The sequence below is a fragment of the Oncorhynchus kisutch genome, linkage group LG16 (assembly GCF_002021735.2).
Source record: "Oncorhynchus kisutch isolate 150728-3 linkage group LG16, Okis_V2, whole genome shotgun sequence".
Taxonomy (NCBI): Eukaryota; Metazoa; Chordata; class Actinopteri; order Salmoniformes; family Salmonidae; genus Oncorhynchus; species Oncorhynchus kisutch.
The window spans coordinates 44921513-45165359 of NC_034189.2; the positions used below are offsets into that span (position 1 = coordinate 44921513).

General features: G+C 43.2%; 10 protein-coding genes, 2 long non-coding RNA genes and 1 pseudogene across 20 annotated transcripts; 6 read left to right on the top strand and 7 right to left on the bottom strand.

The window, feature by feature from the left end:
- Positions 1-745: 745 nt before the first annotated feature.
- On the top strand, positions 746-8616 carry LOC109879406 (2-oxoglutarate receptor 1). Of its 3 annotated transcripts, XM_031792518.1 has the most exons (4): positions 749-798; positions 2661-2733; positions 4148-4246; positions 7255-8616. In XM_031792518.1, the coding sequence occupies exon 4, from the start codon at positions 7295-7297 to the stop codon at positions 8351-8353; it is 1059 nt and encodes a 352-aa protein (XP_031648378.1). In that variant the 5' UTR covers positions 749-798; positions 2661-2733; positions 4148-4246; positions 7255-7294; the 3' UTR covers positions 8354-8616. The 3 variants fall into 3 exon arrangements, with proteins under 3 accessions (XP_020327176.1, XP_031648378.1, XP_031648379.1); XM_020471587.2 differs by lacking the exons at positions 2661-2733; positions 4148-4246 and having other exon boundaries at positions 746-798; XM_031792519.1 differs by lacking the exons at positions 749-798; positions 2661-2733 and having other exon boundaries at positions 4163-4242.
- LOC109879418 (uncharacterized) lies at positions 2396-5506 on the bottom strand (annotated as a pseudogene).
- Positions 8617-11635: 3019 nt separating the features above from the next.
- On the bottom strand, positions 11636-37723 carry LOC109879431 (heparan-sulfate 6-O-sulfotransferase 3-B-like). The gene is made up of 2 exons (XM_020471605.2): positions 36610-37723; positions 11636-13661 (listed from the first exon to the last, which is right to left on the bottom strand). The coding sequence occupies exons 1-2, from the start codon at positions 37176-37178 to the stop codon at positions 12896-12898; spliced, it is 1335 nt and encodes a 444-aa protein (XP_020327194.1). The 5' UTR covers positions 37179-37723; the 3' UTR covers positions 11636-12895.
- Positions 37724-50679: 12956 nt separating this feature from the next.
- On the top strand, positions 50680-66231 carry dzip1 (DAZ interacting zinc finger protein 1). 5 transcript variants are annotated; one of them, XM_031792520.1, is made up of 19 exons: positions 50680-50829; positions 51805-51963; positions 52288-52890; positions 54817-54901; positions 55242-55378; positions 55481-55627; positions 55760-55885; positions 55973-56035; positions 56182-56310; positions 56607-56655; positions 57455-57505; positions 57732-57791; positions 58180-58337; positions 58559-58763; positions 62822-62975; positions 63156-63553; positions 65168-65295; positions 65440-65602; positions 65693-66231. In XM_031792520.1, the coding sequence occupies exons 2-19, from the start codon at positions 51943-51945 to the stop codon at positions 65770-65772; spliced, it is 2757 nt and encodes a 918-aa protein (XP_031648380.1). In that variant the 5' UTR covers positions 50680-50829; positions 51805-51942; the 3' UTR covers positions 65773-66231. The 5 variants fall into 5 exon arrangements, with proteins under 5 accessions (XP_031648380.1, XP_031648381.1, XP_031648383.1 ...); XM_031792521.1 differs by having other exon boundaries at positions 52321-52890; XM_031792523.1 differs by having other exon boundaries at positions 50681-50829; positions 51805-52027.
- Positions 66232-70883: 4652 nt separating this feature from the next.
- On the bottom strand, positions 70884-73407 carry LOC109879437 (claudin-10). Its single transcript, XM_020471610.2, has 5 exons — positions 72742-73407; positions 72268-72429; positions 72083-72164; positions 71888-71998; positions 70884-71782 (listed from the first exon to the last, which is right to left on the bottom strand). The coding sequence occupies exons 1-5, from the start codon at positions 72971-72973 to the stop codon at positions 71383-71385; spliced, it is 987 nt and encodes a 328-aa protein (XP_020327199.1). The 5' UTR covers positions 72974-73407; the 3' UTR covers positions 70884-71382.
- A 2970-nt stretch (positions 73408-76377) lies between these two features.
- Positions 76378-78278, bottom strand: LOC109879438 (claudin-10-like). The gene is made up of 4 exons (XM_031792249.1): positions 78068-78278; positions 77268-77429; positions 77105-77186; positions 76378-76972 (listed from the first exon to the last, which is right to left on the bottom strand). The coding sequence occupies exons 1-4, from the start codon at positions 78276-78278 to the stop codon at positions 76855-76857; spliced, it is 573 nt and encodes a 190-aa protein (XP_031648109.1). The 3' UTR covers positions 76378-76854.
- Positions 78279-100578: 22300 nt separating this feature from the next.
- On the top strand, positions 100579-128375 carry LOC109879423 (multidrug resistance-associated protein 4). Of its 2 annotated transcripts, XM_031792525.1 has the most exons (30): positions 100579-100786; positions 102545-102655; positions 104258-104378; positions 104529-104753; positions 105366-105455; positions 106346-106509; positions 111284-111409; positions 113508-113757; positions 114526-114633; positions 115314-115403; positions 115796-115987; positions 116536-116630; positions 116734-116820; positions 118949-119045; positions 119289-119498; positions 120169-120306; positions 120433-120470; positions 120575-120681; positions 120828-120974; positions 121147-121226; positions 121340-121490; positions 121564-121683; positions 121832-121942; positions 122095-122195; positions 123127-123474; positions 123614-123703; positions 123829-124001; positions 124561-124666; positions 126332-126466; positions 126656-128375. In XM_031792525.1, the coding sequence occupies exons 1-30, from the start codon at positions 100713-100715 to the stop codon at positions 126740-126742; spliced, it is 3972 nt and encodes a 1323-aa protein (XP_031648385.1). In that variant the 5' UTR covers positions 100579-100712; the 3' UTR covers positions 126743-128375. The 2 variants fall into 2 exon arrangements, with proteins under 2 accessions (XP_031648385.1, XP_031648386.1); XM_031792526.1 differs by lacking the exons at positions 100579-100786; positions 102545-102655; positions 104258-104378; positions 104529-104753 and adding an exon at positions 105033-105273.
- A 2510-nt stretch (positions 128376-130885) lies between these two features.
- LOC109879416 (multidrug resistance-associated protein 4) lies at positions 130886-179755 on the bottom strand. The gene is made up of 29 exons (XM_031792527.1): positions 179402-179755; positions 168535-168645; positions 167751-167871; positions 167358-167582; positions 167181-167270; positions 166522-166685; positions 165914-166039; positions 152614-152863; positions 152393-152500; positions 149087-149176; positions 144883-145074; positions 144668-144762; positions 144478-144564; positions 142509-142605; positions 142085-142285; positions 141810-141947; positions 141580-141617; positions 141381-141487; positions 141083-141229; positions 138598-138677; positions 138323-138473; positions 137955-138185; positions 136119-136219; positions 135397-135744; positions 133371-133460; positions 133073-133245; positions 132792-132897; positions 132161-132295; positions 130886-131933 (listed from the first exon to the last, which is right to left on the bottom strand). Exons 1-29 carry the CDS (start codon positions 179473-179475, stop codon positions 131868-131870), a joined length of 3942 nt encoding a protein of 1313 aa, XP_031648387.1. The 5' UTR covers positions 179476-179755; the 3' UTR covers positions 130886-131867.
- A 13613-nt stretch (positions 179756-193368) lies between these two features.
- On the top strand, positions 193369-193852 carry LOC109879411 (uncharacterized). The gene is made up of 3 exons (XR_002253525.2): positions 193369-193490; positions 193621-193658; positions 193760-193852. It is a non-coding gene; the product is annotated as an uncharacterized LOC109879411 (long non-coding RNA).
- Positions 193853-211586: 17734 nt separating this feature from the next.
- LOC116353998 (uncharacterized) lies at positions 211587-212275 on the top strand. Its single transcript, XR_004203455.1, has 2 exons — positions 211587-212021; positions 212107-212275. It is a non-coding gene; the product is annotated as an uncharacterized LOC116353998 (long non-coding RNA).
- LOC109879429 (complex I assembly factor TIMMDC1, mitochondrial) lies at positions 212274-222078 on the bottom strand. 2 transcript variants are annotated; one of them, XM_020471604.2, is made up of 8 exons: positions 221688-222078; positions 221079-221376; positions 220664-220829; positions 218812-218900; positions 218615-218682; positions 216059-216137; positions 214763-214873; positions 212274-214680 (listed from the first exon to the last, which is right to left on the bottom strand). In XM_020471604.2, exons 2-8 carry the CDS (start codon positions 221345-221347, stop codon positions 214530-214532), a joined length of 933 nt encoding a protein of 310 aa, XP_020327193.1. In that variant the 5' UTR covers positions 221348-221376; positions 221688-222078; the 3' UTR covers positions 212274-214529. The 2 variants fall into 2 exon arrangements, with proteins under 2 accessions (XP_020327193.1, XP_020327192.1); XM_020471603.2 differs by having other exon boundaries at positions 222003-222074.
- An 80-nt stretch (positions 222079-222158) lies between these two features.
- poglut1 (protein O-glucosyltransferase 1) lies at positions 222159-227644 on the bottom strand. The gene is made up of 10 exons (XM_020471601.2): positions 227508-227644; positions 226441-226537; positions 226152-226295; positions 225786-225921; positions 225481-225602; positions 225226-225385; positions 225066-225124; positions 224424-224591; positions 224225-224281; positions 222159-224077 (listed from the first exon to the last, which is right to left on the bottom strand). Exons 1-10 carry the CDS (start codon positions 227581-227583, stop codon positions 223921-223923), a joined length of 1176 nt encoding a protein of 391 aa, XP_020327190.1. The 5' UTR covers positions 227584-227644; the 3' UTR covers positions 222159-223920.
- Positions 227645-229428: 1784 nt separating this feature from the next.
- On the top strand, positions 229429-239535 carry LOC109879439 (calsequestrin-2). Its single transcript, XM_020471611.2, has 11 exons — positions 229429-230107; positions 233550-233634; positions 233876-233976; positions 236455-236563; positions 237194-237267; positions 237385-237515; positions 237855-237900; positions 237996-238050; positions 238372-238472; positions 238590-238664; positions 238836-239535. Exons 1-11 carry the CDS (start codon positions 229871-229873, stop codon positions 239055-239057), a joined length of 1236 nt encoding a protein of 411 aa, XP_020327200.1. The 5' UTR covers positions 229429-229870; the 3' UTR covers positions 239058-239535.
- Positions 239536-243847: the final 4312 nt, after the last annotated feature.

Genomic DNA, 243847 nt, shown 5'->3' on the forward strand with positions numbered 1-243847 from the left:
GACATCCTTGGAGAGCTCTTTGGTCTTGGCCATGGTAGAGAGTTTAGAATCTGATTGCTTCTGTGGACAGGTGTCTTTTATACAGGTAACAAGCTGAGATTAGGAGCACTCCCTTTAAGAGTGTGCTCCTAATCTCAGCTCGTTACCTGTATAAAAGACACCTGGGAGCCAGAAATCTTTCTGATTGAGAGGGGGTCAAATACTTATTTCCCTCATTAAAATGCAAATCAATTTATAACATTTTTGACATGCGTTATTCTGGATTGTTTTGTTGTTATTCTGTCTCTCACTGTTCAAAAAAACCTACCATTAAAATGATAGACTGATCATTTCTTTGTCAGTGGGCAAACGTACAAAGTCAGCAGGGGATCATGTGACATCATAGTACAGTAATACTAAGCCACTAAACCCCCAGCACTGAGGGGGAATAACGCCGCTTAATGTACTCCCTTTATTTAACTACTGCACAGGAATGTTGTACTGTACCCATAGTGAAGAGGAAGTAGTACTGTACTTCTCGTATATTTTTAATACATTCATGTCAAATACAGAAATAGGATCGGAATTCTTTGTGAATAAGGGTTTCGATGCAGAAGTCATTGGAGTAACACCCAACAAAGGCACAGTGCGTGACATGCTTGTGTTTCCCTGTGGTGGGGGCCAGACAGTGCTGTAGGAGGTTAATGTAGCTGAAAGGAGGGACCAGAGGTGGTTGATGTATAAGAGAGAGGAGGAGGAAAATCTCAGAGAGGATACCGATGACTGAGGGAGCAGCACTGTCTGACTGACTGACTAACTGTAAGTTGCCATATCACTCACTGTATCTCTAGCCTTGCTTATACCTGATGCTAACATGTGACTTCTGTCCTGATATTTGCCACATTCTTATTGTGCCCACATTGTAGCCATGGCATCTACAAATGGTATTAAAATGTGTATTTTGCCTGCATTGTGACTAGATTCCCTTGTGCCTCCCAGTATGCAGATTATTTGACAGATATTCAAAATAATACGAATGTATTTATTTTAAGACATGGTGTTTCCTGTCAATTTTAGAGACCGGTATAGTGATGATTTAAATGAAAATCGGTTTATACTTGATTGATAATATCCAAACACACTGGGTCCCTGACTTCCTCCGGAGGTGGTCAGGAAGATCTGATCACAGACAGATCACAATGCGTATTTTAATCATCTACACCTGTCTAAAAATGTGGGCACAATCAGAATGTGGACAAGACCAGGACAAAGGATAACCAGTTATCAACGGGGCTTCTGACTCAATGTGTTCAGTACAAAGAAACTCTAAGGATAATTTTTTTAATTCTAGTATAGCGTTGATCATACTTACTAGGTGGCTTCACATGTTACAGTATTTTCTGAAAGGAAGAATACATGAAGTATAGAGTGAAAAGTAAGGAACAAGATGAGAAAAAATAATCAGACCTGAGGTGTAAAATTTGCAATGTCATGGTGTGGATTTTTTTTGTTTATTTATGCTGCCAGAAAAACCTGAGACTGTCTCACACGTTTTGTGATAATGAGAGCAGAGAGAAAGGGTAATTTTTATGAGTATTTTTATGTTAATAGAAGATGTTTAGAAGTTGAAATTGTTAGAGGCTAGTGTTGAAAATTTAGGGTAAGTGACTGTATTAGAAATAGTAATAGTACTGTAGTAGTAGTAGTAGTAGTAGTAGTAGTATCAGTATCAGTATCAGTAGTAGTAGTAGCAGGAGTAGGAGTAACAGTAGTAGTAGTAGCAGCAGTAGTAGTAGTAGCAATAGTAGTAGCAGGAGTAGTAGTAGTAGCAGAAGTAGTAGTAGTAGCAGGAGTAGTAGTAGCAGCAGCAGGAGTAGTAGTAGCAGTAGTAGTAGCAGTAGCAGTAGCAGGAGTAGCAGTAGTAGTAGTAGTAGTAGTAACAGTAGTAGTAGCAGTAGCAGTAGTAGTAGCAGTAGTAGTAGCAGTAGCAGTAGCAGGAGTAGCAGTAGTAGTAGTAATAATAGTAGTAGTAGTAGCATCAGCAGTAGCAGTAGTAGTAGTAGTAGTAGTAGCATCAGCAGTAGTAGTAGTAGTAGTAGTAGTAGTAGTAGTAACAGTAGTAGTAGCAGTAGCAGTAGTAGTAGCAGTAGCAGGAGTAGCAGTAGTAGTAGTAGTAGCAGTAGTAGTAGTAGCAGTAGCATCAGCAGCAGTAGCAGTAGCAGTTGTACTCGTAGTGGCAGTAGTAGTAGTAGTAGTAGTAGCAGTAGCAGGAGTAGTAGCAGCAGTAGTAGTAGTAGCAGTAGTAGTAGTAGTAGTAGTAGTAGTAGCATCATCAGCAGTAGCAGTAGTAGTAGCAGTAGCAGTAGTAGTAGCAGTAGTAGCAGGAATTATAATAGTAATAGTAGTAGTATAATAATAATAATTCAAGGAATATTACTCAGAAATGTGAGGACTACGGATTGTATCCATTTAAAAGTAATCCGATTTATTCCAGTTACGCAATAGGAATACAATTAGCAAATGGTACATACCAGAAATCTTCACGATAAAAAGAATACAAAATATCCTAAGTCTTTAACGGCATAGAAAATTCACTACTATGACATACAAACGTACATCAGGAGATCAGTTTACCAATGACTCCATGATCAACGTTTAACCCCATCTTTTTTTCTTCCAAGAATGGCAAATCCCAGTATCTCCCATCATCTAATTAACATCACTTTGCAAGGCCCAAAAAAATCTAAACAAAAGGTATGAAACTTCACACGCATTCTCTAATCACCACATCTCAACACTGTGTGATAAGAGCACACCCCTGTGTCGCTCCTTTTTGAGCTATCCGCCGTCCGACCAACAGAATAACACAGTGTCTCTGTAACAACAAATCCATAGCACTTACAGTACAATAAAATAAATCATAATTCATAGCTCTTTGTGAACTCTTGAAACAATCCAAACATGATCATTTAATTCCCACAATAACATTAATTTCAAGTTTAATCAGTCTTCACCTCTCCTGCCTTCAGCGACCCTAGGATTTCTGTGGGAATGTCTCTTCCTGGAGATTACCACAGATAAGGTGTGTTTGACCCATGTGATAACCCACTGATGGTCTGCCATTCAAACAATGTCATAAATCGTGATTGAGTCATCATCCTGGGCCTCGGCGCCAGCAAGACGCTAGACGCGTCTTCATCACTGGCCTTCATCATCGTTCACATTAGTTTACTCTCTCTATTTTCGACTACAGTAATCTCCTGTTTGGCACCTCTGGGCCAGGAAAGAACCAGAGGTGCCATAGCGAAAGAAGTAGAAGTGGTCTCACGAAGAGAGGTGATCCAATGTCTGCAAAAGCAACACCGTGTTAAAGTTATAGTTACCACAAGCAGGCTTGCCAAGACGGAACGCGCGGTACACCCAGTCCCACCCTGTGTATGCGTATTTGGCTGAGGCAATGGAGACACTAGTCAGGATAGTTTACGTCTTCTTGACCAGGTTGACTTCGACCTGGGAGCGTGCAAGATGGTAGCAGGTATCCTGCAGAAGCTCCTGTACCATGGCGGTGGGTTCCGTCAGAGACCTGGTGCTCTTCTCATAGAAGGCATCCTCCCACCAGGGTGCAATGTCAGTGCACATGGATACCCGGCCGAGAATATTCAGCTGTCCCATTGTGAAATCTTCAGTCATTTTCAAGCAGAAAGTGTGGTTAGCTGGACAGGTCAGCCCCCCGTAGGGGAAAGAATTCATCTCACTTATCACACGCCACTGGGTATGAGACACTTGGATAGCATCAGAATAGCATGCGATGATCGTACTCTCATCAGTTTAGTATCGTCAAAAGTTACCGGTGGTAATGTATTACAGGTGCAAATGACATATTTATTACAGTCGCATGACAACAAGACCGAGTTGTTAAGAACGGATCAGTCCCCTTCACACAACAATAGCCAGCAAAGTGATCCCATTTTTATGAATTGGTCTTTAACAACCACTCACGAAGGGCGGATGGAGCTGAGTTGGAAATGTTTGGTCCGGAAATATAAAAGCGAAAGTCATATAAAAACAAACACAGCCAAAATATCCTCTAGAATTGTGCATCAATGGTGGCTAACAGTTCTGCATATGAAATATTCTGAATATTGTCTGACTTGAACCATTTCTCTAGTTCAAGTGGAACAATGAGGTCGTTCAGCGCATGGCGCGGCGCCTTACCCAGGCGGAGATCCAATATCTCCTGCTGTGCAGCTGTGAACAAGTCCTGTGCGTAAGTTATACAAGCTGTATTGTGTTCCACAGTGTGGGTTTGGACAAAAACAATGTGACTAATCTTCAATAGTGTCTCAGCTTATGACTTGACGGCCTTGATGATACTATCATCACCAAGCTATTCGATTTGAAATCCATGCAGTATATTGTGTTTGTTTAGCCAGCTGATATGTGTTAGACATGGAGTTACCAGCCACAAAAAGGCCGGTCAAAGCCACGATTAAGTCTCGCTTTGTACGTGTGTGGCTTGGATAGCAAGTCTGCCCTTGTAACCAGAAATGAAATCCTCAATAAGAGTCTGCAACCATGTGTATGTTCTACCATTACTGCTACAATGAGCCTGGAATGCTGCCAGAACATTAGATATGCTGTAGGACACATTAACCATAACTAGACTAGAATCATGCAAGAAGGTCTTGTAAATGTTTCCTTTAACAGGACCCACTTTAGGGACTGGATATGGTTATGGACACTGTGTCGGTTTGTGATAGCCGCGTGTAGCACAGGAGGTTGGTGGCGCCTTAATTGGGGAGGATGGGCACTTGGTAATGCCTGGAGGGGAATGAGTGGAAATGTCTCAACAACATCAAACACATGGTTTGCCATGTGTTTCGTGCCATTCCATCAGCTCCGGTCTAGACATTGTTATGAGTCGTCCTCCCCTCAGCAGCCTCCACTGACATGAAGTACGGTTAAAACAATACTTGGTTGAACAATTCTTTGCATTTGCCCAGGCTGTGAAATCAGCAGCTCACGAACCAACACAGTACATACCCTCCCTGCAGTTTTGTCCAGACGAATGGTCTGGGTCTGCAGAGGTCACCTATAGGAAAAGCTTGATTATACAATGCAATAACAATGTTATGATGTGTCCTGTTATGACGTGCTACACGCTTGCACCTATATGTGACAGGAAGCAGATCCGTCGCGTGGTAACATGCAATGAAGGGTCTGTAGTGATGTGTGCAAGCACTTTCACTACATTATGATTATGGACAGTCCTGAATGAATCATGAATAAATTACAGATGCACAAGCGGAGGGGGGAGTTAGATTCATTCAGGATTTTCCTTAATCATGGTATCATTCACATTCATGTAGAAGTGTTTAGAAATGTATTATGGGACCAAATACTTCACTTTCTACTACTTCAATACACATAGAAGTTCATTGGTCCCAATAATTTTGGTCCTCTACTACAGTGGGGCAAAAAAGTATTTAGTCAGCCACCAATTGTGCAAGTTCTCCCACTTAAAAAGATGAGAGAGGCCTGTAATTTTCATCATAGGTACACTTCAACTATGACAGACAAAATGAGAAAATAAATCCAGAAAATCACATTGTAGGGTTTTTAATGAATTTATTTGCAAATTATGGTGGAAAATAAGTATTTGGTCACCCACAAACAAGCAATATTTCTGGCTCTCACAGACCTGTAACTTCTTCTTTAAGAGGCTCCTCTGTCCTCCACTCGTTGCCTGTATTAATGGCACCTGTTTGAACTTGTTATCAGTATAAAAGACACCTGTCCACAACCTCAAACAGTCACACTCCAAACTCCACTATGGCCAAGACCAAAGAGCTGTCAAAGGACACCAGAAACAAAATTGTAGACCTGCACCAGGCTGGGAAGACTGAATCTGCAATAGGTAAGCAGCTTGGTTTGAAGAAATCAACTGTGGGAGCAATTATTAGGAAATGGAAGACATACAAGACCACTGATAATCTCCCTTGATCTGGGGCTCCACGCAAGATCTCATCCAGTGGGGTCAAAATGATCACAAGAACGGTGAGCAAAAATCCCAGAACCACACGGGGGGACCTAGTGAATGACCTACAGAGAGCTGGGACCAAAGTAACAAAGCCTACCATCAGTAACACACTACGCCGCCAGGGACTCAAATCCTGCAGTGCCAGACGTGTCCCCCTGCTTAAGCCAGTACATGTCCAGGCCCTTCTGAAGTTTGCTAGAGAGCATTTGGATGATCCAGAAGAAGATTGGGAGAATGTCATATGTTCAGATGAAACCAAAATATAACTTTTTGGTAAAAACTCTTTTGAGAACAAAGAAGTCTTTGGAGAACAAAGAATGCTGAGTTGCATCCAAAGAACACCATACCTACTGTGAAGCATGGGGGTGGAAACATCATGCTTTGGGGATGTTTTTCTGCAAAGGGACCAGGACGACTGATCCGTGTAAAGGAAAGAATGAATGGTGCCATGTATCGTGAAAGTTTGAGTGAAAACCTCCTTCCATCAGCAAGGGCATTGAAGATGAAACGTGGCTGGGTCTTTCAGCATGACAATGATCCCAAACACACCGCCCGGGCAACGAAGGAGTAGCTTCATAAGAAGCATTTCAAGGTCCTGGAGTGGCCTAGCCAGTCTCCAGATCTCAAGCCCATAGAAAATCTTTGGAGGGAGTTGAAAGTCCGTGTTGCCCAGCAACAGCCCCAAAACATCACTGCTCTAGAGGAGATCTGCATGGAGGAATGGGCCAAAATACCAGCAACAGTTTGTGAAGACTTACACAAAACGTTTGACCTCTGTCATTACAACAAAGTATTGAGATAAACTTTTGTTATTGACCAAATACTTTTTTTCCACCATAATTTGCAAATAAATTCAGTAAAAATCCTACAATGTGATTTTCTGGATTTTTTTTCTCATTTTGTCTATCATAGTTGAAGTGTACCTATGATGAAAATTACAGGCCTCTCTCATCTTTTTAAGTGGGAGAACTTGCACAATTGGTGGCTGACTAAATACTTTTTTGCCCTACTATATGTACAAAAAGCTCTGACATTTCAAAACGGTTCACCCGATATGGATGAAAATACCCTCAAACTAAAGCTGACAGTCTGCACTTTAACCTTATAGTCATTGTAAAATTTCAAATCCAAAGTGCTGGAGTACAGAGCTAAAGCAACAACAAATGTGTCACTGTCCAAATACTTTTGGAGCTCACTATATGCGTATATAATTATATAACACTGTCTCTGTTTAGGTTCCTCTTCTAGGCCGATAACAACACTCACAGCACGGTCATGTCTAGCATCATCTACAGCAGGAACAAATCCGACCATAACTGCACCAACGTGGACAGCCTGATGAAACTCTACTACCTGCCTATCATGTACAGTGTAATTTTCGCTGTGGGGCTGCTGGGTAACATCACCTCCATCGCCATCTACTTGGCCAAGCTACGACCCTGGAAGTCTAGCTGTATCATCATGTTCAACCTGGCATTGACGGATCTTCTGTATGTTCTGAGTCTGCCTTTCCTGGTCTACTACTACACCAACGGTGAATCCTGGACCCTGGGCAACTTCATGTGTCGCTTTGTGCGTTTTGGGTTCCACTTTAACCTATATGGTAGTATACTGTTTCTCACCTGTTTGGCTGTGTTTCGATATGTAGTCTTGACGAATCCTCTGAGGACGGCGCAGGTGCAGCAGAAGAGGTGGGGTATCTTGGCGTGCGCCGCAGTCTGGGCTATAGCCGTGGCGGAGATTGTGCCCATGCTCACCATGATCACCATGGAGAATGAAAACAACAAGACCCAGTGTTTGGACTTTGCTAGCGGCGACCCGGCTTTAGTGTGGTGGTACAGCTGGCTGCTGACCGTGCTGGGCTACCTGCTGCCCCTGGTGGTGGTTGTGTTGTGTTACGCCGGTATCGCCCGGGAACTAGCCAAGGGGCCCCACACCCACAGTCCTTGCCGGGTGCGGGCACGCCGCCTCACCATACTGATCCTGGTGGTGTTTGTGGTATGCTTCTTGCCGTACCACGTCCTGAGGATCCTAAGAGTAGACACCAGGATGAAGCCTGAGTCGTCATGTATGGTGGAGCACTGGGTCCACGCCGCTTATATCATATCCAGGCCCATAGCGGGGCTCAACACCTTCTTTAACCTGGCTCTGTACACACTGGCCGGGGACAAGTTCCAGCAGGCCTTCCTCAGTGTGTTCCCCTGGGGTTCCTGGTGGACCAAGTTCAGGACTCACCTCAAACTCAGCCTGGCTGTCGTCAGTAAGCCCAGTAACACAGCTTCAGCCGAAAGGACAGTAGCCACGGATATGGACATCCATAGACAGGAAATATAATACAGTGTTCTACTTCATTCTGTGTGGACATTACTACCATGGCAATATATTGTCCTACAATACTGTGTATACTGTACTGTAAATAGAAAACCTTTTATCAGATTTTATTATATGCCAGTATGAGGTTTACAACATTGATGTGGTTTCTATAAAAATATTAGATACCTATAAGGGTGCCTTTATATATACTGTATACTCTAATTGATATTGCCATATCACTTCATTATAAATAAACATTTAACAATCAACATTTAACCATCCAATATCTGTCTCAGAGCTCAGTGGGTATTTGATGCATTGTTCTGGTATGACTTGAGAGAAACAAGAACATGATACATTTGGCCCAGGACCAGAAACATGCCAATATGATTCAGAAACCAAATGTTTTCACTTCTATACCCAGTGTTGTCAGGTATTTATTTCTCCCCTACTTAACGCAAGCAACAATGAGATGAGAGTCAAGGAATAAGGAACACATTGGCTGGGGGGAAAAGGAGTGGCTGGGGGGAAAAGGAGAGGCTGGGGGGAAAAGGAGAGGCTGGGGGGGAAAGGAGAGGCTGGGGGGAAAAGGAGGGGCTGGGGGGAAAAGGAGAGGCTGGGGGGGAAAGGAGAGGCTGGGGGGGAAAGGAGCGGCTGGGGGGAAAAGGAGAGGCTGGGGGGAAAAGGAGTGGCTGAGGGGGAAAAGGAGAGGCTGGGGGGAAAAGGAGAGGCTGAGGGGGAAAAGGAGTGGCTGGGGGGAAAAGTAGTGGCTGGGGGGAAAGGAGGGGCTGGGGGGGGGAAGGAGTAGCTGGGGGGAAAAGGAGTGGCTCGGGGGAAAGACGTCCTGCTGTTAAAGTTCTGTCTGTTTTACATCTTACATTATGGAGAATCACAGAACCACTTCTTAATAAGGAAACTGATAGTAAACTGTATCATCCTGCTTTTCGTCTGGAGGCTATTTACTGTAATACATTATTCATCCAATTGAATTATTTCAACACATTTCATCATTTGATAGTATCAAATAGCCAACAAACTAGTGTCAGATTAGTGGTGCTTAAATGTTTATTTGAGGCTGTACTAATTGAGTCCCACATCAAAGGGGGGTAATGTCCACTGTCCATCCTACCTTGTGGGAACCCAGACCTCACTTCAAATTCAAAGCTGAAAGCAAGTATCTAATGCAAAGAAACACTTGAGTGAACTCTGACAGCAAAAACGACCTCAGTATAGTATCTTGCTACCATAACAGAATGAGAACAATAAAGAGGAGTGATAGGCTAGGATGGAAACGTGAATATGAATGTAAATGAGTTGGGCTATCTATGCGTGCAACAAGTTCCTCTTGTCTCTAGTTGCAATTGATTGTTGGATATTGTTTCTTGTCAACCTTTCAATCGCTTCCTCTACCTTTCCAGTAAACATGGTTGAGAAGCTCCTTTGATGAATTCCCCAAATCATTGGAATCTGTGTTATGCATCTGACCCTTTTGAGAATGTGCAGGTGTATGCCAACAGGAGCATGCGGTCTCCTATCATAGTATCTACTGTCATTCAGCAGTGTTCAGATGTACAGATTTTGGCCAATGACATCATACTTCACTACTCTCAACATGGTGTAAAGTGGATGTGCATGTACTTTTGTAAACATGGACGTATACGGTCACTGCATGTGATTCCAACTCAGTGGTTTATTCTGTAGTCAGTGTACTCCCAGGCTACTCAGGGCCTGTGTCCCAAATGGCACCATATTCCCTATAGTGCGCCACTTTAGACCAGAGCCGGATCAAAAATAGTGCACATATAGGGAATAGTGTACCATTTTGGAGGCATACAGAGATTGGTGCTGTGTTTCACACTGACTGAGAACCAGGAAGGAACTGGTTTCTGTCTGGTAAAAACCCTTTACAGTGTTTGTCTCTTCCTTCTTGCACACCTCCCTTTCTATCCACATATTTTCACGTTCCTCGATTAACCGCTTGTCTTTCGATCAGCACCCGCCCTTCCCATATAACTCAACTGGAATGTAAATCGACAAATCTTTTGTTTTTACAGGCGTCTCTACAGACCACAGATACTTTACTATAAAAAAAAAGTAAAAAGTTGGATTCCAAAACATCAATTTTCCATAATATGTTGAATATGACATAAGTGTACTGAGTATAAGGACTCCGTGTGGTTCAGGGCTGGCTGCATTTCATTTCAATGTATATTTAAGGTGAATTAGTCAACCAAGAACCACCGGAACGACCCATTTCAATCAACAGTGAGAGATCTTCAGAAAATAAGAGTGACTGGATAGCTTGTTCTTTAGAAATGATGTCACCAAAGGATTCTACTGAATGCCATATGTCATATTCCTCCATGCTTCACAGACCATTTCACAGTGCTCGCTCATGTTAATGATTGTAAAAGTGAAAGAGCTCCTCTGGTTAGAACAAGTGCCATTTTGAGAAGCGGTGGACTTGACACAGGTTCATTTTGGTCTGAATTCTTGCAACAATGGATTTCTACTGGGATCACACTGCTTTTAAAAAAAAAGCTTCACATACTAAGTGTTATTCAGAGTAGTGCATGGTAGTAGTTATGGAGAAAAACAACTTCTCCCACTGTTACTGGGTTGACTTGATAAGAAGTAATGATGGTTGTAGAATTATTGACCTCAATAAGTCTCTCTTTCTCTCTCCTACTGCGATAGCAATTAGATAGCCTGAGAACTGCAGCTGGGCTGAAGAGAGGCTATTTTGGGGTAAGAACACACTGACTTTCTCCTCCTTCCCTCCCTCCTCTTCCTCCCCTCCCTCCTCCTCCTCCTCCTCCTCCATACATCACTGGTTCTGTTCTCTCTTCATCACATCACACCAGCCTCTCTGGTATGTAGAAATCCCCAGAGTGACTATGTACCCCGATGGAGGAGAACGGCATTCAGATAGCCTACTCTTTATTGTGCTGCGTTGGAGTCAAGCTCAATCGCTCTTTAAACGCTTCATTTCACCCTGAACTGCCTGTAACCACAACTAATGGCTAACGGCTGCTCTACACCACCATGATGTAAGAAGGCTCTAATTGGTTCAGACAGCCAGCCTATTGTGCCCCCCGGTATTTATTTCTAACATCTTAAACAGAGTTCCATCACACAGTGTGTGTGTGTGTGTGTGTGTGTGTGTGTGTGTGTGTGTGCGTTCGTGGATTTGACAGAGAAAGCGTGCAAAGAGAAGTGGATGTCATCAAGACTTTTCTTTGTCATGAATAACACAATGTAAATGGAAGCAGAAAAAAGGACAGCTTTTGGAAAGCTTGGAAATCAGTGGTATGCTGCGTACATTTAATGCACAAGTTTCCTACAGGTGAATGTCTTGAATACCATCATACTGTACATACTAACTCATAGTTGGAAAGCAAACTTACAAGGTAAACTAATACAAGTCCTGTCCTAAATAACCAAAGTATGGGAGGGTGGTTAATGAATAATTTATTGTGTTATTTACTAACATATCTTACTTTAGAAATCATGAGCAAGTCCTATGTTGTAAAGCTAGGTTAACGGAATCTTCAGTAATTTTGGTAATTAAAATGTCATCTTTGGTAACTTTGGTAATTTACTCAAATAAACGTTAAAAATATTTATATGCATATATGTATAAAACAAATATATATCTGTGTCCGTATTGTTGAGTTTCTAGTGGATAGATCATATGGTTCAAGAGAAAATAGCCTAATTAATGAAAAAAGCATCTAATTAAGAATGGCATTATTTTCATCTTACTCTGCAACTCTTCCAACTATTGACTTTTTTTCACAACTGCCACCACATTGGCGCCAAAACATTTACAACAAAGACATAGTTAAATAAATAAAAGCGTGTGAAAAAAATATAAAGGTGTTTAATGCTGAAACCCTCATATTAAACACCAATGGTTTTGATTGATGATTTATATTAGGATAATATTTTACAGGTTTTACATTTAATTTCTTATTTTAGAATCATCTTACTTGATTATTTTATACATTTTACATGTGATAAGGCCACATAGAGGGCCACAGATAATTACTGACACCTGTGATAATCTGAAGTACCCAAAATGGCCAGTAGATGCCATCTGATAAAATATAAAAAGAAAGCTACCAAAATCCTGGTAGTTTACTGGTAAACTTCGAAAGTTTCCAGTAATATACCCTCCCTTTGCAACCCTAAGCGAACCACATTCTTTTCAAGAATCCTGAGGCGCTTATTTTGTTTACGTACACTCCCATGGAGATTCTGATCAAATCTTGTAGAATGTCCATTTGACACTAGAGTTGTTCACCTACTTTGAAGAACAGACAAGCATTAGAAAATGAACACACACAATAAACTCTGCATGAGAGGAGAAACAAAAGTTGACAACATCATGATAAATAGTAATAATAAATACATCTATTTGAAAGATTAAGACACCATTGGGCAGCCCAAGGCAGAGAGAGAGAGAGAGAGAGAGAGAGAGAGAGAGAGAGAGAGAGAGAGAAAGATAGAGAGAGAGAGAAACTGACAGGAAGTACTAGTCCTTGCATGGGTGTTGCGGCCTCACCATCTCACCACCTGGCTGCTGTAGTCCTCTGTGGTGGCTACACCTCCCACCTCCTCCCCTTCCACCCCCTCTATCTCCCTCTCCTCCTCCTCCCTCCTGGCTTTGGAGATGGGGGCTGTGTGCTGGTGTAGCCGCTGCCTCTCCTCCTGCCTCTCCTGCCTCCTCCTCAGCCTCTGCTCCTGGTGCTGTGTCTGGCGGCTGTACTGGTACCTCCGGAGGAACAGCTCCTTGGCGTACTCGTACAGCTCCACGTCCAGGGCGTTGAGCCCCTCGATGCGCCGCCGCAGAGCCCCCTCCCCCACCCCCACGCTGGCCGCCCGCGTGCTGTTGATCTGCGTGAAAGCCTGGATGAAGCGCAGGCCGAACGTCCGCTCAAACAGGTACTGCGTCTTGCGCTGGAACTCGGTCAGGCCGTAGAAGGCCATGTTGCGGAGGTTGTTCTTGGCACTGGCTAGTAGGACACGGCCGCGCTCCCGTTCGGCGCCGATGGTGGAGACGTTGTAGCAGCCCACCAGGCTGAGGTCGGCCAGCATGCGGACCTGCCGGTTGTTGGCCAGGTTGGAAGGGCAGTCCATGAAGTTTGTCAGCGTGACCCCGGTCCAGTCGTCACCACTGTAGCAGGCGGGCAGTTCATCCTGGGTGGGAGAGCGGCCGTCACACATGTGCAGGGCTGTCTTCCAGGTGGCACCACGCTGCACGTGCTTCCACTCGCTCAGGTAGCGGGAGACAGGGTCCCTTAGCATGGTGATGTAGTAGAAGTTCCTGCAGCAGCAAAGACAGAAAAATACATTTGTTTCAATACTTCCTTCCTTTCCATGTCTCCTTTCCTTGTCTCCTTTCCTCCGTGCTCTCCAATCCGTAATGACAGAACTGGGAAGTGGGAGAAGTGGGAGCGTTAGAGAGAGTGAGACTGGCACACGTCTTTCACTTTCCCTCCCTCTATGTAACACTCGCTGATGAGCTAGGAGGTGGCAATGAGCTATAATTATTTGACCATGTGAGAGAGAGAAAAAGGTGGAAATGGGGCGATGAAAAGAATGAAGAAAATATCATACTTCTCACATTTAAAAATAGCCAGCATTAGAAGATAGGAAACTCTAATAACGCTCTCTCTAAACAGTGATCCTAATGAGCTGAGAGCACAGTGGGCTATCTCATTTTTAATACTGAATAAGAGACATTTCTCATCCTATTGCTAGGCCTCCCTAGCTCCTGAATATGCGTACCTCGGTACCTTCCTTTCACTGCGTAACAAATAGCTACATTTAAGTAGCATGTTGCGCTCTACTGTCCTTTTTCTGAAAACGGTGAACTTATCGAACATCCAATCCGTGGAGGATTTCTTCTTAAATCAAAAAAGGGAATAAAGATGAGAGTGTAGTGTATAGAATCACTTTTTTTATAATACAGATCACACCGCACTGCAGTATTTTTTACATTATCCCGTAGCCAAATAAAGTAGGGGAACCGTTTTGGGCCCCCGACAGGTACATCGGGGAGTTTGAGAATTGAGATCAAGACTAAAACCTTGAAAGCTGCAGCTACAAGGCAAAGTAAACATCTTGTATGTGTCAAATGCAGAGCGCTGCTTGTTTTCACTTCGAGATTCCTGACGGCAGAGCTGCTAGAGATTCATGAGGAGCGGGTAGCAAAAGAGTTGAGACTGCCAGAGGAGACGAAGCGTCACAAAGCATTCACTTGTACATTCTGATGGAGAAGGAACAGACACTTTATACTATAGATATCATAGTCAACACTGAGCCGCTAACATTTTGCCTGAACAGAAACTGAATTGCTTGAACAGGATTTTCTCAACGGTGAGCAATGGGGTTGAGTAGTCAGAGTATGTCAGATGTTGTCTCTATACTGATCAACAAATATTGATTTCGACCAAAACTCTTAGGGGTAATTAAGGAAAGGGAAATGTCAGTCTGCACCACTGAAGTGGTAATAATGGCTCGGTGACTGCCATTTAAAGAACCATCTGACTGTTGACCTTTTGGTGCAGGGGACACACACACCACCCTCAAAGGTAATTAGGAGATTATTGTCGGGTGGCAGACTACCATCGACCGATATTTTAATGTGTCAGCAGAAATAGATCCTAACAAAGTTTTTTTTCATGACACACGCACGCGAGCGTGAGCGCACACGCACACGCACTCACACAGACTCACACATACGCACACACACGCACTCACACACACACACACTCCAAGCCGTAATGGATATTCGACCACAGCACAGGCTGTAAATGAATTAAACTGGCACTGAGAGTGTGGGGAGAAATGGATCCACACCCAGAGCTGTACAGAGATGGACACACACTCCCAGAGCTGTACAGAGAGATGGACACACACTCCCAGAGCTGTACAGAGAGATGGACACACACTCCCAGAGCTGTACAGAGATGGACACACACTCTCAGAGCTGTACAGAGATGGACACACACTCCCAGAGCTGTACAGAGAGATGGACACACACTCCCAGAGCTGTACAGAGAGATGGACACACACTCCCAGAGCTGTACAGAGATGGACACACACTCTCAGAGCTGTACAGAGAGATGGACACACACTCTCAGAGCTGTACAGAGAGATGGACACACATTCTCAGAGCTGCACAGAGAGATGGACACACACTCCCAGAGCCGTACAGAGAGATGGACACACACTCCCAGAGCTGTACAGAGAGATGGACACACACTCTCAGAGCTGTACAGAGAGATGGACACATACTCTCAGAGCTGCACAGAGAGATGGACACACACTCCCAGAGCCGTACAGAGAGATGGACATACACTCCCAGAGCTGCTGCCTATACAGTCTTTCTGGGAAGAGGGAATTTTAGACCCCCATTGCAGATGTAGGATCTTTATTTGATCACTCTTTTGTTGCTGAGAATTTTCCTGCACCGCTGGATATGCAGACATTCACAGAAAACCCGCACTAACGCACAGTTCTATGGAGAGTACTTCACTTTTCATGTTACTACATTTTGACCAGCTAATAGCCTAACCACTGTTCAAGCAACATTATGGACTAACCGTTCAAATCCTGTTGCTGCAGGATTATTTTGCTGTGACAATACTGGTCCAATTAAGATTCTACATAACCACAGGACAGGCCCATCAATATGTCTCCGCACAATCCAGACATTATAGCTCCATCCTTCTATTCTTCCATAGTGACCTATTGACATGAATGGACGAATGTCAAAGTGCTCCGATTACTCGTCTGTGTGTGTGTGTGTGTGTGTGTGTGTGTGTGTGTGTGTGTGTGTGTGTGTGTGTGTGTGTGTGTGTGTGTGTGTGTGTGTGTGTGTGTGTGTGTGTGTGCGTGCGTGTGTGCGTGCGTGTGTGCGTGTGCGTGTGCACATGCGTGCGTGTGTGTTCGAGGGACAGAGTGGTTGGGAAGGTTGGGGCATCAGTCAACAGTTAATAGAGTCCGTCATCAAACAATTGAGTGTTCCGCTTTATCTTACTGGGCAAAACAACAGTGCACACACACATTGTTTCAACATGCACACGTTTGGCATGTAATTGACCTGGGTGAACATCATATTCTGTAACAGGATGGAACAACATGTAAGGTGTTGGTCCCATGTTTCATGAGCTGAAATAAAAGATCTCAGACATTTTCCATACCCATAAAAAGCTTATTTCTCTCAGATTTTGTGCACAAATTTATTTACATAGTGAGCCTTTGCCAAGATAATCCATCCACCTGACAGGTGTGGGATATCAAGAAGCTAATTAAACAGCACAATCATTACACAGGTGCACCTTGTGCTGGGGACAATAAAAGGCCACTCTAAAATGTTCAGTTTTGTCACACAACACAATGCCACAGATGTCTCAAGTTTTGCGGGTGAACCATTGGCCTGCTGACCGCAGGAATGTCCACCAGAGCTGTTGCCTAACGAATTAATTTCAATTGACTGATTTCCTTATGCGAACTGTCATTCAGTTAAATAGTTGAAATTGCTATGTGTTGAATTTATATTTTTGTTCAGTAGACTTGTTTCATTTCTACAGCACAGAAGAAACTCCAGTCACTTGAAGCTGACCAGAGCCTAAGGGCTTGCTTTAAAAATATATATATATATTTTACCTTTATTTAACTAGGCAAGTCAGGTAAGAACAAATTCTTATTTTCAATGACAGCCTAGGAAGAGTGGGTTAACTGCCTGTTCAGGGGCAGAACAACAGATGTCGTTTAGCTGGGGGATTTGAACATGCAACCTTTTGGTTACTAGTCCAACGCTCTAACCACTAGGCTACCCTGCCGCCTCAGCGGCTTTCTTAACTGTGTTAGCACCAGTCATCTTTAAAAGGGGATGAAATCTAAATAAAACAAGCTGAAAATGTGAAAGTCCAAAACTATTTAACGCCAAATCCTATATGCTCTGTGTGCTTATAGACATATATTATGATTCCTTATATATGAGAGTCGAACAATGCTTAGGGCCCATCTGCATATGGTGACAAAAAAAGAGAGTTTAGCTGGCAGCCACTTTGTTCCCAATCATTTCGACCTAACTAAAATGGGACATCGTGCCAACTAAACATCCTCATTACATCTTCTCCATTTCGTCTGTGTAGACCTTTCCTGCAGTCAAATGACCTAGTGGCCTCATGGGTGGAATCTTATTCATATTTTTCCTAATTAATAAACATTCTTCTTTTTTTAACGCATAAAATAGTGTGGGTTTATGTCAAACGGTTTTTATGTTTTTCCTTATTCCATTATGTATATGAAGTGTAATATTGGGATGCAAACTCAAAATGTAATACATTTCAACTCTATATCTGACATGGTGCAGGTGACTTCTTGTTTTAAGACTTACCAAGAAACACTCTGTGTGACCCTTATTCAGCCCACTGCAGTAAAAGGTTCAACGCTGCAGGTACATGGACAGATCTAGCTTACCATCCTCAAACCGATACTTTAACCCTGACCTTAGATGACCGTCTACACTACAACTCCCTCCCACTGTTTCAACAGCTGTAGCGGGTTGCTACTCCTCTAATGAATACCTGTGATTTCTTCTGGGTTTCCATAGTGGAATGAGACAGCTCGGATTCTATTAGCGCGACTGGAGGACTGATCCTGCCTGATGACTTCCTTGAGAAACAAACAACTATTTCCACAGAGCTCAGTCAGAGAAGTGCAGGCAAATGAGCCCAGCTCCTCTCTGTGTTGCTCTCACAAAATCCCTGTGTCACTTCAATTCAAATTGTGTTGCAACAAGGAATATGAACAAGTACTGTAAGAAGCCGATATAATTTACTAATAGTCACTAATATTTATTGAAATAAAATAGTAAATCAAGCAATTTAGGGAAAGTATGTAAATGAGCAAGAACGTAATTCACTACTAGATAATCCTTTTCATTCAGAAGAACACCCCTCCTCATCTTCTGGTCAATGCAAAGGCTGTGGCTAAAATGGCACCCTATTCCATGTAGTGCACTTATTTTGACAAAAGTAGTGGATTGTATAGGGAATAGGGTGCCATTTCAGATGCATCTGACCCAGTGGCAGAGAGAGGCCTCTATCCACCCTAATAAGATGAGTGCCTCTCAATCATTCATAACGGACCATTCCAACAGTGCATAGAAACACTCTGGGCACTCTGGACAAGCAATCAATACTGCCCTGCCAGGACTCCCAGTGTCTGTCTGATGGATGGTTGAATAAAGATAATTGGTCAAATATTTAAAAAACTAAATGGGCGAAGTTGGCTTATGGCATTTAACACGGCTGGACTTGTATCCACTGGCATTTAGTAAACTATACAGTGTCTGCAGTGTCTGCTGACCTTTTTGACACATTTCTCCGGTTTAGAAATGTCTGAGGGAAACAGAGGGTGTTATGGGTACTCGGACCCATGATAGCCAGGAAGATACTTGGACACAAACTCATATGATTAAAAAAAATACAACTCTAAGAAAACAGTATGCTGCTATATCAGACAAAGCACTCAATGACTAACGTAAATGAATGGATGGGACACTTCAAACAGGAGCAAGAGATGTTGAAACACCTTGTATTCCCATAGACCTAGAATTCTATGTCTATTTCTATGCCCTTCTTATGGCCTGATCTCCAAGTCTCCTTCATCTGCAGCGCAGACAGCCTCTCATTGATTAACCTGAGTGTGTGGGGCGAACTTGACGCTCTTGCTGTCTCCCCCCTTGCCTCCCCTCACCTCCCCCTCGCTTGCTTAGGCTTTCAAGGAACTCATATTTCCGTAGAGGAAATGGGATCAATATTAGCCAAGACAATTCTCATTCATTACCATTAAGGACACACACTGGCTTGATGAGGTGGAATTGAGTCCCTTACTGGAAAATGGCTCAAATCAAATACAATTGTATTTGTCACATGCTTCATAAACAACAGGTGTAGACTAACAGTGAAATGCTGACTTACCCAGCAATGGAGAGATTCTCAATAAAAAAAGAATAGCAAGAGGAATAAATGCACAATGAGTAACGATAACTTGGCCATATACAAGGGGTACCAGTCAATGTACAGGGGTAATTGAGGTAGATATGTACAGTTGAAGTCGGAAGTTTACACAAAGTCAATAAAAGTCAATAAAAACTTGTTTTTCAACCACTCAACCACTATAGTTTCGGGCAAGTCGGTTAGGACATCTACTTTGTGCATGACACAAGTCATGTTTCCAAAAATTGTTCACAATTATTTCACTTATAATTCACTGCATCACAATTCCAGTGGGTCAGAAGTTTACGTACACCAAGTTTACAGTGCCTTTAAACAGCTTGGAAAACTCCAGAAAATGATGTCATGGCTTTAGAAGCTTCTGATAGGCTAATTGACATTTGAGTCAATTGGAGGTGTACCTGTGAATGTATTTCAAGGCCTACCTTCAAGGCCTACCTAACTCAGAGCCTCTTTTGATTTTCATGGGAAAATCAAAAGAAATCAGCCAAGACCTCAGAAAAACAATTGTACTCCTCCAGAAATGGGTCTTCCAAATGGACAATGACCCCAAGGATACTTCCAAAGTTGTGGCAAAATGGCTTAAGGACAACAAAGTCATGGTATTGGAGTGGCCATCACAAAGCCCTAACCTCAATCCCATAGAAAATTTGTGGGAGAACTGAAAAAGAGTGTGTGAGCAAGGAGGCCTACAAACCTGACTCAGTTACACCAGCTCTATCAGGAGGAATGGGCCAGAATTCACCCAACTTATTGTGGGAAGCTTGTGGAAGGCTACTCAAAATGTTTGACCCAAGTTAAACTATTTTAAAGCAATGCTACCAAATACTATTTGAGTGTATGTAAACTTCTGACTCACTGGGAATGCGATGAGAGAAATAAAAGCTGAAATTATTCTCTCTACTATTATTCTGACATTTCACATTCTTAAAATAAAGTGGTGATCCTAACTGACCTAAGACAGGGAAATGTTACTAGGAATAAATGTCAGGAATTGTGAAAAACTGAGTTTAAATGTATTTGGCTAAGGTGTAAGTAAACTTTCGACTTCAACTGTACATATAGGTTGGGTTAAAGTGACGAGGCAACAGGATATATAATAATTAGTAGCAGCAGTGTATGTAATGAGTCAAAAGAGTTAGTTCAAAAAGGGACAATGCAGATAGTGCAGGTAGCTATTAGGGTAACTATTTAGCGGTCTTATGGCTTGGGGATAGAAGCTATTCGGGGTCCTGTTGGTTCCAGACTTCGTGCATCGGTACCGCTTGCCGTGTGGTAGCAGAGAGAACAGTCTATGGGTGGCTGGAGTCTTTGACCATTTTTAGGGCCTTACTCTGACACCGCCTGGTATAGAGGTCCTGGATGGCAGGGAGCTCGGCCCCAGTGATGTACTGGGCTGCACACACATCCCTCTGTAGTGCCTTGCGGTCAGATGCCAAGCAGTTGCCATACCAAGCGGTGATGCAGCCAGTCAAGATGCTCTCAATGGTGCAGCTGTAGAACCTTTTGAGGATGATGCTGTTGATGTGAGCCATGACCAGCCTTTCAAAGCATTTCATGGCTACAGATGAGTGCTACGGGGCGATAGTCATTTAAACAGGTTACCTTGGCGTTCTTTGGCACAGGGACTATGGTGGTCTGCTTGAAACATGTAGGTATTACAGACCGAGTCAGAGAGAGGTTGAAAATAGCAGTGAAGACACTTGCCAGCTGGTCAGCTGCTATGAGTACGCAGCCTTATGAATGTTAACCTGTTTAAAGGACTCACATTGTCTATGGAGAGCAAGATCACACAGTCGTCCGGAACAGCTGGTGCACTCATGCATGGTTCAGAGTAGTGTTGCACGGTATACCAAAACTTCTGTACTTTTTTGATACTAGGTGCTAGAATTTATGTTACTTTCGGTACTTCTGTCAAATGTGTCTCACGGATCAATTCTGTCTATAAGCACATCCGACCCCTTGTTATAGCGTGCCTGTTCCACTTACTCATTGCTAACCTGCACTGGGAGTCTGGGCGGCATTATGTTAGATACCCACTGCACAGAAGTTAACACACTTGAATAATGCGACACTGCCTGTAGAAATGTTGAAACTGTTAATTATTGTTCACAAAACAATGTCTATACAGGCTAGAACCCTTTACAATGAAATACTGGTAGCATCCAGCTTTGTAGGATAACTTTCCTTGCTAGCTTACAGATAAATCTGACATCAATTCACTACCCTAGTCCTTTGTTTGTGATCAGCAAAATGAAATCAGCAAATAATGCTGATTTCAAAGCTGATTGCCAAAATGTTATTAATTCACTTATTCGGTCTCTCATTACCGAACTAACTGCATTATGAATGATGTTATTACTGGTTAAAGAGACAGAGCACATTTTTATAAAATAAGCTACTTCTATGCAAATGTTGTTGATCAGTGCAATAAAATAAGTCCCAAATGGAAGGGAAACAGATTGTTTGTCATCTGTAGCCCCATGAAATCTGCTAAAACAAGCTCAATAACTCAACACACTCCTATTGAATATGTATTCACCTGTTTGTGGATAAGGCTACATGTTGATTTACAAAATGTATCAACAGAGATTTACCATTCAAATAAATGATTACCATTATGTAGTTAGATTGGTAAACAAACAAAAAATCGATTTGATTGCATGATTGTATAATTGATTAATTCACTTATATATGGCTGTCTCTGAAATATGTTGATTATAAAAAAAGGCGCTCAAAAGATGCCCAAACATTTAACAGAGCAGCAGCTGAGTTTATCTGTCTGGATCAGGTGCCATTCTGTGGCATTGGCTAATATGCCTTATTTTTTGCCGTGGTATCGTTTTGGTATCGAGTGTCGTTTTGGTATCGAGTATTGTGATGGTATCGAGTATTGTGATACTAAATCTGGTATTGAAGTCAAAATGATGGTATTGTGACAACACTAGTTCAGTGTTGCTTGCCTCGAAGTGAACATAGAAGGCATTTAGCTCATCTGGTATGCTCGTGTCACTGGGCAGCTCGTGGCTTGGTTTACCTTTTTAATCCATGATAATTTGCTAAACCTGCCACATCCGACGAGTGTCAGAGCCGGGATAGTAGGATTCAGAACATATTCCAGTCTGTGCGAAACAGTTCTGTAGCTTAGCGTCCGCTTCATCGGACCACTTCCGTATTGAGGGCATCACTGGTACTTCCTGTTTGAGTTTTTTCTTGTAAACAGGAATCGGGAGGATAGAGACTGGCTAAAGGGAGGGCAAGAGCCTTGTATGAGTTTCTATGTGTGGAGTAAATGTGATGTACATTTTTGTTGCATTTAGTTGTACAGGTGATATGCTGGTAAAAATGAAGATAAACTAATTTCCGTTTCCCTGCTTTAAAATCACCAGCCAATAGAAGCACCGCCTCTGTATGTACATTTTCTTGTTTGCTTATTGCCCTGTACAGCTCGTTGAGTGCAGTCTTAGTACCAGCATCGGTTTGTAGTGGCGAATAGATAGCCATGAATTTTTTTTATGAAAAATCTCTTGGTAAATAGTATAGTCTGCATTAAAGATAAAAAAAACTGAAAATGGAAAGGGGGATACCTAGTCAGTTGTACAACTGAATGTATTCAACTGAAATGTGTCTTCCGCATTTAACCCCTCTGAATTAGAGCGGTGCGGACTCTTTACTCAGTACTTTGTTGAAGCACCTTTGGCAGCGATTACAGCCTCGAGTCTTCTTGGGTATGATGCTACAGGCTTGGCTCACCTGTATTTGGGGAGTTTCTCCCATTCTTGTCTGCAGATCCTTTCAAGCTCTGTCAGGTTGGATGGGGAGCATCGCTGCGCAGTTATTTTAGGCCTCTCCAGAGATGTTCTATCGGGTTCAAGTCCGGGCTCTGGCTGGGCCACTCAAGGACATTAAGAGACTGGTCCCAAAGCCACTGCTGCGTTGTCTTGGCTGTGTGCTTAGGGTCGTTGTCCTGTTGGAAGGTAAAGCTTCTCCCCCGTCTGAGGTCCTGAGCACTCTGGTGCAGGTTTTCATCAAGGATCTCTCGGCACTTTGCTCTGTTCATCTTTCCCTTGATCCTGGCTGGTCTCCCAGATCATCCCCACAGCATGATGCTGCCACCACCATGCTTCACCGTAGGGATGGTGCCATATTTCCTCCATATGTGACACTTGGCACTCAGGCCAAAGAGTTCAATCTTGGGTTTCATCAGACCAGGGATTCTTGTTTCTCATGGTCTGAGAGTCCTTTAGGTGCCTTTTTGGCAAACTCCAAGCGGGCTTCCGCTTGGCCCCTCTACCATAAAGGCCTGATTGGTGGAGTGCTGCTGAAATGATTGTGGGAAAAGTCAAGGGGTCGGAATACTTTCCGAATGCACTGTATATTATCCATGTCCTTGTTCAGCCACGACTCAGAGAAACATTGAATATTAAAGTTCTTCAATTTGTTCTCTCGTGACTGTACGTTCAACAAAAGAACAGAGGGTAAAGGTGGTTTATTTCCTCGTCAACATAATCTCATCAGTATGGCGGCTCGTCTGCCTGTCTTGCCCTGTCGCTTCCTCTTTCAAGTCCCGGGGATTAGTGCCTGGTCTGGAGTAAGCAGTAAGTCCAGAGCTGTCGAATCATTGAAATATAAATTGTCATCCAAATCGAGGTTAGTGGTCGCTGTTCTGTCCAGAAGCTGTTTTCGTTCATAGGAAATTATGGCGAACACGTTATGCACAAAAAAAAAAAAAGATTTGGTCAGGAGCCTGTAAAATGGCTGCTATCCACTGCAGCACCATCTCTTACTCTTCTGCTGTGTTGACTGTTTTAAGTCTGTGCACTGTCCCCCCCTCCATAGGAGGTTTGGCCAAACTGAGACTACTGTCTGTGATTCCAATCTAATGAGGTGAACAAGTCCATCAGACATTTCAATAAATCACGGTTGTCTGACCTGGTACTTGTGTACTAGCGTTCCTACCCTACCCTTACTTCTGCCATATTGTGTGATACGGGTAGATAAAGCGGTTTGAAAGAGGTGGATGTTTCAACCTCACACTGAAGCTAGGGTGATGATGGTTCTCAGGGAGTGTACCACACAACCAGTGCAAATCCAATTCAAACGTGTCACTAACACCACACTGAAGCTACATTCACCCACATAGGCTACACGAGGCGTACCATTTTCTATCATACATTTTCATCTTCACAATAACCCAATCGGTTGTCCTATTCCCAAACTTAACACCCTCAAACACTCTCCGACACCCCTTTCTGGTGTGGGAATTAGCTTCTCTGCAGGATACCCAGAGGGTGTGAGTTTGTGACCTCCTGCTCCCCGGCCCCCCTGCAAGAGGTGGAATTTGCTGCTGGGAATGGAGGTTGTGTCCTTGGTAATGTGGTCATACTTAGTGGCAGATCACTTAGTGGCAGATTCATTCAATACTTACTGTAGGGCCTGAAAGATTGTCAAAACAGGGAACTGAAGATAACATCTAAAATCACCTAAACATTTCTTTCCGAATATTAGAGTTATATTAATGTGGGAAATGATCAGATGGGAGTTGGATCATCAGTTTGTCCATTGAGCCAGAGCCATGTGGAGCTGTGTGACTACTGCCAGCAGTCAGACTGTAGGAGATATCCTCCCCAGTCTGGTCTAGAGATCTACTTAATGAAAACTCAAACACACACACACACACAGAGAGAGAGAGAGAGAGAGAGAGAGAGAGAGAGAGAGAGAGAGGAAGTTATAGAAGAAGAGGCAAAGAGGGACAGGGAGACAAACAGACACAACGACACAACAAAGAGCTGGAGCTCTGCATTATAAACCCTCGCTGCACCACAGGGTCTAAGAAAAATACAGACAGAGGGTGAGAGGGAGAAGTGACAAAAAAGAGGCAGAGAATGATATAAGTGATGGATAAAAGAGCATAGATACTATATATACAAAGGCCCTTCTTAGAGCTTGCAGGGAGGACAACTCCACGGGAGTTGAAAGACCTGCCTGAGCTGTCTGTAGAGTAAGGTCAGATCCTAGAAATAGAATGAAACTCATTCCAGTTCTATGGGTCAGACTGACCTCTTGTCCATTCACACTCTCAGCACTGTCTCTGGCCCGTACAGCAAAGTGTGGGAGTGAACAGATTCATTCACTCTAGTGTGAGATTGATTTTGTTAAATGACTGATTGATGCTCAAGCCAGTTCCAGGATTGGAAGGTGTGGTGTTGTTGGGGTAATTCACTTATAATGACTGGAGCCCAGAGATCATCATGGTCAGGTAAAAAAATCGAACTAGCCCCAATTATGGCAACTGAGCTCACTAAGTCCTCACTGAGAATATTTGATACAGAGCATCAAGTAACGTCAGAGCTCACACTTGGCAGAATGGGACTGTTAGTGTGTCTCTCTCAGTGGGTGAGTCCCAAATGTCATCCTATTCACTAAAGATCACTAGTTTTAACCAGAGCACTATGGGCCCTGGTCAAAAGTAGTGCACTAAATAGGGAATAGCGTTCCATTTGGGACAGAAACAATGTTTCTCTTCCTGAATGTAAATGACTGTCACCATGTACAGTTGAAGTCAGAAGTTTACATGCACCTCAGTTTTTACAATTCCTGACATTTAATCCTAGTAAAAATTCCCTGTCAGTTAGGATCACCACTTTTATTCAATAATAGTTGAGAGAATGATTTATATCAGATTTTATTCCTTTCATCACATTCCCAGTGGGTCAGAAGATTACACACACTCAATTAGTATATGGTAGCATTGCCTTTAAATTGTTTAACTTGGGTCAAACATTCCTGGGAGCCTTCCACAAGCTTCCCACAATAAGTTGGGTGAATTTTGGCCCATTCCTCCTGACAGAGCTGGTGTAACTGAGTCAGGTTTGTAGGCCTCCTTGCTCGCACACACATTTTCAGTTCTGCCCATACATTTTCTATAGGATTGAGGTCAGGGCGTACAGATGAACGTGGCACCTTCAGGCATTTGGAAATTTCTCCCAAGGATGAACCAGACTTGTGGACGTGTACAATAGTTTTTTCTGAGGTCTTGGCTGATTTCTTTTGATTTTCCCATGATGTCAAGCAAAGAGGCACTGAGTTTGAAGGTAGGCCTTGAAATACATCCACAGGTACACCTCCAATTGACTCAAATTATGTCAATTAGCCTATCAGAAGCTTTTAAAGCCATGACATCATTTTCGGGAATTTTCCAAGCTGTTTAAAGGCACAGTCGACTTAGTCTGACCCACTGGAATTGTGATACAGTGAATTATAAGTGAAATCATTTGTCTGTAAACAATTGTTGGAAAAATTATGTCCTAACCGACTTGCCAAATCTATAGTTTGTTAACAAGAAATTTGTGGAGTGGTTGAAAAACGAGTTTTAATGACTGCAACCTAAGTGTATGTAAACTTCCGACTTCAACTGTATTAGGGACCAATCAGATCACTTCTTCACTCTCTTCTGTTCGACGGCGTGTATAGTCTCTCTCCACAGATGAAAAGTGAACGCTGATGCAACACTCATTTAAAGCAGGGAAAGATACCAAGCGTGAACAGCTGTGTGTGAAATCCTTGTTTCCTTTAGAGACGCTGTCATAACTTAACACCACTCGTTTGGCTGATGCTGTTGGATTAAATAGAGTTGTGCATATTAATTGAGCAATTAGTGGACGTGACTGAGCAGATCACTTCCTCTACTGGAATGCTCTGCCAGTTGTGGTGATAATAGAATACCTTTCTATACCCACACATGCCCATGTGCCAACACACACACACACGCGCACACACACAAATGCCCACACACTTACTGCACATCCACAGTACAATGTGCAGTCCCTTACAAGCCCACAGAAGAATAGGCAGAGAAGGTATGTTACTCGATACAGCACAGAGAGAGAGACAGACAGATAGAGAGAGGGAGAGAGAGAGAGAGAGAGAGAGAGAGAGAGAGGGCTAACTGTGGCTCTCTGATGGTCTCAGATCTGGGATGCTATTTCGGGAGCTACAGGAAAGCCCCAGGGATACTGGTGTGGAGACAGTGGAGTAAAATTTGAGATTTACTGGGTAGATCTTGGGTAGTGTGTGTGTGACAGAGAGAGAGAGAGAGAGAGAGAGAGAGAGAGAGAGAGAGAGAGAGAGAGAGAGAGAGAGAGAGAGAGAGAGAGAGAGAGAGACAGAAAGAGAGAGAGAGAGAGAGAGAGAGAGAGAAAGAGAGAGAGAGAGAGAGAGAGAGAGAGAGAGAGAGAGAGAAAGAGAGAGAGAGAGAGAGAGAGAGAGAGAGAAAGAGAGAGAGAGAGAGTGAGAGAAACTTTTGTTTATCCATTTCACTTGCTTTGACAATGTAAACATGTTTCACATGCCAATTAAGCCCATTGAATTAAATTGAGAGAGAGAGGGGAGTAGGAGAAGGAGGGTGAGGGTGAGAGGGGAGTAGGAGAAGGAGAAGGAGGGCGAGGGTGAGAGGGAGAGGAACGGAGGGTAGGCGGGGAGACACCAAAGAATAATTGTCCCGATTGGTGTTTTTAAATCACTGATGAAGGATTTTGAGGCTGATTCCCTGACCTGTCAATGTTTTTAATTTGCTGTTTTATACTCCTGTGAATTCAATGTTTTTTACTAGATTACTTGTAGTTTTTCACGTTGTCTGTCTGTAATTTTTTTGTAATGACTTGGTGCTGCCTATCTTGGCCAGGGCGCTCTTGAAATAGAGATTTTAATCTCAATGAGCCCTTCCTGGTTAAATAAAGGTTCAAATAAAATTAAAATAAATAATAATGGTCTCTCCAGTGAGTTACTTGGACCCCAATGTATTTCAGCCTTCACTTCCCCCCCAGCACATGGCAGCGCATATTTCTCAATTGACAGAAACCTGCTTTTGTTGCAAAGACTTGGACATTTCCTAAAGATAAACTATACAAGTCAGGAGTACAGCAGCCTGTCAGGATTGTAGTAGTTAGCATGTCACCTTTCTCTTTAACACAGTTATCAGAAAGACCATGTACTGCTTATGAAACTACATACCATCGCCAGGTCACAATTGTAAATGAGAACTTGTTCTCAACTTGCCTACCTGGTTAAATAAAGGTAAAATAAAAAATAAATAAATAAATAAATACAGTAATAGATGGAACCACAGCATAGGCCTACAGACACAGATAACCAAACAGGTAATAACACAGCCACATATCACCTACGAGCATGTCCTGATTGCTTCTCAGAAAACAACTAACATGAAAACAGTCAAGTTATGTCTCTATTTCAAATGGCCTTATATTAGAGAAATTCAGAGTCAGACAAAAGTATTTTGAAATTCTTTGACACAGCCAATGGCATGCTACTACTCTAATACTCAAACCTGGAGTGTTAGCAATTACAGTAGCTTGACATGTTAATCGTAGCAGTTTCTTTCTTCAAAATAAGTCACTTCCAATCCTTTGGGTTGTCTTGGGTGAGCTACACGCAGCACTCACCCAACACTAGAGGTCGACCGATTAATCGGAATGGCCGATTAATTAGGGCCTATTTCAAGTTTTCATAACAAACGGAAATCGGTATTTTTGGGCACCGATTTGGCCGATTTTTTATTTATTTATTTTTTACACCTTTATTTCATCTTTATTTAACTAGGCAAGTCAGTTAAGAACACATTCTTATTTTCAATGACGGCGTAGGAACGGTGGGTTAACTGCCTCGTTCAGGGCCAGAACGACAGATTTTCACCTTGTCAGCTCGAGGGATCCATATAACCACCTGCCTCTCGTTGCACTCCACAAGGAGACTGCTTGTTACGCAAATGCAGTAAGCCAAGGTAAGTTGCTAGCTAGCATTAAACTTATCTTATAAAAACAATAAATCAATCATAATCACTAGTTAACTACACATGGTTGATGATATTACTAGATATTATCTAGCGTGTCCTGCGTTGCATATAATCTGACTGAGCATAGAAGCATACAAGTATCTAACTAAGCGGTGGTAGGCAGAAGCAGGCGCGTAAACATTCATTCAAACAGCACTTTCTTTACGTTTTGCCAGCAGCTCTTCGTTATGCGTCAAGCATTGCGCTGTTTATGACTTCAAGCCTATCAACTCCCGAGATGAGGCTGGTGTAACCGAAGTGAAATGGCTAGCTAGTTAGTGCGCGCTAATAGCGTTTCAAACGTCACTCGCTCTGAGCCTTGGAGTGGTTGTTTCCCTTGCTCTGCATGGGTAACACTGCTTCGAGGGTGGCTGTTGTCGTTGTGTTCCTGGTTCGAGCCCAGGGAGGAGCGAGGAGAAGGACGGAAGCTATACTGTTACACTGGCAATACTAAAGTGCCTATAAGAACATCCAATAGTCAAAGGTTAATGAAATACAAATGGTATAGAGGGAAATAGTCCTATAATTCCTATAATAACTACAACCTAAAACTTCTTACCTGGGAATATTGAAGACTCATGTTAAAAGAAACCATCAGCTTTCATATGTTCTCATGTTCTGAGCAAGGAAATGAAACGTTAGCTTTCTTACATGGCACATATTGCACTTTTACTTTCTTCTCCAACACTTTGTTTTTGCATTATTTAAACCAAATTGAACATGTTCCATTATTTAATTGAGGCTAAATTGATTTTATTGATGTATTATATTAAGTTAAAATACGTTTTCATTCAGTAGTTGTAATTGTCATTATTACAAATAATAAATATAAAAAATTGTCCGATTAATACGCATTTGCTTTTTTGGTCCTCCAATAATCGGTATTGGTATCTGCGTTAAAAAATCACAATCGGTCTACCTCTACCTCACACACACACACACACACACACACACACACACACACACACACACACACACACACACACACACACACACACACACACACACACAGCTGTTACTGTAATACCACGCACACACACACACACACACACACAGCTGTTACTGTAATACCACGCACACACACACACACACACACACACACACACACACACACACACACACACACACACACACACACACACAGCTGTTACTGTAATACCACACACACACACACACAGCTGTTACTGTAATACCACACACACACACAGCTGTTACTGTAATACCACGCACACAGAATCTCTGTCGTGAAACCTGTGCACTCAAAACACTTCATGATAAGACAGAAAAAGAGAGGGGAAAGGCACAAGTAGAAACAGGCTTGTATCCGGGACTTTAGTGACGTGCTATACATACACATGTAGAACAACAGGCTTGTATCCGGGGCTTTAGTGATGTGCTATACATACACATGAAGAACAACAGGCTTGTATTTGGGACTTTAGTGATGTGCTATACATACACATGTAGAACAACAGGCTTGTATCCGGGACTTTAGTGATGTGCTATACATACACATGTAGAACAACAGGCTTGTATCCGGGACTTTAGTGATGTGCTATACATACACATGTCGAACAACAGGCTTGTATCCGGGACTTTAGTGATGTGCTATACATACACATGTAGAACAACAGGCTTGTATCCGGGACTTTAGTGACGTGCTATACATACACATGTAGAACAACAGGCTTGTATTCGGGACTTTAGTGATGTGCTATACATACACATGAAGAACAGGCTTGTATTCGGGACTTTAGTGATGTGCTATACATACACATGTAGAACAACAGGCTTGTATTCGGGACTTTAGTGATGTGCTATACATACACATGAAGAGCGACAAGTTTGTGTATAAATCGGGATCTGCTCCTTAATCTACCTACAGATGATAAAACGATGTAATCTCTCATCTCCCATAAAGGAGTGTGGAGATTACTACTATCCTCTGAATACCTCTGCAGAATGCATGATATTACATTACAATGGAATATATTACGTTTTTGCATGTTCTGATTAGGGACTGATACATTTTTGGAATATGATCCTAACCAACTCAGTCCTGTTTTTTTGAAAGACTTCCCAGTCAATTGCTGGGAGAAAGTGTTGCTGACACAAGACTTTATTAAGGCATATGATCAACTGACCAACTTCTATGGAAAATCATAACTGAATGGACCTTTGATCTAGTTCAGGGTTTCCCAAACTCGGTCCTGGGGCCCCCCCTGGGTGCACGTTTTGGTTTTTGTTCCAGCACTACACAGCTGATTCAAATAACCAACTCATCATCATGCTTTGATTATTTGAATCAGCTGTGTAGTGCTAGAGAAAAAAACCAAAAGTACACCCCAGGACTGAGTTTGGGAAGCCTGGTCTAGTTAAACCCAGGTCTATAGAAACTACACAGAGAGAACACACTAATGACAGAGTTACCTTATACCAACTTGGCTAATTAATGTCGGAAATCATACCTCTCTCTCTCTTGCCTTATGCAACGAAAGAAAGGGTGAATGAGAACCGGGATGCTGTGTCTAATGATGTGTGAAGAGCATGCTCAGAGGTTTTGTGTGCATGTGTGTGTGTTGCTGATCTATACCGAGTGTCTGGAACACACACACACCTCAGAGTGTGAGACATCTGCTGTACATGAATACACCTGGGGCTACACCTCCACTGATAAACACCTTCTGATCATATATTATCCGTTTTATGTTAATGACTTATTCTTATTCATTTTCGTCCGATCTGATGTGACTTCCTAGTTATATGTGTGTGTGAAATGGCTTGTGACAGAGTTAAGTGAAATTCACTGTAAATACAGTTTGAATTTCAATCTACCCTCTGAACTAACTGGGAGAGGAGCTTACATAAAACAGCCTTCTCTTCAGATGGGAATCTTGAGCTGAGGGATTTAACGGGTGAGAAATTGACTTAAGTGCAGGACAAGATTAATGTCAGAAATTTGCCACCAGATGGGTTTTTTCTCATTTTCTCATGGTCTGCTTTGGGTCCTAGTGCCAGTGAAACATGGAGGAGGAAGACAACGCTGAATCATCAGTGTACTGGATTATGTGCACAAAACCCATATTATTAGACTACTAGACTGCAGTGGGTCCTGGGTAGGATGTTTTATCTCTCCTATAAAACAAAGCAAAATGTTAATAACATATTTTTGTTTATTCTGTCTATTCTAGTAGTGGTGTCTCTTTGCGGAAGAAACACATTAGCCAATGTTCACAGGCTCTGAGTAAAAGCCGTGTCCGTCAGCCTCAGGGTTTGACTTCAATTTATTTTCAATGAATTGAAGAAAATAAACTGTCATCGAAGATAATGGGCAGTTTTCCAGTTCATAGCCGATGATTCAATGCAATTTGAATTTGATTGTTCTGAGATGGAATTGACCCCAGAACAGGTAATTATGTTATCTTTATACTTGGGTGAGACAGTGAGGTTTGCCTCCTCTCTCTCTCTCTCTCTCTTTCCTACCATTGCAGCTGACTGTGGAAGAGCAGACCTGACAAATGAAGCAGATTCTAAGGTTGGAGCAGTGTGTTGCTGCTGTGAGGAGCACGCCATGCTGGACTCAGTGGCACGGTGCTCTTATTAGTGATTGGCAGTAACCTCACATGACTCACTGATGGGGTTGGTCAAGGTAGATTATGTGGAAAGTAGGACGGAGGTCATGGAAGGGAGGGAGGGAGGGAGGTGTGGGTGGCTGGCTGGCTGGCTGGGTGGGTGGAGGGAGGGAGGGAGGGAGGGAGGGAGGGAGGGAGGGAGGGAGGGAGGGAGGGAGGGAGGGAGGGAGGGAGGGAGGGAGGGAGGGAGGGAGGGATGGATGGATGGATGGATGGATGGATGGATGGATGGATGGATGGATGGATGGATGGATGGATGGATGGATGGATGGATGGATGGATGGATGGATGGATGGATGGATGGATGGATGGATGGATTTTAGCATTAGGGCAGAGCCTAATCCTGATTATGTTGGTTAGGAATACGAGATACATCCACATTCACCCACGCTGGTCGCTCCAATGAAAGTAGTCTGATGTGACAGGATCTGATGTGACCTTTCATGCGTTAGCCTGACTGAAGCGTCCCATGCTCTGGAGCTGCATGGGGACTGCCTGGAAATGCCAACGCTGTCAGAGCCCTGGCACCAGCCCTGACACAGCCTCGACCAGGGAGACCAGATGATGGGGTGTTTGTGAGATGACCCGAGGGCAACAATAGACAGATGGCAGCTCTGTCTCCACTAAAGACCATCATGTCCCCATAGATGCTCCATGCTAGCCTATAGGCTAGCATGTGGCAACCTCTCAATTTTCCATGTTAAAGTCCCAGTGCAGTCAAAAACATGCGTTTCATGTGTTTTATATACAGTGCCTTGCGAAAGTATTCGCCCCCCTTGAACTTTGCGACCTTTTGCCACATTTCAGGCTTCAAACATAAAGATATAAAACTGTATTTTTTTGTGAAGAATCAACAACAAGTGGGACACAATCATGAAGTGGAACGACATTTATTGGATATTTCAAACTTTTTTAACAAATCAAAAACTGAAAAATTGGGCGTGCAAAATTATTCAGCCCCTTTACTTTCAGTGCAGCAAACTCTCTCCGGAAGTTCAGTGAGCATCTCTGAATGATCCAATGTTGACCTAAATGACTAATGATGATAAATACAATCCACCTGTGTGTAATCAAGTCTCTGTATAAATGCACCTGCACTGTGATAGTCTCAGAGGTCCGTTAAAAGCGCAGAGAGCATCATGAAGAACAAGGAACACACCAGGCAGGTCCGAGATACTGTTGTGAAGAAGTTTAAAGCCGGATTTGGATACAAAAAGATTTCCCAAGCTTTAAACATCCCAAGGAGCACTGTGCAAGAGATAATATTGAAATGGAAGGAGTATCAGACCACTGCAAATCTACCAAGACCTGGCCGTCCCTCTAAACTTTCAGCTCATACAAGGAGAAGACTGATCAGAGATGCAGCCAAGAGGCCCATGATCACTCTGCATGAACCAGAGATCTACAGCTGAGGTGGGAGACTCTGTCCATAGGACAACAATCAGTCGTATATTGCACAAATCTGGCCTTTATGGAAGAGTGGCAAGAAGAAAGCCATTTCTTAAAGATATCCATAAAAAGTGTTGTTTAAAGTTTGCCACAAGCCACCTGGGAGACACACCAAACATGTGGAAGAAGGTGCTCTGGTCAGATGAAACCAAAACTGAACTTTTTGGCAACAATGCAAAACGTTATGTTTGGCGTAAAAGCAACACAGCTCATCACCCTGAACACACCATCCCCACTGTCAAACATGGTGGTGGCAGCATCATGGTTTGGGCCTGCTTTTCTTCAGCAGGGACAGGGAAGATGGTTAAAATTGATGGGAAGATGGATGGAGCCAAATACAGGACCATTCTGGAAGAAAACCTGATGGAGTCTGCAAAAGACCTGAGACTGGGACGGAGATTTGTCTTCCAACAAGACAATGATCCAAAACATAAAGCAAAATCTACAATGGAATGGTTCAAAAATAAACATATCCAGGTGTTAGAATGGCCAAGTCAAAGTCCAGACCTGAATCCAATCGAGAATCTGTGGAAAGAACTGAAAACTGCTGTTCACAAATGCTCTCCATCCAACCTCACTGAGCTCGAGCTGTTTTGCAAGGAGGAATGGGAAAAAATGTCAGTCTCTCGATGTGCAAAACTGATAGAGACATACCCCAAGCGACTTACAGCTGTAATCGCAGCAAAAGGTGGCGCCACAAAGTATTAACTTAAGGGGGCTGAATAATTTTGCACGCCCAATTTTTCAGTTTTTGAATTGTTAAAAAAGTTTGAAATATCCAATAAATGTCGTTCCACTTCATGATTGTGTCCCACTTGTTGTTGATTCTTCACAAAAAAATACAGTTTTATATCTTTATGTTTGAAGCCTGAAATGTGGCAAAAGGTCGCAAAGTTCAAGGGGGCCGAATACTTTCGCAAGGCACTGTATATTTCCACAATATGAGGTTGGAATAATACAGTAAAATTGTGAAAATGATGATAGTGCCCTTTACTGTAAGAGCAGTTTGAAAAGGCTGCCTGAAATTTCAGCCTGTTTTGGTGGGATGGAATTTTGGGGTGACATCACCAGGAGGCAAATAGGTTAATAGACCAATAAGAAAGAGAGTTCCAAACCTCACTACCAATAACAGCTTGTTTTCAGTTATCCCCTCCCCACTCAGACAACTTCCAGACAGTCTTAGAAAATATCTTTGTTGAGAAATTGCTCTTTGCTAACAAGCTATTTTTGTTAATATTTTACCATTTTATCTGAGATTTTTTTTCTCTCAAATGAAGGTAATTAATTGCTACCCAGAAATGATTTGATTGTGAGATTAAAATGACTGCTTTGGAACCTTAACAAACCAGTGCCATGGTTCTGGTCTGATCGTTTGACCCGTTTCATTTCTATGCTTATTCTTCTTATACAAGCAGATCATATTTCTGGAATACTTATCTGCGTTGTACCAGATTGACTGTTTCAGGTTTTATTATCTCAGTCTTTATGGTATTTTATAACACCCTCATTATCGTTAATTATCTTTGAACTCTTGATATCAATAAAAAACCATGGGGATAATCTACAGTGCTCTACTTGTATTATCCCCATGGTTACAGTACATCCTAAAGCTACAGTCAGAAGTATGGGATCAGGACCAACAAGAGGACAAATGCACCAACCAAAAAGACAACAAGATTAAATTATTGTAATGTCAAGCCGAACCCAAAAGTAAAAACCTTGTTTATTTTTTTAATTAGAAGTGTTTCAGCCCTTCTACCCCAAAATGGAATTACCCTGACATAGAGGCAGTTTATAATGTGTTTATAATGTGTTTATAACCATTTATAAAGGGGTCGTGTACAGTAGCCCTCTGTGAGGATAACTACTGCCTGTTAAAGCCTTCAGAAAAGGGCTAATTCATTTTCAACAGGAAAATGAGTGCAAGGGGGGGAAATTGTAAATATCTTTAGTCAAGTGCCTTGTCTTCTATGTGTTTAATCAAGCTTTTAGCACGCTCTATTCAAAAGAGAGGCTAATCATAGTATTTTAATACAAACCATAATGATTTTAATCGGTGTTCAAGCTGGGTTGGAACAATAGCCTGCCCACTGCAGCCCCCTAGGGCCAGGTTGCCACCCGTGTTGCATGCTATTGTTCCTGTTATAGAAATGTAGTATAGGCTACATTATTCTTTCAAACCTATCTGATCGTTGAATTGAATTCTGTCAATGTACACTTGCATCTCACACTGTTTCTCCTGGCCACAAACAGTTTAGGCTCTACTTGATTAGCTACAGGAACAATAATCAAATTGAGACCCCATACCGTCGGTCCCTCTGAGCATCCTTCTTGTCTTTCTTGTTCATCACTACAGGCACGCAGTTAGTCAGCTCGGTCCAGTCCGCATGTAGACCACAACTCCAGCCAGTAGAGAACCTGGAGAAAAGCCAGGACTCCGCTTTGCCCGGGCGGTGACAGGTACATTTCTTCTGTCCTGGCATACAATCACAGGGCTGTTCGAGGTGAATGTTTCGGACAAGGTGCCGTCCGAAAGTAGTCCCACCGGTCTTCTGGATGTGGAGGAACACTATAACGTCATCTCCTTTGATGTTGAAATCCACGTGTCGCTCAAGGTCTCGGTCAGTAAAATTGAATTTGGACAGAGTTGTTGAGGAACCCTCCGACTCCAGCCCTTCCTGGTACGCGTAAATGTCGTCCCCTGAGTGATATTGGCGGAACATTCCACTCAACTTGTCCCCAGTTAGGAAGCGACAAGAGTTACTGCCGGCTGGACAAAGGTACTGATAGCCTATCATCAAGAAGACCACGGCCAGTATCGGAATCAAAATGAGTTTGTTGGATTTGTCCTCCATTGTGCGTGGTGAAATAGTCATGCCATTGATATAAGCGGTAACATAAAGTCTCCAGCCAAACCAAATGCTCTAACTCCTCGTGCACCCTGCTTCATCGTAGCCTAGATGGTTACAGTTGTCAAACTTGATGTCTCCTTTGGAGCGATGAACATCTCTCTAGACAGGCAGCCTATTTATTTCCAGCAGCAAAATGTTTTTTTTTTAAACTATTCCCAACGTTATGCCAATGTATCGTCTTCTATTGTCAGAAGCAAAGGAGACATTTGTGAAATTTGAAGCCTACCCGGGGTAGTCTATCTCACGAGCGCGCAGCTGATTCAGCATCTTCTTCGACAACGGCTCTGTCCGGAGGCGGCGACTGCAAGCTCGCATAAATGCATCACGCTGTCATTAGTAGCATAACCACCAGGCGCACACGTACTACCCATGCATCTCTCTATAGCCTAACCAGTCCACTGTTCATTTTAAACCTTTGCGTCACCACAACAATGTTTTTAAATAATACTTTTGTGTCGCTTAAGGCTGGCTCTTCAAGTCAACATCTCAACAACAATTGTTCATCTGTGCGCAGGGCAATACATTGAAAGCGGAGGAGGATAGAGAGCCATCTACATATGAACCAATCATTTATTATCACTTGCTGTAAAATCGACCAATCCATGAACATAGCCTACGTGAAATACCCATTGGCCACCATAACAATATTCGCACTAAAACATGACTTTTTAAGCCAATCGAAACGGGGATACATGATTATGCCTATAGCTTACACTGGCCAGCCCCATGAATGGACATCAAATTCCTTTTCAGTCAGTTTGCAAAGTCGTTTCTGATGTCAAACTTCAGGTTTATCAAATTCCTAATAGTAACTACATGACTTTCAAGCAAATGTCGTATGTCTTGGATTTAAAGTGAGCCCGGTGCTGAGCTGAACGGTCTATACTAGGCTATAACGTTCCAGAACCTTGGACAGGTCCAATAGTGACAGACTAAAGGAAAGCAAAGCACCTTTGCAACCACTACGTTGGTGTGCGTGTGTGTCAAATCAAATCAAATGTTATTGGTCACATACACATATTTAGCAGATGTTATTGCTGGTGAAGTGTAATGCTTGAGTTCCTAGCTCCAACAGTGCAGTAATATCTAACAATTCACAACAATGCACACAAATCTAAAGTAAAAGAATGGAGTTAAGAAATATATAAATATTAGGATGAGCAATGTGAGTGGCATTGACTAAAATACAGTAGAATAGAATACAATATATAGATGAGTGAAGCAGTATGTAAACATTAAAATTACATTATTAAAGTGACCAGTGATTCCTCTAAGGTGCAGGGTTGAGTAACTGGGTGGTAGCTGGCTAGTGATGGCTATTTAACAGTCTGATGGCCTTGAGGTAGAAACTGTTTTTAAGTCTCTCGGTCCCAGCTTTGGTGCACCTGTACTGACCTCGGCTGTACTGACCTCGGCTTCTGGATGGTAGCGGGGAGAACAGGCCGTGGCTGCTAAAGTGGGTCTAGGGTGCCAGGTAAGGTGGAGGTGATATGATCCTTAACTAGCCTCACAAAGCACTTGATGATGACAGAAGGGAGTGCCAGGGGGCAATATTCACTTAGTTCAGTTCATCTTGAAGCAAGTGGGGACAGCAGACTGGGATAGGGAGAGATTGAATATGTCCGTAAACACTCCAGCCAGCTGGTCTGCACATGCTCTGAGGACGCAGCTAGGGATGCCGTCTGGGCCGGCAGCCTTGTTGCGTGTGCGTGCAAGTGCGTGTGTGTAATCATTTCCTGATGATTTTCTTTGCAATGCACCTCCAACATTACCGCCTTTTCCAAAATTACACCATAACCTGCATGGCCTTGCAGGACAGTGTGCATAGCCCACTAGTGCAGGACAGTGTGCATAGCCCACTCGTGCAGGACAGTGTGCATAGCCCACTCGTGCAGGACAGTGTGCATAGCCCACTAGTGCAGGACAGTGTGCATAGCCCACTCGTGCAGGACAGTGTGCATAGCCCACTCGTGCAGGACAGTGTGCATAGCCCACTCGTGCAGGACAGTGTGCGTGAATATAGCCTATTCTCATGCTGTTCTCAATCTGCATCATAATGACTGTAAGTGCTTCCACTAAGCTTTTTAAAAAATGCATGTTTCTTAAGCTTTTATACCGATCTCAAGCTTTTGTTGAGATTTTCCTGAAACCCCCACCATCAAAGGCTTTTATGACGATGTGGTGAAGCACTTTAGTATTCCATCGTCTTTTTGCCGTGACTGCTCCAGCACATGGCTCCTTCCCCTGTCCTGTTCTCTCCTGTCCTGTTCTGTCCTGCCCTGTCCTGCCCCTGTCCTGTCCTGTCCTGTCCTGCCCCTGTCCTGTCCTGTCCTGCCCCTGTCCTGTCCTTTCCCTGTCCTGTCCTGTTCTGTCCTGTCCTGTCCTGTTCTGTCCTTCCCCTGTCCTGTCCTGTTCTGTCCTTCCACTGTCCTGTCCTGCCCCTGTCCTGTCCTTCCCCTGTCCTGTCCTGCCCTGTCCTGTCCTGCCCTGTCCTGTCCTGCCCCTGTCCTGTTCTGTTCTGTCCTGGCCCTGTCCTGCCCTGCCCTGTCCTGCCCTGTCCTGTCCTGTCCTGCCCTGACCTGGCCCTGTCCTGGCCCTGTCCTGCCCTGCCCTGCCCTGCCCTGCCCTGTCCTGTCCTGCCCTGTCCTGCCCTGTCCTCTCCTGTCCTGTCCTGCCCTGCCCTGTCCTGCCCTGTCCAGCCCTGCCCTGTCCTGCCCTGCCCTGTCCTGCCCTGCCCTGTCCTGCCCTGTCCTGCCCTGCCCTGTCATGTCCTGCCCTGTCCTGCCCTGTCCTGCCCTGTCCTGTCCTGTCCTGTCCTGCCCTGCCCTGTCCTGTCATGTCCTGCCCTGTCCTGTCATGTCCTGCCCTGTCCTGCCCTGCCCTGCCCTGCCCTGCCCTGCCCTGCCATGCCCTGCCATGCCCTGTCCTGTCATGTCCTGCCCTGTCATGTCCTGCCCTGTCCTGCCCTGCCCTGTCCTGCCCTGTCCTGTCATGCCCTGCCCTGTCCTGCCCTGTCCTGTCATGTCATGCCCTGTCCTGCCCTGTCCTGTCCTGCCCCGTCCTATCCTGTCATGTCCTGCCCTGTCCTGTCATGTCCTGCCCTGTCCTGTCCTGCGGTAACATAATCACAGCTTTGATCAGCACCGGAAAAAATGTGACATTGTGGTTTGTGTCACTGCAGCCAGGAGAACAAAGCCATAAGCTGTGAGTGTTAGATAAACACATGCCGGGCTTTAGCGGTGAGAGACTGTGGATAATACAGCAGAAGTTGTGTTGTAGAAAGGGTTGAAGGCAACAGCTGTGTCCTCTTATAGCGCAGAGATCACCGCTGTTAAGGGACCCCGCGCAGTTGAATGAGTTCAAACAGAACACCACAACAAACTAGACAGATAAGTTCTCGCCATTTTCCTCTCCTCGTTGGTTGAACATTAACCCACTTGCCAAACTGTTTGATGGTCACATGGACACCTTTGAACAGACGTTTGGCAGTTGGAGCCATTCCCAATGCCACAATCATTGATTACAGCTCAAGATTGAGACTGATGGACATTACTCAATAAAGGTTGGGGTCTTATTATTCAATTGAATTCAGTCTAATCAGGAGCAGAATTTAAAAAATCCAGTCCTGGTGACTGTAAACGTCAACATCAGCCGTCCCGGCTAACAAATGTTGGTTCTCAGAATCGTTACGGGAATGTTCTGTGCTAGCTGGCTACCCCCTTGGCACCAGTCCCAGTTAGTGAGGTGTGGTAAAGAGTCTTGTAATCCTGTGGCTGTGATGTTTATAGGGCCTGAGACTCCGACAAGCAGGCAGCGGTATGAGGAACAACCCCTCAGAGTGCAGACTCAGCACCTCACCGCTGATATACAGTCCCGATGGGCACAGGCGACTACAGGATATTAGATATTTTTTATATATACATTTTTTAAACGTTCCCTGGTGTCCTGAGATGTGAGGACAGATCATGTGACTGTTTGCATTCATGCTCTGTTTATGTGTTATATTTCTGTCCTAGAACTGGATCACATTGAGGGGGTACATAACATGTCCTCTCAGTTTCAATAGTTCTGAGTAGTTCTGGTTGAAGAGATCCAAGAGAAATCCTCATTGGAGAGCTGAGATGGCCCTCCAAATCAACACACTTTCTGGACAGGACGTGACATCTAACTTCATAGGTGCATGAATCACACACTATGCCATTCGCCTTAGCTGCATATAACTGACTGTGCGTGCATATGTGTGTGTTTGTGTGTGTGTGTGTGTGTGCCAGCACATAAATGAGTTAGATAGAAGCCCTTTGCTTCTGTAAAGACCCCCTGCCCTGTGGAGCTCCAGTGCCAAGCTTTTGCCCCCCCCCCCCACTGTCCCCCTTGGTCCAACTACACAATGGTATAGCTCCCATGTCTTCCTCTTGGGCCTGTACAAAAGCCTTCTCGCTCATGCTCTGCCCACCAAGGTTACCATGGCAGCTATGATTGCTCTGTGTGACAGGAGGGCCATTACCCACTTTCCTGTCCAAACAGGAAATACACAGAACCTGTCTCTGTGATTTGGCAGGAAATTGGGGAGTTGGAGGAGGACTGTTGGGTTCCGACCGGAGTCTGTCACCTCAGCCTTCCTGAGGGAGGGGGAGGAAGTACTCACCACTGCAAGGCCTTCTACCGCTCTGCGGGGGAAAAATCACATGTGAAAAGGCCCACAAGTAATTGCTGTCCTCCCTGTCTATTTAAAGCTAGAATTAAACTAGTTGAAACGCATGTACTGGCAGCTTTGACATACTGCATGGTGCATATGGACGCACAAGCATCAGAATCCTTCCTGTGAATTAATGTGTTCATGTTTTTTTTACATAAAAATATGTTAATTATAAGTGCTGCTGTGTGAGATAAAGAGCTTAGATGTGTCATCAAGTGTTTCCAACTGTGATTTACCTCCCTCTGTCTCCTGCTGTTGATTTCACAGGAGTGATTCAGTGCTGGGGTCTCCTCTCTGCAGGCAGTCTCCTCTCTGCAGGCAGTCTCCTCTCTGCAGGCAGTCTCCTCTCTGCAGGTAGTCTCCTCTCTGCAGGCAGTCTCCTCTCTGCAGGCAGTCTCCTCTCTGCAGGCAGTCTCCTCTCTGCAGGTAGTCTCTTCTCTGCAGGTAGTCTCCTCTCTGCAGGCAGTCTCCTCTCTGCAGGTAGTCTCCTCTCTGCAGGCAGTCTCCTCTCTGCAGGTAGTCTCCTCTCTGCAGGTAGTCTCCTCTCTGCAGGTAGTCTCCTCTCTGCAGGCGGTCTCCTCTCTGCAGGCAGTCTCCTCTCTGCAGGCAGTCTCCTCTCTGCAGGTAGTCTCCTCTCTGCAGGCAGTCTCCTCTCTGCAGGCGGTCTCCTCTCTGCAGGCAGTCTCCGGGGAGAGGGGAAATGATCCATTGTAGCAAGGTTCATTGAAGTAATTCCGTGACTGTGTGGTGCTGTTACATTGATTGAGTTACGGACATAATTGAAGGAGATAATGAAAGATTTTAAGAAGAAAATAAAAAACAAGTGTAAAGAAACTCAACCACATACTAGTTATTTTGATCATATTCTTTAGAATTTCAGGCATATACTGTATATTACTGTGTATGTCACATTTCAAAGGATCCATTTAAAGTGGGTCAAAAGTGTGAAGCTGTGAGAGTGAATTCTCAGGTGTCCTTTTGCCTTGGCCCTGATAAAATAATTTGAAAGATATGTCAGTGTTTATTATAAATCGCACTATAGTTGTGTAATGGATGCATTAAAAAGAAGGTCTCAAGTCAAACCATAGATGACTCAGTAATGGGTGAAACGGGATACATACAATTATTTTTGGATTAGCATAGGATTCCAATAGATGTATATAGCAGAGCTGGGTTCAAATACTATACTAAATCATTCAAATATAAGGGTTTGCTTGAGTCTGTCTGGAGTACCAAATGGGTGGGTTTGCAGTTTTGGTCTTTGAAATGATTTCATATAGTATTTGAACCCAGGTCTGGTTGTTTAGCAACAAAACCAACGCATATGCAACTAACTATGGGGAAAAAACAGACCGGGTTGGCTTAGATTGTTGACAACATGTAAACTATATGTTTATTGAAAACATAAATACATTTTCACAATGAGCACTAGTTCGTTCCAGTTGTTGGTTAGCTAGCTAACACATTTTTCCATGTTAGAATTGACATGAAATCAGTCAAAACATCTTAAAACAAGACATGGTAATGAAGAACAAATTGAAACCATCTGAAATGAGACACTTACAAATCTCTGCATGGCAGTTCCTTGTCATGATGGCTAGCAATCAGCTAGCGATCAGCTAACAATCAGCTAGCGATCAGCTAACAATCAGCTAACAATCAGCTAGCGATCAGCTAACAATCAGCTAACAATCAGCTAACAATCAGCTAGCGATCAGCTAACCCATCTATAGGGAAGGACATTCATGGGATGCAGAATAAGATAGAGACTACACTCACTGGCCTTTCTTGGTAATGGTAGGGCTAAATACCTTGATATGTGTGTGTGTGTGTGTGTGTGTGTGTGTGTGTGTGTGTGTGTGTGTGTGTGTGTGTGTGTGTGTGTGTGTGCGTGTGTGCGTGCGTGCGTGTGCGCGTGTGTGTGCGTGCATGTGTGGGTGCTGAGTTTAACCCAGGGTGCCACCTTAGTCAAAGAGGAAGTGGGAGCTGTGCCACACAGACCCTGGCACCAGACTAGCCCTCACCAGTCAATGTATTACTCCACCACTAAAGACTAGGGCCAACATTAAATAATTCCATAGTGCTTCAAATCTCACAGAAAGTCAACAATATTTATATATGTTGTTAAAGTCATATCCCAACTACAGTATATATAAAAACAAAATGTGTATTTGTTTAAAAGGATTTTCTGTTATTACAGCTCTTATTACTGTTATTTTTCCCAAAGCAGTATGTGTAATAATGTCAATGAATCATGGTGTAATTCATGCAGTAATATGTGTGGATATTCAGGACTTTTAACAGGGCAACTTGGGTAAGAAAACAAGGTGAACAGCCTGTGGATCCAGTCTGAATCACAGAAAGTCATTATCTACTGAAAACACCTTCCCCAGAGGAGGAGCAAGGAGGCTTCAAACGGATATCTTAACATTAGAATGCAGTCACATTGCACAAAACTAGGAGAATTGCACTGGGAAATCTTTGAAAGCTTGTTATGCTGGGCTGCTTAGGTAAGTGCATTAGACAACTGTACATCAAAGCCTCAAAATATTCAGTGAGCAGAGCAGAAATGGTAAGAAAAATATACTCATGGATTAGTCATCTCCCTCCGGCCGTAAATATAGTGAATCTCATCTTGGCACATTCCTTAAGGCAGCCAACAGGGAGTATTTTATAGTACATTCCCTGAGTGACATGTTCCACAGTGACATGGGTTGCGTCCCAAATAGCACTCTATTCCCCATATAGTGCACTACTTTTGAACAGGGCCAATAGGGATCTGGTTAAAAGTAGGGCACTATATGGGAATATGGTGCCATTTGGGATGAACAATTGTGAGAGCTGACAGAAATAGAAAATAGAGTATGTTGTGTTCCCAACACCCCTTAGTAGACTAGATTGTAGGATTAGCTGAAACAAAACCTCAAAACAAATGTTTGTTGACCTTTAAATGATTAATGAAGCCAATTACAGTACCAGTCAAAAGTTTGGACACACCTACTCATTCCATTTTCTTTATTTGACTATTTTCTTCATTGTAGAATAACAGTGAAGACATCAACACTATGAAATAACACATATGGAAACATGTAGTAAACAGAAATGTTAAACAAATGAAAATATATTTGAGATTTGAGATTCTTCAAAGTAGCCACCCTCTGCCTTGATGACAGCTTTGCACACTTGGCATTCTCTCAACCAGCTTCATGAGGTAGTCACCTGGAATGAATTTCAATGAACAGGTATGCCTTCTTAGAAGTTCATTGTGGAATTTCTTTCCTTCTTAATGCGTTTGAGCCAATCAGTTGTGTTGTGAAAAGGTAGGGTTGCTGTACAGAAGATGGCCCTATTTGGAAAAAGACAAGTCCACATTATGGCAAGAACAGCTCAAATAAGCAAAGAGAAACAACAGTCCATCAGTACTTTAAGACATGAAGGTCAGTCAATCTGAACATTTCATTAACTTTTAAAGTTCCGCCACAGGAAAGGAAGACCCAGAGTTACCTCTGCTGCAGAGGATAAGTTCATTAGAGTTACCAGCCTCAGAAATTGCAGCCCAAATAAATGCTTCACAGAGTTCAAGGAACAGACACATCTCAACATCAACTGTTCAACTGTGTGAATCAGGCCTTCATGGTCGAATTGCTGCAAAGAAACCACTACTAAAGGACACCAATAAGAAGAAGAGACTTGCCTGGGCCAGGAGACAGAAGCAATGTACATTCGACCGGTAGAAATCTGTCCTTTGGTCTGATGAGTCCAAATGTTTGATTTTTGGTTCCAACCGCATGTCTTTGTGAGATGCAGAGTATGTGAACGGATGATCTCCGAGTGTGTAGTTAACACCGTGAAGCATGGTGGAGGAGGTGTGATGGTGTGGGTGTGCTTTGCTGATGACACTGTCAGTGATTAATTTATAATTCAAGGCACATTTAATTAGCATGGCTACCACAGCATTCTGCAGCGATACGCCATCCCATCTAGTTTGCGCTTAGTGGGACAGTCATTTGTTTTTCAACATGACAATGGCCCCAAAGACCTCCAGGCTGTATAAGGGCTATTTGACCAAGGAGGAGAATGATGGAGTACTGCATCAGATGACCTGGCCTCCACAATCACCCGAACTCAACCCAATCAAGATGGTTGGGGATGAGTTGGACCACAGTTGGACCACAGAGTGCAACTAGTGCTCAGCATATGTGGAAACTCCTTCAAGACTGTTGGAAAAGCATTCCAGGTGAAGCTGGTTGAGAGAATGCCAAGAGTGTGCAAAGCTGTCATACTTTGAAAAATTGAAAATCTAACACATATTTGGATTTGTTTAACACTTTTTTAGTTACTACATGTTTCCAGATGTGTTATTTCATAGTTTTGATGTCTTCTACAATGTTGAAAATAGTAAAAATTAAGAAAAACTCTTGAAGGAGTAGGTGTGTCCAAACTTTGGACTGGTACTGTATATCAACGTAAAGGAACACCATTTGAAATAACATTGTAATGATTCTTTCAACAGGCAGCAGTTGGAACGATGAATGAATGATGCAGCTAGTGCTCTATCATTCAAGAGCAGTGGTTGAATATCTAGAGAGGTCTTAAAACATGACTGCTTCAAAAGGACACCTGAAGTAGATGTAGGATACGTCCCAAATGGCACCTATTTCCTATGTAGTGCACTACTTTTGACCGGGACCCGTAGATGACTGCTTCAAAGGGACACCTGAAGTAGATGTAGGATACGTCCCTGATTCCCTACAGTAGGTAGGGATGTAGTGCACTATATAGGGCATGGGGTGCCATTTGGGACACAGGAGAATACTAACCTTGTTCAGGTATATGTCTGTTATTATGTTTTTGATTGTGTGTGTATTATAGAACTGTCTGTTCATTTATTGAGGCAGCTATGACTTCAGATGAGTCATGAAGACCAGTGAAATCTCATTCCAGCCCAAATGTGTGGACAGTGTCAAATCAATTTGTATTACAGTAGTATCTAAAAGGGTTAGAGCAGCATTAATATGCTACGTACGATGATTGTTCTGGGATGATGACCTTTCGCTGAGCACTAAGCCTTGGAAGATAATGTTTGATAAAAAAAAAGAGAATGTGTAGAGAAAGCTTAATATGTGAACTCCAAATTAGGCCAGAGGACAGGTTTTTGCTATCTCCGTGGTCACAGAGCTACCAGCCCATTTGACATTTAAACACATGTCTGCGATAACATCCTCTTCTTTTCTTTTCTTTTTCCCCTGGCCTCTAGAGAAAATCTCTGAGCCTTTCTAAATGTCAAGTTAAGTGCTTTTCTTGTCCTGGCTTGACAGGAATGAGATCCCTTCTCTGAATTGGGAGAGAATCCGGCTGGAGAATTGCCAGGGACCATGTCGGATATCGCCCTTTCAAATCTACACCGCTACACCTTTCAACCTATCAAATTAAGATAGCTACTGATGCTCTCTACCTGCACACTGAGATAGAGAACTCAAGTATTTCAATTGAGTAGAAAGTGGAGCCGTAACCCTATTTATTTGCTAACATTCCTAACCAGGTACATCAATTTACAGTATGATCTATGTCAATACATGGTGATGTCCACTTCCCATCTCCCTATTGCATAGCGACAGCTAGTACTCAAACACTTCTCCTCCTGCCATGCTTGGCTCACTGCAGTTTGTGTGAACTCTCTACTTCCAACACCAGAGTGATACTGTACAGACTTTACACAGTGAGTTATATAGAGAGACTGAAAGTCTGAAAGCATTGCATCACATAAGTCAAGAAGACACATGTTCAGCGGATTGATGGCTCTTTAATGTTTCATTGATTAAAAGCTGTCTAAGTGAATATTCTGGGAAGACAACTGGGGAGGAGCCATTAGAAATGACTACTGCTTTCAAAGGATGTGTTATAATGAGATGATGACTTTTTGTGTGCTGGAGCCAGGCCAAAGGGAGCGAAACACCGCTTGATGTGATGTCACATGACATAAAGCACATGGATCTATCGTCATTAAGAAGACGTGCCCCAGCCCAGATCTACAACTAGTGAACACAGGGCTGTAAGCAGCAACCTTGAGATGCATATTGCACTGATAACCATCATCAGAACCAGTGAGTGCTACTCACTAACATACAAATTATACTATTCAGTGTTGCACATAGCACTATCTTGGAAGATGGTGAGAAGTGCTAATGTCTCACAGTTCCTCCATGAATGTTGGCGCCCACCAACACTCTTAAGCTGTGACTCTTAGGAACTATCTTCCCTTCCTTATTGCTGACCAGCGTTGGGCCAGTAACCGAAAAGTGGCTAGCACACTGGTTCTAATTTTGTTTTTGATTTGCCCTTGATCAAGGCACTTAGCATTCATTTCTCCAGGGTCGCTGTCAATAATGGCTGATCCCTGACCGTGGCCCCCACTCACCGAGGATTTCTCAGGGGGAGTGGGATATGCAAAAACACAATTCCAATTCACACCACACACGTATACAGGTTACACATTTGTATATGTGCGAAACAGGACAAATATAAGCACCCCCTATTTGACCTTTGGTTTGATGACCAGTGATATAGAATCAGGTTGGAGATTAGTGAAAACAACGGAGACCTTTCACCTTCCGGGAAAGGATAGAAGAAGAAGCAGCCATTTTAGAGCACTAAAGCACAGTCCTAGTCCACATGCAGCATACAGGTATCTCTCCATGACTCTTACCTCTTATTACTTTTGAGATTCTTGGTAATCTCTCTATTTCTATCTCCTTCTCTCTCACACTATTAAAGCCTTCTCCGCCCCTAGCTCCAGGAACGAATCACGCACAACCTGTGAACACAAAGTCCTCGGTTCCCAGTGAACTTAGCAACACGTGTTTGTGGGTAGACAATAAAAGCATCCATGGGTTGCCTCTGTCCTCGTCACTATTTCCTTTCATGTTCCCTTCCTACGAGGCTGAGTCACCTCGCTACACCCTATCTAAACACTCCTCAGCTCACCTGTCAAAAATAGACAACAAAGTGGCTTGGAGGAAAGGAAAAGGACCATTTCTATAGAATGTTCAGCTCTGAGATACTGCACTATTGTTATACACTATTGTCTTGCAATTGTCCTTGTCACTCAGCTTGATAGTTGCTGAAGTGGCTCTGATGGTTTCACCTTCCAAAGGTCTCCAGACATCACCAATACCTTTGGAGTAAGCATCTAATGGGCGTGTGGTCAGACGCCTTTGGGTGAAACTTGGACCTCTACACATCATCTTCAACATGTTGTCCTTTTGCTGAACTGTGGGATGCTTCATTGGGATGACACATCACACCAGCTTCCTGCCTGTTCCTGGAAAAGCCCCTGAGGGAAAAGTCTCTGTCTGTCTGCCCAAGGCTATCCTGTCAGTCTATCTAGGGCTATCCTGTCTGTCTGAATTAAATCCACTATTCATCAGGACCTCTATCTGCTGCTAGTGGTACAGCCTGGGGAATGACCAGCATCCACTGCTCATCTACTGTCCGTCTACCACAGCAGCAGGACTCCAACAGCAGGTTCAGCACTAGATGATCTTTCTCATTTTGTACCTTTATTTAACTAGGTCAGTTAATAACAAATTCTTATTTACAATGACAGCCTACCAGGGAACAGTGGGTTAACTTCCTTGTTCAGGGGCAGAACAACAGATTTTTTTTTACCTTGTCAGCTCAGGGATTTGATCCAGCAACCTTTTGGTTACTGGCTCAACGCTCGAACCACTAGGCTACCTACCACCCCTTTAAGCTGATGTGATATGAAAGGCACTCTCAAGATGGAAAGTAAAGTACGAGTTTTAGGATTGTCCTACTACCTAAACTCCCTTGTTAAATGATAAATGTAATGTTCAGTGTGCGTGTGCGTGTGTGTGTGTGTGTGTGTGTGTGTGTGTGTGTGTGTGTGTGTGTGTGTGTGTGTGTGTGTGTGTGTGTGTGTGTGTGTGTGTGTGTGTGTGTGTGTGTGTACTGACTGGCACGATGCACCCTACAGTGTCTTTCTGTCTTTTTTAACAAGGAGGTTCTGTGTTCTCTCCCTGCCCCCACAGCTGTTTGGCTTGACTGCCCTCAACTAAAACAGCTGACATGTTTCCCCTTGATAATAGTGAGTTAGATGTCCTATTGTCTGTGTCATGCTAATAATAGTGTGTAGGGTATTGTTGAGTCATTGACAGTGCACTCATGTTAATAATCTCAACATTTTATTATTTTATTATGAGACATCTGGACTGTGATTCCAAAGGACCAAATTAACTAGAATTTGTCTTGAAAATGTGATAAAAGTATTATAATATAATAAAAATAAGTAGGAATACGTTTTGCCAGAAATACTAGGCTTAACTGCTCAGCCTTATCTTGACAATGCCTCATGCCAGTGATGCATAATCATAAGCATTTTTATAAAGGACCTACTACTGACATCTTCTGACAGAACAAGGCACACATCTCTGTGGGGAAGTTCATAATCTACACCACAAGGGGGAGTCCTTTAGCCACTGAAAACTGCTTAAGGACGAACACCACCTTGAGCGCAGCAGCCTTGTCCTTTTTGCGCGGTTGCTTTTCTTGCCTGTAAAAACAACGACGGTGGCTAAAAAGTAACGGCCAACAGCCAACTAAATGTTAAAAGCACCTTGGCTCTAAATGTGTATATGGTATATGCAATTGCGTATTCAGAGATAACAGACTAACATCCACATTTGTCAATCCCCCTTTCCTAAATCTCAGCAGTTTGAGTTCCCTAAATCCCCTCCCCCCTCTTTGGAGAGGGGACACGGGATGAGCAGAGCTTTTGGAATGTGTGCAGCAGCTGCTACGTCACCGCGGTCTCTCCAGTCTCACTCCATCCGAAGATCTCAGTAAAGCCCGAGTCCCATGGAAAAACAGTTTTTATGGACTTTAAAAACGTTGCGGACGGTAAGTTTGAGTTCTGACTAAAACTTAGAGTTCGATCAGAATGTTATTTATTTTATGAGACACACTCAAAAGGCACGTAGGATGAAGTCCATGTTCAATAAATTTGTTTGCTACTAAAGTAAATGTCCGTTAGCCAATTTAGCTAGCTAGCGAGCCGACGGTAGTAACTAACGGACTAAACTCCACTCTTCCTTCACCATGGAGTGGAGTTTAGTCCGCTACTTAGCTAGGGATATTTTTGAAAATACAGACGTGTGAGCTAGCTAATTTACTGGTTGCTATTTTGTTAATGTCTACAAAATAAACGTTACTTAGCTAGCTAAATAGCTAGTTACTACGCTATTAACTAATATAGCCTAGTTACATTTATAGCTAGGTAGCTAACTGACGTAAAAAAAAAATACTGAAACTGTTTCTCCACATGCGTTCTGTTCTTTTGTTGGGCTCAACTTGTCCCAACTTGAACTGTTTTGAGGCACAGTGCCCGTAATTTGAGAGGGACAACCAGAAGTGGGTGATGCTGCAGAATATAAATATGGTTATTTGTCAACAGTCATTAATTGTAAAAAGTTTGGGCCACAAAGTATCTAACGTTAGTTCGATGAGAATAGCTGCGTAATTTGGTTTCCATTATTTGGTAATAGCAATCAAGCAATGTCATGCATGTTGAGAGCTTGACACTTCACTTGACTCAATTGGTTATGTGGCTTTTAATGCACAAATAGAAAAAAAGACAGAAGTTTAAGCATTTTTGTTGCAGATGTTAGCCAGACATATATCACGTGGGTAGAATAACAGAATATTAATTAAAAATGGTCATATGTTATTACTGCAGTGTCAGTGGCATGAGTGGCTTCACAAAAAACATTGAATACATCCAGCTAGCGAGGATACTGTTGATGCTGCAGTCGCGTGCATTGTGGAATCATTTAGAATTGATTAGGTGCAATATTTTGATAACATATGTCTCCCCAGGGAGCCCGTAAAGTGGGACGCACTGTTTTGTCTCCATGGTGATCGAGAGGACGCCCTGCCTCGGTGTCGCGGCAGACAGCTGAAGGGGGCGTGCACCAATAGGAAACGACTACTCGTTCTCTGTGTTCGATCTCATAAATGCGCATGAAATCCACGATGGTAAGGACAACACGGCGTCAACTTGACATCGGAAGAATTGGGTAGATTACCATCGAATACGAATGTAATGCTTAGCCATTTTTGTGTCATCTCATATTGTTCATTCATGTGCTGAGAGGTGGAATCTTTGTTTTTTCTTCCATATTCTATACTCTGTTCATGCTGCTGTTGTATTGCTGTGATACCTGCAGAAGGTTTGTTTCTCCCTGACCTTGATTTAGATGCTGCATTTCTAATCTGTAGCACACAATAATCTATTTGTTGTTGTCTGTCACAAATAAAATAAAAAACAATAACCTAGTATAAATGTCTTGTTTTTTTCAGCCATTTTACAATAACGTGTATTACCCATACCAGCCAGAGACCCAAGGGACCCACTCATCAGCTGGGATCCCCTCCCTCCTAAACTCCCCCCTGAGCCAGCCCTCCTCCAGCGGCCGGTGTCCTCCAGCACCACCACCACCAGCCATGTCTGCCTCCACATCCACCACCATCCCGCCTTTCAAATTCCGGCCTCGGCGCGAGAGCGTTGACTGGCGCCGGATCAGCGCGGTGGACGTGGACCTGGTGGCCAGCGAGCTGGACTTCCAGACCCTGCAGGAGCACATCACAGGGGTGACCTTCTGCAACGTGGAGGGGGAGCGTTGTGTCCGCTGCCAGAGCCCCGTGGACCCAGCGCTGCTCAAGCTCTTCCGCCTGGCCCAGCTGACAGTGGAGTACCTGCTGCACTCCCAGGAGTACTTGACCCTGAGCCTGGGGGAGGCCGAGGAGAGGCTGCAGACCCAGGCCCGCGAGCACCAGCAGCTCCTGGCCCAGCAGCAGAAGCAGGCGGACCAGGCCAAGGTACTGAAGACGGAGCTGAAGCAGAGGAAGAAAATCATTGCCCTCAACCAGCAGGCTATGATAAACATGACCAATTGCCATAAGGTACTGAACACCTCACGTTGCTGCTTCTTCTCGGTGTCGGTTTCCATTTGTATTGTACAACAGTTAGTCCCCCCTTCCTCCTGGGTCCCCCTCTTAGCCATTGTTCCCCAGGTGATATTCAGAGCTGCTTTAGCTTTGTTCAATTATCATTGTCAGAGGAGTGAGAATGCTAATAGGAGGTTCATCTTCGAACATATCTACCTCAGTTACCTCGTACCCATGCACATTGTCTCAGTACTGGTACCCTGTGTATATCGCCAAGTTATCGTTACTCAATGTGAATTTATTCCTTGTGTTATTATTTTTACATCTTTTTTTCTTCTTTTTTTTCTCTGCATTGTTGGGAAGTAAGCATTTCACTGTTAGTCTACCTGTTGTTTACAACGCATGTGACAAATCAAATTTGATTTGGTTTAAATTAATTATACCATTTAAATCAGAGACATAGTATTGGAAATAGGTTCACCTCATCCCGTAGCTGTAATGTGGCCACTTTATAAGGATTGGTAGACGTAATCGTTATCAGCTTTGTTTTGGGACCTAAACAATAGGATTGTGCTCTGAGCAGATGGTGTCAGCTGGTGATAATTAGACCTAGTTCTTTTAATCCACTTACAAAAGGGTGGCAAGAGACGGAACCAAAATGACTGAACCACCTCCCCCACCCTCATTCATGTTTCCATAATGACATTGGTCTCGCGTCAACGTGTCATTTTGATGTTCTTCTATTTGTTACACCAGAAATGTATGCATTTATTGTACAGATGTAGAATAGAAGGATCCTTATATTTTTAAAGGGCATTGCTGTTGAATAGGGCCCAGCTGTTGCCAAGGCAACACCTAGTGTTTCATATGGCTGAGCATTGTTGCTAGGTGAGAGTGCCCTGCCCGGCTAACAGGCACGTTGATAACCGAGGCGTCTGTACAGCTCAATTATTGATGGGCCACCGTGCTTCCAGAAATAGGCCTAGATGTGTTGATTGTTTCACACAGGTACTCAAATGTATTACGTCAAGCTACATTTACAGGAACTTCAACAGATATACAGAATGTACAGTGTATCTGATACACAGTATCTAGCCTAATTGTCTGCAATTCGCAGAATTTTTGCATAAATTGTAGTACTTGTATCATTCAAGAAACGTCCTGTCTATTTCAGCCTGTGTGTTGTCAATGCAATCTAGAAAATGAACGTTTTAGTCCGCTTTTTTATTACTGTCTCGCACATCAAGACACGGCAAACGGATGCCAACAGACACACAACCGCCTTGATTCGATCAAGGACCAGACCTAATTCAATTTCACTGGCGATTTCCAAAGTTATTCCAGAGCAGCAATGCAATTACAGCACACAACAACAAGGGTCTCTGTTGTAGAAACCACCACTTCCCCTGCAGCATGGTAGAGCACCAGCACGCGAGGCAACAAGGTATCGGTGGCAGTGCGGTTCAGTTTGAATGAAGGCACAGATGCGTGCTGTGTTGGTGTCGGGCGTTAAATGTGGCGTGTGATGTGGTTGCTCTGGCGTTTAATCTGCCCCGTCTGTCACTCCCCCTCCCCTGTGAGCTGGAGCGAGGTGACGCCAGGCATATGGGGTGAATCACGTCACACACGCTATGTAGATCTGTCTCCCAGGAAACAGTCCCTGAAGCTTATTGGTGGATGGTAATGTCGCTATGTCGATCTGTCTCCCAGGAAACAGTCTTTAAAGCTTAATGGTGGATAGTATAGTCGCGACTTGAGCTTTGGGTTCAGATGTGTTAATTTTTTACACACAGCCCAAGTTGCCTATTACAAAATTGGCCTTACGTTTGATCTATCAGTGAAGGTAGCAAACAACATGTATTCAGACCATTGATTCGTTGCAATCTTTGCATGGGAATGTACTGTCAATGTATAATTCTGTTTCCTTTTCTTTTCCTTTAGTGTCAACATTGTGATAAAGCCTTCATGAATTCCTCCTTTCTCCAGAATCATATGCAACGTCGCCATGCAGACGAGTACGACAGCCGTAAGTCAAGAGAACTTTAAAAGGTTTGATCATCAGTTTAGAGAGAACGGTAGGGAAAGTAACCGTCAGTCAGGTAAGAAGGTTCACTGCAGCCAACTACCCTGTCTCCTATAGGGAGTCCCACTGGTATGGGTGTCCCCAAGCCACCACAGTGTGTCTACAATGCTGGAGAACCAGTTCCTATGACATCCCACTGTAGTTTGCAGCAGCAGTAGACATGTCACACACTCCCACAGAGTCTAGCAGAAAGAGAGAGGTGTATATCTTTGAGCCCGGCCCTGAAACACAACTTAGGCTAACTTTTTCTCCATTAGTATGTCTCTGTTAATGTTTCTCTCAGAGTTAAGGACAGGCAACCAGAGGAAAGTGAAGAGCATTGCAGATGAGGAGGAGATCAGTCGGCTGAAAGGGCAGCTGAGTTACACCACATCTGAGCTGGAGTCACAGAGGCAAGCCCTCTTGGCCAAAGCCTCTCAGGTGGGACAATAAGAACCGTGCTTGTTTCCATGACATTGATCATTTTGCACTTGCGTATTTGTTTAGAGCTTTTGACCATTTTCATTCTCTTTTCATCTGTAGGAAAGAGACCAGCAGTCCATGCACCAGGATTTGATGAGAAAGCTAGAGAGATGGAAGGAAGAAGAACACAGGAAGATAGAGGAGATGAGAGACGGCTTCCGGAGGGAGATAGAGATGCTTCACAACAGGAACGCTCTTCTTCAACAAGTGAGTCTACTAGTCCATTTGTCAAAGCACTGACTTTCCTGGTTCCGTGTCCAATTCAAACTGATGCGTTAGTGATTTGGTTCTGTAAGTCAGGGAGGTTTTTGTTTGAATGATTTGATGTGATCTGTACAGAAAGTGGATCTCAAGATGACCACTCCTGAGAGGAGGCCCAGTCCTGCTCCCCAGCAGACTGACCAAGACATGGATGAAAAAAACAAGATTGTGGTCCAGAAGATGGATCAGAAACACAAGAAACTGGTAAGCAGCTAAGCAGTACTTCTTCTCTTTAAATATTTCAAGTTGTGTTTTTTTTTTTTTATGTATCAACTATTTATTTTGTTACAGGAAGAAAGGTTTACATCAAAAATTGAAAAAATGAAGGCTAACCATGAGAGCGAAAAGAATCAGGTATATTAAGTTTTGATGAAGAATACTGGTTAACAGAACTACTTGTGAGTTCTGTTGAATAGTTAATGTTCAGCGGAGAGCCTTGAAAGAGGCAGCCATCGCTGTGGGATCTCTAACGTCTACGTCTGTCCTATGTCTCCTCTCAGTGGCAGGATCAGTTTAGCAGGTTGGAGTCGTCTGTGGTGGAGTGGCAGCAGCAGAGCCAGAGGCAGAAGGAGGAGAGTGACCAGCGGCTTCAGGAGCGGGACCTAATCATCCTCTCTCAGCGAGAGCAGGTCAGTTCACTCACCACCACCCCCTGGCGACCCGGCCACCGGGAAACTGGGCGCCTACTTGACCCTCATACAGGAAATCCTGGATTTGATGGCGCGTTGTTTCATGTTCCCAGTGTGTGTCATGTTTCCACACACTCATATAGTGTAGTCGTCAGGGCCACTCTGACTTCATAAGCATGTTAAAAAGTTAAATTAAATTAGATTACGCCATTGGGGTTCAACAGCAGGGGTTGAATACAAAACATTAAAAATATATAATTAAGAAATGTAGCTTATTGTACTTCTTCATTTCACAGATAAAGCATATGTCCTCAAATCCACCTACTAAAGTAGTTGAAGTTCCAGGTATGCATACTTTTTCTTTGACTTTATTTTTTGTATTACTTTGTTTATATTTGTCAAATTTGGATATTAGCTTGAATCTGGATATTAGCTTGAATCTGGATGTTAGCTTGAATCTGGATATTAGCTTGAATCTGGATATTAGCTTGAATCTGGATGTTAGCTTGAATCTGGATATTAGCTTGAATCTGGATGTTAGCTTGAATCTGGATATTAGCTTGAATCTGGATATTAGCTTGAATCTGGATGTTAGCTTGAATCTGGATATTAGCTTGAATCTGGATATTAGCTTGAATCTGGATGTTAGCTTGAATCTGGATATTAGCTTGAATCTGGATGTTAGCTTGAATCTGGATATTAGCTTGAATCTGGATGTTAGCTTGAATCTGGATGTTAGCTTGAATCTGGATATTAGCTTGAATCTGGATGTTAGCTTGAATCTGGATATTAGCTTGAATCTGGATGTTAGCTTGAATCTGGATGTTAGCTTGAATCTGGATATTAGCTTGAATCTGGATGTTAGCTTGAATCTGGATATTAGCTTGAATCTGGATATTAGCTTGAATCTGGATGTTAGCTTGAATCTGGATATTAGCTTGAATCTGGATGTTAGCTTGAATCTGGATATTAGCTTGAATCTGGATATTAGCTTGAATCTGGATGTTAGCTTGAATCTGGATGTTAGCTTGAATCTGGATATTAGCTTGAATCTGGATGTTAGCTTGAATCTGGATGTTAGCTGTTTATAGTTCTGTAAAGAACCTGTTATTACTGACTATTCCTCCTACTTTGTATGTTTCAGTGATCTTAACAGCCACAGCGCCAGAGCCTAAACCAAAGAGAGTAGTGAAGGGTAAGTTATTAGCAGGAGATTCCCAACGATATGTAGCTCAGTCAATCCAGACATCTGCATCCTTTTGCTCAGAGAAAAGGTATGCTAGCATGTAACGAGACTGTTCTGTCAGCGATCTCCCAACAAGACACCATTAGAGATCAATGTTATTGTTCCATCTACCTGAATTCCCTCCTCCTAATTCCCGATCTTGTCTGACCTCTGACCCCCTGTGTTGTCCAATCAGAGCAGCCTCCCTCTGCTCCTAAACTGGATCCTATAGAGGAGCTGTCTGAGGAGGACAAAGGTAACACAGTCTAGACGGCAGCAGCGTCTGTCTACTCCATGCATGCTCTCTGCACGGACGTGTCAGTCGGTCTGTGATGCCTGCCATGTAGTCAGTGAGCATTTGTGAAGTCAAGTCAGTCAAAGCCACGTTGGCCCAAAAAGGCAGCAAGATGTTCTCTTCTGCCCGTCCCTCTCCAGAATCATGTGGCTGTTAGCTGTAGTTATCTATGGCACAGGTCCTTTGTAAATGGAAGAAAAGGAAGTTCATATGCACCGCTCTCTCTCTCTCAAATCATTTTCATGCTCGCCCAGCCTGTCCTCTGAAACTACAAAGGCATCAGTGTTATTTTGAGTGTGTTATCAAGTGTATGTGTAACTGTACTGTACTTGTCTGGTGCTTGTCATAGACTTGTCCAGCGTGTCTGAGAAGAAGCCAGTTGTTGTAATGAAGCAGCCGTCTTCTGTGACCAGTGTCCTGAGGAAGAACCCCAACATCAAGAGGGAGCTGCGTCCCGCCCTGGAGCAGGCACTCCTAGAGAAGCTTGAGTCCCTGGGAGTCAAACCGGTATGTACTGTACCTTCATGAGTACAAATACACAATGGCATCTTTAAAATCACACTCTGGAAGATCTATGCCGTGAAAGAGTCAGCCTGACAGATACACCATCAAAAACATACAACAAATTGACTTCACTAATAGACTTGAGGGATCATTTGTTTCCCCAGTAAAGATAATCCTTATGATAGTTAAGCGTCTTCCATTTTCTAATCTACACAACTCTGTAGGGTCTGAGGGGACTCGGAGGCAGCGAGTACAGTGATCTCATGGCTAAGTTGCGCTCAGAGAGAGAGAGTATGGCGAAGGACATTCCGGACTATTGGCGTCACCGTGAGGATGTGGCTCTCACACTGCGTCTGAGACTGAAGGACAAGAGGACGGAGAGTGACTCTGCCCCCGAGCAGCGGGTCAAACCAAAACAACCCACTCAAGGTAGATGTATTTGTATTTATTATGGATCCCCGCAACTGCTGCCAAGGCAGCCGCTACTATTCCTCGGGCAAAATTAAAGCCGTTATACAATTTAAAAAACATTACAATCCAATCTTTACAGAAGTCACAACACACTAACCCTAACCACATATCTACAATGTAAAATCCATGTATGCGTGTGTATAGTGCGTATGTTATCGTTTGTGTGTCTGCATGTGTCTACCTGTGTTTGTGTTACTTCACAGTCCCCTCTGTTCCATAAGGTGTATTTTTACCTGCTTTTTACATCTGATTCTACTGCTGTCATCAGTTACCTGATGTGGAATAGAGTTCCATGTAGTCATGGCTCTATGTAGTACTGTGTGCCTCCCATAGTCTGTTCTGGACTTGGGGACTGTGAAGAGAACTCTAGTGGCATGTATTGTGGGGTATGTATGGGTGTCGGTACCTTCAGCATGTCAACACCTCTTACAAAGACAAGTAATGATGCAGTCAATCTCTCTTCCACTTTGAGCCATGAGAGACTGACATGCATGTCATTAATGTTAGCTCTCCGTGTACTTTTAAGGGCCAGCTGTGCTGCCCTGTTCTGAGGCAACTGCAATTTTCCCAAGTCCCTCTTTGTGGCACCTGACCACATTACTGAACAGTAGTCCAGGTGCGAGAAAATCAGTGCCTGTAGGACCTGCCTTATTGATTGTGTTGTTAAGAAGGCAGAGCAGAGCTTTATTATGGACAAACTTCTCCCCATCTTAGATACTGTTGTTTCAATATGTTTTGACCATGACAGTTTACGGTCCAACGTTACTCCAAGCAGTTTAGTTACCTCAATGTGCTCAATTTCCACATGATTTATTACGAGATGTAGTTGAGGTTTAGGGTTTAGTGAATGATTTGTCACAAATACAATGCTTTTAGTTTAGGAAATATTTTGGACTAACTTATTCCTTGCTACCCATTCCAAAACGAACTGCTGCTCTTTGTAAAGTGTTGCAGTCATTTCAGTCGCTGTAGTAGCTGACGTGTATAGTGTTGAGTCATCCACATACGTAGACACTCTGGCCATTGCTCAAAGCCAGTGGCATGTCGTTAGTAAAGATTGAAAACAGTAAGGGTCCTAAACAGGTATTTTTGGGCGCCGATTTAAAAAAAATATATATATTTAACAAAAAAACTGTATACCTTTATTTAACTAGGCAAGTCAGTTAAGAACACATTCTTATTTTCAATGACGGCTTAGGAACCGTGGGTTAACTGCCTTGATCAGGGGCAGAACGACAGATTTTCACCTTGTCAGCTCGGGGGTTCCAATCTTGCAACCTTACAGTTAACTAGTCCAACGCAATAACGACCTGCCTCTCTCTCGTTGCAATCCACAAGGAGACTGCATGTTACGCGAATGCAGTAAGCCAAGGTAACTTGCTAGCTAGCATTAAACTTATCTTATAAAAAACAATCAATCATAATCACTAGTTAACTACACATGGTTGATGATATTACTAGATATTATCTAGCGGGTCCTGCGTTGCATATAATCTGACTGAGCATACAAGTATCTAAGTATCTGACTGAACGGTGGTAGGCAGAAGCAGGCGCGTAAGCATTCATTCAGCACTTTTGTGCGTTTTTCCAGCAGCTCTTCATTGTGCGTCAAGCATTGCGCTGTTTATGACTTCAAGCCTATCAACTCCCGAGATGAGGCTGGTGTAACCGAAGTGAAATGGCTAGCCAGTTAGTGCGCGCTAATAGCGTTTCAAACGTCACTCGCTCTGAGCCTTGGAGTGATTGTTTCCCTTGCTCTGCATGGGTAACACTGCTTCGAGGGTGGCTGTTGTCGTTGTGTTCCTGGTTCGAGCCCAGGGAGGAGCGAGGAGAAGGACGGAAGCTATACTGTTAGACTGGCAATACTAAAGTGCCTATAAGAACATCCAATAGTCAAAGGTTAATGAAATACAAATGGTATATAAATGGCTATAATTCCTATAATAACTACAACCTAAAACTTAAAACCTAAAAATCATTTTTGGAAAAATAACGTTCCCAGAGTAAACGGGCTATTTTGTCAGGACAAGATGCTAGAATATGCATATAATTGACAGCTTAGGATAGAAAACACTAAAGTTTCCAAAACTGTAAAAAAAAAAATGGTCTGTGAGTATAACAGAACTGATATTGCAGGCGAAAGCCTGAGAAAAATCCAATCCGGAAGTGACTCATGTTTTGAAAGCTCTGCGTTCCGATGCGTCCCTATTGAGCAGTGAATGGGCTATCAACCAGATTCCTTTTTCTATGTATTCCCCAAGGTGTCTACAGCATTTTGACGTAGTTTCACGCATTTATGTTGAAGAATAAGCGTAAACGACTATATTGCGTAAGTGGTCACCTGATGGCTCTCAGAGTGATTATTGCGTAAAATACAGAGGTAGCCATTTTTCCTATCGGTCCTACTGAAAAGCCAACTGTCCCAGTTGATATATTATCGAATAGAAATGTGAAAAACACCTTGAGGATTGATTATAAACTACGTTTATAATCTAATTTGCTAATTTGGAATCTTTTTCTGCGTTTTCGTGACCGCAATTTCCGGTCGATTTCTCAGCAAAACGTGAAGAACAAACGGAGCTATTTCGCCTACAAAAATAATATTTTTGAAAAAAAGGAACATTTGCTATCTAACTGGGAGTCTCGTGAGTGAAAACATCTGAAGCTCATCAAAGGTAAACGATTTAATTTGATTGCTTTTCTGATTTCCGTGACCAAGTTGCCTACTGCTAGCTGGACATAATGCTATGCTAGGCTATCGATAAACTTACACAAATGCTTGTCTTGCTTTGGCTGAAAAGCATATTTTCAAAATCTGAGATGACAGGGTGATTAACAAAAGGCTAAGCTGTGTTTCAATATATTTCACTTGTGATTTCATGAATATGAATATTTTCTAGTAATATTTTTTGTCTGTTGCGTTATGCTAATTAGTGTCAGATGATGACAACAATCCCGGACACTGGATGGGTAGTTACAACAGGTTTTAAGTTCAAATAAGTGTTCATTCAGTATTGTTGTAATTGTCATTATTACAAATAAATAAATAAAAATCGACCGATTAATCGGTATCGGCTTTTTTGGTCATCCAATAATCGGTATCGGCGTTGAAAAATCATAATCGATCGACCTCTACTCTCAACCATACAATTTTTTAATTCCTCATCAATCCAAGGGGATTTAACAGTTTTTACATTCATTTTCTTAATGGGTGCGTGCTTATTAGTAACTGGAAAAGCAATTTTATTAAGTGCAGCGTCTGGTTGCTCCTCATTACACACCACAGACCAGCAAATATTCTCTACATTATCAACATATAAATCACTACAAAACTTGTTGTATGACCTCTTATACACTATATTAGGCCCAGCCTTTGGAACTTTGATTTTCCTAGATATGGATATTATATTGAGATCACTACATCCAATGGAGTTGGATACTGCTTTAAAGCACAATTCTGCCGCGTTAGTAAAGATGTGATCAAAACATGTTGATGATTTCATTCCTGTGTTGTTTGTAACTACCCTGGTAGGTTGACTGACAACCTGAAACAGGTTGCAGGCACTGGTTACAGTTTGAAGTTTGTTCTTGAGTGAGCAGCTTGATGCGAGCCATTCAATTTTTTAAATCACCCAGGAAATATACTTCTCTGTTGATGTCACATACATTGTCAAGCATTTCACAGATATTATCCAGATACTGACTGTTAGCACTTGGTGGTCTATGGCATGTGGGGAGTATGAGGACTTAGAACTTTTAATGCATTCAAGGATGTTCATATGGTTTTTGCTGAGGGGTTCATGTTTCATCTCGTGGGTCTATTCCATTCTCTTGTGATAGTTTGCTAGCATGCTGCTGGTGACATTAAACAAGTCCCCCTTAATCAATGTAACAGTTTAAGCCTTAAGCTGCTCGCAACAGGAGTCATGTTCGTCACCGTTTTAACCTACTTAGGCCTCGAGATGTCCTCAAACGAAGGAATCAGCTGATTGTTATTGTTCTGTCCCTCCCTACAGTGACCCAGGCCAGACAGCTGTCCAGCAGCCTTTCTTCCAAGGTGACCCAAGTGATGTCAGGACCACCAGCAGCGCCTGCCAAACAGCTGCAGACGACCCCCCAGCCTGCCCCCCGGACCCTTACCACTACCCTGCCCAATACCTCCACTCCCAAGTACGTACCTAGTCAGAATCTCCTGCGGTTTGTCTCAATACATGCCAGATAGACACCCTGTCTAAAGAGACTACCTCACCACTGGCTTAATTTATGTGTATATCAGTTTCTTATTACCTTATAAGGGAGTGATTGATTGTACGTTCATTTCAAATTATGACATTGCCTTTGTTCTCGTAGGACCCCTCCCTTCAGCTCAGACGATGAGTCATCATCAGAGGAGGAAGAGGAGGAGGAGCCACCTCAGAAACTCAGACAGGAGCAGAGAGTCCCTCATCACAGAGCCTCCCATCCCAAACCAACACAACCCAAGACCACCCCCCATCACAAACTCACCCAGTCCAAACCGGTCCAGGCCAGATCAAGCCAGCCCAAACAGGTCCAGCCCATTACCACCCAGGCTCAGCCATATAAACCCCAGCAGCCCAGAAGCACTGCGGTCAACACGACCAAAACGGCAGTCACTGTGGTAGAGAGCGAGGGAGAGTGGACAGAGGGGAGTGAGTTGGAGGAGGTCGACCCACAACAGCTCCAGAACTACAAAGACCAGAATGGGAACGTACAGAAGACTACAAACAGTAAAAGGGACTTTTGTTGTTTTTACACCACGAGGCTGATTTACTCCTTTAACCTCTCTGGGATATTCGGGACGGTAGCGTCCCACCTCAACAACAGCCAGTGAAAGTGCAGGGCGCCAAATTCAAAACAACAGAAATCCCATAATTAAAATTCCTCAAACATGCAAGTATTTCACACCATTTTAAAGATAAACTTGTTGTAAATCCAGCCACAGTGTCCGATTTCAAAAAGGCTTTACGACGAAAGCACACCAAACGATTATGTTAGGTGAGTGCCTATTCACAGAAAAACACAGCCATTTTTCCAGCCAAAGAGAGGAGTCACAAACAGCAGACATAGAGATAAAATTAATCACTAACCTTTGATAATCTTCATCAGATGACACTCATAGGACTTCATGTTACACAATACATGTATGTTTTGTTCGATAAAGTTCATATTTATATCCAAAAATTTTAGTTTACATTGGCGCGTTACGTTCAGTAGTTCCAAAACATCCGGTAATTTTGCAGAGAGCCACATCAATTTACAGAAATACTCATAATAACCATTGCTAAAAGATACAAGTGTTTTGCATGGAATTTTAGATCCACTTCTCCTTAATGCAACCGCTGTGTCAGATTTCAAAAAAGCTTTACTGAAAAAGCACACCATGCAATAATCTGAGTACAGGGCTCAGACAACAAAACAAGCCCAACATATATCCGCCATGTTGTGGAGTCAACAACGTCAGAAATAGCATTATAAATATTCACTTACCTTTGAAAATCTTCAGCAGGATGCACTCCCAGCAATCCCAGTTCCACAATAAATGTTTGATTTGTTCGATAAAGTCCATAATTTATGTCCAAATACCTCCTTTATATTTGCGCGTTTAGTACACAATCCAAACTCGACACGCGGGCAAGTCCAGGCGAAAGTTCAGATGAAAAGTCATATTACAGTTCGTAGAAACATTTCAAACGAAGTATAGAATCAATCTTTAGGATGTTTTTAACATAAATCTTCAATAATGTTCCAACTGTCTGTAGAAATGCGATGGAACGCAGCTACCTCTCACGTGAGCACGTGTGATCAGCTATTGCCACTCTGGCAGACCTCTGACTCATTCAGCTCCCATTCCCCCCTCCTTCACAGTAGAAGCATCAAGCAAGGTTCTAAAGACTGTTGACATCTAGTGGAAGCCTTAGGAAGTGCAATATGACCCCATAGACACTGTATATTCGATAGGCAATGACTTGGAAAAACTAAACCTCAGATTTCCCACTTCCTGGTTGGATTTTTGGAATTTTGGGGGGAATTTTTCTCAGGTTTTTGCCTGCCATATGAGTTCTGTTATATTCACAGACATCAGTCAAACAGTTTTAAAAACTTCAGAGTGTTTTCTATCCAAATCTACTCATAATATGCATATATTAGCAACTGGGCCTGAGTAGCAGGCAGTTTACTCTGGGCACCTTATTCATCCAAGCTACTCAATACTGCCCCCCAGTCCCAAAGAAGTTAAGTGCTAATATCAGATAACAACACACCTTTTCTTTTTGTTGTGTGTTTATTGAAAACTGTTGCCCATAGGTTTTTATGCGTTGTGCTGACCATATTTGTCTTTCCAGATAACCTGGTCAGGGACTTGACTAAGAGCCTGGAGAAGCAGCTTGCAGACAGAGGACCAAAGAAGCCACTAGGGGGAGTGAGCATCTTACCAGAGAGTAAAGACAAAGACGTTGTACGGGAACTCAAGGTGAGAAATCCTCTGTAGTCTCCTCTCTGCAGTGTCATCATCAACTCAGAGTAACATAAGACACAGAGAACAAACAGAACATTTGTCAACGTCAGAATGTTCCCATATCCTAATCGTGTTAATCTGGACTGTTATGCGTTTCAGTATGCAAACGAGGATGATGAGGATGACTGGGATATCTCCTCGTTGGATGACCTATCGGTACCCGCCCCCGTGGGCAAGCCCACCGCCCCTGTGAGGAAGAGCCTGGATTCAGACAGCACTACCAGTGTCTGGGGAACATCCACCGGGAAGGGGCAGAAAACAGGTCAATCTCACTCACTCTCACAGACCCGGCTCCATTCAGGTCCCTTTATCCTTCATCTTCAGCCTCTGATGATGTTTATCCATTCCCCAGGTTTGAATGAAGCAGGAACCGGCAGCACTCTGAAGAGCAGCCTGGTCTCTGTCAGCGACTGGAGTGACGATGATATATAGTCATATGGAGGTGATACGGGTTTACAGTTCGACAATGATAAAACTCAATATGACGCCCATAGGAATTCTTTGGAAGACAAATATACTTCTACATGATTTACCGATACTGTTAGAATAACAGTTGCATGTAGAAGAGACTTAACGAAGAGATCCTCTCTGTTCAGGACACAGTGTATCTCTTGAGATATACACCTATGACAGTGGTAGCCATCTGCCTTGTGGCAGTTTTCAGTGTTTTTATTTCATATACAGATTATATATTAGCTACAGGGAATTGTCACCTTAGAGGTTTTATGAAATGTGATATTGCACTCCATGTGAGGTACTTGTATGATTTGTGTCAAAACAATTTACATGAAATTTGTAAGACATTTGAATGTCCTATGAAAAACAAATGTATATAAAATATTTATACACGCTAGACAAGCAATAAAACTTTTTTTTTTAATCAAATGAAAACATTCATCCCTTTCCTTGATGTCAATTCAGTTCACTAAAGGAACACAGTTATATGTTAGTAAAACAGTCATACATGAGGTATCTACAAGGTGTAGGTGGTGAGACAGTTACCAAATCAAATTGAGTCAGTTCCCACAATGTTTTCATGGTAACTAACAACCAATAATATGAAGCAGTGTATTTCCTGCAGTACAGGAGCTACTGCAGCTCAAACAAAATCTCCCCAGTGGTCCTTGTTGTCCTGATCCTTCTGCCACCTCTGCTCCCTTGGACCAATTGTGGCATTGGAGTCACTCTGGAAGAGTTTGTCATCCTGTATGTGCGTCTGGTCCGAGCTGTGGCATAGGAGTTAGGTCTGCGGGGCCTTTTCTTTCAACTGGAAGACGGAGCGAGAGAATTGTGAGATGATGAACATATCCGACACAAAAAATATTCCTTTGATGCAATCTATTGTCTTTCGAGTGAAGCAGGAATATTGTGGAAAGTATTACGTTGAGCGTAGACCCTCCTTTCCAGAGAAGAAACTGAGTACGAAACCACCGGTGATGAGCAAGAGCGAGCCTCCCCAGCCAATAAAAAACGCTGCTCCGATTTCAAAGAGAAAAAATTTGAATGCATATACTGTATACTTAACTACTTGAAACCAATGTTGTTCTAGTGTGTTCCAGCAGTCTCATTGAAAAAAAATCCACTCACTTCTGTGCCTTGAAATTGGGATCCACAGACTCTGATCTTACTTTGTTACCCCACCAGGAGTACAGGATCAGGCCAGAAAATTATAGGAGGAAAACAGCTATTATTATCATATCACATTTTTAAAAATTGAACTAGGCAAATCAGTTAAGAACACATTCTTATTTATAATGATGGCCTACCCAGTTAAGAACCCAAGAATGATAGAACAGATGGACAAAGCCCTTACTGAGTAAAGGAACACTGATGCAGAGTAGAACACTCAGTTAAACAGGAAGCCAAAGTACAGGACCACAATTATGTATTATATACTGAGTATACAAAACATTAGGAACAACTTCCTAATATTGAGTTGTACCAACCCCCTTTTACCCTCAGAACAGCTACAATTCATCAGAGTGTGGACTCTACAATGTACTACAAGTCCTGTGTTGCTCACTTGTTAGAGCATGGCACTTGCAAAGCCAGGCTTGTTGGTTTGAATCCCATGGAGGACCAGTATGAAAATGTTTGCACTCACTACTGTAAGTTGCTCTGGATAAGAGTGTCTGCTAAATGACTGAAATATTTAAATAAAAAAATGTGTCAAAAGCGTTTCACAGGGATGCTGGCCCATGTTGGCTCCAATGCTTCCCACAATTGTGTGAAGTTGGCTGGATGTCAAAAAAAAAAGCCAGCAGCGTTGCAGTTCTTGACACATACCAGTGTGCCTGGCAGCTACTACCATACCCCATTCAAAGGTACTTAAGGCTCTTGCCTTGCCCATTAACACTCTGAATGGCACACACACACAGTCCACAGTCCTTTAAGCTTTCTCCTCCCCTTCCTCTACACCGATTGAAGTGGCACGTGACGTCAATAAGGGATCATAGCTTTCACCTGGATTCACCTGGTCAGTCTATGTCATGGAAAGATAGGGTGTTTTTAATGTGTTGTGTACTCCGTGTATATTGTGGATTCCACTCTATGGTGTCGCTACTTCCGTCTGCAAAATGTTGATCATGATATTTATAGTCATACTTCTGCCCTGCCCCATTATCTACCTGTAATATAGTACTGTATAAGAGCATCTGCTGAATGATAATCAACTGCACCAAACTGCACTGAAGATCTTGAGTACAACCCTCTAAGTTGTAAGAGTCAATATCCCATCATGTATCATCAGATGTTAGGTGTCCATATTAAGACAGAGTCACACATCCATGCAAGTTGTGACAAGCTGTCCAGAACATACCTGGTAGTCCCAGCATGGAGGGGTACTCTTTGCAGTCGGACACCCCCGTTGAGTCTGAGACACAGTCCTTCCAGAGGTTAGGGAAGTAGTTGCTGGTGGTGAGCACCACGCTGCCCACTTCAGACCAGGTCCAGTACTCTATACCCAGGGTGGAGCTCACCAGAATCCAGCCAGCCAGACACAAAGCAGCCTATCTCCATGTACATCATCACCGTCCTATGCTTCATGATGATGGTCGATAAGGAGGACGCTCTCCTCTAGCTTGGCAGTGGTTACAGGGGGAAAAAAGCTACGTTTATGAAGAGGATTTACCAGAGAAATGGATGTAGTGAACAAAGCTGGAGTGAAGTTCCAGAGTTGCTCAGAGATCTTCGGTCTGTGGAAGTCAAGGTGCAGCCAGGCACTTGCATTGTTATGTCACTGATGCCTCCCAGTCAAACCAGCATTGTGGACGTTTGGCTTATCTCACAGGGTTTTGCTCCGTAAGCAAACGTATTCTTTTCCCACGAACCAGGGGGAGATAGAGTCAGGGATGGGGATTCATGAAACTGGTTTCCTCCCTCCCCTCGTATGGGGGTTTGACACTAGGTTTCTCTCATAGCCCTTTATCTCAAATCACAGTGGATGAACTGCTCCCTCTCAGCTAAGGTCACAAGACACTGGTGCATGTAACTGATTCATGTCAATATTCTCTGGACAAACTGATAATGATCTATGTAATATAGCCTATAGAGTAGAGCTGAGGACAGTATCCTAAAGTAGATCTTTATTGGACAATTTGTTTTGCCACAATAATGAAAATAGCATTTTAAAATGAAAAAGAACATGCCAATACACATGGAACAGCTACATAACAAACAAAAAATGTCAATCCCAGCGCAACATGCCACACGATCACAACCAATCACTGTAGAGGTGGGACTTGTTGGATCCCTTTGGCTCCTGTGACTGTTTTGATTGGCTGTTTTCTCTCGTTCAAAATTCTCTGGTGAGGGGCACCATGGGAGATCTGGAGGAGTGGGCCAATTCCACCCTGCTAGCGTATTAAGATATATTCAGAAAACATGCACTCAAGCTTTATGCAAATTGCATTGTAGACTGAAAATACACCATTCATTTAGAGAAGCATGCATATGTGGTGGTGTGTGTAAATCAGGCATCTATGCTTATACTTATACTGTACTGTACATTTAACCTGTTTGAATGGGCTACTGTGAATATAGTGTCAGAGAGCAGTATGGGTACAATATGATGAGGAAGCATCCCACTAGGCCAAGCCAAAGAACAGATCCAATATCATACCTGAGTAGGGGAAAATGTAGAAAGAAACAGCTTGATATTCCCATACGGTTTGTTACTCCAACATCTTCCCTCAGATTGTTCTATTTGCGACATTGCCTTAGTTTTGATGGGTCTGCTTTGGCATGTAAAAATGGCTGCTGCAACTGTGTTTATTAAACAATAACTGCTGATGTCTGAGACGCCTGCATGATGATGCGTCAGGGATTAGGAACCAATGACAAAGAAGAAAAACATATAGTCAGGATGAGGAAGTTTAAACCCTCTAAGTTAAGGTGATTTGTACGGTATGTGTCCTGAGAGAGGCAGCTGTTAATAGCAGTTTGCCATTGGTTCTCTGGTTTCATCCAATGTAAGGGCACTCCATTCCAACAAAGGAAAACACAGTTCTCACCAGACCCACGGCTAGACCAATCATCAGAAGCCCTCTCACTCCCTTGATGTACGCTGTGTAACACAGACAGATCTCATTGCTTTGGAGGCTAATCAATTACTGTAACATTATGTACAAAATGAATTGAACCTAGCTTAGCCAAATAAAATATATTGCAAATAACATGTATCGTTGTATTAGTCAGTATGTATCATAGGTGTGTTAGCCTGCCAATATGCTTTAATTAATTAAGTTCTATTTAGAGAAAGATTCATATTAACAGGCACCCGTAAGACTCCTGATTATTCCACACAGAGATACCAGATACGAGATGAGAGATTCTAGTACTCAAACCACATTTCACCGTCCTCAGAACCCCAAAGTCCACACAGTTAACCACAGCGGTAGAGTCCTCAGAGCAGTCCTTCCACAGGTTGGACCAGAACCAGGTCACACTGACGATTGAGGACCCACCCTGGCCCCTGACCTGGGCCACCCTCCAGTAGTCGATAGCCAGGGTGCAGGCCACAAACAACCAACTTTCTCCACATTCCTCTGTCTGGACAGGTGGAGAGGATCGCTCACAGGGACCTCCGAGGGTAAGTTAATGGAGCTATTTCAAGGCTATTGGTTTTATCCAATCTAGGTCACGGAATTCACAAAAATGCATTGTTTAAAAAGTATTCCATATTAATTTAGAAGAGCACAAGATAGGAGCATCGGTCTGTCAGCTGTGCGGCATATCACTCTTGGTTTAAATAGGAAACAGTGTCCTGGCAGAATTGAGTGGCAACACCAAAAACAGAGACTGTTTACAGGCAACCTCCCTGACTGCTTTGGCAGGAATGACTGTGCTGACAATATTAGGAAGGTAACATCTAAAAGAGTTGGGGATTATTTATAGACCCTAAAATATCTTGATTTTGATTGGACTACAGTTGAATCGTTTGAAAAGGGAGAACAACAACAACACGGAGTCAGAGAGAGCTTGGTCGAAAGGCAGAAAAGTCCTGCTTGAATGACATTATCAATAGCAACACATGAAACAATGAATGTGATGAAGCATTTTATTTAATGATAGTGAAACACACCCAGGATAAAAGGCCATTAGATACAGAAACATTCCCCCACATACAGATTCACAATTGGATCATCGTTGGGCTGTCATACGATTCAAACATTTAATCAAGTTAATCAAAGGATTTGTTGTGATTCATCGCAAATTCAGAATTTGCTCAAATTGAATTGTCCAAAGCAACGGTTAGCAAATCAGGTAAATTGATAAAGCACACTTAATTTAACCTCATTGTTAACGTGTTTTGACATCGAATTGTTTTTTTTTAGCTGTGTAAATGATGTATTTTGGATATTCTCACTGTATTTTGAAAGCTTTCAGACAATGAGATTAATCCCGATTTACAAAACAGTAGTTCACTAAAATCCCATGAAGTTAACGGATTAACTCTGACAGCCCTAATCATCATATACAGATTATACAATTGTTGCTTCAGTTCAATCCAGTCAAAATCACACATACTTGAACAGAACCAGGTCATATGTAGGAGTTTTTGATAAACGGTTCTCTCTCGCTCCGCCTTGACCCACTGGATAAAGAGGACACTGTACTACTGCTGCCGCTGCTCACCTCAGAGTGCACTGACCCATGAGACCTCGACCTCGATGAACGACCAGATGTCAAAGACCCGCCGCCAGATTTCGAGGACTGCACGGAGTTTGAGGACCGCCCAGACCGCTCGGATTTGGACGCGCGACCGGACTGACCAGACCTTGAGGAGATGGCAGACACATCTGAGTGTGCAGCTTTGGAAGAGATCTTAGATGCAGATGAAACCTTGATCTTTGAGGTGATCTGGGATACTGGGGACTGTGGTGTGGTGGACTTGGCCTGGTCGCTCTCAACCTCGGGAAGTTCAGGGATGACTATGGTTTCGCTGGGAGAGATGACATACAAAATGAGAAAGAACAAATCAATGCCAAATATGTTATGAGTAAATGAATAACTATTCCATGATGAGCATGGCTATGCTTGTACTCACCTCTCGTCCCCACAGAGCAGTTTGCACACAGAGACCAAGTAGAACCAACCCCCTGTCATATGGAAAGCTGATCCCACCCAGCCAAGAAACAGAGGAGTCCCCAGGTCAAACCTGTGTGTGTATGTGTGAGAGAGAGAGAGATAATTAATATTATCTTGTAACTGAATGGAAAAACCTGCATCCAAGTCAACTCACTTTAATCCGTCAAAATAGGGGTTGAAGTATTCCCCGGAGACGTATTTTGCGTAGACAGCATATCCCGACGCAGCCAGAAAGCCTGCATAAGACGAAGTGAGTCAGTCAGCTACTCTCAATCTGCTACAGTGTGCATCTGCCAGGTTGCTTTCACAGAGAGAAAAGTCAACTGAAAGAATATTTACCGCTGATGATGTGAAAGACTCCTCCAGTAAAGAGCTTCCTGTACTTCGCCTTGTCCTTGCCCCCGAGGAAGGTGCACTCCATCCCAATGAGACTGAGTACGAACCCCAGCATCCCCACAGACAGAGCACCCATCAGCAGGCCCCTCACAATCTGGATGTGGTCTGGTTGATTAGAACACAACCGAACGCACGGTCACATTTTACACTACAGTAGGCTTTATAACTTCAGTGGAATAACCAATGTCACTGTACTGAAACAGTCTAAACTCACAGAAGTCTGTCTGCATTGCTTAAAAGACAAAGCACAGTAATACTCACATATTAACATAATTTGTTTTAAGCCCTATTTTGGGGGGGTAAATTAACTTAACAGGCTGTCTTCAGATGTGTACCTCTTGTTGATATACGACTTCATGCCCACCATAGAAATAGAATTAGAACACAATATATGATGCATGTCTCTACGGTACTTACTGTCCACGGACCAGAGCACAGGGAAGTCTTGGCAGTTGGTGACAGAAGTGGAGTCGGTGAAGCAGGCCTTCCACAGGTTAGACCAGTACCAGGCCACCTTGATGACAGCCGAGCCGCCCATGCCCCCGATAGACGTGACCTTCCAGCCCTCCATGGCCATGGTGCATGCCACAAAGATCCAGCCCAGCACTGTCATCAGGAAGCCCCAGATCTGCATCACGCGGATTTTCATCCTGATACTCCGGTGTGTGGAGTCAGTCTATATGCTCTATATCTAGATAACCCTCAAGTTGTCTTATTATGACCGTCTCTGTTGCGTTTCTTTTTTCGAGATCTGACTTATTTGGCGATTCCTTTTTCCCTCGTCTATACGATGGTGTGTCTCCTTGGTGGAGCCTCTGTCCAGTGGAGCCTGAGTCTCCTGCTGTACTGTGCTGTGCTGTAGAACAAACCTGCTCATCCCAGTCATACAGCTTGGTAGCAGGGCTCAGTACGACTAAGGAGACAGTCATTTTGTCGCTCTACCTGGTTGTCACTTTTCCCATACTGCATGAGGGTGGATATGGGTCTGTTGCTGCTCAGGTTCCCAGAACCCTGTTTGGGTGCTAAAGATGTTGACCTAAGCGTTTATCTCACGTTTCAAAAACATCCATCTCTATGTCCCAAGCTGATTCCTTGGGTTTTTGATTTATTTGACTAATTCTGATCAAATGTATTCGAAATACATAAACATGACCTAGTATAGTCCAAAGGCTATGGGAAAAATTTGACCTCATCTCAAGATTATCATTATTTTAAATACAGTGCAGGTCTGACCTTAACTAGTTCAATAAGAACTCATTACCTGAGGAATTACAACTTCAGAGTCCGTTGAAGCGCTTCCATTGTCCGTTGACATTGCCTCAGGCTGCGGTGGGTTATTAGCTAGGTGTGCTGCCTGCTTCACTTATATAATTAAAACATAACGTCTTTGACCTCATATAATTATGCTTAAATCCACGGCTCTCTCTGATGGTATTAGTTGCATGGGGAATGGATTTTCTTGTGGTGAGTGAAGATGAGAAGGGTCTTCTTTGTACCGAGTCCCTCGGCTTATCGGCAAAGTAGATGGGACATTGGAATGGACCCACTGTTGTGATGCATGGACCTATATGGTGGTAATTCATGCTTTTCATTAATCAAGGGCTAATAAGAGAGAATGAACAAAAGAGTGGTTGTGTTCGCTGGCAGGGCCTCACGTTAATTATGGGTTATAAAGCACAAATACCTGCTGCAGAATTACCTACCAGGAGAATTGTAGAAATATTAAGTAAGATTCCATCCAAAGATTGAAGGACACAGAACATTGTTTGAGTTTCTATCTGTCAATAGTTTGATTCTACGGTCCTCTAAATAAAAGTGTAGCCATACAGTCTGGTGGTGTCTTGTTGAAAGGCGACCAAACTGTGCCTCAAACTGTGCCTCAACCACAGTCCGAATCTGACTCAACTTGTGTACGGAAATTATTTGCTGTAAATTTGGCAGAAATAAACATTGGGGCGCAAGGATTCTGCTGGTGGCCTTCATGTTTGAATGTAGAATCTGATGTGACAGAATAAACATGAATTATGGATGCTTGTGAATCATGTGGCCATTCTGATGCTTCAATCCATACAAATTAGGAATCTTAGACTTATTGCATACAATAAAACGGTAAAAAAAAAAATATATATATATATGGCGTATTCATCTCTTGATTCATTCTGAAAAATATGGACATCAAAATGGGAAATCACTCACCATTATTGATTTTGTCTAGATGTCTGGCTATCATCCAAACATAGTAGCATTGTCAGAGTAGGTCCTCTGACCAACCAGAGCTGCGGGACACCCGACACTTGTTTACGGATACACAGGACTGGAGCAGGGAGCACGGGGCGGCTGCCAGCTGTAGCCCCATGCCAGCTGGTGAGAGTCCCCCGGCTCGGAGGGCCAAAAGGATTCGCGGAACAGGGTTAAGGTTTCCATTGATCAGAAGGTGGAGATAGATGGCAGGCGGCAGGGGGGGAAACTTCCGATTCCCATATCCGAGTCTGAACAAAGATCAACTGGGGCAGGACTGCTGTTGATTAGTAACTCTGTGATCAGTCGAGACAACGGAATCCCCTTTCTGTCTGTGGTGGCTGGTAGGAGGCCATCTTTCAGTGTGAGGTATATTGCAAAAATACAAGAATTTGACAGTTCTTGAGAGCACACAATGCTCTCTATTGACTCTTCGTTCATCTAGGCTTCACTTGTGGTCTGCTAAAGAGTGACAGCATACGGCAGATGGGCATTGGCTCCACAGTTGAGTTCCGGAGGTAGTTGTCATGAGACACTCATACAGAGGTCCATGTCAAAGTGATAAACCCCCAAATTAAAAAGTCCACTTATTCAATACCCCTTTTCTTTATACTTAATTGGGCAGAGTAGAGTAGCGGCAGAGTAGCCTAGTGGTTAGAGCATTGGACTAGTAACCGAAAGGTTGCAAATTCGAATCCCCAAGCTGACAAGGTACAAATCTGTCGTTCTGCCCCTGAACAGGCAGTTAACCCACTGTTCCTAAGCCGTCATTGAATATAAGAATATGTTCTTAACTGACTTGCCTAGTTAAATAAATAAAATAAATTAATCTTTCATCAGATCATTCAGAGAAAATGATCACTGAATTCCTTCTTGTATGCAAAAAAACAGCATTTATTGACATTGCCACTGTTTACAACATATTGGGAGATGTACAGGAATGAACCAATCGAGTAATGTCTTTCGATGACCTCAAACGGACACATATTCCTGATATTTGTTCTTGAGGCATATCTAATGAGCAACAATGGATTTGGAAGAGCACCAGTTCGTTTGTCCCTTCAAGGTGACCCGGGAGTTCATACTGTGATCCTAGCCAAACCGAATTTCCTGCCCTGTGAAGAAAACAAGCTTATCTGATTTCTTTTGTTTATCGCCCGTTGACAGAAGAGACCTATTACCTAATGTGGTTTTAGAGAGGAGCCAACAATCTATTTCCTCTTGCTGATTTCAAGGGTTATTTCCACCAGCATTGTTTGTGCCACAGGGGGTGACATTGTTCAAGTCAGTTATACAGCAGAGGCACAGAGACAGCAAGGAGTCTCCTTTGGCAGAGAAGATATTAAAAACAATGTTCCATGAACAGTGCATTGGAAAGAAGTGTGATATTAAGGAAAATAAAAGCAGGTAGCCTACATCACATCCTTAGGTAATGTAATCACACAGGACTCCGTCTCAATAAGGAATTGGGGTTCTGGTTGAAGAGGTATGAAAAGGTGACCTCAACAAGCTTAGCCCAAGGGTCAAACAGTCCACGGTCACCTCATATGACCATATGCCCAATGCCAGTGGTCCTTCCGTTGTCACACATAGACGTTCTTTCCAAACTGCCTTGAGTGTTCTGCTGGGTCTCGGGGGTCTGTGGAAACTGGCGATTTGTAGAAACTGTTGGCAGGCTTGCCGGGTTTGTGACGCTTGGTTACCATAGACGTACCACCACTGTAGGAGCACTCTGCTCGACTAGAGGAAAACACTAAGGGTTACTCCTTTGAGATATACAGTGTCCTCATTCCATTTCCATGGTAACAAAAAAAAAGTCTGAGTTCAGAAGAAAGAGAAGTCTCGGATCTAGGCCAATTGTAGTGACAGTTATTGAAGCAGCCTGTTACCTCATCCCACCCTATGCACTCGTTCCCTAGGCCCCCCACCCAAGGTGACTTTCACATAAATACGTTGACACTATACACAAAGAAAACATTCAGTCATCAACATACAGTGCATGTCCTTATACTGTTGTCACTATGAGACAAGATGTTGACAGTGATCCCTGGATATCCCAGTACATAAACAACTTCATTACAGTCCATATTAAACTGCTTCATTAACTTACTGAATGACAAGCTTTACGGTCCGTCTACTCTATTATAGATAACTTTCCATTTCTGTGTCTCAGTCAACATGATGTTGAGATACGTACCGTACTTACAGATTACATAACACACTGAGTAAATGGAAGGGGGGGGGGGACACGTCTGTCAAAGTAATACTTTTCTGTAATTGACCATCATTTAATTAAATTGTACAGACTTGCCTGAAGCCCTCTGACAAGGAGAGGCAGAATATGAGTCCTCCTGAAATGCAGAGCACCGAGCCAGCCCAGCCGATGAAGAGCGCTGCGCCCAGCTCAAACCTGGCAACGAGAGGACGGGCATAGCCGGCAAAGCCAGTGACCAGTTAGTAAATACATGTGCTCACTGCATTTTCATTTGTCGACATGCAGTGCAGTAGGACATTAAGTAGCACAGTTAAGCTGAACACTTACTTTTGAGCAAAAAAGAGTGGGTCAAAGAACTCTGATGTGATCCTGTGTGCGTACAGGGAGCATGCAGTCAAGGAGCAAAGCCCTGCAGAGAAAACAGAGGACTCAGCTCTGGTCTAAATAGCAAGGAGTAGTTCAACAAGCACACAATATAATGAATATTCACCATTGAGTATGAAGTGAAGGCCTGAGAGGCCTGTTAGTCTGGCCTTGGTGCTCTCTGAGCCTCCGATCCTGGTACACTTCATTCCCATCAGGGCCAGGGTGGCTCCAAAGAACCCCAGGCACACAGACGCAATCATCAGGCCCCGACACACCTGGATATACGCTGGGTGGGTGTGGGTGTGGGTGTGGGTGTGGGTGTGGGTGTGAGGGAGAGAGAGAGAGAGATAAAGAGACAAACACAGAGTTATCTCACACTTGTAAAAGTGCTCTGACTTTCTCAGTTTTCCTCTCATTGCCACTTTAAAAGCATTGTATCCTCAAATGGCAGCTTGAACACCCGGTTCAAATGCTGCTCTGGCCTCTGGTAGTGCATCTTTTAGAGGCTCTTGGGCTTAAGCCAACAAACCGATAGGGTTATCAAATTCCAAATACCACTTTTTTCAAAGCCAGCCATTCATCCCAGGAGACGGATGCTTAAGATGTAACACATCTGTGATTAGGTCAAAGAAATCACACACACACACACACACACACACACACACACACACACACACACACACACACACACACACACACACACACACACACACACACACACACACACACACACACACACACACACACACACACACACACACACAGAGAGAGAGACACACACACCTCCATTACAGTCACAAACAGACACTCATATGCACACACACAAACACACACGCAAACCAAAAAATACACACAATCACATACAATTACAATGACAATACAACATCACAGCAAAAATAGCAAGCAGCTAAAGTTTGGACTGACCATCCAGAGCCAGCATGGAGGGGAAATCTTTACAGTTGGACACTCCTGTAGAATCCGTGACGCAGGTCTTCCACAGGTTGGACCAGAAGGTCGCCGTGGTGATGACTGTCCCATCCACGGAGGACACCTTCCAGTAGTCAGTAGGCAACGTGGAGCAGACCAGGATCCATCCAGATATGGTCAGGATGAAGGCAACGATCTCCGTGGCCATGTTGCTCATCCTCCTCGGATAGTCCTGTCCTGTCTGTTGTAGAGCTGGGTCAGGTAAGCTGGTTAACAGCAACTGCGGCAGATGAGACTGTATGTCTGTGGGGCTGAAGATAGTGGATGGAGAGCAGAGTCAGTCCAGGACGAATGGTTAGGTTGTGAAGTGTGTCTGTGGTTAAGATGTCGTAGCCTGGTTTATGCTCAACAGGGAGGGCTCTGTGTTCAAGCCTCTGCACTTCTACCTCTGGACCAATCCCAAGGATACACATCACTCACTGACACACACACACACACACACACACACACACACACACACACACACACACACACACACACACACACACACACACACACACACACACACACACACACACACACACACACACACACACACTGAGACACACACACACACAAACACTGACACACACACACACACATACATAGTCACACACACACAGACACATGCTCTCTCTCTCACACACATACCCATCCACCCACCCACCCACCCACCCAGCCACACACACACACACACACACACACACACACACACACACACACACACACACACACACACACACACACACACACACACACACACACATCACTCCACAGTAGTCATTTGAGTGAGAGAGGGGGGGGGTCAGTGAGTGGATCAGTAGGAGATGGGGCTAATTGAAAGGATTTGAAATGTTTGTTGGTGGACAGGAAACAGAGCTAAGACACTGACATGTGTATGACAGGAAAATTGACAATAAGCAACTGTTCAAGATGTAGATAGACAGAGGAAGACCGTTGTTCACTCGTTGCAAAGGTTAGTGTCACATAGCTTCCTTACGATTATACTAGTTGAAATTATACAATTCATTGATTTGATTATAAAATGTCCTGCTATAAATATTTCATACAAGTGTTTACAGTTTTCTACAATCACATTGGCACTAATTTCAGAACCTTGTGGTCATTTTTCAAAAGTCTAGACACAAAACTCAAAACGGCCATCACTTGTAGGACAGGCTGTCCAATGTTCAAAACATTGCATTGTGCATTCATATCTTTAAAGAAACCTTGGACTTGCAGAATCATTGGTTCAAATAACTCATTTATAATGAAATACCATAGGAACATTCATTTAAAATCACCCACACACAAGATACCGATAGTTTCACTGTTCGTTCAATTATTAAATATTGTAGTACAAAATATGTGATACATGTTTCATTATGGTACTACACGTAAATACATCACTGTAAAAGGACTTACAGTATAGAGAGAATACTACAGACACAGTGGAATTATTGAACAAAATCTGAAATGTATTGATGAAATACAATAAAATCGCAACAGGTTTCTTTGAATCAAAGCAAAAATAATTAGCTACAAAAAAATAAAAAAATACAGTAAAACGTCAACTGCAGTGTTCCTCACCTGGCTTACTGTAAAAAGCTAAACACAGGTTTGATTACTGTACTTCTATATTTCCCTCAACCCTGTCAACCCTTTTCATCCACATCACAATGTATGTTTTCAGCCAAACATCTTGGGAAGAATCTTCGGGCATGGCGAATCCAGGCCTGACACTGGTCTGCCGTGATGTCATTGCATGTGTCATCCATGGCCTGTAGAAGGGTGGCTTGTTCGTGAGGGCGCCTATCATATACCTTCCACCTACACGTGGAGAAAAATTCCTCAATCGGGTTTTAGGAAAGGAGAGTATGGGGGTAAGTACAGGGTGGTAAATTGTGGTTGGGCCTGAAACCATGGTTGCACCATTTGAGCTTGGTGGAACCTGACATTATCCCACACAATGACATAGGTCATGCCATCAGCTCTACAGACATGATTTAGATCATCAAGGAAGGTTACATTCGAACAGCGAATCATGTGTCTGATAAAGAATGAGGATGAAATATTACATCCATAGATAATGTAGTCCAATTGGTTCATGTTCCACGGAAATTGGTGTCAATGGATCTCGTTATCCTGAAACTTTCATGATCTAAACATAGAATATTGTTTGTTAGTTTCCATAAATCTATGCATTAAGAGGACTGCAACAGTTACTTATCATTTTGAGCAGTTGTATCAATTGATAGTTAGATCATTGTAATGAAATGAATAGACAGTCCTCTCAAATGTAATGTGTGAATTGCATTTTGAAATGGTAATACTTTGATGTTAAGTTGTGTCATTTTGAACAGGTGATTTTAGTTCAATGAACAAATGATCTTAGCTTTATCTGTATTGTATCCAAGCAATTGGAAAAAGTGTTAGTTTTGAAAAATGTGCATTTTTATCATCGGTTGTGAGTTTTTGTGTCTAGAGTTTTGAAAAATGACACCAAGGTTCTGAAATTAGTGCCAAAGTGATTGTAAAAAACGGTAAATGTTGCAGTTATCTGGTATTCAGTAGGCCTATCTGTTGACTCATAGCCCCACCCAGTGGAGAGAAGATATAAATATTCATGCAACCACGTGATGGTGTCCTGAGCCATGATGCGAAAACCTCAATAGGGGCGTTTCCTCTCTCTGTTTTATCTGAAAACATCCAGATCAAACAAACACAGGATTGGTGAAAGGGCAAGTATTCACTGCTTTATTTCCTTCACATCAGTGCAGATGGAAGGAAAGTAGTTGTTTCTGTATGTTGAAAATGAGGTGGAAGTTGGTATTTCAGCAAAGGCCAACATGTCTTGTCATGTTTGTTTATTTTTTCCACATTCCTGTGGATAGGGGGTGTTTGGCTGTTCGAAATGAAACAAGGAGAGATCACGAGAGAGAGAGAGATATCACACATATGGTCCTTAGTTTCCTGTTATTATGGATGTGTGTGGCTAGTTACATATTGACCAGAAACTGTAAGTCCAGTTTTCCATCAAAGACCAAAGTATTTATTTTAGGGACCTGAAAGAATAGATACGGGGCAATTCCACAGTAACAGAATGACTCTGAGACTCAGTCTAATACACGAGAACAATTTCCACATCAAATTTGACAAAAACACATTTACTCAAAGACCAGTGCAGATGTAGAGTTTTTTTATGTGACCACATTTTCCCAAAACTCTGTTAAAGATTCAAAGATGTCTGCAAAACAGAATGGGTGTCATGACACATTAAGTTTAGAAAAAAAACATTTTTTGTTATTGAATTACTGTAGGTGAAGTGGATTAACACCCGGTAACATAATGCTGGTAACAGAATGACATCATGGGTCCCTGATCTGTACTATACAGAAATCCATAATTATGAATGTCATTCTCTTCATGATGATGCATTCTGAATAGACACAAAAGTAGAAAAATGTCATTTCTTCCTTTGCATGTTTGGGTGTTATTCTACAAACTGGCTGTTATTCTAATGAGCTCCGCCCCCAAACAAGACCAAATTTGGTTGGGCTGTACCGGATCAAATCTGTACCAATCTGTCACGTGTGCTCACTCACCTGGACTCCATCACTTCCCTGATTACCTTCCCTATATATGTCACTCCCTTTGGTTCCTTCCCCAGGCGTTATTATTTATTTTCTAATGTCATGTCTGTGTGTTGTTCGTGTTTTGTGTTACGTTTATTCATTAAAACACTCACTCCCTGAACTTGCTTCCCGACTCTCAGCGCACACATTACACAATCATAGATGTCTATGATTCATACATTTGGACATCACAGTAGAACACAGTAAAGTACAGTGGAGTAGAATAGAGTTCAGTACAGTACAGTATAATTCCATATAAACTCAGCAAAAAAAGAAACGTACTCTCACTGTCAACTGCATTTATTTTTATTTTATATAAATATTTGTATGAATACAAGATTCAACAACTGAGACATAAACTCTGAACAAGTTCCACAGACATGTGACTAACAGAAATGGAATAATATGTCCCTGAACAAAAGGGTGGTCAAAAGTAACAGTCAGTATCTGGTGTGGCCACCAGCTGCATTAAGTACTGCAGTGCATCTCCTCCTCATGGACTGCACTAGATTTGCCAGTTCTTGCTGTGAGATGTCACCCCCCTCTTCCACCAAGGCACCTGAAAGTTCCCAGACATTTTTGGTAGGAACGGCCCTAGCTCTCACCATCCGATCCAACAGGTCCCAGACGTGCTCAATTGAATTGAGATCCGGACTCTTCTCTGGCCATGGCAGAACACTGACATTCCTGTCTTGCAGGAAATCACACACAGAACGAGCAGTATGGCTGGTGGCATTGTAATGCTGGAGGGTCATCTCAGGATAAGCCTGCAGGAAGAGTACCACATGAGGGAGGAGGATGTCTTCCCTGTTAACGCACAGCGTTGAGATTGCCTGCAATGACAACAAGATCAGTCCGATGATGCTGTGACACACCGTCCCAGACCATGACGGACCCTCCACCTCCAAATCGATCCCACTCCAGAGTACAGGGCTTGGTGTAAAGCTCATTCCTTCGATGATAAACGCAAATCCGACCATCACCCCTGAGACAAAACCGCGACTCGTCAGTGAAGAGCACTTTTTTGCCAGTCCTGTCTGGTCCAGTGACGGTGGGTTTGTGCCCAAAGGTGACGTTGTTGCCGGTGATGTCTGGTGAGGACCTGCCTTACAACAGGCCTACAAGTCCTCAGTCCAGCCTCTCTCAACCTATTGCGAACAGTCTGAGCACTGATGGAGGGATTGTGTGTTCCTGGTGTAACTCGGGCAGTTGTTGTTGCCATCCTGTACCTGTCCCGCAGGTGTGATGTTTGGATGTACCGATCCTGTGCAGGTGTTGTTACACATGGTCTGCCACTGCGAGGACAATCAGCTGTCCATCCTGTCTCAATGTAGCGCTGTCTTAGGCATCTCACAGTACGGACATTGCAATTTGTTGCCCTGGCCACATCTGCAGTCCTCATGCCTCCTTGCAGCATGCCTAAGGCACGTTCACGCAGATGAGCAGGGACCCTGGGAATCTTTCTTTTGGTGTTTTTCAGAGTCAGTTGAAAGTCCTCTTTAGTGTCCTACATTTTCATAACAGTGACCTTAATTGCCTACCGTCTGTAAGCTGTTAGTGTCTTAACAACCGTTCCACAGGTGAATGTTCATTAATTGTTTATGGTTCATTGAACTAGCATGTTAAACAGTGTTTAAACCCTTTACAATGAAGATCTGTGATGTTATTTGGATTTTTACTAATCGTCTTTGAAAGACAGGGTCCTGAAAAAGGGACGTTTCTTTTTTTGCTGAGTTTAGTAGGCCTACAGTAAAGTACAGTAGATTATACTGTACTCCACTGTAGTGTGCACTACTGTACTGTACTCTATTAAACTCTACTTTAATCCACTGTACTGCACTTTCCAAACTTGTGAAACTGACATATATGATTGGTTCAGATTTGGACTGCCCAAATATAAACTATTTTCAACGTCCATGGACGTCCGGTGTCAGTCAGTGATCAGTTGGTGAAGGGGCTAGTTATAGTAAATGGAAAGAGAGGGGCCTCATGGGTAGGTGTGGCTGAACATAACAGTATGCCAATGGAAAGGAGAACAGTAGCAGGTGACCCACCTGTGGTTTGTGACTACTATGAATTCCCATTGTGGACAACTCAGTTGCAGTCATTCTGTAACAGATTTTTTGGGGCATTCCGTTACCAATTTGGTAATAGAATTATGCTTTTTAATAACTTAATTAATCCTAAACCAAGTTATTAGTAAAAACATAACTAATTGGAAGGTCTACCTTTCCTTGTTACTACTGTGAACTTTCATTTTCCTCCCTCCTCATGAGGGAGAGAAATTTGAAAAGATATGTGGGTTTTTGGTAACAGAATGACAAGACACTAGACAACATTTATTACACTTACAGAAGGCAAATAATCTCTGCAAAACTAAAGATCAATGTTGATATTAGTTTTCTACGACCCCTTGTCCATATGTTTGGCCAGAAATCAAAGCCTTTGCTTATTCCTAAATTATAGGATGGAAAATGTTTGAAAAAGTGTATGCCTTAATTTAATTTGATACCAACTTTGATGTGCTCCTGTGAACTTCACATGCTAGTGCTCATGGGGCTTTTTGACATGGAAATGCCCTACTGTAAAACAATGCTGTATCATACCACAGAGAGATAAAGATATGTACCTTGTTACGTCATGCCAGTAAAGCAAATGGAATTGAATTGAGTGAGAGAGGGAGAGAGGTAAATGTTCTGTTATTGTGGATGTGTTTTCCTGTGGCTGGTTACACATTGACCAGAAGCTATAAATCCAGTTTTACATCAGAATGAACATCACATAACAAAGTTATTTATTCTAGGACCTGATGGAATAGCTACAGTAGCAACCTGTTTGAATGACTCATCCCACTGCTATTGCACTCTTGAACGGCAATTGTTGTTGACTCAGTAAATAGGAGAAATGTTGTTGGGGGCGATTCAATTAAAGGCACTGCATTTTCCTCTGAACAGTCACTATTATGGGCTAATTTCCCTCTTTGTGTCAGTAACTAGAGCCAGTCAAATAGAATAATGAATTAAAGCTGAAATGTAGATGTGAGTAGAACCTGGGAAGAGTGAGTCCGTCTCTCAAGAAAACCATTTACAATATACTATTACATTGACCATGTGCAGCTCTATTTACAAGGTGAGGTGGCTCATTAAGAACCCCTGATAATAGTATTTAGGCTAAACAAGGTGAACATAATCTGTTTTTTAATAGTGTGATCCTACGGATGACAGAATGCCACTTCACTTTCCTACCATTAGTGTACTGTGTTTTAGACATTACAAAGGTCAATGAATTTCCATTGAGGTCACACTTTCTGACCCCTAAATAGTGGGTCCAGAGAAACAGGTTATGGGTAGAGTGTGTGTGTGTGTGTGTGTGTGTGTGTGTGTGTGTGTGTGTGTGTGTGTGTGTGTGTGTGTGTGTGTGTGTGTGTGTGTGTGTGTGTGTGTGTGTGTGTGTGTGTGTGTGTGTGTGTGTGTGTGTGTGAGAGAGAGAGAGAGTGTGAGTGAATGAGAATACCTCACCCAGAGTATGTGAGCAGAGTTGAGCAATCAGAAAATCGCTAAAAATATATATATAATCCAAATTCATTCCATTAATTAAAATCACAATTGAACTAGCAGCCATCCATTGTTGTGACAACCTGGACCTACCATTTAGGCTACATATCATATTACACAGCATATAAACACTCTATTAGGTCAGGAGCCAGGCAAGAATAAGAAGGAACAAAAATGTATTCTTTTTGTGACTATGTGGACCTACCCTTTGGTTTTGAAGTATTGAAACCAAACCATATGATTTGAATGAAAAGTATTATAATAAAGATGAAAAGGTGAATGTAAGAGGTGCTCATCATTCCAAATAGACTGTATGTCATATTAAACAGTATATAAACACTCTAAATACGTCAGGAGCCCGACAGGGAGTCTAATAAGGAACGGAAATTAATTATTTAGGCTATATTATTTCAATTATTTCAAGGCTATGGCCTACAAAGAAAAACATTGAGAAGCACTTGTGAGTGTGACATAGTATTAGACTCAGTCTAAAGTGCCTTTGAATGGATATTTAGATACACCCTTTTGGCCAGAGTCTGTTGCTCATGCGATGGTGCCTGGAGAGCAGGCCAGCAGTGGAGAATATCTTCTCACCATGCTTGCAGAGCCACTGGGGATGCTAAACACCCTTTTGGCCACTCTTGACAGAGTTTCTATTCTATCGGTAGGCATAAAGGTTTTTAGGCAAAATTACCCAATGAAAAACGGAGCCAAAATCAACTATGGCCTATTGTATAGATAATAGAAGAAAAATTAAGGAAACTTGTAAGAGAATTTTTTGTTTTATAAATACTTCGCTAAAATGATACACTTAATTAGCTGTGGTGTTGTTAAACCGTGATGACTTTATCAGAAATTGTCACGTGACCCCACACCACTGTTCAAAGAGGAGATTCACTGCAAGCTGAAGTCTCTTGTGGAAAGTGGAGACATTATGCAAAAAGAATGTGAGTTCATGAAAGTAGACTATCTAATCAGGAGCATTATTCATTCCTTACCAAAAATCCACAAACAATTGGATAAGCCGCCAGGGAGACCTATTGTGGCCTCCATTGGTTCCTTGACTGAAAATATTTCTGCTTTTGTAGATTTCTCTCAAAAAACCCAGTGTTGTGCCACTCTGCAAATGTACGCAATCCTATGGACATGATTAACACCCTCAAGACAATGCACAACATCAATGGGGAGACGCTTATGGCTTGCTTTGATGTTGAATCCCTGTATACTAACATCCTCCATCAGGGAGGCCTAGAAGCCATGGCAAACTCTCTTAGTCAACGACCCACTGGCACACTCCCTAGCATTAACCATATGGTTCAATTTTCTCAGATTGTCTAAGAACTTTTTCATGTTTGACAATGACATGTTCATTCAACAGAAGGGAACTGCGATGGGTAGTAAAAATGGCACCGAATTATTCCAATCTGCATGTGGGGTTGTTTGAGAAGAATGTGATTTTCAGCCCTAACAATTCATTCTTGCGCCGTCGTATCAGACTCTGGAAACGCCTCATTGATGACGTATTCTTTTCATTCCAAGGCACAGCAGAGGAACTTCATCGATTCCACTCCTTCACAAGCAGTCAACATTTGAAATGCACCCTAGCCTTTGATGCGCATGAAACAAGTTTTCTTGCCATTTTGTTTAAGAGGAAGGGGGTGGATTTAGCACGGATCTATACAGGAAGCCAACTCACTGTTACCCGGAGACAGCTTCCACACCACACCCCTAAAAAAGAGCCTCCCCATTAGCCAATACAGTCGCATACGAAGGATTGGTAGTACACCGAGTGAACAAGCCGTCTATCTGGATGAGCGTTTCAGACTGCGGGGCTAACCAGATGAATGGCTGCATGACGCAACGTTATAAAAAATATAACCCTTGATGACACCCTCACGCCCAAACCTCCCCGCGCACCTGACCAACGCGTTTAATGCTTCCTTCAATACTCCCCACTTGGTAAACAGTTCAACCACATCATTCAAAAACACGGGTACATCTTGAGCACTGATCCACAACTGGAAAATACATTTAAAGAACCCCCGCAGGCAGTCTTCAGACACGCCCCCAACATCAGTCCAATGGTGGAGAGGTGTGATCTTCCACCAGTGCCATGTAGTACTTTTCTAGATAGACAATGTGCCGGATGGTAACTATAGACGTGGCGGATGTACCCAGTGTAACTTTACGAAAAGATGCACTATGTTCAATCACCCTATTACGGGCAAGGTCATTAAGATTAAGGGCATCATTACATGTTCCACAAAAAAAATTTGATATACCTGATCAAGTGTATTTGGGGGTCAATGCTATGTAGGAAAAACTAAACAAGCTCTGAAAACAAGGATAGCAGAACACATGAGTAATATCAGGACCCTTGACCAGAGAAACCCTGTGGCTACGCATTTCATGGAGGCTCGTCACAACATCAGCTCTTTGAAATACATTGGCATCGAGCATGTTAAGACTCCTAGGAGGGATACTGATAATCTGTTATTGAGAAGAGAATTGGATTGGATTCACCGTGCGTGCACCATGTCTCCTAGAGGTCTAAACCAACAGTTTGATATGAGACCATTTCTTACATGAATATGTCACTTTGATTTGTCTTGCCTTCTGTCATGGTTCCACCTGTCACCAGAGAGTGGCAGAGACATCCTAGAGGCATTAACGACACTCAGGTGTGTCCAATTTACTCATTATGATTTCCCTGTTAAAAGAGATGTGGGTTTTTTTTGTCCTTTGCAGAAGCTTGAATTGTTTACCATGTGCGTTCGTTTCCTGAGTGAGTTTGAGACTTTTGTTGAGTTTGTTGTTTTTTCAAGTGTACTGTTATCCTGTGGCAACCGTTTCTCAATAAAGTATTACGTTTATCCTTAACCACTAATTCCTCGTCTGGTCTCTTCTCTGCACCTGGGTCCAACCTCACCACGTCACAGCAAGCTTCTGCCCAAACATGGACCCAGCAGAGATCACCCAGATCAAGAATGTTGTAACCCACCAAGGAGCACTGCTGGGGAGGCAGCAAGAACAACTCTTCCAGATATCAGAGACCCTTCAACTGGAAGTTGAGGTGAACCACTCAGAAACTTTTAGTTTTCTTTTGATCACTGCTCCTGAGAACCCCCTTATCCTAGGGTACCCCTGGCTAGCGCTATGTAAACCACCATTCTCCTGGTCCACGGGACACCTACTAGACTGGGGTAGGGACTACCAGACTAAGACCCCCACCAAGAGCTTTGCCGTGTCCTCCTGCATCCATTGAAGACCAAGACTTCTCCTCTCTCCCTCTCGAATACTTCCACCTCCGGGAGGCTTTCAGTAAGAGGCAAGCCCCCCCCCCCCCCCCATCGTCCATACAACTGTGCCATAGAACTCCTCCACGGCTCCTCCCCAGGGCCGTCTGTACTCCCTCTCGACTCCTGAAGCAGCAGTCATGGACAATTACATCCGGGAGTCGCTGGAGGCAGGTTTCATTCGCCCCTCTACATGCCCAGCCGGGAGAGGCTTCTTCTTCTTCTTCGTGGGTAAGAAGGATGGAGGCCTGCGTCCTTGCATCGATTACAGAGGGCTGAACCGGATTATGATCAATAATCATTACCCCCTACCCCTGATGTTCGCCGCCTTGGGGCTGGCCCAAGGGGCCCAATTCCTCACCAAACTGGACCTCCGCAACGCTTACAATCTGGTGAGAATCAGGGAGGGAGATGAGTGGAAAACTGGCTTTAACACCCCCTAGTGGTCACTATGAGTATTTAGTCATGCCCTTCGGATTATCGAACTCGCCGTCAGTCTTTCAAGCATTGGTCAATGACACTTTTAGGGATATGTTGATATGCTGAACCTGGTTCCTCAGGTTTGGCAATTTTTACAGGCGTTTTATATGCAACTTTGGTGCGGTTGCAGCGCCTCCCATGGTCATAACCCGCAAGTCTCAGATTCGTTTTTTGCTTGACTACTGAGTCTGACAGGCATTGCTCAAGGAACGTTTCACCTCTGGATGCATTTTTGTTCATCCTGATCCTACTTGTCCCTTTGTGGTAGAGGTGGACACCTCTGTACGCTCCAGCTCCACTCCCCTCACATACTCTGACCTCACCGAAGGAGAGCAGGAACCAAGAGAAACATACAAGGAATCTGATTCCCTTTTATAACCATCTGACCTATTTGAGTTGTTGGCCAATAGCATACTCTAAAAGTGAACGTCCAATCAGATGACCAGACCTACAAAACATGAACACAACACCTCTACTTCACAGAGGTGTGTGGGTGGATAAGAACATATACAGAAAAGGCAGAATTCTTGAGAGACCATTAAGATAAGATTTTATCTCAACCCCTCTGGAAGAGATTGGAGCAAGGGGCTGCCACACTGGAGCAGTTGATGTATGGGGTTAAGTGCCTTGCTCAAGGGCACAACAGGAGGCAATGACATTGATACAAGTAACATTCTGGTTGCCAGCTCACTTCCCACCAGATTTTTACTGTCAGACCCAGGACTCAAACTTCCAACTTTCCAGGTGCTGGCTCACCTCTCTAGTCTAATCGCTAGGCTACATGCCTCCCTAAAATAAATAAAACCTCTTGAGTATAATGGTTAAGAGTCATTTCGAGGGCTGGGCCAGCCTGCAGTTTCTGTTTTGAGAGTTACTAGCTCCTCTGAACAGTCACTATTGTGGGCTAATTTCCCTCTTTGTGTCAAAAACTAGAGCCAGTCAAATGGAATAATAAATGACATCTGAAATCTCAAGAAAACCATTTACACTAAACTATTACAGACGGATATGCGTTGACCATGTGCACCTCTATAAACAAGGTGAGGTGAGCATGTGGTGTGCGGCCCATTAAAAACCCCTGACAATAGTATTTATGTCATCTGGGTGTGTTGCCAGAGCAGCTGTTGCCAAAGAGATTTGATCTAGGGCTGCTCCAATGATAAAGCAGAATATGTGCTGTCATGACAATGGCACAGCATCATAAGAGACTTAGACAAGACAACAATATGTCACCCTTCTCGTATGAACACAGGCATGGTTCTTCGCCTGGTGATTGACTTTCATGTAAAGGTCATATAGGGTTAGATTAAGCTTAGTTCAGGACTAAAAATACATTCTTAAAGAGAGTTCCCTTTTCTTTGTGGCTGGGAAACCAGCCACAGTGTCAAATAAAAACTAAGGTGAACATAATCTGTTTTTTAATAGTGTGATCCTACAGTTGAGAGAATGCCACTTCACTTTCCTAACATTAGTATACTTTGTTTTAGACATTACAAAGGTCAGTTAATTTCCATTGAGGTCACACATTCTGACCCCTAAATAGTGGGTCCAAATCCTGGGGTCATGGGTAGGTTATCCATGTGTTTTTGTTAGGAAGAAACTAACAACAATGACAGAATGACTGAATGTGTAACTAGGCAGACAACGTGATTGAGCTGTGAAGCGAAGTCCATTCTTGACTCCAAGAGTTAAAATGTGACAACCTCAGATAAATATACATTTTACTTTACCATGTCTTAACACAATCATGTACAAGCTTGTATATGAGAGGTTGCTTATTCCATTCAAAATTCAATGGAATTACCTGCACACTAACACATTTTATTTTTTAAGGTTCTTTGGGAAAGGTGATGGTTCTATGAGGAACCACAATGACCCAAATAACCTTTTGAGCTATTCAATGGTTCTTTACAGTTCACAAAAGGGTTATTCGCTTTTTTAGTGGTCATTAAAATGTAGGTTACGGCTCATGAAAAAAGAAATTTGGGGCGTGGTTTGCTCACAGCTCTTTTTGTGCAATCGTGAGTGAGTGTCATTCCAGTGTATGTAATCTGCTGTGTTACACCATTACACTTTATACATGACCAATGCTGTGTCTTGTGAAAGACTCATGTAAGGCCTTGTGTCAACTGAAAACTGTTGGCCAACTTAGTGGTTCTCAATTCTCTCCTCAGGGACCCCAGCCTTTCCAGACATAGCACACCTGATTCAACTTGTCAATTAACTCAATAATAAAGCCTATGGCAGGGATCATCAGCTAGATTCAGCCACGGGGGCTGATTTTTTTCATGAGCGGATGGCTAGGGTCCCGGAACATAATTATAAATCATTTGCAGACTGCAAATTGACCAAAAGAAGCGCAAACTGATATAACATTTGACGGCAGGTAGCGGTTAAGAACGTTGGCCACTGGTCACTGGTTCAAATCCCTGAGCTGACTAGGTGAACAATCTGTTGGTGTGCTCTTGAGCAAGGAACTTTACCCTAGTCGCTCTGGATAAGAGCATTTGTTAAAACATAATCACACCTATTCTTTCCATGACATAGACTGACCAGGTGAAAGCTATGATCCCTGATTGATATCCACTTCAACCAGTGTAGATGAAGGGGAGGAGACAGGTTAAAGAAGGATTTTTAAGCCTTGAGACAATTGAGGCATGGATTGTATGTGTGCCATTCAGAGGGTGAATGGGCAAGACAAAAGATTTAAGTGCCTTTGAACGAGGGATGGTAGTAGGTGCCAGACGTACCCGTATGTGTCAAGAACTGTAACGCTGCTGGGTTTTTCACGCTCAACAGTTTCCTGTGTGTATCAGAATGGTCCACCACCCAAAGGACATCCAGCCAACTTGACAACTGTGGGAAGCATTGGAGTCAACATGGGCCAGCTTGTAGAGTCCATGCCCTGACGAATTGAGGCTATTCGAAGGGGGAATACTTTGGAACAATAAAGAAAGAACCACAAGAAGGGTTCTATATAGCCCCAAAAAGGGTTGTAACCATAGAATAACCTTTTTGTTGGTGCTATATAGAACCCTTTTTAATGGTTCTTTATAGAACTGTAGGAAAGGGTTCTTTATAGCACCATTCCGATTCCATTTAGAACCATAAGAGCATGGTTCTTTATAGAACCTTCAAACCAAAAAGGGATCCACAATGGTTACAAGCCAAATAACTCTTATTGGGTACTATATAGAACCATTTGGTTTTAGTGTGTATTGCATCATGTTTTCTAGTCTTTTTCGTTTACATAATCCCAAGTACACCACACTTCGCACAGATCAATTTATGGTGACATACATTTCCTTTTTCCAGTCCTTTGACTATGGCCACTTGCCTTACAAGTAGTTTAAGAGAAAACGAAGAGCGGAAGAAAGGATAAGGAAAAACGCTGACGTAGAAGATTAATCGTATCACAAGGTTTCAATAAGGGAAAGCCTTGATCCTTTCTTGATGGATTTTACTGAGTTGGTTGAGCAGGGCAATAGTGTAATCCCTTGTTGGCTGTTCTCCCTGAGCTCTGGCCCCAGAGAGGAGCTAAAAAGCTACAGCAAGATAGCATGACTCTGCTGTTTTTAGTTTCAGCCAAAGCACCACACCCAGAGGGTGTTATCTCTGTTCTTTGCTGTAATGAAGATAATGAGAAAGAGAGAGTTAGAGAGAAAGAGAAAGGCCGTATGCAGAGCAACAGGCCCAACCCCCACTAATACACCCGCCCAAGCCCCATCCTGCAGCCTAAGAGGCAAGCACCAGATACTCAGCTCACACCTATTGGTCCGAGCCTAAACCACACAAATAACAACACTGGACACTATGTAACACAAAGCTTTGACTATTTCATCCTGGATTATACAAGGTCTGCCATTGGACTAAAGAGCAGGAACCCAGACTTCACTGAAGAAATCGGGAAATACAGACATTGTCATCCTACAAGAAACATGATATAGAGGAAATGTACCCACTGGTTTCCATCTAGGTTACAGAGAGCTGGTAGTCCCATCCACCAAATGACCTGGTGTGAAACAGGGAAGAGACTCCGGGAGTATGCTAATTTGGTATAGAGCAGACCTAACCCACTCAATTAAATAATAAAAACAGGAACATTTTACATCTGGTTAGAAATAAATAAGGAAATAATCTCAACAGAGAAAAATGTCATATTGTGTGCTACCCACAGTGCCTTGAGTAAGTATTCACACCCCTTGACTTTTTCCACATTTTGTTGTATTACAGCCTATATTTAAATGGATTAAATTCATTTTTACAAATGAATTACAAATGAAAAGCTCAAAGGTTTTGATTCAATAAGTATTCAACCTCTTTGTTATGGCATGCCTATATAACTTCAGGAGTAAAAATGTTGCTTAACAAGTCACATAATAAGTTGCATGGACTTTCAAACACAGATTCAACCACAAAAACCAGGAAGGTTTTCCAATGCCTCGCAAAGAAGAGCACCTATTGGTAGATGGGTAAAAAAAAAGCATATATTGAATATCCCTTTGAGCATGGTGAAGTTATTAATTACATTTTGGATGGTGTATCAATACACCCAGTCACTACAAAGATTCAGGCGTCCTTCCTAACTCAGTTGCCGGAGAGAATGGAAACCGCTGCTGCTGAGGCACGGCTCATAATAATGGTTGGAACGGAGGAAATTAAATGGCATCAAACACATGGAAACCATGTATTTAATGCATTTGATACCATTCTTATTATTTCGCTCCAGCCATTACCAGGAGCCCGTCCTCCCCAATTAAGGTGCCACCAACGTCCTTTGAATCTAATACAACACATTTACCACTCTTCATATTTTCAAGCATAGTGGTGAGTGCATCATGTTATGAGCATGCTTGTAATCGTTAAGGACTGGGGAGTTTTTCTGGATAAAAAATTAATGGAATGGAGCTAAGCACAGACAAAGTCCTATAGGAAAACCTGGTTCAGTGTGCTTTCCACCAGATATTGGGTGATGAATTCCCTTTTCAGCAGACAGTGAATGTTCCTGAGTGGACGAGTTACAATTTTGACTTAAATCTGTTTGAGAAAAAGAGAATAAACAATGTGTCTGATACACACAGGAGCTTGGTAGCACGTTCTCAAAGTATGAGCAAATTCACTACCCTCTTAACCAAATTCAAGCAGAAACTCACCCTCACCCCCACCCCCAAATAGCTTTTTTTTGCACTTTGCTAGTAAAAACAAAAGACAGGAACCACATACCCAGATTCTAATCTAATCAATTTAACTGATAGGAGCGCATCTCTGTGTCACTCCTCTTTTAACTATCCCTGTCCAATGAACAAAAGAATACAGCTTCCCTGTAACAATAAATCCATAGCACTTGCAGTACAATTAAATATATCATAAGTCATAGCTCTTTATAAACTCTTGAGACAATGCAAACATGACAATTTCATTCATACAGTAACATTCATTTTGTCTATTTCATTCCTCTTCTGGCATCAGTGACCCCATGACTTCCATGGGAACGCCCCGCGCTGGAGAAAACCCCTGTGTTTGACCCCTTATGTTAGCCCACAAATGGTCAGCCATCCAAACAATGTCATAAAACATTTGATTGTGTCTTCACGCTGAGCTTCAGCGCCTGCAATTCGCCAGTCACCTTCTCTCCTTCTTCCAGTAAAACAGCATTCCTTCTACAATATCCCCCCTAGACACAACTACGACAAAACAACCAACAAAAACGGGTCACAACTCCTGCAGCTCTGTCGCACACTGGGTCTGTACATACTGTAGTCAACGGTAGGCTTCGAGGGGACTCTTACGGTAGGTACGCCTACCATGGCAGTAGTAGTGTAGACTAGTTCATCACTGACCTCAACCCAGAGTATCTCAGAGCGGTCACAGTCCTCCCACTGACACCTCTATCAGATCACAGCAAAATCACAGCCTTCTTGAACAGAGCAATACTCAATCATGAGGCATCAAAGCCGAAGAAACTGCATACTATTAAGAAATGCTAAAGATGGAAGGAAAATAGTGTAGAAACCTAACAGAAAACAATTAGCCAACAACAAATTAAATTCCTTTCAGACAACTTCCTGGCAGTGGTGGTAAAGAACTTAAGTAAAAATACTTTAAAGTACGACTTAATGTCACGACCTCTCCTTGTTCTGGCGGCATCGGTGGTCGATGCAACCGGTCTTCTAGCCATCGCCGATCCACCTTTCATTTTCCATTTGTTTTGTCTAGTTTTCCCACACACCTGGTTTACATTCCCTCATTACTTGTCGTGTATTTAACCCTCTTTACCCCCATGTCTGTGTGTGAAATTGTTTGTTGTAGAGTGTTTGTGCACTCTGACTGGTTCGCGACGGGTTATATTGTACCCATATTTTGTTGTTCTGGGTGCCGTTGGTTTTTGCATATTAAACTGCTCCGGTTATTACCCAGTTCTGCTCTCCTGTGCCTGACTTCCCTGCAGCCAGTCACGCACGTCTTACAGAATTTCACACCCGAATATGGAGTCAGCAGGAGTAAGTACCCCTGGTATAGGGGTCGAGGAACGCGTCCGGGAGCATGCGGCAATTCTCCACCATCTCGGCACCACCATGGGCCGCATCGTCCAAACCATGGACCGCTGGGAGAGACAGGGAGTTCCTCCAGCGCCTCCACCAGCACAACCGGGTCTCCACTACTCACCCCCTCTGCACCCGGTCCCAGTGGGATTCCTCTCGCCCTTCCCCGGGAGTATGATGGGACGGCTGCACGCTGCCAGGGTTTCCTGTTGCAGCTGGATCTCTACCTGGCAACCATCCACCCGGCTCATTCGGGCCGTGAGAAGGTGTCCGCCCTCATCTCATGCCCCTCGGGGAAAGCCCTGGATTGGGCCAACGCCGGGTGGGGAGAAGGATATGTGGTGCTGGACCATTTCGAGGATTTTCCATTTTCCATCCTCGTCCCATGCCATCTGAGGCATGGGACGAGGAGTGCCCAGAAGTTCGTGATGGACTTTCGTACCCTGGCCGCCGGCGTGGGATGGAACAACAGGGCCCTGATCGACCACTATCGCTGCAGTTTGCGCAAGGACGTCCGTCGGGAGTTGGCCTGCGGGTACACCACCCTCACCGTCGACCAGCTGGTGGACCTGTCCATTCGGCTGGATAACGGCACCATTCTCACCCAGAGCCCTCTGTTGCACACATGTTTTTGTATGTTACTTTTCCTGAGTTTTCCCCGCATTCCCAGCATAAGGCGCTCGTCGATTCAGGCGCAGCTGGGAATTTTATAGACAGATCCTTCACCCATAGTTTAGGGATCCCCATTGTTCCAGTGGCTATGCCCTTCCCAGTTCACGCCTTAGACAGTCGACCATTAGGGTCAGAGTTGATTAGGGAGGCCACCGCTCCTCTGGGCATGGTGATGCAGGGGAGGTCACAAGGAGAGAATCAGTCTCTTCCTCATTGACTCTCCTGTGTTTCCCATGGTGCTAGGCCTACCCTGGTTAGCTTGTCATGACCCCACTGTTTCATGGCAACGGAGGGCTCTCACGGGGTGGTCGCGAGAGTGCGCTGGCCATAAACCCTGTGCAGACCGTCACCGCAGTGAGGCCCCGGTGTTCGCACCGGGGGACCGGGTCTGGCTCTCAACCCAAAACCTGCCCTTCCGCCTGCCCTGCCGGAAGCTGGGGCCACGGTTTGTGGGGCCATTTAAAGTCCTGAGGATACTGAACGAAGTTAGTTACAGGTTACAGCTTCCCCCTGATTACCGTATTAACCCCTCGTTCCATGTGTCTCTCCTCAGGCCGGTGGTGGCTGGCCCGCTTCAGGAGTCTGAGGTGCGGGAGGTTCCTCCGCTTCCTCTGGATATTGAGGGGGCCCCGGTGTATTCCGTTCGCTCCATACTGGATTCGAGGCGTCGGGCGAGGGACCTTCAATACCTCATGGAGTGGGAGGGGTACGGTCCGGAGGAGAGATGCTAGGTTCCAGTGGTGGACGTGTTGGACCCTTCAATGCTGCGGGAGTTCCACCGTCTCCGTCCGGATCGCCCTGCACCTCGCCCTCCGGGTCGTCCTCGAGGCCGGTGTTGGCGCGCTGCTGGAGCCGCGTGTCAAGGGGGGAGTACAGTCACGACTTCCGCCGAAGTCGGTTCCTCTCCTTGTTCGGGCGGCGTTCGGTGGTCGACATCACCGGTCTTCTAGCCATCGCATTGTTGGTTAGGGGCTCGTAAATAAGCTTACCTGTTGTATTCGGCGCATGTGACTAATAACATTTTATTTGATTAAACGCTAAAACAGTACAGAAATACATGTCAGAAATCAGCTCAATGTAATTGAAGAATCCATAGAATCTAACCACTTCTGGGGGAAATTGGAACACACTAAACAAACGACAACATAAAGAGCTATCTTTCCAAAATTGACATGTGGAAGTGGTTTATCCATACAATCTTTTTGGCCCTATAACAAAGAACAAACAGTGAAAACATATAGATGATCAATTAAAAATCTTAGAATCAGCTATTGAAGACTACCAGAGCCCACTAGATTGTACAATTAAATTCAATGAAATGCAGGACAAAAAACATCAAATAATGCATGCTGAGCAGAATTAGAACGATTCCCACTAATTATTCAAATCCAGAAAAAAATAAATGAAATTGTACAATCACCTACAAAGAAGCAATTTTCAAACCTTCCTTAACAAATCCCTCACCCACAGGGAGGTGAACCTGGAGAAAAGTCCCCTCAGCCAGCTGGTACAGGGACTCAAACCGTCCCCACATAGCCCCAAGACAGCAACACAATTAGGCCCAACCAAATCATGAGAGAAAAAAAAGAGAATTATTTGAAACCTAGAAAAGACTCAACAAAAAACTGAGCAAACTGGAATGTTATTTGGGCCTAAACAGACAGTACACAGTAGCAGAAGACCTGACCACTGTGACTGACCCAAAATTAAAGCTTTGATTATGTACAGACTCAGTGAGCATAGCCTTGCTATTGAGAAAGGCCGCCAAAGGCAGACCTGGCTCTCAGGAGATGACAGACTATGTGCCCACTGGCCACAAAATGAACTGGAAACCGAACTGCACTTCCTAACCTCCTTATGACCATATTAGAGACACACATTTCCCTCAGATTGCACAGAAACAAAAAATCATTTTAAAACAAATCCAATATTGATAAACTCCCATATCTATTATGTGAAATTCCATAGTGTGTCACCACAGCAGCAAGATATGTGACCTGTTGCCACAAGAAAAGGGCAACCAGTGGAACACAAACACCACTGTAAATACAAACAATATTTATTGGTTTATGTATTTCCCCTTTCATACTTCAACTATTGTCACATTGTTACAACATAGCCAATAATATAACATTTGAAATGTCTATATTATTGTAAAACCTTTGTGAGTGTAATGTTTACTGATAATTTGTGATTGTTAATTTCCCTTCTTTAATTTCCCTTCTTTATTTCCCTTTTGTTTATTTTCTATTATTATTTTCTATTCCTATGGCAATGTAAACATGTTTCCCATGCCAATAAAGCTCTTTGAATTGAATTTAGGGAAAGAGAAAAGAGAGAAAGAGAAAAGGAGAGAGAGAAAAAGAGTTAGGAGACGATTTGTCTGCTCCTGCAAGAGCTCCCGGAGCCACTCCTTTGTCTGTGGTGAAAGGGCAGATCAGGGATGGAGGATAGGTATAGGAGGGGGGAAGAGGGTTCTCTCTCACCAGGCCCTTTACCTGAAGAAGGACCTGCAATCCACTCTTTCATTGATTTATCTTGTTCACTTTTTATCGTGTCCACATTCTGATTTTGCACACATTTTCAGACAGGTGTAGACGATTAAAAGATGCATTGTGATCCGATTGTGATTTGATCTTCCTGACCACCTCTGAAAGTAGTCAGGAACGCATTGTGTCCGGATATCTTACAAGTGTAGACAGATATGGACAATGAAACCATTTAAAATATTATTATTGCAACGTAATTCCATTGAAATGACGTAGAAACAACATTGATTCAACCAGTGTGTGCCCAATGGGACCATTGACTTATGGCATCAACATGTGTCTTAAAATAAATAAACACATATTATTTTGAAAGAGTAGCTGTCAAATAATTTGCATACAGGGAGGGACCAGGAAATCTGGTCCCAATGCGGACACAGTGGAAAGATATGAGCCACATTTGAATACAATGTGTAGACACGTTTCTGAAAATATGGGCACAATCAGAATGTGAACAAGATCAGGAAAAAGGATGCATGTTAGCGCCAGGTATATATGTGGCTATACAGAGAGAGGCAAGAGAGAAAAGAGAGAGCGATGCTTTAGTGAGCCTTACAGTGGGTCTACAGTAGCTTTCGCTGTTGAAAATTACATTCAAAAATGCTTTGTGTCAAGAATAGTGTATGTGCATGCTGAAAAGTTGTTGCTCTCTGTGTGGTTACATGTGGTTCAAATTAATTGCTTGAAGGTTAGATCCTCACTGAGTACATATTTGCCACAGCACTAATATATAACAGATGGTTGTTATGGTGTCACTGTTTACTACCCATTCTGCTAGAGAGAGAAACCAGATCACATCCCTGGAACATGATAATCTACGTATGTTCTAAGGATACGTTTTTGTTAGCTGGGATTCAGGAACATGAACACACAGTCAGGTTTACAGTTCGTTTTGTGTCACACCTATTTAGGGTTCTTAGCACCAAAGATGCAGGAACCCTATTGTTTTTATTATTTGTTTGTAACCAAATAACAAATAGGTATGGTACATAACTGTTATAGGGCGGCTTCACACACTTACACAGTGATATGTTTGATGTTGATTTGCTTAAACTCTCAAGACTGAAGCTCTCATATTTGTTAGAGGGTCGTTCCACAAAAATAGTGCCTTTCCTTTGACATTTTAAGTAGAAATGATGCACCAATATTGAATTTTAATAGCCTGTTATATTAAATGAAGTGCCCTTTAATATAGAACACATGGAGAATTCAATAAATTGCAGCAGTATCTTTGTAGAGTTCATGTTCTCAACAAACCAATGCCTTCAATTGAACCAGGAGGTTCATGAACTCGAAGTTAGCTCCAGGTAGAAGTTGCCCTTAGAGCCAACCTGGCTCTACCCCTAGAAAGGATGTAGCATGCAGTACTATGCAATCACATTTTGGACATTACTGAATGAGACCTCAGTCTCAGCTATTGACTGTCACCAATTACTATACTTCCACGGCTCCCTGGTTTCCACTAGTTACCACAGCCACAAAATAAAAACGGGCTTTTTAATTCATGAAAACCCAAATGTACTTTTTGATCTTCATTTAAGGTTAGACATAAGGTTAGCAGTGTGGTTAAGGTTACAACAATAAAAATTAAGAAGATACTTTTTAGAAATAGGCGGGGATTATGACTTTGGTAACTAGGGACGACCCTGTTTGGCGCTAGCTAGCGCGTGTCGTGCCACAGCACAATTCCGACTCGAGATCAGTGATTGGCTTTACATAATTATCACATTTTCTATTGGCTGTCTGTCTTGTAATTTAGTACCATGTGCGTGCAACTATGTTACACAACAGAAAATAAAGTTACAGTTTTGAAGAGTGGAGGTGGCGACCGCACACGTGGACGTTGGCTAAATCTTTGAATAGTGCCAGCAGGGAAATATGGAACCGGTAAAAAAAGATGCGAAGACGAATCCATCGGCAACAGCTAATCTTTTCTCCCAGGTATTCTTCTGGTAAGTCAGCAACCTTCGCTGCCGGGTTATTGAAATGAAGCTGAGCTAGGCTCTACAGATAGTCGATAGTCGTTATAGTTTTTACTGTTCGGCTATTCGAAAGATCTTCAGTCAATTTGAGTTTGAGAGGTTAAACGATTAGCTGTTTAATTAAATTGGGTATAACGTGATAATGAACACTTATAACTTAAAAAGCACTAGTCGGGTACAACGCACTTTGTGTAATAAACCAATGTAATTCCATGGTTTCCCCCACTGTGAAATCACAATTTCCGGTTGATTCATAGTCTTGGATTATGTATGGTGCCAAATAAGATTCCAGTAATTTATTAACCAAGAATATTGTTTGCGCAAACTAGGCTATTAATCCCCACCTTGTTTGTTTCGGATACACTCAGAGGTAAACCTCTGCGAGAAGGGAAAGGTTGAATGCCTCATTTTGAATTGAATTAGACAATCTGTGCCTTATATTTACATTAAAGACGCGCTCCAGCTATTTTTGTTGTTGACTTTTCCAGTTGAAAAACAATACCCCACCCCACGTATAAAGACAGTAATGTACAAATGGGTAAAACAAAATCCTTTGAGCAAAATCTTTTTTTTCAGTGCAAATTAGCTCAAAAGAAGACTGGAGTAGGTATTTAAAAAAAAGTTTGCTAAGGCATTTGCTGACAATTTGTACATTTTACATGCACAGAGCACACAGTTGGGTACTCAAGCATTTGCAATAAATGTTTTTTACAAAGAAATGCTACCAGTAGGCCTATGTCACAAATAGAGTAGATCGTCTACTGCAGTGGTTCCCAAACTGGGGGCCGCGAGGGGTCTGCAGTGGGGGCTTGAAGAGGTAGTGGGAGATGAGGAATAACCAAAACTTTAAAAATAAGTTGTAGTAGTATAATGCACAAGGTGCAATTTCGAAATTGGGTAGTGCATCAGCAGTTTTCCCTCTTGTCATTGCAGACCGTAGAGCTATTTATAACTTGTCAGAAATGTCCAGGTGATTATGAAAGTAGTGATCGGGGAAAAACGATAGATCAAAAATAATATCCTGATTATGTAGCTATCGTTTTGACTATCCCAACATTATTTTTGTGCTAGTTTGCTGTAGCTGTACCATATCTCCAGTATTTGTTCCCCTTCATATCATGTTCTCTATCTTCTTTTTAAATAGGGAGTCAATTCATTTCACCACTTTCTTATTTCCATGACAGATCAAAACTCGTTCTCATAGCTCTCTCTTGTCCCTCTGCAGCAGACATATGGTGAGCAATATGTTTGGGACATTGAATCACAATAAAAATCGCAGCATTGAATCACAATGCATATCATATCGCCACGTAAGAATCAGGATTATATTATATTGTGAGGTCCCTGGTAATTCCTATCCCTAGATGAAAGGGGAGCATGAGTGAAAAAGTTTAGGACGCACTGGTCTGCTGCAGCGTTTCCCAAACTCGGCCCTGGAGCCTCCCGGAGTGCACATTTAGTTTTTCCCCCCTATCATTACACAGTGATTCAAATAACTAACTCATCATCAATATTTTATTATTTGAATCAGCTGTGTCGTGCTAGGAAGAAAAAAACTGGAAACAAAACGTGCACCCATGGGGGGCCCAGGAAGGAGTTTGGGAACCCCTGGTCTAGTGCATGCATTGCCCTGCTCATCCTGAATGTAACACCACATGTATTAAACACTTCTCTTCATCTCTGTTCTCTTCCCCTTTTCCATATATTCTCTCTTCCCCTTTTCATTAGCTGGCTAAATCCTTTGTTCCGCATTGGATACAAACGAAGGCTAGAGGAAGATGACATGTACAAAGTGCTTCCGGAGGATGGGTCTGAAAGACTGGGAGAGGAACTACAGAGGTATGGCAAACGTATCATTTTGAACCAAGACAGAAGTGGCCTGATGAATTGTGGTTAATTAAGCCCAAACATCACCTTTAAATAAAATGTAATAGCGGAATCGCCTTCAAACCAGTTGCTTATCGCCCTGAGGATGTTTATCCTACCACTACTATACACCAAGCATATCATGAAAGCCATATCCTTTTGGCTGTTTACCCTTTGATAAATGGGTGGAAAGGAGTTGCAGCATTTAACATGTCCTTGTTAATATTTTACATGCTGCCTGTCCTGTCTGCTTTCAAGGACCGTTATAAAATGACTCAATAAAAGGAAGCATGCATACCCTCCTGTAAATGAGGGAAAAAATAAACAAAGTGTTTCAGCATTTCACCAAGACATTGTGAATATTCACCTATCCAACCTGGCCTCAGGGAGATTTGTAGGATTTGGAATGTACACTTGTCTCCCTCCATTTATTATAGGTTACCTTACAAAATGTAAGAACTATTGTACCACATCATACATATTGGATGACTGAATATATCAATCATCTTGGAGGACGTATAGTATTATACATCTTTCTCTGAGACCGGGCTTCTTGTTGCGTTGTTAGTATTTGTGGCTAACGTTAGTGGCTAAAGCAGCAGGTTAGGAGTATTTGCTTAGCAGGTATGGAGAATTTAAGTTGAGGTTAGGGGAAGGGTTGGCTAAAATGCTACAGTCGTCCCCGACGTGACTAAAACATGCAACCTTTGAGTTGCTGGACAGACCCATGCTCCCTGACCTACTTTTGTTTCTGTCTTAAGTAACCAGACCATTATTCTATTCGCAACGTAGCGTATCATACTAAAGGGAGGTACACAAATGTAAATAACAGATCCTATGTTTGTTAAATGTGGTCATGCTGATCAATCCGTTGTCTTTAACTAAACAGGGGTGTCAAACATTGCAGGGGGTCCATTTCAGCCCGCAGGTGGTTTGAGTAATATAAACTATTTTAAAATATTGTTTTTTGCAGGGAAAACTACCTCGATATATTTTAAAATGACAAATCAATGTAGTTACTTCAGAACTATTTAAAGGTGTTCCATGTGTGATCTGGCGACACATTGGTGTGTAATTAGGACATTCAAGACTGATCTGATATTGTTTTATATTATGAACCTTCAGTGAGTTTCTTTGAGTTACACATTCATACTCTAAGATTCAGACAGAGCAATGGATGCAAACACTGACCATCCATGAGGTCAGAATGATAGTTTTAACCATGTGTTGAATATGTATAGTGTTTGCTTACAATGACATTGTTTAGACACAGTGGAGTAAAACAAGCTTATTTTGTGTTGTGATGGATTAAGACAGTTGAACTAAGCTCACAAATCAATGGCTATATAATCATTCATTTAAATGTAAAGAAATGGATGTACCAATCCTAGATTGCCCCTTTAAGGGTAATTGTATCACCACATGATGCAATGCAGAGTTGAACATCCAGGTACCTATAGGGATACCTTGCGTCGTCGGTCCTCGCCTCCTCAAAACTCATTGGCGAGGACGTGAGAAATCAAGTCATTGCAATTGAGATTCTCCCAAAGTAAAATGAAAGCCATCTCTCCACAGTCTTTGGGACCATGAGGTGCAGAAGGCTGCCAAAGATCTCAGGCCTCCCAAACTCGCCAAAGTCCTGATCAAGTGCTACTGGAAACCCTACGCAGTGTTGGGGATCTTTACTCTTATTGAGGTATGTAGAAGAAAAAACACGACCCGTGTAAGACTTACTGGTACCCTGCTAGGGAATTAATGATATCTTAGCCATATGTTTTATATATCAAGCTGTGGATTCACCTCATATCCTCTGTATTCTCTACCTCTTCTCTTGTTCCCCCAATAGGAGGTGATTAAGGTGATCCAGCCAGTGTTCTTGGGAAAGCTGATCCAATACTTTGAGAAGTACGATCCTGATAATATGGATGCACTGTATGAGGCCTTTGGCTACGCTGCTGGTGTCTGTCTGTCCACCCTGATCTTGGCCGTCACGCATCACCTTTACTTCTTCCACGTCCAGAGGACCGGCATGAAAATGCGAGTAGCCATGTGTCACATGATCTACAAGAAGGTCAGTATAAGAGACACATGCCTACAGACCTTTTTAAATGTTTTAACAGTTTTTTTCAAGGTTGTATCTGATGTCCTGAACATGAACTTGGCAGACTAAAGGATGAGCCACCCTCCCTCTAGGGCACATGTCAAACTCATTCCAGAGGGCCAAGTATCTGCGGGTTTTCGCTCCACCCTTGTACTTCATTGATGAATTATGGTCACTGATTAGTAAGGAACTCCCCTCACCTGGTTGTCTAGGTCTTAATTGAAAGGAAAAACCTGCAGACACTTGGCCCTCCTTGGTTTGAGTTTGACACCCCTGCTCTAGGGCAGTATTTCCCAACCCATACGTTTCACTTTTTTAAACCTAAGCTTGCACACCTGATTCAATTAGTCAAGGGGTTGATGATTTATAGAGTAATTCAATCCGGTGTGCCAGTTTAGGGCTACATAAAAAATGTGAAACAACTAGTGGTCCCTGAGGAGAGGGCTGGGAAACCCTGCTCTAGGGTATGACTGCCTTTCCAAATTGACATGTAGGTATTTTCTTCTTCGTATTGTGACAAATGACCTGGTCATTTATTGAGTTTGCAATAATTAACTTGGTAATGTATATGTCACCCCATAGGCCCTGTGTCTCAGCAGTGCAGCGATGGGAAAAACAACCACAGGCCAAATAGTGAACCTGCTATCCAACGATGTCAACAAGTTTGATGAGGTATGAACCCTGTAATGCATTTTTTTTTTGTCACTTTGCATATTGCTGACTTAGTGTATTAGCAACAGTAGAAAAATCTGTTGTAAATGAACCTATACTTTTAAGACCTTTTGATCCACTGTGCAGACAGACAGACCCAATCCAATATCAGCTGTGTTACTTCAACCCTGGAAGATTGCCTAAGTCGCACAAGGCTGACTGAGTTGTTAACCTGCATGGTGCCAGTCAAAGTAACACTTGAGTTTTTAAAGTACAGTACTGTGCATTTTGATAAAGGTCAGAGTCACAGGCTTCTCCAGGCACCTGGCAGACAAATTAACATTTTGACTTGTTACTCCAGTGTTTCCCAATCCTATTTCCCCAGTACCCCCAACAGTACACACTTTTATTGTAACCCTGGACAAGTGCACCTGATTAAACTTGTCAACTAATCATGAAGCCCTCAATGAGTTGAATGAGGTGTGTTTGTCCAGGGCTACAATGAAACTGTGTACTGTTAGGGGTACTCAAGGACCACGGTTGGGAAACACTGCCCTACTCCACCCTGCTGTTTTATTGCATATTGTGGTCAATGATTCAAAGTCAAGGAAAGGTGCTGCTACATATTACTGTTTAGAACATGGCTTAATGGAATGTGCACAGTTGAATTCAGTGACTGTAGCATCAAACTACAGTGTAGATGAAGCAGCCATGTTATAGATGTAACACGGGGGTCTAGAACACGGGTCTACAACTCATGGCTTGTGGGCCACATCAGGCCCATAAGTCACTTGTGGTGGCCTGCTGGAGGGAATTTGAGACAACTGATGTACCATAACCTCCCAAAATTCTGTTCTTGTTTCGAAACACTCACCCTATGAGTTCCAACACATGATCCCTCTTGGTTACAGGTGACTATTTTCCTGCACTTCCTGTGGGTAGGGCCTCTCCAGGCAGCGGCCGTCCTGGGGCTGCTGTGGGTGGAGATTGGCCCATCATGCCTCGCAGGCATGGCCGTCCTCGTCATCCTTATGCCAACGCAGACCATGTTTGGAAGGCTCTTCTCCAAGTTCAGGTAACACACAATGTAGATAGGAGTCTGAGCTTAAGATTTTTCAAAACACGCAGGGAGGTCAGTGAGTGCCTTTTCTTGCCCAATATGAAACCCAATGAACATACCAATTGCTTTACAAATTGATCTTTGGACTGCTTTTATGATGTGTAATGATTATCCCTAGCATAGACCATATGAGAACATAATCCTAACCCTAATGTTGAACCTTTTTTTTCACCTTTTATTTAACCAGGTAAGCTAGTTGAGAACAATTTCTCATTTACAACTGTGACCTGGCCAAGATAAAGCAATGCAGTGCAACAGAAACAACAACACAGAGTTACACATGGAATAAACAAGCGTAAAGTCAATAACACAATAGAAAAAGATGTCTATATACAGTGTGTGCAAATGTTGTGAGGTAAGGCAATAAATAAGCCATAGTAGAAAAGTAATTACAATTTTGCAGATTAACACGAGTGATAGATGAGCAGATGATGGTGTGTAAGTAGTGATACTAGTGTGCAAAAGAGCAGCAAAGTAAATAAAAACAATATGGGGGATGAAGTAGGGCTATGTGCAGTGATTGGTTAGCTGCTCAGATAGCTGATGTTTAAAGTTAGTGAGGGAAATGTAAGTCTCTAGCTTCAGCAATTTTTGCAATTAATTCCAGTCACTGGCAGCAGAGAACTGGAAGGAAAGGTTGGCTTTGGGGATGACCAGTGAGCTATACCTGCTGGAGCATGTGGGTATTGTGACCAGAGATAAGGCAGAGCTTTACCTAGCATAGACTTTCTTTTCTTCATTTATCTGTTATTTTACCAGGTAAGTTGACTGAGAACACATTCTCATTTACAGCAACGACCTGGGGAATAGTTACAGGGGAGAGGAGGGGGATGAATGAGCCAATTGTAAACAGGATTATTAGATGACCGTGATGGTTTGAGGGCCAGATTGGTAATTTAGTCAGGACACCGGGGTTAACACCCCTACTCTTACGATAAGTGCCATGGGATCTTTATGACCTCAGAGTCAGGACACCCGTTTAACGGCCCATCTTAAAGACAGCACTCTACACAGGGCAGTGGGAAACATTTTTTAGACCAGAGGAAAGAGTGCCTCCTACTGGCCCTCCAACACCACTTCCAGCAGCATCTGGTCTCCCATCCAGGGACTGACCAGGACCAAACCTGCTTAGCTTCAGAAGCAAGCCAGCAGTGGTATGCAGGGTGGTATGCTGCTGGCACAAAATGCTGCTGGCACTTATAGATGACCTGGAGCCAGTGGGTCTGGCAATGAATATGTAGCGAGGGCCAGCCGACTAGAGCATACAAGTCACAGTGGTGGGTGGTAAAAGGGGCTTTGGTGACAAAACGGATGGAACTGTGATAGACTACATCCAATTTGCTGAGTAGAGTATTGGAAGCTATTTTGTAGATGACATCATCGAGGATCGGTAGGATAGTCCGTTTTATTAGGGTAAGTTTGGCGGCGCCAGTGAAGGAGGCTTTGTTGTGAAATAGAAATCCGATTTCTAGATTTGATTTTTGGATTGGAGATTTCTGGAAGGAGAGTTTACAGTCTAGCAAGACACCTAGGTATTTGTAGTTGTCCACGTATTCTAGGTCAGAACTGTCCAGAGTAGTGATGCTAGTCGGGCGGGCGGGTGCGGGCAGCGAACGGTTGAAAAGCATGCATTTGGTTTTACTAGCGTTTAAGAGCAGTTGGAGGCTACGGAAGGAGTGTTGTATGGCATTGAAGCTTGTTTGGAGGTTTGTTAACACAGTGTCCAGAGAAGGACCAGATGTATACAGAATGGTGTCGTCTGCGTAGAGGTGGATCGGGGAATCCCCTGCAGCAAGAGCGACATCGTTGATATATACAGAGAAAAGAGTTGGCCTGAGAATTGCTGATTGACAGTCGAAAGCCTTGGCCAGGTTGAAGACGGCTGCGCAGTACTGTCTTTTATCGATGGCGGTTATGATATAGTTTAGTACCTTGAGCGTGGCTGAGGTGCTCCCATGACCAGCTCGGAAACCAGATTGCACAGCGGAGAAGGTACGGTGGGATTCGAAATGGTCAGTGATCTGTTTATTAACTTGGCCTTCGAAGACTTTAGAAAGGCAGGGCAGGATGGATATAGGTCTATAACAGTTTGGGTCTGGAGTGTCTCCCCCTTGAAGAGGGGGATGACCGCGGCAGCTTTCCTATCTTTAGGGATCTCGGACGATACGAAAGAGCGGTTGAACAGACTGGTAATAGGGGTTGCAACAATGGCAGTGGCTCAATTTAGAAAGAGGGTCCAGATTGTCTAGCCCAGCTGATTTGTACGGGTCCAGGTTTTGCAGCTCTTTCAGAACATCTGCTATCTGGATTTGGGTGAAGGAGAAGCTGGGGAGGCTCGGGCAAGTAGCTGCGGGGGGTGCGGAGCTGTTGGCCGGGGTTGGGGTAGCCAGGAGGAAAGCATGGCCAGCTGTAGAGAGATGCTTCTTGAAATGTTCGATTATCATGGATTTATCGGTGGTGACCCGTGTTACCTAGCCTCAGTGCAGTGGGCAGCTGGGAGGAGGTGCTCTTGTTCTCCATGGACTTTAGTGTCCCAAAACCTTTTGGAGTCAGAACTACAGGATGCACATTTCTGTTTGAAAAAGCTAGCCTTTGCTTTCCTGACTGACTGCGTGTATTGGTTCCTGACTTCCCTGAACATTTGCATATCGCTGGGACTATTCGACGCTATTGCAGTCCACCACAGGATGTTTTTGTGCTAGTCAAGGGCAGTCAGGTCTGGAGGGAACCAAGGGCTATATCTGTTCTTAGTTCTACATTTTTCAAAAGGGGCATGCTTATTTAAGATGGTGAGGAAATTACTTTTAAATAATGACCAGGCATCCTCGACTGATGGAATGAGGTCAATATCCTTCCAGGATACCCGGGCCAGGTCGATTAGAAAGGCCTGCTTGCAGAAGTGTTTTAGGGAGCGTTTGACAGTGATGAGGGGTGGTCATTTGACCGTGGACCCATAGTGGATGCAGGCAATGAGGCAGTGATCGCTGAGATCCCTTTGTAGGGCAAGGTCAGGATGATATCTATGAGGGTGCCCATGTTTACAGATTTAGGGTTGTACCTGGTGGTTTCCTTGATCATTTGTGTGAGATTGAGGGTATCTAGTTTAGATTGTAGGACTGCTGGGGTGTTAAGCATATCCCAGTTTAGGTCACCTAACAGAATGAACTCTGAAGATAGATGGGGTGCAATCAATTCACACATGGTGTCCAGGGCACAGCTGGGAGCTGAGGGGGGTCTATAACAGGCGGCAACAGTGAGACTTATCTCTGGAGAGATTTATTTTTAAAGTTAGAAGCTCAAACTGTTTGGACATAGACCTAGAAAGTATGACAGAACTTTGCAAGCTATCTCTGCTGTAGATTGCAACTCCTCCCCCTTTGGCAGTTCTATCTTGATGGAAAATGTTGTAGTTGGGTAATGAAATCTCAGAATTTTTGGTGGCCTTCCTAAGCCAGGATTCAGACACGGCAAGGACATCAGGGTTGGCGGAGTGTGCTAAAGCCGTAAGTAAAACAAACTTAGGGAGGAGGCTTCTGATGTTAACATGCATGAAACCAAGGCTTTTTCAATTACAGAAGTCAACAAATGAGAGTGCCTGGGGACACGCAGGGCCTGGGTTAGCCTCCACATCACCTGAGGAACAGAGGAGGAGTAGGAAGAGGGTACGTCTAGTGTGTTGGGGACAGAGAATAAAAGGAGCAGATTTCTGGGTGTGGTAGAATAGATTCAGGGCATAATGTGCAGACAGGTATGGTGGGGTGTGGGTACAGTGGAGATAAGCCCAGGCACTGAGTTGAGTGATAAGAGGTTACATCTCTGGACATGCTGATTATACTGGGTGAGGTCACCGCATGTGTGGGAGGTGGGACAAAGAAGGTATCTGAGGCATGTGCAGTGGGACTAGGGGCTCCGCAGTAAACTAAAACAATGATAACTATCCTAAACAACAGTATACAAGGCATATTGACATTTGAGAGAGAAATAAAGCAATCACAGGTGTTGATTGGGAGAGCTAGCTAAGACAACAGGTAAGACAACAACAGGTAAAATGGCGATGAATGGGCAGAGAGGGTCGGTTAACTACACACAGGGCCTGAGTTCGGGGCTAGGGCCAACACATAAACAAAGTGGAGTACCGTGATAAATGAACAGTCCAGCAAGCATCAGCTATGTAACCAAGTGATCATAGGGTCCAGCGGGGTAGTCGTTGCTACGCTAGCACGCGGGAGACACGGCACCATGTGAGGGCCTAACCCTAGCGTGGACCATGTGAGGGCCTAACCCTAGCGTGGACCATGTGAGGGCCTAACCCTAGCGTGGACCATGTGAGGGCACAATTGGCTGTCTTGTCAATAAACCAGGATTGTCCAGGAAATATATATATATATATGTGGTCTTTTTTAACCTAATGCTGGGATCATCAACTAGATTCAGCTGCGAGATTTTTTTCTTTTCTTGAGCAGATGTTCAGGGGGCTGGAAAACAATTACATTTGTGGACTGCAAATTGGCTGCAGGAAGCCCAAACAGATATTTGACTAAATCATAGTCATTTCAAACCTTACTTACATTTGTATACAATCATATGTATCTTTCTATTATGCTTGGGAATACTTTGGAACAGATTTCCAAAAATAAAATCGCTGGGGGGGGGGGGGGGGGGGGGGGGGGGGGGGGGGTGTGAGGGTTGAGGAATCCAGACCTAATAAATGACTGTCCTTTCCTTGCAGGAGTAAAACAGCAGCCTTGACAGACAATAGGATACGCACAATGAATGAAGTGGTGTCTGGAATCAGGATCATCAAAATGTATGCCTGGGAGAAGCCCTTCTCAGCACTGGTCAATGAAGTCAGAAGGTAAAAAAAAAAGTATAACATTGAAGCTTTTGCACGGATCCCACTGCACAGAACAAACTCAATATTGAGATAGTGTTAGATTTGTAGATATTGTTACTGTAATAAGGCTTAACAGGCGCTATTGTCCAAAGCCCATTACAGATTGTGAAATGTGTTATTTCAAGAATTCTGTTATCACCCATGATTCATTTCAGCTGGTTGTCCTGTTAGGATTGCTGACGCGAGTGAAAGTCCCATGGTGTGTTTTAACCAAAGACCTTTCTCTTCTTATAATTTTTCTGTCATGACGAATCGACACCAACAATAGCTTCTTATGATGATGTAACAATGTTTATTAAGGAAACTGTCAAACACACTAACTACATTGTCTCTTCTGAGGGTTTGTCCAGACATTTTAGATAATCTTATCTAGTACTTTGTGCCAAAGTAACACTTACACAAATGTATAAGTTATACAAACATACAGATGTCAGTCAAATCGACTAAAATCCTAGTAATTACCACCCAAGCCTAATGAAAAGGGTTATACTGGGGTATTTTGAAATACCCACAGTATGATTTTTCAATACTTATATATATTTATTTCACTCAGTGGCCAATTTATTAGGTACACCCGTCTACTACTGGGTCAGACCCCCCTTTTCCAGAACAGTCTGAATTCTTCGGAGATTGGAAACTTTGCTCAATTAGTATCAAAAGACTTAACGTGTGCCAGGAACACATTCCCCACACCATTTCAACACCGCCACCAGCCTGTACCGTTGACACCAGGCAGGATGGGGCAATGGACGCATGCTATTTACACCAAATCCTTTCTCTACCATTGGACCAGGCAATGTTTTTCCACTCCTCAATTATCTAGTGTTGGTGATAGTGTGCCCATTGGAGCCACTTCTTTTTTTTAAGCTGATAGGAGTGGAACCCCGGTGTGGTCGCCTGCTGCAATAACCCATCCGTGTCAAGGACCGACAAGTTGTGTGTTCCGAGATGCCGTTCTGCACACCGCTGTTGTACTGCTCCGTTATTTGCCTGTTTGTGGCCCCCTGTTAGCTTGCATGATTCTTACCATTCTCATTCGGCCTCATCAACTAGCTGTTTTCGCTCACAGGACTACCGCGGACTGGATGTTTTTTTGACAGTCGCACCATTCTCGGTAACCCTAGTCACTGCGGGTTTCTGAGATACTGGAATCGGCCACGATCATACCACGCTCAGAGTCTTTTGGGTCACTTGCTTTGCCCATTCTAACGTTCAATCAAACAGTAACTGGATGCCGGTCTGCCTGCTTTATATAGCAAACCATGGCCATGTGAATTACTGTCTGTAGAAGCTAACCATTTTTGTGAACGGGGTGGTGTACCTAATTAAACTGGACACTGAGTGCAGTCATCCTGCAGTCATCTTGTGCACTAGGTTAATAGATAAAGCAGATCGTGTTCTTCATTTCGCCTGTTTTGTTTTTTTGATTATGAAGCACTTCCCCAAAGCAGCTGATTGAGCCGATCATGGTATTGTTACGACCCTGGGTTTATAAGCGCGGAAATCGACCCTGCTGCACGAGCATGCTTTGGCGGCACAGTCGACAGCGCGCCAGACCTCCCTGCTGTTAGTTTACAAAGAGCACACAGAGTTAACGGAAGCTTCCGTGACGACTGTTGTCCAGCGCAAGAGAGGTGAAGTTCAAGTTACGCTTGAAATTCACAACTGTTTGCCAGCTAAATATCTTATAGCTAGCTATACGTTTAACTTTTAATTCGCTCCAACTCAGGGATCCAGCTATGTATTTGGTTTGCTAACTTGCTAGCTAAGTGACTAGCCTGCAAGATCAAGCTTCTTGGTTACAGCAGAGATGATAAATCCCCTCCTGGATCAAGAACCCTGCTGTCTAATATTTGTTTTGTGCGTGCAACAAACCATTTAAGATAGTTGTACAGCATTATGAGCTGGGGTGTCTGTCCTTGCAATTTGTTTATGTTGACTTGCACTTGTTAACAATTAGCAAGCGTCCGCTATGGGAATACGATAGTACTCTGTGGTGCACATCGGCTTTCTGGGTTTGTTTTTGTTACGGAATGCCTCTTTCATTTTCCCTCCCCAGGAAAGAGATCTCCAAGATCATGTCGAGCTCCTACCTGCGAGGCCTCAACATGGCCTCCTTCTTTGCGGCCAGTAAGATCATAGTCTTCATCACCTTCACCGTCTACGTCCTCCTGGGGAACACCATCTCAGCCAGCCGGGTGTTTGTGACCGTGTCTTTGTACAGTGCCGTCCGCCTCACCGTCACCCTCTTCTTCCCCTCGGCCGTAGAGAAACTGTCTGAGACGCGCATCAGCGTCCGCAGGATCAAGGTATTACAATACATGTGAACTTCTTAAATGGTTGCATTCTCCGAAGGAGTTTTAGTGTTTATTTGTGCTATCATATGGTAATGTTTTCCTGGGAAGCACACAGTATCTGTATAGTGAATCCAAGGTAGAGATGCTATGACACATCGTCCCTTAAAAAGAATCCATGTGAAATGCAGATCTAAGCGCTGCTGCGGATATGAATCCCATTCTTGCCCAGTTGCTCTGGTTATTGTGCATTTACTTAATACATATCTGTCAACAGAGATAATGCATAATCTCTTGGTGTGAACCATGCAATACCAGTGCACTCCTGAAGTTGTGCAAGGCTCGTCTTCTGCACGTGTTGGCTTCCGACAGTGCAGGTGTCGTCTCTGCGCTGGGTTCCTTTTTAGTTAATTTTAGATGAGCTGTCCTGACAGTTGCCTGGATGCCAACGTGAAACACAAGGCCCAGCTCTGGCTGATCCCCTAAGACTCGTTATGTAATCATGTCACATTATCATGCTTTATGATCAGTGACTGTAAAATCACCATGGGATCTGAGCCACAGCCAGGCTTTTCATTACTGTATGTCATCTGATTGTTCAAAGCCAGGGACGTAACAGGCATCATTGCAGTCAAGATCCTCAAGTTGTTGAATGTGTCATCTCGATCCAGCACGATTGTAAACAAAGTCTCGGGTCCATCTCGATGTGGCAGTTTTGTTAACATAAGGAGACATGGCTGTATATCACTGTTGAACTCTTGGTGAACTATTGTTTCTACCCAGACTTTTCTCCTGTTGGATGAGATTGTGAAAAGCAACCATGGATTTCTCCAGGAGGAGAAGCAAGAGCCCTCTGTGGAAATCCAGGACCTGATTTGCTACTGGGACAAGGTGAATGTTCAACTACTGCCACCCAGACTCCTAGATAAACCTACAGTACTGTTTACTGCTATCACAAACACCTTTATTACAGCTTGATGCTACGTGTGTGTGTGTGTGTACAGTGAGCTCAAAGTATTGAGACAGAGACATTTTATTGTTTTTGCTCTCTAATCCAGCACTTTGGATTTGAAATTATACAATGACGGACATTAAAGTGCAGACTGTCAGCTTTAATTTCAGGGTATTTTCATCCATATCGGGTGAACCGCTTAGAAATTACAGCACTTTTTGTTCATAGTCCTCCCATTTTAGGGGACCAAAAGTGTTTCTAAACAAATTCACTTGTGTATTAAACTTGAGTCTACAAACGTGTTGGATGCATTTGCTGTTTGTTTTGGTTGTTTAAGATTATTTTGTGCCCAATAGAAATGAATGGTAAATAATGTCACTTATTGTAAATAAGAATATAATATGTTTCTAAACACTTCTACATTAATGTGGATGCTACCATGATTATGGATAGTCCTGAATGATTTGTGAGAAAGGTAGCTCATACCCCCCCCAAGACATGCTAACATCTCACCATTACAATAACAAGGCAGGTTAGCATTTGTGTATTTATGCATTTTGGTGCTCACTCTTTTATAATAAAGTGTAACCTGAAATGACCCCTCTCTCGCTCTGTACAGAGTCAGGACGCCCCGTCTCTCCAGAACCTGTCACTCACAGTAAAGTCAGAGCAGCTCGTCGCTGTCATTGGTCCTGTGGGGGCTGGAAAGGTCAGAGGTCATGTTTCTTAGCTTGGTGTGGCAGCCTATTGCATCACTGTATGAGGACCGCCAACGTAGCGGGGAAGTAAGCCAACTGGAATATTTATTTAGCTACAATGTGAATCAGATACCGGTTTTGCAGGATGTGTAAACATTGAGGTTTTCTCCTCTTACTGTGACATAGTGCCTGCCTGTGTGTACACTTGAGTGTACAAAACATTATGAATTCCTGCTCTTTCCATGACAGACTGGCCAGGTGAATTCAGGTCAATGCTATGATGCCTTATTGATGTCACTTGTTAAATCCAACTCAATATTGGGAAGGTGTTCCTAATGTTTTGTACACTCAGTGTATGTTCTTCTTATCAAGCTCACCTGTTCCCCCTTCACATTTCCCACAGTCCTCTCTGCTCAGCTCCATCCTGGGGGAGCTGCCTCACGACAAGGGGGTGTTGAAGGTCAAAGGTCAGCTGACCTACGCCTCCCAGCAGCCCTGGGTGTTCCCTGGAACCATCCGCAGCAACATCTTGTTTGGCAAAGAGCTCCATCCTCAGAAGTATGAGAAGGTCCTGAGAGCCTGCGCCCTCAAGAGGGTAAGACACACTGAATGGAGCTCTCATTATATTTAATGCTGGGAGATTGCTAAATGCAAGGATTGGTGAAGCTCCACTGTGAATGTTGGATCTCTTGAACTTTTGACTGCAAAGAGCACCAACACCTTGGGCTCTAGGTGGTACGCCTTTCATCAGAGCTGCCAACACTCGTACATGAACACATACAAGCTCTGTCCCCTCTGTCCTATTGAACACATACAAGCTCTGTCCCCTCTGTCCTATTGAACACATACAAGCTCTGTCCCCTCTGTCCTATTGAACACATACAAGCTCTGTCCCCTCTGTCCTATTGAACACATACAAGCTCTGTCCCCTCTGTCCTATTGAACACATACAAGCTCTGTCCCCTCTGTCCTATTGAACACATACAAGCTCTGTCCCCTCTGTCCTATTGAACACATACAAGCTCTGTCCTATTGGAACACATACAAGCTCTGTCCCCTCTGTCCTATTGAACACAAAATGAGATTCTGATGGTTGTGGGTCCTGTTAACCCCTGTCGTCTCGGTTGTCCCTTCTGTGTTCAGGACATGGAGCTGCTGCCAGACGGGGACCTGACATTGATAGGGGACAGAGGAGCAACCCTCAGTGGGGGACAGAAAGCTAGAGTGAACCTGGCCCGGTAAGACCACAGCTCCACTTCATACCAGAGTAGAAATGAGTTGAGGTACATTCTATAGATGAATATCCTCCAGTCTCGATCTGAAAGCCTTGTTGTGTCTCAGGGCTGTGTACCAGGATGCTGATATCTACCTGCTGGACGACCCTCTAAGTGCTGTGGATGCTGAGGTCGGGAGACACCTGTTTGAACAGTGAGTGAACCACCATTTCAGCTAAACATGTTTTTGTTTTTTTTACAACTGAATAGAGTGATGCAATAGAATAATCCACTGATAGGACTTTGCTCTCAGTACACCGTCTCAACATGACTGTAAAACAGCAAAACAATAGAAAACACAACTGGCTGGGCACACACTGGTTGTTTCCACGTCATTTCAATGAAATGACGTTGAACCAATGTTGAATTGATGTCTGTGCATGCTCATCCATTTTTGCAGCAGCAGGACTCTCCTTGTCCTTTAAGGGATCACGGGGATTTGCCACAGGGTCGCTCACCAAGTCTAAACATTGGCTAAGCAAGGAAATGACCTCATTGATCATGAGCAAAGTGTTCCTCTCTTACTGTATGTAATACAGTGGATGAACTACTGACTTACTGAAGCATAAACTGGAATATGTACGGTACTTCCACTATTGTTCTGGGGCGTTATGAAGCATTCTGTTCCTGCTCCTGTCCCCCAGTCCAGCGGACAGCCTGGAGTGCTCTATTCCTACCTCCCTGAGGTCTCCAGCAAAGCAGCCCTAGCCTCTGGAAGGCAGGAAAAGGAGTGGTGCTGCTGCCACTCTCAGGCACACAATGGCAACAGGGCCCTACTCTACCTCTTCCTGTCACATGACATGGTCCCCTGAAAGTGTTCATAATGGAACCAGCAGGGCAGTGATGAGCAGTGGGCTGCACATTTACTGTGCAGGGCTCACTTTTACAAAAAGCTATAACGCTATTGAAACGTGTTCTAACCATTGAAAGAGCAAATCTGTGTTTTTGGTGTGGATGTTGTCATAGACAACATCCATGCATTTTGCATACCAACAATGCAATTCTGTCCGTGTACACAGGCACGAGATCCCGGTTAAAAGTATGCAGAAATGAATAGCCTGAATTGTATTTTATTGAATTTTTCATGAAAAATAAATCCACTGAGTAAATTTAACGTCCAGATTCTCGAGTTGCAACACAGACATGTAACGGAGTTTGTGTCTACGGACATGGCGATTAATACATCATTATTCGACGTAGCCCCTCCTGTTTGTTGTGATGCTGAGTTTGCCAACTGTCAGCTGTACGTAAACACATGGACAAATCCCTTTTCGACTCCGTGTTGTGGAAACGTAAACACATTGTTTCAAGCTAACGTTAAGCGAACATAAGATGGACATTCAGTGGGCTCTGAAGTGCCAGCAGTTCACTCGCATTTGTTAGTGAGAAATTTAAATGCAAATACGAAAAATTGTGCGAGTGATACATTTAATTATGCGTCCCATTAGTTGTATTTTAATTTTTTTACCCCCTTTTTCTCCCCAATTTTGTGGTGTCCAATTGTTAGTAATTACTATCTTGTCTCATCGCTACAACTCCCGTACGGGCTCGGGAGTGACGAAGGTTGAAAGCCATGCGTCCTCCGAAAAACAACCCAACCAAGCCGCACTGCTTCTTAACACAGCGCGCCTCCAACCCGGAAGCCTGCTGCACCATTATGTCGGAGGAAACACTGTGGTTAGCGCGCACTGCGCCCGGCCCGCCACAGGAGTCGCTGGTGCGCGATGAGACAAGGATATCCCTACCGGCCAAACCCTCCCTAACCCAGACGACGAATAGAGTCTCTGGTGGCACAGCTAGCGCTGCGATGCAGTGTCCTAGACCACTGCGCCACCCGAAAGGCCCTGTTAGTTGTATTTTCCACATAATATTACGTGGATCACGCAACCTCATAGACTAACTGTAATTATTATTATCCACTCCACAATTCTTTTTCAAAGTATAATCAAAAATGAACATCTTGGCATTAAATGGAGTCGGGAGTTTAGAAAACTAGCGAACAGCTTTCAGATTCCCTTTGCGGTAGCCTACTTCCACGCTTATAAACCAGTTTGAGGTCTCTGTCGATGTGTTAATTTTGTAAAAAAAAAAAAAAGTTTTTGCTTTTAGTGTTGATTAGGATCCGTGTCTGAAAAGCCAATTCTTTTGAGCCCTAGTGATTGTCACCTATCAAACAGGGCCAATCTCCAATTGGCCCACATGAGTCTGGTACTCTGAAAAGTTGGACAGGGTTGGCAGGTCTGCTGTCATCTCAGACTGTCTCCATGTGTTTGTATGTCCAGGTGTATCTGTGGTATTCTGAAGAATAAGCCCCGCATCCTGGTCACCCACCAGTTGCAGTACCTCCAAGCAGCCAACCAGATCCTCGTCCTCAAGGAGGTGTGTTCCTGGCAGGGTTTAACATTCTACACATGCTTTAAGACTGCATAGGAGCACACATGCACTACCCTGTGCTTAAGTTAATGCAGGACCTGCACTGCAAGCAGGGGGGAGATGTGTTACCATGGGTTATACTGTAAACACATGTAGGAACACCTGTATAATTACACACATACAAGACTTATACATTACATACAAACTCCAAATGTTTGGTGGGGTGTGACTTTCGTGAGTCTGTTTCAGGGTCACATGGTGGCAAGGGGGACGTACAGCGAACTCCAGCGCTCTGGGGTCGACTTCACCTCCCTCCTGAAGAGGGAAGAGGAGGGGCCACAAGCCCCAGGGGCGGAGACTGAAAGCCGCTCGCCACGCAGCCGCACCCTCTCGCAGAATTCCGTGGTCTCCCACACCTCCTCCATACGTTCTGTTAAAGATGGAACTGAACAGCTTCCGGTGGGTCCCGCCCACTTCCAATCCTTTGATACAGTCGCTAGGAGCATTTTCACCCTGTGTCCCTGATTATATTTTGTAGCAAAGCAGTGAGTGAAGAAAAAGTTACCTGTGTTTGCTCTTTTTGTCCACAAGAAGGCAGTGCGTACAAACCTTTAGTAGAAGTTTGCCAGACACAGCAAATTCCATCATACGTAATATCTCAGACAGCACTGACACGATTTTGACGACACTTGGGTGAATGATGTCTTGCCATAGAGATTCGGCATTTACACAATTTGGCCCAAGGCAGTATCTATAATAATAGACTGAAATTATTTAGTCACAGGCTATAACTCAATTTTCCCGAGAGGGAGAGGGGGGGGGGGCATCATTCGACAGTGTTTACTGTTGCCCTTGTAATTTCAGTAGAAGCTATGCAAGCCATAGCAAAGTACATGTTGTACTTTCCTTTAAAAAAAACAAGTTAATTTGTATCTTGTTGACATGCTCAGATTCCCCAACACAGGGGTTGTGTAAGTTCTCAACTTCCCTCGTGCTTGAACCTCTGCAGAGTTTCTCCTACACAGAGTGCACAGAATGACTCACTTTGCACAGTTATCATGCATCATTTTATTTGCAGTGGCTTTAATGAATAGCCCCCATTAAATCCTATGATGTTTGTGTAATGCAGGCAGAGCCTGTCCAGACAGTAGTCGAGGAGAGCCGCTCGGAGGGGACCATCGGCGTCGGCCTCTATGTCAAGTACCTGAAGGCAGGCGCCAACATCCTGGTGTTGATAGGAGTTGTATTACTTCAGTTCCTAGCTCAGGTAATGACATCATAACCCCAGTACAACTACATGGTCAAAAACAGAAGTAGTAGTGCGTGCGGAAGAAACTCAATCTGATGACGACTTAAATGATATAGGTCTACTAACATGTGTTTTTGTGTGCAGGCAGCATACATTCTACAGGACTGGTGGCTGGCATATTGGTAAGACGTTTTAATTTCACTGTTCATTTCCAGTCATGCAACTGTCATGTTACCCTTTTAACATGCTGTGTTGGGACTGGCTCTGTCTCCTCTGTGATTGACAGGGCAGGAGAGCAGGAGAAGCTCAATGTTAACGGCACTGTGACCGTCCAAAATGGTGTCAACGTTACTGAAGAGCTGAGCCTGGATTTGTACCTCGGCATTTACGCAGGTGAGACACCGTGGAAACCCTACTCTGGAAATGGTTTTGCTTCTCCTAGAATAGTGTCATGCAGGTGCTTTCTTCCTCCATAACCCTTGTGTGTCTGTCTGTGTTACAAAATGTAACATCCTAAAATGGGAAATCTGTGTTTTCAGGTTTGACTGGAGCAACTCTCATCTTTGGCTTTGCCAGGAGTCTGTTGATGTTCAATGTGCTGGTGAAAGCTGCTCAGTCTCTGCACAACCGCATGTTCAACTCTATCCTCCGGACACCTGTACGCTTCTTTGACATTAACCCAATTGGTGAGCCATAAGCCATGCACAAACTGGAACATATAGGGAAAGAGGTTTTCTGTTGCCACAGTTTTATGTTGAGAGATGCTGTATTTGTGTTTACTTGAGGTCAGACATAATATATCTGTAGACAACGAAAGAAGTCTTTAAATTCCTGGTCTTGTCTCCTCTTGTGTCCCAGGAAGAGTCCTCAACCGCTTCTCTAAGGACATTGGCCAACTGGACGCGGCCTTACCTTGGACCTTTGTGGACTTCATTCAGGTGAGCCACGACACATGTTGGCCCTGCATTTTCACAAGGTATTTACTATTCCATCACCAGTTAACCTCTTCCCTCTCCTCTGGTTATTTCTTTGGGCCTGTTTTCCTGAGTAGATATTCCTGCAGATCATCGGTGTGGTCGCTGTAGCAGCCTCCGTCATCCCCTGGATCCTCATCCCATTGGTTCCTCTTGTCATCGTCTTTCTGTTCCTGAGACGCTACTTCCTGCAGACGTCACGAGATGTGAAGCGCCTGGAATCCACCAGTGAGTGCCAGTGGCTTTTTAAAAACTTTTTTTTGTGTGTGTGTGCTGACAGTAATCATGTGTCTCTCTGCAGCTCGGAGTCCAGTCTTTTCCCACCTGTCCTCGTCCCTCCAAGGTCTGTGGACGATCCGGGCCTTCAGAGCCGAGGAGAGATTCCAGAACACCTTTGACACTTATCAGGATCTTCACTCAGGTGGTTCTCCTTTCAATGCTGCCTTACTTCCATTTTGTTTGTACAAGTACATTGGGTAGAATGTATACGTGTTCTTAAATATAATTCTCAAACAGTCTCCGCTCTGTTCTATAGGAATAAAACTGAATCACTGTCTCTCGTTTGTCAGAATCCTGGTTCCTGTTCCTGGTCACCTCTCGCTGGTTTGCCGTCCGCCTGGATGGCATGTGCGCTGTCTTCGTCACCATCACCGCCTTCGGCTGCCTTCTGCTCCGAGACCGTAAGAGACAACGGCACACAGAGCCAACACAATTACAGTTAGCTGAAAGAGGCTATGAAAACTACAGCTTGTTGCCAGACCTAGAATATAAATGATTGATTGAGCATTGGGTCTAACTAGTGTCCTGTTTGTTTCTCTTCTGGCCTTGTTAGAGGTGGAGGCTGGATCTGTAGGCCTGGCGTTGTCCTACGCTGTGACTCTCATGGGGATGTTCCAGTGGGGGGTACGGCAGAGTGCTGAGGTGGAGAACATGGTGAGACAACCCAGATATGTGGAGGAACACCTGTATTTACAATCAATCCCTTCAGAGATGCTACATGCTTTACAAACTCACCAGAGAACTTAGTCTGTAAATATGTTGATTGAGATGTGTAACCCAGTTCTCAGAACTATTCGTGGTGACTCTGAAACTGCCTCCTGGTCTATTTGGCCTTTCATGCTGGTATTCGTGCCAGGATGGAATGTTCGTCCATAACAGCTCTTTCAAGAATCCAGCCTGAGGGTTTTCTGAAGCTTCTTAATGCCGCTCTCTATTGTGCTTTTAGTTCCACATTTTAACGTACTGCACAAGTACAGTGGAATGCCTTTCTTGCAAGCTCTAAACCCAACAATGCAGTAATCAATGTAGTATTAAAAATAACAGAACAAAAACATGAGATATAGAAATAAGAACATGAGAAGTCAGTAAGATATATTCGGGGTCAGTTCCAGTCCCATATTTACAATGTGCAGGTGTACTGAGGTGATAGGGGTGGGGTAACTAGGCATCAGGATGTATGATAAACAGGGTAGCAGCAGCTAATGTGACGATTGTGTGTATTTGTGTGTATGTGTGCAAATTGAGTGTGTAGAGTCCTGTGAGTGAGCATAGACTAAATTAATACAAGGGTAACTCAAATAGTCCATGTAGCCATTTTGTTAATTATTAGAAGTATTATGGCTTGTGGATAGAAGCTGTTCAGGAGCCTGTTGCTGTCAGACTTGATGCACTGGTACCGCTTACTGTGCAGAAGCAGACAGAACAGTCTATGGCTTGGGTGGCTGGAATCTTTAATGATTTTCTTGGCCTTCCCTTCCTGGATGGTAGTGAGCTCACCCCCAATGCTGTACTGGGCTGCTTAGAGAAGCCATGCTAGTACAAAAGCCAGGGCTGTTTGACATGGTGCTTTATTCACTGTCCTCAGATGACGTCAGTGGAGAGGGTGGTGGAGTACACAGAGCTGGAGAGTGAAGCACCCTGGGAAACCCAGAAGCGTCCTCCTCCTGAGTGGCCAAGCCAAGGCCTCATCACCTTTGACCGGGTCAGCTTCTCCTATAGCTCAGATGGACCTGTGGTCCTGAAGGACATGAAGGCCATGTTCAGGCCCAAAGAGAAGGTTGGCATCGTGGGCAGGACAGGTGCGGGGAAAAGCTCCCTGGTATCGGCGCTCTTCCGCCTGGCAGAGCCAGAGGGCAGGATCTACATCGATGGAGTTCTGACCTCCGAGATCGGCCTTCATGACCTACGCCAGAAGATGTCCATCATACCTCAGGTAGCTACTGTTGGTGGGTCTTCTGTGGCTGCTCTGTCCCTTAGTCCTTCTGAATGTAGTAAAGGAAAGGCTTCTAGTTCAGATATGGCTCTGTTAGAGTTTAATACATGTTTCTGCTTGTGGCACCTCTGTTCTGCAGGACCCAGTGCTTTTCACAGGCACCATGAGGAAGAACCTGGACCCTTTCAGCCAGCACACAGACGAGGACCTGTGGAACGCTCTCCAAGAGGTACTGCTCCTCAGACTCCTATTGATGCAGATACAGTTTCGAGATATACTCTCACACATTTACATACAGGTTAATGGGCTTTTGGTGGCATCGGGGTCTTACTCCAGTAACTGTTTTCTCTCCAGGTCCAGCTGAAGTCTGTGGTGGAGGAGCTGCCCAATAAGATGGAGACGGTTCTGGCTGAGTCGGGCTCCAACTTCAGTGTGGGTCAGAGGCAGCTGGTCTGTCTGGCCCGAGCCGTCCTGAGGAAGAACCGCATCCTCATCATCGACGAGGCCACGGCCAACGTGGACCCCAGGTACAGAGCTTCCTCTCTCACACACACGTTGCCATGGAGGACCCTCCCGTCTGTCCTTTAGAGCTGAGCAGCTGACATGCTTTAATGCTGCGTTCATAGCCACGTGGGAAGGTGGTATTTACCACTTATGACTGTGAAAAATCCACTTGAAGGCCCCTCCAACTGGTAATTACTAGTGGGGAAATTTGTCTATCATTCCTGAGCTCTGATTTTTCTCACATGCTGACCTCTGACATCCCCTAGTAAGGAAATTCTCGATAAAAGCAGCATTTTTGGCAGTTAAATGAAACATTAAAACCATACTTTAATAAATAAATAAAAAGCAACATACTAATATGGTTTTCAAACACTAATTTGTTTAAAATTAGTTTGATGCAGCCTATGGTCAATTAGCCACTCGTCTTTTCTCAATTAGTTGACTGCATCCAGCTGGTAATTACCAACTTCCCACTTGGTTATGAATGCAACACAAGACTGGGAGTTATCAAGTAGTAGAGGAAAGTGAGCGTTTCTTCCTCCCAGCTGAGTGTGTCCTCGTCTGTCTGTCCTGGCTCTGTAGAACAGACGAGCTGATCCAGAAGACGATACGAGACAAATTCAGGGAATGCACCGTGCTCACCATCGCCCACCGCCTCAACACCATCATAGACAGCGACCGCATTCTGGTGAGAGCGCTCCACAGTTACACAATGATCACCCAACTGGGTACCTGTCTACTCTACAGTATTCTTTGTTTTATATACAGTACCGTTCAAAAGTTTGGGGGTCATTTAGAAATTATTGAAAGAAAAGCAAAAACAATTGGTCCATCAAATTGATCAGAAAAATACAGTGTAGACATTGTTAATGTTGTAAATGTCTTTTGTAGCTGGAAACGGCAGATTGTTTTCAATGGAAAATCTACGTAGGCTTACAGTGGCCCAAACCATCACTCCTGTGTTCCAATGGCATGTTGTTAGCTAATCCAAGTTTATCATTTTAGAAGGTTAATTGATCATTAGAAAGCCCTTTTGCAAGTATGTTAGCACAGCTGAAAACTGTTGTCCTGACTAAAGAAGCAATAAACTGGCCTTTAGACTAGTTGAGTATCTGGATTTGTGTGTTTGATTACAGGCTCAAAATGGCCAGAAATAAACACTTTCTTCTGAAACTCATCAGTCTATTCTTGTTCTGAGGCTAATCCATGCGAGAAATTGCCAAGAAACTGAAGATCTTATACAACAGCGTGTATTACTCTGTTCACAGAACAGCGCAAACTGGCTCTAACCAGAATAGAAAGAGGAGTGGGAGGTCCCGGTGCACAACAGAGCAAGAGGACCAGTACATTAATTAGTGTCTAGTTTGAGAAACAGACCCCTCAAGGCCCCAACTGGCAGCTTTATTAAATAGTACCCACAAAACACCAGTCTCAACGTCAACAGTGAAGAGGCGACTCCGGCATGTTGTAAATAAAAAGCCATATCTCAGACTGGCCAATAAAAAGAAAAAATTAAGATGGGCTAAAGAACACACACTGGACAGAGGAACTCTGCCTAGAAGGCAAGCATCCCGGAGTCAACTTTTTACTGTTGATGTTGGAACTGGTGTTTTGCGGGTACTATTAAATGAAGCTGCCAGTGGAGGACTTGTGAGGCGTCTGTTTCTCAAACTAGACACTCTAATGTACTTGTACTCTTGCTCAGTTGTACATCGGGGCCTCCCACTCTTTCTATTCTGGTTAGAGCCAGGTTGGGCTGTTCTGTGAAAGGAGACACAGCGTTGTATGAGATCTTAAGTTTTTTGGCAATTTCTCGCATGGATTAGCCTTCATTTCTCAGAACAAGAATAGTCTGAGTTTCAGAAGAAAGTGTTTGTTTCTGGCCATTTTGAGCCTGTAATCGAACCCACAAATGCTGATGCTCCAGATACTCAACTAGTCTAAAGGTCAGTTTTATTGCTTCTTTAATCAGAACAGCTTTTAGCTGTGCTGACATAATTGCAAAATGTTTTTTTTAATGATCAATTAACCTTTTTAAAATGATAAACTTGGATTAGCTAACACAACGTGCCATTGGAACACAGGAGTGATGGTTGCTGAAAATGGGCCTCTGTACACCTATGTAGATATTCCATTAAAAATCAGCCGTTTCCAGCTACAATAGTCATTTACAACATTTAAATGTCTGATCAAATTGATGTTATTTTAATGGACAAAAACAAGGACATTTCTAAGTGACCCCAAACCTTTTTGAACGGTTGTGTGCGTGTCCCCCAAGGGCTTGTCAGGTCCTTTTTGTATCCCTAATGATACACCATAGATTACTTACTATATAACTTGACTCTGTTCCCAGGTTCTAGACGCGGGTCAGATCCACGCATACGACGAGCCCCACACCCTACTTCAGAACCACGATGGTATTTTCTTCAAGATGGTCCAGCAGACAGGCAGGCAGGAGGCCGTTGCCCTCTTGCAGTCAGCTAAACAGGTAAGTAGCACACAGAACATTTCTACTTTACTCTCCCACTCTGTTCTCTGCCAGTGAAATAGCTTAGAAATGTTCAAAGTGACATACTACCACACAGATGTGTGGGACTTGTGTTCTTGTGCATCCACCACATACCTCTGGTGTTTCGGGTTGGCATACACTAACACCGGTTGTCTCATCTTGATTCAGGCATACAATAGCCGGAGTCGTCCCAGTACGACCAACGGCGGGGTCGGCGCAGACGGCAACTTGGTCATCTTTGAGACGGCCCTGTAAGAACCTAGAGGAGGCTTTGACTATTGTTTAAAGCCTGTTGTACTGCTCCTCGGAGTCGGCTGGCACTGCAGTCCCATGGCATTCTCCAGTCTACAGAGATCAACAGTGCCTTATCACCCAGCAAAAACTACATGTTGGAAACTCCATTTGGACAGGAATCGCAACGGTTTGGTCCAGTTGGGGCTGAGTTGAGTTAAATCCACATATGCAGTTGAAGGGATTTTTTTTCCCCAAGCTAAAAAAAAGTTGGGAAAGTACGTGGTGGGATAACACTAAATGTTAACTGTCCCTTATTTATTTTATTTATCTTTATATGAACATGCGGTAGCCAATCAATCGATTTAAAGTAATAATCATCGAGACCCATGACAATTGATTGTATAATCGTGACTTGACTGATATTTGAGACAGACTTGCGTATACAATTTAAGGGCCAACATTTGAGGACTCTTTCCTTAGATTCATATGTGGCCAATTAATATCCGATTTGAAAGTAAATACTACGTAATGTAGTTTAGTGCTTTCATTTTTTGCAGCAGTTTTATTTGAATTTCTATATAAATCATATTTATTATAAATATAATTTGTATTCAAAGTAAAAACATAAGTTATTTAGCCATACCAAATCAATCTCATATAAAGTGTCATTTTTTGTTGTTGCATACCAGTGATGTAAACATTTTTTTTAAAGACAACTTATTTGCACCAGCAGCTCCAAATATATTTACTGCATCTGCTGTAGCCACTGCATCAATGTACCAAATAGGGCTTGCGAATGTCTCCTGAAACTCAATACTCAGGTAGTTTGAATATGAATCCCACTAAATATTTAGTCAAAAGGGCAATTTCTCAGGCAACAATGTTGCAAATACTGTCTGGGAGTGTCCTGAGTGGGAGGGGAAAACTGACAATTGGCTTATTGGCAGAGAGGTTTGGAACACTATTTCTTATTGGTCTATTAACTCATTTACCGCATGGTGATGTCACCATGGAAGGCCAAAACTCTATCCCAAAATTGCCTGAAATTTCAGCCTGTCTTTTCAAACAGCTCTTACACTACAAGGGCATCATCATTTTCATAATTTCATAGTATTACTCCAATAGTGTGGAGAGGTATATGAAACACAGGAAAATCATGTTTGACTGCACTGGGTTAAGAAATGGTTAGTCATGTAGATTAGAAATGTGATTAGTGAGGAATGTTGGGTAAGGTTGAAAAACAAGTCGCGCGCCGGATTCGAACTGGCAACCTAACCTAGGAAAATCACTTTTGGCTGCACTGGGACTTGAAATGGTGTATACGGGAGCTTTTCTAGCTTGTAATTGACTATGTGCCTTTTTATATTCACATTGATCCTCATCGTCAGGTCTTGTCAGATGAGTTTACATGAATGAATATCACTTCTATTTCTGAGAGTGATTTTAAAGGCTAGATTCAATCTGTAGCACAGAATATCCCCAGTATAGCATGATTGAAATGTAAAGGTCATTTCTGATTAAGCTGATGTGGTGTTTACATTGAATAGAGTCCCCACGCACGCTGGAAAATTGAAAGGCAACTAACGCCATACGGATTAAATAAAGCCCCTAATCAATTTGTTTTATACCATTATTAAATCCGCTCATTTCACTATTGCAACTGTTGACATGTTTGTAAGGAAAGTCACAGGACTGATGAATGTGGTTTTCCTTATTAGATGTTGTTCTGTCAAGGGTGGAAACAAAGGTGATTATTTAAGTTCAGGAATAAGGGTTGGGTTAGAAAACAAAAAACACACAGATTCGAACCGGTGACCTGATCCCTGTACCGAGTCCACGGTGCCACCGGGGAGACCACCACACTGGTTGTTTCACATATTTAAAGCTGTTCAGTCTGTTAGTAATGTAGATTAGAAATGTGAGGAATGTTAGAAGGTACACTGCTCAAAAAGAGTAAAGGGAACAGTAAAATAACACACCCTAGATCTGAATGAATGATTCTTATTAAATACTTTTTTCTTTACATAGTTGAATGTGCTGACAACAAAATCACACAAATTATCAATGGAAATCAAATGAATCAACCCATGGAGGTCTGGATTTGGAGTAACACTCAAAATGAAAGTGGAAAACCACACTACAGGCTGATCCAACTTTAAAACAAGTCAAAATGAGGCTCAGTAGTGTGTGTGTGGCCTCCACGTGCCTGTATGACCTCCCTACAACGCCTGGGCATGCTCCTGATGAGGTGGTGGATGGTCTCCTGAGGGATGTCCTCCCAGACCTGGACTAAAGCATCCGCCAACTCCTGGAAAGTCTGGTGCAACGTGGCGTTGGATGGAGCGAGACATGATGTCTCAGATGTGCTCAATTGGATTCAGGTCTGGGGAATGGGCGGGCCAGTCCATAGCATCAATGCCTTCCTCTTGCAGGAACTGCTGACACACTCCAGCCACATGAGGTTTAGCATTGTCTTGCATTAGGAGGAACCCAGGGCCAACCGCACCAGCATATGGTCTCACAAGGGGTCTGACAATCTCATCTCGGTACCTAATGGCAGTCAGGCTACCTCTGGAGAGCACATGGAGGGATGTGCAGCCCCCCAAAGAAATGCCATCCCACACCATGACTGACCCACTGCCAAACCGGTCATGCTGGAGGATGTTGCAGGCAGCAGAACGTTCTCCACAGCGTCTCCAGACTCTGTCACGTCTGTCACATGTGCTCAGTGTCAACCTGCTTTCATCTGTGAAAAGCACAGGGCGCCAGTGGCGAATTTGCCAATCTTGGTGTTCTCTGGCAAATGCCAAACGTCCTTGCACGGTGTTGGGCTGTAAGCAGAACCCCCACCTGTGGACGTCGGTCCCTCATACCACCCTCATGGAGTCTGTTTCTGACCGTTTGAGCAGACACATGCACATTTGTGGCCTGTTGGAAGTCATTTTGCAGGGCTCCTCCTTGCACAAAGGCGGAGGTAGCGGTCCTGCTGCTGGGTTGTTGCCCTCCTATGGCCTCCTCCACGTCTCCTGATGTACTGGCCTGTCTCCTGGTAGCACCTCCATGCTCTGGACACTACGCTGACAGACACCGCAAACCTTCTTGCCACAGCTCGCATTGATGTTCCATCCTGGATGAGCTGCACTACCTGAGCCACTTGTGTGGGTTGTAGACTCTGTCTCATGCTACCACTAGATTGAAAGCACCGCCAGCATTCAAAAGTGACCAAAACATCAGCCAGGAAGCATAGGAACTGAGAAGTGGTCTGGTCACCACCTGTAGAACCACTCCTTTATTGTCTTGCTAATTGCCTATAATTTCCACCTGTTGTCTATTCCATTTGCACAACAGCATGTGAGATTTATTGTCAATCAGTGTTGCTTCCTAAGTGGACAGTTTGATTTCACAGAAGTGTGATTGACTTGGAGTTACATTGTGGTGTTTAAGTGTTCCCTTTATTTTTTTGAGCAGTGTATAAAAATAAAAGGCACATGCCGGATTCAAACTGGCAACCTAGCCCGTCATGGCCTGTGTTTTAACACCCTCCAACCTGCAACCCTAAAAGGCTGTTCTTTATTTGACTCTCACCTGCTCTCACCTCTTGCAAGCTACGCCCACTGACCATTGAACTTTCATCCAACCATTCACATTCGTCCTCAGAACAAGATTGGATAAGGAAAACTCTACCGCTGTGTTTAGACAGGCAGCCCAATTTTGATATTTTTTTCAGGTCTGAAAAAGATCTGATGCGATTGTTCAAAAGACCAATTTAGTGGAGAAAAATATCAGAATCAGGCTGCCTGTCTAAACGCAGCCTACTTGGCCTTTTATATAATGCATCCTCCTTCAGATAATCATGATTATCACAAAGGAATTTCACAAAGTATTCACTGAAGAATGTCACGGATGATGCATTTAAATACTTTATATACTTGACAAACCTGTATATATTTGGTTTATCTAAAGGTGGATAGTGTAACACTGTGTGAAGAGTGTAAAGGGAAATAATTGTGGGAAGAGGCTTACAAGCTTGTGAGAAGATGGTGTAAAATTGAGGAGTTATCATTTTGGTCCCTTTTCTTTAGTCAATACTAATTAGTATTAACAAACTCAAAAGCAACTACATGTTTGATTTGAAGACCTGACATAAGAGAGAAGACTTTTAAATAAGTTTGTTTGAAATGTTACCTTCATTTTAATACAAACTTCACTGTGGAAAGAACATCCATATATCTGAAACTTGAAAAAGAGGTACTATGTTGCTATAGGTACATATAAACATAAGAACACCTTTGGGAAAACAATTTAATTTGACATCCACTGCAAAACCAATGGAATCAAAATTATATATTTTTTAAAGCTAAGGTCAAGGTCTCTCTATACTGCCCCATTAGGGAATAAGTCAAAGGTCAAGATAAGTTTAAAGTTCAATGCATTTTCATATTGACGGGTAGATATTCCTGCTTGTAAATTATCTAGATTGTCCTTACAACCATCACACAGCTTTCACTCATGCAAACAACGTGAGACATACATGGGTTACTCACTTTGGTCAAGTTAATCCTCATGAAAATCCCTGAATCCCTTATAGCATAATGACAGCATGACTTTTCATGTGCGTACAATGGTGAAATGTAATTTTCTATTGCACGTATAGTATATGAATACACACGCCAATTAGTTCCATTGCCCAGTAAAGTGATTGCATAAACAGTGCAGCATGATGTCAGGATACTGTGCAGTAGAATAAATCAATAGGAGTAGCAGCAGTTCAAATTGTAAAAGATTGAGGCACAAAGTATGAAAATGCAATGCTACTTCCATTGTTGTAACACTATTCTTATGATTGTCAATGAAAGTAGTATTAAAGATGGAACACACATCAAAGTGTCTAAGGAAACACATTTAGCTTCCTTATTTAAATTTTTAAAAAGCTGATCAAGCACTGCATATTAAATAAAGTCAGTTCCATAAATCTTTCCTGATTTTGCAAACAAACAAGTAATCAACAACTTACCATTTTAAAATGACTCTGGCTGTGTTTACACAGCCAGGGTGATGTGATTGGTTAAAAGATAAATTAGTGGAACAAATATATAAATTGGGCAGATATGCGATATCTCTTTCTGCTCGTCAGGCCCCTGCACCGTCACACAACCGTCTCAAAGGCCATGGCCATTTTTGGACCATGGCTGTTGCCGTTGTTCATATACACCTGAATGAAAATATTGTGAGTGTCAGTGACTTGGTAGACATTTTCAGTTGGGCTATCAGAATTCACCAAAAGTGTAATATACCAGTCAAGTCATTAGCCGTGGCAATGATGGAATAAAATGTAACAAATTATACAGATTTTCTGGCCAAACTCTTTTGAATAAATTGTTAGTGTATTGATTAAACTAAAGACATCAAGTTAGGTTGGGATGCAGTGTCAGTGTTCACCTGTTTGGCTGATTCCAGCAAGGAAGCTGCCTCAGCCTTGCCCATCTGCTGGACTGTCCTGTAGAGGGCACTTTCCTGGTTCTGAAGCAGGACGTACGGCTCGTCAAACTCCTGGATCATACCAGCGCCTAGCACCTGAAGGCAGGGTCAAAGATCAGTAAGTCAACCTGGCTGGACTGAAATTCTATGGGGTTCCCAAGCAGTTTCACTCAGGCCCCTTCCAGCATTGGGAAACATCCCGTGCCCCCTGTCTTTTTCTGTTCTGTTCACACCCCTCTTGTTGGCGGAGAGAACATTTAGCAGGTTTAAAGCTTATTTCCTGCAATTCTATACATTTTGCCATTTTAAAACTCAAACAAAAATGTTAGCTGACATGGCCTAGTTGATCTGGACATTTCTGGCAAGTTATAAATAGCTCTGTAAGGTCTGCAATGACTGACACAACGAGGAAAACTTCTGATGCATTACCCAATTTCAAAATTGCATTCTACTATTACAACTTTCATGAGTAAGTTTAAAGCCAGACTGAGTTCCTCAACACAATTTTTTCTTCTTCAGGGGGATGCCCCCCCCTCGTTTTTTTATCTTGTGTTTGAGACAGATTGGTCTACTTGAAGGTAAGAGCTCTCACCAGAATGCGGTCGCTGTCTATGATGGTGTTGAGGCGGTGGGCGATGGTGAGCACGGTGCATTCCCTGAATTTGTCTCGTATTGTCTTCTGGATCAGCTCGTCTGTTCTACAGATCCAGGACACAGTTAATCAGGAAAGAGACTCAACCAAGATATAGAAACACCATCACGCTTTGCTTGACTAGTAGATGCCTCCCAGTCGTAAAGCACATCAGCTGCCTCTGCTGATTAGCTCTAAAGGACAGACAGTCGTGTGTGCGTGTGAGTGAGGCAGCTCTGTACCTGGGGTCCACGTTGGCCGTGGCCTCGTCAATGATGATGATGCGGTTCTTCCTCAGGACGGCTCGGGCCAGACAGACCAGCTGCCTCTGACCCACACTGAAGTTGGAGCCCGACTCGGCCAGAACCGTCTCCATCTTATTGGGCAGCTCCTCCACAACAGACTTCAGCTGGACCTAGAGAGGAAACAGTTACTGGAATAAGACCCAGATGCCACCAAAAGCCCATTAACCTGTATGTAAATGTGTGTGAGTATATCCCGTTACTGTATCTGCATCAATGGGAGTCTGAGGAGCAGTACCTCTTGGAGAGCGTTCCACAGGTCCTCGTCTGTGTACTGGTGGAAAGGGTCCAGGTTCTTCCTCATGGTGCCGGTGAAAAGCACTGGGTCCTGCAGAACAGAGGGGCCACAAACAGAAAAATGTAATAAGCTCTAACAGAGCCATATCTGAAAAGAGAAGGACTAAGGGACAGAGCAACCACAGAAGATCCTCCCACAGTAGCTATAGTGCATTTGGAAAGTTTTCAGACCCCTTGAATTTTTCCACATTTTGTTGCGTTAGTCTTAATCTAAAATTGATTAAATAAATTGTTTTCCTCATCCATCTGCACACAATACCCATAATGACAAAGTGAAAACAAGTTTAGAAGTTTTTGCAAACAAAAAAGTGATATACAGTACCAGTCAAGTTCAGACACCTACTCATTCAAGGGTTTTCCTTTATTTGTACTATTTTCTACATTATACATTGTCATCAAGGCAAAGGGTGGCTTCTTAGAAGAATATCAAATATAACATATTTTGATTTGTTTATCAACTTCTTTGGTTACTACATGAATCCAAATGTGTTATTTCAAAGTTTCTCTTCGATGTAGAAAATACTACAAATAAATAAAAACACTGGAATGAGTAGGTCTGTCCAAACTTTTGACTGGTACTGTATATTATTCAGACCCTTTGCTATGAGACTTGAAATTGAGCTCGGGTGCATCCTGTTTCCATTTACCATCCTTGACATGTACCTACAACTTAATTGGAGCCCAAATGTGGTAAATTCAAATGATTGGACATGATTTGGAACGGCAAATACCTGTCTATATAAGGTCCTACAGTTGATGGTGCATGTCAGAGCTAAAACCAAGCTATGAGGTCGAAGGAATTGTCCATTAGGATTATGTTGAGGCACAGATCTGGGGAAGGGTACCAAAACATTTATGCAGCATTGAAGGTCCCCAAGAATACAGTGGCATCCATTCTGAAATTAAGGAGTTTGGAACCACCAAGACTCTTCCTAGAACTGGCCGCCTGGCCAAATTGAGCAATCAGGACTTTGGTCAGGGAGGTGACCAAGAACCAGATGGTCATTCTGACAGAGCTCCAGAGTTCCTCTGTGGAGATGGGAGAACCTTACATAAGGACAACCATCTCTGCAGCACTCCACCAATCAGGCCTTTATGGTAGAGTGGCCAGACGGAAGCCACTCCTCAGTTAAAGACACATGAACGCCGACTTGAAGTTTGCCAAGAGACACCTAAAAGACTCTTAGACCATAAGGAACAAGATTATCAGGTCTTATGAAACCAAGATTAGACTCTTTGGCCTGAATGCAAAGTGTCACATCTGGAAGAAACCTGGCACTATCCCTACGGTGAAGCATATTGTTGGCAGCATGCTGTGGGGATGTTTTTCAAGTGGCAGGGACTGGGAGACTAGTCAGGATCAAGGGAAAGATGAATGGAGCAAAGCACAGAGCGATCCTTGATGAAAACCTGTTCCAGAGTGCTCAGGACCGCAGACCAGGGCAAAGGTTCACCTTCCAACAGGACAACGACCCTTAGCACACAGCCAAGACAGTGCAGGAGTGTTTTCAGGACAAGTCTCTGAATGTCCTTGAGTGGCCCAGCCAGACCCCGGACATGAACCAGATCTAACATCTCTGGATAGACCTGGAAATAGCTGTGCAGCAACGCTCCCCATCCAACCTGACAGAGCTTGAGAGCATCTGCAGAGAAGAATGGGAGAAACTCCCAAAATACAGTTGTGCCAAGCTTGTAGCATCATACCCAATAAGACTTGCGGCTGTAATCGCTGCCAAAGGTGCTTCAAAGTACTGAGTAAAGGGTCTGAATACTTATGCATATGTCATAATTCAGTTTTTTATTTTTAATACATTTGCAAAAATGTCAAACTGTTTTTGCTTCATTCTAGTGTATTGTGTGTAGATTGAGGGGAAAAAAACGATTTAATCCATTTTAGAATAAGGCTGTAACGTAACAAAATGGGGAAAAAGTAAAGGGGTCGGAATACTTTCCCGAATGCACCGTACCTGAGGTATGATGGACATCTTCTGGCGCAGGTCATGAAGGCCGATCTCGGAGGTCAGAACTCCATCGATGTAGATCCTGCCCTCTGGCTCTGCCAGGCGGAAGAGCGCCGATACCAGGGAGCTTTTCCCCGCACCTGTCCTGCCCACGATGCCAACCTTCTCTTTGGGCCTGAACATGGCCTTCATGTCCTTCAGGACCACAGGTCCATCTGAGCTGTAGGAGAAGCTGACCCGGTCAAAGGTGATGAGGCCTTGGCTTGGCCACTCGGGAGGAGGATGTTTCTGGGTTTCCCAGGGTGCTTCACTCTCCAGCTCTGTGTACTCCACCACCCTCTCTACTGATGTCATCTGAGGACGGTGAATAAATTACCATATCAATTAAACAAACCTGGTTCTAATCTCGTCGACCGGCCCACTCTGAGACTGGGAGCTTGGTTAACCTTGGTCTTATGATAGTATGGCTTTTAAATGATAAAACTTTACAGAACTTTAATAATCCTCACCCTGTTTTCTTAAGTGAGCTGTTTCAGCTGAACATTCCTGAATTACAGGATGCAATTAAAACCCTTTGATTCCAATGAATCTTATTTCTGCAGATCTCTGGGTTTGATTATTTTCTCTGTGGATATTCATTCCCAGGTAAAATCCTTCACATATTGTAAAAGGGCCTGGGGAGCTGAGGGATGGACAATACCAGAGTTAGGACTTTAATGTGATCTTACCATGTTCTCCATCTCTGCACTCTGACGAATGGTCCATTGGAAGTTCCCAAGAAGGGTGACAGCGTAGGACAACACCAAACCCACAGCTCCTGCCTCCAGCCCTGATTTAGGACAGATAAGAACATTTACTCAATTAATTGGCTACATAGCATGTCATTAACCAGAAGCCATGGATTACAGGCAACATCCTCAATGAGTTAAAGGCTAGACCTGCCGCTTTCAAGGAGACGGACACAAATCCGGACACTAATAAGAAATCACACTACGAGCTCGACGAGCCATAAAACAGGCAAAGCGTCAATACTGCACTAAGATCGAATCTTCTGGCACCCGTCGGATGTGGCTGGGCTTGCAAACGATCACGGATTACAAAGGGAAACCGAGCTGCCCAGAGACGTAAGCCTACCAGATGAGCTAAATGCTCGCTTTGAGGCTAGCAACATTGAATCATGCATGAGAGCACTAGCTGTTCCAGACGACTGTATGATCACGTCCTCCGTAGCTGACGTGAGTAAGAACTTTAATCAGGTTAATATTCACAAGGCCGCAGGACCAGATGGATTACCATGTGTACTCAAGAGCTTATGCTGACCAGCTGGCAAGTGTCTTCAATGATATTTTCAACCTCTCCCTGACCTAGTCTGTTATACCTACATTTCAATCAGACCACCATAGTCCCTGTGCCAAAGAATGCCATGGTAACCTGTCTGAATGACTATTGCTCTGTAGACTTAACTTCTTGGTGACAGGGGGCAATATTTTCATGTCCGGATTAAATGCATGCCCAAATTCAACTGCCTGCTACTCATCCCCAGAAGATAATATATGCATATTATTAGTAGATTTGGATAGAAAACACTCTGAAGTTTCTAAAACTGTTTGAATCATGTCTGTGTATAACAGAACTTATTTAGCAGGTGAAAGCCCGAGGACAAACCATTCAGATTTTTTTTGTTGAGGTCACTCTCTATTCAATGTGTTTTCATTGGGAATCCAGATTTCTAAGGGATCTTCTTGCAGTTCCTATCGCTTCCACTGGATGTCAACAGTCTTTAGAAATCGGTTGAGGTTATTCCTTTGTGTAATGAAGAAGTACGGCCATCTTGAATGAGGGTCACTTTAAGTGTACTGTTAGTTAGAGATGCGTGACCAGAAAGCATGCTTCAGTTTGTTTTCTTCCTGTATTGAACACAGATCATCCCGTCTTCAATTTGATCGATTATTGACGTTTAAAAATACCTGAAGTTGTATTACAAAAGTAGTTTGAAATGTTTTGGCAAAGTTTACAGGTAACTTCTGAGATATTCTGTGGTGACGTTGTGCAAATTGGAAGCAGTTTTTTTCTGGATCAAACGCGTCAAATAAATGGACATTTTGGATATATATGGACGGAATTAATCGAACAAAAGGACCAATTTTGATGTTTATGGGACATATTGGAGTGCCAACAAAAGAAGCTCGTCAAAGGTAAGGCATGTTTTACATTTTATTTCTGCGTTTTGTGTAGCGCCTAGCAGGGTTGAAATATGCTACTCTTTGTTTACCGTTGTGCTATCATCAGATAATAGCTTCTTATGCTTTCGCCGAAAAGCCCTTTTAAAATCTGACATGTTGGCTGGATTCACATCGAGTGTAGCTTTAATTTAGTATCTTACATGTGTGATTTAATGAAAGTTTGATTTTTATATCATTTTATTTGAATTTGCCGCGCTGCATTTTCCCTGGCTTTTGGCCAAGTGGGACGCAAGCGTCCCCTATCCTAGAGAGGTTAAGGCACTGGTCAAAAGTGCACTACATACGGTGTGACATTTTAGCAATAATAATTCAACCTCTTACCATCTCTGAGGAATAGGCAGCCGAAGGCGGTGACAGTGACAAAGGCCGCGCAGATTCCATCCAGTCTGAGAGCGAACCAGCGAGAAGTGACCAGGAACAGGAACCAGGACTCTGTGTGCAGATCCTGATAAGTGTCAAAGGTGTTCTGGAATCTCTCCTCGGCTCTGAAGGCTCGGATCGTCCACAGACCTTGGAGGGACGAGGACAGGTGGGAGAAGACGGGACTCCGAGCTGCAGAACACAGGAAATACATTAACTCACACACGCCTGCAGACACAAAAAGAAATCATACACATTAATAGAGCAAATGTACAATTATCATTTGTCCCTTGCCTCCCCTCACTGTCCCAGTCAGTCCTGTCACTCACTGGTGGACTCCAGGCGTTTGACGTCCCGTGACGTCTGCAGGAAGTAGCGCCTCAGAAACAGGAATATGATAAGTAGAGGAACGACAGGAATGAGGATCCAGGGCATGACTGCCGCTGCCACCGCCACCACGCCAATATTCTGCAGGATCAACTGTGGAAAATCGGATACGCCCCAGGAGACATGAGAAGAAAAGATTTATAGACACTGGATTGGGAAATCTTTCCGCCTGCCAAAATACATAGGTGTTCCCCTCTCGGGCTATAAACTCACTTACCTGACTGAAGTCAACAAAGGTAATAGGTAGCATGGAATCCAGCTGGCCAATGTCCTTAGAGAACCTGTTGAGAATTCTTCCTGTGGTAGAACAGGAGGAAACAGGAGAAAAAACTGGTTGAATCAATGCCGTTTCCCATGTCATTTCAACAAAACAAATTCAATGTGGTGATGATTGATCAACGTGGAAAACTGATTGGATTTTTAAAAAGTCATCAACGTGCTAAGAATGCTATATTTGGATGACTAATTTGGTCTCTAGGTACTCTCTGTAAGGCCAGAGGTCACCACAAATCAGGTCTTAGTTACTGGTATCTGGGCCCCTGAGCCATAAAATCGACCATGGGTGTACTAAGCCATTAAGACGTTTAAATTGTATAGTCTATTCAACCCCAAGGTCTTAGCCTTGATTTAATGCTTTGGCACCAGACACAGAAGGATGAAACAGCGAACAGGTAAGGCAAGAGTATTTAGTTCCTCCCTCTCCTCTGGAGGGGGAGAGCTTTGCTGCAAACTTAAAGGAATGTTTCGGTCTTTCCATGTGCATATGTTTGTCTATTAAACCTTTAAATAAAGAAGTTGTTCGCCTTGTATTTTGCATCAAGCATTTGTCTACAACTTGACCAGTTTTCAATTCCTAACAAACGTAAGGGAATTTGGTATTTTTTTCACACAACTTTTAACCTAAATCCAATGACTGTGAAATATATATTATGTACAGACAGTGAGGTTGGAGTCATTAAAACTCATTTGTCAACCACTCCACAAGTTTCTTGTTAACAAACTATTGTTTTGACAAGTTGGTTAGGACATCTACTTTGTGCATGACACAAGTCATTTTTCCAACAATTGTTTACAGACAAATTATTTCACTTATGTATCACAATTCCAGTGGGTCAGAAGTTTACATACACCAAATTGACTGTGCCTTTTAAACAGCTTGGTATATTCCAGAATGATGTCATGGCTTTAGAAGCTTCTGATAGGCTAATTGACTCAATTGGAGGTGTACCTGTGGATGTATTTCAAGGTTTACCTTCAAACTCAGTGCCTCTTTGCTTGACATCATAGGAAAAATTTTAATAAATTAGCAAAGACCTCAGAAAAATAGTTGTAGACCTCCAAGTCTGGTTCATCCTTGGGAGCAATTTCCAAACGCCTGAAGGTACCATGTTCATCTGTACAAACAATAGTACGCAAGTATAAACACCATGGGACCACGCATCCGTCATACCACTCAGGAAGGAGATGCCTTCTGTCTCCTAGAGATGAACGTACTGTGGTGCGAAAAGTGCAAATCAGTCCCAGAACAACAGCAAAGGAACTTGATAAGATGCTGGAGAAAACCGGTACAAAAGTATCTATATCCACAGTAAAACATGTCCTATATCGACATAACATGAAAGGCCGCTCAGCAATGAAGAAGCCATAAAAAAGACTATGGTTTGCAACTGCACATGGGGACAAAGATTGTACTTTTTGGAGAAATGTCCTCTGGTCTGATGAAACACAAATAAAACTGTTTGGCCATAATGACCATCGTTCTGTTTGGAGGAAAAAGAGGGAGGCTTGCAAGCCAAAGAACACAATCCCAACCGTGAAGCATGGGGGTGGCAGCATGTTGTGGGTGTGCTTTGCTGCAGGAGGGACTGGTGCACTTCACAAAATAGATGGAATCATGAGAGAGGAAAATTGTGGATCTATTGAAGCAACATCTCAAGACATCAGTCAGGAAGTTGAAGCTTGGTCACAAATGGGTTTTCCAAATGGACAATGACCCCAAGCATACTTACAAAGTTGTGGCAAAACGGCTTCAGGACAACAAAGTCAAGGTATTGGAGTGGCCATGACAACGCCCTGACCTCAATCCCATAGAAAATGTGTGGGCAGAACTGAAAAAGTGTGTGCGAGCAAGGAGGCCTACAAACCTGACTCAGTTACACCAGCTCAGGAGGAATGGGCCAAAATTCACCCAACTTATTGTGGGAAGCTTGTAGAAGGCTATCCGAAACATTTGACCAAAGTTAAACAATTTAAAGGCAATGCTTCCAAATACTAATTGAGTGTATGTCAACTTCTGACCCACTGGGAATGTGATGAAATAAATAAATCATTCTCTCTACTATTATTCTGACATTTCACATTCTTAAAATAAAGTGGTGATCCTAACTGACGTAAAACAGGAACATTTTTACTTGGATTAAATGTCAGGAATTGTGAAAAAGCGAGTTTAAATGTATTTGGCTAAGGTGTATGTAAACTTCAGACTTCAACTGTATATACACTTTACACCAAATGTAAATCTCAACTAGATGTTAAAATTACATCTGTTCCTAGTGGGAAGAGAACATTTAACCCTTCAACCCATCTCACCCTAACCGGTTTCAAAGCATTTTGAGGTCAGGAATCAATTCCAAGTAATTGTATTGTACTCAACAAGAAAAAGACAACACAAACAGATTCTATTTCACAGGGGGGTTTCTCACCAATTGGGTTGATGTCAAAGAAGCGTACAGGCGTCCGGAGGAGAGAGATGAACATGCGGTTGTGCAGAGACTGAGCAGCTTTCACCAGCACATTGAACATCAACAGACTCCTGGCAAAGCCAAAGATGACTGAGGCCAGAGTCAAACCTGAACACAGAGAAGGTGACTTGTCAGTCATTACACGATTTTCCCAAGCTTCATCCCAGAGAAGGGGACAACCTCATACTTACTTGCAAAATATTCCTGAAAGGGAGAAGGAAATATACAGTATATTTAGGAATGCTCTTCCTCTGTATACCTGCATAAATACCCATGTAGAAATGGAGGTCCAATTCTTGAGTGATGTTGAGGCCATTTTGGACAATCATAGTGCTGTTAATATTGAGTTTCTCCTGCTCTCCTGCCCTGTCAATCAAACAGCATTGTTATTTGAATGTTCACTATAGTCCAACTGAACTGTGAAACAAATAACTACCGTAACGATAGATGCTTCTTACCAATAAGCCAGCCACCAATCCTGAAGAACATACGCTACCTGTGGGTGACAAATTACATTATAGTTGGTTCGACCATTGCAATGTCATCGGTTCCAATGCACTGATGTGTTCAGAGTTAGATTTTGCACACATCTATCAGAAGTCAAAATGCTTGTATTTACTGTAGATGCTATGAGGTAGAATGGTGACATATGGCTATTCACTGCCTGACATTTTGGATGCGTTAATACCTCCGCGATGAGACTGAGGAGGACTGTGCCCAGCATAACCAGGATGCTGGCTCCTGCGTTTAAGTACTTGAAGTATAGGCTGGCGCCGATGTTGCCCTCCGATCGGCTCTCCTCTGCTACTGTCTGGACAAGCTCCTCCTGGGAGGAGACATGGACAGATAATAGATAATACCCTGTTAACTAAGGGACGAACAATCAGGGAGACTTCAGAATTAAAATCCTCCTAGTGACTGTATCTAAGGGCTTGAAAGGAAGTGGGTGGGGTTTGGACCCACCGGAAGCTGGTCAGCTCCATCTTTAACAGAGTGCATGGAGGAGGTGTGGGAGGATATTGAGTTCTGGGAAAAGGCGTGTTTGACCACTGAGTGATTGTTGTTGGTTTGTGGCTCCTCCTCCTCATCCCTCTTCAGCAGGGAGGTGAAGTCAACCCCAGAGTGCTGCAGCTCGGAGTATGTCCCCCTCGCTACCACGTGACCCTGACACACACACACATACATACACACGTCAACGCCCTGCCCGACTTCTGGAGTCTGTATTCATATGTAAATGCATATGCCTTTGGGTGAACAATTAATTTCATAAAGATTGACAGCAGACATGTTATGTGCTCAACAAAGTTAAAGGTAAGCAGAAATGCACCTGTGGTCATATGTAGGTTACAAAGCATGTGTAGAATGTTAAACCCTGCCAGGAACACACCTCCTTGAGGACGAGGATCTGGTTGGCTGCTTGGAGGTACTGCAACTGGTGGGTGACCAGGATGCGGGGCTTATTCTTCAGAATACCACAGATACACCTGGACACACAGACACATGGAGAGAGACAGACGGACACTTTAAGAGCAGTTTCACCCTGCTGGTGAAGGCCTAAGGCCTGTTCTAACTACAGAGAATCCACATGACCCTGAACATCCTTTTACTTGTAAATGCTATACAAAAACCCATTCCTGCCCTAAAGAAGCAGCCAGTAAGTAGACCTAATCTGAGTCTGGGAAGAATGTAGTTCAGTTGTACTAAAGGATAGTGGGGTAAGTTGAGCCACTCTTTATTTCTAGAAAACCATATGCAAAATTAATCATGTGACCAAATAAACTCAGCAAAAAAAAAAAACGTCCTCACTATCAACTGCGTTTATTTTCAGCAAACTTCACGTGTAAATATTTGTATGAACATAACAAGATTCAACAACAGACATAACCTGAACAAGTTCCACAGACATGTGACGAACAGAAATGGAGTAATGTGTCCCTGAACAAAGGGAGAATCAAAAGTAACAGTCAGTATCTGGTGTGGCCACCAGCTTCATTAAGTACTGCAGTGCATCTCCTCCTCATGGACTGCACCAGATATTCCAGTTCTTGTGGTAAGATGTTAGCACACTCTTCCACCAAGGAACCTGCAAGTTCTCAGACATTTCTGGGAGGAATGGTCCTAGCCCTCACCCTCCGATCCAACAGGTCCCAGATGTGCTCAATAGGATTGAGATCCAGGCTCTTCGCTGGCCATGGCCTGACATTCCTGTCTCGCAGGAAATCACTCACAGAACAAGCAGTATGGCTGGTGGCATTGTCATGCTGGAGGGTCATGTCAGGATAAGCCTGCAGGAAGGGTACCACATGAGGGAGTAGAATGTCTTCCCTGTAACGCAAAGCGTTGAGATTGCCTGCAATGACAACAAGCTCAGTCCGATGATGCTGTGCCACACCGCCCCAGACAATGACGGACCCTCCACCTCCAAATCGATCCCGCTCCAGAGTACAGGCCTCGGTGTAACGCTCATTCCTTCAACGATAAATGCAAATCCGACCATCACACCTGGTGAGACAAAACTGCGACTTGTCAGTGAAGAGCACTGTTTTCCAGTCCTGTTTGATCCAGCGACGGTGGATTTGTGCCCATAGGCGATGTTGTTGCTGCTGCCTTACAACAGGCCTACAAGCCCTCAGTCCAGGGTCTCTCAGCCTATTGCGGACAGTCTGAGCACTGATGGAGGGATTGTGCATTCCTGGTGTAACTCGGGCAGTTGTTTCCATCCTGTACCTGTCCCGCAGGTGTGATGTTTGAGGTGCAGGTGTTGTTACACTTGGTCTGCCACTGCGAGGACGATCAGCTATCTGTCCTGTCTCCCTGTAGCGCTGTCTTAGGCGTCTCACAGTACGGACATTGCAATTTATTGCTCTGGCCACATCTACAGTCCTCATGCCTCCTTGCAGCATGCCTAAGGCACGTTCACGCAGATGAGCAGGGACCCTGGGCATCTTTCTTTTGGTGTTTTACAGAGTCAGTAGAAAGGCCTCTTTAGTGTCCTAACTTGTCATAACTGTGACCTTAATTGCCTACCGTCTCTAAGCTGTTAGTGTCTTAACGACCGTTCCACAGGTGCATGTTCATTAATTGTTTATGGTTCACTGAACAAGCATGGGAAACAGTGTTTAAACCCTTTACAATGAAGATCTTTGAAGTTATTTAGATTTTTAAGAATTTTTTGAAACACAGGGTCCTCAAAGGGAGTTCTAGGAAGAGGTCATCAATTCATAGTTGCACCATACCTCCCCAATGAGCTGTTATTTTGTCTCTTGTAAAGTAATTCTTTATCTCAATGGGACAAGTCCAGTAAAATAAAGGTTAAAAAAATACAACCTGTTCAGCTGAAACTGTGGTTCACTCACTGTTCAAACAGGTGTCTCCCAACCTCAGCATCCACAGCACTTAGAGGGTCGTCCAGCAGGTAGATATCAGCATCCTGGTACACAGCCCTGAGACACAACAAGTCTTTCAGATCGAGACTGGTGGATATTCATCTATAGAATGTACCTCAACTCATTTCTACTCTGGTATGAAGTGGAGCTGTGGTCTTACCGGGCCAGGTTCACTCTAGCTTTCTGTCCCCCACTGAGGGTTGCTCCTCTGTCCCCTATCAATGTCAGGTCCCCATCTGGCAGCAGCTCCATGTCCTAAACACAGAAGTGATAACAGCGACAACAGGGGTTAACATTCATTGAACACAAAGCCATTACAACCACTGCAACGCTCCTAGTATAAATACCATGAGAGCTCCATTCAGTGTGTCTTACCCTCTTGAGGGCGCAGGCTCTCAGGACCTTCTCATACTTCTGAGGATGGAGCTCTTTGCCAAACAAGATGTTGCTGCGGATGGTTCCAGGGAACACCCAGGGCTGCTGAGAGGCGTAGGTCAGCTGACCTTTGACCCTCAACACCCCCTTGTCATGAGGCAGCTCCCCCAGGATAGCGCTGAGCAGGGAGGACTGTGGGAGATGTGAGGGTAAACAAGTGAGCTGGCTGATATGGCTTACTACATATTTGACTATATGTACTGTGCATTAGGCCGTGGCGGTCACAAAATTTCATCAGCCGGTGATGGTCAAGCAAATAACTGCCGGTCTCACGGTAATTGACTTAATTAGCAAACACATTTAGCATCAACTGGCTTCAACACATAGCCTACAGTATAAGCCACTGATGCAGACCTTTGGAACATCTACATTTTAAAAAGTCTAATAAATCCATGTAATATAGTCTACACCCTCACAATAGATTCAATATTTATTTTAGACAGGTCTAAAGAAACATGATATGAAGAAATGTAGTCTATTTCAGAATGGCATAAGTTATCCTTATGTTATGCCATATGGCTGTGGGCTACACTAGTTAATTTAGCAGACAAGATTTGATTAGAATTCCGTGGCATTATTTTATAGTATGAAGAATCCAATTGAACAAAGCTGAATAAAATAGAAAGGATATTTTCTCCAAACGATTTGAAGGAGTGCGCACATGCGGCTATTCCGTGGTTAACAAAGATAGGTACTCCTATATGCTTAATATAGAATTATTAATGTCACTTTAGTTGTTCTACAAATGTTGGACTATATGTTTTGATTTAGAATACATTGTAAGGCTGGATGATGTGACTCTGATGATTTGAAAAACATTGCATGAAAGGCATGAGCCCTGCTTTGTTTTTTTTACACAGGCTGTACACACTTCATCAATCTCATTCACAACTTGACAAGCACTTGATAATGCCTCAAATTTCCCCATTCCCTTACATCCCGTGTGGCCGTAATGTCCCCTAAAAAAATCCATGCCTTTTGCAGCCAGTGGACACAGTGCCATTGGGCTGAATATAATAATTATAATTCCCTTCTTCCTGAGTACTGTATTCTCAGAAGCACCTCTCACTCACATGGCTCTCCATCACCTGATCGGGTCTTTCTCACAGGCTACAAGTGAAGACAGACACGTCGTTGACGCAACTGCGGGCGTACTTATCCAATTCCGAGGTGCATATTAAAGGTATTGGAAGAACCGTCAGCCAACAAGATGAGTGGGCCTAACGAACAGTAAAAGTTTTAGCCTATGTCAGTCTACAATCCCCCATAGTACAAAAGGTGACCTATTCTGTGCGAGAAAGATATATATAGTCTGGGACAGTTGTGGGAAGCGATAGATCCCAAATTAATACAACCACCAGCATCAATAAACCTGTTTTACGCAATGAGGCTGAAGCAACAGATCAGAACGTTTAGCTTAAAATGTTGATGAACTATTTGGCTATTTCTTCACATTATGTGCGCAGCAATGCGCACACGGCAGTAGGCTATAAGGGCAGGAATGCGCACACGGCAGTAGGCTATAAGGGCAGCAATGCGCACACGGCAGTAGGCTATAAGGGCAGCAATGCGCACACGGCAGTAGGCTATAAGGGCAGCAATGCGCACACGGCAGTAGGCTATAAGGGCAGCAATGCGCACACGGCAGTAGGCTATAAGGGCAGCAATGCGCACACGGCAGTAGGCTATAAGGGCAGCAATGCGCACACGGCAGTAGGCTATAAGGGCAGCAATGCGCACACGGCAGTAGGCTATAAGGGCAGCAATGCGCACACGGCAGTAGGCTATAAGGGCAGCAATGCGCACACGGCAGTAGGCTATAAGGGCAGCAATGCGCACACGGCAGTAGGCTATAAGGGCAGCAATGCGCACACGGCAGTAGGCTATAAGGGCAGCAATGCGCACACGGCAGTAGGCTATAAGGGCAGCAATGCGCACACGGCAGTAGGCTATAAGGGCAGCAATGCGCACACGGCAGTAGGCTATAAGGGCAGCAATGCGCACACGGCAGTAGGCTATAAGGGCAGCAATGCGCACACGGCAGTAGGCTATAAGGGCAGCAATGCGCACACGGCAGTAGGCTATAAGGGCAGCAATGCGCACACGGCAGTAGGCTATAAGGGCAGCAATGCGCACACGGCAGTAGGCTATAAGGGCAGCAATGCGCACACGGCAGTAGGCTATAAGGGCAGCAATGCGCACACGGCAGTAGGCTATAAGGGCAGCAATGCGCACACGGCAGTAGGCTATAAGGGCAGCAATGCGCACACGGCAGTAGGCTATAAGGGCAGCAATGCGCACACGGCAGTAGGCTATAAGGGCAGCAATGCGCACACGGCAGTAGGCTATAAGGGCAGCAATGCGCACACGGCAGTAGGCTATAAGGGCAGCAATGCGCACACGGCAGTAGGCTATAAGGGCAGCAATGCGCACACGGCAGTAGGCTATAAGGGCAGCAATGCGCACACGGCAGTAGGCTATAAGGGCAGCAATGCGCACACGGCAGTAGGCTATAAGGGCAGCAATGCGCACACGGCAGTAGGCTATAAGGGCAGCAATGCGCACACGGCAGTAGGCTATAAGGAAAACACCATTATCAAAAGTAATGCTTTTATTATTAAGGTGCATTTTTATGGTGAAAATTCTTACCCAAACTTGAAACTCGCGCGATGCTTATGTATACCAGTTAGGCTCTACAGCCCTTATAAAGCAAATTAATGTGTTTAATTTTCATTTTATTTGTCCACTTTAGTTGTGATACAAACCTTATCAAAACATATAGGCCTATGGGCTAGGCTACACACGGTGTACATAAGGTGTCCAACTATGATTAGAAAAAGTGATAACATATAAGTGATAGGGTAATATTGTCACCCATCAGACTATTCTTGATTTAACACTTTACATATACTAAAACTATCATCAAGGCAAAGGGTAGCTACTTTGAAGAATCTCAAATTTGTTTAACACTTTTTTGGTTACTACATGATTCCATATGTTTTATTTCGTAGTTTTGATGTATACACTATTATTCTACAATGTTAAATAAATAAAAACCCTGGAATGAGTAGGTATGTCCAAACTTTTGACTGATACTGTATGTGTGAAATTTTGTTTTGATTTAAAATGGACCATTATCATGCACCTATCTCAAAACAGGGGCAGGGGAAACAAATTAATGTAATCTATGCACTTAAATAAACTTTAATAATGGGAATTGATGGGAAATTATGTAAAATATATCACTAGCCACTTTAAACAATGCTACCTAATATAATGTTTACATACCCTATATTATTCATCTCATATGTATATGTATATACTGTACTCTATATCATCTACTGCATCTTTATGTAATACATGTATCACTAGCCACTTTAACTATGCCACTATGTTTACATACTCATCTCATATGTATATACTGCACTCAATACCATCTACTGTATCTTGCCTATGCTGCTTTGTACCATCACTCATTCATATATCTTTATGTACATATTCTTTATCCCCTTACACTTGTGTCTATAAGGTAGTCGTTTTGGAATTGTTAGCTAGATTACTTGTTGGTTATTACTGCATTGTCGGAACTAGAAGCACAAGCATTTCGCTACACTCGCATTAACATCTGCTAACCATGTGTATGTGACAAATAAAAATTGATTTGATTTGATTTAAATAGCGAATGGAGGACGCTTTTCCCGTGGTTCATTTTGTTGGCCAGCCAGGTAGGCTATACTCATGTTGTAAAGAGAAGCAATGTGCTTAATATTAGGAAAGTTGAGAAATAAATATAGCCTACCTATAGAAAGCTGATGGGGTCCTCCTCTTTTTAATAGAAGCCACCACTCTGTTTTCATGTGCAATTGCATAGCCTATACAAATGTTGAGCTCATGGGCTCTCATGAAGTGTTTGATTACATTTTTGATACATTTGCATTGATGTCAAGAGTGATTAGAGGGACAATAGAGTGCTGAGTACCAGGCAGTTAGTAAGTTTGGTAGGCTACTAATGACCATCAGAGCTTGAAGAAGCCTAATTCCTGTGACTAAATGGTAACGTGGATATTGACTGCTGTCATGACTCGTGACCGGAGTGGCGGTAATATGGTCACAGTAACAGTCCTAACTATGCATGACCTCTGACCTTTCCAGCTCCCACAGGTCCAATGACAACAACGAGTTGCTCCGATTTCACTGTGAGTGACAGGTTCTGGAGAGACGGGGCATCCAGACACTGTGGTGATAGAAGGGAGGGACATTTCATAGCAACACATGAAGAAGTTACCACACAGGACAGGCGTCTTCTTGTTTTGTACAGTGCCTTTGGAAAGTAATCAGAACCCTTGACTTTTCCCCACATTTTGTTAGTTTTGATAGGATTGGAATTCTGAACTTTAAATGTTATTAGTCATTAGTTGTAATAGAGACCTGAGGGGTGCCAGTTTATGGCCTGTATCACTTAGTTTCCTGCCTAGCAATAAAGATGCAATGTTTGTTCAGATGTGTAAGAGGAGATTCAGCATAGGAGAACAGGTTAAATATCAGTGCTTGTGTGAATGTCTTTGTCTAATGCAGCTGTATTGACACTCGAAAGAATAAACTTGGTTTGAGCTTTAATAGTGTCCATAGAGTTTTTACTCTGAGAATTAAAACATAACAGTTTTCTGCCTTATTCTAACATTGTTTAAATCGTTTTTCCCCCCTCATCAATCTACACACAATACCCTTTAATGACAAAGCAAAAACAGTTTTTTTGGAAATGTTTGCTAGTTTATTAAAAATTAAAAAAACTGATATAACAAATTATTATTTACAATGACGGCCTACCCCAGCCAAACCCGGACGACGCTGGGCCAATTATGCGCCGCACTATGGGACTCCCAATCACGGCCGGAAGTGATACCGCCTGGATTCGAACCAGGGACAGTAGTGACAACTCTTGCACTGAGATGCAGTGCCTTTGACCGCTGCACCCCTGGGCTACAAGCTTGGCACACCTGTATTTAGGGAGTTTCTCACATTCTTCTCTACAGATCCTCACTAACTTTGTCAGGTTGGATGGGGAGTGTTGCTGTTGGAGTGTTGGGAGCTATTTTCAGGTCTCTCCAGAGGTGTTCAAATCAGGTTGAAGTCCGGGCTCTGGCTGGGTCACTCAAAGACATTCAAAGACTTGTCCCGAAGCCATTCCTGCATTGTCTTGGCTGTGTGCTTAGGGTCATTGTCCTGTTGGAAGGTGAACCTTCGCCCCAGTCTGAGGTCCTGAGAGCTCTGGAGCAGGTTTTCATCAAGGATCTCTCTGTACTTTGCTCTATTCACATTTGCCTCGATCCTGACTTGTCTCCCAGTCCATGCCGCTGAAAAACATCCCCACTTCATGATGCTGCCACCACCATGCTTCACCGTAAGGATGGTGCCAGGTTTCCTCCAGATGTGATGCTTGGCATTCATGCCAAAGTGTTCAATCTTGGTTTCATCAGACCAAAGAATCTTGCTCCTCATGGTCTGAGTCTTAGGTGCTTTTTGGCAAATTCCAAGAGGGCAGTCATGTGCCTTTTACTGAGGAGTGAATTCCATCTGGCTACTCTACCATAATGGCCTGGATGGTGGAGTGCTGCAGAGATGGTTGTCAGGACTATATCCTTCCTGTTTGGCCCTGTCCGGGGGTGTCCTCGGATGGGGCCACAGTGTCTCCTGACCCCTCCTGTCTCAGCCTCCAGTATTTATGCTGCAGTAGTTTATGTGTCGGGGGGCTGGGGTCAGTTTGTTATATCTGGAGTACTTCTCCTGTCCTATTCGGTGTCCTGTGTGAATCTAAGTGTGCGTTCTCTAATTCTCTCCTTCTCTCTTTCTTTCTCTCTCTCGGAGGACCTGAGCCCTAGGACCATGCCCCAGGACTACCTGACATGATGACTCCTTGCTGTCCCCAGTCCACCTGGCCATGCTGCTGCTCCAGTTTCAACTTCCACCTGACTGTGCTGCTGCTCTAGTTTCAACTGTTCTGCCTTATTATTATTCGACCATGCTGGTCATTTATGAACATTTGAACATCTTGGCCATGTTCTGTTATAATCTCCACCCGGCACAGCCAGAAGAGGACTGGCCACCCCACATAGCCTGGTTCCTCTCTAGGTTTCTTCCTAGGTATTGGCCTTTCTAGGGAGTTTTTCCTAGCCACCGTGCTTCTACACCTGCATTGCTTGCTGTTTGGGGTTTTAGGCTTGGTTTCTGTACAGCACTTTGAGATATCAGCTGATGTACGAAGGGCTATATAAATAAATTTGATTTGATTTGATTTGATTTGTCCTTCTGGAAGGTTCTCCCATCTCCACAGAGGAACTCTAGAGCTCTGTCAGAGTGACCATCGGGTTCTTGATCAGCTCCCTGACCAAGGCCCTTCTCCCCCGATTGCTCAGTTTGGCCGGGTGGCCAGCTCTACGAAGAGTCTTGGTTGTTCCAAACTTCTTCCATTTAAGAATGATGGAGTCCACTGTATTCTTGGGGACCTTCAATGCTGCAGACATTTTTTGGTACCCTTCCCCAGATCTGTGCCTCGACACAATCTTGTCTTGGCACTAAAACGCACAATTCCTTCAACCTCATGGCTTGGTTTTTGCTCTGACATGCACTGTCAACTGTGGGACTTTACATAGACAGGTGTGTGCCTTTCCAAATCATGTCCAATCAATTGAACCAATCAAGTTGTAAAAACATCTCAAGGATGATCAATGGAAACAGGATGGACCTGAGCTCAATTTTGAGTCTCATAGCAAAGGGTCTGAATACTTATGTAAATAAGGTTTTTCTGTTTTCATTTTTTTTTTTTGCAAACATTTCTAAAAACCTGTTTTCACTTTGTCATTATGGGGTATTGTGGGTAGATTGCTGAGGATAAAAAAATAATAAGAATAAGGCTGTAACGTAAAAAGTGTGAAAAAAGTCAAGGGGTCTGAATACTTTCTGAAGGTACTGTATATCAAAATGTGGACATTTGGGCCTCCCGAGTGGCGCAGTGGTCTAAGGCCCGGGCTGTATCACAATCGGCCGTGATCGGTAGTCCCATAGGGCGGCGCACAATTAACCCAGCGTGGTCCGGGTTAGGGGAGGATTGGGGGGAGGGGGGCGGGGGGCGGGGGGCTTTACTTGGCTCATCTCACTCTAGCAACTCTTGTGGTGGGCCCGGGTGCCTGCAGGCTGACTCTGGTCTTCAGTTGAATGGTGTTTCCTCCGACACATTGGTGTGGCTGGCTTCCTGGTTAAGAAGTACGGTTAGGCGGGTCATGTTTCAGAGGACGCACGACTCAAACTTCACCTCCCGAGCCCGTTGGGGGGTTGCAGCGATGAGGCGAGATCGAAATTGAGGAGAAAGATTGTAAAATACAAAAAAAATGTAATAATAAACATTTTATAAAACATGTGGACATTAAACAATTGACCCTGCCAGAATATTCACCTTGTCCCAGTAGCAAATTAAGTCCTTGATCTCAACAGAGGCGTCTTTCTTTTCCTCCAGGGTGAATCTCATGTTGGGTCTCTCAATCTCATCCAACAGAAGGAAATTCTGTGGGTCAACAGAGAGATGATTCAGCCTAACAAACCTTACTAAACTACAATAACTCATTGCACCTCGGTGAGGCACACCAGCCATTTTGTGCCAGATGATCTATAGAGTACCTTGATCCTGCGGATACTGATGATGGTCTCGAACACCTTCTCGATGGCCAGTGGGAAGAAGAGGGTCACCGTGAGCTTGATGGCACCATATAGAGACACTGCCACAAACACCCGGCTGGCTGAGATGGTGTTCCCCAAGAGGACGTAGACGGCGAAGGTGATGAAAACAATGATCTTACTGGCCGCAAAGAAGGAGGCCATGTTTAGGCCTCGCAGGACGGAGCTAGACATGATCTTGGAGATCTCTTTCCTGAGGGAAGAATGAAAGTGAAGTCTTTCAATAATAACGCAATAAAACAAAACATTCTGTTACACATCTGTTAAATTCAATGGAGTCTTTATAAATCTTTCCTTTAACCTATAAAAGTCGTTGGGGGAGGTTCTACTAAGTTAACATATGGAATTGTTTTAAGATGGTCATACCATAAGGATCATTTAGCTATTTGATTTAGAATTTTAGGACCCCTTTAGGTATATACAGTACCGGTCAAAAGTTTTAGAACACCTACCCATTCAAGGGTTTTTCTTTATTTTTACTATTTTCTACATTGTAGTATAATAGTGAAGACATCAAAACGATGAAATAACACACATGGAATCATATGGTAACCAAAACAAGTGTTAAACAAATCAAAAATAAATTTGAGATTTGTGACTCAACACTTGGATTCGGTCTTATGTAGCAACATAACATTTTTATTAAATTTTTTACATTAGATAAAAGTAGACTCAGAGCTACAAAATGGTATATGATACACTGCATTTGAGGAAACAAAGTTGATCAACTTGTAAACTCACTTGAGAAAACCATCTTTCAATGTTTTGGTACTACTATTGGAGAGCCCTTCTTTGTCTACACCCATTCAGCATTCTTCACACCCTCTTAAGCCTTAGTGCCACCCATCTCTTTAAAGCTTGATCTAACCATTCTGTACTAAATTGCCAGCTACTTCCAGACATCTAAGAGAGAGAGAACAGCTCACTGAATATTGCTTGCCCTATCGCACACTGGACGCTCTGGCCAATAAGTAGGATTGTTCCGAAAGCTCTGACCTCACAACTACAGTCAAGCACCCAAGCTAACTGGCTAACATTTTCTAGCTACTTCCTGACACATAATGAAAGAACACCCCACTCTGATCATTTTACTCACCCTAGCAGAGCTGGTTAGGCTTTTTTCATGTTATCTAGAGCATTGGTAACTGTGCTGCTGGCAACAATTGTTTACCGACACTGGACATATTCAGGCTCTAACCAATAGTGCAAAAAAGGTATTAGGTGAACGGTAAGTAAAGAATTAAAAACAACAGTAAAAAGACAGTGAAAACAGTAGTGAGGCTATATACAGTAGCGAGGCTACATACAGGCAGCGGTTAGTCAGGCTGATTGAGGTAGTATGTAATGTAGATATGGTTAAAGTGACTATGCATATATGATGAACAGAGAGTAGCAGTAGCGTAAAGAGGGGTTGGCGGGTGGTGGGTGGTGGGTGGCGGGACACAATGCAGATAGCCCAGTTAGCCAATGTGCGGGACATCTGGTTGGTCGGGCCAATTGAGGTAGTATGTACATATGTACATGAATGTATAGTTAAAATGACTGTGCATATATGATAAACAGAGAGTAGCAGCAGTGTAAAAGAGGGGTTGGGGGGGAACACAATGCAAAAAGTCTGGGAAGCCATTTGGTTACCTGTTCAGGAGTCTTATGGCTTGGGGGTAAAAACTGTTGAGAAATCTTTTTGTCCTAGACTTGGCACTCCTGTACCGCTTGCCATGTGGTAGTAGAGAGAACAGTCTATGACTGGGGTGGCTGGGGTCTTTGACAATTTTTAGGGCCTTCCTCTGACACCGCCTGGTGTAGAGGTCCTGGATGGCAAGCAGCTTAGCCGCAGTGATGTACTGAACCGTACGCACTACCCTCTGTAGTGCCTTGCGGTCGGAAGCCGAGCAATTGCCGTACCAGGCAGTAATGCAACCAGCTCTCGATGTTGCAGCTGCTGTAGAACCTTTTGAGGATCTCAGGACCCATGCCAAATGTTTTAAGTTTCCTGAGGGGGAATAGGCTTTGTTGTGCCCTCTTCACGACTGTCTTGGTGTGTTTGGACCATTTTAGTTTGTTGGTGATGTGGACAACTAGGAACTTGAAGCTCTCAACCTGCTCCACTACAGCCCTGTCGAGGAGAATGGGGGTGAACTGGGTCCATCTTTTCCTGTAGTCCACATTCATCTCCTTAGGTCTTGGTTACGTTGAGGGATAGGTTGTTATTCTGGCACCACCCGGCCAGGTCTTTGACCTCCTCCCTATAGGCTGTCTCGTCGTTGTCAGTGATCAGGCCTACCACTTGTGTCATCTGCAAACTTAATGATGGTGTTGGAGTCATCATGCAGTTGTGGGTGAACAGGGAGTACAGGAGGGGACTGAGCACGCACCCCTGAGGATGTTGAGGATCATCGTCATGTGTTGTTACCTACCCTTGCCACCTGGAGGCGGCCGCCAGGAAGTCCAGGATCCAGTTGCAGAGGTAGGTATTTAGTCCCAGGGTCCTTAGCTTAGTGATGAGCTTTGAGGCCATTATGGTGTTGAACGCGGAGCTGTAGTCAATGAATATCTTTCTCACATAGGTGTTCCTTTTGTCCAGGTGGGAAAGGGCAGTGTGGAGTGCAATAGAGGTTGCATCCTCTGTAGATATGTTGGGGAGGTATGCAAATTGGAGTGGGTCTAGGGTTTCTGGGATAATAGTGTTGATGTGAGCCATGACCAGCCTTTCAAAGTACTTCATGGCTACAGATGTGAGTGCTACGGGGCAATAGTCACACAGGTAGCCTTAGTGTTCTTGGGCACAGGGACTATGGTTGTCTGCTTGAAACATGGAGGTATTACAGACTCTGTCAGGGACAGGTTGAAAATGTCCGTGCAGACACCTGCCAGTTGGTCAGTACATGCTCGGAGTACACGTCCTGGTAATCCGTCTGGCCCTGCGGCCTTGTGAATGTTGACCTTTTTAAAGGTCTTACTCACATCGGCTACGGAGAGCGTGATCACACAGTTGTCCGGAACAGCTGATGCTCTCATGCATGCTTCAGTGTTGTGTGCTTCGAAGTGAGCATAGAAGTTATTTAGCTCATCTGGTAGGCTGGTGTCACTGGACAGCTCGAGGCTGTGCTTCCCTTTGTTGTCCGTAATAGTCTGTAAGCCCTGCCACATCCGACGAGCATCGGAGCCAGTCTAGTACGATTCAATCTTAGTCCTGTATTGATGCTTTGCCTGTTTGATGGTTTGTCTGAGGGCATAGCGGGATTTCTTAGTCCTGCTCCTTGAAAGCGGCAGCTCTAGCCTTTAGCTCAGTACGGATGTTGCCTGTAATCCATGGCTTCTGGTTGGGGTATGTACGTATGGTCACTGTGGGACAACGTCATCTATGCACTTATTGATGAAACAAGTCACTGATGTGGTGTACTCCTCAATGCCATCGGAAGAATCCAGCAACATATTCCAGTCTGTGCTATCAAAACAGTCCTGCAGCTTAGCATCTGCATCCTCTGACCACTTCCTTATTGAGCGAGTCACTGGTACTTCCTGCTTTAGTTTTTGCTTGTAAGCAGGAATCCCAGGAGGATAGAGTTATGGTCAGATTTGCCAAATGGAGGGCGAGGGAGAGCTTTGTACTTGTCTCTGTGTGTGGAGTAAAGGTGGTCTAGAGTTTATTTTCCTCTGGTTACACATTTAACATTCTGGTAGAAATGAGGTAAAACGGATTTAAGTTTCCCTGCATTAAAGTCCCCGGACACTAGGAGTGCCGCCTCTGGATGAGCATTTTCCTGTTTGCTTATGGCCTTATACAGCTTGTTGAGTGCCGTCTTAGTGCCAGATTCGGTTTGTGGTGGTAAATAGACAGCTACAAAAAAATATATAGATAAACTCTTTTGGTAAATAGTGTGATCTATAGCTTATTATGAGATACTCTACCTCAGGCGAGCAAAACCTAGAGACTTCCTTAATATTAGATTTTGTGCACCAGCTGTTATTTACAAATAGGCACAGACCGCCACCCCTCGTCTTACCGGAGGCAGCTGTTCTATCTTGCCGATGGACTGAAAATCCCGCCAGCTGTATGTTATCCATGTCGTCGTTCAGCCACGACTCGTGAAACACAAGATATTACAGTTTTTAATGTCCTGTTGGTAGGATATCCTTGATCGGAGCTCAATCATTTAGTTATCCAATGATTGCACGTTGGCTAACAGGACTGATGGTGGAGGGGGATTACTCACTCGCCTACATATTCTCAGAAGGCAGCAATACAGGTCTATTTCTCTTTGCTTCTGAGTAACCTGGTCACACCACATAAGACAGAGTCTCAGAGAAGTGACCACAGTTCTTCCGCTCCTTCTGTTCTTTTAATATCTTCCAAGGGCACAGCTGTGGGGAGACAGAAGAGAACGGAGGCTAACTTGGTAGAGAAGTGAGTAAACGGAACTGCCTTTATCACTTGTTTGTCCACTATGACCCGATACACCTGGCCACAATAAGAGAACAAGGTAGCTTATGATGTCCTGATCCGCCAGGGAGGGGTGGAACCAACCATGACTAAACAGTTTTGTGTTTCTACAGTGCCTTGCGAAAGTATTCGGCCCCCTTGAACTTTGCGACCTTTTGCCACATTTCAGGCTTCAAACATAAAGATATAAAACTGTATTTTTTTGTGAAGAATCAACAACAAGTGGTACACAATCATGAAGTGGAACGACATTTATTGGATATTTCAAACTTTTTTAACAAATCAAAAACTGAATGATTGGGCGTGCAAAATTATTCAGCCCCTTTACTTTCAGTGCAGCAAACTCTCTCCAGAAGTTCAGTGAGGATCTCTGAATGATCCAATGTTGACCTAAATGACTAATGATGATAAATACAATCCACCTGTGTGTAATCAAGTCTCCGTATAAATGCACCTGCACTGTGATAGTCTCAGAGGTCCGTTAAAAGCACAGAGAGCATCATGAAGAACAAGGAACACACCAGGCAGGTCCGAGATACTGTTGTGAAGAAGTTTAAAGCCGGATTTGGATACAAAAAGATTTCCCAAGCTTTAAACATCCCAAGGAGCACTGTGCAAGCGATAATATTGAAATGGAAGGAGTATCAGACCACTGCAAATCTACCAAGACCTGGCCGTCCCTCTAAACTTTCAGCTCATACAAGGAGAGGACTGATCAGAGATGCAGCCAAGAGGCCCATGATCACTCTGGATGAACTGCAGAGATCTACAGCTGAGGTGGGAGACTCTGTCCATAGGACAACAATCAGTCGTATATTGCACAAATCTGGCCTTTATGGAAGAGTGGCAAGAAGAAAGCCATTTCTTAAAGATATCCATAAAAAGTGTTGTTTAAAGTTTGCCACAAGCCACCTGGGAGACACACCAAACATGTGGAAGAAGGTGCTCTGGTCAGATGAAACCAAAATTGAACTTTTTGGCAACAATGCAAAACGTTATGTTTGGTGTAAAAGCAACACAGCTCATCACCCTGAACACACCATCCCCACTGTCAAACATGGTGGTGGCAGCATCATGGTTTGGGCCTGCTTTTCTTCAGCAGGGACAGGGAAGATGGTTAAAATTGATGGGAAGATGGATGGAGCCAAATACAGGACCATTCTGGAAGAAAACCTGATGGAGTCTGCAAAAGACCTGAGACTGGGACGGAGATTTGTCTTCCAACAAGACAATGATCCAAAACATAAAGCAAAATCTACAATGGAATGGTTCAAAAATAAGCATATCCAGGTGTTAGAATGGCCAAGTCAAAGTCCAGACCTGAATCCAATCGAGAATCTGTGGAAAGAACTGAAAACTGCTGTTCACAAATGCTCTCCATCCAACCTCACTGAGCTCGAGCTGTTTTGCAAGGAGGAATGGGAAAAATGTCAGTCTCTCGATGTGCAAAACTGATAGAGACATACCCCAAGCGACTTACAGCTGTAATCTCAGCAAAAGGTGGCGCTACGAAGTATTAACTTAAGGGGGCTGAATAATTTTGCACGCCCAATTTTTCAGTTTTTGATTTGTTAAAAAAGTTTGAAATATCCAATAAATGTCGTTCCACTTCATGATTGTGTCCCACTTGTTGTTGATTCTTCACAAAAAAATACAGTTTTATATCTTTATGTTTGAAGCCTGAAATGTGGCAAAAGGTCACAAAGTTCAAGGGGGCCAAATACTTTCGCAAGGCACTGTATAAAAAAAACATTGCCCCTCTACTCGAGCGCTCACTCCATTCACTCTTTGTGCATGTAGTGACCTTGCTCCCTTATTAATAAGTGAATTCAGATTTTGATTAAGTATAGCTCTGACTTTTGTGATAAGTATGCCTCTCCTCACTTAATAATACAGAAATAACCACCACAAGCAGCAACATTATGTTTAAAATAAGTTCCAAAATAAAGTTACGAACAACGCGAAAAAACAAAACAAAATAGCACAGTTGGTTAGGAGCCCGTAAAACGGCAGCCATCCCCTCTGGCGCCATTCCTTCCAGTGGGGCTTATAGGGGTTGTAGTGCAAAATAGTCTCATCTTTCCATAGAGTGGTCATATTAGTTAGCAGGCCCAACCGTTCAGACGCTTCAGACATTTTCATAAGAAGACAGATTTTCGGGATGTCTAATGGTCTGACAAACAACGCTGTACCTCTGCAACTTGCCACCGCAGAAGGGCGAAATAGGCCCTTTTGCAAAAAAGACCTAACTAGCTAAAAGACCAAGTCAACCGTTTCCTTTAAAATTGCTGTTCATTTTTTCTAATCGTGTTTGTCCATTTCCCCATGTAAAAAAAACAGTTATCTATAGCTTAAACTGGTAGATTTTAATGGGGATTTTGCGTGGATGCATGGATGGATGCATCAATAGATTTTAACAAAGGTTTTTCACAGATAAAGAAAAATGGAAGAAGAACTACAGAATGACTATTACAGCTTTTGTGCACTTTGCTGCAGCCAGGAATATGGGAGGTAGAATGTTTTGGGAATGGGAATTCTATAAACGCCCCAGACATTCCACTAAAAGCTACCATAGAATGTAACATTCAGAGACAAAAACATGCAACTTCTCCCCATGTTAAGGCCAAAGAGAAGCAGAAAGAAGACTACAGCCAGGTCTCGTGGCTGGATAGTGTTGGCTGTTCATGGTGAGAGGGATCAGGGGACCAGACCTGTGATGTAACTGAAAGCTGTTTGTTGGCAGCTGGTGAAGTTAATGTGACTTTGCTCCCTCTGTGAGGCCCTGCTAGGGGTGCCTGGCCCTCAGCCAAATACTATAAACCACACACGCATATGTGCCTTCAGAAAGTATTCATACCACTTGACTTGACTCCACATTTTGTTGCGTTACAGCCCGAATACAAAATGGATTACAGTGATTTTATTTCTCACCCATAATATAGCCAATAGCCCATAATGACAAAGTGAAAACATGTTTTTAGAATTTTTTGCTAATTTATTGAAAATCAAATACAGAAATATCTCATTTACATAAGTAAATACTTTGTAGAAGCACCGTTGGCAGCAATGACAGCTGTGAGTCTTTCTGAGTAAGTCTCTAAGAGCTTTCCCCACCTGGATTTTGCAACTTTTCCTATTATTCGTACAATTGTTTTTCTTGTGTACGTCCACAAGACAACCATTTTTAGGTAGATTTAATTCCAAACAGTAGCTCGGTCACTGTCTTATTGGTAAGCAACTCCAATGTAGATTTGGCCTTTGGTGTTTTGGTGTTTTAGGTTGCTGTCTTGCTGAAAGGTAATTAATCTCCCAGTGTCTGGTGGAAAGCAGACTGAACGCGGTTTTCCTCTAGGATTTTGCTTGTGCTTAGCTCCATTCCATTTATTTTTTACCCTGAAAAACTTCAGAGTCCTTAATGATTAGAAGTATAACCATAACATGATGCAGCCTCCACTATGCTTGAAAATAAATAGAGAGTGGTACTCAGTAACGTGTTGTATTAGATTTATAGCAACAGTCTTCGACAACTCATCCACATCGTCTCTGTAATTTACACCGTCATGCTTTGCCTTCATGGCAATCGTGTAGGCTACCTCAGGTATTTCTGTGTGGGAATTGTTGCTCATTTCAATCAAATCATTTCACTATCCATGGCATATTTTTGAATTCCTGGTTTCTGAGCTGGTAACTGTAGGCTATTCAACAAGTGGAATTATTTGTGTAAATCGATGCAAGGGGTGGACCCCGAATACTCGGACGGATCATCATTGTCCACTGTATTTCAATTTGCAGGGATAGCTACAGGCTACTTGCCCAGCCGACGCTTGTCACTGAAGTATCACTGTAGCCTACTTTTGTTTCTCATCACATGTCCCTGGCGGAATTTTGATTCCCCCATCATGCTGCCACATTTAGCCATCCAATAAATATATATATATATATATATGAGGTATTTCTCTCCTCACTCTGCTGATGAGTATTTTTATCTGCTCGTACAGGAGTAATAGAGGCCTAGTGCACTAATTTGGTGGATTTTTATATATATTTTTATATTATATTTTTTTTATATAAAACTATGTTTTCATTGTGATTTATCATGGGGTGCTGCAGCACCCTCAGCACCCCTAGTTCCCACAGCTACGACTGGCTATAAGATCTGGATGGATCATTGTAAATGCACGTTTACTAAAATCTCCCTTGGCCCAGGGCTAAGGTGCAATATGAACGTGCCTAATATGTTGTCTTGTGTCAAACTTTATTTTTCAGGAAGTACACAGATATATCCACCGACTGGACAAGGTCACATTGGCTATATGCTGCTGGTAGTGGCTCGCAAGTATAATCCATGCTTAGCCTATTATCTGACGATATTCATTGTTACTTCATTCTTAAGTTCTGCACGCAATGCAGAGTCATTATAGCGTAGTCTTCTTTGTAGCAGATATCATGTCTGCACAAATCAATAAAATCAAATGTTATTGTCATATATACAGGATAGACACTCAATGATGTCATGTTGATCTAGCGCAGTGTAGGCATTATGTATGGTTTCTGGTATATAGACCACGGGCCTACTCTTTCCCCTTAACATGTTGTGCTGTTTCCTCTTCCCTTGCTATTGCTCTCTCCTCTCTATTAAGTCTATTAGAATGTATGGAACGCCATAACATCGGCACGTCTTTCATGGTCGTGAGCACTCCAGTACACTGGTCTACACAGGCTGATTGCTGTCGTGCTGTTCACAGCTATATGATTTGGATAGGAGTGGACTTGGAACTAAGGTGCTGCAGTAACGGCCATTACAATTATCAAGTGCCCCCTCTGCTGTCAAGGCAGGCAATATCAAACACCATTTTCTAAACAACATGAAATTTAGCTATCCTCTACAGGCAAAATGGTGCATCTATGCTGTTGGTAGTGGCTCAACATATGGAACACTAAATAACACTGGTGTGTCATCCATGATCGTACCCTGCCGGGGTATGAGAATTCCCGTCCACTGATCTACACAGACTGAGTACTGTTCAGAGCTACTTGGCTGCATAAGAGTGGACTTTACTAAGCTGAACTCAAGATAACTTGTTGAATGGCCTCATCGACAATCCATCTCAGCAATCGTGGTCTGTAAGCTAGTCATTCATATTTTATTTTAAGTAACCTTGCTCAAGTGAAGCTTTGCAACATTAGTCATTTGATCAATCGATTCATCAGCAACTCAAATACGTCATCAATGCTTTATGAGCTCAATAGACCTACTGCTGCCTTTAACTCTTGGCATTTTTATATAATCTCATCATAAACAAAATGTCTTCCGTTTGCTTGATATCAGCCCCAGCAATCAGTTTTCCTGGACTCCTGACTCCAATTAGCTTTTGGAAAGGTCATTAGCCAAGGGGTTCACATACTTTTTCCAACCTACACTGTGTATGTTTAAATTATGTATTCAATATAGACAAGAAAAATACAATAATGTGTGTTATTAGTTTAAGCACACTGTTTGTCTATTGTTGTGACTAAGATGAAGATCAGATCAAATGATATGACTAATTTATGCAGAAATCTGTTTCATGTTAACCATGCATATCGCTTATGGAATGTGTGGCTGGGTAGACATACACGCAGATGTCTCATTTCATCCAGAAACATATGATACTTTCCAAAACAGCATAATTACCGGCCGCAAACTATTCAATAAAATTCCCTATGACATCCTGTCTCTGTTGTCATGTTAAGCCTGTCATGTGAATCCCTGAGTTGCCAAGGTAAAATTCTGTCGTTCTGCCCCTGAGCAAGGCAGTTAACCTACTGTTCCCTGGGCGCTGAAGACGTGGATGTCGATTAAGGCAGCCCCGCGCACCCCTCTGATTCAAAGGGGTTGGGTTAAATGCAGAACACACATTTCAGTTGAATACATTCAGTTGGACAACTGATTAGGTATCCCCCTTTCCCGATTGAAATGCTCTTTAAAACCCCCAAGGTCGATGTCTGCGCCCCTGCTGGAATCTAATCAGCACAAAAATACCCATAAAAATCGGTCAATTTAAGCAAGAGATATCATTGGATGTGTCTCAATCTGCCTATGACGCACTTCCGCATCTGCGGTAAAAGGTGACAGAGATAAAGCGGTGTCTGTCGGACCATGAGACATCACGAAAATCTGTCTTCTCATAAAATCGTCTGAAGCATCTGAACGGTTTGGCATACAAATGAATATGACTCCTGAGAAGATGAGAATCTCACAAACACGTACATGTTGGGGCCTCACAAGACTCATCCAAAGGTCCCCTGGTACCAGTAGAAAAAAATGAATGGAAGTATATATGGAGACTGTTTAGTGCCAAAACTAAGGGGTGTGTGGGCAGAACGCTTTTTCAGTTCTGCCCACACATTTTCTATAGGATTAAGGTCATGGCTTTGTGATGGCCACTTCAATACCTTGACTTTGTTGTCCTTCAGCCCTTTTGCCTCCATTTTGGAAGTGTGCTTGGGGTCATTGTCCAATTGGAAGACCCATTTGCAACCAAGCTTTAACTTCCTGACTGATGTCTTGAGATGTTGCTTTAATATATCCACATAATTTTCCTACCTCATGATGCCATCTATTTTGTGAAGTGTACCAGTCCCTCCTGCACCAAAGCACCCCCACAACATGATGCTGCCACCCCGTGCTTCACGGTTGGGATGGTGTTCTTCGGCTTGCAAGCCTCCCCCTTTTCCTCCAAACATAACGATGGTCACTATGGCCAAACAGTTCTATTTTTGTTTCATCAGACATTTCTCCAAAAAGTACAATCTTTGTCCCCATGTGCAGTTGTAAAGCGTAGTCTGGCTTTTTTATGGTGATTTTGGAGCAGTGGCTTCTTCCTTGCTGAGCGGCCTTTCAGGTTATGTCGATATAGGACTCGTTTTACTGTGGATATAGATACTTTTGTACTTATTTCCTTCAAACAAATGCATTACATTTGCTATCAAATGTGAAGTAAACTCAACTGAGTAATAGGGAATGGAGACTTAACTTGAAAATGTGGAGGATACCTCTTCCTGGTTTCCCGACTTACGTTTTTTTATACTGTGTTTTGCTCGTTCGGGTTGCTCTCCTCACAGGCAGTTTAGTGTACGTTTTTTCTGTTGGTGAGACGAAACTGCCAAACCTCTGAAAGGTATTATTGTGCGTCTGACTTGCAACACAAGATTTGTTCAAGTCTAAAATGTTGGTCCGTAATCGTAACATGGTGTTTGTATGTTCACAGATGAAATTTCACGTTTAGGTTCATGTTTCACGCATGGCCTTTTCTTACATGCTGACCAGACCGGACACGTCGTGTGCGCGAGCATCGCAAAATAAATGTAGAAATTGCACCCACACTGCTCGCGTCTGCGTTGCCAAGGCTAAAATAGAAGTCATTCCTATTTCTGATGCAGATCGCGCTGCAAGTCCTGCCTCTCCCATCTCCTCATTGGTTTATAGAAGCAGGTACCCACGTGCCATCTCCTCATTGGCTAAACCCACGTGGGTGATTGAAAGATGAAATGTTTTGCCGGTTGTCGTGGTAATACTATGAAAGTGTAGATGCCAATCACCATATAAGTTCAAAGATGAAAAAGCCTGGAAGGAGGAGAGATGACTGGAAACGATTTGGTTGGCCGTTTTATGTGTGGATTAATTGTCGGAGTAGAAGACCTTGTGCATTTCATAAAATAACAACTCAATGTTTATATCCCAGGACAAATTAGCCAGCAACAGCAAGCTAGCTAAATAGAACAAATTAGCTAGCAAGTGCAAGCTAACTAGCTAAATTGCCATACATGTTTAATGCTTTTTGACCTGTCCCTAAATGAATGTCATTGGTTCAGAGTTTGTTTTGATATTTTAACCTGCGTGTCGTGATCGCGTTTGGTGTAGGGGGACAAAATACATTTATGCACGATGGCGCACGTGCGCAGCCGGTTTGGTTTCCGTGTTACGATCCTAACAATTTACGTATAGATTTTCTTACGATCCTAATGATACGTATGTTCAACCTATTGGCAGGTATCTGGCTCCATAAGCGCTCCTTGATGTAGCATAGGCAACATTTTCCATATCCTCAAAGGTATCTGCCGTTGCGAATGTTAAGACCACTGTGAGGCACATCAATCTACAGGTTGAACATTGTGATATTGTAGACTTCTAAATTGATAGTGCAGTTTGTTTAGGTGATTTTACAGCTAATTAGCTACTTTACATGCTGATATTGTCTTTATATTACTGTGTGTAGCGACATGTGCTATCTATCTAGCTAGCTAGCCAGCCCATAGAGAGAGCATTGCATTGTGGATTTTGTAGTTAACTTGAGCTGGAACAAGTCAAGTTATAACATTAGTTTACAAACAAGATTGTTCTCACATGTTAGTGTTATTTAACACTGTAAATTAAAGGAACGAGGGGTTTTGGGTGGTGAAATAAGTTACACTACACAGAATGTATTCATTTGGTGGAACGACCCATTTACTTTCTGGTCTTCGATATTCCCTTTTGAAAACTACAGGTGCAAACATGCAAAAAGTTATTTTCAACTTAAATCAATACATATTTATTCTCCCATAGGGGAAATTCATGTAAAAAATATAGCTGCAAACAGCCATGGCGGGGTTCAAGCACCATGGCTCCACCATCAAGACAAAATGGACTGTACAAGGAATGTGAATGTTAAAGGGACCAATCCCATCTAGCTGGGGGACCTTGGTTTATCATACCATTTGTGTATCTAGCTAATAGAAATAAACATATACCATTTATGTTACTACTGTAGTTTTTACCTTCGGACTTCATTGACGAGTGCTGAGAAGGGCTTTTCCCAAGCATACATTTTGATGATCCTGATTCCTGACACCACTTCATTCATGGTGCGTATTCTACTGTCTGTGAGGACAGCAGTTTTACTCCTGCAATGAAAGGAGTTCCCTCAGTCAGTTCAGACATATCTCCTTGTGAACAAAAACTTCTGACATTTCCTGAGTTTAATGAACCAATGGCAATTTTTACAATTAAGATAGCTCTTTCGTAGAATCAGAGAAGTCTGCATTGCTTTAGGGTTTCATAGCGCCAAATCAAAACTATTACGTCCAGCACTTGTGTCGTTGATCATGTGAACAACTTCCCAAGCAAGTGTTCACGAAGCTAACTTTTCTTCACATGTGCTTGAAGTGTTCCAAGAGGTAATCTTTACAGTCAAAACTGAAAAGGGGTTTAAAACATGGACATCATTAATATAGGTTGACCTAAGGTACCTCTATGACATAATCATTGAAGCATAGGAAACTCACTGAAACATGGTGCCCCCTACAGATAAGGACATAGTCAACTTCTACTAAGACCCCACTCTGACTGTAAATTCAAGTCATGTCATGTAACGTATGTAATTCACCTGAGGGAGCCGAAGAGCTTTCCAAACATGGTCTGTAGTGGCATAAGGAACAAAAGGACAGCCACGCCTGCCAGGCACGACGGGCCAATCTCATACCACAGGAGTATGATAACCACCACAGCCTGTAGAGGTGCTATCCAGAGGTAGTGCAGATTGGTGGTCACCTACAAAGACCAGTGATCCTTGGTTAATGTAGCTGTTACATACTGTTTCTAAGTAGTTGCATTTAGCACAACATAGATGATATGATCCTTCGAGTTGGATTCATGACCTAATACAGCGGCCAACAGGCCACGCTTGTCATCCTACCACTGAAGAAGCTGCATGGGCTCCCCGGGTTATATATATATATTTGTTCAGTCTGGTTTGAGTTTAGCGTCGGACTATTGTAAACATTTGTGCTAAGCAACCATCTGCATTTTCCATTCATCCATGACTTTGTTCTCTCTGTGGATTTAACTTATGTACGTTATTTGCCAGGACAGGATGACAAGACGGCTCAAATATTGGTGCATTCCATTCCTGTACATTTGACGAAGGGTCAATTGTTATATAAGCTAGAGCCATACTCTTCCGAAACCTATGGAATGAAGGGTGATGATGTGCTCAACCATTTCATCCAAAGTAACCGCATGTCTTCATGCACTTCCTGCTTTTACCTCATCAAACCTGTTGACATCGTTGGATAGCAGGTTCACTATTTGGCCTGTGGTTGTTCTTCCCATCGCTGCACTGCTGAGACACAGGGCCTATGGGGGAATTCAATTTACTAGTAAATTGTTCTTAAAGATTTCAATTTGTTTAATGCTGTATGGAAGTATGCAGCGTAGAATGACCTTCTTGTAGATCATGTGACACATGGCCACTCGTATCTTCATGCCGGTCCTCAGGACGTGGTAGAAGTAGAGGCTTTGGAGGACGGTCAGTGCAACGGTGGACAGAGAGACACCAGCAGCGTATCCAAAGGCCTCATACAGTGCATCCATGTTATTTGGATCGTACTTCTCAAAGTATTGGATCAGCTTTCCCAAGAACACTGGCTGGATCACCTTAACCACCTCCTATTGGGGGAACAAGAGAGAGGTAGAGCGATTTCAACCTGAACTCAAATCCACTTATTTACACTGTAAAAGCTGACATATATGGATAGATAACCCACTCACCATGTACTGCAGGTACATAGATCAAATGTTCTTTTAAAAAACAGGCAAACATATATTTCTACATACTACAGCGAAACTAAAGATCCCCAGCACTGCGTAGGGTTTCCCATAGCACCTCACGATGGCTTTGGTGAGTTTGGGCATACGCAGTTCCTTGGCAGCCATTCGAACCTCCTTATCCCAATGTCTGTAAAGATTAGCACATTGTTAAGACTATGATCAGAAAACAGAACACAGGCCATTCATATTTTTGTAATCTCTACCTGGGACTATTTGGAGCCTAAATACACAAATGGTGCTAAGTTCAGTGGTTTAGCATGAAACTCCAAATGGAGCCAGGGAAAGTCATCAATCAACGCTCAGAAAACAAAACAAAAAAAGACCGACAATACAAGAAGGGATGTAAACAATGAAGAGGGAAAGGGCTAGGCTAGGGGATAGGGCTAGGCAAGGGGATATGGCTAAAGGATAGGCCTAGGGGATAGGGCTAGGCTAGGGGATAGGTCTGGGAGATGGGGATAGGGCTAGGCTAGAAGATAAGGGGATAGGGCTGGTGGATAAGGCTAGGGTATAGGGCTAGGCTAGGAGATACGGCTAGGCTAGAGGATAGGGCTAGGCTAGGGGTTAGGGCTGGGAGATGGGGATAGGGCTAGGGCTAGAAGATAAGGGGATAGGGCTGGTGGATAAGGCTAGGGGATAGGGCTAGGCTAGGAGATACAGCTAGGCTAGAGGATAGGGCTAGGCTAGGGGATAAGGCTAGGCTAGGGGATAGGGCTAGGCTAGGGGATAGGCCCAGGGGTAGGGCTAGGTCCTGGGGAGAAAAATAGAGCTGGGCCACAGTATGTCATACCTCTGTAGTTCCTCTCCCAGGCCCTGAGAAGCATCATCGGGAAGCACTTGGTACATGTCATCTTCCTCTAGCCTCCGCTTATTTCCAATACTGAATAAAGGGGTTACCCAACTGATAGAGAAGAAAAAGGAGGGAGAGAGAGACAGAGCAGGTTAATTAACCAATGCATTAATTAACCAATCCAATAGCCAATTAACTAACGCAATAATTAACCAATACAGATTGAGGAAAGAGAAAACACAAAATAGGAAGTGGATGTGTATGAGCAACATTTCATCCATGAACCCCAACGTCAAAATGCACTAAATACTGTATAGTACTAAATGTTCTGCTTTCTGTTTTTATTTATTTATTAGGATATACATGTAGTAGAAGGGCCTGGTTTTTGGAAGAATTCAACTGGCCTTGTTTGTTGGCACTGCCCTACGACAACTTGGTTGAAGAGTAACAAATTAAATGTACCTTACATAAGTAGCTTTATCTTTTTACGAATGACTGCTTCAGGGTTCAAGTGTTAACCAATAGCTCATTTGTTTTAGTTGTGTAAGCCAACTTTACGTGACCTCAGCCACTCTCCCTCAGCAGTGTCACTGATATAGGAATTAGCATGGAACAAAGAATATTCTATTACAGGTGGTAACTGTTGCGTGATCAATATGCATGCAAGAACAATGTTTTTACATCTAAATGCAAGGAGCACTGTGAACTTTACCCCTTTCTCAGTACCACAAACCACGCTGGCACAATTCTATAAATGTCGACAGAACACGTTTAGTTCGAGCATGGTGGGATCCGTTTGTTGGTAAAATGTATTTATGGGCAAATATTGATATAATAACCATCATATGGAAGTAAACTTAGAGTCAAGCGATGATGTGTTGTGTGGTCCTTCCACTACGACTCGGGAAAACATGCAGTTTATTAGACTACAGATGAAATAAATGATGAGGAACTTAACTGGGTGGTGAATGTGCAAGGTGATTCTCCTTTCCAATAAATATCGAGGGTCTTATTCTGGTGACATGATGCTCGATGCTTGGCTGCCGATGGACAACTACAAATAATATTGGTTATTCATAATAATCTCATAATGTAGGTAGACTATCCATACTGCATCGGCAAGCTGTTGGTTAAAGCGCATGTGCCAAGACTAGAGTGTGTTGTGACAAAACCATCAGTAGTGTTGATAAATGTGATGGAAACCCAATTAACTTGTATTTTTCATTCAGTACATGGAAATTTAAAGGCAAAAGTTATTGTTATGTGCACTGTCCTCACACACAGCCTTTTATCCGCAAAAAGTCTGTTTGATGGAAACATCTCAGGTCTAAAATGCACAAATAGTTTTATAAAGATTTTTGAATATTCACATGGAAATCTATCGCTAATTGGATGGAAACCTACCTACTGTTACCTTGTTTTTCAGCTTGAAAGAGCATTGCAACTGGTTGCCTCCTTCTAGACTGAAGCATTGAGCAGTGTGGAATGGCACATTCAGATCTGGATGTGTCAAATCACAAATCTTCATCTTGCTCAAAACAACCAGTTCATCATACTGTGCATCAACACTGTGCAACATTCTCTGAATTCTAGTATGGCTCATGGGATAGAAGGTTAACTTTTTGACTGACCTGTGATCAGTTTGCTTGCTTTGCTCTACTGATTTTGTGGTGTTTTCTAACCCGGAAAACACTGAATGGATAATCAGGCAGCATTGAATGGATAATCTGGGGTCTGCGGCCAGCCGTACCACTTAAAAATGGGATATTATATCCATGGGATATTTTGAAGCTTTACATTGATTGTTTACAAAACTCAAAAGACAACAAAAATATAAACAAGAGCAATACAACCATATGTTGGGTTATGATAATTGAAATGAGCACGTGACAGCAGAGAATATCCAGATAGTCTCTTTAAAAGACCACTGACACATGAAAAATTTGACAATTCCACAGAAAAACTATTGTTGAAACAGTGCATTCGGAAAGTATTCAGACCCCTTGACTTTTTTCCACATTTTGTTACGCTACAGCCTTATTCTAAAATGTATTAAAGGACCACAATACCCCATAATGACAAAACAAAAATAGGTTTTTAGACATAAAAAAATAAATAATGAAATATCACAAGGCTTGGACACTTTTACTGAAAAAAAAAAAAAACGCTCTGTAAAGGGTAGACTAATGTAGGACAATTGAAAACTACTTGGGATATAGAGGTAAAGGAAGAAATCAAAATATTGGGATTGATTGTGTGCAATAAAGAGTTTGCAGAGAGAAATTGGGAGAAAAAGAGTTGGAAGTGAAAGAAGAAGTAAATAAATTATCAAACCGAATTACCAACTTCAAGTCAAGAATCAATATCAACAAAATGTTTAACCTATCCGAAGTGATGTTCTTGAGTACTGTATTCCTCCCACAGAAAAGTGCGGGAAGAAATTAAACAAAGAATGTTGTTGACTGAGGGCCACCTGCGTGCCGCAGCGGTCTAAGGCACTGTATCGCAGTGCTTGAGGCGTCACTACAGCGCTGGGTTCGATGCCAGGCTGACCGGGAGACCCATGAGGAGGCGCACAATTGGCCCAGAGTCGTCCGAGTTAGAGAAGGGTTTGGCTGGCCAGGATTTCCTTTTCAGCTTTCAGTTTTCAGCTGTGCTAACATAATTGCAAAAGGCTTTTCAAATTATCAATTAGCCTTTTAAAATGATAAACTTGGATTAGCTAACACAACGTGCCATTGGAACACAGGAGTGATGGTTGCTGATAATGGGCCTCCGTACGCCTATGTAGATATTCCATTAAAAAACTGCAGTTTCCATCTACAACCGTAATTTACAACATTAACAATGTCTACACTGTATTTCTGATCAATTTGATGTTATTTTAAATGGACAAAGTTGCAGCTTTTCTTTCAAAAACAAGGACATTTCCAACTGACCCCAAACTTTTGAACGGTAGTATATATCACACACACAGTGCCTTTGGAAAACATTCAAGAGCCCTTGACTTTTTCCACATTTTGGTAGGTTACAGCCTTATTCTAAAATTGATTAAATCATTCCCCCCCCCCCTCAATCTACACAATAACCCATTATAACAAAGCAAAAAAACATGTTTTTCTTGGTCATAAAAATAAATACAAATGATAGCACATAAGTATTCAGACCCTTTACTCAGTACTCTGTTGAAGCACCTTTGGCAGTGATTACAGCCTCAAATCTTCTTGGGTATGACGCTACAAGCTTGACACACCTGTATTTGGGGAATTTCTCCCATTCTTAAGGTCGTTGTCCTGTTGGAAGGTGAACCTTCACCCCAGAGGTCCTGTGCGCTCTGGAGGAGGTTTTCATCAAGGATCTCTCTGTACTTTGCTCTGTTCATCTTTGCCTCGATCCTGACTAGTCTCCCAGTCTCTGTCGCTGAAAAACATCCCCACGGCATGATGCCGCCACCACCATGCTTCACCGTAGGGATGGTGCCAGGTTTCCTCCAGACATGACGCTTGGCATTCAGAGAAAAGAGTTCAATCTTGGTTTCGTCATACCAGAGAATCTTGTTTCTCATGGTCTGAGAGTATTTAGTTGCCTTTTGGCATCTCCAAGTGGGCTGTTATATGCCTTTTACTGATGAGTGGCTTCTGTCTGGCCACTCTACCATAAAGGCCTAATTTGTGGAGTGGTGCAGAGATGGTTGTCCTTCTGGAAGGTTCTCCCATCTCCACAGAGGAACTCTAGAGCTCTGTCAGAGTGAGCATCATGTTCTTGGTCACCTCCCTGACCAAAGCCCTTCTACTCCGATTGCTCTGTTTGACCGGGTGGCTAGCTCTAGGAAGAGTCTTGGGGGTTCCAAACTTCTTTCATTTAAGAATGATAGAGGCCACTGTGTTCTTGGGGAACTTCAATGCTGCAGAATTTTTTGGGGTACCTTTTCCCAGGTCTGTTGCTTGACACAGACCAGTCTCTGTGCTTTACAGAGAATTCATGGCTTAGTTTTTGCTCTGACATGCACTGTCAACTGTGGGACCTTATATAGACATGCGTGTGCCTTTGCAAACCATGTTCAATCAAATTAATTTACCACATGTAGACTCCAATCAAGTTGTAGAAACATCTCAAGGATGATCAATGGAAACAGGATGCACCTGAGCTTCATTTCGAGTATCATAGCAAAGGATCTGAATTCATTTTCGCTTTGTCATTATGGGGTATTGTGTGTAGATTGATAAGGAAATATATGTAATGTAACAAAATGTGGAAAAAGTCAAGGGGTCTGAATACTTCGCTAGGTATGCCTATGTTGCGTTTACTTACCACTATGTTCAGGCAACTGTTAAAGGTTTCTACCGGTAGCTTGCAAAGTAACCATTATCAGCTAAGTGTACATCGACTCGTTTCAGGAAACTAGGCATGTGTCGCGCGTCACTACTTCACAGGAGAGGCATTTGAACGTAAACATTTATATTTGATCAAAATGCATTTTTGACCTCCTGGAACATGTGAACATATCATCTGCCTTAATAACAAATGTGTATGCTATCTGTAAATACAAATAAATAGTTAAATTACGAGCATAGTTGGTTTAGCCCCGGAAAAAGGAACCTACCTGCTAGCCATGTCTGGCTGAGATAATGGATGGGCTGGAAATGTCGAGAGATGAGTTCGAATTGGACTGCCATGTAGCACGCTTCTGTCTCTAACTTGTACTATGTGTAGGTAATTCTTTCTGTGTCTTTTTTAAAAGATAACAAGAAGAACTGCAAAAGTGCTGCTCTCCACTTTCTGGAGGGCCGAGTTTGGAGATCAGTGGAATGCCCTGTGGAAGCAGATTATGATAGCTAAGGAGATTGAGAAAATTCTGGCTTTTGATTGCAAATATGTGGAGGGAGTCGAAAAGAGAACACACAGGCTGTTGTGTAAAACACCTTTCTCGAGATTACATCTTCAAACTAAGGGCAACCATGGCATCCGTGACAGGTTAAGAGTCCAGCTAGCTACATTTTCAGCTGGCTCGATAACTAATGTTACTGGTATGATCTGTGTAGTAATATTATTCATATCTTGGAACAATTTGCATTGCTTCTGAACTTCCGGCGCCGACAGAGATGGCCGCCTCGCTTCGCGTTCCTAGGAAACTATGCAGTTTTTTGTTTTTTTTACGTGTTATTTCTTACACTAGTACCCCAGGTCATCTTAGGTTTCATTACATACAGTCGAGAAGAACTACTGAATATAAGATCAGCGTCAACTCACCATCAGTACGACCAAGAATATGTTTTTCGCGACGCGGATCCTGTGTTCTGCCTTACAAACAGGACTACGGAGTGGATCCTATGCAGCGACCCAAAAAAACGACTCCGAAGAGAGGGAAACGAGGCGGTCTTCTGGTCAGACTCCGGAGACGGGCACACCGTGCACCACTCCCTAGCATTCTTCTTGCCAATGTCCAGTCTCTTGACAACAAGGTTGATGAAATCCGAGCAAGGGTAGCATTCCAGAGGGACATCAGAGACTGTAATGTTCTCTGCTTCACGGAAACATGGCTCACTGGAGAGACGCTATCCGAAGCGGTGCAGCCAACGGGTTTCTCCACGCATCGCACCGACAGAAACAAACATCTTTCTGGTAAGAACAGGGGCGGGGGCGTATGCCTTATGGCCAACATGACATGGTGTGATGAAAGAAACATACAGGAACTCAAATCCTTCTGTTCACCTGATTTAGAATTCCTCACAATCAAATGTAGACCGCATTATCTACCAAGAGAATTCTCTTCGATTATAATCACAGCTGTATATATCCCCCCCCAAGCAGACACATCGATGGCTCTGAACTAACTTTATTTAACTCTCTGCAAACTGGAAACGATTTATCCGGAGGCTGCATTCATTGTAGCTGGGGATTTTAACAAGGCTAATCTGAAAACAAGACTCCCTAAATTTTATCAGCATATCGATTGCGCAACCAGGGGTGGAAAGACCTTGGATCATTGTTACTCTAACTTCCGCGACGCATATAAGGCCCTGCCCCGCCCCCCTTTCGGAAAAGCTGACCACGACTCCATTTTGTTGATCCCTGCCTACAGACAGAAACTAAAACAAGAGGCTCCCACGCTGAGGTCTGTCCAACGCTGGTCCGACCAAGCTGACTCCACACTCCAAGACTGCTTCCATCACGTGGACTGGGAGATGTTTTGTATTGCGTCAGATAACAATATTGACGAATACGCTGATTCGGTGTGCGAGTTCATTAGAACGTGCGTTGAAGATGTCGTTCCCATAGCAACGATTAAAACATTCCCTAACCAGAAACCGTGGATTGATGGCAGCATTCGTGTGAAACTGAAAGCGCGAACCACTGCTTTTAATCAGGGCAAGGTGTCTGGTAACATGACCGAATACAAACAGTGCAGCTATTCCCTCCGCAAGGCTATCAAACAAGCTAAGCGCCAGTACAGAGACAAAGTAGAATCTCAATTCAACGGCTCAGACACAAGAGGCATGTGGCAGGGTCTACAGTCAATCACGGACTACAGGAAGCAATCCAGCCCAGTCACGGACCAGGATGTTTTGCTCCCAGGCAGACTAAATAACTTTTTTGCCCGCTTTGAGGACAATACAGTGCCACTGACACGGCCTGCAACGAAAACATGCGGTCTCTCCTTCACTGCAGCCGAGGTGAGTAAGACATTTAAACGTGTTAACCCTTGCAAGGCTCCAGGCCCAGACGGCATCCCCAGCCGCACCCTCAGAGCATGCGCAGACCAGCTGGCCGGTGTGTTTACGGACATATTCAATCAATCCCTATACCAGTCTGCTGTTCCCACATGCTTCAAGAGGGCCACCATTGTTCCTGTTCCCAAGAAAGCTAAGGTAACTGAGCTAAACGACTACCGCCCCGTAGCACTCACATCCGTCATCATGAAGTGCTTTGAGAGACTAGTCAAGGACCATATCACCTCCACCCTACCTGACACCCTAGACCCACTCCAATTTGCTTACCGCCCAAATAGGTCCACAGACGATGCAATCTCAACCACACTGCACACTGCCCTAACCCATCTGGACAAGAGGAATACCTATGTGAGAATGCTGTTCATCGACTACAGCTCGGCATTCAACACCATAGTACCCTCCAAGCTCGTCATCAAGCTCGAGACCCTGGGTCTCGACCCCGCCCTGTGCAACTGGGTACTGGACTTCCTGACGGGCCGCCCCCAGGTGGTGAGGGTAGGCAACAACATCTCCTCCCTGCTGATCCTCAACACTGGGGCCCCACAAGGGTGCGTTCTGAGCCCTCTCCTGTACTCCCTGTTCACCCACGATTGCGTGGCCACGCACGCCTCCAACTCAATCATCAAGTTTGCGGACGACACAACAGTGGTAGGCTTGATTACCAACAACGACGAGACGGCCTACAGGGAGGAGGTGAGGGCCCTCGGAGTGTGGTGTCAGGAAAATAACCTCACACTCAACGTCAACAAAACTAAGGAGATGATTGTGGACTTCAGGAAACAGCAGAGGGAACACCCCCCCATCCACATCGATGGAACAGTAGTGGAGAGGTTAGCAAGTTTTAAGTTCCTCGGCATACACATCACAGACAAACTGAATTGGTCCACTCACACAGACAGCATCGTGAAGAAGGCGCAGCAGCGCCTCTTCAACCTCAGGAGGCTGAAGAAATTCGGCTTGTCACCAAAAGCACTCACAAACTTCTACAGATGCACAATCGAGAGCATCCTGGCGGGCTGTATCACCGCCTGGTACGGCAACTGCACCGCCCTCAACCGTAAGGCTCTCCAGAGGGTAGTGAGGTCTGCACAACGCATCACCGGGGGCAAACTACCTGCCCTCCAGGACACCTACACCACCCGATGCTACAGGAAGGCCATAAAGATCATCAAGGACATCAACCACCCGAGCCACTGCCTGTTCACCCCGCTGTCATCCAGAAGGCGAGGTCAGTACAGGTGCATCAAAGCTGGGACCGAGAGACTGAAAAACAGCTTCTATCTCAAGGCCATCAGACTGTTAAACAGCCACCACTAACATTGAGTGGCTGCTGCCAACACACTGTCAATGACACTGACTCAACTCCAGCCACTTGATGTAAATATATCACTAGCCACTTTAAACAATGCTACCTTATATAATGTTACTTACCCTACATTACTCATCTCATATGCATACGTATATACTGTACTCTATATCATCGACTGCATCCTTATGTAATACATGTATCACTAGCCACTTTAACTATGCCACTTTGTTTACATACTCATCTCATATGTATATACTGTACTCGATATCATCTACTGTATCTTGCCTATGCTGCTCTGTACCATCACTCATTCATATATCCTTATGTACATATTCTTTATCCCCTTACACTGTGTATAAGACAGTAGTTTTTTGGAATTGTTAGTTAGATTACTTGTTCGTTATTACTGCATTGTCGGAACTAGAAGCACAAGCATTTCGCTACACTCGCATTAACATCTGCTAACCATGTGTATGTGACAAATAACATTTGATTTGATTTGATTTGCTAGTTCTAGCCTAATGTTAGCTAGCTAGTTAACATTGAAACTAGTTGGTTAGCTACCTGCAGATTCATGCAGGGCAGGAACATTATGAGTTGGGATTATGGTTCATAGTTTAGCTAGCTAGCTACGTGTCTGAACAAAAGACTGCACTATACAAGTAACCATTTCACTGTACCGTTTACACCTTCTGTGTCCTGTGCATGTGACCAATAAACTTTGATATAGTGTGTGTTTACCAGAGACGGTAATATGAGGAACAACATGACTTGCACCAAAGTCAAGTTAGGATATAAGGTTAGGCCAATGAGACAGTGTCCAAGTAAAAAAAAAAAGTATCTGGTAGAATGCCTTGTTTTTATTTCATCACACTCACAACCGTAATCTATTATCTGCAATTAGCTTGCTATTAACTTGTAAATAATGATCTTGTTGTAAGCTTATTTTCCTGTAATAATTCATACAAATTAGCTGAAGTTAAGATGGTCAGCTATTTGATATGGTCATTAATTGAAGCAAACCAAAACATTGTTTAGAAAGTTGTATTTAGTTGCCTGGTTTGCTACATTGACACATACTAAATTCATGTTTAAAACAGATGGGTTTATTGGTGTCATGCAGCCTGTAGTTTTTGTGTTTATACTTTTTCATAATGACAATGACAAGTTTGATGTCGGACGACAATAGAATGTTCATGATGCTACTGTGATAACTGTCTACAGACATGTCAGTAAACGCAGTATAAACCAGCCTTTAGTCTTGAAATATTTGGTTGTTTAGTACACTTCTGCACTCACTCTGTTTAGCACATGGCCTCAAGTGTATCCTTAAAGAGATGGGAAGGGCTAAGGCTTACTTAAGAGGGTGTGAACTATGCTGAATGAGTGTAGACAAAGAGCTCTCCAGTAGGTGTACCAAAACATTCAAGGACCATTTTCTCAAAAGTGGGGTTACAAGTTAATCAACTTTCAAAGCATAAGCATAATTACTTTTCCATTGATCCTCTGTAGTGTAGCTCTGAGTCTTTACTTCTATCCAATTTAAAAAACACAATTTCAAATTTTGCTACATAAGACCGAATCGAGCCGCTAGGTCACAAATGGGCCATCTACTGCTCGACAGGCAGAGCCCATAAATGATTGGGAAATTCACCTAAAACACTTGTCAGGTATAGTTCACTTTTATGTCACTCAAATATACAATTAATGGTGGCCAATAGAGAGATATCTTGAGGCTACCCTCACTTATCTGTAATTACATGATCAATTTATGTTTGCTCATCATGCAGTTATTTGCTGTATAACTCTGATGATAGAGCTAAACATGCACAATTGTGTGGCATGGAATAATTGTAAATGTGTAGTTCTAACTATTCGTAGCATATCATACATTTTTTAAATTCCTAATATATTGTACGTTTGCAAATTCATAACATATCATACGAAAAGGACGATGGACATCCACAAATTAATACATCCATACAAAATGTTACATATCATACTAAATGGAGTGTATACTGTAGGATTTACATACATAATCATACAAAATGCTCTGAGACCAGGTTGCTTCAAGAGGTTAATGATACTGTATTACAATCAAATAGTTAATATCAACATTTACTTAACAATCCCTTGACTGTTGTTAATGGTTTTAGCAGGCAAATCAAATGCTCTGTAACTTATTGTGAACTTTTATTGATTTTCATAACAGCAAGCTAGGACTGATGGTTTGGTTAGCTAAACTATCAAGTCTGTTTGTTTGCTTATCAAGGCAACTACTGTAGCTAGCTTCTGGTAAACTTGCTAGCTACTTCAGTGCACATGCAGCAGCTACTATTCCTGGGATTCACATAAAACGCAGACACGTTACAAAGTACAGAACAAGACCAACAACATAAGATATGACATTAAGTTCAATTTTAAAAATCCCGCGAAAATTAAATAAAAGTGATATATAGGAAAGACACCAAGGGACAACAAAAACACTATTTACACACTATTCATATATACATATTTACATATACAGTAGTTAAATTAGATCTGTAGACAGAGGAGAGGGGCTGTGATACATTGCGTTTTTGTATCTGTTTTCTTTTAAGTTAAACTTGCTTTTTGCCTGAGTAAGCAGTAACCAATGGTGCAGAGCATTCAACTCGGGGCTCTATGTGTTCTCTGGAAAATAATGCAACTCCGTGAAAGGTCAGTTCCACTCCACTCGTTATTTTTCCATAGAACGCATAGCCAGCCCCTTGTTTATCCCTTACTAATCGGCTACTTTCAAAATATCGAGCTACAGTGTTAACTGTAAACAGCGTTGTATACTTACCAGAAAAACACCCGTGAAAATAAATTGGCTGTTGTTAATGGATTAAATTGCACATCTCTCTTCAGTTGTTCCATTGTTGTGTTCTGACACCATGCCAAAATGTGTAAATAAATAGACCGGTGAGGAGGAGTCTACCGTGTCCAGACGAATTCACATTCATTTTCTGTTTTCAAGGTTGTCAAACATCGTCTCAAGCTTTGTTTTACCATTGACAATTACATATGATTTTGTAATTGTATTTCGATTTCCAATCCTTACATATAATTATGTAATCTGATTTGCTTATTTCAGTCCCTGAATTGTTTAATCAAAGTTTTCGCCACCAGCTCGTTATATCGGCAATAAAAACTACAACCGGTCTGCCTGACCTGATAAGTCGAGAGCGCATATGCGCCCAGGGTTGCCAGGTGTTCCTGAATTTACAGCCCAATGACTACTTAAAACCCACACACAAGGCCTGAAAACTAGCCCACATTTTTTTTTCGCAGCAAGAGAGGAGTTGCCACATCAATAAACAATTTTTCCATAACGTTATTGAGCCAATTAAGAAGGAATCTCGATTTAACTTCTAATGACCTAAGCAAAATTCGGTTTTCCATCAAATGACTAATTATTGCGAGAAAATGTGACTAATAAATTTATTTGAATATGTCACAAGAGAAAATATAATTTGCCATTATTAAACTTTAAAATATGGATGTGCCTTTATTATGCGCCAGATGTTAAGACTGCAAACCATTATAAATGGCCTATCTGCAAGATAATTTCAATAGGCATAGTCTAGGCCTACTGACTAAAATCAGGGTTTATTGTTGTAATCCAACTTCGTCATGGTTCGGTTGGTTAGATGCAGGCATCGCCTTACAAAATGATATGACACAAAATCATTTTGGGCTATTAGCCCATACAAATGCATTGAATAGCAGATTCACTACATGAAACAAGAGATTGTCCCAAAATAAAGTGTCTGTCAGCAATTGCAATAGAACTGTGACCATAATCATAATTGATAACTTCCCATTTCCTGAACTAAACATGGCCATTAATATTTGCATAACAACACAAGGTTACAACAACAAACTGAAGTTATAGGCTATTTAGTAAACCGTTTGCCAGCTCCAGGTAGGCTATACAAGTGGCACAAATTTGCAACGACTCCAGATATAATAATTTCCACATATGTATTGTATAAAATGGTAGGCTAGCCTAACTATGAATATAAATAAATAGCCTAATTGATGGCCAACAGATGCAAATGTATAATTCTCCACATTTAATGTCAGTTTCATTCTGGACTTTTCCTCATAACAGAAAAACGCGAGGTAGTTCCTTAACTTCCATTTCAAATTGCCACTGGCGCAGCGCTTGAGATCCAAGAACTGAGCATGTGTAAAACCCTTCCCTTGATCATTTTTATTTTACATGTAACCTTTATTTAACTAGGCATGTCAGTTAAGAACAAATTCTTATTTACAATGATGGCCTACCCCGGCCAAACCTTGTCGACGCTGGGCTAATTGTGCACCTCCTTAATGGGACTCCCAATCCGGGCCAGGTGTGATACAGCCTGGATTCGAACCAGGGACTGTAGTGAAGCCTCTTGCACTGAGATGCAGTGCCATTAGACCGCTGCGACACTTTGGTTTACCAGAAGTAAAGTTGACATTAGAATGCAGTTTAAACCACCTCTGAGGGAATTTCTTGATGCGCATCAGTTCTAGCGTGTTAATATGTTTTATGGAAAAAGGGTTGGAAATAGGTGTCTCCATAATGACAATCTAAACAGTCTACCTGCACGTGCTGCTCTGTCTCCTTTCACACCTCTCACTCAGCTGTCTCAACACACACACACAGACACTCCTCCGTACTTCCCCACCACTCCCACTCACTCAAAAACAGGCTGCCTCACTGCCTGATAGTCAGCAGCAGCAGGTCACGGTGAAATATATATTTGTATGAAATTGCCGTGGCGGCCGCGTGCAATTTAGAAGCAGCCCAAATGCCAATACATTTTCACCCGCGACATATTTTTTGAAAGTACCCCAATGTGTTCAAAAACAGCAGACATGGCAACCCTGTGTGCACCCAGTTGCGGCACATGCACAGCAGGCCCAAGCTCGTTATCCCACTGAGGTATAATAAAAACATCTAAATCAAATGTATTGGTCACATGCACGTGTTTAGCCGATGTTGTTGCGGGTGTAGCGAAATTCTTGTGCTTCTAGCTCCGACAACATATACCCAAAATACACATACATCTAAGTAAGGAATGGATTAAGAATATATATACATATACACTACCATTCAAAAGTTTGGGGTCACTTAGAAATGTCCTTGTTTATGAAAGAAAAATGATTGTTTTGTCCATTAAAATAACATCAAATTGATCAGAAATACAGTGTAGACATTGTTAATGTTGTAAATGACTATTGTAGCTGGAAATGGCTGATTGTTTATGGAATATCTACATAGGCCCATTATCAGCAACCATCACTCCTTTGTCCCAATGGTCCGTTGAATAAGCTAATACAAGTTGATCATTTTAAAAGACTAATTGATCATTATGAAACCCTTTTGCAAGTATGTCAGCACAGCTAAAAACTGAATCCATTTCAAATCAGCCATTTCCAGCTATAATAGTCGTTTACAACATTAACAATGTTTTTACTCTATTTCTGATCAATTTGGTGTTATTTTAATGGACAAAAAAATAGATTTTCTCTCAAAAACAATGACATTTCTAAGTGACCCCAAACTTTTGAATGGTAGTGAATGTCAGAGCGGTATTGGACTAAGATACAGTGGCATAGTATAGAATACAGTATATACATATGAGATGGGTGATGCAATATTTACACACAATTAAAGTGACTAAGATACCGTAGAATAGTATAGAGTACAGTTCATACATATGAGATGAGTAATGCAAGACATTGAGACATTATTAAAATGGCTAGTGTTTCATATCCTTACAGTGGCCAGTGATTCCTAATCTATGTCGATAGGCAGCTGCCTCTGATGTGCTAGTGATGGCTGTTTAGCAGTCTGATGGCCTTGAGATAGAAGCTGTTTTTCAGTCTCTCGGTCCCAGCTTTGATGCTCCTGTACTGACCTCGCCTTCTGGATGATAGCAGGGTGAACAGGCAGTGGCTCGGGTGGTTGATGTCCTTGATGAACTTTTTGGCCTTCCTATGGCATCGGGTGCTGTAGGTGTCCAGGAGGGCGGGAAGTTTGCCCCCGGTAATGCGTTGGGCAGACCTCACCACCCTCTGGAGAGCTTTGCGGTTGTGGGCGGTGCAGTTGCAGTTGCCGTACCAGGCGGTGATACAGCCCGACAGAATGCTCTCAATTGTGCATCTGTAAAAGTTTGTGAGCGTCTTAGGTGTTAAGACACATTTCTTTAGCCTCCTGAGGTTGAAGAGACACTTCAAGAGACACTCCTTCTTCACTACACAGTCTGGGTGGACCATTTAAGTTTGTCAGTGATGTGTACACCGAGGAACTTGAAGCTTTCCACCTTCTCCATTGCGGTCCCATCGATGTGGATAGGAGGGTGCTCACTCTGCTGTTTTCTGACATCCACGATCATCTCCTTAGTTTTGTTGACGATGAGTGAGAGGTTATTTTCCTGGCACCACACTCCCAGAACCCTCACCTCCTCCCTGTAGGCTGTCTCATCGATGTTAGTAATTAAGCCTACTACTGTTCTGTCGTCTGCAAACTTGATGATTGAGTTGGAGGCGTGCTTGGCCACGTAGTCATGGGTGAACAGGGAGAACAGGAGGGGGCTGAGCATGCACCCTTGTTGGGCCCCAGTGTTGAGAATCAGTGAAGAGGTGGTGTTGTTTCCTATCTTCACCACCTGGGGGAGACCCGTCAGGAAGTCCAGGACCCAGTTGCACAAAGTGGGGTTGAGACCCAGGGCCTCGAGCTTGATAATGAGCTTGGAGGGTAATATGGTCTCGAATGCTGAGCTATAGTCAATGAACAGCATTCTTACATAGGTATGCCTCTTGTCCAGATGGGGCAGGGCAGTGTGATTGGGTGGCGATTGCATCGTCTGTGGATCTATTGGGGCAGTAAGCAAAATGAAGTGGGTCTAGGGTTGCAGGTAAAGTGGAGGTGATATGATCCTTGACTAGCCTAAAATTACATACCCAAATGGGGCGGCAGGGTAGCCTTGTGGTTAGAGCATTGGACTAGTAACCGGAAGGTTGCGAGTTCAAACCCCTGAGCTGACAAGGTACAAATCTGTCGTTCTGCCCCTGAACAGGCAGTTAACCCACTGTTCCTAGGCCGTCATTGAAAATAAGAATGTGTTCTTAACTGACTTGCCTGGTTAAATAAAGGTAAAAAATAAATAAAAAAACTGCCTCTAGCTCAGGACCTGAAGCAAGGATATGCATTTTTCTTGATACCACTTGGAAGGAAACGCTTTGAAGTTTGTGGAGATGTGAAATTAATATAGGAGAATATAACACATTAGATTTGGTAAAATAAAATGCAAGAGAAATGCTCTAATGTACAGTATTATTCCAGCCCAAGCGCAATTTAGATTTTGGCCACTAGATGGCAGCAGTGTACGTGCAAAGTTTTAGACTGATCCAATAAACCATTGTGTTTCTGTACGAAATGTTGTATCAAGACTGCCTAAATGTGCCTAATAGGTTTATTAATAACTTTTCAAGTTCATAACTGTGCACTCTCCTCAAACAATAGCATGGTATTCTTTCACTGTAACAGCTACTGTAAATTGGACAGTGCAGTTAGATTAACAAAAATTGAAGCTTTCTCCCATATCAGATATGTCTATGTCCTGGGAAATGTTCTTGTTACTTACAACCTCATGCTAATCGCATTAGCCTACGTTAGCTCAACCGTCCCGTGGGGGATCCACCGATCTTGTAGAGGTTTTACATGTCTACTCACGCCATTCACAGAGAAGGAGAGTCCACAGTCCTTGATAGCGGGCCGCGTTGGGGGCACTGTATTATCCTTAAAGCAACGGGAGAAGGTGTTCAGCCTGTCCGGAAGCTAGACATCGGTTTCCACGACGTGGCTGGTTTTCCATACTCCAGCAAGCATTTTAGCCAGGTAGCCTAGGAAAACAAAAACTAAAAGCATGTAGGCCTACTGTATGACATAGTCATAGACCATTTCGTCCAAAGGAAAGAGATGGCATTGCCATTTCTCTACAAGTAGGGTGAGTCAACATGTTTTTTTGTACTTGCTCGCGCACACACACAAACACACACAAACCAGTACTATTGACAGCAACATCATACTTAGCAGGCATTGATTGGACATAATAGTTTTTGGTATCTTTTAGTTGTCACTGTATTCAACTAAGCATAGGTGATTTGATGAGGTGATTTGATTTGATGATGCTGAAATGTTGAAGTTGAAATGGTGCTGGAATAGTGGAGGCAGCTCCTATTTTCTTTTCAACTAGCGGTAACTTTCTGTGGTTCTAAGTCAATAGTTGTTTAGTAGTCCAAAAATTTCAGAAACATTAAACTTGCTTGACCATGCTGTGTAGGTCATGTAAATGTTTGTTACATGCAATATGCTTTATGGACTTCACCGGATAGATGTTGCTCTCCGGTTTTGAGATGAAACAAAGATGTGATTGAATTTATTCTGCCACTGTGTCTTATTGTCTCAGCCTTCTGCCTATACAGTGCCTTCAGAAAGTATTCAGACCTCTTGACTTTTTCCACATTTTGTTAAATAACAGACTAATTCTAAAATGTATTAAATAATTTGTTTCCCTCAGCAATATACACATAATACCCCATAATGACAAAGCGAAAACAGTTTTTTAAAAGAAATTGTTTAAAATGTCTATCAAATAAAAAACAGAAATACCTTATTTACATAAGTATTCAGACCCTTTGCTATGAGACTCGAAATTGAGCTCAGGTGCATCCTCTTTCCATTGACCATCCTTGAGATGTTTCTACAACTTGATTGGAGTCCAGCTGTGGTAAATTCAATTGATTGGACATGATTTGGAAAGGCACACACCTGTCTATATAAGGTTCCACAGATGCACCGTGCATGTCAGAGCAAAAACCAAGGCATGAGGTCGAAGGAATTGTCCGTAGAGCGCCGAGACAAGATTGTGTCAAGGCACAGATCTGGGGAGAAGGGCCTTGGTCAGGAAGGTGACCAAGAACCCAAATACCACATACACACTTTAAGACTACATAGAAGCACACATGCACTACCCTGTACGCTTACGTTAATGCAGGACCCGCACTGCAAGCAGGGAGAGGTACGTGTTACCATGTATTACACTGAGGTTTTAGTGTAAACAAAGTTGATGTAAACACACATGGGAACACCTGTATAAATGCACAAAGACAGACTTACATTTGAAGTCGGAAGATTACATACACTTAGGTTGGAGTCATTAAATCTTGTTTTTCAACCACTTGTTAAAAAACTATAGTTTTGGCAGGTTGGTTAGGACATCTACTTAGTGCATGACACAAGCCATTTTTCCAACATTTGTTTACAGACAAATGATTTCACTTATAATTCACTGTATCACAATTCCAGTGGGTCAGAAGTTTACATACACTAAGTTGACTGGGACTTTAAACAGCTTGGAAAATTCAAAAACAAATTGTGTCGTGGCTTTAGAAGCTTCTGAAAGGCTAATTTATTTATTTAATTTATTTTTATTTTACCTTCATTTAACCAGGTAGGCAAGTTGAGAACAAGTTCTCATTTACAATTGCGACCTGGCCAAGATAAAGCAAAGCAGTTCGACAGATAAAACGACACAGAGTTACACATGGAGTAAAAACAAACATACAGTCAATAATGCAGTATAAACAAGTCTATATACAATGTGAGCAAATGAGGTGAGAAGGGAGGTAAAGGCAAAAAAGGCCATGATGGCAAAGTAAATACAATATAGCAAGTAAAATACTGGAATGGTAGCTTTGCAATGGAAGAATGTGCAAAGTAGAAATAAAAAATAATGGGGTGCAAAGGAGCAAAATAAATTAATTAATTAAAATTAAATACAGTTGGGAAAGAGGTAGTTGTTTGGGCTAAATTATAGGTGGGCTATGTACAGGTGCAGTAATCTGTGAGCTGCTCTGACAGTTGGTGCTTAAAGCTAGTGAGGGAGATAAGTGTTTCCAGTTTCAGAGATTTTTGTAGTTCGTTCCAGTCATTGGCAGCAGAGAACTGGAAGGAGAGGCGGCCAAAGAAAGAATTGGTTTTGGGGGTGACTAGAGAGATATACCTGCTGGAGCGTGTGCTACAGGTGGGAGATGCTATGGTGACCAGCGAGCTGAGATAAGGGGGGACTTTACCTAGCAGGGTCTTGTAGATGACATGGAGCCAGTGGGTTTGGCGACGAGTATGAAGCGAGGGCCAGCCAACGAGAGCGTACAGGTCGCAATGGTGGGTAGTATATGGGGCTTTGGTGATAAAACGGATTGCACTGTGATAGACTGCATCCAATTTGTTGAGTAGGGTATTGGAGGCTATTTTGTAAATGACATCGCCAAAGTCGAGGATTGGTAGGATGGTCAGTTTTACAAGGGTATGTTTGGCAGCATGAGTGAAGGATGCTTTGTTGCGAAATAGGAAGCCAATTCTAGATTTAACTTTGGATTGGAGATGTTTGATATGGGTCTGGAAGGAGAGTTTACAGTCTAACCAGACACCTAAGTATTTGTAGTTGTCCACGTATTCTAAGTCAGAGCCGTCCAGAGTAGTGATGTTGGACAGGCGGGTAGGTGCAGGTAGCGATCGGTTGAAGAGCATGCATTTAGTTTTACTTGTATTTAAGAGCAATTGGAGGCCACGGAAGGAGAGTTGTATGGCATTGAAGCTTGCCTGGAGGGTTGTTAACACAGTGTCCAAAGAAGGGCCGGAAGTATACAGAATGGTGTCGTCTGCGTAGAGGTGGATCAGGGACTCACCAGCAGCAAGAGCGACCTCATTGATGTATACAGAGAAGAGAGTCGGTCCAAGAATTGAACCCTGTGGCACCCCCATAGAGACTGCCAGAGGTCCGGACAGCAGACCCTCCGATTTGACACACTGAACTCTATCAGAGAAGCAGTTGGTGAACCAGGCGAGGCAATCATTTGAGAAACCAAGGCTGTCGAGTCTGCCGATGAGGATATGGTGATTGACAGAGTCGAAAGCCTTGGCCAGATCAATGAATACGGCTGCACAGTAATGTTTCTTATCGATGGCGGTTAAGATATCGTTTAGGACCTTGAGCGTGGCTGAGGTGCACCCATGACCAGCTCTGAAACCAGATTGCATAGCAGAGAAGGTATGGTGAGATTCGAAATGGTCGGTAATCTGTTTGTTGACTTGGCTTTCGAAGACCTTAGAAAGGCACGGTAGGATAGATATAGGTCTGTAGCAGTTTGGGTCAAGAGTGTCCCCCCCTTTGAAGAGGGGGATGACCGCAGCTGCTTTCCAATCTTTGGGAATCTCAGACGACACGAAAGAGAGGTTGAACAGGCTAGTAATAGGGGTGGCAACAATTTCGGCAGATAATTTTAGAAAGAAAGGGTCCAGATTGTCTAGCCCGGCTGATTTGTAGGAGTCCAGATTTTGCAGCTCTTTCAGAACATCAGCTGAATGGATTTGGGAGAAGGAGAAATTTATTTTATTTATTTTATTTTACCTTTATTTAACTAGGCAAGTCAGTTAAGAACAAATTCTTATTTTCAATAACGGCCTAGGAACAGTGGGTTAACTGCCTGTTCAGGGGCAGAACGACAGATTTGTACCTTGTCAGCTCGGGGATTTGAACTTGCAACCTTTCGGTTACTAGTCCAACGCTCTAACCACTAGGCTACCCTGCCTAGTGGGGAGGCTTGGGCGAGTTGCTGTTGGGGGTGCAGTGCTGTTGTCCGGGGTAGGAGTAGCCAGGTGGAAAGCATGGCCAGCCGTAGAAAAATGCTTATTGAAATTCTCAATTATGGTGGATTTATCAGTGGTGACAGTGTTTCCTATCTTCAGTGCAGTGGGCAGCTGGGAGGAGGTGTTCTTATTCTCCATGGACTTTACAGTGTCCCAGAACTTTTTTGAGTTAGTGTTGCAGGAAGCAAATTTCTGCTTGAAAAAGCTAGCCTTGGCTTTTCTAACTGCCTGTGTATAATGATTTCTAGCTTCCCTGAACATCTGCATATCACGGGGGCTGTTCGATGCTAATGCAGAACGCCATAGGATGTTTTTGTGTTGGTTAAGGGCAGTCAGGTCTGGGGAGAACCAAGGGCTATATCTGTTCCTAGTTCTAAATTTCTTGAATGGGGCATGTTTATTTAAGATGGTTAGGAAGGCATTTAAAAAAAATATCCAGGCATCCTCTACTGACGGGATGAGATCAATATCCTTCCAGGATACCCCGGCCAGGTCGATTAGAAAGGCCTGCTCGCAGAAGTGTTTCAGGGAGCGTTTTACAGTGATGAGTGGAGGTCGTTTGACCGCTGACCCATTACGGATGCAGGCAATGAGGCAGTGATCGCTGAGATCTTGGTTGAAGACAGCAGAGGTGTATTTAGAGGGGAAGTTGGTTAGGATGATATCTATGAGGGTGCCCGTGTTTAAGGTTTTGGGGAGGTACCTGGTAGGTTCATTGATAATTTGTGTGAGATTGAGGGCATCAAGTTTAGATTGTAGGATGGCTGGGGTGTTAAGCATGTTCCAGTTTAGGTCACCTAGCAGCACGAACTCTGAAGATAGATGGGGGGCAATCAGTTCACATATGGTGTCCAGAGCACAGCTGGGGGCAGAGGGTGGTCTATAGCAGGCGGCAACGGTGAGAGACTTGTTTTTAGAGAGGTGGATTTTTAAAAGTAGAAGTTCAAATTGTTTGGGTACAGACCTGGATAGTAGGACAGAACTCTGCAGGCTATCTTTGCAGTAGATTGCAACACCGCCCCCTTTGGCAGTTCTATCTTGTCTGAAAATGTTGTAGTTTGGAATTAAAATGTCTGAGTTTTTGGTGGTCTTCCTAAGCCAGGATTCAGACACAGCTAGAACATCCGGGTTGGCAGAGTGTGCTAAAGCAGTGAATAGAACAAACTTAGGGAGGAGGCTTCTAATGTTAACATGCATGAAACCAAGGCTATTACGGTTACAGAAGTCGTCAAAAGAGAGCGCCTGGGGAATAGGAGTGGAGCTAGGCACTGCAGGGCCTGGATTCACCTCTACATCGCCAGAGGAACATAGGAGGAGTAGAATAAGGGTACGGCTAAAAGCTATGAGAATTGGTCGTCTAGAACGTCTGGAACATAGAGTAAAAGGAGGTTTCTGGGGGCGATAAAATAGCATCAAGGTATAATGTACAGACAAATGTATGGTAGGATGTGAATACAGTGGAGGTAAACCTAGGTATTGAGTGATGAAGAGAGAGATATTGTCTCTAGAAACATCGTTGAAACCAGGAGATGTCATTGCATGTGTGGGTGGTGGAACTAATAGGTTGGATAAGGTATAGTGAGCAGGACTAGAGGCTCTACAGTGAAATAAGCCAATAAACACTAACCAGAACAGAAATGGACAAGACATATTGACATTAAGGAGAGGCATGCTTAGTCGAGTGATCAAAAGGGTCCGGTGAGTGGAGAGGTTGGTTGGTGATTTAGACAGCTAGCCAGGGCATCGGTAGCAAGCTAGCATAGGATGGAGGTCTGTTGTTAGCCACCTCTTGCGTTCCGTCAGTAGATTAGTGGGGTTCCGTGTGGTAGAGGGGATTAATCCAAATCACACAACAACAACAAAAATAAAAACAATAGATATAGTTATGGAGGCCCAAGAAGAAAACATAATAATAATAATAAAAAAAGAAAAAAATTGTCCGATTGTCTATTCAGATAGCAGCCGGTAAGACAGCTAACGGTTAGCAGGCCGCAGATGGGCGTTCAGGTAACGTCGCGACGGAGGAGCCAGCCGAATAACTCCTTCGGGTAGATAACGTCGGCAGTCCAGTTGTGAAGGCCCGGTGGGGCTCCGCGAAGGCAGTAAAACGGGTCCGGATAGGTGACTGCAGCCCAGGTGTGATTGATGGAACTCAGGAGTGATTGACGGAGCTTGCTAGCTCCGGAATAATTGATGTTTGCTCCGGAATCGACGAAGGCCGATAGTCACACGAATAGCAGCTAGCTAGCTGTGAGATCCGGGTATGAATGTCCAGAGAGCAGTCGAAATCCAGGGACATGGAGAGAAAAATTGGTTCGGTATGTTCCGTTCCGAGCCGCGCTGCGCCGTACAGAACTGGCGATAGATTTTCGAGCTAAAGGATAGCTGATGACCACAAACCGTGGTTAGCTGAATACTAACGATTTGCCAGTAAAGGAGCTAACTAGCTTCTGAACTAGCTTCTGGATTAGCTTCTGGCTAGTTTCAGGCTAGCTTCTTGGAGTTTCTGGCTAGCTTCTTGGAGGATTACAGATCTGAGGTAAATAATACTTTTTTATAAATATACATTGGTGAGGCGGGTTGCAGGAGAGTGTTTTGAAGATGAGTTGATGGAAAATAAAAATAAAATGTATGTGAAAAAGTTGTAAATATATATATATACAGGACACGACAAGACGAGGACAAAAGACGTCTGAACTGCTATGCCACCTTGGTGACATCATTTGAGTCAATAGGAGGTGTACCTGTGGCTGTATTTCAAGGCCTACCTTCAAACTCAGTGCCTCTTTGCTTGACATTATGGGAAAATCAAAAGAAAATCAGCCAACACCTCCAAAAAAACATTTGGAGACCTCCACAAGTCTGGTTCATCCTTGGGAGCAATTTCCAAACACCTGAAGGTACCACGTTCATCTGTACAAACAATAGCACGCAAGTATAAACACCATGGGACCAAGCAGCTGTAATACCGCTCAGGAAGGAGACGCATTCTGTCTCCTAGAGATTAACATATTTTGGTGCGAAAAGTGTAAATCAATCCCAGAACAACAGCAAAGGACCTTGTGAAGATGCTGGAGGAAACAGGTACAAAAGTATCTATATCCACAGTAAAATGAGTCCTATATCAACATAAGCTGAAAGGCCGCTCAGCAAGGAAGAAGCCACTGCTCCAAAACCACTATAAAAAGTAAGACTACGGTTGGCAACTGCACATGGGGACAAATGTCGTACTTTTTGGAGAAATGCCCTCTGGTCTGATGAAACAAAAATAGAACTGTTTGGCCATTATGACCACCGTTATGTTTGGAGGAAAAAGTGGGAGGCTTGCAAGCTGAAGAATACCATCCCAACCGCGAAGCATGAGGGTGGGAGCATCATGTTGTGGGTGCGCTTTGCTGCAGGAGGGACTGGTGCTTATCACAAAATAGATGGCATCATGAGGTAGGAAAATTATGTGGATATATTGAAGCAACATCTCAAGACATCAGTCAGGAAGTTAAAGCTTGGTCGCAAATGGGTCTTCCAAATGGATAATGACCCCAAGCACACTTCCAAAGTTGTGGCAAAATGGCTTAAGGACAACAAAGTCAAGGTATTGGAGTGGCCATCACAAAACCCTGACCGTAATCCTATAGAAATTGTGTGGGCAGAACTGAAAAAGCGTGTGCGAGCAAGGGGGCCTACAAACCTGACTCAGTTACACCAGCTCTGTCAGGAGGAATGGGACAAAATTCACCCAACTTATTGTGGGAAGCTTGTAGAAGGCTACCCGAAACGTTTGACCCAAGTTAAACAATTTAAAGGCAATGCTACCAAATACTAATTGAGTGTATGTCAACTTCTGACCCACTGGCAATGTGATAAAAGAAATAACAGCTGAAATAAATCACTCTCTCTACTATTATTCTGACATTTCATATTCTTAAAATAAGGTGGTAATCCTAACTGACCTAAGACAGGGATTTTTACTAGATTCAGACACTTACGTCAGCTCCACTAGAACCCTGGGGACCTCTGGGACCTGGAGGACCAGGTGGACCCTGTCAACGTAAACAATCAACAATAACACCATGTCAACATAAACAATCAACAATAACACCATGTCAGGAATGTCAGGAATTGTGAAAAAGTGAGTTTAAATGTATTTGGCTAAGGTGTATGTAAACTTCCGACTTCAACTGTATACATTACATGCAAACTCCAGATGTTTGGTGAGGTGTGACTTTCGTGTGTCAGTTTCAGGGTCACATGGTGAAATGGGGGACGTACATTGAACTCCAGCGCTCTGGGGTCGACATCACCTCCCTGCTGAAGAGGGAAGACGAGGAGGGGCCACAAGCCCCAGGAGCAGAGACTGAAAGCCGCTCGCTGCACCCTCTCGCAGAATTCAGTGGTCTCTCACACCTCCTCCATACGCTCTGTTAAAGATGGAACTGAACAGCTTCCTGTGCCCCCCCCCACTTCCGGTTCATCCCTTAGATACAGTCGCTAGGAGCATTTTCACCCTGTGTCCCTGATTATATTTTGTAGCAAAGCAGTGAGTGAAGAAAAAGTTACCTGTGTTTGCTCTTTTTGTCCACAAGAAGGCAGTGCGTACAAACCTTTAGTAGAAGTTTGCCAGACACTGCAAATTCCATCATACGTAATATCTCAGACAGCACTGACACGATTTTGACGACACTTGGGTGAATGATGTCTTGCCATAGAGATTCAGCATTTACACAATTACACTGATTTGGCCCAAGGCAGTAGCTATAATAATTAACTGAAATTCTTTAGTAACACGCAATATATATATTTTTTGCAACAGCAAAGTCATACTTCCCTTAAAAAAAAGTTAATTTGTATCTTGTTGACATGCTCAGATTCCCCAACACAGGAGTTGTGTAAGTTCTCAACGTCCCTCGTGCTTGAACCTCTGCAGAGTTTCTCCTACACAGAGTGCACAGAATGACTCACTTTGAACAGTTATCATGCATCATTTTATTTGCAGTGGCTTTAATGAATAGCCCCCATTAAATCCTATGATGTTTGTGTAATGCAGGCAGAGCCTGTCCAGACAGTAGTCGAGGAGAGCCGCTCGGAGGGGACCATCGCCGTCGGCCTCTATGTCAAGTACCTGAAGGCAGGCGCCAACATCCTGGTGTTGATAGGAGTTGTATTACTCCAGTTCCTAGCTCAGGTAATGACATCATAACCCCAGTACAACTACATGGTCAAAAACAGAAGTAGTAGTGCGTGCGGAAGAAACTCAATCTGATGACGACTTCATTAAATGATATAGGTCTACTAACATGTGTTTTTGTGTGCAGGCAGCATACATTCTACAGGACTGGTGGCTGGCATATTGGTAAGACGTTTTAATTTCACTGTTCATTTCCAGTCATGCAACTGTCATGTTACCCTTTTAACATGCTGTGTTGGGACTGGCTCTGTCTCTGTGATTGACAGGGCAGGAGAGCAGGAGAAGCTCAATGTTAACGGCACTGTGACCGTCCAAAATGGTGTCAACGTCACTGAAGAGCTGAGCCTGGATTTCTACCTCGGCATTTACGCAGGTGAGACACCGTAGAAACCCTACTCTGGAAATTGTTTTGCTTTCCTACTAAGGAAATTCTCAATAACAGCATTTTGGCAGTTAAATGAAACAGTAAAAACATTTTTTTAAATATAAAATGCAATTTTGTAATATGGTTTTCGAACACTAATTTGTTTACAGGCATGATAGCTGTAATTTTTGTTTGATGCAGCCCGTTGTCAATAAGCCACTTGTCTTTTCTCAATAAGAAAGCATGTGAATGCATCCAGCTGGTAATTACCAACTTCCCACTTGGTTATGAATGCAACATAAGACTGGGAGGCATCTACTAGTAGACAAAAGTGTGAGTGTTTCTTCCTCCCAGCTTTGCGTGTCCTCACCTGTCTGTTGGTCTTGGCTCTGTAGTACAGACGAGCTGATCCAGAAGACGATACGAGACAATTTCAGGGAGTGCAACTGTGCTCACCATCGCCCACCGCCTCAACACCATCATAGACAGCGACCGCATTCTGGTGAGAGCTCTCCAGTCACAATGATCACCCAACACGTCCAACTGGATACGTCCAACTACTCTTCAGTATTCCAATGTAGTTTTTTCCTTAAATACACTGGTTTTCATTTAATGTCCAATCAACAGTGCCTTATCACCCAGCAAAAACTACATGTTGGAAACTCCATTTGGACAGGAATCTGCAAAGAGGTGGATCGGCTTGGTCCAGTGTGCCACAGGATGAGTTGAGTTAAATCCACTGACGCAGTTGTAGAGATTTTTCCCCAAGCTAAAAAAGTTGGGAAACGTTAACTGTCCCTTATTTAGTTTTTATTTTATTTATCATTTAAACAAACATTCAATAACCAATCAATCAATTTCAAGAAATAACCATTGAGACCCATGGCAATTGATTGTATAATTGTGACTTGACTGATAAGTATTTTTTGCCAGACGACTTGTGTATACAATTTACAAGGACTCAAATTTAGCTGCACTAGCAGCTCCAAATATATTTACTGCATCTGCTGTAGCCACTGCATCAATGTACCAAATAGGGTTTGTGAATGTCTTCTGAAACTCAATACTCGGGTAGTTTGAATATGAATCCCACTAAATATTTAGTCAAAAGGGCAATTTCTCAGGCAACAATGTTGCAAATACTTTTCTAGCTTGTAATTGACTGTATGTGCCTTTTTTATATTCACATTGATCCTCATCGTCAGGTCTTGTCAGATGAGTTTACATGAATGAATATCACTTCTATTTCTGAGAGTGATTTTAAAGGCTAGATTCAATCTGTAGCGCAGAAGATCCCCATTATAGTATGATTGAAATGTAAAGGTCATTTCTGATTAAGCTGATGTGGCGTTTACCTAGAATACAGGAACGCGGGAACATTGCCTTTCAATCGCGTTATAGCGTGGAACTTCGTCCATACGGATTGAATAAAGCCCCTAATCGAACATGGTTATACAATTGTCAAAACATCTAATTTCCACGTTGGCATGGTGATATGTTTTTGTGAGGAAAGCCACAGGACTAGGCAGGTAGCCTAGTGGTCAGAGCGTTGGACTACTAACCGAAAGGTTGCACAATCGAATCCCCAAGCTAACAGCCTAAAAATCTGTCGTTCTGCCCCTGAACAAGGCAGTTAACCCACTGTTCCTAGGCTGTCAATGTAAATAACAATATGTTCATAACTGACTTGCCTAGTTAAATCAATTTTTAAAAATGAAAGTAGCACTCATAACAGGGGGATGTCCAATTGTATGCACAGATAATGTACACTTAGGCTTTTGTTCTAACCAATGGTTAGAACAAAACCCTGATTAAACGAATCAAAGACTTCAATCAAGACTCGATTAGTTGAATCAGGTGTGATTTTGTTTGGATAGAACAAAACCCTACCACACTGGCCCTCGGTGGATAAGAAACCATGCAGACTAACACACACACACACACCACCTTCAATTAATTATCTGAAAGCTGATTCACATTTGGGGCAGCAGGTATCCTAGTGGTTAGAGCGTTGGAATAGTAACCGAAAGGTTGCAAGATCGAATCCCTGAGCTGACAAGGTTAAAATCTGTTATTCTGCCCTTGAACAAGGCAGTTATCCAGGCCATCATTGAAAAGGGGGTTTGTTCTTAACTGACTTGCCTAGTTAAATAAAGATAAAATAAAATATTTGCTGTACTGCAATTCTTGTTAATTAGTTGAACTGGTCTTTCTAAAGCCTATCTGAAGAGAGTTGAACCATAGACATTTACATTCTGCATAGAGGGAGTGCTTTTAGTGCTACACTACCCTTTAAGTCCAACTTATGCCTTCGGAAAGTATTCAGTATTCAGTATTACTTTTTCCATATTTTGTTACGCATTATTCTAAAATGGATGAATCCCCCCCTCCATCTATACACAATCACAGAGCAAAAACAGGTTTTTAGAAAATGTATATAAACCAGAATTATCACATTTACACAAGTACCCTGTATGCAGTACTTTCTTGAAGCACCTTTGGCAGCAATTACAGCCTTGAGTCTTCTTGGGTATGGCGCTACAAGAATGGCACACCTGCATTTGGAGAGTTTTTCCCATTCTTCTCTGTAGATCCTCTCAAGCTCTGTCAGGTTGAATGGGGAGCGTTGCTGCACAGCTATTTTCAGGTCTCTTCAGAGATGTTCGATCGGGTTCAAGTCCGGGCTCTGGCTGGGCTACTCAATGACATTCAGTGACTTGTCCCAAAGCCACTCCTGCGTTGTCTTGGCTGTGTGCTTAGGGTCTTTGTCCTGTTGGAAGGTGAACGTTCGGCTCCAGTCTGAGGTCCTGAGCAGGTTTTCATCAAGGATCCTGACTAGTCTCCCAATCCCTCATGTGCCTTTTACTGAGGAGTGGCTTCCGTCTGGCCACTAGCATAGAGGCCTGATTGCAGAACTCCACCAGAGATTGTTGTCCTTCTAGAAGGTTCTCCCATTTCCACAGAGGACCTCAATAGCTCTGGCAGAGTGACCATCAGGTTCTTGGTTACCTCCCTGACCAAGGCCCTACTCACCCGATTGCTCAGTATGTTCTGTAATGTTACAGAACACACAGTAAATAGCTTAGTTACACTCCTGAAAATGACATCAACATTTTAGCATTTAGGGGAAATATCACAGGAACTTCATCTTCCTGAAGAATAATTCAAACATTTAATAAGGCTGATTCAGTAAGGAATTTGGTGTTTTGTTTACAATTACACCATGGCATTGTTGAATACTAGTTTCTGATTGGTTTGAAAGGCATTCTATTTCATTATAGCGCCCAGTACAGTGCATTCGGAAAGTATTCAGACCACTTGACTTTTTCCACAATATTTGCACATTATTCTGTTTCAAATTCTTCAAGCTCTGTGAAGATGGTTGTTGATCATTGTTAGACAGCCATTTTCAAGACATCCCATATATTTCCAAGCCAATTTAAGTCAAAACTGTAACTAAGCCACTCAGGAACATTCAATGTCGTCTTGGTAAGCAACTCCAGTGTATATTTTGCCTTGTGTTTTAAGTTATTGACCTGCTGAAAGGTGAATTTGTTTCACCAATGTCAGTTGGCAAGGAGACTGAACCAGGTTTTCCTCTAAGATTTTTCCTGTGCTTAGCTCTGTTCCTTGCCGATGACAAGTATACCCATAACATGATGCAGTCACCACCATGCTTGAAAATATGAATAGTGGTACTCAGTGATGTGTTGTTGGATTTGCCCAAAACGTAATTGTATTCAGGACATAAAGTTAATTTCTTTGCTACATTTTAGAAAGTGTTACTTTAGTGCCTTGTTGGAAACAAGATACATGATTTTGAATATTTTATTCTGTACAGACTTCCTTTTCACTCTGTCATTTAGGTTAGTATTGTGGAGTAAATACAATGTTGTTGATCCATCCTCAGTTCTTATACCACAGCCATGAACTCTACTGGTTTTAAAATCACCATTGCCTCATGGTGAAATCCCTGAGGGTTTTCCTTCCTCTCCGGCAACTGAGTTAGGAAGGACGCCTGTATCTTTGTAGTGACTGGGTCTATTTATACACGATCCAAAGTGAAATTAATAACTTTACCATGCTCAAAGGGATATTCAATGTCTGCTTTTTCTTAAAATATCTACCAATAGGTGCCCTTCTTTGCGAGGCATTGGAAAACCTCCCTGGTCTTTGTGGTTGAATCTGTGCTTGAAATTCACTACTCGATTGAGGGACCTCAAGATAATTGTAAGTGTGGGGTACAGAGACGAGGCAGTCATTCAATAATCATGTAAAACATTACTGCACACAGAGTAAGTCCAATAAGTATTAGGTGACCTAAGGACATTTTTTCTTCTTAACTTGTTTAGGCGTGGCATAACAAAGGGGTTGAAAACGTATTTACTCAAGACATTTCAGCTTTTCATTTTTAATTATTTTGTGACCATTGTGAAACCATACATCCCACTTCGATATTATGGAGTATTGTGTGCAGGCCAGTGACACTAAGTCTACATTTAATACATCTTGTATTCAGGCTGTAACACAACAAAATGTGGAAAAAGTCCTGGATTGTGAATACTTTCTGAAGGCACTTCAGCTTGCTTGCTTCAACAGAGATTATGCTTTTGGAATACGCTTGACATCAGCAAGTCCTCATACTGGTAAAGTTGTCAGTCAGACTTCTGTCATCACCACTGTAGATGCAAGTAAATCAAACAGAATTTGGACACAAGCTAACTATCAGGGTATGAACTAGATGGCTAACTAGACATATTGACATATTTTATTAGTTTGCTAGACAATTTGACATGGTCAGGGCCAGCTCTAGCTTTCTGGGGGCCCTAAGCAAGATTTGGTTCCCCCCCCAACCCCACACCTTGCAGCAAAACTTTTTAGTTGCCCACTTATTGACTGTAGAGAGAGAAATTTAGGTTTGAAAATTAAATTTCCTGCAATTCTACACATTAATCAATGTAGCCTATTATGTCTGTCAGCAGAAATCATGATTAAACACTCTTAAAAACAATGTGTCACGACATGGCCCTTTTGGGTGTACATCGTGGCTCCCCCCTATCTCGCATAAGGTTTTACAACAGTCACAAATTCCTGGTAGAAACTCTCAGTATGGTGGGAGAGAGCCTACGGAGAACAAAGACATTCTCCTTGCCAAAAGGGAGTGTGAGTGGTCCGTGGACACTTAAGGGACAGTCATGTGGAGTGTGTTTCATGTGGTGATCTCATGAAGGACAGGAAACACACATTACTGTGTCTTTGGTTGTGTACACTTCTCCATTATGGGGTTTACATCTAAATGTTGTGAAACGTATATGATTACATATGAAACTATTTGTGAAAAGTTGAAATGTGATGTTTTAGCCCTCTAAATGAGAGTGTGGGTTTTTAAAAGAAAGTTTAACTAGTCAGTGGACACGTCCCCGTGAGTACAGACATTTACTTTGGCGTCATGGAACGCCCCCTTCTTCCACAGAGTATAAAACCACTTGACAAAATGTACATTAGATCAGAAAACATGAAGCGGTAGCTACATGTTGAAATGATTGGCAACTGTGCCAAAGAGACCCACGGTAAGCCGGACGTCTCGAATAGTTAAGAAGACTAGAAAACATGGAGCTGACGCCTCATGCTGAAACAGTTAAGAACTACAACTCTACCAAAGGACAAGACAGGGAACATGGATATCATTCCCACCTTGAAATCGCTAAGAAATCTACAAACGAAATAACAATTATTCAGACTGTAGCTGTTTAAATACTTTAGTCTGGTAAACGCATTCGTTCTAAGATCATTTCTGAATGGTACTCTGAAGTATCCATTCTAACAACCTATGACTTTGATCTCAGGAGGACAAACCAGAGGCGCCATGTCGACCGACTATCCAGCAGATGGACCAGAAAATCGCAGAGGGGGACAACAAAGGTAGACACTCGTAAATATGTAAATTGCTATTTCTTTTCGAATGAGCAGGTGTTCATGTTCAAAGTATTAGCAATTTCTAGGTATGTCGTGAACCCACTCTGTGTTTCCCGCTCTTGAACTGCCCCACCCCTTTGTCTACCAAGCCGTCATATCGGTTGTCCGCTAGGGACCTTCTTTGTATCATGTAGTAACCAATATATTACCTATTGTGTGTGTGTTTATGTAATTCTGTGATTAATTAAGTTAGTAAATAAATAATTAAGCCAATTTGTATATCGCTGATTCATGATTCTATGCTAGGATTCGTGCAGATATCCAAGGGTTGCGACATTCAGTAATGAGACTGATGAAGTAAAATTCCTTAATAAGAGACTTTTGATAAGATGTGAAAAAATCTGAAGAGTTATAGTAGGGAAATGAATACACTATAAACATTTGTCCGTGGTGCCCCAAATTCCTAGTTAATTAAAGTGGCATCACGTAATTAAAGTACAGAGAATTGATTTGATAATATACAGTCGTCACATTTAATGATAGTCAAATACACAACTTGGCCTTTCGCATGGTAATCATTGACTTGTGCTGAACTTGCTTCCAGTTTGGACGTTACGCACTTCAGCACTCGGTGATTCCGTTCTGAGAGCTTGTGTGGCCTACCACATTGACGAACTGACTTGTTGGAAAGGTGGCATCCTATGACGGTGCCACGTTGAAAGTCACTGAGCTCTCCAAAGTTTGTCTATGGAGACAGCATGGCTGTGTGCTTGATTTTATATACCTGTCAGCAACGGGTGTGGCTGAAATAGCTAAATCCACTCATTTGAAGGGGTGTCCACATACTTTTGTATATATGATGGTTTGGGTTAACTGAACTAGCAGGTTTGTTTGTTTGGTTACCAAGGCAACTACTATAGCTATCTACTTAAGTGGATGTTGAACACATTTCTACCTGCAACTGAACATATTTCTAGCGGCAAATGTGTTAAATTATAGCAATAGTATAGAAGTTTAGCTACTGCACATGCCACAGCTACTCTTCCTGGGATCCACATAAAATGTACAAATACATGACAGAGTACAGAACAGTAATAGACAAGAACACCATAAGATATTAAATATCTAAACTAAATAAGTTATATAGGAAAGACACCAAGCGACAACAAACATACTATTAATATAAACATATATACAGTACAGGCGCTGTGATACATTCATTTACATTCTAAACTTGCTTTTTGCCTGAGTAAACTCTGGTGCAGAGCATTCAACTCGGGGCTCTATGCGTTCTCTGGAAAATAATGCAACTCGGTGGAAGGCGAGTTCCACTCCTCTAGCACTCATTGTGGAACACACCTATGGAGCCAGATACCTGCCAAAAGGTTTAACGTACGTTTAACGTTTAAAAAAAAAGGTTTAACGTTCTTACTATCGTTAGGATAGTAAGAAAATACATATGTAAATTGTTAGGATCGTAAAAAAAGCCATGCGGGAAACACAAACGTTAAAATAGATCTGTAAACGTACAATCCCTATGTTACAACTATGAATTAACATTCCATTTTTACGTCTCCCTTTACTTGGTTACAGATCTTTTTTATGCGTACAAACTTTTGTCAGTAAAGTGGCACCTTCAAAGGACATGAACCAAACGTAGCTAGTCGAAGTTAACTAGTCAATCAAGCAACTCTAGCCCAGACGTTAGTTGCTTTGCTTCTGGTTTCATTGCAATAAAAAAAAGTCTAGAGCTCGTTTTAGAAGTGCATTCAATAACAATGTTATACCAGTAGATGATATAGTATAGGCTTGGGCCTTCAGCAAATGACTTGAGTGAGAATGACAAAGACACAGAAGAGCCTTGTCTAGAATATCCACCTGAACTTCAAAATAGAAAGTAAATATGATTTAGGGTAGGCCTATTCCGTTATCTAAATATGCCATGCTGTTGTGTGTTATTTAAATGGCCAAATAATTGCCTACATTTATTTTTATAGCTGCACTTGTTCCAGTATTTGGGAGCACGGACTGTAGGTCTTATATTAGCCATTTTGACTGTTGTATTAGTGAATTCCACTCTGTCTGTAGGCTTGTTATAGCCATTTGCATTGCACAACCCCATCCCGTAGAGGCTATATCCATATCAATAAATGAGACAAAACACCATATTAAGTCTTGGTTGTAACCTGTCCTGAGTGAAATAGCCAAGGAGTGCCAAATGGTCAAGACTATCTATAGCCTGTTCTTATTGCCAGATCTGTTTTCCCTATCCGCCACTGCATGTGCCTCTTCAACTATTTTGTTTACATTTTATTTAGAGGCTACATTTAGAGGCCTGTGAGCTAGGGTTTCTTTTTAAATGGAGCCCTATAAATAAAAACGGTTACAAAACACAAAGAGTACTCAAATTATTCCGTAAGATACCAGTACCCAAAATTATAGCCTGAATTGCAATGCCTACAAGTTGAATACCTATTTTTTTATTTGGATAGGCCTAAATTAAACATTTACTTATTAGATAGGCTAAAGAACTTTGGATAATTTGAATACACGTGGATTTCAATAAACATATGGATAAGACTGTTCTATTCTCTTTGATTTCTTTCCTATTGCAACGGACAGATCACCGAATGAATGGCAAATTACTAAATGGATGACATACTGACTGACTGAAGTAAATGTTCAAATATGTTGGAATGACGAGTTGCACGCATCATGCTCTGCACTTTATTTGGTTAGTAGGCAAATAGACCTACATTAGGGTATAATGACTGACTGCATACCTCCAGAAGGTCATCTCCTGAGGCTGAGGGGTGCTCTTCCGAAGAGGCATGGAGATCACGAGAGCTTCAACTGGGCGGAAGTGTGGCGATGGAGGGAATAGCCTATATGGAGACCACTGCAAACAGAGTTATTGTAAAGTATGGGAATAAGCTTATGCCAGACTTAGCCTACGTTTAACTTCTCCCGTGTTCATTTCAAAGGCCATATATATGTTCATTACCCGGGTTAGGGGAGGGTAGGCCGTCATTGTAAAATAAGAATTTGTTCTTAACTGACCTGCCTAGTTAAATAAAAGGTTAATGACCCGATTCATTTAAATCACATCAAATGACTTTAAATTCCTATTAACCCTGATTGACTGATGAGAAATGTAAATATTATATATATTTTTTTTATGTTTAGTGGCAGACTCCAGTGGTCATAATTCATTCACCAAACATGTATTATTATTATTCTGTGTTTCATTACTCCTGGTACAATGCCCTCCACTAATATTGGCATCCTTGGTAAATATGAGCAAAACGGGGCAATGAAAAAAAATGGCTTTGCTATTTATCCTCTTGGTCTTTCATTCAAAATATTCACAAAAATCAATAATCGGTATCAGTGTTGAAAAATCACATTGTGCTTTTTTCGCGAATGCGCTTTTGTTACATCATCACCTGTTTGGTAAAGTAGGCTGTGATTCGATGACAAATTAACAGGCACAGCACTGATTATATGCATCGCAGGACAAGCTAATTAACCTAGTAATATCCTCAACGATGTGTAGCTAACTAGTGATTATGTAAAGATTAGAGGTCGACCGATTATGATTTTTCAACACCGATACTGATACTGATTTTTGGAGGACCAAAAAGGCCAATACCGATTAATCGGACAAATTTTTAAAAATGTATTTGTAATATTGACAATTACAACAATACTGAATGAACACTTATTTTAACTTAATATAATACATCAATAAAATCAATTTAGCCTCAAATAAATAATGAAACATGTTCAATTTGGTTTAAATAATGCAAAAACAAAGTGTGTTGGAGAAGAAAATAAAAGTGCAATATGTGCCATGTAAGAAAGCTAACGTTTCAGTTCCTTACTCAGAACATGAGAACATATGAAAGCTGGTGGTTCCTTTTAATATTCCCAGGTAGTCTTCAATATTCCCAGGTAAGAAGTTTTAGGTTGTAGTTATTATAGGAATTATATGACTATTTCCCTCTATACCATTTGTATTTCATTAACCTTTGACTAATGGATGTTCTTATAGACACTTTAGTATTGCCAGTGTAACAGTATAGCTTACGTCCCTCTCCTCCCTGGGCTCAAACCAGGAACACAACAACAACAGCCACCCTCGAAGCAGCGTTACCCATGCAGAGCAAGGGGAACAACCACTCCAAGTCTCAGAGCGAGTGACGTTTGAAACGCTATTAGCGCGCACCCGGCTAACTAGCTAGCCATTTTACTTCGGTTACACCAGCTTCATCTCGGGAGTTGATAGGCTTGAAGTCATAAACAGCGCAATGCTTGACACACAACGAAGAGCTGCTGGCAAAACGCCCGAAAGTGCTGTTTGAATGAATGCTTATGAGCCTGCTGCTGCCTACCACGACTCAGTCAGATACCTGTATGCTTGTATGCTCAGTCAGATTATATGCAACACAGGACACACAAGATAAACTAGTAATATCATCAACCATGTGTAGTTAACTAGTGATTATGATTGATTTGTATAAGATAAGTTTAATGCTAGCTAGCAACTTACCTTGGCTTACTGCATTCGCGTAACAGGCAGTCTCCTTGTGGAGTGCAACGAGAGGCAGGTGGTTATAGCGTTGGACTAGTTAACTGTAAGATAGCAAGATTGGATCCCCCAAGCTGACAAGGTGAAAATCTGTCATTCTTCCCCTGAACGAGGCAGTTAACCCACCGTTCCTAGACCGTCATTGAAAATAAGAATGTGTTCTTAACTGACTTGCCTAGTTAAATAAAGATGAAAATAAAAACGGCCAAATCGGTGTCCAAAAATACCGATTTCCGATTGTTATGAAAATTTTAAATCGGCCCTAATTAATCGCCCATTCCGATTAATCGGTCGACCACTAGTGAAGATTGATTGTTTTTATAAGATAAGTTTAACGTTAGCTAGCAACTTACCGTGGCTCCTTGCTGCACTCGCGTAACAGGTGGTCAGCCTGCCACGCAGCTTCCTCGTGGAATGCAACGTAATCGGCCATAATCGGCCTCCAAAAACGTAAATTACGGATTGTTATGAATACTTTAAATCGGCCCTAATTAATTGGCCATGCCGATTAATCGGTTGACCTCTAATACATGGTATCATGGACTCCATCAAGTACCTGACTGCCTCTGCTAGAAAGCTTAAACTGGGCCGTGGTCGAATCTTCCAGCAGGACAACGATCCAAAGCACACCTCAAAATCAACACAACAATGGTTCACTGACCACAGAATCAAGGTTCTGCCATGGCCATCCCAGTCCCCTGACCTAAACCTAATAGAACACCTGTGGGATGAGCTGAAGAGAAGAGTCCACAAGGGTGGACCTCGGAATCTGAAGGATCTGGAGAGATTCTGTTGGAGGAATGATCTCAGATCCCTTGCCATGTGTTCTCCAACTTCATTACACATTATAGGAGAAGACTCAGCTGTTATCTTGGCAAAGGAGGTTGCACAAAGTATTGAATGTAGGGCTGCCAATAATTGTGTCACACGTGAGAAAAACATAATTAATTTATTAACTTTAATTAAAAGGTTAGGTTTTTGTGATCATTTTGAATGAAAGACAAAGAGCATAAATAGCAAAGCCAATATTAATGTAGGGCACTGTGTGTGTGTGTGTGTGAGATATATATATATATATATATATATATATATATATATACACACACACACAGAGACACAACTGGTTATGATTGCAGACAAAGCCCAGAGAACGGGATGGTGCAATATTGAATAAGTCATATTTTGATAAGGTGTATGCATGGGGATGTCCACATCAAACCCAGAGATATGCCCATGCTGTAGAGATACACCTGGCTGACTGAAACTTATTAACCGTTGTAGACATAATACAGCTATTGATGTCTAGACTTGCGCTGGCAAAAAAAATTACATTAGCTATCAAATGTGACGTAAACTCAACTGAGGAGTAAATGAGACTTAACTTGAAAAACGAGCAGAATACCTCTTTCCGTTTTCCCTGAATTAGTATATTTAAAAACGGTGTTATGCTTGTTCGGGTATGTTGGTGATCACATACAGGAGAGGGAGTGCAAAACAACAACGCTGGACAGAGTGGAATCAGGTGTAGCAAAAAGGCAGTTTATTAAAGTCAGAGATATCTTGTCCTGCAGTTTAAACGTGCACGGACCTAAAAATATGGCTCTGTCAGGAGTCAGCTAATTAGGCTGCTCAGCCAGAGTTTACAGCAGAATGTATACACAGAATAATGTAGGTGGAGTCTCGTCGTGTTGGTCTTCTGACTGGTCCTGAAGAGTTGGAGGCGGGCCTGCTCTAGCCAGAGCAGGAGCCCCATTGGTGCACAGCAGAGTCCTCTGCTCTTGGCACCCGACCAGTAGAGGGGGGTGGAGTGTGAGTGTGCGTGCTCATGAAATGTTTGTGTGTCAAGGAAGCGTGAGATAGGGGGACTGGCAGTGTCTGCTTTGGGCTCAGGTGTTTCCTGTCTTTGCAGGAGTGCATGCAAGGATCAATGTCAGTGAAATAGTTTGGCACTCTAAGCTCGTTAGTGTTGCAGGATGTTCTTTGTAGTTTACAGGGGAGTATATTTGAGTGGTGGCAGCCATGTGTCCTTCGGATAATCATGTTATTGCACGTAGGCTCTAAACTTGACTGAGGGCACTGGGCCCAGAGTTATCTGAGGACATCCGGTTTAACCAGAGCGTTGGCCTGCTAGTAATGCTTGATATTTGATTATTTATATAACAGGTAACACTCCTCAAAAGCCATTTGGTGTATGTTATTTTTGTTGTTGAGATGAAACTGCCAAAACTCCGAAAGGGATTATTGTACGTCAGCTTCATTAAATAGTACCCGCAAAACACCCGTCTCTAATTCAACAGTGAAGAGGCGACTCTGCCAGTGGAGGACTTGTGAGGCATCTGTTTCTCAAACTAGACACTCTAATGTACTTGTACTCTTGATCAGTTGTACATCGGGGCTTCCCACTCTTTCTATTCTGGTTAGAGACAGTTTGCACTGTTCTATAAAGGGAGTAGTACATTGCGTTTTAATTTGGTGTTGCTTGTCTGAAAAGGTTTCATATTCTGTGTTGATTTTTGGACAGAGATATGCACTGAGCTTGGCTACAGGTGTATTATAGTCATCTGCTGCTCCGGTATCTTTGTGTGTCAAATATATCGTACACATCCGGTAATGCCCTTTTCTGTGTGTTATCCGCGCCGTCTAATGCCACTAGAAAATTGTTTCCACCTCGAGCCGATTGAGCTGGGTTCCGTGTGTACATCATGGTATTGTATTGTAACCATGTACGATGTTAGCTAGCTGATTCCAACGTTGGCTAGTCTGTTTTTGCTATCTTCGTTTACTCACATAGGCACGTAGTTCGCCTTGTAAATGGCATTCGTCTCTTGTGCATTTCACTCGTCGCCAATTGTAACATCCACAGTTGTTTAGATGTCGGGGCGTTCGTATACTTTAGTTTAACCACATTGAGCCTTTCACTCGCGCCTCGCATTCTCACAAAGTGCATAAGCGCAGTGCTAGCCCCTTTTCTCCAAGCAGGAGTCAGGGTCCTGAACTACTTAGACGATTGGATAATATGTGCAGGGTCACAAAGCCAAGCTTTGGCACACACATCCATGGTCTCACATCACCTCTCCGAGTTGGAACTAACAATTAACTTAGAACTAACAATTAACTTGGAAAAAAGTTATCTGGTCCCCACTCAGTGTGTGCACTTCCTGGGCTTGACTCTGTACACTCAAATCATGTGAGCAACACTCTTTCCAGAAAGAGTGGTGTCGTTGCCAAATTGCCTTTCAACATTCAAACTGAGAAAACAGGTGACAGCACTAGAGAGCCAGAGGCTCCTAGGCCTCCTGGCGGCTGCAGTCCATGTTGTACAGTTGGGCTTGCTCCACATGTGGCCAATACTGGTACAGCAGACACTATCTATGTCTCAGAAGAGACAAACACAAAATGCTGACCATTTCAATGAGTTGCTGAAGAGCAATGCAATGGTGGCGCCTAGCACTTCAAACTCCCAGTGGAGTTCTCCTAGGCACAGTTTACAACCAGGTGACTTTGAACACAGGGATGAGGAGCAGCCTTGAACTAGTCCTGGGTGTATGGTCAGTACCATGGACAACAGCTCACATCTACGTACTGGAGCTCAATGTGGTTCACCTTGTACTCCGGCACTTCCTCCCAGTACTATAGGACAACATGACAAAACAGACACCTTACATCCCTCAGAGCAATACACCTGCCGGTGGTGGAGAATCATGCAGCATACCTTCTCTCTAGTGGAGGCCCTTATCCTTATGACTGGAGGATGTAGTGGGATGCTGTATGCATTTCCACCAATTCCTTTGATCTTCCTCAAGACCTGAGGGAGCAGCCTCGAGAGCGCGTCAGTTCTACTAGTTGATCCACATTGGCCACAGCATCCCTGGTTTTCAGACCTTGTACAGCTGACAACCTCCCAACCATGGCATTTCCCTCTTCCAAAGGACCTCCTGTCACAAGCGAACGGCAAGCTTTGGCACTCTAACCCAGCATACTGAAGTTGTGGGTGTGACTGCCTTGTAGCTGCAGAGTTGCCCTCCTTGGTAATTGATACAATTCAGGCAGCCAGGGCATCCTCGACGCTGTATACCTACAAGTGGAATCTTTTCTGTAATTTGACTTTCTCCAGTAGCTTATGTCTGCAGGGAAGTCCCCATCTATACTGAAGCGTTGATCCCATGTTTCATGAGCAGAAATAAAAGGTGCCAGAAATGTTCCATACGCACAAAAAGCTTATTTATCTCACATTTTGTGCACAAATTCTTTTGCATCCCTGTTATTGAGCATTTCTCCTTTGCCAAGATAATCCACCCACCTGACGGGGGCGGCAGGTTAGCCTAGTGGTTTGAGCGTTGGGCAACCGGAAGGTTGCAAGTTCAAATCCCCGAGCTGACAAGGTACAAATCTGTCGTTCTCCCCCTGAACAGGCAGTTATGTCCGCAGGAATGTCCACCAGAGCTTTATTTTAATTGATCTACCATAAACCACCTCCAACGTTGTTTTTAGAGAACTTTGCAGTTTGTCGAATCGTCCTTACAACCGCAGACCACATGCAACCATGCCAGCCAGGAACTCTACATCCAGATTGTTGAAACTGAGGAGTATTTATGTCTGTAATAAATCCCTTTTGTGGGGAAAAACTCATTCTGATTGGCTGGGCCTGGCTTCCCTGTGGGTAGGCCTATGCCCTTCCAGGCCCACCCATGGCTGCACCCCTGGCCAGTCATGTGAAATCCATAGATTAGGGCCTAATTAATGTATTTTACTTGACTGATTTCCTCATATGAACTCAGTAAAATCATTGAAATTGTTGCATGTTGTGTTTAAATTTTTGTTCAGTATACATTAAAAGTGTATATTGCAGCCATCTGTATGGGTCATGGACAGATTGCGGGTGCACCATGGCAGTCTAGAATTACAATTCATTAAAAGGTGCCCATGGGCTACGGCTCTCCGATGCTCCTTCAATACCCTCATGGGCATTAGATGTTGTCCTACGATCACAAATGAGCCCACAATTTGAGCACCTGTCTTCACTTGAGCTACACTACATGACCAAAAGTATGTGGACACCTGCTGGTTGAACATCTCATTCCAAAATCATGGGCATTAATATGGAGTTGCTTCCCCCTTTGCTGCTATAATATCCTCCACTGATCTGGGAAGGCTTTCCACTAGATGCTGGAACATTACTGCAGGGACTTGCTTCCATTCAGCCACAAGAGCATTAGTGAGGTCAGGCACTGATGTTGGACGATTAGGCCTGGCTCACAGTCGGTGTTCCAATTGATCCCAAATGTGTTCAATGGGGTTAAGGTCAGGGTTTTGTGCAGGGCAGTGAAGTTCTTCCAAACCGATCTTGACAAACAATTTCTGTATGGATCTCGCTTTGTGCACGGGGGGATTGTCAAGCAGAAACAGGAAAGGGCCTTCCCCAACTGTTGCCACAAAGATGGATGCACGGGATCGCTTAGAATGTCATTGTATGCTGTAACATTAGGATTTCCCTTCACTGGAACTAAGGGGCCTAGCCCCAACCATGAAAAACAGCCCCAGATCATTATTCCGCCAACACCAAACTTTACAGTTGCCACTATGTATTGGGGCAGGTAGCGTTCTCCTTTGATCCTCCAAGCCTAGATGCACCCGTCAGACTTCCAGATCGTGAAGCGTGATTCATCACTCCAGAGACCGCGTTTCCACTGCTCCAGTGTCCAATAGTGGCGAGCTTTACACCACTCCAGCCGAAGTTTGGCATTGAGCGTGGTGATCTTAGGCTTGTGTGCGGCTGCTCGGCCATGGAAACCCATTTCATGAAACAGATTTTTACGCACTTCAGCACTCAGCGATCCTGTTCTGTCAGCTTGTGTGGCCTACCATTTTTCAGCTGAGCCATTGTTGCTTCTAGACATTTCCACTTCACAATAACAGCACTTACAGTTGACAGGGGCAGCTCTAGCAGGGTAGAAATGTGTGAACTGACATGTTGGAAAGGTGGCATCTTATGATGATGCCACGTTGAAAGTCACTGAGCGCTTCAGTAAGACCATTCTAATGCCAATGTTTGTCTATGGAGATCGCATGGCTTTGTGCTTGATTTTATACACCCGTCAGCAACGGGCTGAAATAGCCGAAACCACTAATCTGAAGGAATGTCCACATACTTTTGTATATATAGTGTATGTAAGCTCTCAGTCAAGACTGCCTTTCTATTGGCTATTGTTTAAGCCAAGCGTGTTGGAGAATTATATCCACTTTCTACCCATCCTGTTCAGTGGGCTCAGCCGGTTTCTAAATGACCCACCCATCGGTCGCAACTGGTGTCTCAAATCTATCTGGACTCTATCTGTGCTTTTGCATGTAGGGCAACACCCATGACTTTCATAAGGTACATCACACTCAATGTTATGTCCACACCATCCGTGAGGGCTGTAAATCTGGACAATCGTGAACCTTGTACATACATACTTGTCAAACATCAGTGAGATGGATGTCCTAAACAGTGACCTTCCACTCTTGGTGCTATTGCACCCAGTTGAAAAGCCTCATGTTTTAAGTTCTAGCTTTCAGCTTGCTTGTGTATACGGTTGTATATCACAATTGAAATTCTGTGTTACCCTGTTGGGTAATTATATTTTTGCTGCATCCTGTGGTGGATAGGAGGATGTCCCAGGGACTAATCTAGTAAAATGGTGGGCCTCTCCCATAGGTTGTTTGGTGACATGTTGCGAAAACGAAAGAGAACGTTTTGGATGTAACCTTGGTTCTCAGATTAGAGTAATGGGTCGCTAAGCTTTCATGTCGTTCCTCCACCTCTGTGGGGTTAAGTAATAGACAGTATGTCACGTCATACCGCATTTTATAATGAAAGGTTAAGTGGGTACAGTAAGGGTGTGGAGTGAATGTAATTATTTAACGGGTGGTTCTAATCCTGAATGCTGATTGGTTAAAACAGCTTTCCAGCCTGTGTCTATTTCACAAATTACCACCCGCAAAATCGATGACGTTGAAATGCCTATTTACTCTGTTCCATCTCACTGCTCAATCCACTGTCTCATCAACCCTGCCAGGAAATGTATACATTTGATCTCCACTATAAAAAAACCTACATCTAGACATTATCTCCTAATTTCTTTTAGATTAGCATTTGGTTTTCAACAGCAGAGATTTGTATATTTGCTCTCCGACCTTTTAAATATTGTTTAAATATTTAATTGCGATCTCTACCGTCCCATATAAAAGTGGGCTCAGCCGGTTTCTAAATGACCCACCCATCGGTCGCAACTGGTGTCTCAAATCATGTATTTCAAGGCAACATCAAACAGCTAAGAACGCAAGGAAAATATGTCACAAACAGCCACCCTCCCTTCACCGATAAGGACGGTCGCAACTGGTGTCTCAAATCATGTATTTCCGTGCTTCTACAGCTGCATTGCTTGCTGTTTGGGGTTTTAGGCTGGGTTTCTGTACAGCACTTTGAGATATCAGCTGATGTACGAAGGGCTATATAAATAAATTTGATTTGATTTGACATGGCCCAGCTCCAAAACTCCCAGGCTCTGAATCCCGGTACACCAAGCGGTCTGGTCCAGAAAGTGTGGTTCAAACTCCAGTTACATCTGGGTCGAATTGGAAAAGAGGGGAACAGACAACTAAAGCCCAACGGACTAAGGTATGTTGTCCATAACCTGTTTGTGTTATTTCTAAATTGCTCTCGTATTTAGGGTACTTGAAAACAATAACGCATTCTCTCTCAGATACGCCACTCTCGCATATAACGAGGCCACAAAGAATCATCTGGACCCAAGGGAGACACCGGTGCCAATATATCCAACAAACACCGTTTTCTTCGGCATTATCACTTAAGTCAGCTGTGGTGGATAAAGTGAATGTATGGTTTCATTTATTAAAATCAGCTCAAATTAATGTCATGGATTGTCTTTATTTGGTCTGAACAGTGTCGTGACAAGAGAACACATTTGTTCTGCCAGGCATCATAAACTCATTGTTATGGATGTATCCAAATAAATCTTAACTAGAAAACATATTTTTTTAAATTCAGCTACTTGTACTGCTGTTATTCTGACTACACTTTTTGACGTGACTGTGAACTAGCCGTAGTCGCGTAGCTAGCGAGCAAGAGATAATAACGTTGCCAGTCAGTATGGCAATGGACCATTTAGAACAAACGACTGGGTTGCGTCTATCCATACAGAACAAAAAGAACGAACGACTGGGTCGCGTCTCTAGCAACCCTAGATTTGAGTTGGTACTATATCTTGTGGAAGGATGAAATAGTACGAATAATTAGACGTTTTTTATTTAAATGTCGATCATTATTTGAATATGTTAGCAACCACTTGTATACAAGTGATAATGTCCCCGAAGCTGGGAATTTTAAGTGAAATAATCTCTCTGTAAACAATTGTTTGAAAAATTACTTGTCATGCACAAAATAGATGTCCTAACAGACTTGCCAAAACTATAGTATGTTGACAAGAAATTTGTGGAGTGGTTGAAAAAACAGTTTTAATGACTCCAACCTAAGGTGTATGTAAACTTCCGACTTCAACTGTATGTTTTAAAAGCCTGTCATGGTTTTGTCTAAAACATGCCGCCCAGTGCCCTGAAAATAAATTCCATACATTCCTAATGCCATTCTAATCAAATGATTTAAAATTTAATTGTAGGCTAGCCTTCAGCTGGGAGGTGAAGAGGAATGCATTTCTTTAGTAATAGCTCCCTGGAACAAAAGGAGACACTATTGCATTACATTTCAACAAAAACAAATTTGCATAATAACGCTTACCTCACTTGTTGATCTGAGCAGACTCCCTCTGATAGGACATGAAATGTAATTCATTCAGATGATTACTGAATTGAATTACACAATCATAACTTAATGACACACTAAACCACATGGCTGTAACCGATCATCACTGACCAAACCTTTAAAGTAGAATTAGAATGTTAGCTGTGTTGTTAACTAACGACTTGTCTCTCTTTCCAATCTCCTGGCTATTTGTTGTCAATCTGAGTCGGGTTCCGAGCCCCAGCTGTTAGTGTGCCACATCTTGTTTACAGCAGGGGCAGAGGCTATGTTTGACCTAGTTGCTGCTGACAAGCCCAGGGGCCAACATTACAGGCCTACAAACAGACATGGAAACACACACAGATTGTAATAAAATGTTCATGTTTCTAGACACACGCCCCACTGTCATTAAGAAAGAAAGCAGGTCAATTCCATGGTAACAGAATGCTGAGACTCTGATTTTTCAATTCTAAACGTTTATATTTTTTTTTACAAAAACGCATTTACTTGAACAGTGCAGATGCAAAGTTTGGTAACAGAAGGATGGCACAAACAGCACAAACCGTCCTTCTGTTACCAAACTTTGCATTTGTACTGTTCTTCAAATAAATGTTTTTGTAAAATGTTCAATGGAAATGGTTAAAAGTCGTCCTTGTGCATAGAGTTATGGTTTAACTTTACAATCATTGGTTTTTGTTTGGCATACATTTTAAAGTGAAAAATCAAAGTCTCAGCATCATTACCATGGAATTGCCTAGCAGTCGGTTGCTTGATCAATTATCTGAACATTATGGCAATGTGACTGTGTCTTAACCTACACACTGGGCAGCAGGCAGCCTAGCGGATCAGAGCGTTGGGACAGTAACCGAAAGGTCGCCGGTTTGAATCCCGAGTTGACTAAGTGAAAAATCTGATGTGCGCTTGAGCAAGACACAACCCTAATTGCTCCTGTAAGTTGCTCTGGGTAAGAGCGTCTGCTAAATGACTAAAATGTAGCGCTTTTCCTCAGAGTTCTTCAAACCCACTGGCTCTCAGCCTCATGTACTTTGCACACGTCATGACTAATTCAGTGAATTTCAGACTTGAAGATACTGTGTCATTATTGCCATTTATATGAAATATGTTGGAAATCATTTAAAAGTTCCAGACAAAGTAATTACATTTAAAGTATAAATCATAATTCAGCATCAATACATATTTTGTTGAGCAAATAAGTAGGTCCTCTTTTGTATTCAACAGAACATAGAATAGAGGAGTCGACATCAAAAGAAAACAGTATGTCCTCAGAGGTGAGGAAAGTCTCACCTACCATTGTCTGTCTATGAGGATGGCTATGATTGGTATCAGTTAAGAGTATTTCAGCTGCTGTCAATGGCTGTCAGAGTCCTGGGCCACGCCCTCGTTCCGTGGTAAACTGAGCAGCTCCTGGATCTTCTGTATGTCCTGGTCTACATCCTGGATCCGCCCACTGCTGCTCAAATCACCAATCAGGTCATCCGTCAACTGCAAACGGGCACTCCTTGAGGGTGTAGGAAAAAGTGAGTGAATACTAGGAGTAAAAATCAAAAGTGTGTGTGTGTTTTGATGCCCATGGAATGTACCATTCCGCCAGTTTTAGTTCATACAGCTCTCTGCGCTCCCTCCTCCTCCTCTCCCGGACCGTTTCTCCCGCCAATCCCTGCATGGCGATGATCAGAGCTCCTGCCGGCACCCTGACAAGAGATGACATGAGCCGAGCTGACATCACCTTCATTCCAACATGTCAATGTTCCGCGTCACATTAAATTATGTCACTGTGGCCGTCACGTACTCTCAATAACCCTCAGACTGTTATACAATACAGAGAGTTTGGCCAACTTCAGAGCTGGACGCCATGTTGCTGCCTCTCTGAGCATTTAATTGTTTCACTCCTGAGTATCAATCAGGGTTTCATCTATCCAGGTTCCCGTTATCGACTACAGTTCTCATTCCAACCCCCCTAAACATAGCTTAGCATGAAGAGCTGTGGTGGCTGTCACTCACTTAGTAACCCGGCCCGCCCCTATCACCTCGTCCATGTGTCAGGACTATGAGGGAGGTAGGGGCAGACATTTGGAGCGTGATGTGTTATCTGATTAGCTGCCTGCTTTCATTTCTCCCTCCCCACTCCCCTGCACCTGGCTGAGGCTGTGGGTGCACCCGGGGCTGTTTGCACACATCAAACACACGGTCCAGGTGGCTGGGCACTGAGGCAGACATGGACAGCGCTCTGCTTCACTCTGGAGACACAGCAACATGGCTTGAATGTTGGATCACATACACCCAGTCCATTACTACTCTAAAAACCTTCACTGACACATTAGATATACATACAAATCAAAGACTATGTGACAGACATGGAAGGGGGAAGACAGACAGGAGAGGAAAAGGAGGGAGAAGACAGGTGAAGAGGAGAGGACAGAAGGGACTAGTGCAGCAGCGATAGAGGGAGCTGGATGGAGATGAAAAGATGGCGTAACAATGGGGTGGTAAAAATAGATGGGCAGCTGCTGCCTTGGCCTCTGTCCCTGCTCTACTGCCCAAAACACAGCCCTCTGCAACGCACATGAGTCCCTCTGGCACCTAGCGCATGGCTAGGGGGAGGGAGGGGGGCTGGAGGGTTGGGAGAGGAGGAAAGGGTGCAGCTGGGAAGCAGAGGGGTTGCAGGGAGGGGGCGCAGCTGGCAGCCAGAGACATACTTCTGACATCCTTCAGGCTTCATAGTTCATATTGTACCATACTGCAGGGCAAGCCCGGACTATCTGGCTCCCTCAAACTACTCCTCATACCTCTTCTCCACTGTCAACACTATTAGTCGAGGTAACCACTTTGTTCAAAACCAGCCCATTATTTTGCCACTTAAAACCCTCATATCTCACCCCATGGTTGCTCCTATGGCCGTGCCTGCCACCAGTCCCCCGAGACCCAGGTTCAGCCTGAATAGGCCTCCTGTCACAGCTGCTCAAACCCACACAGGCAGGAATGTCATACACACACATTTACAATAATCACACTTACTGTGCCTTCAGAAAGTATTCACACCCCTTGACTTATTCAACATTTTGTTGTGTTACAGCCTGAATTCAAAATAAAATAAAATCTCTCACCCATCTACAGACAATTGCCCATAATGACAAAGTGAAAACATGTTTTTAGAAATTAGCAAATTTATTGAAAATTAAATACTGAAATGACTCATTTACATAAGTATTTACACCCTTGAGCTAATACTTTGTAGAAGCACCATTGGTGGCGATTACAGCTATGAGTCGCGTTGGGTATGTCTGTATCAGCTTTGTACATCTGAATTTGGGGATTTTCTCCCATTCTTCCTTGCAGATGTTTTCAAGCTCTGTTAAGTGAGATGGAGAGCGGCAGTGTATTTCCACAGATTTTCAATGGGATTCAAGTCTGGGCCACTCAAGGACTTTCAGTCTTGTTCTGAAGCCATTCCAGCGTTGCTTTGGCTGTATGCTTGGGGTCATTGTCCTGTTGGAACGGAAATCTTTGCCCCAGTCTAAGGTTGTTTGCATTGAAGCAGGATTTGCATGTATGTCTCCATTCATTGTTCCCTCTAGCCTTACCAGTCTCCCAAGTCCCTAGATGGGTGATGAGCTGTGCCTGGTTTTCTCCAGATATAACGTTTTGCATTCAGGTCAAAGAGTTAATTTTCTGTCTCATCAGACCACATAATCTTTTGCCTTATGCTCAGAGTCTTTCACATGGCCTTCTGCAAACTCCAAGCATGCTTTCATCTGACTTTTTCTCAGGAATGCCTTCCGTCTGGCCACTCTCCCATAAAACCCAGATTTCCCAATGGAGACCACTGTGCTCTTGGACATTTTCAACAATCTAGAAATTGTTTTATATCCTTCCCCAGATATAGGCCTGATCACAATTCTCTCTCGGAGATCTACAGACAGTTCCTTGGACTTCATGGTATAGATTCTGCTCTGACAAGCACGGTCAACTGTGGGACCTTATATAGACAGGTGTGTTTCTTTCTAAATCATGTCCAGACAATTGAATTGGCCACAGGTGGACTCCAATCAAGTTGTAATAACATCTCAAGGATGATCAAAGGAAATGGGATGCACCTGAGCTCAATTTGAAGTGTCATAGCAACGGGGTGTGAATATGTATGTAAATTAGATGTTTTTCATTTTCAACAAATTAGCTGAAATTTCTAAAATGGGGGACAAAAAAAATCTATTCAAATCTATTTTAATTCCGTAGAGCTCAGAGACAGGATTGTGATTTGGAAAGGCACACACCTGTCTATATAAGGTCCCACAGTTTACCGTGCAAAAACCAAGCCATGAGGTCAAAAGAAATTGTCCATAGAGCTCCAAGACAGGATTGTGTCGAGGCACAGATCTGGGGATGGGTACCAAAACATTTCTTCCGCATTGAAGGTCCCCAAGAACACATTGGCCTCCAATTTTAAATGGAAGAAGTTTGGAACCACCAAGACTCTTCCTAGAGCTGGCCGCCTGGCCAAACTGAGTAATCGGGGGAGAAGCGCCTTGGTCAGGGAGGTGATTAAGAACCCAATGGTCACTTTGACAGAGCTCCATAGTTCCTCTGTGGAGATGGGAGAACCTTCCAGAAGGACAACCATCTCTGCAGCATTCAGGCCTTTATGGTAGAGTGGCCAGATGGAAGCCACTCCTCAGTTAAAGGCAAATGACAGCCCATTTGGAGTTTGCGAGCATCATGCTGTGGGGATGTTTTTCAGCGGCAGGGACTGGGAGACAAGTCAGGATCGAGGCAAAGATGAATGGAGCAAAGTACAGAGAGATCCTTGATGAAAACCTGCTCCAGAATGCTCAGGACCTCGGACTGGGGCAAAGGTTCAACTTCCAACAGGACAACAAGGTTCAACTTCCAACAGGACAACAACCCTAAGCACACAGCCAAGACAACGCAGGAGTGGCTTTGGGACAAGTCTCTGAATGTCCGAGGGGCCTGGACTTGAACCCGATCAAACATCTCTGGAGAGACCTGAAAATAGCTGTGCAGTGAAGCTCCCCATCCAAACCGACAGAGCTTGAGAGGATCTGCAGAGAAAAATGGGAGAAACTCCCCAAATACAGGTGTGCCAAGTTTGTAGCATCATACCCAAGAAGACTCAAGGCTGTAATTGCTGCCAAAAGTGCTTCAACAAAGTACTGAGTAATGGGTCTGAATACTTATGTAAATGTGATATTTCTGTTTTCGCTTTGTCATTATGGGTTATTGTGTGAAAAAAAAAAAAAAAACGAATACTCTTGAATAAGGCTGTAACTTAAAATGTGGAAAAAGTCAAGGGGTCTGAATACTTTCCTTAGGCACTGTATACGTCTTACAAATTATTACTGTGAAGTAGTTGAATAAGTGTGGGTGTGTATAATACATTGAGGTATCCTCTCCATTTGGGTGTTGAAGTAACTCACCTCCTGCTGCTGCGTAGTGGCTGAGGGTATACTTATCTCTGTACACAGACAGGCCTGTGCTCGCAGTGCTGACAGAACACACACACAGAGAGAGAGAGAGGTAATCAACTAATGTCACTCAACACAGGAGAACAAACTAATATAGTGGCCACAGAGGAAAGAGTCCCATACTGAATAGTCATGTAGACATTGTTTACTTGAATAATGTGACGAAGGCTGCCACTCTCCAGCTCCACCTCCAGCCATACCTCACAAAGCCCCGGATGGCTGCGTTATGGGCAGAACGCTGGGGGAGAACAACGACAACACAACACACGCCTCCATCAACACAAGACAAACATTTTTTTTAATTATTGACAGACAGACAATGTGCTTTTGCTGCACTTGGGAAAATGTATACAAAAGCACTGACATCGTATTGCATGTATGCATGTACAGTGGGGAGAACAAGTATTTGATACACTGCCGATTTTGAAGGTTTTCCTACTTACAAAGCATGTAGAGGTCTGTCATTTTTATTATAGGTATACTTCAACTGTGAGAGACGGAATCTAAAACAAAAATCCAGAAAATCACATTGTATGATTAAGTAATTAATTAGCATTTTATTGCATGACATAAGTATTTGATCACCTACCAACCAGTAAGAATTCCGGCTCTCACAGACCTGTTAGTTTTTCTTTACGAAGCCCTCCTGTTCTCCACTCATTAACTGTATTAACTGCACCTGTTTGAACTCGTTACCTGTATAAAAGACACCTGTCCACACACTCAATCAAACCTCTCCACAATGGCCAAGACCAGAGAGATGTGTAAGGACATCAGGAATAAAATTGTAGACCTGCACAAGGCTGGGATGGGCTACAGGACAATAGGCAAGCAGCTTGGTGAGAAGGCAACAACTGTTGGGACAATTATTAGAAACTGGAAGAAGTTCAAGATGACGATCAATCACCCTCGGTCTGGGGCTCCATGCAAGATCTCACCTCGTGGGGCATCAATGATCATGAGGAAGGTGAGGGATCAGCCCAGAACTACACGGCAGGACCAGGTCAATGACCTGAAGAGAGCTGATACCAGTCTCAAAGAAAACCATTAGTAACACACTACGCCGTCATGGATTAAAATCCTGCAGCGCACGCAAGGTCCCACTGCTCAAGCCAGCGCATGTCCAGGCCCGTCTGAAGTTTGCCAATGACCATCTGGATGATCCAGAGGAGGAATGGGAGAAGGTCATGTGGTCTGATGAGACAAAAATAGAGCTTTTTGGTCTAAACTTCACTCGCCGTATTAGGAGGAAGAAGAAGGATGAGTACAACCCCAAAAACATCATCCCAACCGTGAAGCATGGAGGTGGAAACATCATTATTTGGGGATGCTTTCTGCAAAGGGGACAGGACGACTGCACCGTATTGAGGGGAGGATGGATGGGGCCATGTCTCACGAGATCTTGGCCAACAACCTCCTTCCCTCAGTATTGGCATTGAAGATGGGCATGACAACAACCCGCAACACACAGACAGGGCAACTAAGGAGTGGCTCCGTAAGAAGCATCTCAAGGTCCTGGAGTGGCCTAGCCAGTCTCCAGACCTGAACCCAATAGAAAATCTTTGGAGGGAGCTGAAAGTCCGTATTGCCCAGCGACAGCCCCGAAACCTGAAGGATCTGGAGAAGGTCTGTATGGAAGAGTGGGCCAGAATCCCTGCTGCAGTGTGTGCAAACCTGGTCAAGAACTACAGGAAACGTGTGATCTCTGTAATTGCAAACAAAGGTTTCTGTACCAAATATTAAGTTCTGCTTTTCTGATGTATCAAATACTTATGTCATGCAATAAAATGCAAATTAATTTCTTAAAAATCATACAATGTGATTTTCTTGATATTTGTTTTAGATTTAATCTCTCACAGTTGAAGTGTACCTATGATAAAAATGACAGACCTCTACATGCTTTGTAAGTAGGAAAACCTGCAAAATCGGCAGTGTATCAAATACTTGTTCTCCCCACTGTATGTAATGGCCTGCTGTTAATTCACAACCGCAGACACTCACCACAGCTTCCACCCGGCTGTGGTATATCTCAGCCTGGTGGAGCTGGATGTACCTCTCCCTGGCGTGCCGGGCGGCAGGCAGCCCTCCGTAGATCATGCCGGCCAAGGCGGCAGCTAAGGTACTCTTCACCACGCTGGAGAGCTCCTCAGGATACTTCTGCATTTCACTGGGAGCACAGGGAAGGGGTGTATAAATATGCTTTAAAATCAAACAGAGCATTTTTTAGACAGCCAATGTATGAAGCCCTGTAAGGCAAGTGATGGCAATGCTACACTAGAAGTCTGGAACCTTCTAAACTAAGGCTAGAAAACTCATCTGCTGCACAAGTAGGCAATGGGGAGCGCTCCCCGATGGTGATGGGTTTACTGAGCTAAGCCACAGACAATAGAAGAGAGGTGTCACGGTCATAACTTACTCCCTGTCGAAGAGATCCTTGATGCGGTCCCATCCAGTGTCTGGGAACTCTGGCTTGCCCACGAGGCTGGGTAGGGGGGAGGGGATCTGTACCGGGGCAGGCGCCACACTGTCAGCTGCATGGACCCTAGGGAGGAGGCGGCCCAGGGAGGGCATGGCTAGCTGGAGGAGACCCCCCAGTGGTCTGGTGCAGAGGGTGCCCTGGGGGGCAGAGGCTGCCTGCTGACACGGGGCTGGGGACGCACCAGGCCGTTCAGGAGGATGCATCATGAACGCTTCACCAGCAATGGGAGCTGGATCTGAGAACACATGGCCAGGAGCTAGGATGTTACACTTATGTTACAGCTAATCCTTCTGCTAAATAAATGCCCCTTGGGCAGAGGAATCGAGAGAAAATGGACAAAACACAAACAGTGCAACAGCTGTTTTAATACCGCATCTGACATTACAGTCATTAGTGTGTACAATAGAATACCTACTGTACATTAACTTTAACATTGCTGGAACATTGATAAATACGGTCTACACCGGCTGGAAATTATCAGGCTAGCTACAATCAGCTGTTATGACATATAGGTCAACAACACCCAAGGTAAAGATGACCACTTACGTAGCTATCGTATGAAGCAGACTGAACGACAATAGATATGTTACGTTTGCATTCAAGTGGAGCAGGTGAGGTGACAGGGTTACCAAAGACGGTACATGTCTTTACCATAACTTCACGTTCTCAAAGCATCTTGTTCCACGCGAAGACGTAAAGAGCTAAGGGGATTCATCATGCTAGCTAACGTTAGCTGTGAATGCGAATTTATTCAGCAGTTCCGTGATTTGTGAAGCACAGCCTATTATTTGTCTAACGTAGCTAAGCATAGTTATATCGCAGACTACGTTTGAACGGTTAAGTTGTTTACTGAGTATTTACCAATTGATTCTGAAATGTCCTTGTAGTTTGTCTTTCCTACCTGCTTCTGATGTCCACCGGTACACCCCTGAACTGCTAGCTAGTAAATTAAACCTATTTGGTTGGAGAGCACCCCCTTCAGGTGGAGGACCAAACATACACATTCATTGGAGACCATTGTGAATTTACTTGAGATTTGAATGGTTTATTACGGAGTTAAAAATGATACATTCGATATAAAAATGTAAAATGTAAGGAAACAAAACATTGACAAAAGGCTGTTATTGCATCATATCATAGTCATTGTGTTTCAAGCCAAAGAAATAGCATCACTTACTAATAATTAATGCCCAACAGATAAACCAAAACTATTCCACCAATTCTGCAGGTGAACCAACCTGCCCATGATAGTACAATCTCTGTGCATACAATACTCTGACTAAGCATGAAGATCACATCATATGTTTTGAAAACAAGCTGAACATAGTTTGGCATTGCACCTCGTACTCTTTGGTCAAGACAATACACAGTGCAAAGTACCATACATACATTTATGCCACAGCTGTAGAATCAGAGAACTAACACATACATTCTACAATGGGAATACGTGAACATATTCAAAATTTCAGTACCATTGTGGCTCATACTCATCTTTTCCAAGGCAGGTCCAAGTAAAGTAGTGTAGTGACAGTGGGTTTGACATGTCATTCTACATGAATGAATCACGTTCTATTGGCACTTGGTGTTGAGTGTAGTTATTTAATGCTTAATATGTAGTGTTTCAAGCTACATCGTATCTCTACAGTATATGGCAATGGTAGTGTATTGTTCTTCTTAAACAGAGGCTACACTCTGAGGTGAGGAGTGTTTTGGTTGTGTTTGTAGTTGAATGGACCACTGGCAATAAAATGGAAGATGTAAGTATCAACTCCTGAGCAGCATACAGGGCTTCGGTCACACACTAGAGGGCAGTAAGGGAAAGCAGATGGAAAATGGCCTTTTAGGTGTAATTTCCCAGAATCAACCAATTTCATTGATTTTTCACACAATTTCAGTGTGAGACGAGATAACGGATTTCGCCTAATAGCAAACGCTATCAAGCTCTTTATAAATCCTCTACCCTAAGTTCCTTTCGAGGCATAAAGTCGCTGATATTTTGAGCATGGAAAGACTAAATACCAGGCCTGGGTTCAAATACATGTGTATTTGATCATTTGTTACGTAAATACAGAGGAAAATAAAGTATTTTCCAAAAATGTGGCCCGAATCAACTACTTTTATTGGAATTATTTGAAAGTACTGTATTTTCAGAGAGGTTGGGTTAAATGCATTAAACACATTTCAGTTGAATGCATTCAGTTGTACAACTGACTATATATCCCCTTTCCCTTTCAAATACTAATTTCAACATCAAAAAATTGAATGCCTGGGCTAAATGCATGAGATTGTATTTGAGTATTTTCAAATACTTTCCAAGTGTATTTCCAAATACATTCCAATACTTGTCTTTTCAAATAAAAAATATCTAAATAATTACTTCAATATATTTAAAAGTAATTATAATACCCTAAACAGTATTTGAACCCAGGTCTGCTAAATACAAACTATAAACTGTGTGAGAACCAATATATACAGTATTCCACTCTTTCTGTGTGCTAATCCCAATGGTAATTTCAATCCCAAATAGCTGCTTTCTTCTTATAGTATTTTTCATCTCCTAAATCTTCTATAACACAATACTTTAAAAGGGTACTCCATTACATCTAACCCTATGAAGAATCTATGGGGAGACCACAGCATAAATGTGAAGACCAGCAATTCCTAATTCTAAAACCAGCATTAGGGACATTTAGCAGTGTGATCTGCCGCTATCTATTGACTGGAGCTGCCTTCATATAGTCCATACAGAGTGACACCACCCCCCCCCCCCACGGCTCGGTCACAGTTCTGTCCTCCCATGCTTGTGGATGACCTGATTGTAGTTAGTCTTCCTCTGGAGTTTGTACTTGAGCAGCCCACCGAACTCAGTGAGGAGTCTCTCCCAGTAACACGACACATCCTCCATCCTCAGGTGGTCCAGGATGAACCGCTGACCCCTGGAGGCAGAGGTTGGTCAACTAACATAAGTCAACAATATCAATAGTCTGATTATTTAGCATGCTACTGTACAAGCTGTGAGAAAGCAGACAGGTAATGTAACCAGTCTAAAGCCATTTTTTCTAGTTCACAACCCAGCTCGTTACCTAACAGCAATCTCTTGAGCGATGTCATCGTTTTCTTTCACAAACTGTAGCAGTTCCCTGGAAAGACAGAAAAGGGGGACATCACTATAGATATAACAGAGAACATTCAGACATTAGACAAACCACATATTCCACTTTACTACCCATGGAGCAGGTTAACAGTTGAACAGTTATGATACACAGCCAAGCCACAGGTCACCTGAGGTCAGAGAGGTCCTGTTTGGCAGGGATGTAGTGTACCCAGGGCAGCAGCTGGGGATAGAAGAACTCCAGCCACTCCTCCCCTACATGGAAGACCAGAGAGCCACACAGGAACAGGTGCTTGAGGCGGAAGCTGGCCGCCACGCCCCGGAAGTTGAACAGGTACCTGAGGGGTAAGAGGTCAGATGATGAGGTAGGAATTGTGGTGGAAATCACACTGTGTGTACAGGGTAAGGAAAAAGTTACCCTATCCTTGGTAGTCTGCAACAGGTGATGAGGACAATGGTGAGTTTATGATTTGGAGCCCTGGCCTGACCTGCAAACGTAACTGATGCTGACAATGCACACCTGTAGTGTTTTATTCCATAGCTGAAGGTTTAAAAATAAATAACCAGGGTTAATTAACAGACCTTTGAAACAGGTAATGTAAGTTTCCCTCTCAACTCATGAAAACAAGGTCCATGTTCTCTCAGTCAATCTAAAAATCTCTGAAGCTAAAAACATTTTTTTTACTTAGTCTAATTTTATCCAGGCTGACCTGGAAAGTGTCAGAGTGAAGCCACATCTATGCACTTGATGTAAAACATTGTAAACACAAAACCAAGCGCAATGCAATTCCACCATAATATCTTGTTCTTACTTGTATTGACAGTGCTCCACCAGGGGAATCTCCTGAGCTGGTGGTCTCCCTAGTGTGTCCTAATAAAAAATAAAAAAAGAGGCTATTGAACAGTTGTTGATATTGCGGTTGAAAAACATAGCACTGCTCTCAAGGTAGTAGTTGGTAGTTCCAGACGGACCTTCTCAGACTTCCAGGCCTGGTTCTTTGTGTACTCAGCATCCACCAGGTCTGGAGCCTCTCTGGACAGAAGGACAAGGGGGTCCCTCTCAGGACTCGTCCTGGATCCTCTGAAGAATCCTCTGGACTCTTTCCTCTTCCAGGGCCACTGTGCTGCCGATCTAACACAAACAGAGTGATTGTGAATAACATGGAAAATGATCATGTAGTATAAATAAAATACAAATGTTTCCTTTCACAAGGAGGTCAAACCTACTTTTTAAGGTCATCCCTCATGAGGTCCCATCGTCCTAGTCCAGTGGGATATATGGGCCATACCGCCGGGCCCCCCTCCCAAAACGTCCAGGCAGGATACATGATGTCCTGGTAGTCAGCAGTCTAAATGCACACAACACTTTCATTTTACACACACACAAATGCCATCACATTGGACAACTCTCTTTCACTACTTCCAACAAATATATATACACATTTACAAAAGTAAAAACATGTCTAAAATAACATAAACAAGCAACACTTTTGTGTGCGTGTGATGAGGACATGCATGGTTGCAGAGCTGACCTTACTGAAAGACAGGACAGGCAGGATAGGCTGCACCCAGCCTGGCACCTGAGGGTAGTCCCGCACGTTCACCACCATCTCCACGTCTGGCAACTTGTCAATCACTTGCAGGATGAAGTGCTCCACCCCACTACACCTAAACCAATCAGAGAGACAGACAGTTGAGACATGATGACTATCATATTAACTAGCTCGCTACTGATATAGGCCTAAAGATAACAAATGTTACTAAATGATCGACCACTAATTAATGGACCACATTTATCATACAAAACCAGGGTCTGATTTCTAAGCTTGATGAGAAACACTTGCACACACAAACTCAGATGTGTTTCACAGACTAATTGTAATGTTTTGTTTCCTCACCTGGCTGGGAACATACAGTTCTGTTCCCGATACAGTTTACCATTAATGATTTGGTAATGGGTGCCCACACCACGACGAAGCGTATCTGCCATGAGCTCCTCAGACACTCCCTCTCTGAAGGGTCGTAGGTCATCATTCAAGACACTGGATGGATTGAGGACAATGGAGAGAGAATGAAGGATCTGCTCTAAAAAAGGCAACCAATGGCTTTTTGTTAAAAAGCTGAAACCCTTTTGTATAGCAATACTGTTGTCATAGGGAGCAACATCAGTTCTCCTGCATGTATTACCTGAGATGGCAACTGCAGTTGTATGGGCTGCAAGGCTTGTAAAGTTGCGTGGCTTTGGTGATCTTTTCAAGGTATATCTGCCACCTGTCACCATTACCTAATAAAACAGAGCTTGTTAGGCAAAGAGCATGCACTTCCTGGACTACTGAAATACAGATCAGTGTGCATGATTGCTTACACATTGAAAGCCCGTGGCAAAGGATACTTACACTGCATTGGGTTGTACATATGGGATAAGCAAGCTGCACACTAGTATTTAGAAGAGACAGAGGTCAGGAAAGGAAACCTGGTCTCAGAGCATTTACTATTTTTCTGTACATAAATCTGAGACACTCCATTTCGTATGATATGTTACGAATTGCAATTCATATGATACGTTACGTATTCCAATTAGTTGTTGCTAACATTACCTAGGTAGCTAACATTAGCTAGGTGGTTAACTTCAGCTAACGGTTAGAGTTACGGTTAAGAGTTAGCGTCAGCTAACATTTTAAGTAGTTACAAAGTAGCTAAGTAGTTGCAAAGTTGCCAATTAGCTAAAATTGACCATGAATAGATTCAAACACGCAACTACCACACTCCTTTCCTTTTTACTTTAAGTGACCTTCTGTCTTATGTAACCATACCAAACGTAACATACTGTATTTTACTAATTTAGTATGTCAGATTTACATTTACTGTTACATCTAGTCTATGAGACCAGGCTTGGAAAGGTTAAACGTCAGATAATCCGACCCTAACGTTACTACAACTCTGACAGACCTGTTGCATTACATTAACTAACCTTAACTAAAGTAACAACTTGAGCCACACAGTTAAATAAAATTCCTTCTTTAAAGGGGTGCCTTGGGAAAACTCTGTATCCAATATTGTATTAAGATTTCTGCCCAAAAAAGATATTTCGCATGCAACCAGTTGGTTCTACTTGCAAGCTAACTTAGTTTGTTAGCTAACGTTAACTGGGCTAGCTAGCTAAAATGAATGGGAACTCCTGAGAATAATTCGGTCATGCAATTCGTCCAGCACAGACCAGCAAAAATGTACATATTCCATATCTTTATTGTTACCTGATCCGGCCATGCTGAAATCAACTCCACAAAACTGTAAAGTTAGAAGAGGGATCAAGAGCCACGGCAGCTTCATTTTCTTCGCTTAGACAGTTAGCGATGACTGATGCTTGGTCAGCCTCTAGTTTGGTCTGAAAACCCTTACCGTAATTACAGGTATTGACGTATCTTTACCGTAATATTGGGACCATTTGCGCATTTTGTGTGTGTTCTGTCAGCCTGGTCTGATAGACGAGATGTAACATAGTAAACGTAAATCCGAGACCCCCAAATTAGTATGATATGTTATGTTTGGTATAGTTACATAAAACAGGTTACTTAAAGCTACAATATGTAATTTCTTGGGAGACCTGACCAAATCTTTAGTTTAGTTTTTGCATCTTTTACTTTCGGTTTTGTACACCAGTTTCAAACAGCTGTAAATACAATATTTTTGGTTATGGAACATACATTTCACAGCGATGTAGATGGTACAATGATTCTCTACACAATGACTTTGTTACATAAACTGAAATTAGGCAAACAATTATAATTTTAGCAACCAAGTAATGGCAGAGCGATTTCTGCATAGTGCATCTTTAAAGAAGCACTATGCAGAAATCGCTCCTCCATTTCCTGGTTGTTAAATTCTAATAGTTTGCCTAATCTCATCACGGATAATTTTAGCATTTTAGCTAATTAGCAACTTTGCAAATACTTACTACTTTTTAGCTACTTTGCAACAACTTATCATGTTAGCTAACCCTAACTATAACCCTTTAACCTAACTCCTAACCCTAACCTTACTCCTAACCTTAACTCCTAACCTTAATGCCTAACCCTAACCCCTAGCCTAGCTAACGTTAGCCACATAGCTAACATTAGCATTAGCCACCTAGCTTACGTTAGCCACAACAAATTGGGATTCGTAACATGTCATACGTTTTGCACATTCGTGACATATTGTATGAATTGCAATTCGGAACATATCATATGAAATGGATGATGGACATCCACAAATGAATACATACCATAAGAAATGTAACATTTCATACTACATGGCGGAAAAACTGATTTATTTTTACTATGTTACATGCAACCAGTTGGTTCTACTTGCAAGCTAACTTAGTCCAGGTTGGTTCTGTACATTGCTTCTTTTTGTTTCAATGGAAAGAGGCCTCAATCTGCTGCTCATTAGATTTGAATTTGATCAAACACAAAACACATTCAATCACAGTTATGTACACACCCTCGTTCAATGCTGTTAGTCCCCCTGACAAATATAGGACACAGACATATTACATTTGTAAACTTTTCTCTCGTGTCTTCAATGGCAAAAGTGTTATTTTGTCCCTCTCTACCCAGCCTTGGAGCTACATTACACAATGAACAAATCAGTATTCATTATGCTCATCTGCACCATGGAAACACACTGTTAGTCTGGGTACCAGTCTGTTAAGATATCATTCCACTCCTTTCCATTTGGCATATGACACGAAGTACAAGGATTGGAATGTTAGCTAAACACACTGTGGCTTCCTTAGCACAAACAGTGTCTTGTGTGAGGGCAATGATTACATTTCCTTCACATTGTAGATCAGGCTTTATGCCTATTATTCTATAAACACTCTACTGTATAAGGATAACATGCATGCTGTAACAGCACTTCACATTACTGAAAACACACTCCTTCCAAAAATAATGGTGAACCCTCTCACTCCAGATCCACTTCTCTCCTCTGCCCCACATCCCAACTCCTTGGCCAATCCCCCGACAGCTAGAGAGATGTTTCATCATGTCAGGCGCTGATAGAGAGACAGTGGAAACCCCCTGGGGTTCTCCTATCTATCTATCCGTCCTCTTTTCCGCAGCCCAACAGTTATTTTAAGCCCAGAAACAACTGGCCTCATAAAAAGGCCCCAAAAGTGCAATAGAGAGGGGGTCACTTGCTATTTTATTGTGAGCATTCCACTCTGCCAAAGCTCCCTGGATTCACTTTTGGGGACTTATTTTTTTAACTACAGTGTGAGGCAGTAAAGAAAGAGAAAGAGAGAGAGAGAGAGAGAGAAGGAAAGAGAGAGAACGAAGAAGGAAAAGAGAGAGAGAGGCAGAAAGAGAACTAGAGAGAGTGAGGAAGGGAGAGAGAAAGAGAAAGAGAGAGTGAAATAATACAACCAGATCTGGAGACTTTAGGGCGAACAACAATTCTACTCTTGCTTGTTATTTTCAAAACTTTATTTTGCTATCTCTTTTACTGGTGCAAATTGGTGGCTAGTACTGGCTACTATCCATTGAAGTCTCAAGGCTTATAGTTCTGTATAGTTTCTGCTGCTTCTTCCAGTTCCTACTCATTGTCCATTAGTGGACATTTCCATCTAAGAAAGATGCAGCTCTTCTGGCTGTCTCTGTTGCCCTGTCTGTACGTGACCTCTCTGTGCACTGCAGAGCAGGGACTGGAGTTCCCCAGCTTTGACGGGAAGGACCGCGTTCTGCACATCAACGAACGCAACTACAAGAAGGCTCTGAAGAGGTTTGACATGCTGTGTCTACTCTACCATGAACCGCAGCCGGCTCACAAAGGCAGGCAGAAGCAGCTTCAGATGACTGAGCTTGTGCTGGAGGTAAGAGGGGGAAGAGGAGATGAGGTGAGAGTGGAGGAGAGAGGGGGGAAGGTAGTGCAGGGATGTTCAGATGCTATAGGTCAGCCAACAGGTGCCAACATTCCTTGTCTGAGGGTCAGTGCTATCAGGGATCCTTGGGATGTCCCCCCACCCATATTGAAGTTGAAATTTAAAATGGTTAAGGTAAGGGTTAAGATTAGGGTTAGGTAAGGGTAAGGGTTATGGTTATGGTTATGGTTATGGTTATGGTTATGGTTATGGTTATGGTTAAGGTTAAGGTTAGGGTTCAGGGTACAGACATTCCAAGGATCCCGGATAGTAGATGTTTCCTGGTAAGCAAGGTCAATAAGGTTGTGAATAGGATTATGGGATTATTATTCGACCCCAAGACAAAATGTGTAGAGCACAGACAAAAGGTCATTTTAACAGATGAGGATGGGGATATGTAGAGCTTTAAGGCTTAATGGTAATCACAGTGAATTTATACATTTAATTTGATAATTGACACGGCAGATATGTTACACATCCTAGTTCCTTAGATACGTCTTTGTAAAAGCACCTGTTTGTTCCCAAGGTCAGCATCGTCTTTCCATCACATTCAGGCTGGTTGATTTACATGGCTTCCCTCGCTGAAGTTAACCGTCTGTCACTTCAACTCCGGTGACATCATAAATAGAGTTGACATCTTTATGCGCCACCAGGACATTTTAAATGAGGATTTCTGGACACTGTGTGGACAAGAGAAATAAGTTCTGTGCCTGGACAGCAGATATATGACCATTTGAGAAGCCTTCGTAACACAAAGATTTGATGTCAGAGATCAGTCAAAGCCAAATGTTTAAGCCAAATAGCACCTCAACCACACATACCTTTCTGACACTGAAGCTTATCTGTTACAACATGTCAGGAGAAAGAACAGACTAAAACTAGAATAATATCTTATTTCCCTTTTCCATACTTGATAAACGTGTCAAAGTCATTCCACGGAGGGCCGAGTGTCTGCGAGTTTTCGCTCCACCCTTGTATTGTATGGAATTAAGGTCACTAATTAGTAAGGAACTCCCCTCACCTTGTTGTCTAGGTCTTAATTGAATGGAAAAAATGAAAACGCCTAGACACTCGGCCCTCCGTGGAATGAGTTTGACACCCCTGACCTAAAGAGTGAACTCTACAGGTTATATTGCTGTCATTTGTCAAAGGTTGATGGGTAGTTTCAGAGAGAGCATTACCTGGTTTCTCTTGTAGAACAGAGCAATATCATACCATCAGGATGTGACGATTATGTATATTCCCAGGAGTGTTTCTAGGTCAGCTTATAATTATAATTTATACAGTGCATTCGGAAATTATTCAGACCCCTAGTTTTTCCACTTTCGTCACATTACAGCATTATTCTGAAATGGATGAAATGAAATTTTTTTCAATCTACACACAATACCCCATAATGACAATGTGAAAACAGTTTTTTAGACATTTTTGCTCATTTATTAAAAATATAAAACAGAAACACCTTATTTACATAAGTTTTCAGACCCTTTGCTATGAGACTCGTACTTGAGCTCAGGTGCATCCTGTTTCAATTGGTCATCCTTGAGATGTTTCTACAACTTGGTTGGAGTCCATCTGTGGAAAATTCAATTGATTGGACATGATTTGGAAAGGCACACAAGGTCCCATAGTTGGTCCCACAGTTGACAGTGCATGTCAGAGCAAAAACCAAGACAGTATTCTTTTCGAGGCACAGATCTTGGGAAGGGTACCAAAAACAGCAGCATTGAAGGTCCTCAAGAACACAGCGGCCTCCATCATTCTTAAATGAAAGAAGTTTGGAACCACCAAGATTTTTCGTAGTGCTGGCCGCCTGGCCAAACTGAGCAATAGGGGGAGAAGGGCCTTGATCAGGAAGGTGACCAAGAACCCGATGGTCACTCTGACAGAGTTCCTCTGTGGAGATGGGATAGCCTTCCAGAAGGACAATCATCTCTGCAGCACTCCACCAATCAGGCCTTTATGGTAGAGTGGCCAGACGGATGTCACTCCTCAGTAAAAGGCACATGACAGCCCTCTTGGAGCTTGCCAAAAGGCACCTAAAGGACTCTCAGACCATGAGACACAAGATTCTCTGGTCTGATGAAACCAAGATTGAATTCTTTGGTCTGAATGCCAAGCGTAACGTCTGGAGGAAACCTGTCACCATCCGTACGGTGAAGCGTGGTGGTGGCGGCATCATGCTGTGGGGGTGTTTTTCAGAGACTGGGAGACTAGTCAGGATCGAGGGAAAGATGAACGGAGCAAAATACAGAGATCCTTGATGAAAACCTGCTTCAGAGTGCTCAGGACCTCAGACTGGGGGGCGAAGGTTCACCTTCCAACAGGACAACGATCCTAAGCACACAGCCAAGACAACGCAGGAATGGCTTGGTCTCTGAATGTCCTTAAGTGTCCCAGCCAGAGCCCGATCTTGAACCCAATCTAACATCTCTGGAGATACTTGAAAATAGTTGTGCAGCGACACTCCTCATCCAACCTGACAGAGCTTGAGAGGATCTGCAGAGAAGAATGGGAAAAACTCCCCAAATACAGGTGTGCCAAGCTTTTGCTTCATACCCAAGAAGATTCAATGCTGAAGGTGCTTCAACAAAGTACTGAGTAAAGGGTCTGAATACTTATGTAAATGTGATATTTCAGTTGTTTTTTTAATACATTTGCAAAAATGTCTAAACCTGTTTTTGCTTTGCCATGATGGGGCATTGGTGTGTAGATTGATGAGGGGAAAAACCGATTTAATCCGTTTTAGAATAAAGCTGTAACCTAACAAAATGTGGACAAAGACAAGGGGTCTGAATACTTTCCGAATGCACTGTAACTACTTAATTGGCTCAGAATACATTAACTAGCTAATGAAAGAGGCTCCATTGCTTCTTGTGACAGTATAGATGCATACTAAACAGTAGCCTAACTATTTGCAAACATCTGTTTTTCAGAAAGTTAGAAGTACCCACCCCAGTCACAACAAAACCTCAGTCAAACTCTACTTTAGCCCTCTGCAGTGCAGTGGGAGTTTGGAGGCCTTTGTTCCTCTCTGAGGAAGTGTTCTCTGAACAGTAAACAGTGCTGACACTTACAAAGGAGTTTCTCCCACAGTCAGTCCACAGGGTGCTCTCCTCTATGACCTTGGTGATCAAAGCTGTGTAGACTAGACAGCACTGGCTGCTGTTGCTAGCCCAAATTCCAAGCATCAGGGAGAGAGGAAGTTGAGTTTGAAAGCAGGTTATATATTTCTATTTCCCACAGTGGACTAATACAATGCTGCATTTTTCTAATAATTGAGGTGGATACTAAGGAAATAAGTGCCTACAACACCCCAAACAACACATTGTTGCTACATTGTTGAAATACCAAGTTGGCTGATGACAAATGTTGTGTTTTGGTAAATCCGCAGCTGACTGCACAGGTCCTGGAGGACAAGGACATTGGCTTTGGGATGGTCGACTCCCAGAAGGACGCCAAAGTTGCCAAGAAACTGGGTATGTCGTAATTTGTCATATATACTGTAGGTCCCAGTGTGTTTCCTGGTCAGGTCACATGGTCAGACAAACCCCTGGTCACAAAACACGAATATGGAAACAAGGCTTCTGAACTATTCCTTTACATCAAAAATATCAAAATGCCATAACCTCTACAAAATAAGTATTTGTCAAGGCCTGTTTTCCAGTTGGCACTCAGTCACCAATGCTTCCTGAATCCTCCTTTCCTCTGGGCCCTCAGGTTTGGAGGAGGAGGGCAGTCTGTACATCTTCAAGGACGACCGTGTGATTGAGTTTGACGGGGAATTCTCAGCAGACACCCTGGTGGAATTCCTGCTGGATGTGAGTAGGATCAAAGGGGAGGGAAGAGGAAGGTAGGAGAGAGGGAAGAGGGAGGGAGGAGAGAGAGGGAAGAGGGAGGTAGGAGAGAGGGAAGAGGGAGGGAGGAGAGAGAGGGAAGAGGGAGGTATGAGAGAGGGAAGAGGGAGGGAGGAGAGAGAGGGGAGAGGAAGGTAGGAGAGAGAGGGAAGAGGGAGTGAGGAGAGAGAGGGAAGAGGGAGGTAGGAGAGAGGGAAGAGGGAGGGAGGAGAGAGAGGGAAGAGGGAGTGAGGAGAGAGAGGGAAGAGGGAGGTAGGAGAGAGGGGAGAGGGAGGGAGGAGAGAGAGGGGAGAGGAAGGTAGGAGAGAGAGGGAAGAGGGAGTGAGGAGAGAGAGGGAAGAGGGAGGTAGGAGAGAGGGAAGAGGGAGGGAGGAGAGAGAGGGAAGAGGGAGGTAGGAGAGAGGGAAGAGGGGGGGAGGAGAGAGAGGGAAGAGGGATGTAGGAGAGAGGGAAGAGGGAGGGAAGAGAGAGAGGGGAGAGGAAGGTAGGAGAGAGAGGGAAGAGGGAGTGAGGAGAGAGAGGGAAGAGGGAGGTAGGAGAGAGGGAAGATGGAGGGAGGAGAGAGAGGGAAGAGGGAGTGAGGAGAGAGAGGGAAGAGGGAGGTAGGAGAGAGGGGAGAGGGAGGGAGGAGAGAGAGGGGAGAGGAAGGTAGGAGAGAGAGGGAAGAGGGAGTGAGGAGAGAGAGGGAAGAGGGAGGTAGGAGAGAGGGAAGAGGGAGGGAGGAGAGAGAGGGAAGAGGGAGGTAGGAGAGAGGGAAGAGGGAGGGAGGAGAGAGAGGGGAGAGGAAGGTAGGAGAGAGAGGGGAGAGGAAGGTAGGAGAGAGAGGGAAGAGGGAGTGAGGAGAGAGAGGGAAGAGGGAGGTAGGAGAGAGGGAAGAGGGAGGGAGGAGAGAGAGGGAAGAGGGAGGTAGGAGAGAGGGAAGAGGGAGGGAGGAGAGAGAGGGGAGAGGAAGGTAGGAGAGAGAAGGAAGAGGGAGTGAGGAGAGAGAGGGAAGAGGGAGTTAGGAGAGAGGGAAGAGGGAGGGAGGAGAGAGAGGGAAGAGGGAGTGAGGAGAGAGAGGGAAGAGGGAGGTAGGAGAGAGGGAAGAGGGAGGGAGGAGAGAGAGGGAAGAGGGAGGGAAGAGATAGGGAAGAGGGAGGTAGGAGAGAGGGAAGAGGGAGGGAGGAGAGAGAGGGAAGAGGGGGGGAAGAGAGAGGGAAGAGGGAGGTAGGAGAGAGGGAAGAGGGAGGGAGGAGAGAGAGGGGAGAGGAAGGTAGAATAGAGAGGGAAGAGGGAGTGAGGAGAGAGAGGGAAGAGGGAGGTAGGAGAGAGGGAAGAGGGAGGGAGGAGAGAGAGGGAGGAGGGAGGTAGGAGAGAGGGAAGAGGGAGGTAGGAGAGAGGGAAGAGGGAGGGAAGAGAGAGAGGGAAGAGGGAGTAGGAGAGAGGGAAGAGGGAGGGAAGAGAGAGAGGGAAGAGGGAGGTAGGAGAGAGGGAAGAGGGAGGGAGGAGAGAGAGGGAGGAGGGAGGTAGGAGAGAGGGAAGAGGGAGGGAAGAGAGAGAGGGAAGAGGGAGGTAGGAGAGAGGGAAGAGGGAGGGAAGAGAGAGAGGGGAGAGGAAGGTAGGAGAGGGAGGGAAGAGGGGGTGAGGGGAGAGAGGGAAGAGGCAGGTAGGAGAGATGGAAGAGGGAGGGAGGAGAGAGAGGGAAGAGGGAGTGAGGAGAGAGAGGGAAGAGGGAGGTAGGAGAGAGGGAAGAGGGAGGGAGGAGAGAGAGGGAAGAGGGAGGTAGGAGGGAGAGGGAGGAGAGAGAGGGAAGAGGGAGGTAGGAGAGAGAGGGAAGAGGGAGGGAGGAGAGAGAGGGAAGAGGGAGGTAGGAGAGAGAGGGAAGAGGGAGTGAGGAGAGAGAGGGAGGAGGGAGGTAGGAGAGAGGGCAGAGGGAGGTAGGAGAGAGGGAAGAGGGAGCTGGGACATGGGAGAGAGAGGTAAGAGGAAGGTTGAAGAGAGAGGGAAGAGGGACGTGTCTCTTCCTCCACTGTAAGAGGGATATAACCACAGTGTGAGAAGACTTCCTAGCTCATCATGTTATACAAAATGAACAGCCTCTGCCTTGTTAGATGATATGTAAATGCTGCAATGTAATGCAAGGCTCAGCGGGAGAAGACTGTAAGTCCTCTCCCCCTTGTCTTTCCTGGGGGAAAAAAACTGAGTTAGTGTTTGAAGGAATGTTGTAACTGGTAAATATAGCTGTTGGTGTAGAGTTTGAAGGGAGTATAGAGCAAACATGATGAATTAATAAAAGATAAATGCAAGGAATAAACTTGTATTGCTCGTGTACGGTACAAACAATGCCTTTTGCCTAATACAAGTGGCAACTTTTCTGTTATTAAAGGCAACTCACTCATCACAGCCCACTCTCTCCCACTGTGTTAGTGAATGGCAATGATGTTGTGCTCCTCTGCCCCCTAGGTGTTGGAGGACCCAGTGGAGCTCATCAGTAACCCTATGGAACTGAGGGCCTTTGAGAGGATGGAGGAAGACATACGCCTCATTGGTTACTTCAAGGGAGAGGACTCGTGTGAGTCTGTTTATGCCTAAGCATGCATTATGGGACGGCCTGTTCACACGAGTCAAACAAGTGAATTGTGTGAACAACTGTTGTTCCTGCCCTATACTCCCCAGAAGCTCACTACTCCACATAGGACCTAATAGAGGCAAATAGCCGTTAAGCCAGATGCTAAAAAAGACACTTTGCTCTGGGCTGATCTACACTCCTTCTTGCCTCCTGAGAGGCTTTTAATAGCTTCTAGTTCTCTGTCTAATAGGTCGAGAGCAATTATAGACAGTGCTGCTCCAAAGACGAAACCCAGACACGAGAGAAGGGAAGATAAAATCTGATATTTGACAGAGGCATGATGCAGCTTCTATTAGGAAAAATCCTATTTCGGAGAGAAGATTGTAGGTCCTACGGCCGTGACCTTGGGGCTTATTGAGAGGATAGCCTGGCGCCTCAGAAGCTGGATGTAAAATGGTTCTGTTACTGAGGAGGAGAAGGGAGAGAGATTACGCTGGGAAATTGAAATTGAATGTCAACCCTTGTTTTCCTGATCACATAGTTTTCTGAAGGAAGATGAGTTTTGAATGCAATCCTGCCAAACTGCAATCTGTTTCTTTCTCTCTCTCTCTTCCTCTTCTTCCATTCTATCAGACTACAAGGCGTTCCAGGAGGCCTCAGAGCGGTTTCAGCCCTACATCAAGTTCTTCGCCACATTCGACAAAGCTGTAAGTACAGGACACTCCACAAACCTGAATCAAGTCAAACCTGTGTGCGTGTAGACAGTATCGAGGTCAGTTTCGACACAACATCAGTGATGGCTAAGTATGTGTGTTGTGATGCAGACGGCGAAGCACCTTTCTCTGAAGATGAACGAGGTGAACTTCTATGAGCCCTTCATGGAGGAACCAGCCATCCTCCCTGGCAGGCAACTCTCAGAGATGGAGATAGTGGAGTTTGTCCACCAACACAAAAGGTAACCCGAAAAAATATTTCCTTTCAGGGCTCGAACACACAAATAGCGTTTTCCTGCCGAGAGTAAACCCTGTGCAAACCGATTTTACATGTAGAATCACGTGAAAACGTTGTCAGTCAGACTTCACTGAACGATCGATGGATGAAGAGGAGATCCACATTCAATGCGGTGTGTGCGACCCTTGAGTTCTGTGGTTCTAACTTCTCCCGTTGGTGCAGATCATTAGAATCCAGTCATTTTTCATATCGTCCCTGTTATTAGTCCTGATCTCATATGGATGACCCAGTTTCCTGTTGGATATTCTTGAAATGTTGTGTGGCGGCGGTCTGTCTTCCGCAGGGCGACTCTGAGAAAGTTGCGTGCAGAGGACATGTTTGAGACGTGGGTGAGTTACCTACAGTGTTACTGTACCTGAGAAAAGGGAATTATACTGGTGGTATTATATGTGTACCCTTTACAAATTCAACGTCCCTTTCCCAGGAGGATGACTTGGATGGGATCCACATTGTAGCCTTTGCTGAGGAGGAAGACCCTGGTTTGTTGATCTTAATTTTCTCATTTTTAAAGCTGGAATCCTTAAATGGTGAGACTGCAACGTCCGTTTGGGACGTTTCAGTTACTGAAAACAACAGACACGTCCCCCCCACGAAACAGAACAGAAGAACATGTACTCCAATTTTCTCGACACAACTCTCCTCCATTTTGTCCACGAAACAAAAACAATAACAAAGGTGCTGGGGGCGGACAGTGGCGCTGTTTCCCCTAATGCGGATTCCATATTTAACACAGTACATGGGTAGGGACACAAATGGGTGTGTACAAATATCTCTAAACTGTCCATCTGTGATTTCTCCAGATGGTTATGAGTTCCTGGAGATCCTGAAAGACGTGGCCAGAGACAACACCAACAACCCTGAGCTCAGTATAGTGTGGATAGACCCTGATGACTTCCCACTGGTATGACCTCTGACCCCACACACACCATCATACTGTATATGATGACCTATTTCATCTGGTGTGCTTGGTCAGCTTTATACACTGCGCCAATGGTTTGCGTCTGTCTCCCCGATCCAGCTGACCACATACTGGGAGAAGACCTTCAAGGTGAACCTGTTTAAGCCTCAGATTGGAGTTGTGAACGTGACAGACGTAAGTTGAGCTCTCCTTTAACTTAAGTTGTGTTCCACCTGTTGGTTCAACGTAATGGTAAGATAATATCTGTGGACATCTCGTTACAATAGAATCTGTATGACCTCTTGAGCCGAAGACAAAATTGAATTGGATGATTGTGGTTGAACTTTGACCCCCCCACTGTGGCAGGCGGACAGTGTCTGGCTGGACATGTCCAACGATGAAGACCTGCCCACAGCTGAGGAACTGGAGGACTGGATAGAAGACGTGCTGTCTGGGAAGGTCAACACTGAGGATGACGATGATGTGAAGGATGATTATGATTATGACGGGGTTGACAGGGAGGATAGGCACCATGGTGACGATCACGAGGACCATGGAGACTATGATGACCATGATGACAGTGGCTAACCTGCAGTGCAGCAGAGATTTCATGGGTTATGTTTTATTCAACAGTCTGGTATTTTATCTTGTATTTTCATGGAAATTGTAGGGTGAAATGATAGTTGCATGAGAATGATCTAATAGTAAACGCTTGGTTTCTTTGGGATGTATTTAAATAAGTGCACGTATAGCCTTTACTGCTTGATACCAGGTAGTCATCTGTAGTGTTCAGTTCTTTGTACTAGAAGCACTAAAAGAACCAATTGTTACCATGCAATTTCTCAGACCATAGCAAGTAAATACTTAATTAGACTGTGAAATAACCTGCAACATCAGTACATCGTATAATTACTTTTGACATTTTCTAAATAAAAGCTAAAGCTTCTTTATGGCGGAGGAATGTAAAGGTTCTTATGAGACCAGGTTGTGTTGTCTTGATTCCATAAATACTTGATTGTATAACTGTGTGATACTGTATGAATAAATGTAATGTAACCTAAAGGTTTTGGGTGTGTGTAGGCTGTGATGTGTATGGAATGGAATAAATGGAACGGAGTCAAACGTGGTTTCTGTATGTTTGATACCATTTCATTAATTCCATTCCAGCCATTAAAATGAGTCCGTCCTCTTATAGCTCCTCCCACCAGCCTCCACCGGTGTGTACGTGCAGTGGTTGAAAATGCTTAAGTAAAAATACTTTAAAGTACTACTTAAGTTGTTTTTTGAGGTACATGTACTTTACTTCACTATTTATATTTTTGACAACTTTTACTTCACTACATTCCTAAAGAAAATAATGTTGTTTTTACATTTTCCATGACACCCAAAAGTACTCATAACATTTTGAATGCTTAGCAGGAGAGGAAAATGGTCCAATTCAGGCACTTATCAAGAGAACATCCCTGGTCATCCCTACTGTCTCTGATCTGGCGGACTCACAAAACACACATGCTTCATTTGTAAAGGATGTCTGAGTGTTGGAGTGTGCCCCTGGCTATCCGTAAATTCACAAAACAAGAAAATGGTGCCATTTGGTTTGCTTAATATAAGGAATTTAAAATGATTTATATTTTTACTTTTGATACTTAAGTATATTTAAAAACAAATACTTTTAGACTCAAGTAGTATTTTACTGGGTGATTTTCACTTGAGTCATTTTCTATTAAGGTATCTTTACTTGTGTGTGTGTGTGTGTGTGTGTGTGTGTGTGTGTGTGTGTGTGTGTGTGTGTGTGTGTGTGTGTGTGTGTGTGTGTGTGTGTGTGTGTGTGTGTGTGTGTGTGTGTGTGTGTGTGTGTGTGTGTGTGTGTGTGTGTGTGTGTGTGAGAGAGAGAGAGAGAGAGAGAGAGTTTCAGACCCCTATCATTACAGAGGCTCCTTAACTCTCCCCCTCAATCAATCGTCTCTTTTTCTTTGATTTGCACCTGCAATAACCTCCCTCTAACGAACAGGTTTTAGGGCCACATTGTTGAGCTGATAGAGGTAATCTCTATCCTGGGCCTCATTCATTACCTACTCTTATCCTCTTTCTTAGGGTCATGTGCAGAAGGGATTATAGCTAACATTAAAATAAAAAAAATAAAAAACCTTTTCCTAACATTAACCTTATTCTTCTAACCTGCTACATGAATTCTCCTAACCTGCTGTGTAAGTTCTCCTATACCAGCTACAAAAAGTCCATTTTAATAAAAGCTGTATCCCTTCTCGACCAAACCCTTCCTTAATCCCATCTTCCATGGAGCTTGTGCCGGACACGGAATAACCCAACCAATGAACTACATGCCAGCCCGCTCCTTGCGTTTACTTCAGCCATTATTCATGTTGAACATCATCACGTTTTGTCATGACACGGGTATCAATAAAACTGAAGGCCCTGGAGACCCTCACTGGGGGCCACAACCATAATTCACACACTCATTCTGGTCTTAAGTGTTTTCACTCCCCGGTTCCCATGGGGCAGGGAGAACATGCAGTGATCTGTCCTATCGTCTAAGGATACAGCCTCTTAGCTCCTCCACCACACCCCTTCAGCCATGTTTATGTATTTTGCCATAATCCAAACATACCGTCTGCATACCACAGCACATGAGTAGCTGGAGGGAGGTGATTTTAAGTGAATCTCTCATTATTCATTTATACCCAGTAACACCGATTCACCCAGAGTGTGTGTGTGTGTGTGTGTGTGTGTGTGTGTGTGTGTGTGTGTGTGTGTGTGTGTGTGTGTGTGTGTGTGTGTGTGTGTGTGTGTGTGTGTGTGTGTGTGTGTGTGTGTGTGTGTGTGTGTGTGTGTGTAAAATTGAGTGCGGTTACAGGATGTGCTGCCTGTGCTTCCCACCCTGCATTTGAAGGACTAACGATGTTGCATTATTCAGAACGGTTTGAATAATTTATAGAGAGAAGTGTATAGCCAGAGAGGATGCTGGTCAGGACTCTGGCTGGCAGTGTGAGATCTGACCTTAGTATTTATTTTAAAAATGTTTATTTAACCAGGCAAGTCAGTTAAAAACAATTTCTTATTTACAATGACGACCTACCCCAGTCAAACCCGGACGACACCAATTGAGCACCGCCCTATGGGACTCCAAATCACAGCCAGATGTGACTCAGCCTGGATTTGAACCAGGGAATATAGTGATGCCTCTTGCACTGATGCAGTGCCTTAGATTCAGTGCCTTAGTGCCTTAGATGCAGTGCCTTAGATGCAGTGCCTTAGACCGCTGCACCACTCAGGAGTTACAGTGCCTTAGATGCAGTGCCTTAGACCGCTGCGCCACTCAGGAGTTACAGTGCCTTAGATGCAGTGCCTTAGACCGCTGTGCCACTCAGGAGTTACAGTGCCTTAGATGCAGTGCCTTAGACTGCTGCGCCACTCAGGAGTTACAGTGCCTTAGATGCAGTGTCTTAGACCGCTGCGCCACTCAGGAGTTACAGTGCCTTAGATGCAGTGCCTTAGACCACTCAGGAGTTACAGTGCCTTAGATGCAGTGCCTTAGACCACTCAGGAGTTACAGTGCCTTAGATGCAGTGCCTTAGACCACTCAGGAGTTACAGTGCCTTAGATGCTTATTTACATTAGTTTTCAGCCCATTTGCTATGAGATTCGAAATTGAGCTCAGGTGCATCCTATTTCTATTTATCATCCTTGAGATGTTTCTACAACTTGATTGGAGTCCACCTGGGGCAAATTCAATTGATTGGACATTATTTGGAAAAGCACACACCTGTTGACAGTGCATGTCAGAGCAAAAACCAAGCCATGAGGTCGAAGAAATTGTCCACAGAGCTCTGAGACAGGATTGTGTCAAGGCACAGATCTGGGAAAGGGTACCAACACATTTCTGCAGCATTGAAGGTCCCCAAGAACACAGTGGCCTCCACCATTCTTAAATGGAAGATGTTTGGAACCGCCAAGAATCTTCCTAGAGCTGGCCACTCGGCCAAACTGAGCAAACATGGGAGAAGGGCCTTGATCAGGGAGGTAACCAAGAACATGATGGTCACTTTGACAGAGCTCTAGAGTTCCTCTGTGGAGATGGGAGAACGCCAAGCGTCACGTCTGGAGGAAACCTGGCACCATCTATACGGTGAAGCATGGTGTTGGTAGCATCATGCTGTGGGGATGTTTTTCAGCGGCAGGGACTGGGAGACTAGTCAGGATCGAGGCAAAGATGAACGGAGCAAAGTACAGAGAGAATCTTGATGAAAACCTGCTCCAGAGCGCCTAGGACCTCAGATTTGGGGAAAAGGTTCACCTTCCAACAGGACAGTGACCCTAAGCACACAGCCAAGGCAACGCAGGAGTGGTTTCGGGACAAGTCTCTGAATGTCCTTGAGTGGCCCAGTCAGAGCCCAGACTTGAACCCGATCAAACATCTCTAGAGAGACCTGAAAATAGCTGTGCAGCAACGCTCCCCATCCAACCTGACAGAGCTTGAGAGGATCTGCAGAGAATGGGAAAAACTCCACAAATACAGGTGTGCCAAGCTTTTAGCGTCATACCCAAAAAGACTTGAGGCTGTAATTGCTGCCAAAGGTGCTTCAACCAAGTACCGAGTAAAGGGTTTGAATACTTATGTAAATGTGACCCAATTTATTTATTTTTTAAGAAATTAGCAAAAATGTCTATGCCTGTTCTTACTTTCTCACAATTTAATCAATTTTAGAATAAGGCTGTAATGTAACAAGATGTGGAAAAAGTCAAGGGGTCTGAATACTTTCCGAAGGCACTATACATGCACCTGCCACTATTAGTGCACATTTAAAAGCCCAGTGCATTAAAAAAATGTGATTTCCTGGTTTATTATATATTTCCACATGTTGAGGTTGGAATAATACCATGAAATTGTGAAAATGATGTTATTTTAGTGTAAGCGCAACTTGAAAAGACAAATTGAAATTTCAGCCTGTTTTGGTGGGATGCAGTAAATTCTATAGTTAAAGAAGAAGTTGGCCTTTAACAACCAAATCTCAATTCATGTAATTTTAATGTTTCAGATTGTTTTGGGTGATTTCACTAGTTTTTTCAGAAACTTACCCCAAGCAACGATTCACTTCCTCATCTTCGTTGTGCAGTGTGAGGCCTCTAAAAAAACACAGCAACAAATGCTCCAAAAACACCCAAATATTTGTTCATGTTTTTTCAGAGCCCCCATAGCACAATGAGGAAATGAATCGCTGCTTGGTGTACGTTTCTCAAAAACAAGTGAAATGGCAAAAAAGTGTCTGGACCCTTCGATAACATGTAGAGGTGAATCCAGGCCCTGCAGTGCCTAGCTCCACTCCTATTCCCCAGGCGCTCTCTTTTGACGACTTCTGTAA

Bases quoted from the DNA above. Each gene is read 5' to 3' on its own strand.
- LOC109879431 (XM_020471605.2), bottom strand. From the start codon at position 37,178: ATGACTATTTCACCACGCACAATGGAGGACAAATCCAACAAACTCATT. The intron at 13,662-36,609 runs GTATGGGGTCTC...TTGCTGCTGCAG, and splicing joins GATGCTCAGAGGGACCGACG to GAACTTCTACTACATCACCA.
- LOC109879423 (XM_031792525.1), top strand. From the start codon at position 100,713: ATGGAACCGGTAAAAAAAGATGCGAAGACGAATCCATCGGCAACAGCT. The intron at 123,475-123,613 runs GTAGCTACTGTT...TCTGTTCTGCAG, and splicing joins AGATGTCCATCATACCTCAG to GACCCAGTGCTTTTCACAGG. The intron at 124,002-124,560 runs GTACAGAGCTTC...CTGGCTCTGTAG, and splicing joins ACGGCCAACGTGGACCCCAG to AACAGACGAGCTGATCCAGA.
- LOC109879406 (XM_020471587.2), top strand. From the start codon at position 7,295: ATGTCTAGCATCATCTACAGCAGGAACAAATCCGACCATAACTGCACC.
- poglut1 (XM_020471601.2), bottom strand. From the start codon at position 227,583: ATGAAGCTGCCGTGGCTCTTGATCCCTCTTCTAACTTTACAGTTTTGT. The intron at 226,296-226,440 runs GTAATACATGCA...CAATCCATCCAG, and splicing joins AACTGCAGTTGCCATCTCAG to TGTCTTGAATGATGACCTAC. The intron at 224,078-224,224 runs GTAACGAGCTGG...CTCTGCCTCCAG, and splicing joins GCTCAAGAGATTGCTGTTAG to GGGTCAGCGGTTCATCCTGG.
- LOC109879429 (XM_020471604.2), bottom strand. From the start codon at position 221,347: ATGATGCATCCTCCTGAACGGCCTGGTGCGTCCCCAGCCCCGTGTCAG. The intron at 218,901-220,663 runs GTGAGTGTCTGC...GTTCTCCCCCAG, and splicing joins ACAGCCGGGTGGAAGCTGTG to CGTTCTGCCCATAACGCAGC. The intron at 214,874-216,058 runs GTGAGATATGAG...ATCTCTTGTCAG, and splicing joins GCCATAGGAGCAACCATGGG to GGTGCCGGCAGGAGCTCTGA.
- LOC109879437 (XM_020471610.2), bottom strand. From the start codon at position 72,973: ATGAAAATCCGCGTGATGCAGATCTGGGGCTTCCTGATGACAGTGCTG. The intron at 71,999-72,082 runs GTGAGTTGACTT...ATACACACACAG, and splicing joins CCCTATTTTGACGGATTAAA to GTTTGACCTGGGGACTCCTC. The intron at 71,783-71,887 runs GTGAGTACAAGC...CATCTCTCCCAG, and splicing joins CTGCTCTGTGGGGACGAGAG to CGAAACCATAGTCATCCCTG.
- LOC109879439 (XM_020471611.2), top strand. From the start codon at position 229,871: ATGCAGCTCTTCTGGCTGTCTCTGTTGCCCTGTCTGTACGTGACCTCT. The intron at 236,564-237,193 runs GTGAGTCTGTTT...CCATTCTATCAG, and splicing joins CTTCAAGGGAGAGGACTCGT to ACTACAAGGCGTTCCAGGAG. The intron at 237,268-237,384 runs GTAAGTACAGGA...GTTGTGATGCAG, and splicing joins TCGCCACATTCGACAAAGCT to ACGGCGAAGCACCTTTCTCT.
- LOC109879438 (XM_031792249.1), bottom strand. From the start codon at position 78,278: ATGGCCACGGAGATCGTTGCCTTCATCCTGACCATATCTGGATGGATC. The intron at 77,430-78,067 runs GTCAGTCCAAAC...ACACCCACCCAG, and splicing joins CTCCATGCTGGCTCTGGATG to CGTATATCCAGGTGTGTCGG. The intron at 76,973-77,104 runs GTAAGTGTTCAG...TCTCGTTGCCAG, and splicing joins CCACTCTTTTTTGCTCAAAA to GTTTGAGCTGGGCGCAGCGC.
- dzip1 (XM_031792520.1), top strand. From the start codon at position 51,943: ATGCGCATGAAATCCACGATG. The intron at 55,886-55,972 runs GTAAGCAGCTAA...ATTTTGTTACAG, and splicing joins ATCAGAAACACAAGAAACTG to GAAGAAAGGTTTACATCAAA. The intron at 56,311-56,606 runs GTCAGTTCACTC...TTCATTTCACAG, and splicing joins TCCTCTCTCAGCGAGAGCAG to ATAAAGCATATGTCCTCAAA.
- LOC109879416 (XM_031792527.1), bottom strand. From the start codon at position 179,475: ATGGAACAACTGAAGAGAGATGTGCAATTTAATCCATTAACAACAGCC. The intron at 166,040-166,521 runs GTGAATTACATA...CTTTCATTGCAG, and splicing joins AAGCTCTTCGGCTCCCTCAG to GAGTAAAACTGCTGTCCTCA. The intron at 138,678-141,082 runs GTGAGAAACCCC...GTTCTACCACAG, and splicing joins CTTTGACATCAACCCAATTG to GAAGAATTCTCAACAGGTTC.